This window comes from Falco biarmicus, chromosome 7 (assembly GCF_023638135.1).
Source record: "Falco biarmicus isolate bFalBia1 chromosome 7, bFalBia1.pri, whole genome shotgun sequence".
Lineage (NCBI taxonomy): Eukaryota > Metazoa > Chordata > Aves > Falconiformes > Falconidae > Falco > Falco biarmicus.
Genome location: NC_079294.1, coordinates 18,166,233 through 18,410,025, shown reverse-complemented (window position 1 = coordinate 18,410,025; position 243,793 = coordinate 18,166,233). Strand labels below are relative to the sequence as shown.

The 243,793-nt window shown below is 37.7% G+C and overlaps 4 protein-coding genes across 7 annotated transcripts; 1 reads left to right on the top strand and 3 right to left on the bottom strand.

The window, feature by feature from the left end:
- Window positions 1-1,274: 1,274 nt before the first annotated feature.
- FMN1 (formin 1) lies at window positions 1,275-149,455 on the top strand. The gene is made up of 17 exons (XM_056346672.1): window positions 1,275-3,286; window positions 5,293-5,410; window positions 27,406-27,467; window positions 49,376-50,136; window positions 54,271-54,421; window positions 65,295-65,382; window positions 75,222-75,283; window positions 76,038-76,126; window positions 80,824-80,953; window positions 82,412-82,558; window positions 86,090-86,149; window positions 88,310-88,430; window positions 102,431-102,523; window positions 122,172-122,223; window positions 125,395-125,544; window positions 138,584-138,668; window positions 139,750-149,455. The coding sequence occupies exons 1-17, from the start codon at window positions 1,895-1,897 to the stop codon at window positions 139,792-139,794; spliced, it is 3,606 nt and encodes a 1,201-aa protein (XP_056202647.1). The 5' UTR covers window positions 1,275-1,894; the 3' UTR covers window positions 139,795-149,455.
- A 12,949-nt stretch (window positions 149,456-162,404) lies between these two features.
- Window positions 162,405-173,057, bottom strand: GREM1 (gremlin 1, DAN family BMP antagonist). The gene is made up of 2 exons (XM_056345285.1): window positions 172,867-173,057; window positions 162,405-166,140 (listed from the first exon to the last, which is right to left on the bottom strand). Exon 2 carries the CDS (start codon window positions 166,137-166,139, stop codon window positions 165,585-165,587), a length of 555 nt encoding a protein of 184 aa, XP_056201260.1. The 5' UTR covers window position 166,140; window positions 172,867-173,057; the 3' UTR covers window positions 162,405-165,584.
- A 17,110-nt stretch (window positions 173,058-190,167) lies between these two features.
- SCG5 (secretogranin V) lies at window positions 190,168-219,324 on the bottom strand. 3 transcript variants are annotated; one of them, XM_056345284.1, is made up of 7 exons: window positions 219,199-219,288; window positions 218,622-218,716; window positions 217,693-217,925; window positions 202,688-202,837; window positions 199,645-199,757; window positions 194,071-194,124; window positions 190,168-190,359 (listed from the first exon to the last, which is right to left on the bottom strand). In XM_056345284.1, exons 3-7 carry the CDS (start codon window positions 217,904-217,906, stop codon window positions 190,264-190,266), a joined length of 627 nt encoding a protein of 208 aa, XP_056201259.1. In that variant the 5' UTR covers window positions 217,907-217,925; window positions 218,622-218,716; window positions 219,199-219,288; the 3' UTR covers window positions 190,168-190,263. The 3 variants fall into 3 exon arrangements, with proteins under 3 accessions (XP_056201259.1, XP_056201257.1, XP_056201258.1); XM_056345282.1 differs by lacking the exon at window positions 218,622-218,716 and having other exon boundaries at window positions 219,199-219,324; XM_056345283.1 differs by lacking the exon at window positions 219,199-219,288 and having other exon boundaries at window positions 218,622-218,894.
- A 2,527-nt stretch (window positions 219,325-221,851) lies between these two features.
- On the bottom strand, window positions 221,852-235,242 carry ARHGAP11A (Rho GTPase activating protein 11A). Of its 2 annotated transcripts, XM_056345279.1 has the most exons (12): window positions 234,978-235,242; window positions 232,444-232,514; window positions 232,020-232,116; window positions 231,199-231,449; window positions 230,519-230,679; window positions 230,273-230,419; window positions 228,461-228,535; window positions 227,641-227,808; window positions 226,258-226,393; window positions 225,828-225,936; window positions 224,909-225,056; window positions 221,852-224,510 (listed from the first exon to the last, which is right to left on the bottom strand). In XM_056345279.1, exons 1-12 carry the CDS (start codon window positions 235,107-235,109, stop codon window positions 222,925-222,927), a joined length of 3,081 nt encoding a protein of 1,026 aa, XP_056201254.1. In that variant the 5' UTR covers window positions 235,110-235,242; the 3' UTR covers window positions 221,852-222,924. The 2 variants fall into 2 exon arrangements, with proteins under 2 accessions (XP_056201254.1, XP_056201255.1); XM_056345280.1 differs by lacking the exon at window positions 228,461-228,535 and having other exon boundaries at window positions 234,978-235,240.
- Between the last annotated feature and the right edge of the window lie 8,551 nt (window positions 235,243-243,793).

The window sequence follows — 243,793 nt, the reverse complement described above, 5'->3', positions numbered from 1 at the left end:
ACCGGAGTTTGCTACAGGAAACAGCAAGGCAGTAAGGCAGGAGACATTGCTCGATGTTAGATCACAGATAAAGATGGGAATGATTCCAGGTTCCAGTTCCCTTGTCTATGGGCATACATGCAGCCCTGTAATTCAAAAGGTGTCTGTAAACTTCATCTAAGCCCTTGGTATTGCCATCTGATTTTCAGGAAACTTTCTTCCTACAGTAGATACCAATGACTTCTGTTGTAGACTTCACAATCTTTTATGATGTACTGAAAAGGTAAACATACGCTTTTTGTACCCTACATTTTTAAAGGTTAAGCCGGAAGTTAAATGTGTTGGGATACTTTGTTGCTGCTCGTTGTCGGTAATACCCAGCTTTTCAGTAATTTGACACATGGTGTGGTGTGCCGCCGAATTCCCTGTGAAGGTCGGCTTTCCCCATGTATGCTTGTTTAAGATTACTCACCGCAGGTAAATGGCTGACTGTAGAATGACCCTCGAACTCAGGTGCAAAAAAACCCCAGTATCTTTGACTTTCAAAGGTACCAATGTGGAAATTTGACTAAACAGACTTCTTATAGGCCAGGCAATAAGAAGGATATAAATTCCTGCAGATGCACAGTCTCTGTAGTTCCAAAAATAAGAAAAGGAATAAAAGTGAAGACTTTTGATAGGAACCTGACCTAAATGTTGCTGACTTTCTGAATATCAAAGGTGCTTGAGTATTTTGTACTTCCTTTATATGTTACGAAAAAAACCAATCATCCCTGACAGCTTCTGTTAATACTGAGTCATACAGTCTTGAAGATTTTCTCCACGGGCTTTTGCCAGCATTAACTAAAACAAATCTTGCACATACAGCATTACCGTGGCAATACCTATTGATGATAATTATCAAAGGATACACTCAGCAGAGATTGTTCTGGTTTGAAACAACCCAGGCTTGGTGCAGCCCAGACGGCCAGCGGCGGGGTGTGTGTGTGGGGCGGGGGGGTGTCCCGGTGGGGGGGTCGCGGGGAGGGGGGGTCTAGGGGGGGTCTCGGGGGGGAGGGGGGACGGGCTGCGCTCCCCAGCGCCGGCCGCGCCCGGGGGCTGCGGTAAGTACCTGGGCGCCGCCCGCAGGAGCAGTTGTGCGGGGTTAGGGCACTGGTAATGCGAAACCAGGCCTGTTGGGTTTTGTGCGTGGCCCCGCAGGCTGAAATCTGCATTCCAGATGAAACCTGCAGCAAATCGGAAGAGAGCCTCGTTACTTTTTTTCGCCGTTCCACCCCCCTCCACCAACTTTCAAGGGCGCTCACCCGAGTCGGCTCGGGCCGGCCGGGAGCTGGGGGCGCGTCCCAGGCTGCGGGCGGTGGCACGGGAAGCTTCGGATTCGTCACTTAGGGAGCTGATACGTTTTGGTGGTTATGGATTTAGAAACGGCCTTTACCGAAGTGGAAGGACTGTGCGGAAGGGCCCGTCGGGAACGCTGTGCCCAGCCCCGCGGCGCGCGGGGACGAGGAAGTGGCCCCGGCCCGGCGCCAGGGCCCCGTAGCCGCTGGGTCGCGGCCGCCCCGGCCCCGGCCGTTGCCCGAAGTTCCGACCGAGATTAGTGCGCGGGCAGATCGGCCGTGACAAACAGCGCTTTGTGCACCGGAGAAAGTTACCGGCGCTGCTGCCAACTTTTTCATTTCTTCACAATTTTTGACGGTGGGTGTTTTTGCTGCTCCCGAGGTAGTTCGGGGGCCGGGCGGCCCCGGGGCGGCGGGCGGGGCCGGGGAGCCAGGCTCGGGCTGGCCGCCGCGGCGGGGCAGGAGCGCTGCCTGCTGCGGGGCCGGGGCGCCTCCCGCCTGCCTGCTGCACGTAGTAACTACTCGTCCGGCGGTGAGTAGCGCCGCTGGAAGCAAACCTGTTCTGTACTTCACGCGACATGGAAGAAGGAAATGCAGTGCCTGATTGTAGTGAGCTTTCAGACCTGGAGAACGCAGCAGAAAGCGAACCTGATCTTTTCACTGCGTCTTCTGCGAAAACACTTCTGGGATTTACAACTAAACTTGAATCTACGGCTTCCAAAGAAGCAACAGGGCTTAAAACATTTCAACCTTTGCACACCAATATAAATACTCATGCTAACACCCGGCATGAGAGGAATGATAATGATTGTAATGACGACTCAGAAAATCAGCACGGCATGAATAGTACCAGTGGCCAAGCTGACCCAATGTCTGGCAGGGAAACTGACCTGGATCTGGCGTTAGCAGAACAAAACAAATTACTACTTCACCGTTTAAGGTTTGTACAGACTTCTTTGTCTGAATCTGACAATGATGACAAGGATGCTATTCTCGTGCAAGGCACTTTGGTTCATACAACAAGTGATACAGAGTCGGACACAGAGAGTAAGGACCTAGATGCCAATGAAAACAATACAAGGGAATCTGGGCTAAATAATGCTGCTTTGTCTGCTGAGGCTTTGGACAATAACAATCAAAGTAAGGAAGAGTCAGAATCAGAAGGGCACAGCAACAGTGATGACACTGTGGATACAGATGACATTGAGTTACACCCACCAATTTCCAAGCGGCTCCCCAAAAAGCTGGGTGGTTTTCTGGAGCACGACTCCAATGGAAAAGACAAAATCTTAATGGATGAGCAGTTCAGTGGCTTGCTTGCTACAGGGGAATGCCCTCAAGAACTTCCAGATGAAGAACAAAGACCTTCAACTGATAATATATCGCTCCAAAAAACAACACTGGCTGAAAAGACTTTCCAGCTGCCTGCTTTCTTTAGTGGACTACGTGTGAGGAAAAAGGGACTAACCACAGAGGATGGGGAAACTGTTACAGAAATTAAACCGAGGGAGAATGATTTAGCTCTGCTTAAATTACGACAGCCTGTTAAGAAATCCAGCATTACGTCAGGTTTGACCACTAAAAAAAAATCAGCTGAACCTAAAGCAAGCCCTACTTTCCTGGAACAGCTCTCGCACTTGTTAAACATAGATGTCTCCAAGAATGAAGATAGAGCTGAGGACTCTGGTGACGGATCTGGGGAGACCGAGGACAGTGATGAAGCTCAAGAGAACAAGGCCTCCAGCAAAACAGAACCACGATTTTCCTCTGAGGAAATAAAATCAAGCCCTGCTGAATCTGCACTCGATGTCTTTAAAGCTTTATTCACACGGCCTCCCAAAAAAGAAACAACTGCAGATCCTTCAGAGCTGGAAGCCATAAAGCGCAAAATGAGAACTGAAAAAGAGTTCTTAAAAGCTGTATTTGAAAGGTCAAAATCAAAACCTGGGGATGGATCATCAGACAAATCTGTAGGTTGAATTACTTTTTATTCCTAATATCTGGAAATAGGTGGAGAAAAAATAATTTCTTGTTTAAATATTATTGGTGGGGACTTTAGGTCGAAATGTCAGCATTGTCCTCTTCTTTTGGCAATCTCCAGTTTGGATTCCCAACTGAAGAAATCGTGAGGCTAATTTGTCAAAATTCTTGATCATCTGCAGAATTCAGTGAGAACTGATGATGGTCACAGCCTTACTGTTACAAGTAAGAACTAAAAAATCAGTTTCTGATTTTAAAAGACCACTACAAAACAGTTGCCCATGTGTTACATATGGCTTTAAATCAGTTTGGTGGTGCAAATATTTACTGTTGTATTATTTAATAGTTTCTCAATCTCACTCTTTTTCTTTCATTTAGTTTTTTATGTTTAAAAGTAAAATTTCATTTTACCCTTAGGAATAATTCAATGATAAAACTGATATATGAATTTATGGATTATTTTCATCTTGATTTGTCCAAGACATATAATTTAAAGTAATTTTTTCTCCTATTTATGTGTGTAAGTCTGGCTTTGGAAATATTGATAAGCATTTAACCTTATCCGAGTATACCTTAGTGATTCCAATTAGACAAGTTATGGATTAATTAACCATTTGCAAGGTTAATATTCTTAGGCATATGGAGATTTACTTAGTATATTTTTAAGAAATTAAAATCTACGCTGTTTTCATAGAACCATAATGACAAATGAACTCTAATTAAATGAGCAGCCCTTGGGTTGGGGAAACCCCAACCCGAAATTCTTACAGCTACGTCTACGGCAGATATAATCAGTCCGGAAGATTGTTCTTATGAAGGGGGAATTATCTGAATGATGAAATTTGCAAGACTAGACCCTAAACGTGAAGCTACTTAAGTTAATTTGCTGTGTCAGTTGTACTCTGTTTCGAATTCTTATTCTTACATAAAATTTAAACTTTTAAAAAAAGTCTTGACTGACACCTGGGCAGACCGATAATACCGGTTTGTAGCAAATTACCTGTGGGGAGGAGAGAAGAGATACTCGTTGGCCATGGCATGTATGACAATTGCAGTCTGCGTGTGCCCTTCCCATTCCTGGCTTGATTCTTCCTGGTTACACCATTCCCTGCGCTGTGCTGGCATAAGCATTTGTGTGGCTCACAGCAAACCTATCTGGGAAGCTGTCATCACAGCAGCGAGGGAGGAAGAAGCACACGGGTCAGCAGGAGTGGCTTTATAAATGTCTGCTTAACGTCCGGTCTAGTGCAAATGTGCATTTTCTCAGGGCAAAGGCAGAGTAAGAAGGTCTGGACTTTCCTTTTTCCTTGCTCATCTGGGCCATTTATGGGGCCACTTTCATATAGGGTTTTGCTGTTGCTGCAGTTCTGTCTATGCAGTTACTCGTAGTAGCAAGTTGTCAATCAGATTACAGAAATGTTAGAGATATAAAAAAACCCCAAAATGTAACCCTCTAAAAGAATGCTTGTTTAGTGGGGTTTTTTCCCCACATTTAAAGGGTTATTTTAGCATTCCAGTTGACAGTGCAGTTCCATTAACAGCCACTTTGATGTGGCAGTATTATGTGGTGTGTGGACTGAGCAAGCTGCTGGAGGTGGGGCAGGAATTTCATAAACTAGCTCTGCTTCCACAAAATTATATTGTCAAATGATGTCTTCGGTGAATTGCACTAATGTTTACTTGTAAGAGGAGCACAGATGGGTCTTTGCACTCTGGAGAAAAGATACAGGGGAAAAAACCCTAGTGTTCTTGACCACTGTGGTTCACCAAAGGATAGACAGCTTTCCACGTTGATGTGAACAGTTTCTACAAATCATTGTTATGTTGCATGCATTATGTCATCTTCCTCCTCAAAATTATTTTTTTACACTGATTTCTTTCTATCCCTTTCAGCCAGCCAAGCAATGTCTCAATCAGTAGAATGAGGCATGGTAGTTGCTGTTTTGGAATCAGTTGATAATGCAGACTTTAATTTTTTCTTGCGTAATTTTAACAGCCTGACCTGAGTCCCTCCGAGCAAGATGACAAGACTCCAGGGAGACTCCAGACTGTCTGGCCACCACCAAAAGCAAAGCACGAAGAAGTAAAAGTAGGATTAAAGTACACAGAAGCAGGTAAAACAAAGAGGTGAAGCATTTGCAGAAATTAGTTTCTGACATTTTTAATCTTGTTTAATACAGAAATGGTGATAAGTCACAGTATTTTCTTTTCTGGAAAAATAGATCTTATATTTTGGATACCTGCTACCTGTTAAGCATCTGATTTTTAAATGTAAATGGCTAAGTCTGTGTGGAAGTCTAAATGTTTGCCTGTACAAATTCATGAGGAAAGGAGTGTTTTTTTGCTAAATTAGGTTATTCATTTCCAATGGGATTCTGTTCAAATGAGCAACAGAATAGTGAACAAATGGAAACCTGAATGCCTTTTCAATTGCCTTAGAACGCGGGGGGGGGGGGCGGGGCAGTGACCTGCTGGACTCTATAGTCTGGCTGCAGATGTTCTTCAGGTGGTGTCCAGAATAAAAGTAACAAATACCATTATTACAACTTGTGTATAAACAGAGGAATACTCATACCTGCTGAGATCACTTTTATAGGTAGCCATGTGTGGTGGAATTACAAACCAAGCTTTTATACTACCTTGCTGTGAGAAATTGTAGAGGGTAGTGCTGTACGGTTCTTTCAAACTCCAGTGGATATCTGTTTGGCTTTGTATATAAGAAAGGATAAATAGGCGGGTCTACTGCTTTGTATTGCTTAGTGTATTACTCCTTTCTCCTTCTTTCCTTAGTTTTCTCTGCCTTAATCTTTCTTTTTTTTAAAGTGGGCATGATACTGGAAGTGTAAAAGCTGCTGGAGGATTCAGAAAACTTGGTTTTGACAGTAACAACATGTTTCCAGTACAGACAGAATTGAATTTACAGCGCATCTGATCAGTCTGAGGTGTGGAGTCTGTTACTAGTTGACCAGGACAGGTATTCAGTTGTTGAAAGGGAGTGCTACAGGCTCTTTCTGTTACTCTTAGATTGTTATTATAGGCTATATGCTTGCAGTGTTTAATTTTACTCAAATAAATATTTTTTTTCCTTATGACTGTAATCATCTGTGGCAAAAGCATATGCTGAAATAAAGGAAAGGAAACTGAATTAAAAAAGCTCCAGATTCTACTACTTGTGAAGAAATTAGGTCATGTTTTCCTGAAATGTCAATAAGAAGGACAGACTGGCTTAGAGCCCATGTAAATTGTTGCTCTTTTGTTACTGTGATATTTTGTGTGGCAGTGTCATCAACATGCTGATGGTTAGTTTACTAAGTCAAATTTTTATACGGACCAGATTCTGCAGTTCATTAGTCACTCCAGTGTCTGGCAGAGGGAGGGATTTGAATGAAAGCAAACTGCTGGTGATTCAGCTAGGATGAGACGGAAGCGGCGCTTTTAAAGGAAATAGGCAAAGGATGTACTTGCAACATATGTTGAGACTGCAGTAGAGTTGCAGGTGTGCCTCAGTGATTAGCAGGTTTGTGTTTCTTTCAGCTGGTCACGGATACCCAGAAAGCAGTTGTGGCAGCAATGACACTGTGAGCATTGTAAGTTGCCGGGGATGGATTAGTTACATCTGCTTTTCTGAGTACTGGGGTGACTGTTTTAAAGCACTATATACAGGAATGAAGTTATGCAGTCTTCTGCAAGTGAAGGAAGGTACCTTTCATGTGTAGTGCTAATAGAATTTTTAAAAATTCAATGCCGGTCTTATTGCTGGGGGGGCAGGTTTGTGGTTTTTTAAATGAACATGGAAGTGGCAATACAGCATTACTTCTAAACTCAGTATCTTGTTGCTGACAGTGATTGGTACCTTCAAAATGCATGTGTATACTGGCATTTGCCTTCGTGCCCCTTCCCATCCAAAATTCACTCCCAGCCACCTGTACCATAGGAACTTAGTGTCCACAAATTGGACTTCTTAAAATTATGATGTAGAACAGGTTAATGATCACCACTAGACTGACTGGTCTCAGCCTGAAACCCTATTTCTTACCCCAGTGTCTTGCCCTGACAGCTAAGTCAGGATGAATGAAAAATCCTTGATTTCAGAATAGAGTTCAAAAATTATGTGGTGGGGATGCCTGTGAGTCCAGTCTTCCTCAGTGATGTTCCTGAATAGGTGATTATCTGTAACATAAAAAATGCTGAAGTGATTATGTTAGTATTTTAATTTCTGTGATTGAGTTTTATCTACCAAAACAATAGGAAGCTATATACAAAACAATAATAACAGGCTGAATAATTAGGTAAATATCCATTTAGCAGAGCTTTATTTTAGGTTTAAACAAAATACATCTGTCACAAATTGGTTACATCTAAGGATAAATATGTGGACATGTCTTTGTACTTCTAACAGGGTAGAAGTATATGTATTTATTTTATGAAGTAGCATAGATATTTCTTTTCATTTGTCATGAGAAATCAGTATTTAAAGTAACACTGCAAATTTGGAAGTTGGAATACTGTAATCTTTCTTACAATTCTGCACCAAGTCTTTGATTTACTTCCTTCATTACTATGCACAATGGCAACTATGACAGGAAGGTAGGGATATTGAGGGAGAGGATTCCTGGCTTTTTGATCTTTTCTCACCTCCTTGCCATGTTTTTTCTCATTGTTCGTGTTGCTTAGTGGAAGCAAGAAATTCAGGCTTAATTTGGCCTACGCAGCAGACATCACAGTGACTCATAGCAGCTTGGAGGAGTAGCTAACTCCCTCCTGAGGCTTGTAGTCTGGCTTGATGTGTGGGAAACCAACTGCAAAGCAAATGGACATAACAAGGAACACGTGTGTGGGGCTGACTAGGCCTGTTAGGATATTAGAAGTGAAAGAAGTTAGTGAACAAGTATAACTCTGCAATGGGGTTTTTTTCATGCCTTTGATAATGTCTTGCATAGTCATAGTGTGGTCACCCCCAGCACCTGAATCTTGAGTTGTAAATTTTGAATTAAAAGGATGATATAAAATATGCCAAAATATCATACGTTTTCTTAATCCTTTAATTCTTCTGTTTCCATAGAGCAAGTGACTGTGTTGTCAACTAGTGCTCTATAATTAGCACAAGCTGCTTACACGGTTGTCTAGAGAAACTGGAACTTCTTTGAAGTGTGTCAGTCTAAAGTCTGAAGTCCAGAAAGTCTGTAGTACATTACACAATTTATATCGTGGAAGACTAGAAAAAGGGTATATTAATTTATAGTTATAGATTTATTCCATGGAAATCTTTCCTGTGTAATCAAAGACATTTCTGTGCATATTTCTCTGGTCCTAAAGTTCTATTCTGTTTTCATTATAAAGTTTTGTTTCCTGCATAGATCTTGGAGAGATTTCTCCCATTTTTTAAACATGAAATCTGATGGAAAGGTAGATGTGCCAGCTGTTACATATGGTGAAAGTATCTAACCAGCTAGAGGAGACAAATCCATGTCTGTACTGAGTGAACTCATCTGTGATACTAGATCACATAGAATCCACATATAATGAATGTCTCAGCTGCTGCATGTGACTAGATCAGCACCTGCAGCCTCTCATGTCCAAGAAGACATGAGAGTTTAAACATGCTTTTTGCTGCTCATAAACCTACTTACGTTTGAAGAACAGTTTCCACATTAAGGTGGTATACATACACAGATCCTGTGTTTCCTATTAAAAATTAATTTTTAGCCTTTAGGATTAAAGTAGTTCTCTTGTATTAAAACAGAGTTTAGTCTTTTGCTAAAGCAAAACAAATAAAAAAAGATATGAGAGAGAAGTATTTGAAATTCCTGCTAGAGAAAATAAAAAAAAAAAACAAAAAACAAAAAAACAAAACCAAAACCCAAGTTCTAACATAAATAAATTTAGGGCTTTTTTTCATCATATGTTTTCTTGGTAATTCAAATTTCTGTATTCAACATGAAAAATCCTGTTCTCATATAGCCTGTCTATTCATCATCCTTAAATCTGCAGTGAGGTAATGCTGTCTCTATGGTGCCACAATTTCTATAACAACAGACTGTGATGCTGTAAGCACAACGTTCAGGGTAAATAAGAAAATCAGAAGGTGACTGAGAAAGCTCTTATTAAAGAGTGTCTATGTAAGTGGTGAATGAAACACAAAATAATGGCAGATATTTATTGCAAAGTCTCAAATATATTAAAGCCTTAGTCCCCTATCCTCTGCGTTCCCAGCAAGAAAATGGGTTTATGGTCATGATGTAAATGCAGAGAACAACCAGCTTATGTGAGAGAAAGAGAAGCATAATGGTCTGAACAAAGAGATGAGGGATAAGAACATGATTTCTTATCTTTCTTTAACATAAACTTCCTTTGTGGCCTTGAACAATTTGTGTTTGTCTCCAAAAAAAGACATAATGCTTCATGTTGTTAGTACCCTGAAGGAAGCTGTTGTAACAGTGGCTGCTAACAGTTGGTTTCATGTTAAAATAAAAAAGTTGACTTTTTTTTTTTCCCATAATTTCAATTCATTTGATTTCAATGTGGTATTTGGGGTTTAGTTCTGGGATTCTATTATAAATGTTATTGTAATGAATTAGATAAAGCAGGACTACAGCAAACAGGATATTGCTCACTGGTTGAAGGTAGTGTTTCTGTGATTTAATGGTCACTGATCAATTTAATTTGACCTCAGAGTTCAGGTGGGCTGCATGAAGGTTTTTTAAATTATTTTATTACGTATTTTGCAGCATGACAAGCATATTTGGCCATGTTATGTCAGCGTTTCATATTCTGACAAATACACTAGCTCATTATTGAGAAACTGAGTTTCTTACTACAAGCCAGATTGTTGTAACCATATTATATTCCTCTAGAGTAACAATGACATTTTCTCCCCTTACTTGTGGCAACTAAAGCTATAATTTTATGGATTTTTAAAGTATTGGACATAGTGCTGCTTGGAAATCTCTGCTTTCTCAGACAAATGGGTTGTGCATGTGCTGATCAATGCAGCAGCCACTTTTCCAGATATCTTGCAGCCCTGTCTGCTAAGATTTACTTTGAAAATATTAAAAAAAAAAACCCAAACAACAACAACTCAAACCAAGTAACAAACATTTCCTTTGCTTTTCTCTCCCCACCTCAGCTGATACTGTCATTCATACTGTGACTCTTGAGACAGGAGGAAAAAGATAAGCACATGTTAATGCTGAAAATTTGTTGTGATACTTGTGTTCTGTTTCCAGCCCTTCTGCTACCTCCTGGAATGACTTCAGGAAAGTTGTGAGACTTTTCCAAGCTTTAGTTTACCCATCCGTAAAATTGGAATAAGAATCCTGACGTATTTGTCAAGCGTATTTCAATTCCTTTTCTGTTTGTAGGCCATTAGCATTAGCTAGAGATGCAGAATGGAAAAGAATACTGACTTCCTAAACTTAAATCTGAAAAAAAAAAAAAAAATAGCATTTAGAGTATGGTAACTGTGCCTAAGGTCATGTCATAACATGTTCATGCCTTCCTATACACTGAGGATTATATTATTATAAAATAAGGGGGCAGAAGAGTTGTGCTCCACTTCTTGAAGAATCCCTGCTTTATTTCCATTGTCCATAACTCTATAGAAATGTAGTCATTTTAGGAGACCTATTGTTTTTTAGTTTGGATAAATCTGTTGCAGTAGATGCCTGAATGTTTTGCAGTATACAAAGCCATATCTGGATGCATGCATCTGTGTAGCCATAGATACCGCTGTGCTGAACAATTCACATACAGAACAGCTTTGGTCAACTCAAAGTAGAAACTTGATTTTTAAACTACATTTTTCCTAGTGAGAAGGTTAATCTATTATCCAAATATAATGAAGGCAAGTTCTGTGAATTATTTCTTTTACTGTAGTTTTTAGTTTGAAATATCGGCACCACTATGGGTCCTACCAAAGTGATGTTGCAGAGGCCCAAAACAGTCACAGGGTTTTGTGAGATGATTCTTGTTACATAGTTGAAACACAGTGAAAAGGCAATTGTGTACAGCACAAGAAGAATGATTTTGTATTTTATTTCCATGGTTCTATTTCAAAATACATAAGGCCCTTTATACTACAGGAGTGCTTCTGAGTTTCATTGAGTTCACTTTCCTGTTCTCCAGCCGCACTGTTCATGTGATGTAAAGTTCTGTTTGGCCCAGCATTTGAACATGAGATATTTAGATAATAGTCTAAATGAAACCCTGACACTTTCTGAAAATTTGCACCTAGATTTAGAACTGCTTTTTGTGTTTCTTTTTAGTTAAATTTGATATCATCTCTGCCAAGTTTGCCCCCTCTGCTACAGCACAGACACATACTCTTACCTGTAAAAAACCCAACCCTACTGATTGTACATTTCTTAGGTTTGTATAATCCAAGTTTTAAGTTTGTCAACAGTTCTATTGAGAATTGCTGAGAATATATTGGGGGAGGTGGTGTGCCTGTGCGTATGGATATGTAGTAAGCCAACACTCAACCACATATCCGCCCACTTTTGAATAATTGTGTGCTTAGACTGCATGTATAGTATACATGCATTCTCAACGTATGCTTACTATATATAGTATACGGTGATTGCGAAGGTGTTATAGATTTAGAATAAGTCCTTTGTATTTTAAATTTGTGCTAGATGAAGTAGGTAGTCTGTAACTCATCAAAGAAATTCTGTAATAAATTTCTTCCTCATGTTTGCTAAAAAGGTGTTATTTGTTTACCGTGTTGCGTTGGTGAATGTGATTCTGTAATAGATTGGCTTTGTAAGTCTGAAGTAGGACATTTATTGAGAAAGAAGTCATGTTTAATGTCCCCAGCAGCAGTACATCTAACATTGCCTGCCTGGGTGAGTGAAAATGACAAGCAAAACTATTCATTTCTATCAGGTAAATGAACTGTAGCTGTAACCTCTCACAGCGAACGAACAATCAAGTAGGTAAGGTACTCAGGTGACTGCTTCTGAATAGTGCTTTATACTGCTTTGCAGTCGGAAAGAGTAAGAACTATTTTCTTCATTTCTGTATCAGACAATCAAGGGGTTGCTGTTTTTTCCTTCAGGAGGCTGCTTTTCTGTGGGCCTTGTTATGTTGTTCTCAGGGAATCCAATGAGTATTGTGATGTTATTTAATTTTCTGTAGTAAGTTAACTCATATCTTCGGTGTTATCTCAGACAGTATTTAGATACTGCACTGATGGCTTGTTTAGGACTGTTTATTTTCCACATGTCCTTGTCCATCTGTTTCCTTTCCTCACATCTTCCGTATTTTCATTGTACCAGAATCTTTAAGGTGCTAAAACTTTAGGCCTGGGGGATTTTTCCTTCCCTTAAAAGTCTTAAATAATAAAAATTAAGTTGCAGTGAAGGATGTCTCTTCATTTTGCAGACTGGGGAACTGACATCCTTATATGTATTGAATTACAGGGCTGTAAAAGAGTTCAGATTCCATGGGAAGTAAAGAAAGGAGGACAGATAGGAGTAGGTGGAATGGGGTGAGGGAAGGAGGATTATAATTATGTGTCAAAACCACATTCAGTATTGTTTTAGCAAATCCCCTATCCCTAAAAAAGAGGCAATTCTAAGAATTTCTTTAAGTACAATCAATTTTAACTTCCTAGTTCTGAAAGGATGCGTAAGTACAAAACTTGTTCAAATTGGTGTTCAGAAAGTTTGGGGAAGTCTGTCTGTCAACTTTTTATAAACCTAAGCTTTGGGCTTCAACTGACCAGTCATCGTGTAAAAAAATGCAATTTTCCCTCTTAAAATGTTGCATTCATGTAGTGTTTCAAATAAATGTCTGTATTTCTCCCAGTATTACATCTGGTGTAATACCCATACAAGTGTGAAAATTATGCTTTGTAAGTACCATTCCAAGACTGAACAAACAACATATTTTGGAAGTTGTTCATGACTATGTTTATTGGAAGAAAAGCCTGAACATTTGCTGCTTTTTAGGACTGTAGCCTGGAAAAAGCCTGGAAGGTTGCATCAATGCTTCTGTAAAAATACATAAACAAATAATAGAAAAGGTGGAACTGTGGTGAATGCCTTCCCTTCTGACGCCTGGTGGTTAGAGGGGAAACTACACGGGGAAGTAATGGAGGAGGAACTATGTAGTAAAAGGGAATACTGAAAATTGTGGGACCAAGGTCACTAGGGAGGGAGGAAAGATTAAGAAACCTTCACTATTCTGAAATTTAATGAAACGGCTCAATTAAAAGTTAATTATTTCCTCTATGCTACACGGTGTGGTACATCTCAAGAGAAGGAGATTGCACTCAAGTTTCCCAGCTTTTGTTCTTTAATTGCTTTTAAATTGTATTAACATTATTTCCACATACTGAGTTTAATATGTAAGATTTTTTAAAAAAAATGAATGTTCTGATCAGAAGTGACTATATAGTTCATTTATCTTCAAAGCTTCTACCTTCTACTTAAATTTTGAGATCATGGCAGAGAAGATTCCTAAATTGCTTATGTAAAGTTTGAGGAGTAACACATCTGTTTGAAATGCAAGTTATGGAGATTTCTGTGGGAAAGGTTTTCATATAAGATTTTATTTAGAATTATTCAAGTAGGTAATTTGTTTTATTATCAAAGAAGAAAAGGTAGTTTTTGCACAGTACAGTTTTGAACACAATTAGCATAATACTGAACAATATTTGAGTATGTATAGTTGCTTTTTGCAACAGTTTTGGAGAATCAAAGTTGCCATTTGAAACACTGTGACCCACCATATCCAGTATTCCCAAAGTTGTAGGTTAAATTTTCGGGTCACCAGGTTTACCAGTGAGAGCTTATATCTTTTCTTTAAGAAATGGTGTTTGAACAGTGAAGCTTGCTCAGATTTGCAAAGATTTACATGAGGATGTATTGTGTATTGCTGCTCTGTATTCAGATTAATTTCTGTGTGATTATACAACTGGACATACATTAAGCATTTGCATAAATTACATAGGTTGGCCAAAACATCCAGATTTTATTTGATGTTTGGTTTTCTATGCATTGAAGAAAAACATGCATGCTATAGTGTGTATTTTCTTTGCAAAACAATGAAGCATGCCTTATACTTTACTAATAGTAATATCTTACATTTCTATTTCTACCACCCGTTAGCATATGTCATACATTGGCCACTGTCATTGCACAGTCTATAATTTTATATTTTTTTTTTAAGTGCATGTTTTAGAAATAACTTAAAAAGCAAGCGAAGGAATTCTTGAAAGTGTTCCCATGCCAGACTTCTGTCTTCTAATTGGATTGTGTGGAATGAATCTGTCAGAGAAGGCTCAGCTTTCTCACCTGCATTACTTTCCTTGCCTTACCAAGCAACGCGAAAAGACAGTATGAGTGAGCACCACTGTTATTTTGAATTTAAAGTCTTAAGGCATGAATAAAATAAGCAATTTAATCATTCTACAGTGTGTGGTACACAATTCTGTGTATGTATTGAGCCAAGAGCTTTATAGAGATATTTGCAAGTTTGTTTTCATGTAAGTGTTATTATATGTGACCTATGGTTAACTAAGGAATGTCCGTGGGATTTTTTTACATGGTAGAGATTTAAATGCTTACTATTCGATTTTGATTTGATTCGATGGACAGTGCTAATATCTAGGAACACTTAAAAATTAAGCAATGCATAACACTTGATAATTTTTTGCAAGACAAAATTACATAAATGGAAGCTGAAAACACCGATTGAGGTATATGTTTGCAGTAATGAATAAAAAGCAGGGTGTCTGGCAGACTCCCTGCTAGGATGTGTATTTAATGCGTGTAAAAACATAAATTCCCTGTGTGACGCTTAAATACAATCTTACTTATGCTTTTGTCTCTAGCTCACCTAAAGCTTTGCAAGGAGGGACCACCAGGTGGGTGGAACAGTTGTAATGTTGTCCGTCTGTGTCTAGTCTTTGGTCTCTTCTACTACTGTAAAGGCAGTATTTACCTTTCCCTGATGGAATAAAAATGGTAAGGGCAGAGCCTGCAGTACCTACCACTATTTAGCACTAAAAACTTGAAAAAGACTACAAAAGTTCTTTAATATAGATGAGGCACTGTTTCCAGAATTCAAGCCCGTGATACTTCGGTTTCAGTGGCCACCATCCCACTGAGTGGAACTTAAGTTGATTTCTTTGACTTTCAGATCCATCCCACAATGTAGAGTGTGAAATCTTGCAAAGATTTGAAATCTGATTGGAATAACGTCACAATTGAGAACTGGTGTATTTCCTTCTCTTCTCCTTCTTCTTCCCCCCCCCCCCCCCCCCCCCATTTCTTTTGTCTGTGAGCAAACTCCAGGTGAATGTAACCCATTTTAGAGACAATCTAATACACCTAATAATTGTGCTTGTTATAATACGGTAGTGCTTGTTTTAAAAATCTTTGAAGCAAAGACTTCAGTATAGTGAAAATGCTTTCTGAGTTGGTGGGCTACGGTCCACCATCGTGAGGTGTATCTTACCTAAAACTGAGGTAACAGCTGAATTTAAGCAAAAAGACAAGGTGAATTGTATTAATAAATGATCAGAAATATTGTAGCAGCATACTTTTACTGATTTGGATAAATATTGCCTATTAAAAATGGGAACTGAAGCTTTTTGTACAAGAACTAAGTTTACCCTGTTTACTCATTTAGTACTAGTCAGTTTGAAAGGTTTAAAGGGATGATAGCTTTTTATTTTTCCCTAACCTTGGTGTATTTGGACACACCCTGGTCTTTATTTAAAGCGAGCATTTTTAACACTGCCAAAGAAATACAATAAAATCCCACTGAAACTGTGTGAGGGCTAATTAGATACTAACTGATAACACCATTAGCAGTGAATCAGTAGGGATGTCTTTTGAAGGAAAAGGAGCTTTAATTGTGCTTTGAGAAAGGGAGTGAATGATATTAACCTGATTTATAGAAGTTTATTTCAGATATAGCCCCTGCTGTGTCTTTCTGCATTTTCTAGCTAAGCTTTCTATCTCACCAAGAGCAGGACACGCACAGCCCTAGCCGTTGTTTGATTTCAAATGGAGTTTAAGGAACTTACATAGTACAAACTCTTGTGGCCTGGAAACTCCTTTTAAGCAGCTCTTTCCAATTATTGAATTATTATTGATTTTGTGATAACCAGCTGACGCTGAGCTGGAATTAATTTTATTTTAAAAGAGGATTTTCTGATAGTATTGCTCTTTTTTCTACAATGAGATGTCACTTCTGCAGTTGCTTGTTGAAGTAACTGACATAACTGAATAAGGCATGTTTCAATGCATTTATATTTTTCCATGAATGTGGAAATGAGAGAAAACAACATCTTTTGGAGGATCCTTCTGTGGCAACTGAGATTGCAGGGGGTTTTTTTAGTATTTTAGGTGAACACTAGTTTCATTCCGGTGTCATGAAGGTGGTGAACCTGTGTACTTTTTATAAAGGTGCTACTTCTGTTGATATTGAATTTATATAATCCATAACATAAAGTACTCTGAAATTTTGGTCTGCCTTTTTTTCTAAAATAAATATTTGAATAAAAGCTTCCTAAAGACATTCTCAAATTATGAAATACCAACTCTCTAGTGATTAAAACACCCTTTCTGAAGAGGAAGATGTTGTTTCTGAGTCTTGCTTTTAGTGTAATGTTTTGCCTCAGTATCTCTAGCCTGTCTTCTTTATTTCTTAAGTTACGAAACTTTCATTATACTGTGTATGGATGATCATTATTTGTTTATTCATTAAGCAGTTTCCTGCTTTTCAAGATTTTTTTTGAAAAGTTCTCATGCTTTTCAAGCAATTACAGTATAGCAATCTGCTGAGTTTAAACTTTTATTAAAATCTTTTTTTGTAGTTGAGTTCGGAATACTAGTTGTTGTTGAATATTCAATCCTGATTATTTTACAAGACTTGAAAACAACCCTGATGACCAGGATAAACTCTTAATGTATTATATCACTGAAGAACAAGGTCCTTAATTCTACCATGAAACACCATTTAGATGATGATGCAAGTGGACACCATATTAGAAGAAATACCTCCAAAAGACTTTGAAGGCCTGTCCTATTCCCTTTGAGGTTTCATAATAGAAGTTCATTCACGCTTGTTACAGCTGCTGAATACTACTTAGGAAATAAAGACAGTGTTCAGATATTTGCATTAATCAAAGTAGCTTATTTTGGAATTTGTTAGAACTTTCCTGCAAATGATCTTAGGGTAGGGAAGTTATGTTGTCTATATAAATGGTCATTAAGTGGACTTCTGAAAAGTCTGGTCTGACACACTCATCTCTCCCTGACAATTCCTTAGCATTTCCCATTTCCCTCACTCAAAGCAGGCCTGACCTTACAAGAGTGGTGGTGGTGTGGAGGTCCTAGAAACACTTAGGTATTAAGAATTACAGGCCACTCATGGTTTACTGCTTGCTTGGAGACTGGGCAAACGAGCAACATCCTATGTTTACTGATCCCATAAAAATCTCTTACTTTTTCCTTCCTTTCCAATGTAACGAACAGTGTAAAAACATCTTAGAATTGTTTGTGGAACAGAAAAAGAAAATCCTACCACTCATCTCTACCCTAAAAGCTGGGGTTCTGAGGTGAAGGAATTCTGGCCTACGCATCTTCTTGGACACACTAAACAATATTTACTGGTCATATAGATACGCAGTTCAGATTTTGAAGGTCTTCTGAATTTGTAACTAAAAAGACTAGGGGTGTAATTATTTGGGAATTCTGTGTGTTTTAAAGAAGCCAGCTCAAACTGAACCTTCCATTCAGTACCTATAACACCTTGATATCAAAGCTCAACTTTCTCTGTAGAAACCATAGACCCAGTCAGTCCCACAGAAGTTATGGGTCTATTGCCTGGAGATCATGTTGATCCTAGAAGGTGCAGATAAATGCTAAAGCTGAACAGTTGGGGCAGTAAATATGGATGGACTCATTCATATTCAGATAAAGGCCTAGTAATACTAGAATATGCTCCTATTTTAGATACTTGGGTTTTCTGAATCTTAATGGTTGATTTGAGCAGTCTGTGTTGCACATTTTATTTGCAAGATTAGCTTTGAGGGACAAATTTTAGAAAACACAGTGCTGTAAAAATCAGTCTAATATATTGAATATGTCTTCGTTTCAGATTATTCTGTATTAAGTTTAAAATCTGTGGTTATAAAATGCAAAAACTATTAAAAAGTATATAGTTTTTATATAACTTACATCAGGATAAGCAGCCTTTATTGCCTTACCTTTTTTCCCCATCTGTAAGTTTTTGAATCTGTCAACTTCTTGGGTTCCAGGTACTTCCTTTTTTGAACTGCTGCTCAAAAGAACACAAATAAAATCTTCTGCTGTCACACCTGTACACCCCTAACATCCTTTAATGTATTTTAAACTCTTTGCTCTGGCAGATGTGATGTATAAATGCTTGTAGGCATTTTTCTACTGTTTCACAATATGTGATACTCTGTTGTTTTCACACAATTAATGTCTGTGATTCTATAACAAGTTCAGTTTCTGCTGCCTTTAGAGTATTTTAAAGCCCTTTGTTGACCTCTTGTCCATCTTAATTATTCACTCTTTTTTAATTGTTTGGCTTTGCTGCTTCAGCTTTTCCATCATGCTTCCACAATAATTCTCTAATCTGTTTATATACTATGTTTGATGCAATTACAGGACAGGGTTGCTTCCTCCTTGCAGTGGGTATTCAGTTAAAACACAATCTCCTACCCTTTTTGCAACCCTTTACTTTGTTGTAGGTTTTTATTCCATGCTTTTAATTGAAGCATTTAAAATACTGTAGTACCTTATGATAAAGAAAATGTTATTGAAAAATCTTTGCTTTTAGATCTAGATTTCTTTTCCTGATACACTGATAGCTTTTTTTGTCAATGTTATCTTTATATGATCCATATTGCCAACATACTTTAAAACCATGAAGCAAAACTGGAAATTAGCTGAGGAAGAATGTTATCAGATTTGCACTGGTTCTGTCCTTGCAGTGTTCACTGCTAAAATATTTGTTTAAAATCAGATAAAACACTAATTATAATTCATTTTTCCTGCAGTTGTGTGTAGGCAGAACCAAATATAGTATAACTGGAAATAAAGTTATGATACTTTCTAATATTGACTATGAATGGCAGAACGGGATCATGACATTAGGCTAGTTGATCGCTCCAGAAATCATGGTGGGTTTTTTCCCAAGCACCTTCTGAAAATATACAGTTGAACAAGGAAATTTCAAATGTATATGTTACTATCAAATAAGATTTAACAAGCTAATCATTAGGGAAAAAATAAGACAAAAACCCCCTCCTGTATTAAAATAAAAAACTAGATGAAAAACTAATGATATAACAAGGTCACACCCAGAATAAAAGAACAGTATATCTATATCCATAAATTGGTGAATTTATAGTCTGACATCAGAAAAAAACCTGAAAAGGTTATTAATGGAGTACAAAACTGCCACCCAGTGGAAGTTGCTAATTTTACATTTTCTCAATCTCCTTCAGATTTTCAAGAAATCAGAGATCTATTTTTGTGTCACTGGAACGAATAATACATTAACTTATGGAAATTATTCCCATTTTTTTGATCATAATTATATTTATCTACAGTAGAGAATAATGTTTCAAACAAACAATACAAAATAGGAAAATTATGATTTTACAAGAGCACAGTTTTACAGTGCACAGGGAATATTGGAATGCATATATGCAGATAGATTTTAAAAGGTCCTTGTCTTTCTTGTACTGGAGAGCCCAGCACTGAACACAGCACTCCAGGTGTTACCTTACCAGTGCTGGGTAGAGGGGAAGGATCACCTCCTTCAAGCTGCTGGCAAGACTCCTAACAACCCAGGATGCTGTTGGCCACCTTTGCTGCAAGGACAAATTGCTGGCTCATATTCAGCTAGGTGTCCCCCAGGTCCTTTCCTGAAAAGCTGCTCTCCAGCCGGTTGGCCCGCAGCACGTACTTGTGCCTGGGGTTGTTCCTCCTCAGGTGCAGGACTTTGCACTTCCCCTTGTTGAACATGAAGTTCCTGTCAGCCCATTTCTCCAGCCTGTTGAGGTCCTTCTGGAGGGCAGCAACACTCCAGCTTATGAGCCACTCCTCCCAGTTTCGTGTTGTCAGCAAGCTTGCTGCAGGTGTAGACGCTCTGCCACTCTGCACATATTCATTAATGAACTGGAAAAGTGAGACATGAGAAGGGGAAGCTTGCAGCTGATATGAAGTTTGTAAGAATAGTGAAGGTAAGACCTGAATGCAAATTTAGCATTCTCTCATCAGTATGCAAATTTTTTTCATGAGAATTAGGGGAAAAAAAAGATGAAAAAAAAGTAAAAAAAAATAAATATCTAAGATTGAGGGACTATGCAGTAAAACGGCAAAGGAAGTCCAAAATACAGAACTATTAAGAGGTATGCTTGAGGAAAAAAATTCCTAAATCCATACAGAGAATAATTAACTCTGATCTGATCATTACTCTTTGAAAATGAGACCTTGATGTTAAAGTAGGTCTTTGGAAATGTCAGTTCAGTGCTCATTAGTGATCAAAAAGCAGCTGAAGTTTTAGGAAGTAGGAAAGAAATAGAAGATAAAATCTTCTAGATCATCATAATGCCACTATATGAATGTCCACATTTTGATTTTCATGGGAAACTGTAGTTTTGTCAGCTCAGAGAGAGTACAGTACAACTGTAAAAGGTTCAGGGAAAGATGGCAACTCTGATCAATGGTATGGAACATGTTCCTTATGAGGAAAGCCTATGTAGTCTAATATTCTTTCAACTGAAGAAAAATCAGTCCAGGGGACATATGATGGAGATCTCTAAAATCATAAGAAACAGCAAACGGCTAAATGGTGAACAGTTGTGCACTGTTTCTTCCAGCACAGGGACTGCAGGCATCAAATCAACTTAACAGGTGCAGATTCAAAATAAACAAAAGGGTCTTTACCTCATGTGCAATTAATTCTTGTCTGCTTGCAGGAGCTTTAAAATCAGCAATGCACATTCATTGAAGAGAAATCCATTTGCAAATTATTAAATATGCAAACAGCTCTTGTTTAGAAAGTTCCTGAATTGCAAATCAGGTTGCTGGAAGAGTGTACTGGAAAAGTACTACTACCTTTTTGCCAGTTTTTAAGTTTTTTACATCACTTGTTTTTTAGCCACTCAGACAGGATACTAGGCAAAATAGACTTTTTGCTTGTCTCAATACAGATACAATTTTGTTTACTATGAAACTGAATGATTTTTATTTTCTGTGTTGTGGCAGTTCTCAGTTTACCTCTTCAGGGGCCTATAGAAATACTAAAAAAAAATAGCCTTTGACTTGTGCCCCCAAACCTTTGTAAAATGGGAATATATGACATGAGTAATCCCCAAATAAGATGTTTTTCCTTAATTAACTGTAATTCAGAGTATCTTCTGGAAACTGAATCTTTTCAGTTTTCAAAAATTTTTAGAATCATGAAATGATGGAATTGTTTAGTTGGAAAAGACCTTTAGGGTCATCAAGTCCAACTGTTAACCTATTACTGACAAGTCCATCACTAAGTACCACATCTACACATCTCTTAAACACATTGACTCAACCACTTCCCTGGGCAGCCTGTTCCAATGCTTGGCAACACTTTTGGTGAAGAAATTTTTCCTAATATCTACACTAAACCTTCCCTGGTGCAATTTGAGGCCATTTCTTCTCATTGCTTGTTACCTGGGAAAAGAGACCGACCCCCACCTCACTACCACCTCATTTCAGGTAGCTGTAGAGTGATAAGGTCTCCCCTCAGCCTCCTTTTCTTCAGGCTAAACAACCCCAGTTCCCTCAGCTGCTCCTCATAAGATGACTTCTCCAGACCCTTTACCAGCCTCACTGCCCTTTGCTGGACAGTGTCCAACACCTCAATGTCTCCTGCAGTGAGGGGTCCAAAACTATACCCAGGATTCAAGGTGCAGCCTCACCAGTGCCCAGTACAGGAGGACAATCACTGCTCTTGTCCTGCTGGCCGCATTGTTTTCAATAAAAGCCAGGAAGCCAAAAAGACCACCTGGGCACACTGCTGGCTCATGTTCAGCTGGCTGTCAACTAGCACCCCCATTCCCTTTTCCACCAGCTAGCTTTCCAGCTACTCTTTCCAAGTATTTTTCCATCATTCTGCTGCTTTAATGGTCTACAATGAGCTTATCTTCCAAAACTAGATATTTTCCTTTACTTACGTAGCTGTTTTTTCCCCCTATTATGGATTAGTGCAGCTTCACTGTAAAATCTGATCGAATTAATTACCCCCAGGTACCTTCATTGGGTAAAAACTATTCCCCTCAAAAGGTCTGGCTAGAACTCAAAACGTGTAAAAGTGATTTGATCTAGATGACAGGCACCTCTTTGTGCTGTTTCTATGTGAAGAGAGGATCCTTGCAGTTTAATGTTGGCATAAGTTGCACGTTGGATACAAAATATGTATGGCAAGTCCTAGAGGATGAAAGTGCAGAAAAGTGATAGTGGTGGTGAAGGGAAGGTTCATTTTGTCATGATAATGAGGTCCAAGTAGAGTTTTGCTCTAGCTGATAAACCCATATGATTAGCAAGACTGCGTTAGATACCACTCTTATCTACCAAGTATGGCAAAACATGGGAGTAAATGGAAATTTAAGTTTCACAGTAAGGATTTTTTTTTTTACAGTTACTGATTTATTTTTCCAACAACACCATAGAAAGGGAAAACTTGCACTGTCATGTCACTTTATCTCTTTAGGTTTTATCAAGGCCTCTATCCAGCTTCCCATTTACTTTGCCAACTTTCGTGTTACTTTAAAAAAAGTATTTCAATTAAACGTATTTCATTAAACTAGTATTTTAAAATACATTGCTGACTGCCAGCAGATGTAACAAATATTTGTATTTATTTAAGACTTTATAATGTATATCTGCTTTATCTCAGTGTCTTAGAAAAAACATCGAGTTTTATGAAAGCTTTAGCTGCAGTGGATTATAATTATTGACTGAAGAAAGCATCAAGTTGCCGAAGTAAAAGAGTATGCCCGAATGGGCAACAAATTCCATCATTTCTGAAATTTTTCTTGGGAGGGAGTCCTCTCAAAACAAAGGGAAAAGTAGTAAATTAGTAGTAGTAAATGCAAATTAAGAATTAGAGCTGGCTGGAGCTGAATCTATGCAGTGAGACTGTTTACTTTTTTTGCTTCTTTGCCTTGTGTAAAGGACTAACATTTTTAATTTTCTCAGTAATGAAATCCTAATTTGCTTGCGGTCATTTTTCAGGATAGGAGCATTTGCTATCTAATTTGTTTCTGATTTTTTTGTTTGTTTCAAAAGCCCTTCAGAGTAGTATCTGCATTAGGGTTAGCTAACTTATTCATGCTCTTCAGCCATCGTCTTCCCAGGCTGTTTGGAGACCAGGCAAGTACAACAGGATGTTCACACAGTCAGCCTTCTGCTATCCAGTGTAATGAAAGACTTAAAACCACCAAAAAGACAGCCCCCGTGACATCGCATAAACTAGAGGATGTGCTGGCATGGAATACAGTCACCTTGTGACACAAGATCAGGTTGCATATATAAATTAGGGTGTAACGAAGAGGGAGCCAGGCACTTTTCAGTGGTGGCCAGTGACAGGACCAGTGTGAGCACACATTGAAATGCAGAAGGGTCCAGCTAAGTGTCAGGAAACACTTTCTCACTGCCAGGGTGACTGAGCACTGGCACAGGTTGCCCAGAGAGGACGAGGAGGATGATGGAGATTTGAGGAAGCATCCAAAAGCTGCCTGGACATGGCCCTAAGTAACTAGCTGTGGCTGGGGTTGGACCAGATGACCTCAGGAGATCCCTCCCAACCTCAGCTGTTCTGTGGTTCTGTGATTAGGAGCTTTGTTTCCGGGTGGGTCTCAAAGGTCCTTAAGGTATTGCAGCCCTAAGAAGCTGGAGGTCATACAGTTCAATTGCAACCTTATATCTTAGCTGGTTCTGAGGACTATACACATATGTTTGTGTGCCTTAATTAATAAGGCTGGGTGAGTTACAGTGATTATGTGATAATCAGGATGGCTACACACAGAGCTGTATCAGGTTTCTTGAATTCTAGCATAGTTAATTTGTAACCTAGACAAATCACTCATTGATAGTTTAGGGTTTATAGTATTTCTGGTTTGTTTCTGTAGTCTAGGTGAATCTATTTTTAAGTTAAATGGAATTTAAGAACTCAGTAGTTTATAAAGCCTGACCTATATTTTGTTTGCAATACCAGTTCCTTCCATTAACATGTCATTATTGTTTACTTTGCTGTTGTGATTTTACCATTCTAAGCAGCATCCCAACATCACTGCATAATTAAACTTTATTATTCTGTTGCCAATGTGTTCAGAAACTGATTTTTGGAATTACATGGATGTGATTATTCTTTCTAGTCAAATTCTTCATTGTTTTAATGATTCAGATTACTGTATCTGTGTGCAGGGTATTTTCTTGGGATGTTAACTATCCATGTAGAATTATACTAAATTATTGTGACTTCACAAAAAACATGAAAGGAATGAACACGAGTTACTTTATATTATACAAAACTGTAATTGTGATGTGATTTATTTTTTTTTATTTTGCTTAAGAATTTAAAAGGTACTTTGCCAGGTATCAGCTTCTATCCAATAGATAAGTTTCTTCTAGTTAAAAAAGAAATATAATGGTAGGAAGAAGCTTATGCTGTAGAACATCAGTTTATTGTATAGTAGACAAAATATCAATTTATAATAAACTTGCTTTTATGCAGTAGCAGTGTTTTAAGTAAATAATTAGGTTTATTAGTTCTTAAAACCTAGTACTTTCTAAGCATATTCTTAAGGAATAAGTAAACCATAAAATTGTTACTCTCTATTTTACCTCTGCTTTAGAACAGAGATTAAACAAAGAATCTCTAAAACTTTGGAGCTTTCAGCTAGGAGAACTAATGAAAAATGTGCCAACTTAAATAACTTAAAAAGATGGTGTCTTGAAAAAAAATTTTAACTTATTATGTTGTGTTAGGTTTCATCCATGGGTGTTCTTTCATTATTCTCTGCACAAATTTTGCAACAGAAGGTTGGGAATGGGTAGACAAAGTGAAAAATTTGGCTTTGGTGCCAGTGCGTATGTGAACTGTGTCAGCATATGAGAACTATGACTGTCTTACCCAAACCCCAAAGAATGTTAAGCATTGAATAATCCCACGTAGAAAGTAAATCTTTTGTTAAGGTAGATCTGTATCCTTCTTTTAGCCAAACTAAGAACTGATTGTTAGCAGCATTTTCAAAGCCTGTTGTTTGCTTCAGTTGTTGTGTGACCTTAAATAGCTAAACTTCAAGTCAAGATGTTCATAAAGTTCATGCCCTGCAAACAGCCAGTGCTTAACCAGCTGAGGTGACAGAAGGGTCACAATTTTTTCTGGGGACCTGAGGCAGCTGTTTTGTTAAGTCCTGTTTAGGTGAATGAGTAAGCAGAGCCTGTGTCCAGGGGGAATATCAACGAGTCAAAGGAATTAACAGCAGAAAATTTAAAAGTCCATAGAACAAACTGGTTGTGATTCCAGCAGAGCAGTCAGGCAATTTTCCTGTACTGGAATGGTCTAAGTAGAGGCCTATTAGACAGGAAGGAAGAGTTTAGGTAGATACTGTTACTAGTTGGAATCACCGGAGTTTTTTATTTGTGGCTTGTAAAGTATCAATCCCTTTTCCTTTGGATTTTGTATATCGGTTCAGCTGCTTGCGTATAGCTTCACCTGCCTTTGAAGAAAATAACATTGCATTAAAAGCTTCCATGTCATACAGACGTTTCAGGGTGATGACCAGGTTATTTTTCCTTTCCTCTTTCTTCCACGTGCTCTCAAGAGAAAAAAGAAAAAAAGAATTAAAAAAAAAAGAAAAAAGCACCTAAGGACTGGAATATTTTACTCATCTGGTGCTTTGGTTCATGCTTTGGCGTTCTGGTGCTGTTTTATTGATTATACTGTTTCAGGGACCATAGAAATCCCTTAGTGTTAGAGAACATTGATAGTAAAATTTGAAGTCTTTAGACTATTTTCAGTCCTTGTTTAAATTAGGGTTTGATTCCTTCTTTTAGTCAAGGAAGCAGAAGCCAAACCAAGGAACTAAGTGCTTTTGGATGACTTTTGGTTTGGAAGCAGATAGAAGTGGGGCTTTGATGGTCTAGGAATGAATTCCTGTTGCTTGTTGAGGAGGGCTGTAGCTTCTGGGCCAATGTCTTACAGAAGACAGGATTCTCTTAAATCATTACACAGCTGTAATGAAAGGTCTTCTCTTTTTTCATCTGGCCAAATGTAGCCATGGTGTGGATTGAGAGAAACCATAGTATGAGACCCAGGTTTTTGAGGTCTATTTGGTAAATCTATACCTTGACATTACAGCCATCACTAAACCTGCGTAATCGATGCCCAACCTCCTCATTTTTTCATTGCTATTTTAAATTTCTCTGGCTTTAAGTCTCATGCTTTCAATTTTGTTATACCTTTGGATTTTGTTGTGTTCCTGCTAAACAGCAGAACTATATAGTACCCTGTGAAGGTATTTAAACCCTGTAATTAATCTTTATCTGATAGAATTAAGACAAAGAATGAATTCTTTCTACTTCATCCTGGTGGGTACTTCTCCAGGTCTTCATTTATACTTGTGATTGCTCTTTTATCCAATTTGCCTATGTATAGTGATTGTATGTTTACAGTTCAGTTCAAATCGTTGCATTTAATGCATGGTTTTTTTAGAATTCAGGTGGGTGTGTGTGCATGTCATAACATCCTGTCAGCTCTACATTTATCTGCAAAACTGGTTTCCTTTTGTTATTTCAGTCTGATGTATCTTCCTTCTGTTTTCCCCTCTCAGCATGGAAGACCTCTTTGCTTTATCCTCTGCTCTCAGAAACATCACAGAAAACCTGATCATGTGGTCTTAGAAAATAATGCTAATTAGTGTGTTCAGATTTTCTTTTCCATTGCAATGTAAAAGGTGTTATTTGAGAGCCTACGTCTGTATCCTGGACCCATTGGTATTGTATGAAATATACTATGCTGAAGATGGCACGTTGTTTTCTGACTCTAATGGAATGTACTTTTTTTATTTTTACAGAGTACCAAGCTGCCATTTTGCATTTAAAGAGGGAACATAAAGAAGAAATTGAAACATTAAAGGTATACTTTTGTAATGTTCTTTCTTTCCCTGACTCTAGTGCGTTTTACAGATTAAAGAAGTGCAAGCATATACTTTCCATCAAATGTTAAGAATTTTTTTTCCTAAAAGTAGTTTTCCATTCACTGCCAACTCAGTTAAAATTAATCTAGTTAAAACCCATATACATGTAGTCATATATGATGGCAAAAAGCAGTTTTGCATGTTTCCTCTTTGTAGTTTTGCTTATTGTTGTACTTTTAAATTCTTCCCTTTAACTCAGCAGTGCAGTACTTTTAAATTTGCTTATTATATTAAGGCACTGGCTTTTAACTACTCACTCTTTCTCAGTGAAATATACTTCTATAGTTTTTCTGTAGCTTTTTACAGAAGTTTTCTGTAATTTTAAATGGAAAAATAAGTGTGGAAATTCCATTTGTGAGAGTGAAATTTTATATTGAACACTCTTTATTGATGTCTGGTTTTGTAAGTGTAAACTTGACCAACCGTCTAATCATCAAAATCAGAAATAACAAAGTTTAATATTAGAACTCACTTTCCCTTGGCATGATAGACTGCTAAGCACAGTGGAATATTACAAGGAAGTGTTTTTATCATGAAAGCAGGAACTTAAATGGTAGCATAACTTTTAATTTGTTGAGCAGTCCTAGTTTAAGGAAAAATTAACAGCATCTTCATTTTCTCACCAGTTGTGATACATTCTTAACCATAGCTGCACTGTGTTGTAATACAGATCCGTATGCTAAGTCTTTAGTATAAAAGTCATCAAGTACAAAATGTTCCGTATTTTCTTTGTCATCATTAAAGCAAATAGAATGGAAAAAACAAACCTACTAACAAAGGGATTCTGATAATCCAGTATATTAATACATTGCCCATGTGATTAGGCAGATCACGTACAGCAATCATCAGACTAGTACAAGTACAGTATTTGTATTACACAAGAGTATTTATGTATTTGTGTCTGCACAAATGCATGGACATAATGGACATAAAACCTATGTATTTGAAAAAACTTAGCGAGGTCTTTGAGTAGACGGGTTGGAATGATGTTAGCAGCTTGTGGAGTGGACAGGATGGGCAGAGTGTCTGGTGTGTGCAGCATCTCTTAAAATTCAGCACAGGGAAATGCAAGCTAGCACTAAATACAACAGTAATGTACATTACTCTTACGAAGAATAGCATAACTCTCCCACACAAGAACAGTAGATGGATGCAAGGGGGATCTATTAATATTGAGAGGGTATTTCAGAGAATACATAGTCTCAGTGAGAGAGAACAATGTGTGTGTGCATCTCTAGCAACCCTGGAAACAGTAGAGGCAGAGGACACACAGGTACTGGCAAGCATCCATGAAAAATCACGCATCTCTCCGATCTAATTTTTCATTAAAAGAATGTTCGTCTTGCACATTTTTTTCCCATAAGAGTACATCTGAGATTAATTTATTTGCTGCTCATAACTTTGAATAATAGAAACATTCTGTTTTAAATCAGCTTAGTGCTTTTGTATGGATTATTTGGGTTTTCCTCAAATATCATCACTTCTTAATGATTAGTTGTGTTTGTATGTTATCTTGTTTAGTTGTAAGGAAATTGTGAATTTGTTTATTTCCAGAAAAGTGACATTGTGATGTAACTTTCAGCATCATAAAATCTCACCATTTTATATATGTATGTAAATATAATGAGAATGAGCTAAAATGCAAATATTTGTTGTCCGTGATTAGTAGACTTTTGCACTCTTAGCAGCAATGTCCTAAAGATCATGTTTTCTTATATTGCATGCATTTGGTGATTATTTTCATGTTTGTTACTGTTTTATCTTACACCCTGTAGTTCCAAAGGCAAACCACAAAAGGTGATATGAATATTTTGTAGGCCTTTCAGGTAATGGCAGTGAAGTGTAATGTCTGCATCATGGTGATTCAGAAAAATAACACCTGTGTTTATTGTATGCAAGGCATAATTCACACAAGATTTTTGGCTTTCCATTTTGGAGTTAAGTCACTGGAGACCTTGCAGTTCCGTTTGTAAGACTGATGATTCCTGAGATATAATGTGATTTTTCATTTTGTGATACTGAAGGACATAAAAACTTACTATACCAAAGGCCAGTTGAAACAAGTATCCTGTCTGCAGCAGTGACCAGCAGTGGGTGCTTAGAAAACACGTAAATAGAGTGTAAGAGCGATGCCTTCTTCCTGTGTGGTGCTTTTTGTTTTGATCTGGGTTTTGTTGGTTTTTTTTTTTTTGCAAGTCTGAGTGTCTTCATTATCTCTTTCTTGTTGCTTCTACTACCACTGCCTCTGTGCCCCTTCCTTAACAGTGTGCTCCTTGATTTTTGGACCTCAGCCCAGCCTGGTATGAAGTATCAGGTTCATAAAAGATGCATAGTGACTAAATTACTGAGAAATTACTGGTTGCCTTAGTGTACCATTCCCAGCAATTAGTGTTTTAAGGGTTTCCTGAAACAGAGTCTGCACACAGGTTATGGTATACAGTACTGATGAATAAATTATAGTATCACATACTTCCGTGACTTCTGAATGCTACACCATCTGAGTAGTGTTCCCATTCTTTTTCTGTGTGTCCTTGGCGGTTAGTTCCTTGTACTAGAATGTGACCCATCATAGATGAATGCTTTTTGTTTGTACAGTTGTTTTGGAGCTTTTTATTTCTCTGGAATGTGTAGAATGCCATGTGAAAATTTCTATATCATAGAATCATAAAATCATAGAATGGTTTCAGAGAAGGGACCTTAAAGATCATCTATATGGAATATAAAGAGCATCTAAATGGAATGCATTAGAGAAGGCCACACTTCGTATACTTTCTATCTTTCTTGTGGCTTTTCAGTATTTGAAGAAAGGGAAAGATATATTTTAAGATGTAAAAAAAATTAATTACTACATACTGCTGTATGTATGGAACTTTGTTATAAAATTCCATATTGGAAAATACAGAGGAGTAAAATTGTGTCATGATACAATTTTGCATCTTATTTTTTTTTTTGCATTTTATTCTTTAAGGATATAACAGAAAAATATGGTGGTAGGTATCTTGACTATTGGAAATGCTTGGGTTAAATGTGATTTTGTACTATGCACTGAAGGCACCTACAGACAGAAATTTCTCTGAACCAGCTCTTTTTCAAACTGATCCAAATCCCATATCTTATATTTATGGAGAAGGTTGATCATCATATCTTCTCTGTAAAAGATTAGGAGATCCTTTTTGTTATTCCTAAGATGCCTAGAAAAATCTTAGGGAGCCCTTAAAGGTATGTGTAGGGGAAAGTTCTCAAAAAATTATTAAACTGTTCTCTGAAGGTGAAATAAAGTAAGTTATCCACAGTCTGTCCTTTGAAACTGGTATATCATGGCTTATAAGTGAGAGATTTTTTACTCTTTAGCAACAGAAAGTGTCCTATACTTGTGTACTTTTACTTTTGGAAGTTATTTTTTTCCTTGACTATGTGAATGAAATTCCTAATGGATTTTTATTCTTCAAGATTTGTTATTACTGTTTTCATTTCCTATAAACTTCATATGGAATACCCTGAGTACCACCAGAGCTTTACCCTTAACACCAATTTAAAAGGGTTGGTGCTGATTCAGCAGCGAACAGTTGAAGTTGCAGCAGATGTAGCAGTCTTGAAGGATGTAAAGCAGTCACTGCGTAGGGAGGGTAAATGCTGGTATTTTGTGTTTTGATATTGCCAGCTTTATGCAATCACAGTAACTGAAAAAATCTGTTTTTTGATGTCACTTGAAATTAATTCCAGTCATGTAGCATGCATATTAATTAAGATTACAACATCTATTACACCAACTATTGATAAATCTGTACCATATTATATTGCATAACCATTAGAATAACTCATAACATCTCTTAATGTGCTCATTAACGTACATAATTCAACTGAACCATCCACATGAATATAATCTTTAGAAAGGATAATATAGTAGAGAAATACTTTTTTTTTACCCATTCACCTTTGGGGTACATTTACTAGTTGCTGCGTTCAAAGCATTTCTTGAATTTTGCACCTGTTATTTACCGACAATTGAATTACATATTTTTAAGACATTAAACTTGTTTCTAGTCTCCGTTGAATTTTTTGCTTTCCCTGCTCCTACCACTAGATGTCAGCGAAGTCTTTCAGAATAAGTTCCCAAGGCCTGTCACAGCTCGGTGTGGGTGCAAATTTCATGGTTCCCTCTGAACTGTGAGAATGTGTGTGGTGGTGACATCCTGCCTACTATTTGTGGATTTGGCATAGTCTTAGTTTTAGGTCAGAAATTAGCTTGCACATCGTGGGAGTAGAATTGAAGTTGCTCAATAGATAAGTAATTGCTGTCATCACCGTAGTAGTAGTAGTATTTTCCCTATATAACCAAGTCTACAGTATCTAATAACCAACTAAGTAGATGACAACGACTTAACATTGAATCAAAATATTGTAAATAGACTAGTGACTTCCAAAAGGAAGGAATTAACTTGAAGGGAATATTCTGATTGCAGTGCTTAATGGCTAATCCAACACACAGCTGCACAGGGGTGCAATATACTTTTTTTTTTTCTTCTTTTTTCTGTAAGTTCGTTTGACAAAATGAGTAAAAAAGTTAAGCTTTTACCCTAATTTCTCCTTCTTTCCTTTAACACAAGGGTACCAAATATTCCTACATCTTCAGTTACGTGGAAGTTTAATATTGCTTTTGGAAGATGGAATCAAAGTCCTAAGCTGTTCAATGACTCTACCCTATGCATGGATCTTTCTCTCTAATATGGGTTATTAGGCTTCCACCAACTCACTACATCTTTTCCCAAATTGAGAATAATAATGTCTTTAACCATTAATCACAGGTTTTTCTAATCATATTAATATATATTATATGATGCACATTATATAATATACTCTGTAAGAAATAATAACAGATTTTGGTAACAATAAAATATAAACTATGGATCGGTTGTAAATGACACAATAATTATTATATGATAAAATAATATTTCTACATCTCTCAAAGTATTTAATTGCAAATTTTAGAAGGAAATACCTGCAGTTGCATCTAACACAGTTATGAACATATTATTGAAACTTAAGAAATAATAAGTGGTAATGCAGTTTGTATGATACTATTAAAGAACAGGCTGGCCTCATTTAGAGAAGAATGTATCATGGGGTGTTCATAGTGACCTTTGTGGTCTCCTTAGTAATGTTTGCACTTTTGCATTTTCATGAAGGTTTCAAGACCTGAAATGTAGAAGTGGGTAGAAAGTAATTTCCTTTTGACAGAAGAACTTGCTTAACTTTCGAAACAATTTTATATCATAAGCTGAGATTAAAGACCAGTGCCCCAAAGTGCCACAGAAAAAGGTTGAAAGATGTGGGAGAAAAAAGAACATGAAAGGGAAAGTCGGAATTGTCTGATAATTTCAAAATGATTCATTTTTATTTTGTACTAAGACCAGAAAGGCATATCAAAATTTTCTGAGTTACTGAGTGAATTAATAAAACTTTACCTATGTGATGACCTTTTCATTCTTTTACAAATCTGTGTTTACATCTCTTGTGCTTCACAAGTCCTTCCCTGGACCTTTGCCTTTTCACTTTCCTTCCATTCATTTTCCATCATGGTCAGTGTGCTTCCATTTATGAATGCATCCATTGCTCTTTAATTATAATGTGGATAGCAAAAGGTATGGCTTCTCTGTGCTACATTTTGAAATTTTTAATTTGACTGTGAGAGGCAATGGTGGATAGTGTTGAAAGCTGCTGTATGCCAGAATACTTATCAAAAAAACTCTTTTATAGAAGTGGGAGATTTCATTTCTGTTTTAACAATTCAAAATGCCTTTTATTTATGTGTAAAAGTGAAATTTCATTTCAGCTTCAGAAAGAACATTAGAAATTATATGCTTTAACACCAAATCAAAACATTTTTAAATATTTCAATTTGTCTAAATCTCCTCTTTTATAGATAGTCTGCTACAACAAAGTGGAGTTTTGTTTAACAGATTCAATTGACCTGTCTGCTTTTAGGTAGGGATCTTTATCATTCCATTCTGGAAAAAAGAAATTTTAATTTTTGTTTTCCTTCAGTTTTGTGCGTGTATATGTGAATTTTTGCATAGGATAGGGATTTCACAATTTGTCAGAAGTCTCAACGTTTTGAAAACTACTATTAAAATACGGGAGCTAATGACAAATAGTGTTGAAAGCTTTGATATGCCATAGTACTTAACAAAACAACATTTAAGAACTGGATAATATGCAGACTTCTGGTAATAAAATTTGTCTTCAGGATGCTGAGATTGTTTTTAACCTTTACAAGATGAAATGCATCTGTAAGGTGGCTAGCTGCTTTGGTGTTCTTCACTGGATTTTCACGTCCCAGCTTACACAAATAGAAGAAAATCTATGTCATGTATGCTTTTGTCTGGGGAAGTGGAATTGCAGCTCAAAGGAGCAGCCAAGGTCAGCAAGGGTTTATTAGTCAATCTTTCCTAATGAGCTGTTCAGGTTTTTCAGCATTTCCATGTGGTGTTACTGATGAAGGTCTCCCAGCTTGTGGTTAATTATTGATACAACTCTTGCCTAACTTGAAATGTTTCACTCTTTTGTGCTGAGCTGCTGAATTTATGGTTTCACCACTGTGTGTGTACTGTGTGTCTTTATAAATCTTCTTCTAGGATACTCTGTCCTATGAAGGAGTTCTCCCTGTTCAGCATGGAACGTCTCTGCAGTGCAAGACAGTGAAAATATAAAGATTATGAAAAGCATAGATACTATGAGAAAGAGACTGAAATCCTATGAAAATAGTATTAAACTATCAATTTCAGTCTCCTAAGATTCCCAGACAACAGGAGCAAGATTATCTTCTAAGTATGTATGTCCTGAAATAGAGAAATCCCAGCAGGAGAAAATCACCCTGTAATGAAAAATTTGCACGGCCAGTGCTAGAGAAGGTGGCATAGCAGACTGGGGAATGATAGCAAAGGACATGAGAAATAAAACAATAACTTCCTACAGGGTGCATAGAAGCACATAAAAAAAGCTAGCAAGAAGTACTTGAATCTCTTTGGAACTACTTGTTGACAATTGCATCTTCATTCAAGAACGGAAGCTTGGAACAGTTCTCCATGGTATATGTAGATATTCCCCAGTTCGGTGCTTAATGAAGTTTTAAAAACTTGCACTGTATAATGCAACTCTATAATAAAAATCTTGATGAAATTTTAAGTATCTCTGCTATGCTCTGATACTTACATTGAACAAAATCTCCCCCCCCCCCCCCTTCTTCTCCTCCATTGACTTCATATTTTCCATATTTTTGATGCAATGCGTGTTTTGCATCTTTATGTTCCTTTAATCATATGTTTATGTTGCGATCGTTTTCTTATTAGATAGCTTGAATATCCAGGAAGACTTCTCTTATTGTGTTGGTTTTTTCACTGCAACTTGCTATGTCTTATATTGCCACTCTATTATTTTCATCGATACAATTTCACTGTAGGAACTTGGATTGTTTAAACTTCATGTCAGCTGCAGAATGCTGTTAATTCCACATGTTGATCCAAGAATTCTCCTGTTTATTTAAGAAGTTACCACAGACTCAGGAGAATAAAGTAGAACACATACTGTGAACGTGATGACGTTTTATTTTGACAGATTTGGAAGACCCCTGTAACATAGGAAACAATTGTCAACAAGAGAAATGAAGTGAAATGTGATCATAGGAGTGTAAAACCCACTAAAAATTAAGTAGTAACAATGTTATCTTACCATTTTGATTTTGAAAACATGTACCCCATGTCTCATTGTCGAAATCACCTGCTTTTTGAAATTTACTACACCAGATTTTGTTTGAATTTAATAATTGTAAGCCATTTCTCTGAATGGAATATGCAATTTTATGTTGTTTAAAAATTCTGGCTCTAATATTCCTGGGTTTTAGAACAGGGTCAAATTTGGCAAGGATGGGCATTTTGCTGCTAAAGTGAAAACATGTTAAAACTTTTGGAAAAAAAAATCTTTCTCATATTTAGTAAGGACGTCAGATTTTAGCAGCTTCTGACTTTGCAAATCCAATCTCCATTGTGCTTATTGCATCTTCTGGTGCTCACCAAATTTTTAATACGCCTTTTCCACAAAGCTGCCAAAGATAACGAAGCCACCAAAGTTGTTATAACACTGTGGCAAAACTAAGTTACACTGATTGATGGGTGCCTCAAGTTACTGTTGGTTAGGTGGGGATCACCCTTCCAAGGATGCTTTGAAACTGAAAGCTAGGAGTCTGTCTCCTGACACCTGTTTTGATGATGAGGCAACGTGAAAGATCTGGAAGCATATACAGAGATATGAGAGGTGGAGCTTTAGGCAGAAAATGGTGACTAGAGATGCTAGGATGAGACTGACAAGCTGGAAGGGTAAAGAAGCTGCCTGGAAGTTAAGACAGAAAATCGTAGGTGATAGATAAGAGAATTGGATCTGGGCATTACGATAAAGCCTTTGCTTGTAAGTGGACAGTTTCTCCCAGAATATGTATCCTAGAATGAATGCAGTCTATTCAGTGTTTGCTTTTATTTTTGTTGGTCTGTGCGTAATACCCTCCCTTGTTTGTTAATCAAAATGTGATCTAAATATAGTTTCATTATGGACTTTCTGGTGTTACAAGTTTTGATTTTCAGGATGTTTCATGCTTATAAGTTGCATTTCACAATATGTATTCAGATAGACATGTATTATTATTTGTATTTTATGCACAGAGACACATTACAGTTCAATTTTAACTTACCTTGCAACTATACATTGGATCCCAGAATCTCAAGATAGTTGCTTAGAAAATAAGTTGTATCATTGGGTACCACTTGAGAAACACTGACCCAAGTGACTTGTGGCTCATCTTGCAGGGACTTTCAGTTTGAGCGAGTATAGAATCTGCTTTTCCAGGTCAACATTATCATGCCTGTACTGTAATATTGCTGTGCCTCTTCGTGAGGTTCCATTCTTTGTTCATTATATACTTTTCAACTTCAGCACACATAATGCAGAAGTCTTAAAAGCTTGCAGCTTTTTGATAATACAGTTTTCAATTATTGTCTGGAATAACTCCCATCGTGTTCACTGAATGAGATACTGGCTCTGTCAGAGAAGTTGTTTCTGCATAGCTGTGCTACATGGAAACATGGAAGGAGAGGGAGAAAATGAGGGTTGCTCTGGCAACCACGCTTGTCCGTAATGGGAACATCTAGAATAATGTGATGATGCATAATTAGCATGTAGGATACATTACTTCAAAGTAGATATGCCTTTTACACATTTACAGAGTAACTGTTGTAACTGATGTTATACTTCTGCTTATCCAGGTAGAATCTCAGAAGTACATAAGCTGTATCTTAGCTAAGAGTACTGGCACCTTTATCTGCTAAGTGTAGCGTAAACATCTCTCCAATGTTAAAAAAGACCAATTTCAAGCACACTGTTGGGTTTTCTTGTAAATGTTACATAATTGGTGAATATTTAAAGACTGTCTTCTGGTTTTACCGCTAAAGTTTATGATAGTATCTGCAGAATTGGAAGCTTCATAGTTAAACTAAGATAGAAGTCATGAGAGATTAACCTTGAGTGTGTAGGATCTCATATACTTTTGTCTTGACAAGGATATCTGCAGCTTGAATTTCCTCGTTAATCATTGTAATTGAGGCGAGTATTGTACTGTCAACATGAAAAGATCTTTTCTATAATGAAGTTGTGAGGAAAGGAGATATATTTTTTTCTTATAGAAAGTGTGTAATTTAATGAAAACTGTTGTTTTCTGAATGTGAAGCTGAATGTGAAATGAACCTCTGCATTCATTTCCTTTGCTATAGAGAAAGAGGTAGGCTGTTTCACCAAGCAATCCGTTTGTTTTGACTTATTGAGGTCCCTCTAACATGTGAGAAATGTGTTAATTGTAAGCATCAGAAAATTACTCTTTTAGGTGACTAAGTTCCTGAAAGAAAAATTGAACCTCTGGTGTTACTTTGATATCTGGTGTCAAAAAGGCCCTAGAAAATTAATTTCCCTCCATAGCTAGGAACTCAATGGCTTGCTACACCTCAAAATCTTCTAGTTGTTTTCATTGCACATGTGAACTCTCTATATATTGGTGGAGAGGCTAGTCACCTCCTCAGTGTAGATATTCTTAGAATTTCTAGACAAAAAAATATGTTAATACACAATGAACATCTTCAATTTCTGAAAGTGTAGTTACTTTATTTTTTTGTCATAGCAAACTCATAGCACTATTTGGTTGAATATTTCCTTCTGAAAAGTAGTATTCGTTACTGCCCATTATCCTTCTATAGATCTCTAATTTTATCCTTGGTTACTGTTTTCTATGTGCTATACTTACACTGCTTTTTGCTTTGACTTTTTCTTCAACCAGATCGTTGGTTGTGATTGGAATGTGATATATATCATTACTTTCCTATGTAGTTACAAAGCTCTGTTATAATGGCTTAATCTTGGAGTCTGGTTGCCAAAGAAATTAGTTCTTTATACTGTGAAGCAATGTTGACAGTAAACGCTCCTTTCCTCTCCACCCCCTCCCCAAAAGAAAAGGAAGAAAAGAGAAGAAAAACAAGGTTGCATTACAATTCTGGCAACATCAGCCACACTAATAAAATCAAATTCAATGTTGTTTTACGACTTTGAATTTATGTGACTGCACAGGATCAAAGGATTTGTATCCCACTGGACTGCAAGGTCTATAGTTCATGGCAAAAAAACTCATCAAAAAGAACATTTTAGTAGTAAGGCTTTTCATTTTAATCAGCCACAGTAATAAAAAAGCTGTTAGGTGTCCAAAAACATTCTCCCAAGATCAGAGACAACTTGCTCTCTACTACAATCAGTTTTCTTATTGGATCCATACTGCCTCTGTAGTTTTTGTCACTGAAACTTCACCTTCCAACTGGTTTTCAACCATTTTTTGCACTATTTTCACATTTTACATGCCAAATCATTATATGTATCAGTAAAAGTAATGATTCATGTAATTTCCCTGGCAAATGAGAAAAACTTCTTTAAAGTAAATTGTCATCAAAACAAGTGATTAACTAAAATAGATTTTTGAATACAGGTCTATATTTTTATCTATTGCATTTTAAAATATTTGAATAGCAATAATATTTTTTTCTCCTTGGATATAATCTTTTGAACACTACCGCAAAGCATAGTTATTCGTATTTTTTGTATCAATACAGATGTAGTAACCTAGGCTGTCCTAAAACTAAGGTAGTAGCTGCAAGTGAGTAACAAATAGGGAAGTAACCATGTTTTTTGTGATAGGAAGGGCTGTTGGTATCTGCATGTTAATTGTTCATGGTCTTAGTTCAATGAAACTTTGAAATGAAATTTTAACGTGTAAGTGTGGTTTCATTCTTTAATTACCTTGGTCTCAGAGAAGTTGCGTGCAATGTATCATTTACATTTATTAATGTGTTGCATGCTGAATTGCCTCATTCCATTCTGTAGAATTTAAATCTTTAAGAGTTTAACATTATGTAGAGGTATTACCAATGAAATCATCCAAGAAAATACCAGTTTTCCTTGAAATTTAAAGGTCGGTCTCAATTTAGCTGGCTACCCCTTTTTTAGAAAATATGTAAGATTTATCTTTCCTAGCATAAGCCAACATATTTAGGAAAAATCAACATATGGTCACTTTCTGCAAGAATGACTCCCTTTCTGCATGGCTTTACATGTATTGGATGTTACATGGCCTCTTGTAGCTGCTGTACACAATTAATTTGCAGAATTCTAGTGGGTGTGGTATTCCTTCTCACTGCTACCTGAGATACATGCAGACTTATATTGGGTTTGGTCATTTGGATACTTTTATGGTTTTATTCTTTTTAAAAACAAACATTCAAATGAACAGAAACTTTAGTATTACATCTAGTAACATTAATTTTATGTTATAAAACATATAAAATTTCATAAAATGCTACATTATCTACTGTTAATATTTCTCTGTTAATAACCTGAAATTTACCCCTTTAAGCACGTTATTAACAGTTGGCATTATTAAGTGATATTTAGTCTAGTTTTTTAGAGGTGCTATCATTTATCTCAAGGGATGACATTGTTTAACAAATGTGCCTGTGGCAGGAAGTTCATGAATCCAAGGCATGAATAGTTTTCTGCTCCTCATATATATCAGATTCAAGAAGGATTTAGATTCCAGTGGGATTTCTCTGTGGGCACAGAAATGCCACAGTAGAGTACATAGCTTCCCAGGTGCTAAAGTTGACATAATAGGATCCATAAATGTGGAGTATGCTGTGGAGTACAATGAACATTATCAGAGATGTTTTTCTATATAGTGAATTCATAACGTTTGCAGGATTTTGATGATTACCAAAAAATTTCAAGGACACACATCAAGGGGTTCTATCTGGGTGTTTGATTAGAAGTTATGGAGAAGGGCAAGGGATTTACCCTTAAGAAGAAGGTTCATCTGAGTAAAGTTTCACATAGAAAAGCAAGGACTGGAGATGAGCTGTTGTGAGCTATGTCTTGTATAACAAAGTTCTCCAAGCAAGTTAATTTGTGTACTGTAAAATGGTTGGATGGTAGTTATTAACAGGGAAAGGGCGAGGGGAGCATATGTATATGTGCAGAAAACAAAACCTAGATGAATGTAATTTTACAGAAACATTTACAGAGCAGACACAAGGCAATTGGGATGAGGAAAGCAGACTTTAAGGCAACCTGGAAATCACTCTGTGAAGAGCATGGAAAAGAGAACAAAATATTAAGACAGAATGAAAGGTCCACAAACAGCTGGAAGAGGAAACGATGAAGTGTAGAAGAAACCAGGACTGCATGCAGTCCATAATGCCGGGGTGGTTTGTACCTTGTATGAAATAGTCCCTTGAAATATGTGGTCCTGGTCAGCAAACAGCTACAGGGTCCTTGTGTGTAGATCTGTTTTGCATGGCTGTTCATACCCTTTCTACAGTGACAAAAATGGAGGTGTGTTTGTTACCTTAAACTTACAGGGTCAGTGAAAGCTTCCCACTCCCACTATATTCCATTGTCAGCAGACTTAGTAAGTTCCAGTTCAGGATTATTTTTTTTTTTTTTTTTTTTTTTTACTTACAGTATGTCTATTTTTAAAACTTATAGTATGTATATATTTTTTAAAAAAACCCAGCTATTTCTTATTTATTGTCTTTGTAGAGCCACTAGACTCAGTGTGCACAAACGCACTGGCCAAAAGCATGCGCGTCTTTTGCCGGACATTTGTTGTTGGAAACAGGCACACAGGCTTTGCAATTGGAAGGGTGGTAGCCTGGCTGTCAGTGATTCTGGGTCCTGGAAAATGGTAAAGGGGAGGAAGAGAAGACAGAAAGCATCTATAAAGAATCAAATTGCTGAAGAATGAAATTTAACTTATAAGAATCTTTTTACAGTGATATAATAAAAGTGAAGGGTGACAATAAGCCTATAATGATTACAGTAATTTCAGTGACACATTTCCAATGTAGTATACAGTTGAATATGCATAGAAGGTGAAATAGGAAAAACAGAGAAAACCAGCAGTGGGAATTGCTAGGAAATTAGTTCAGGGAGGAAAGCAAAGGAGTAATACAGCTGACATACTATATAGAGGGAGGAGAGCGAAGAGTAAGTATAGATGTTAATAAATGTTCCTTAATTTTGTATGCATAACTTAATCTATAGAAAATAAAGATTCAAAATGTGCTATAAATGCAAACTAATTCTGAAGTGTCATGAAGAACATGTTACTGGCTACATCAAGAATAGTTCTGACTGAAACTGGGACAATGAATTGGAAGGCTATTAGAAACACAAGCATACAAGAAAATGGAAGAATATGTTAATTTAAATACTATAAAAATGGCATGCTTGATTTGAGTGTTTCTGCAGTAGAGAGAGTAGATATTATGTTAATACCTTCAGTTTCTCATTGATTTTCTGTATTCTGAGAAGTGCAGATTGTTTGTTTTGAAGTATTTCTAACAAAGAATAATAAACTACCAGAAATAACAACAGATGGAGTTCAAAACATAATTAATTTCTCAAAATATTTTTCCTTAGGTTGCCTTTAAATACCTACTTGCATTGCCTGTATTACTTTCTCATGTATTTGTTCAGCTGTTTGTTTACCTCCTTGGTTTTTTGAAGCTGATCTTGGTTAGATTGTGTTTCATCCAGACAGGACAAGGAAAAAGAGAAGGAAGTAGTAGTAAAAATTCTTTACCATCTATTTTATTTGTACTCATCTAGATTGGTGGCATAGGAAGGATAAATTAATGAGTGAATTCAAAATTCCAGGTTAATGTCATTGCTTTTTACTTTCTGTTAGGTAATACACACAACTTGTGAAGTTGTACTGACCGTTCTTTTTTACATTAGTCAGACCTTCAGACAGTATAAATACAAGTCTTATAAAGGCTAGACATGTTAACTGTGTCAAGCTTTCTGTATTCTGTTATACTTTCTGTAACAACTCCCTTAAGCTCACAGAAATACGCTTTTTATAATGAAACAGAGCTTTTAACAACCTCATTTGTTGTGTGAGTATGCATTGTTTAAATATAGTAATCCATCTGTTACATATGGCGATAAAATACTAAGTAAGTAAGGAAGAAGTTATGGAAGATGCATTCTGAGCCATTCTAAATGTGCAACTGATATACTAAAATACTTAAATATTAAAAGCCTTCATATAGGATATACAACTTGATCATCTAGGTTTCATTTTCATAAGTAAAGGGTTTTACTACTCTATTTGAAATAGTAAAGCTATTAAAGATCTGCTTTGGTTTTTGGATGTTTCATGATATTTCACATCTCAAAATTCAATTTAATTACAGTGCAACTTAGCTATTGGAAGAATAATATCTTATTTTTTTTAAATGTGTAATCAACTAGCTACGTGCTTGGTTCCTATTTGTAGCTTTTACTTAAGTGTAGTAACCTGAGATTGAGGACCTCTTTATATATGTCCTTGTAGAAATGATAATTGTTCAAAGAATCACAAATCAATCCTTACAAGTAATTGTAGGTGTTGTTAAATCAGAAGTTGTATCTCCTAACACATCATACATGATATATATTTTCACAGTAAATATTTAAATTATCAAACTTGAAGTGAATTAGTGCTTAAAATGTTATGTGAATTTTAAGCCGTCTGTGGTCCTATATGCAACTAACCATGCATGTGATATTTAGAAAAAAAAAACAACTGTATGTTGCAGCGTTACTGGATATGTTTTAATGATGTGCTGTGCTACTAATTGTTAAATAACTAAATATCCAAAAATAGATAGAAAAACAATGACCTGTATACCCCCTATTGTCAGATTTCCTCCTAAATATTTCTGCTACATTTACTCTATAGATTAGAAAGATAATTGGGCCCTGTATACATAGCCTATGCAAATGTTTAGAGTTCTGGGAATGTTTTATAATGGTCAATCATTTAGCTTACTTTTTTACTATGAGGTGTAAGAATAATTCTTACTTTGTGCTCTTGAAAATGGTGGTGTACCCTATGCAACTTACTATATATGTTAGAGAGGAGTTCTCATTTTTATTCAAACTGGCACAGGCTTAATACTTTTTTCATTGAGAAATCCTTTCTCAAATCTCATTTGTTGTTAAAATTTAAAACAAATGTATGTTTTTTCAAAGACGGAGGTTTAACAAAAAAGGACTTCTTTTTTTTTCTTGTCAACACAATACAAGAATAAAAAGTGAGCTCTTCCAAAAACTGAAGATGAAATTACTTAGAATGAACAAAACCAAGAAGTCAGAAGCTGTGAAAAATTTAGGTTTCCTCTCTTTTCTATGCACAGGACTTTGATGGCCAAAATACTGTTACAGAGGAGAAAAAAAAAAAAAAAGCTGTAACATCTATAATTTGTTTAATTTTTTTTTTCCTTTCTCCTTTTCTTTTAAACTCCTTAGATACTTTGTGTCGCCTTTGTTCACTTTTTTTTTTTTTAATTTTCATGGCTTGGCATAAGTAACTAATTAGATGTAACAATCAGTATATGAAGTTAGAGAAAGGAATAAAATGGAGCTCACTTTCTACTATGTTGTTTTTCTAGGCTAATTAGACTAAAAACTATTAAAAGTGTGTGTTTCTCAGTTAAAGAAGAGGTCTGTCTCTGACATACATAGAAGAGCTTTGTTCATTAAAGACGTGCCATTTTTACACAGTTGCTTTTCAGAGTAGAATTGCACTGTAAACGCTAGTGAAAAAATATTTTTGCATTAACAGTGAAGCATTAACTTGCTAGTTTCAAAGCAAAAGTTCTGCATATTTCTTGCTTTAGAGTGTTTTAGAGAACTTTTTTTATGTCTCACAGTTCTCAGAAGTTTTTAAAACATTTATAGTGCAAATAAGTCTTGACTAATAAGCTAACAACTAATTTTTACAGGTAGATTGCTGTAGAGATTTATGATTTCCTCATATTCATACATACAAATTGTTCTAGAAATTTCATATCAGAGAAATTCGAAGTGATGGTTAGAAAGTCTTTGTCCCTATAAAATCAAATTATATAAATCACTAACACAACAACTATACTTGTTCATTGCATTTCATTGACTATACAGACTGTAATTGACTGTATTAAATGAGACTGTAATCCTGTCAGAGCAGAGGGGAAAGCTGCCGCGTTGGTATTGAGATGTGTCTGTGTCCATCCACGTTTTTTCAAAGACATTTAGACAACCTTTAGGTTACATTCTGAACGAGAGGAATTAGTCTTTTTCTTTTCTGATTAATTACATGTTTTACCATCTGAGACTGTGACGGTTAATGGAAGTGTGGTACCCTGATTCAATTTTGGGGCTTTTTCTTCATTTGACCATATGCTTCCTATGTTCCTGAGTGCCACGGGACCAAGGCTGAGCTGTCTGCATTATTTCAGAAAATATACCTTGCCTTTTTTCTCTGTGTTGTGTCAAGTCACCTAGCAGGCACAAAAAGGCAGTGTAGTCATATGGCAGAGGGCTGGGTGTAAGAGGGAAAAAGAGGAAGACATTGGAAAGCCATACCAAAAGCTTCTTGTTTTCCGGGTTACTGTGCATCAGTATTTGGGATATTTGCATAGTCATCTTTGTATCGTGGCAATATCATGCATTTTAGTAACAGGGGTGATTTTTCTTTCTTTCTTTCTTTCTTTTTTTTTTTTTAATAAGTGTTTTTTATTTCACCCAGTAAGAGTAGTGTTTCAGTGTTTTTACAAAGCAGGTAGTACAGGTCTTCTAAGCTTACATATAAATATTTGTGTTTAAAGGAACTGAGAATCAGCTGGGATCATTTGCTCCTGTGAGGTGATTTTGCTCAAGGAATATGTCCTGTTCAAGGACTCAGCCCATTCCAGTGGCAGGTATCAGACAAACACTGAGAAATGAAAGAAACTATTTTCTGTTTACAGCTGTACTGGTGAGCTTGAATTGCAAATAGGCATGGACCTTATTTAGTCAGAATCAGAGGTGCAGAAACTCTGAAAAAAAAATACTTTTGGAAGCAAAAAAAGACTTCTCAAGGAGAGGGATAGACCAAACCATCTCTTCAGCCTCCTCAAAATGGATATTATGTGGAAGCAGAGAGCCTATAGGAGAATGGAAGAACATGTACATCAGCCAGGAAGGCTAGTTTTAGAAGTCAGAAAAGCATAGGCTTAAAAAGACAGTTGACAACACTCAAGCTGAATTACATCTTCCAAAGCAAATTTAAGGGTACAGTAGAAGTATTCTTCAGAAACGGAAAGAACTAAGGAATCAAGGGGGGGGGCATTATCCAGTAAAGGTGAGGTGGAGATACAAGGCAATGCAGATTGAACCTAGAAAATTAATATCAAATGAGCTGCCCCAGATTTCAATAGCAGTGATCATGAACACAGGGGTGGCATTTTTCTTAAACTGAATGTACAGATGGCTTTTTGTAGCTGGATCTTTTTTGCATGTGACGTTTCTATTTATATACTGTAATACAGAGTTGTTGACTTGCGATCAGTTTGTGATCTATGTCCTTCACAGGTCCTTTTCCCCTAGAGTTGCTGTACTACTGATGGGTCCGTTCAGTGGTTCTCTTTTTTGAATTGTAGCATGTATTTTCAGACCGCTTCCATATCTGATAAAGCTATTAAGGATTCTGAATTTCTGAATTCTTAACAGGCTCTCCAGCATACTAGCACAGCATTGTTTGAATATTTAATATTGACATTGAATGCAAGAAAGACTGTACCAAGCTAAGGCAGTTTTTCAGTAGCATATTGCTGTGTGGATTAGGCTTAAGATACTGAGGATATGCTTCCTAATTTATGATTGAAATCTGATTTCAGGCTTTTAGATATTTTAGATATTAAGGCTTTTAGAGTACATTTGTTTATATGCTTACATTTTCTTTTGAGCTGGCAATATGAAGAGGAAATAGCAGTAAGGTTTTGTTGAAGTGTACTTGTCTCTAATCTGGCATTTGTAAAAGTAATCTGGGGAAAATATACCCCTGCTTTCATGGAAACCTAGGCAGCCACAAGTATCCATGTGTTTGTTGTTTTTTTTGGTGGGTTTGGGGGGTTTTTTTGAGGGGGGGAGGGGCAGGGGGGAAGAATAGGTAACAAAAACTGGATAATGTCACTCACTGACTGGCAAGAGCCATTGCTGTAGTGAGAAGCCAGAAATCCCCTACATGCCAAGGCCTGAGGGCTTAATTCCTGAAAGAGTCGATTAATGCTGCAAGAACGCGAAAAGGTAAAGGGAGCAGAAAAATGTGTTCCTTGTGCTAGTTTGTTGGGTGTTAAATCTACATATGCAATCCCGATTTCTTATATGAATGTTGTTGAGAAACAGGCAACCAGGCTTCTAAACAAGTCAGCAGAGTTGCAAATGCATTTTTCAAGTGGAAAAAAAGCTTATATAGATATATAAATATAGTTATATAATCATATAATATATTTATTATATATTGTTATAGCTAAAACATGCTGATGAACATCTCCCAAATTGTTATTCATAATGTATTGCTTTCCTTTTACACAGTAATTTATACAGACATTTTACTCTAATAGGTTTCTAAGTCATCTAACCTTCTTCAGGAATAAATCATGTTAATTCACGCTGCATAAGGTGGCTTTCTAAGCTTTAGTTTCCAGCCTTCTTCCCGTATCTTCTGTCCCTCCAGCATTCTTCCCACACATTCCCTGCCTCGGACATCTTGTATCATGCTGAAATTTTTTGTCTCATTTTGCATAAAATAGCTCTGACCAAACTATTATATTCCGATGATGGCCTTTGGTCATTGTTCATCTTAACAGCAGTTCCCAGAGACTCTAGGAGCCTGGTGCATGATGTGCTATGAAAACAGACTCAGTATATTGCCAATATTGATAGTAATAATTGCTGACATGGTTCAGTAACAACATACTGACATACTGAATAATTTGAACTCTAGCTATCCAGCTGAATAATTTGAACAGTATCTGTTCAAATCCCTGTAGATCTGAATTTAGCTAGCCATCATAAATATTTTGGATCAGTGTTGACAGATGCCTGAAAATAAAACTGTAAGCTTAGAGAGATACATACTGTACTAAAAAAAGATTTGGTTCCCATTTAGTTGAAAACAGTGTTTTAACTTGAGATGTAAAGTGATTAAAAAACTTGTTTTATTACTTACTGCTCTTTTGTATTGCAGTCAGTGGGATAAGCTTGCATCTTATCCAATTAAACATGGTCTTTGCCATTGTTGACATGTTCAACACAGGTTATTCCCAATGTGTCATTTTTGCTAAGCCTGCTTTCCTTTTATGTGCTTAGTAATTTTAGCTTTAATTCTTGTTTATATTCAAAATTTTATTAGTTTTATTAACAGAAAATAATTTTGAAAATGTGAAAAAGTAAAAAAGAAAACAAAGAACAAAACAATCACCTCAAATATAATCTTGAGTTTAAACCACCAATTTTTATATTGTAAATTAAGGACTGAAGATCTGTAGTTGAAAAGGTACATGGTGCTAACACCGTTGCTTTCATGCCCAGTTAAATGTAATAAGTAGTTCTGTTAAATACTGTGCTTGTTTTACAGTGTGTTTTTAAGGTGACTTCAGATTTACTGCTGGGAAAATCTTTAGCATTCAAAGTAAATTGTTCTATCAGGGAGTTTTTGATGTCCAGTAGGGGCAAAATACTATGATAAACAAAATAGCTAAATTCCCTAAGGCAAACTTACTTCATTACTTCATTTATGGATCAGTATGCAGAGGTGGTTGCTCTGGAGCAATTCAGATGGCAGAAAATCTTGTGATAGTTGAACTGAACTAATAATTAGGCTGAGCAACAACAAACTTTGATAGAGTAACGGTAGGAAAATAAACTCTAAGTAAAAATCTTCTATTTGTTGTATGTATTAGTCCTAGTTCTTCTATAAAACCAATAGAAATTGGGTGGTTTCCTGTTCAAATCTCAGTTTATTTATCTTTGCAAGGCTTTAAACTTGATTTCCCACCTTCACTTGCAAGTTAAGAAAAGGAGCATTTTGTGTGCAATATTTTCAGATTGTTTACTTTGGACTTTATCTTAACAAATTGATTAGAACGCAAGCTGATCATACTGCTGTAAGGAATAACATGTATTGTTTTCATATCTATTCAAGCTTCTTTGCACAATATAAAATTACAGTATATTACACTACTGTATTTGCCATACTAAGCTACACATGCATGACTTGGATGCATATTAATTAATGCCGTAAGCTATTAACTCTGACCTAATACTCAAGTTGTAATGATAGGTAGGGTGTGCTATGTTGCCACTTCTGACCAACACTGTGTACCAGCACTGTGTGGGAATATTTTAAGTGTAAATTGCTGTGCTTGCAGGAATTTTGGAAAATCACAGCTCATTAGCTGCTTCTGTTGAAATGTTGGCTTTCCTTCGTACAGAGATCCTGAAAGAATCATGGAAAATGCTCTTTCAGGAAGCATTGCCTTGCAAAGAAACAAGGTAACACTGGTCAGCTGCCTGATAGGATCATGGCGTGACAGAAAATAGCTTGTAGGGACTTGAATCATCTGGAATAGCAGTATTGGACTGGATTATTTAAAGGAGATATTTCAGTGTCAAATGTTTTGTATGTCTCTGATATATGGTAAGAAAAATGTTGGGTTTTTTTCCATAATTACATATATTCTTGAGAGATTGTTATTTCCTTCCACCTCAGTTAAAGCCTTTTGATTATCTTTGTTCTAAGATTTATTTTCCTGAATCGTAGTTTAAAATAGATCTGGTAGAAATGTCATTTTTATCTAATAGTAAAGATAAATTTGAAGAAGAATTTATGTGTACCTCTGTGAATTTGATTGATGACAACACTTTTAATAGATTGATAAGGTCTTTTAATTTGTCTATTTAATGTTTTAGCTGGGAGGAATCTCAGCTACTGTTGTGTTTAATCTATATTTTAGTTCCTAACGTATTAGCTATATACATGGCATATTTATGAAATGGAATAGTCAGTAAAATCATGTCATTAAGTACAACGCCATTCCAAAGAGGTACCTTTTTTCCATAATGAACTATTAATTATTGTGTTCAGCATTTAAAAAACAGTAAGTCTGCTTAAAGACAAGGTACAAATTAGAATGTGCTAAATTGATGTTCTGTATATTTACTCATGAAATATGTTTTCTTGAAACACATGCTGCTTACATGACTTTAAAGATTAGTAATTGTCCAGTTACATAATAGCTTACAATAAAGCCATTTAGAACTGGGAAAGTGAAGTATTTCTGTCCTTGTTTAAAGTTAAAACGTGAAAATAAACTCTTCAGAAAATATTTGCACTAAGGGATTTTTTGTTGTTGTTCTGCAGTCTCAGTTTGAACTCAGGGTATTCCATATTCGTGGAGAACATGCTGTATCAACTGCTCAGCTTGAGGAAACCATTGCACATCTGAAGAATGAACTTGATAATAAATTAAACAGGAGAAATGAAAAAGCAAAGGATATTGGTGTTTCTACTGAAGATAACCCACCAAAGACATACCGAAATGTATGTATACAGACTGACAGAGAAACTTTCATAAAGCCTAGTGAAGAAGAAAACAGAGCTGTCAAAAATAACCAAATAATACCCAAAAAGCTTAATATTTCTTCTTTGTCACATAGTATTTCTGCCCAAAGTGAAAATAAGGACAATTACAATGTGCAGTCTTCAGAAAGTGTCTTATGTTGTCAACCAAAACAAATGCTGCCTCCGCCACCACCACCTCCTCCTCCTCCCCTTCCTGAATCTTCACTACCGGGTGTAGTTCCTCCACCACCACCTTTGCCAATGGGTCTGACCTCACTGACACCTCAGTTTGGATCTGGTCCACCATTGCCACCTCCACTTTCTGAAGGCTGTAGGAATTTTCAAGCGCTACCACCACCACCGCCGCTTCCAGGGTTGGGACCTCCTGTTGCTCCTCCACTGCCTGGACCTGGGTTACCTCCACCCCCTCCACCTCCTGGGCCTGGGTTCTTTTTTAATAGCACTTTATCTTCAAACCAAGGTCCTCGAAAACCTGCCATTGAACCTAGTCGTCCTATGAAGCCTTTGTATTGGACACGGATACAATTACAAGGTAGCAGGTAAAATATATTTAATTGAACTTAGTGTTGTTATTCATAGACCATGATACATGGGTATGTATACTATTTAAGACTTAATAACAAAAAGTTAATGGTCTAGGAAAATGAGTGTAGATGCATGGAATTTACAAGTTTTAAGAAAAAAATCTAAAAAAATCTAAAAAAGATCATAAGAAATTATTTTAAAATATTAAATATAAATTACAACTATATGCATTATAAATGAATATTATTTTGCATTATAACAAAAAGAAATGTTGTTGTTTTTTTCCCAAAAATCCAAGTACTCCATAGACAACTATAGCAACATGGTGGTTCCTAGGTGTAGCCCTAAAGAGTAAAAAGGTAGCCAAGAGATTAGAAAGATTTAATTTAAAAAAATCTCAATTAGAATTGAATTGTTAAAATTTGTTCAGGTGAGAATGTAGAGTTTCATTTTTGCTTTCCCGTCACTTCAGGTGATACCATCTTCAGAGTACTATGTTCTGTCATCCTCTGTGATTCCAGCTCTAGAAACAGTTAAACTGGAACCTAACCTCTCTGTATAATTCTGTCAGAGCAGGAAAAGTAAAGCATATATAAAAATATATGCAGCTTAGGAACCTGTAGCATGAAGCATCCGTTATGGAGGAGTTTCAGTACTGATAGAGACCTCTATGGTGTAATAAAATAAATATAAAAAAACCTTAAAATTACTAATCTTACTGTGATTTAGTGCTGGGATAAACCGCTAAATACACTTGAGAGAGGATATGCCATCCAGAGGGACCCTGACAGGCTTGAGGAGTGGGCCCTCATGTGGAGTGCAAATCTCATGAAGTTCAACAAGGCCAAGTGCCAGGTCAAGCACCTGAGTTGAGGCAGACTAAGGTATGAATGGATTTAGAGCAGCCCTGCAGAGAAGAACTCGGGGATACCTGTGGATGAAAAATTGAACATGAGCTGGCAAAGTGAGCTTGAAGACCAAAATGGCAAGCATATCTTGGCCTGCGCTAAAAGAAGCATGGCCAGCAGGTTGAGGGAGGTGATTCTGCCCTTCTACTCTGCTCTTGTGAGACCTCACTTGGAATACTGCATCCACTTCTGGGGCTCCCAGTACAAGACAGACATGGACTCGTAGAGTGGGTCCAGAGGAGGGCCATGAAAATGATCAGAGGGCTGGAGCACCTCTTCTATGAAGAAAGACTGAGAGTTGGGGTTATTCAGCTTGGAGAAGAGGAGGCTTAGGGGGAACACCTTATTGTGGCCTTTCAGCGTATAAAGGGGGCTTATCAGACAGATGGAGAAACATTTTATTGACGCCTGTAGTGAAAGGACAAAGGGCATTGGATTTAAACTGAAAGGAGGTAGCTTTAGATTGCGTATATGGAAGAAACTTTTCAAGCAAGGCTGGTGAGACACTGGAACACGTTACCCAGAGAAGCTGTGGATGGCTCATCATTGAAAGTCTTCAAGATCAGGTTGGATGGGATTTTGAGCAACCTGATCAAGTGAAAGATGTCCCTGCTTATGGCGGGGGGGGGGGGGGGCGGGGGGGGCGGGCAGGACTAGATGATCTTCAAATGTCCCTTCTGACCCAAACCATTCTGTGCCTCTATGAAAGTAATCTAATAGTATATACCATTGTGAATCTAAAGTTACTGTTAAACATATTGTTTTATTGATTTGCTTGTAAGGGATCATTTTCTGAACAGGCATAAATAAACAATTTTTGGACAGCCTTTTTGAAATGATAACATGACTTTTGTTTATGCAATCCATTTATTCAGCTGGCTGAACGAAAGTACTCCCTTTTACACTTTCTGGGCCAGCTTGTAACTTACTGACACAGCAGTACGTGGTTTCAGTGCCACTCAGCTACTCTTTTGGACTTTGGCTGATTCTAATTTTGCTTCAGCTGTTTATTAATATGAGAAAGTGTTTCTTCGGGATGCTTAAGCAACACAGACTATTTCTAGTTTAACGAAGTTCCTAGAATCATGAAATAAAATTCAGGTCCTGTGTTATCCAAGTAATGAAATGACATGATTATTCAGGTCTTAACATTCACATCATTATTATCCGTGTTCAGAATTATTTTAGCGTTAAGTACAGTTACAAAGATGCTGAGTTAATTTTAAAAATTGTAATAAATTACATTATATAAGTTGGACTTGATGATCTCAAAGGTCTTTTCCAACCTAAATGATTCTATGATTCTATATATATGACCTATAGCCATAACGTAATATAGTATACTATATATTGCACACTATATATTATATACTGTGACTATATTATATATATTATGAATTATATTAAAGATTATTATATATTAGTTATTATGTTATAATAAGACACTATAAATTAATATAAGTTATTTACAATTACAATTATTCTTAATCTTTAAGTTATTTTTAGAGTTATATTTAAACACTTAAATATCTGCATTTAAATGTATTTAGATAGGATTCTTATTTTAGAATTTTTTGTCTGAATTTATTTTGATGAAAAAAAATATTTTGGTATTATAAAGTATTGTGAAAAATCTTTTATATAAAATGTTTGACAGGAACAAACAGTTAATGAAATCTCAGTTCTGTTCTTTCAAGTATTCAGAATTAAAGGCTTTGAAGTATTTCGAAGCAGGAAGTTTGAGCATTTTGGTTTTACTTTCCCAAAATTACTAGTGAAAAATTGTTTCATAGTGAATAAATAGTTGGTCTATAAATAAACGTTATTGTAATTATTCCTGTTGATTCACTGAAATCAAAATGTTTGTTCTGAAATACTGCTTGTTCCTTTTCCTGAATGCAAGACTAGGTCTAAGTCATAGCTTTCTGGTCACCAGCTGTAGTGGTCCAGCATTTTCATGGCATGCACTAGAACTGGAAATTTCTCTAAGGGTCTGCTGTTCAAATCAGCAGTTCTCCAGGACTTCAAAGTTCTTGTTACAGAGCCAGAAAGAATCCTTCATACTTCAGTGTGGCCAATACTATGGCTAATATCAGGGAGAGTGAAGCTGTGGAACTGTAAGCATGTCCTATGACACAGAATAGGCTACATCAGTGGATGCTAATGGAAAATTTAGAGTTCCTTAAACGTTCATGATAGCAGATGCACAGTTGAATATAAATTAGAAAAAAACCCCAAATTAAAAAAATAATAATTTTAGATCCACTTAAATTGTTAGGTATTGCATTTTATTGTATATTACATCTAATAAAAGTCTATTTAGTGACATTGGCCATTTGTATTTTATAGGGGGTTTCATCACTTTTTTTTTTTTTTAATTGGAAATAATTTCACTGCCTTTTAGTGACACCTGCTGGAAGGAGTGAGCCAACTTGTGATGAACAGACAAGAAGAGCCCTTAAAAGTCGTGTCCCACATACTTTGCTGAAGTACTGAAATATTGAAGCAAAGCTCTTCTAGGATTGCAGTGGTGTGTTAGTAGCACTACATAGTATTTTCCCCAAATCCAGATAAAACTAGAGCATCGTGTAAACAGGTTCCAAAGTGTTCCAAAACTAAATCTGGTCTTAGAAGACAAAAAACCCAAGGAAAGATAATCCACATTTAAAATTTACAGTTGGTTGAATGGAGCAGAATACTGGTTAGTCTCCCAAAATACAGGCCACATAATTACTTCCTGAGAACTGCAACAAAAAATATGAGCACACAACATCTGCAGCTAACATGAAGCGAATCAAGTACTATACAAATGACCCCAAATGTTCTTAAAATGTGTTTGAATCACTCTTCGTTGATATTTTTTATTTTTATAGGTCTAAATAAATTACAGGGCCTTTCTCAAAAAAGCTGCTGTTGAAATACTCCCTATCCTAGTTAAAGTGCCAGAAATCTCTCGAGATGTAGTATTGTAGTATTTGGTGGTTGTACAATACAGATAATGCATTTTGACAATCTAGCAGGCATGAACAGAAAATAGCTAAACTTTTGGTACAGCCTTCTGCGAAACATTTTGACTCCTTACAAGAGCAAGGTTTAGGGAAGTAATGCTGTTTGTATAGCAGCAGTGCATGTTGCTTTGAGTTTTAAATCCAATATGCATTTTCATCTATTATGACTTGGTCTGTTATGGTTTTTCATAAATGTTTATCGTAAATTTTATTATTACCTTTCCCTTTATAGGAAAACTGCTATACCAACATTATGGGAATCACTAGAAGAACCTGATATACTTGATACTACTGAGTTTGAATATTTATTCTCCAAAGACACTGCTCAGGAAAAAAGAAAACCATTATCAGAGACTTATGAAAAAAAAACCAAGGCCAAAAAGGTATTTATTGTTTCTTTTTATTTGCTTTTTTTTTGTGTCACCACTTAGTTTTACATTATAAGATAACTCACTTCTTATTTATTTTTGAATGAACAGATAATGGATGGGTTTGTAAATCTGATTTTAAAGCAGAATAGATGGATTGCCGATTCAACTCTTGCTTGAGAATGCAGGTTTATTCTTTACCTTGGAAGATTTCTTGCCTTTGAAAATTAAAGTTCCGCATCCCAGTGAGGTAGAAAAAATACTGTGTAGAAGAACTGAATGAAAGTTCTAATGCATATCTAAAAGTGCCAATATTTCAGGCCATGTCTGCTCTTGAACTGATTTATAATTAGACTGTCATTAAGTTACTATAGCAAACCTCTCTTCCATTAATACTCATTTTATTGGAAAAATAAAGCATAAAGCAAGGTAAGACTGTTAGACATTTTAAATACGGAATGCCAAAAAGCTTTTTTCAGTACAGCTAAAGAGCTGTGTCAGGAAGGGAGAGGACAATCATGTCTTTAATGGCCAAAAGTTAATGCAGTAGCTATGTCATTACCATAGTGCAGATATTGTCTGCCTCAGACGTGATCCGTTACAGAGAGAGCTTGTACTTGTCAATTACTGTGCACAGGTAGGACAAAGAAATTAAATTAGTAGTATTTGTTGCTGGAAAAGTTCTAGGCTGGATAATAATGGATACTCTTTTCCTAAAACAATGTGGTTATATATTAGAAAGCCACTTAAATGTATACTATATCGTAAATCCCTTTAAACTTACCTGCTTGGAACCACAAGAGGGCACTTTGCATGTAAGCTGTGTTATCTACATGCAGTTTTATAATACATATAATGTGAACTATACCTATATAGATACATATCAGTGCAGTCAGATCTTTCAAAACAGCTTTGATCGTAAACTTCCTGTATTGTCTCTTAGGACAGTAGTTAATGAGAAGTGTAAATAAGGCTAGAGAATTTATAAAATTCAAACTCATGTGATGCAAAATGTTAAAAATGAAAAAGGGGTCCAGGATGGGGGCATGCTGGCTTTTGTAAATACACCCTAAAGAAATTATTAATTGTTATAGTCCTTCAAATGTTAGATTAAAGTTGGAGATTAATATCTCTGTGAAAAACATTTTGACATATTTTACTTGAGAAATGCTTCAAGTGCATATGGCATGCAGTACTCAGCTGTATCTGTAAATTTATTTCTGATGCCCTCTTTCTACAATTTATTTTTATGTTTCACTAATTTACTCTTTCAGAAATAATTATTTAATAGGAAGTATAGGTTTCTAAAGAACTTTGAAGGAGAATGTAACCAGTGTAACTTGAATGAAAAAATATGTGCAAATAGTTACCTTTGTATTTCAAAATCTCAGCCATTCAGTGAATGTACCTATTTCTCCAGGTGTATGACAGCAAACCAGGCAGAGAATTATGCCACTATTCTGAAAGATGAAATTGCATTATTCTCTTTCCTTGCTGCTTTGTGCTACAGCAGCACAAGTCTTCAGTAATCTCTCTTGACCCAAAATCAAATTGGATAATGGTTGTTCTGTACAATATAGGAAATAATGGTATAATAACAAGTACTATTTCTTGTGAGAAATGAATGTATGTTCTTACAAAGATATCTTCTTTATTTATACCATTGTTTGAATTAATTTGTTTTGTTATTAAATATAATTTTTTTTGTCTAGGGATATATTTACTGAAATTAATGAAATCAATAAAGTACCGTTAAAGTACTGTGGGAAAATACCAAAATAAATCCCCTAAGAGATAAATTAAGAGTCATATCTATTTCTATGTCTTTACTTTGGTAAAACTCATGGGATTTTGATCATGGTGTTACAAACCATAGGAACTGTAGCGCTTTCTGTGAAAATTTCAAAAATTTTTGGTCAACTATATTAAACTTTCCCTCATTTGGTCAATTTAAGAATTAAAGGTTAATCAGCTTTTAGAATTCAAATGAAATTTGAATTTAACTGAATATAGAAACATTTTCTTATTGTATATCCTGTCTTTCCACCTTTCTCTAAAATGACTCATAGTAGCAGCTGAATATTTTTACAGACAGTTGGTCCTCTTAGATGATCCTGTGTTTTTCTTCATCTCTCTGAAAGCCCAGATGTCTGCAGGCTGGCTCAAATGGATCAGCCTTGGTGGGATGCAAGTGATACAGTGGTAGAGAGGCATTTTATTAAGTTACAGGAGGGTTTATTAGTAGATAGTAACAGAAAGCTCTTGCAGGTCAATGTAAAACTATCAGTTCTGCTGACTTCATTTGTGCTTTCTCATGCTTCTTCTTGGCACTCAACTTTTCATGCCTTTTTTCTATCAATTACAGCTATCTACTAGGGTTTTAACAATCTTTTTCTTTGCTTTAGTACAGAAATGTGTGCTTGGTCTGGTCTTAAGAATGCTGCAAGTGTCATGGTGTATGGAATTGTATAGTCTGGTTAAAGATGCTTTCTCCAAACTTTAAGAAACACATACAAATTTTATGAGGTTCATCTTATGTTTTTTAGCTGATGCTGTGTCATTTTGTATTTCTTTGTAAATTCCTTTCTCATGTTCTGTAGAAAAGCCTTCCAAGGCAAGATATAGGTACAGTGATAGAATCTGGAGTAATAGTTTGTGTTTGGAATAGGTAAGCTATTTTATTTAATAATACATGTTAGTGCTGACTTACTGCATTAAATCTCTTCTCCTCTGCACAAACTTTATCCTATTTCTTACCATCTTACACAAACTAAGTTCACCCTTCTTAGTATTTAGAGAAATGACAGACCAATAGGTGGTGCAGGATTGCTTATTAAAACATGATTGCTTAATACTTTTCTCCTCGAATGAGAATCACATCAGTGCCTCACAATCAAGTTCCTTATGCAGCTGGAAGTAAGATTCTATCTTTCAAATAAGAGGGGAATTATTTCTTATTTAACTGGATCTTCTTTATGAAACGAAGGAGACTTTAACAATTAGTGGTCTGTTGAATTATGATTTCTTTACCATCTATTTACATTTCTTTTGCAGTTCCAAATAAAATAATGTTATTCAATTTATTCTCAGAATTTTTATTTTTGTGAAACTAGTCAGAATAGTCTGTATGCTTAGTCTGTGAAATGACTGCTGTGGAAAGCATCACATTAAGCCTCTAGAAATTTCATTTTGTTCTGTTCTTACCCATTTGTTCACATAGTAGATGCATTATGGCAACGCAAATTAAAATATTCACTGTATGCTGTCCTTCTGTTGCTTACAGCTGATAGACGTCTACCATTTTCAGCCAGAAATATCTAAATCTTTTCATACATAAATGGAATGGATGGTCTGTTTTCCAGTACCATTTGGCAAGTTATGCTCAGAAGGGAAATTTCTGAGTATATATTTATTTTTATATATATATATTTATACTCATATATATAATGTACTTACAATAGAATATGTCGATTATAAAATATTTGTAATATAGACTATGTTTATACTCATACATACACTCAGTGTTGTAAAAGGAGACTACACTGAGGATTCTGTGGACATCTATGCTGGGTGTGGCTAGCTTGGTATTTTCACTTACGAGCTTGATAATGAAATATTACTCTTCAGCCTAGTTGTGAGAGGCTCCAAATGTACTGGAGTAGACACTTTAGAAAGCTTTCATGTGTCAAGAGAGATGGTCTGAAAGACAGGGATAAACAAAAAGCTAGTACAGTTAACCACAAGGTTAATACAGTTAAGGATATTCAGCTATCTAAAAATAAGATGGGGTACAACTGGCTGACCTAGGTAATTGTTTAGCAGACAGGATATTGGGGTTATAACAACTCAGAAGAACATGAACTGACAAATTGTGGTACTACTAAAAAGGGAAAACAGAATTCTGATAGATCAATAGAAGTATTACTTGCAAGACAACCTACTCAACCATGTCACAGTTAAGAACTGCATCTAGATTTAGGCACTATAACCCGTCATTAAAAATCTTTACTAACTGCAAAGAGTCAAGAAGAGTGAGAATGATGAAAAGTGTAAAAGCAGTTTCTGAGAAAGAATTGAATTATTATGACTGTGTAGTCTAGGAAAGAGAAGGTTGATTGGGACACACAGTAAGTGTCAAGTGCATGCAGCTGCTGCAAATTAAAAATATGAAAAGCTTTCTAAGAGGAAGGATAACAAAGGAATCGAGAAAATTTTGTGTTGGAAAATTGTGTTTCTGTATTGGGAGATCTTTAAGAAAATTTGTTTTGTATAATACACATACAGTTGATGCTTCTTTGAAGTGCAGAAATGCTTTGGATGACATTTTGAGTACCTTTCCAACATGATGATTCTGTTACTTAAAAGGCATAAAGTCCACTTTCTGTCCGTTGTCCTATGGATGGAAACAGCTGGCTATCCCTTTTTTCCAGAGTGGAACCACTTTAATGATTCCCAAATGCGTTGCTTTCGTGCCTGTCATAAAATGGCTTATTAATTTACACTAGTTTCTGGAGGCTGTCATCCTGACGTGAGGATGAAATTAACAGAATTTAAAATGCGGTCATTGAGAAATAAGGTATCCTAACAGGTATGTGGGGGAAAAAAGGAAGGGAAGTTAACCTTCCAGCAACAATGGCAATACAACTTCTTAAAGGACTACATAGAGGGTGATTTTATTGATTTTTAGGCATATATTAACTTAGTTTGGAAAAATGTACTACATTCACTTGATAGTAATACAATGTAAAAATAATATAGTTTAAATGAAGGTCAGATGTACCTTTTTGGTACACTTATGTATTCTTGATGTTTGTTATGGTAGTGCTTATCTGGACTTAGAAACTGCAAAGTGTGTGGCTGCTCATGCTTCTTCAATCATGCACTCCTTTGGAAAATCTAGCAGCTTTGGAGGAATCTCTTCTTTTTTCCAACTCTACAACCTCTGAAATATTTTAGGAAACCCTTACTCATCTGCACTTATCTGCTCTGCATATGTGCAATCTTGTAAATAAAAGTTCTACAGTATTATGTAGCTAATGACATTTTTTGGATGTGTTATCTATGAAATGGGAAAAAGACTATTGCTTGTATCCTGACTTTCCCAGAAACTGTAGATGGGTAAGCAATGTACAGGAGTGGGATTTATTTCCTAGAATAGTCCTGAAGTAGTTTAATTGCAGCAGCGAAGTTGAAGTTACTGGAGAAAAATAAGTTTATTTGCACTTGAATATGAATCAAATTTCTCTCTGGTTTTGCTTGATTCAGTTTAATCTAAATACATAAGTTACTGGTATGATGCAGCTCTGCGATATATATTGGATCTAAATGTATTTACACCAGGTGAGGTGTTGTGGTCTTTAATTAAGCTTTTTCAAATGTACATAGTTGGTCCCACTTTCAAAATTACTTAGAAGTTACAGCTTCTTAAAATCGAGAAGTGAAGGGGCTAGATCCACCAGGTTATTTTAGTACATAATGTCAATTTAGGTATTGATTGTAATGGACATTTAGACTTTAAACGCCTTTGGAATATGACTCCTATTTTTAACTCCTACATTTGAAGTATCATTGATACGCTTGTGAACTGTTAATCTAGACTGTTTTCTTATGCTTAGATTTCAGTTGTAGCATTGTGGACATATGATTTCTGCAGCTACTGTATTATCCACTAACATTCACGTTAAAGCATTTCTTTATGAATGTATGATTTATGTAAAAAAAATTTTTGAAATCACAAATGGACTTCAACTAAAAAATGTTCAACTGTAAGTAGATTCAGTACCGTACCGTAAGGGCCATAGCTATTTATGAAAACAACAAAAATTGAAAACAATTAGCATATTAAAACTCTTAACTTTTTTTTCTGGAAAAAAAAACAACCACCAAACCAACCAACGAAACAAACAAACAAAAAAAAAACCCCAACAAAATAAACCCTCACCATTGGTTGTTTTTGAAAGAACTCGGCTTTGAATAGATTTGAATATAATTTGAAGGATCTAACATCTTTCTCAGACCCTGAAAGTCTTCCATAGAAGTTTTCATGTCAGATGAAGGACTGAAGTTTTACATGCAAACAGTTTTGCTTTCATTTATTCTAAACTGTTAACATTTCTTGTCTGTACATATTCATGCAGATTTTATAGCTGGTAGGCACACGTAATATGTTTTCAAGCCATAAGTTCTCCCTTTCCTGTTAAATTTCAAGAACGAAAATTGTTCTTTTAGTACCAAGTAGAAGAAAGGCAAAATTAGGACGTATATTTTGGAATGAAATCAAAAACATGATTCATTATGTATTAAGCTATGATACCCTGTAATCCTGAAAAAGTTTAGAAAAGAACATTCCTTTGCTGGGATTTATTCTGTGTGCATTCTGTAGCTTATTGCTGGACTTGCACATATTTTGAAGTTGCATTAGTTTTTCCAATATATTTGAGCACTTGTTAGTAACTTACCCTCAAAAACTCAAGAAATTTCTATACTTTTTCAAGAAACAGGATAGTTGAATGTTTGTGATGCCACTCTGTCTTCATCTTGGAAAAAAAAAAAGAGTAAATGTCAAGTAATTTGTGTCAGGTGTATGCTCCAAATGAAAGTCCATCAATCATTTTTGGCCCTTTAGTGCAATGATTATCATTTCAAAGACACAGGAGGACATTAAAGATAATGGCTTTTCTGTTGTCTATTATCTCTAACAGACTTCACATAATTATTAACATGTGTTCTCATTTAAGAAGAAGTGTCAATATTTTGAGTGAATGGCATTTTTTTAACTGAAAGGGATATGTCTGTCAGCAAGTTTTTTGTCCATCTAACTAAATGAGGAATTACAATTAATGAATTTTGTGTTTCCGCAAGAAGGGCAGATTTTGCAAAAAATGTTGGAAGCTTTGCAGGGTTGAAACACAATGACTGTCTTCAGCTGTCTGCATAAGATAATAAACAGTGTTCAAACTTGAGTAGAAGTAGTAAAATGCTAGTGCGTGTTCTTCCGAGGCACTCTCACTTTCTTTTTATTTTTTGTGCTGTACTAGGAAGAATGAATATGGCATTTGCTTGTTTATCACAAAGCTCTGCAGTCATGTAGGATTTGGAAATATCTATAAAGGGTAAATATTTTGTGGCTTTGTCTTGTTTTTAGAGTTTGGATAGGAATAAAGATATTAACATAAGTTTCTTACCTCCTGCTTTATCCTGAGTAGTTGCCATTTGCTTGTCCTTTAGCAAAAGGCTACAAATAGTGGGGTTTTTTTCATCCAATAGAATTACATGCCTCCTAAAATATTTTTTAAATATTAAAAAAATATCAGTCTATGGTTCATCCATGTTAAACAAAAAATAGTTCAACTTTTCTTTCCTTTGAGTAGAAATAGAAGAGATAATGTCTAGTGTTAAGCTTCTGAAATGTCATTGGTAACTTCTTGGGGTGTTTATGTGGAGTGGCTTCAGGGGCATCCACTACTGATGTCTTGTGCAGGATATTCTTCCTCTGTTTGAACAGGGTTTCAGCAGACTACTTATGGGTCCAGGCTGTCGACTTCACCATAAAAGTTAATGAGTGGGAATGGAGGGAAACACTGTGATATGCAGGACAGCTTTTTTAGCTTATGGTTTCTCTCAATAAATTTAAATATTATGGAAATAATCCATGCACCAGCAGGAGGAAGGATTTAGCTTTTAATCGCTAAAGTAAACTGAATCTGTTCAGATTTCAGCACCAGTAAGTGTCCTGGATGAAATGTAGACATTACAGTTAGACAAAACAGTGAAGTCTGTCATATAATATTTAGTGAAATATATTTCTGGCTACGTTAGAGAAACACCTTTTAATAGGAAGGGCAGAATAATTGATGGATGTACTCAAGATTCAGTATGTCTCCACTTTTAAATTGGATGATAAATATTTGAAAGATGTAGAAGGGGCACTTGTGTACAGCAAGTCAACTAACAACATTAAAAAATAGTCGGGGAACACCACATAGAGCAAATAAAGTTATGGATCAGTGAATTAAATGAATTGGCACCACCAGTCGCAGTTTTGTCAGTGAGCCAGGAGATGCTGCAATTACGATACGCTCACAGTCTGGAGGGGTGGCAGGCAGCTGGCCAGCCCTGGCAGCTGGCATAGCAATGTCAGCTGGCGGCACTGGGTTTTAGCTGCTTACCTGTCACTGCCAGCTACAAGCAAGTCTCAACACGCTGAGAGGCGATCAGCGATTTGTCTTTTAAAAGCATAGACTAAATAGTTCAGTGCAGTCTTTACAAACTTTCATTTTATTTGCCTTATGGTTTTTGTGACCTGGAAAAGTGCTGATTTTTTCGTGTCTCCTTTCATTCAACTCCTTTGGAATTCACACACATATTTAATTCCCTGACAGTGACTTCCCCAGAATAACCGTACTTTGGGGCAAAATATGTTCTCTGTTTTACTACTGATTATATGTTTTTGTTGCAAAATCTTTCAAGTTACACATTGGTTCTAAAAATCTACGACAAAAATCTTAGCATTACGACTTTGTTTTTGGAATAGTTTTATGCCCAATTTAAGCTATTCCATTGTCTTGTTGCTCTGTGTTTGCTCCCTAATGAATAAAATATTAGCCTTCAGTTACAGATTTCAGTTGGTTGAAGCTATTTCAGGTAGTCTGGGTCTAGTTTGATGCCTGGTAATTGTGACCATGTGTACATTTGTCTAGAATGCATGTGAACATACAGTTAGTTGGCCATTTTAAAACATGAATCTCTGTTTTAGCTGTTAAAATTATAGAGGGTCGTCTTTAATTTTTCTTTTCATTAATCTTTTAAGGAGGAAGTCTTGCTTAGCAATGGGAGCTAGTCTGGTCATATCTAGAGAATATATTAGCACTTAAAATTAGAATGATTTCAAATGTTATATTGTCTACAACGGCTATAGTCTGGAAAGGTTTTGCCTCAAACTAGGCATGTCTAATGGGGTTTATGACAACCTATGAATTTGCCCCTGAACAAGGTCAACTTGGAGGTCAGTGAATGCTATACAAATTGCATACTACTCAACCTGTAATTATCCCTGTAAGAAGTTAATGTGCTGCGGAGTTCAGCAAATTTCACGTAAAGCTTTAGAAATGACCAGGATAAACTGGGCAGTTATTTACATTTGCTCTAAAAAATCAAAGTCAACAGGATGTGATGCTTACAGAGTATTCATTTATAGTAACCTGGAGCCAAATCATCTTGTCTGCTTATGTAATCAGGAGATAAAGAGCCTGAATTCCTTCTCATTTAAAGAAACCACTTTCAGTAGTATTACTTTCTTACTTTTGAGCATACGTACTGTACATACAGGCTGAAAAAAACTCTCAGGATAGGTTTCATTTCCAATTTTGGCAGAAAATATGCAACATCTACTTTAACATAAGTTTATTAAATGCTGAGTCCCTACAACCGGGACATAAAATGTGTCAGATCTTTTTTGAAGGCAGCTTGTATTCCAACTTGTTCATCTATTGTCCATTTTCAGTACTCTACAAGTAACAACTAACTTTGCATTTTCAGGTGAAAATGTCACTATCATTTCTCCTTTTCGTGTATTTTTCAACTTCAAATATCCTTGATATATAGATGAATGACTAAGTAGTTGCATGGTTAAATATTCCTAAATCCCATAAAACTTAGGTAAGAAACATTTGTATGAGTTAGTATAAATTTTGTCAGGTAACTGTCTAGTTTGAGCATCTCTTACAGATGAGATTGAGAATATTACAGGGATAAGGAATAACAATTACTTGAAGTTTTTAATAGTATTAAAAATCCAAATAATAATATCACCCATTTAAACATTGTTCGGATACTAGGAATATAAATGTAGGGGAAATTTAGCTAGTAGTTTTAATTTTACATATGAGTTGGTATTAGTAATAGTATTTTTTCATCAACACTATGAAGTAAGCCAGCTGCTTGGATCTGAATATTTCTTATTTTGAAGAACTTATGTCTGTATTGCATTTTGAGATGTGCTGCTGTCATATCTTCCTTATGACATAGATCAAAATCACAAATACAAACAGTCCAAACATTGTGGGAAGTTTGGATTTGACATTTCTAACATCTGAACTACGCTTCTATAGTTGTGATTGCTTACTTTTAGTTACTTAATTTACTTATTTATCCACATCAATATCACTAGACTCAACCAGCCAGAACAGCTTCCCCAAGGTTTTCTTCCTTCCCCCTTTTTCTTATACCCCACCTCGACATGACATCTTAAAAGACTGCAGTCTGAATGTCAGTATATTTTACCAACAAGTGTCTGTTACCCAAAATGTGAACAAAATCCTCAAATCCTTGTGAAGTGTCAAGAGTGTGGGAGAAGCACATTCAGACAAGAGTGAAAGAATCCATTCAGTAGCCCCTAGTGTTCCAGAAGTAGCTTTGACAGGGCATAATAAGACTATTCTCCAGTTCCTCTTGGTAGGAATTGATACTTTGTCAAAAGAGACTTAAATGTGTTCACACTGAAATATAAACTAGCAGACAAACTAAGGGACTTGTGATGTCCTCAGAGTGCCCTAAATAGTTCTGCCCTGATCACCTTAAGGAGAAGGGAAGAAATGTATGTTGCAGAATATTTGATGTGCCTTTTTTTGCTTCTTAATAGCATCCTACAAGTAAGAGGTGATGTTCTTTATTAGACCTGGTGAGAATTCAAGCTGATATTTATCAGCTATTTGTTAAGGTGCAGAGCACAGAGATAAGATGAAGGTCTTAATACTGCATGTAGTTTATAAAAATGTTTGATGTTTAGAGAGACGCTGAATTCAATTCACTAATTAGCTTGTCATTAATGTGAATTAATCCCTTGTAGAGTGGTTATTTGATCTCAGATGATTGTGTATCATCTTTCTAGATTATCAAATTGTTGGATGGAAAACGGTCTCAAACTGTAGGAATTCTAATATCCAGTTTGCACCTGGAGATGAAGGACATTCAACAAGGTAAGTGTATCTTACACTTAATCAATCATATTTTCATGGATGTTTTCTCATAGCCCCCTTCAGCCTTCAGATAATGTCTTAGATTACAGAATGTGCCTTGAATATAGTCATCTTTAAGATGCCAGAAGAATCATTCTTCCACTATATTCCAGTATATGTAAAAGTTTCACCTAAATAATCAGAAATCAGTTTAGGTACAACTCCTTCTGTACTGTTTCAGTGTATTATCACTTTCAGTACAGTGTTTTCTCAAAACCGCTTCATATTCCTCCCCTACAGTTCCCTCCTTCTTTTTTTTTAAGCAAGTCCTCCACTGAAAAAAAATAAATGGAGAGCTTATATAGACATCTTTTGAGCTTGAAACATGCAGTCAGTATTTGTTGAATGTTTAAATTTTGCTTCATTAGCAGTATAAAAAGCACATCCCAAACTGATACAGCTACCACTTAGCAATCACAAAGATGATCACTGGATGGCATTTTTCAAAGCATAAGGCTACTCAGTGTATAAATTCCAGTACTGGTAGAAATTCTCTGAGTTTGCCAATACAACTGTAGAGAAATACAGATTTTTCTGGGGTAATTCAGATTCTGCTTATGTTCCGGATTTGAAAAGATATTGTTTAAGAATATTGTTTATTTCTTTTTCACATTAGAAAAAGGAAAATATTCACCATTTAAAACAACTGCTGGAAGAATTTAAGTTGATGTCTCCTTTTTGCTATTGTTTTCCATTCCATCACATGCAAATACTGGGTAGGGTGTTGAGATGCTGCTGGCATTGATTATTATTAATTTCAGAAGAGCCTTTGAGCATCTAGCACTTTAAAAGCACAAGGGCTTACACATGTCTCTTGGGATGGAGGGAACAACGAGAAGAGGGAATAACTTTGTGCCTGCCAGTATTGTGTGAAAGGTATCAGAATGAGATGGAAAAAACTGCTGTTACTAAAAGTCTGAATAATTTGCTGGCAGAAATTGCAGCAGCGTAGGATAGGATAGCAGCTGTGTTAAAAGAACTGGGTAGTATTCTTAAGTATCTTCAGAGACGTTTTCATGACTTCTTATTTTCCTTGCCATGATGTTCTACTAAAATAGAACATCTCTCTGTCTGTCTACCCATCTCTCTATCTATCAGTCATTTGCTGTACTTCTCTAGCTTTTGAAACCCTCTGGCCTGTTTATACCAAATTTAAGAGAAAAGAGTAAGTCAAACATTTAGGTATTTATACACTAGCATTTGAGCTTGAATGGGCTGTGCACTTTTGCATCAAATCTACCAGTTGTCCCTTTTGCAGGGTTTGCATTGCAGAGCAAGGCAGAGCAGTCTCAAAGTGCAGAAACATCCTTCAGAATTAAATGAGATGTGCTCTAGGAGTACGCCAGCAGTCTCCACCTATGGCAGGCTTTAAATTCCACAGGAACACATAAGAGAGAGTTAAAACTCCCTGAAACGTGTGTAGTGTGAACACTGGATCCTCAGTGCCAGCTGTTGCTGTCCACAAGTCCATTTTTAAAGACTACACTATTTGCAGTTGTAGACAAAGCTAATGTAGTCCTACAAATTTAATGAAAATTTAAGGGTTGGTAGAAGAGAGACACCAAAACAAGTGGTGTCACTGAAGGGAAGTTTATAACTCATCACCCTCTCTATTCTGAGGTAGCAAATAGTTGGCCTGTCACCACATGCGTTGCTCAAGGCAGCAGTGGGGTGTGCTGCCTCTTGCTTATGGAAACAGCTAGGAGATACCAATGGGATTTAGGAATACTGTTAGTGGAACTTTTAAAAAAAAATATATTAACAAAGCAGGATGAGTGACTGTAATCAAGGTCTATGTGCAAAGGCTATCTAGGGGAGGGGAAAAAAAACAGTTCATCAGATTCGGAGAAAACTTCTGTAGAGAGGACCTTTAGTAATACATACTACAATGAAGATACAAGTAGAATTATGCTTGTTTCTCTTCTAGTGTGTGTTTATCCCCTAGTATTTTGTTTAATTGAAACCTGTGTGCAGTCCTGCCTATCAGCAGGCAAATTCTTTGAAGACTGCTGTAGTCAACATACTAGATGAAAAGAGACCATAATAGGCTAAGTAGCTCATGACAACACCTAATCAAAAGCGCATAGGATCATTGGGTGATGAATGTCAAAAGTTCTTCTTTTTACACAGTGAAGTTACAAAGTTACCTGTAAGAAACATGAAAATTAAGCACTCATCCATTTTTCAAGCCAATTTCCATTGCATAATTCAGTATGTAAAAGACAGGGAAGAGAAAAGTTAACAGTCTTTGGAGCTTGCAACAGAGAATGAAGAAACTTGAAGCAAAATAAAGTTGAAATAATAAAAAAAAAGGCTATCTAATTTTATTTCAAGTTTTTCTGGCCAGGCTTGTTGAAAAGCAATGTACAAATGAATTCACTGTCTATGTATAGCGTACTGGTTACTCTGCCATAAGTAGCAGTTATGGAAATATATATAAACAAAAACTGTCCTCAGATGAACTTCCCTATGCATCCAAATGCATGCAAAATTGTAAAGAAGACAAAGCAAGAGTTATCACAAGAAAAAATAAATCATCCTTCAAAATACTATGAGATTTCTGCATCTATAGGATTACTTTCTCAAAATAAAGAGCTTCATAACATATTCTGTAGATAGCTCAGCAGTGCAAAACAAGCAAGTGACCATATCTGGCACCCAGATGTTTCAGTTTACATTTGATAATGAGTCAGCTGCCACACTTCAGGAAGGGAATCTCCCACACATGTTTGTTTGAGAGAATGAAGTTCATCCTTCACAGATAAGTTTAAATTCTTGTTATATCTGAGTACAGTCTAGGAAGAAGACAATGTAAAATTGAATAATTATTTTGGCTAATGTTGGCAGAGGGAGAGTTAACGTTGTCATGCTGCACCTGTCCTAAGAGTCAGATTTGTGATAGGTGAGCGAGGAGGAAATCCTTGGTGCTGTAATGTTCTGAGAACACTAACAAGTTTTATGGTGAATCTGGTACTGAAGAGAGTATTATAGTTTCTGATTAGACCACTATTAATAATACTCACTTCCTAAGCAGAAGAAGCAGCCAGAAAACCTGTCACAGTGTGTTATATAGGATCTTTATTTATATTTAAAAATCAAATAGCAATAATCAAATTGTACATAGGTTTGAGATTATGTTCAAAGCTGCCTCTCTGCATTTTTTTAAAGCCTTTATAAAGTAGAGATGAGGAATAGTGGAGATCAGCTGTTAGGTAAGGAACATGCTTTAACACTACACACTTAGAGAAGTAATCTCCATTTCTTCTCAGCGCACTTCTGTCTTACTTTTCCTATCATTTCTCAGCTGAAATATTACAGCTCCAGAGAAAAACTTGTGGCTCAAGACTACTTGTGTGGCTTTGCTGTTGAAATATTACAACTCTCCACAATGAGGTGTATCAGTTCTGTTTCTAGTGGGAAATGCTGATTATAACTATATGTGAAGACCCTCTGTGGGCAGTGGTCCCAGCTTTTTACAGGGCTACATTCCAGTCACTCAGGCAGCTCCCAATATAGTAGCTAGCAATAACAGTATACTGGAAAACACATAGTAATACTCTTTCCTGCACCATATGTCTTCCGTGCTGGCTTCCCATGAGCTACAGAGATCTTTGTTCCAGAGTAAACTGGCAAAACTATGGGGCAGCCCAGATGAAATACAGAAAAAGCGATGTAGATAAAATGTAGGTGCCTGTGCCCAAAAAAGTGAGTCTTCCAAATCCTTCCCTACCTCCATAGTATGTGCATTTTCTCACTTAAAATTGTGGGGCATCAGATGCTCTGCTGCTGAAACAGTTCACTGTATTAATACCCCAGTTTCCATCAGGACGTATTAACTAGATGGTCCCACATGCTGATGGGTCCCAGTCTATGAGGCATGGTAGATCACACTAGCTGCACACTGTATAGCTTATTGCCCTCTTTATGTCAATAAAGTACCGTATTACTCCATGCAGAACAGCTGCAGGCTTTTCTAGTACATTTACCCTGGCAAGAGTTTTAATGCTGTAACGCTGCAATGCTGACAGAGCTTAGCCTATATGGCAAAGGGGAGAATTTAATGCTGATCCTTGGCATTGAGACTATTTCTAATGCTAATTTGGTGGTTTTTTTCTTTCCTAGATTTTAAGCAATTAAATATAATGTCTGAGACTCCATTTATTAAATCAGAGTAGCACTGGCCAACCCGTAATAGCACATACGGGGACCTGGTATGTTATGCATTTTGAACATTCTTGTGTTCACCAACAATGTAAATTATCTATGCAGAGGCACATTAAGCTTTGAAAATATTAGAGAAATGTATTTGATCACACTTAGACGGGGCTGAGTTAGAACGGATTTTGTTAAAAAGCCTAGGTCATGCTATCTGCTTTTGTAGATTCGCCATCATTACTGGGGAGTTCTTTTGGTTGTTCCTCAAATGTGGAATATATTTTTATTATAATGTCACAATAATGATATTCTGATGGTGAGCAACGCAAATAACTATCATGCCACTCTGCATCAATTTTTTTGCATGACATTGTAGGAGCAGACCAACCAACTTTCTAGAAAGAACACAGTTATACTATTGTACGATGTCAGTCAACCAGTTGGAAAGTGCTTGCCCAGTCTTCTCCAACTTTGTGATATACCCTCCATTATCAGCACCTTGGAGTAAATGGAAAAATGTGAACAGCAGGTCAACTCACCCCAGACTGATGATCAGTCCAATAATCATTCTAATTCTGTATTATGTTTCTAATCATCCTGGGATTTCTGTGTGGTCTTCCTCTAATGAGAGGCCATAGAAGTTCTATAAATAGGTTGCATTCTCTTAGTGCAGGTTGTGGTTTATGGCACATCTAAACTTTAGAGAACATATCGTTGTTAACCAGGCACTTTTCCTTAGCATCTGACAGATTAAGTTTTATATGTAGAAGGCAAACTCTTCTAAAGCAACTCTAAGCTGCAGACCTTAGTGTGCTCAGAATTTCTGAATCCCAGTTTGGGTTTTAACCATATCATGCAGCACAAATAGTTTCACAGTTCCTTTCTCTGTTATAATTTGGAAATACTTCTGGATAAAGATAGATGCTTTGGAATATTTCTTACTTGCACTCTGTGAAAAGATGTTTATTGGGGTTTCAACTAAACTATTTTGCAGGATATATGTGTATATCATAAAGGTTTAAAAACTGTCATTCCAAAGCTGTGTGACTTTTCCACCTACACAGACTATTACATGTATGCATTCTATATATACTGTATGCTATGCATGAATTGTAGAGATAGCTGCATACCCATCTCAGAAGTTGGGAAACAATTTTCTTAAAAAAAATACTTTCTTTGTTCTGGAAAATTCACAACATATGTTTTTATGAATCTGTCTTGGGCATCCAGCCTGATGTGGGTAGGTTAACATTAGTGCCAGAGTCTTTTGCTCATGACTTCTTGCAGGAGTTGAGCGAGCTTAGTCTTCTAAACATACATTTTGCCTGTGGTGCTTATTTGTAATGTATTTTTTAATGGTTTTTATGTTGTGTGATAGTTAAATACTGGAGAAAACCTTTAAATAAGTTTACGTATCAATTTGTCAGAAGTAAACCAGAGTGATTTGGATAATTTAGGCAGTTTTGTCAAGTAGGGATTTGTATTTAACAATTGCTTCTAATTGACTAGATCGGTCACAATTTAATTTAAACTTCCGAGTGACGGGCTTCATGTTCCCATGAAATCAAGCCTTACTCAGCAGAATGTACTACATAAAACAATGAAGTACTTCCAGGTCAAATAAATGTACCTTTGGCAAGCTCTTTTTATTTAAATAACAAATTTCTGTTTTATCATTAGGGAGCAGTTAAGGTGATTTCTTCATATTTCATAGTTTAATTGTCACATTAAGTGGTTTGATACGCTGAGTATATGTAAGCTCTGTCAGCAGGACTTAAATCCTGATTTAACCAAAATGTGTTTAGTAGGAGGGAGGCTGTATATCAGTCAGCCTTAAGACTGTTGGTATTTAAGCTGGTCAAGACAAGAGAAGTATCTTTTTCGTATTTAACATCTAAGTTCTATAGTCATATGTAGACTGCACACAGTATGCTTTAAATTCTCAGCTTTTCTTTGGGTTGTTTGGGGTTTTTTTTGAAGTGATAAAACAGAATATGTGAAAAATCTGTGCAGTAGGGAATCTGTTTTTTACAGTTAGATTAATTTTTAAAAAGTGAGTCTGTTAAAAACCTTTGGTACAAGTTTATATTCCAAGAAATCCCCTTACTATGTGAAATGTAGTTGGCAAGTATTTTTATGTGTGCCTGTTAGTTTGAATGCATGATGCTGATCTGTTTTTTGTCCTAGCTGACGGTTATTATATCCTAATGGGTGCAACCCTGCACTAATGATCCTTGTGTATATAAATTCTTCTTGTTGTGAGCAGACACCATAGGCCACATAAAAATGTTTGCCTCAATTTCCCTGCAAAAAAGGATCTCAGAAACCAGACTTGGCCAAGTAACAGATTTTTTTAAAGGTAGAGGAACCCAATAAAATTACCAGCTTTTCACAGCATGAGTCTACTTCCTTTCGACATATTGTGAGGTGTAGGTGAAATATTCTAACTGAACTGACAGTGTAAGGAAGACAGCTAACCAGAAAGCAAGATAAAAGTAAAAACCACCAATGATGATTGATATTGTAATAGCTATTAATTGTTTTGGAGCCTCTTTTGTAGATTTATGATACTTCACCATTATTACTTACACTTATGTGAGTCTTAATATAGTAAGATTTAATGCAGTAAAGTGTCATGGTTAGATTCACTGTATCAGGAAGAGCATTTTGAAAAACATGTAGATTCACTGTATCAGGAAGAGCATTTTGAAAAACATGCCAAGGTTTTATTCATTTTAATAACATTAATATACATACATTTAAAACTGGAGTTTGTTTTTCACAGAAAAATTAAGAAGCTTTAGTTCTTTGTAACTCTTAAGTGAAAAGGAAAATAATTAGTTTCTTTGATCTAGTGTAATGGGTTTTTTCAGCTGCCCCAATTCCATTTACACAACATACTGTGAAGGTATTGCACATGCTGTATTTTAAGAATATGAAGAATACTAAGACACCTGTGAATTTGGCGATTTCTTCCAGCTTTTCAAAATCAATGCTTCTTTTTTTCATGAAATGGACCGATCTTCATATTTTTACATGTTTGGGGTTTTTGTCTTCTGTACCAAATGTGTATGGCATTAAGTTTTATCAGTTTGAATCAAAAAAAGATATAAGGGCAAAGATAAATATATTAAATTACATGTAAAAGAGCCTGTGTGGATTTTGGCCGTACTTCTGGCTTTTTCAGAGTGTGTCTCTACATCCTAAGATGTCCAGCTATCATTGAATTGAGTAGTATGGCTGGATTTTTAACTGCAGCCTGTCTGCATGGACATTGCCAATGACAGCAGGACAGGTTGTATAACAACTAAATCAGAAAATATTTTCTTGGTACTTTTATACAATCACGTACTTGTCCGAAAGAGAAACTAATCCATGTTAATGTCTTCTAACACTGGTTATTATTTATTCTCTTAAAAATGTGTTCATTTATCAGATTGTATTTTATTAGTTTAAACTCGATTTTTTTTTCCTTTATCGTGTCACTTCAAAACAATGCTGACTACTTAGAGCTGGTGTTGAGTACAGAAACATGGATAAGGAAATAAAGCATTAAAATCCACTTTGTGATTTTGGAGCAGGTTTTGTGACGAATCTCTGCCTGATAATTAGTTAGATGTACAAATCTTGATATTCTTATTAAAGTGTTCTTTTTTGCAAACTGTTTCCTCTCATTGTAATAGTTCTGTATCTTTAAAAATGTACAATTATTTACATGTTTTACATTTCTATTACAACTTCAAATTACCTCAAATAAGTTGCTTTTCTAGACAACTCTGAAAAAAGATTTCTCCTTCTAAGCAGATTTTGGAATATTTCAAAATAGGATGAAAATGAAACCACAAAAGGAAGCTTTTTACCTCAATATGCATACTTTAAAATCTTAACAGTTATATCTATTGGACTGTAAAACCAATTTTCCAAAAGATTTTCCAATCTCTTAGGTTCTTTTGAAATTTCATTGCGTAATACAGACTATAATGCAACTCATGGAACCATCTTGTAAGATCCACCAGATGATCTCATAGGTTCCATCCCTGATGATTTTTCCTTAAACAAAGATTTTTTTCAAGCTCTGTTGTTGGGGCTTTATATTTGGTTACACTCTTGAGCTTTTTATTTTTGTCCTACTGTAAAGATTAATAGTTGGAGAAACTGCCTTTTTTCACTGATACTGTCTTCTTCTGTATAATTCTTTACTTCTAACCAAGGTAATGTCAACAGATGGAATCATAATTGACAGGAAAAATGTTAAAGCTTTCTAGATGTCATTGGACCTTTTAATAAAATTAATTAGCTTGCCACAGAGAAAATTTACTAGCCTGCTGGTTAGTTTCACAATGTAAAATCATGGGGTAGGTGGAAGAGCAGGCGAAAGCTTATTACTTTTAAATAATTATTTAAAGATGTGTACCTTGCCCCTTTCAAACATGGATTGAAAATGCAGCAAGAGCTTTTACAATCTTCTAAATTCACAAGCAGTCAAGTTTCCTTTGAAGAAATATAATACAGTTGAAATCAAAAGTTATCAGGTATGAAGTAATGATGAGTCACTGATTATGTGGAAAATTGGTACAGACCTTAAGCTTGATTCTTTTGGGTTTAATGTTCCCAGTAACATTTTTGGGTTTAATGTTCCCAGTAACATTTAAACAGAAGTCAAGATTTCAGAAATTGTGCTCAGTCCTATTATGAATCTTGATGAAAAAGTAGTTTCAGAAAAATTAGGCATCCAAAGTTATTTATATTCCATTGTGCATCTCAGCTTATTGGAATTTAACGTTAGAGAGCAATTAGAGCGGGCTGTGGACCAATCCTATTTAGTTTTCAAAAGAAAAATACATTGCCTAAATTGTAATTGTAATTGCCTAAATTTTAACAGATTTGCAAATGTTGGAAACACCTAATGCCATATATTCCATATGTAGTAACATTTGGAACTAAGGTAGGAAACATTTTGAGACTTTTCATTTTTGGTAATGAGGCATAATTAATCATTGAAGAGTATACTTTAGGCGTCTCTGTGTGACGTTAAAAGTATTTACCTGGAAATTGTCATGTGAGTAGTCTTCTAGTGGATAAAGATAACTCAAACGTGAGTGCTCTGTGAAAATACCTTAAAAATCTATAGCACAGTCTTTTGTGCTTGCAAATTTGCAACTTGCAAATCTTACAAGTGTGTCTATCTGTCTACTTCCCAAGATTGCTAGCCCCAAGACAAGCAGATCTCCCTGATCTCCCATGCACATAGGGAGACCTGAACACCCTAGCTCTGAATTCCTTCCTATCCAGCCTTATGAACTACCATGAAATCTGTGCTGCTCATTGCCTTTTATCAATTGTCACATTCTCCTGCCTGGCCAGCTACGCAATCAGCTGGGTACCTGGCAGGTCATAGCTTTGTCTGCTGAATATAGTGAAGGGGAAAAGTAAAGCTCTGTTCTTCTGCATTTATAGTAAATTCTTGTGTGAGTGCTGTGACTTGAAGTCAGAACAAAAATAAGATGCTGACAATAAGAAAATACTAACTGTGTACAAATATGTTCTTTAGCTAGGTCAGCTCTCTTTAGTACATTTCTCAGGAAACAGAATTGAATTCTCAAGTATGTTTTTTAGCATCTAATTTGTGATTGTATTCTATACAGCTATCCTGTGTGTTGATGACTCCGTAGTAGATCTGGAGACACTGGAAGCACTATATGAAAACGTAAGTAGGCTGGGGCAAAGCTGTAGTTAATCACTGTAGTATTTCAGACACAGAATAAGTGAAGTTTTATTTTCTGTTGTCATTTTATACAAGAGACATTATATAGAAAAAGTCTTTAGGGAATGTAAATATAATAAAACAGGTAACAAAAAAATATCTTCTGACATGCTTATTTCTCTTACTGGCTTAAATGTCAGAAATTATAAATCAGTGGAGTGCCTTTGGAATCAGCTTAAAGTGTAACAAAAAGCATAACATCTAGCAGTGTTCTCTCCTGAACTACCTAAAAAATACTGTCCTTACTTAAGGCCTGGTTTGTGCTAACATGCTGAATTTTTCTCATTAAAGTTGTATGTGGCTGAAACAGTTAAGTAAGGCTAGTGCTTTGCTGTCATTACCCAAATTGTTCTGCAGCCTAAGTATGTAGCATTCATGAACTGTGTAACTCTGAAGTTGCATGAAAGAATACATTTACACTTGGCTGTAGAGATATCAGAGCTACCTCTCGGACCTAAACTGTGAAGGATCCTATATCAAGTTTTGCAGTGCTGTGTTCTACAAGGATGCTCTGCTTTGTGGCCATTGGCAGTAAATCGCACTGCAAGGTACTGAAGAAATTTATCCTGGATTTTTAAGCCTTAGTCTTTTGCATAGTCTAAATGTTTCTCAATAAAAAATATAATTGTTACTTGCAGACAAACAGGTAAATTTGTAATTTATTAATTTGTTATTAATTACTTCATAATTCACTTAGAGAGCACAACAGGATGAACTGGAGAAAATCAAGCAATATTATCAGACTTCAAAAGAAGAGGAACTGAAGCTTCTGGATAAACCAGAACAGTAAGATTATGTTTTTGTAATATTTTATCATTATATGGTATGGTCCTTTGCTGATATATTAAAGGTATCTTGAGACATAATTTTTGGTAGCTAATTTTTAGAGTTTCTGTGTATTTCAAGGGATGATGTAGTTTGCCTTTATCACATAACTTTTTTCAGACATGACAGATTTTACTGCATCAACTTGGACCACCAGAACTGGTAAAATACATAGCCTTGAATCAATAAAAATTTCTGTTTCCATTCTCACATTTGTAAAACACTTACCCTTCCCTTGGAGCTTTTAGGGCTAAATTAATGTGACATAAAGCAGGGCCAGACTGATTTTGGTTGTTGATTATTTGAAAGAGCTGCACAGAGGCTTTTGGTGAGTCCTGTGACCTGCACACTCTGGTCATGCTGTTTGAAGCCCTACAAGGCTGATTCCACAGTTCATATCCTGCAACTGTTGTGGGCAGTGACAAATATAAGGATTAAAAAGTGTTGCTCCTTCTGCTGCAGAAGAACCTTAGACCAATGTGAAAATCACAAGATCAGATTTCTTAGTCTGATCCTGAAATTCTGAAATTCATTTTAGTGTATACATTTGATTTCAGATTTTAGCCTACCAGTGGTGTTTGTCTTATGCTACTTTTCCCTTTGTACTTCCATCCTCTTCTAATCATAGCATAGTTTCCTGCCCTGAGGCCTCTCTGCCATCTTGCTTCCTTTTCAGTCTTCTCTATTTTTGTTTTTTTTCTGCTCTCTTTCACGTAAGAAAGGGTATGGTGAGGGAGAGCTGAAACACCAGAGATAATATGTAATTGATTGATGTCAGAAGTATTAAATTTTTCTTGCCTTTTTTTTTCCATTAAAATGTTATTGGTGAAGGGCAGAATTATTTTTTTTCTCTTTCTTCTAACACAAGGCAGCAAAATACTCATTTCTGACTGTCCACTGGGGAATAGGTTAGTGTTGGGAGATGAGACTATCATGCTTGTTCTTGATTAAGAGTGGCTATCATTCTTCAATAAGATTAAGAAGACAAATATCTGTAAAGTGTATATACTAGTCTGTTCTTGCATCCCATATCCATGGCTTTCATTGCATTGGCTTGGGGCATAAGAATACATTGTGAGTAGTTGATGTTTTCCAGAGCTTGAATCTTTGGCAATCTGCTTGCTGTATGTCTGAGTGAAATAAATATTAATGTGTTTTGTGTTCTGGGGAATATGAATCTTGTAGAGCCACTGGAGTTATGAAAGGTTGTCTGTTTTTGTAAATTATAATGGAGAGAGGTTGATCTAAATTAAACACGAAGTTGGATTCATGCTATCATTGTTCCATAATTATAAGTAAAGAACTGTGAATTAAGCAGTCACGCCTGATCATTCAGAGTGGAATAGTAGTGGCAAAGGCATAAGCTACTTTTTATCAATTATTACTCTTTGTGTTCTCTCTGCAAGTCTTAATCATCCTAATTTTTCCCTATTATTAAACTATATAGGTTAAGAAAACTAGCTTTTTAAAATGTTGCCTCTAGGGGGAAACAATTTGCTGATGATGCAGTTATGTAAATTTTATGGGACCTTCAAAATAACATACTTACTGAAAACTCAGTAGATCAGGTGCTGCTGGTTTTGTTGTCTGTCAGCCTCTAAGTCAACCTGAATGCAGAACTGGAGATTTGCTGGTACTGTACCATGCATATTAATTCCATAAAAGGTTAAAGACAGAAAAGTACTAAATTTGTATGTGCAAATGAAAGTATTTGTTACAGGGCATAAGCCTTATGTATTTTCTTCAGTGGAGATCAGAACAAAAGTGCAAACCAAACCATTTATCAAGTGGTTGCAGATACTAGCAGTAGGCATTCATATAATGAAATCACTGGCATGAATTCACTAAAGTCTAAAGGAAACCTTTGCCATCTTTAAAACCTTTAAAACCTTTTAAAACTTTTGCCAGACAAATAGAAGGCTTTAAGTGGTATCACTGATGCTCTCCTGCACATGTGATTTTGATTTAGCATGTTAAATTTGCTATTGCTGGCACAAACTGTAAGTATGACACCAACATGACAGTACTCCCCTAAATTATGCTTCATGATAATAGGTGTTAAAATGCTAATATTAATTAACATGATAAGGATTTATATGCACAATTGGCCACAATTTGGGGCTTTGCTAGCAGGATACAGGTGCTTTAGCTGGTCTCCAAGAAGACCCTTTTAGCTGGAATATAATCTCTGTGAAGCCCTCTCTACTGTGAAAGAAATACTAACGAAGGAAATAGTAGCAAAATATGGTACCGAGCCTTCCTGGTTTGTATGTAGTTTGAATTCAGGAAGTAGTAAGCTATTGATAATTGCTGTCCAAGTAATGCCATTTGCTTTTCTTTGAAGACTGCTTTCCTTTGACTCCAACTTAAATCTTGCTGGTTTACTCAGAAGGTTGCAGGATTGGATACACCTTTTTCCGCAAAAAATTATTTCTAAATTTTATATTCCTCAAGTGTGGATAGAGGTGAAATGTTAAATAGTTAAATAGAACCAGCCTTCTTTGCCTATCTTCTAGAAGAATGTTCTGTTACGCTAACATGGTGATATGCCTTGAAAGTACTTTCAAGCCCTTTACTACAAAATTCTGGTATGATAAAGGAGTTCTCAAGTAAAAGCATTTTTTTTATTTACAGTTTCTGCAGGAGAGAAGTAAAATGGACCTCACAGAGATGAAATTTTCTATGTTTACTTTAGGCCATAAGAAGTGTAGTAGTGAGAAACCCATCAAAAAGCTATGTCACAGTCATGTCATTATTACTTTAAGTCAAAATCATACTTTTCTCAGACTAAAATTGCAAAAATGATGGAAGTAGGAATATTCTGTTGTCTGCATAAGTTTTGTCCACTTCAATTGGTGGTTTATCTTTGATAGCTACAGATTCATGTCATGACATTGTGTTTAGTAACTACATTTGTAGTCACTAAGAATCCTTTTTGTGACAGATTTCAGTTATAAATGTTCTGTCTACATTGAATACTTTGAATTAAAAAATTTGGAGAGACATTTTCTTTTTATGCTGATGCTTTTTTAACTCTCGCACAATTATACTGTATTACAATGACCAGCAGTGTAGGAGATAGTTCCCTTCTCAGAGAGCAAGAATATGTATTATTTGACTTTGTAAATTTAAACTTTTAAAACACATGTATGTTAGAACTGTAGTGAAGCGGTTTGGGATTTTCTTTCTTTTGTTTCTCTCACACAAAGTGCAAAGTATCCTCTTTTTTTCCTGGCAATACCATTCATTCCCAATAGGAAGCATTTTTATTAATACCAGCTTGGCATTTCTTTTTTTCCCACTGCTTAAGTGTAAGAGCCAAACTGGGCCTTCCCAATCTTTCTCTCACAATAAGTTTTTTTCATCAGGAAAGAAAGCAAAAGAAGGAAAAAAATGATATTCCAATTAAAATGTAGTATTTCACACCAGCCACAGGTGGATTTAGCTGATTTTTTAGACAGTCACTACGTATTCAGCAAAGCATTGCATGCATGAGAAATTTATAAAGCTAATTTGAAGATGCTGAAATTTATTATGAAAAAAATAATTTGGATAAATCCGATGTATTGGCATTAAATAATTAAAATAAATTTAATAAGAATTCCAGCTAATAATGGTTCACAGAATTTCCCATAATTCAGTGAGGTAGAAATATCTTTATGGTGTTGCGTTAAGGGGGCTCTAAGGAATCTGTAGACAGGAGATTAGAAGAAGAATGTTTCTGAGTGATATTGGAGCAGAAGACAGCTTGTTTCTGGTTTTTAAGAAAGCATTTGTATCACTGAAATCCTAGACTCAAAATGCACAAAGCAAATTATGCAAACCCTGTTATTAGAAGAAATGTAAAAGCTTCTTGTATTATTCAGCCAAGCTCTTAAATTTTAAATTGAAGAAAAGCGAGGAATTACTCATGCCTTTGGGATGCTTTCATTTTGTGATATCCAAACTGGAGTTGTTGAATATGCTTCTATTTATTTTTATTTACCAAAGAGTTAAAGGAAGAAAGCTTTAATAGACTCATGAGGGAAGTGTATATACAAGGGCAGATAAAGAATTAGTAACTTTGCTGACCAGTGACTGAAGAGGGATATAATCTGCAAGTATTTTAGAACTAAATACATGGCTAGGTGCATTACCATAAACCATGCTGCTGTATAATTGGAAGTGTGATGCAAATTAGTAAAAGAAAACTGAGGCTAAACATCAGAAGAAATTTCTTGACAGACGTTTTATATTATGAAATAACCCTGTAGGAATATGTTGAGTTCTGTATTGCAGGGCACATTTTTAAGGGAAGCAAAAACACATGAGTGAAAACAGTAAATAGATAGTGTTTCTCTAGCTCTTGCCATTTCTTTTTCTTGCTTTTTTTTTTTTAACCTATGGTCTAGGTTTATGATTCTTCTGTTTACTAGTATGCAGCTGTGATAGGGGGTTAATGGATTAATGTGATACCGATTAATGCCTTGCCTTTTTCTTGATACCAATACGATTTCTTAACACATTGAAAATAAAGAATATAACAATTATAGATTCTGTCAGATTTGATTAGAATAGGAAAGACTGCATGTATATTTCATGATACTACAGCTTTGATCCATTACGTATCCCACAGGTAAGAAATACAAAGATTCATTAATACTCTTTATTTTCCTCAGATTTTTATATGAGTTATCTCAGATCCCAAACTTCACAGAACGAGCTCAGTGTATTATCTTCCAGTCAGTTTTTTCTGAAGGGATAACATCAGTGCACCGGAAAGTTGACATCATAACTCGTGTTTCCAAGGTAAGTGATAATGAAAGCTAAATAAAAACATAAATTTATTTTAGAGTATTCATGCTTCTTTCTTTTGTGGGTTTTTTTTTGTTTGTTTTTGGTTTTTTGTTTGTTTGTTTTTTAACCATAAGTGATGAAAGATAAGCCTGGTTATTGGCTTTTCAAGAAAATAAATATATTTATTTTTTTAGCTGCTTTTTAAGAACGAAAAGAGGACGAAAGAGGGAAGGCGAGTTGTGCATCATGGCCTATGCTCTACATAGAAAATGTATTTTTATTTGAATGGCAGATTTTTATTACTTTGCACAGTAAGTAGAGTAATAATCTCCATAAAATAGAAATATCAGAGTAGCTTAGTACAGGGCCTTGCAAACTTACTTTTTTTGGCATATCATTGTTCATGCCATCAGCAATAGATGCCTATCATGTTCATTAACTTATTACTTTCCTCTGGTATCTATACTAATACAGCAGATTTTTTAGTACCTGACAAAGCTTTACCTAAGACTTCTATATTATGAGTGACTAAAGACAAGTTTTTCTAAATTATAATAAATAAAACATGAAAAGTAGAATGAGGTGAGAATTAAAAGAGAAATTAAATAGTGACCTAAGGGTATTTAATTTTTTTTTCCGATTTGAAGATTAGCTTTTGATTAGCTTTACTGCCACAAAGTACCCATACTCTACCCCTTGGATTTCTTTGCATGTTCTAACAACAAAAATAGTTACTTAATGTTTCCTTTCCAAAGGAAATCAGTTTTGTATAAGATAGGGAAAGTGGTATTTCCCTCTGTTTACTCATGAGGAGCTCACACTACAATTGATTTACCTAATGTGTAGTATAAGGCTACACAGTTAAGAATTAGGCCTGTGGCCTCAGATTCTTGATTGACAATATAGATATCTTTATAGGTAAATTAAAATAATTTATTAATTCTCCACTGTTTCCAGATTTCTGTTTTGAGGCATAGTACTTTAGTCCTTAGCCCTGGTATATCTGTGTTAAGTATAGATCCAGAAATGTGAATTTCCAGAGTCCAGGACCAACGAGAAGCAGACTGAAGGTGACAGTCCCAGTTGAACTTAGTGGCAGCAAAACCCCCACATCTCCATTTGGCTGTGCATTATGCAAACTCATGATAATCGCCTCATCTGTAAGACTTTTAAAGCCTATTAAGAATGTTTAGTAATCTTCCATTAAACTTTTTTTCATGTACATAGTATATGATGCCACATAATTTGCTTCATATGGATTGAGTTAAACATAGTATCTTAGGCAGATGCAGTCTTAATAAATGCTTCTCCTAAATATTTGATTGTTGTACCAATTTCAGCTTCCTTTCCCTACAGGGGTAAAAACATACAAGAAACAAAAACCCTAGCAAAAATAGAATCTAAAAAAAAACTTTTTAGCTATCATAATTTTTGTGCAATAGAAGTTACAGACTAGTATCCATTTTCCAGGCTTTGCTGAACATGACAAGTGTAAAGGAAATTTTAGGTTTGATTCTGGCTTTTGGAAATTACATGAATGGCGGGAATAGGACACGAGGTCAAGCTGATGGATTTGGTTTGGAAATACTCCCCAAACTAAAGGATGTCAAAAGCAGGGTAAGTACTCATCTTTAATTAAAGATAATTTTTCTTAAGTGTTCTTTTTTTGTTCTATCATTTGTCAAAAATGAGTATTTTCTTCTTGCTATTAGCAAGGCACTTTGTACCATTTTCTTGCTTATTTTCTCCCAACTTTTCACCTCCTCCTATACACGTGCATATTTCCTTAATCTCCAATTTCTCATTCAGTACTACTAAATTAGTTGTCTTATGTGAGAACTTCTGTGTGTCTCTGCTAGAAGGGACTTAATTACAGTAGGGGACAGAGAAGTGAGAGAGCACGGATGAAGTCTTCTCCAGCAAATGTCCCCATTCTTTTTTCTTGCTCTTAACTTAAGGTAGTTCTGTGTGAGTAAAAACATTTTAAAAATCAGGTTTAGGACCAAAGTATCACTAACGGTTCAGTGTACCATATACACTAAGGAATTATATGTAATGGATATAAATATATAATATACAGGTTTTAATCCTCTTCAAAGAGGTTTGTCAGATCCAACAAGATATTTTCAGTCTTTTTGAATTGGCAGTGTAACGGATGTGAGGCATGAGTTATGAACAGCATGGACAAGAAAATGCTCATAGATGGCAGTAAATTATTTTGTCAAAAACTGAGAACCACTAGCACGTTTTTGGTTAGTCATGCTGGGATCAAAGTCAGGCTCAAACAAACTCTTGGCACCTTTTGAGATGAGGTTACTTTGTTCCTTATTTCAGTAGGGTGGAGGAGGAGGTGCTAAATAATGTAGGCAATGGAAACACTGCTCAGAGTCATTCTTTGCCAAAGAACATACCTAGACATCACATGGATATATGAAGCAGCAAGGAATAGGAGGTATTTTCTGCTGATGCTGGTACAGATTTGAAGGGTGAGAAAAAAAACTGCTCTTTCATGTTCTTCCTCTTTTCCTGCATGAAGTACTGTCTTGAACTAGAATGGTAGATTTAAAGCTTTTGTTCCTGTTTATGCTTCATGTATGTAGGGATGTGCTTGTGAGACAGGCAATGTCAGGGAAGCAGTATGTCTAGGGAGCTTTTTATTTTACTTGTGAATACCATCATTAATGAAATGTAAAAACATGTTTGTTGAATTGTTCAGTGAGCAACTCTATTAATAGACTTTTTCCGATGGATTTGAGTCCTTTGTCTCCTAAAGACATTAAGATGCTGGAGTGTGTCCAAAGAGCAACAAGGATAGTGGAGGGTCTAGAGAACAAGTTGTATGAGGAACAGCTGGGGGAACTGGGGTTGTCTAGCCTGGAGAAAAGGAGGCTCAGGGGGGACCTTGTCACTCTCTACAACTACCTGAAAGGAGGCTGTAGCGAGGGAGGTGTCAGTCTCTTCTCCCAAGGAACCAGTGTTAGGATGAGAGGAAACAGGCTCAGGTTGTGCCAGGGGAGGTTTAGATTGAATATTAAGAAAAATTCTTCACTGAAAGGGTGGCCAAGCATTGGAACAGGCTGCCTAGGGAGGTGGTTGAGTCACCATCCCTGGAGGTATTTAGAAGAGGTGTAGATGTGGTACTTAAGGACATGGTTTGGTGGTGGACTTGACAGTGTTAGGTTTACAGTCAGACTCTATGGTCTTAAAGGTCTTTCCCAACCTAAATGATTCTATGATTCTAGTTCTTACTTTCCTCTTCACTGCAATGAGTTCAGCTGTTCCCTATGACCACTTTTCTTCCAATCCTACTCTATGGACAAAGCACGGTACAAACTGCAGCTAAACTAGAACTAGGCCAAGTTCCCCAGTACCCAGGTGTTCATTGGTTGGCCAGCTGCCATGGAGAAAAATGTAAACCAGCTCAGCTTTGCCTGACTTTTCTCAGCAGAAGCGCTAATTTTAGCCTCACTCTTCTATCTAACCATAAACTTGTAAGAATGTAATAATCCCTGGAATAATTTGGCCGAATTTAGCCAGCACGTTCCAAAATAACAGGTTATGAAAAGGAGTGGCAGTTGCATAGTGTAATTGCATAAGACTTGTTCCTCAGCAAAACAAGCTAAAAAATTACATTATTTACAGTTTCCTGGTAGCCAAAATAAATATATTATTAGTTCGGACTAGTCTCCAAAATGCAGAAAAACTCAAAGGGACCAACCACTACAGGCAGACGTGGAACCCCAGAGATAATTGGTAGACCGTATCTGCAAGGAAGATGAATGCAGGGTCTTGTATTTTTGAACACTGAGGTATCCTTCCTGTGTCCCATTTTTCCGTTCTTGGGAATTGTCAGCAAGCACTATTACATCTAGGTAAGCTGTATTCCAGGAGCAAAGGTAAAGTGTCAATGTTAAATATCTCTTATTTCACATAAAAGTTATTTTTTGTTACATGAGCCTAGTATGTTACTTGGTATAGAGATTTTTTTTTTAAATGTAGCTCACTACTTCAAAATCTGTGTTTTGTCATCTGCAAATGCTCTTTAAACCAAATTAATAGGTTTGATAATTTAACATGTAGAAAATAAAGTAACGGGTATATTTTATTCTAAAAGGGCAATCAAATGTTCATGAGTCACTTCAGGGTTTTTTTTGTCACATGACCTGCCAGCAATGTCTTCTAAAACCATTATACCAGTAGAGTGGCTTTGTCTGCATGACAGCAGTGACTTGCTTAGTTAAGAATTTTGCTGGTATATGATCTTAATAAAATATAATGTGCTGCTAATACAAGCGAGGCAGCTCTGTACAGGAAGTCAGACATTGTTCACATACAAATATTAGTCCTGACACCTGTCAATATACAATATGAAAACACATCCAGAAAACCTTCAAAGACATTCCAGATCTAATTCCCTATGTTATGATTCTTTATGTTGTTAAACGATACCCTCTAATGTATAAGGCGCAGTTTTACGCTTTTCCTTTAGTTTGTCTGGCCTATGCTAACCCAATAACATGTAACAACATAGAATGATGTTGTGTACAGTTGTATGGAGGACCGTGGAAATGGTGATTCCACAAAGAGTGTATTAAAATTCATATTTATAAGGCAAAAGGGCATGAAATACACTAATTGTTAGGTAAATGCTGTCTGGTTTTATATTTGGAGTCAAATATGAAAAATATCCATGGCTCTTTCAGATCTTCATTACAGATGAAATGAGACTAGAGGAATCAAGAAATTAATTCAATTCACCTTAATATATCTTAGGTGACTGTAATATTTAGTTAATGTTATAGTCAAGAATAATATTATTTCTTAATATTATTATTTAAATTAATATTGTTATTCAGTAATTCCTTGTATTACTAAAAAAATATACGGGGACAGCTTCTCCCAATGCATGGTTTCTTACCTGGTATTTAGAACCAAAGGCAGCTCTAGGTCGTGTGGTGGTACATTCAAGCCTATGTTACAAAAGATTGATTTTTTTCATCAATAATACTAGGACTGAAGATATTGTGAGTCCTATTTCTCACAGCTATATGAAATAATAATACATTTATTTTGAAATAGAGTAAGTTTTCCGTCACCTGAAACAGTCTTAATCTCACACATTTTTAATAATGTGTTTATTTTTCCTAGGATAGTGGTATTAATCTCGTGGATTATGTCGTCATATATTACCTACGCCACTGTGATAAGGTAAAAGATTTATTTGCTCTATCAGCCTCTCCAAAAGTTAGTTTCTGTAAGAGCCTGACAAAGGGTTGGTATTAGCCTTTTAAAAATCTGAACACAGTAGCTTTGACAGAAAAATAAAATCCATTTCTTTTGCTCTCCTATAATAGTTGTGGACCTCAATAGGTCTGAAATTTGCTATAGGTTTTAAGATAAGGCTTTAGAAAATTTTACACATTAACAGTTGAACTAACCACTGCAGGCAGTTGCCTGCGACTGTTGGGGACTGGGCAGGTGGTCGTTCCGCTCCTGTTTTCTTACATCCTGGTTACTGTGGTGTTGTAAATCTTGTTCTGATGTGGTAATAATGGAAGACAGGAGCATGATTTCTCTCTCTCATGACAGAAAGCAAGGACAGGTTGGTATTTTAATATGGGTGAGTCAGTTGATGGGGATGAAGTTACTGTGGGAAGAGGTGTGGCTGCTGCTTTAAGTGAGTTACATTTATGAGGCTTTTTGATAGGTATCAGCAGTGCCCAGAGTTTTTGAGTGGAAAATTTGAATTATTGTCTTTCAAATGAAAATGTCACTTTTAATTGATTTAAAGTATGTAGTTGCTTATTTTTGAGATTAAGGAGATGGCTTTATCTAATCTTTGAATCTAAGACTAGTGTAATTTTTCATGGCCCTATGTCTGGTTGAATACAAATATTTTTTTCTTTTTCATTTTTGTCTTTTTCTTTTTAACTCTTACATAAGGATGTTGAACTGATGAGTTAGTAATCATAAGTATTTTTTCCAAGAGTAGGACTAAAGTAAGTGAAGACATTTCCCTGCCCATGGAAGGGGGGTTGGACTAGGTGGTTTTTAAAGGTCCCTTTCCAATACAAGCAATTCAATGATTTAATGATCTCTGATGCTGGAGGGTCTGTGTGTCAAGAGCCTGTGGAACAGCTCCTGGGGCTGAGCTGCAGAGGATAAAAAGCAGTAGCAAATACATAGATCTGTGCTTGTATTCTTTTTCCTTTTTTTTTTTTTTTTTTTTTAATGGGGGTGGGGGCTGGTGCTAGGGGGATGGGGAGGGCAGGGAAGTAAATAAAGTGTTATTACTTTAACCTAAGTATCCGTCTTGTAAAAAGCCTTATAACGAAAGCAACTTTGTCTTACCTGTAGTGTGTCTCAATTCTCTGGGTATTGGCATATGTATTCTTCTCTCCTTTTTTAATACTGCTGAAGCTAATGCTTTCTGATTAATTTATTTAAATATTTAAATTTTTCTGCAAACTTTCTACTACACTGTAATTTTACTTCAGGGAGTTTTGTAAAACAAAACAGTTTATCTTCCTTGGGAGGAAATGGACACAGTACAAGTGTCATCCATTGTACTTTTTTCCCCTGAATGTTCATATCTTTATAAAAATATTTTTTCCCTGCTCACAAAACAATTAGTTCTCTAACCTATGAGTTTTCCTTTATTATACATTGAATTTTGTGCACAGGTAATATTTTAAACTCACTAGGATATGGTTATGCACAGCGATGTCATATTAATACCATTTATATACTGGTTAAATTTTCACTGGAGGTACTGCTTTAAACATTGTAAGGGTTTTTTTGGTTGGTTTGGTTTACTTCTGATTTTTTTTTTCTTACTATGCTAAAAATAAGGTACATACTTAGGAATTCCATACAGACATTAACCCATGTAATGTATTTAGCCACATAAACCTTCAACTGTGTATTTTTAATCAGTACAAAATACTTCAGGCAATATATAAATACTGTTTTCAATTTATTCTTACACAGCGTGTGTCATTTAATGAGTTAAGAGAGAATGAAATCACAAACTTTTGGCATGTTGTCTGTTTTTAAGAAATTTCTAATCCTTTATCTAAACCTTTATTGATATAAAATGAACTGAAATTTCTTGAGCTAAGTGTTGTTTTGTAATTTAAAGTGAGCACAGTTTGCTTAACAAAATCGAAAAGGAAGTTTCAACACTCAGAATGGTCAGGATTTCATCATGAATGATATATATGTTGTTTTAGCAAGAATGATTAAAAATATATTCTTTTTGCATTTCTATAGTAGCGTTTCATAGATGACGTTTCAAAAAAAGTAATTTATATCACTGCAAATGCATTCAGCTTTCATAGTGGCCTGTTTGTTTGTTTGTTTGTTTAGGAAGCAGGAACAGACAAGAGTATTTTTCCTTTACCAGAACCACAGGATTTTTTCCAGGCCTCCCAAGTTAAGTTTGAAGACCTAATAAAAGACTTAAGGAAACTGAAGAGAGATCTAGAAGGTAACTGGGAACTTTCACATTTTTTCTGCTAACAACAAAGTGCCATTTAAAATGTGACCTTTATGAGGTTTTCTTATTGCTAATTAGGTTTATAGTGTTGATTCATTTAAGAGTTTTTACACTGTGGCACAAATTACTCACATAAATTAGAAAGAAAAAATCAAACTCATGACTTAATAAAAATGAAAGTAAAGATACTGAAAAGTAATTTTCCCTTTTACAATCAAGAGGTCCCTAAAGAAATTTTTCTGAAATTTTCTTTAGTTATGTGTGAATTTTCCTCTGGCTTCTCCAGAACTGTGTGTTTAACTGTAGATATCTGTTAGTTCCATAACATAAATACTTTCTTCAGTACTTGTCTAACAACAATTTAACAGCTACAAGAAAGAGTTGAATACTATTAATGTAGAAATAAAACACAGCTTGCCAAGGCACAGCAAAGGGAAATGGAAAGCTCCAGTTCAAAATATTTTCACCCTGGGACATAAAATAAACATTTTAAAATGTTTATTATAAAGAGGGGCTCGGAAACCCAACTCATCTATCAATCAAGGTACTGAGTGGAAATAAAGTAGGAAGGGTTGCTCTCTAAATATTCCAAGCAGTTTCATTTTTATTTTGTGCTTCATTTAACTTTCTAAAATAAGTCCAGCAAATGATGACTGAATATTTTAAGCCTGTCTTGTTTCTTAAGGAAAAGTTGCTACTTTTGCTGAAGCAGTTTGGTGTAGAAAATGGAGTTCAGGGAAAGAGTCTGCATAAAACCCTTTCTATAAAAACTTCTGTTTACATTTATATAGCTGCATCAAAATGGACGAGTTGTTTTAGAATCAGAGTTGGACAAGATGATTGTTTTAGATTTTTTTCAATATAAGGCAATGAAAACCATTGCAAAATAATTTATCCTTACAGTTAGAAATTGCTGGATTAGGTCACTGCCATCTTTAGGATAGTTTCAAAGGTTAACAGTGGTAGGAAAGTATCAGTTGTTGTTTGTTCGACCCGGGCATAAGTGAGTGCTCTATCTCCTCTCATCGCTTGGCCCTGTAAACCCCTTGCCCTGCCCTCTTTTGGGCTCATTTGTGCAGAAACTTGATCTGTGTTTGATCGTGTACTTTTTCGGCATGTAGTCCTGCTGTCATGCGTCTTGGGCTTGCAGGATCTGCATTGAGGCTGTGACATTCACATCATATTTGTTCTACATTGCAAAGGCACAGACAGCAAGCAGGAAAAGCTAAACACTTTAACTCTTAAAATAAAAACTTCAGCTTTCTTGTAATCACTGACTTCTAGTTTCTAAAACAAATTTTCTTGTTTATTTATAGGAAATCTGAAAAATCGTTATGTTGAGGTTTTTTTCATAATTCTTCTTTGTAAAGATGTATTTGAAACCCAGCCGAGCCAATTAACATATAAAGTTAATGACAGCAAAGATTTGAAACAAAGAAGGTTGTGGAAATGTTTTCCAGTGTTGGTACTTTATCACTCAGAAATATGCAGCAGAATTCTAACAAGCATTCCTGTGATTATTCTCTTATGTTTAAACAAAGAAATAATAACTCATATAAAAATATTGTATCTCTTTCAAACATTCCCTTTCAATTTTTTTTTTTCTTCAGATAATGCTGAAGTTTATTTTTAAATCAAAATTTTAATTGAAGAGGTTATAATTTTAACACGTACAACAAAGATTTGATGAGTCTCTGTAGTTTATTGTAGCCATTAAAAAGTTGTGGGTGCTGGCAGAATACCAGTGAAAGTCTAAAGCTGAAACAGATGTGAGTAGCAGAAACCAAGTCCAGAGAAGCGTCGGGCCCAGCTATCCAGACAGGCGCGGCCCTTCAGATGTAAATAATTTGAACAATATTAACTGGGGCTGCCAGTGTTATAGGGTACATTGGATTTATTTCACAGTTTGGTTGGCTAAGGTAGTCTTAAGCAGATTACCTTGGAAGTTGGATGAGACAAAGATAATAAACCAAAGAGGGGGTTTCTTCTGTGTCATTAGGGAGCGAACTAATGTTTCTGTTAGTGATTTACTTTTTTTCTGAGATTTGTACAGAATAATTAAAAAAAAAAAATTCACCTCTTGCACCCGAAATGGCAATTTTCATAGACACTTTTCATAATAGCTGTCATTAGTATTTAAAAAAATTTTTTACTAGTTTACCAAGGCATTAATTATCTTTCTGTCATGGTTATTAACATAGGAAAGATTGAGTTATCATGAATGGCATGTCTTAATGGTGTAAACCTCTGGTTTTAAATACCTAGACGCTGTGGAACCAAAAGTTCAAATCTAGATGGAGCACAAACCCTTTCATCCTTTTCAGATAAACAGATTGAGTTCCATACAACTTGGTATTTTGAAGTCTTTTAGATTAGACTTTGAAGGGACAGGCTAACTTCAGTCAAAAGGGATTAAGCTAAAGTTTTGCTCAAAAAATTCAAGCAAATTTCTGGACAACCTTAATTCAACATTTTTTTAAAACATATTCCTGAACAAACTTTATAATAATGAGCATTCTTACATTAAAAATAATGCTTGCATTTAATATAGGCTTTTAAGGGAAAAGACATGCAAATGAGTGTAATATTAAATAGCTAGATAAAAATTTTAGAGTGAAAGCTGGTTCCACTTTGAAGTCACAGGAAAAAGAATTTTTTTTTTCTGTAAACTCATTTTTTCATTCCAGGTCTGTATAGCCTGTATATTTCCAAGGTTTTCAAATTCTACATAGTAGCATAAGCAGATACATTGATTCATTTAACAAGTGTTAGCTTTCCAGTTAATATTTTTTTTTTTTAAAAAAAAAAAGGGTTTGCTTTGCATCAGTATTTTAAGATTGTAAGATATCTTATTCCTTGTCTAGAGCAATGATTTCCACTTTTTCCTTTCCCTATGATGAAAAATGATCTCCTTTTTAGTCTGGACAATACCACTTGATTGCTGTTCTTGTGCAGTAAGTATATAACACTTGAAGTGTGTAATCATAAGAAGATCTTTAGAAAGAAAGCCACTTTACCAAAGTATGATAGACTTGTATGAGTTTTACTGTGAACCTTTTATTCATCTCTCTCCAAAGTTGAACCATCTTAATTATTCAAAATCAGTTGCACTATAGATTGTTTCTGTACATACAAAATACACATTGTTCTTTATTGCAATACAAGAGCAAATTTGTGAAATTTTAAAATGCTGTTCCATTGGTCAAAAGAAAGCAATATTAGATTCATTGTATCATTTACTGTAATGTTCATTATAACTTTTTAGTATTCTTGACCTTAACAACTGAAAGAGCAAAGATATTTATTGAATGGTTAAAGATGGAAACCAAGGTAGGTCCACTCTGAATACTTTGAAGAGTCACACCTTTATTTCTCATAATAAATTACATTTCCTATGAGACTGTAATGTTCAAATTCCATTGAAAATCCAGATCCTTTTGCTTTCACCTTTTTCCATGGCTACCAGTAGAAATACTAGTTGCCATTTGCTTACTGGTATTTTTTCAGTACTGTATATGTTTTAAATTTTTACTAACTGAGTATGAGTGACTGTATATGTAAGTGTTTACACACACACGACTGAAAGGAAATAATTTAATCTAAAATAGAAACAAGACTTCATGGATCAGCTACCTGTAATAGTCAGCTGGATTTCAGTATTACAGGAGACACGTTCTCAAACTGAGGGCCTCTTAACCTAGTTGTTGACAGATCTGTATCTCACATAAATGTTACCCCCAACTTTCCCACATTTAAGTAGTAGAACTTCATCAAAACTTTAGCTTATGGCAACCCCATCTTATAAAGTTGTGTAATCCTTATAAAAATATTTAAAGGGAAGCAGGTAAAAGCTATGTGTGAAAAGCTGAGCAATGACAATGTTACATTGGCTGTTTTCATACAGAAGCATTACAAGTATTTTAAAATCATACACAAATGCAGGCTGGTTGGTTGGAAGGAGCCTCTGGAGGTCCTGTGGTCCAAAGCCTTTGAGCAGGACTAATTTCATATTTAGATTGGGTTGTGCAGGGCCTTAGCCAGCTCAATTTTGAATCTAAGGATAGACATTCCAACACCTCTCTGGCCACCTGTTCCAGTGCTGAATCACTGTTTTTTCCTTATCCTGTGTGAGAATTTCCTGTGCTGCAACTGGTGACTATGGCTCCTTTTTCTTTAGATGTGCATTTCTGAGAAAAGTCTGGCTTCATTTTCTCTATAGCTATTCGCTATATAGTTGAAATGTAGATCCCCAGTTAGCTTTCTCTTCACCAGGCTGAAAATGCCTGGCTTCCTCTGCCTCTTCTTCAAGTGTTTCATTTTATTTTCATTCTCAAATGGCATGACAATATGTATATTCTTTTTCAGATATGAATATGTTTGTGTGTCTGTGTGTGTATATATATATTCTTTTTCATAGAAACAGATCCAGTGCGCTGGATGTGACTAGCATGGTGTTGCCGTACCGATACCAGCATCATAGCTAATTAACCCTGTCTCTTTGCATTGCTGACTAGACCAGACATTGCTTTCATTGAGTGCCTCTTCAGGGAGCTCGGTACCATGTTATATTGCAAAGTGGATGTGTGTTACAAAATTTAGACAAGAATGGAAGAGATTTTAGAAATGATAAATGGGTGGCAATTGAAAAGCGTCACTCATTCGCTATTCTTGCAACCACTATCACTGTAAATAGAGACAAGGAGGAAGCTGCAAAAAGAAGAAATAATCGGTTCACGCTCATTTAAGACTAAAACTGTCTGATTTTCCAGATTTAAAATACTGAACAACATTTGTTTTTAACAAGGATTTTAAGGTAATATATTTACCAATAGGAAAATATACAACATCAGAAAAAGTTTAATCAATATTATTGATTAAAGAAGTTAATTTAAATTTCTTAAATGTGTGTTCCTATCAGAGTTCTCAAACGGAGTTAAAGGTTTTTGCAACAAAATGCCCACTAATTAACTGTAAACCATTTTTGTTACAGAGATTAATTGATGTTGTCAATTAATGGACTCATTTTCAGCTTTTGTTGGATTTCTATGTAAGCACAGATGGAGAACTCAATTGAATGTGTTATTATTTATACAGATGGAATTCTATGCTTAGTTCATATATAATACAGCCTTAGATAAAGTCTGTTATATGGAATAGAGTTTTAGCATAATCATGATACAATAATTATCAATAGGGCAACAATTGTGATGTTGAGAGGTTTTGACCGTTGTGTGATTTGCTTTGTAGACAGTAAGGCTACCGGATCACATCATGAAAATTTTAATCCTATCTGTTTGAGTGTTAACTTTCTAAATAATTTGTTGAATCAATAGATATTTCCCAGTAGAAGGTGATTGATTATTCATTACAGGAGCACAGTATTCAAAAAAGTATCAAAGGTCTTTTTCTAAAATATTTTCAATGAGTTGAAGCCTTAGTCTAATTTAAATGAAATGTTTTAAGTCAACTTGTAAGTAGGGTTTAGACATCTGAGTCACATTAAATGTTCTAGAAAAATTTTCCCAGCAGGAGCGGAGAAGTTGTATGATAACTTTCCAGGAACTAGTCACTTTAATTTTCTTCATATTAATTATACTTTCACATTTTAAAATTAAACTTAAAATTTTGGAAGTGCAAGCAAATAGAAATTTGAACTGTGTTGGAACATGAGGAGCCAAATAGGTGCATGTGTTATGTCTTTAGACATTAGCATAAATGGAGCCTGTTGTTTTGTACCTGGTGAGTATCGCTATATTTTTGCACTGTCCAGCATTTACGTGGTGTATTTTGAGGCAATGCAGAATGATGTAAGGAAAAGATCAAAGGACAGCTTCGTACAGGAAAAGTTATTTTGTTTAAAAGAGTTGACAAAATTATACTTTCTTCCTTCTCAGATTTTTCTGACTACTTTTTGAATAGTCTCTTGCCTCAGCAGGGTGAGATATATTTCAGTTTGTTTTGATTTGGCAAAGATACAACACAGGCATTAAAAAAAACTTTTTGTATGTGCACATTGGATCCTGTTTTACAATGAAACTTAACATTTTGCCAGTGTTCCAGTGGTGATGTTCATATGCGGATACATTAAGTGGAAATTTTCCTAAGTACACCATTTCTTAAAATTCCATTAGATTTTCTAGTTTGTGATAATAGAGAATAATATGAAATGGCTTTAATAAGATTTAGAAATATAATAGAGGAAAGTAGAGTTTATCCCTGGGAGCAGATGTCTGCATGTGTACACAAAGGCGAGGGAGAAAGCTCTCTGTTGGTTAAACAATGGCATACTGTTAATTTTTTCTTTTATTTTTTTTTCTTTGACTGAAGAATCCTAGGAAACTTCTTGTTAAAAATCGTTCTGCAAATGTTAAGATTCTCAAACAAATCTTGGAAATACCATAGTTATGAGTTTCTGTGCACTTTTCTCTGTGCCCTTCCATGTAAATAAATGTGTGCACGTGCTGAGCATTAGGTATATAACTATGTGTTATACATCTGGGAGCAGGTAGCATACGTCTGGGAACAGAAGGAATATTGCCCCTGTCAATGTGTGTGATGGATACTGAATGGTATTGAATGGTAATGCTAGCACTGGGAGGAACAGTGACTTCATATCTAGGGACCTCATCAGCTTTTGCTCTTTGAGGGAGTATGCAGTAAAAGGCAAGGCAGATTTCTGCTAGAATTGAGGCAGTCACATATTTACTGCCAATGATCAAACACTGAAAGTACATTAATTCAGACAGTGGGATACAAATTAGTGTAGTGAGGCTAATTAGCACTTCAAGAAGTGTTCCTGCTACTATTTGTGCTGGTTTTGACTAGGGTAGAGTTAATTTATGAATTTGCATGATTTTAAATCCAAGCACCATGCTTTAGCTAAACCAAAGCCACAAACTCAGTAGAAGAATTCATTAGGTGGAACCTTATAATCTGTCTTGCACATAAAATCAGAGATCCAGCAGTACAGAGGGAAACAGGAGATCACTTCTCTGGCCTCCACAATTTCAGCTTATAAACATAGTCTTTCAACCATTGCCCAGCAATTCTTTTCTATCTGACCCCTTGTTCAGTACGCTAAGTAACATGTTTGTGTGTTTGAAAGGTCTTTTTTTTCCCTAGCACTGTAAAAATCTTGGGTCATCCAATTAAAAATATTATTATTGCTGCTTAAAAATTTTTACTTCCTCTAAATAAGCCAGACAAGACTCTTCAATTTCAAAATACTCATTTGTTTCTTCTGTTCACACAGAAGGTAAATGTTCGGGTTTCTCAGCAGGTTCTGCTAGCACACATTTCTGCACTCACGGCAGATCTTAATGATGTGCGGAGGTCTGTATATTTGGATCTTGATGCTAACCAAAACTTTCTACTCATAACATGTGCTGGAATCACTTAAGAGATCTTACAAAGACTTGACTAGAAAATTTTGAGGGTTTAGTCATATATTCATTTATATGTGCTGTTCAGTCCCTTGCAGTATGCTTATCCACTGAAGGGCGCGCTGAATGTAAACTACTATGTCAGAGAGAATACATTAACCAGAGACTCAGATATGTTGCTATGGTGTGAAAAATATTTAGTTTTACTAGCAATCTTTGTTCATTTTATTAAATGTGTTCTTAGGAAACAATCTTAACAGAAAGGTTTTTAAATTATTTGTATAAAATGTTGATACCCTTTGACAAAACAAGGAGCAAAAAATTTTCTTTTAGATTAGTTGAAACTAATAGAGGCCTGACAGTTCCTCTGCGTGCCATCACATACTGGAAAAGTTCAAAACGAACTTAAAAGAAACAGGCAAAAACCCCTCACAAATCTTAAATCTGAAAGACAAAGCCAGAATACCTGATCAAACTTGGGAAAATTGTCAAGATGTCTGACTCCCCACTTCCGTTAAAACTCCATTAGAACAGGTGAGCTTTAGAGGGTGTTTTGTATGCCACCAATTCTATTATTTCACGTTACACAGCTTAGGACTTACTATGGAAATGTTTTTTCTGTCTCATTTATATGTGAGAGCTTGAGCACCTAAACAGATACATGTTTCTCTGTGGTAGGAGGGAAATATATTTCAAACAGAGAAGGATCAGACTGTTTGAAGTTGCACTTATTGGTGTCTATCCTCTGAAATGTTTTTTTTAAGAAAAACAAAATACTAATGAGCGAATAATTGTACATAGAAGCACATTTCTTTTTCTAAATTAGCTGAAAACGTTACAGAACAGTAACTATGCAAGTGATTAGTAGGTTAGAATGTTGCAGTTAGTTTTATATGTGCTAGCGCTTCTTTTGCATTAAATTCTTGACCTTTATTTAAGACAATAAAAACAAAGCTGGAGAATAGAGTACCACCACAATTTGATCCTCTTCTACATTTTTCTGAGATACTTTTGTCTCAAAAAGCCTCCCACCCCATTTCGTGGCATTTCCCTCTCTACTTGATGCAAAGGCTTTTGTATGAGTCAACCCAGCTTTGTCTAGGGTTTTAGGGCTTGAACCTTTATTGTGTTGCTGTCATTGAAAAGATCCATTTACTTGCAAGGTTGTAATAAGCACAATAGCTGTAGATGGCACTGATATAATGAAGGTGGTAAAGGTACCTGCAGTAAATACGTAACTAAGTTGCATGTAATAACAAGAGAGTATAACCAAGTCCTGCAACAGTGTCTAACGGGGACACAGAAGCATCTCCTCTAACTTCTTAACTTGCCAAGTTGTTTGTGAGTAAGAAAATGTAATAAAGCAAAACCAAACTAAATAATGAGGAACTTATGTAGCACTTGCTGAGTGATTTAAATTTATGCTTTTTATCTGAAGTTTATTAGATTTTATTGCGGTATATAGGCCCAAGGAGTGTAGCAGACTTCTGCACTGTAAAAAAAATGGATCCTCTCGTACAGAAATTTGTGGTTATTTAATGCTACATTGAATTAATTTGTGGTATGGGTTCAAATCCTCTTTGAAACAGAAAAGATAAGGGTTCTAAAAAAACCTGCTCGAATAGTAACCCTCCTGTCAAAGCCTGCATTATAACAAGAAAATGAAATAGCAAGTTTGGCAGTATAACCTGCCAGGCTGGGAGCAGGCGAGGGGTGGGGGCATGCTCAGCAGCTTGCACAGTGGCATAACTCATGGGGGATAGTGTCAGTGACAGGTTTATAGGAATTCATGGTGTTGATACTTGGTTTCACTGTCAGGATGATTCCTTTAAATGCTACTGGTGTGTTCTGGTGAGTAAATAGTTAGTAATTTACTGTTATCAACGTTAAACTATTTCTGGTTTTGCACTTGCTTTAAAAATGGTGCTTAAAAAATTCCAAGTCCTGTCTGATTGACACTGAAATACCCTTTACGTGGAAGTTTGTTTATGGGCAGTGATTCTTTTGACAGATTTACAAGTGTCTGTGGAGTTTTAAAAGACTATTGCCCAATAGGCATTAAGTGAGAGACATTCTATTTTGTAAATATTTTCACTTATATTGGGGATTTTTAAAGAACTTTTGAGCCAAGTACTGCATTAAATCTGAAGACAGTGGCAAACTGATAATCAGCAGTTTCCAGCTTTGTTTTAATGTTTTGCTAATGGTTTCCATTTCTGTGGCCAAGATTTGCCGTCGGTGAAGCATGATGTACATCCAACAATTTCTAAGGGCTTTTCAAGTACTATTGCACACTTGCTTTTTCTTTTTTCTTTTTTTTTTTTTTTTTTTGCAATAGCTCATTTAGAAATAAACAATGTTTGAAGTAGCTTATTACATTTAATTTCACTAATATAAAATGCATACCAAGAAAATGAACCAAAAGTTTATTACATTCAGGTTGTTTGTTTTCTCAAATTATTAATTTGGAATGAGATGGTGAGAGAAGAAGTGTGCATGTGCTGTCAGATTCCTCAGAATTCCTTCAGATTCCTCAGAACTTCAGAAAGAATTTTTTTCAGAAAGTTTTTCAGAATTTATTTCGAAGAAGGAATGCATAATAGGATGCTTTACCACAGAATCTTTCTAATAAAAGCCTTGCTAAAATAATTTTCTTTTTTAAAAAAGAAAGGGTTTATATTGTAGTGAATATGAGAACAAAATATAAGAAAATCATGCAATGGTCCCTCACACATGTTATATAGCATTTTTAGCAAAGATGATCAGGGCAACTGATGGAACAGGACTTCTCAGTTGTAATTTTTTATGTAATTTTTGGCATGACTTGATAACTTTATGGTTTTTTAAAGGAAAATTTTTCAGGTAAATTTCTGAGTAAACAAACAAACAAAAAAGAACTTACATAACAGGAAATTCAGTGAATGTTTGTTATCAGAAACCTCTATATTATGTTGTGCAGAGCTGAGTCAGGTCATACAGTTGTATGATAGCCTTTCACCAGTATTACAAATTACAACTGCCATTTTAATCAAAACCTTTGATTTAGCCCTGTCATGAAAATCTTTCTCTTCTGTCATGTGTGTCTTTATTTGTATCTGATTTGTGATTCCTTTGAACAGACTTCCAGCATTCTTTGCTATATCTATCCCCAGGCAAATGTGGTGATGTTCCAGAGTTCTTCAGCCTAAAAGCTACATTTAGTTGGTGGTCCTAGCCTTCATTTTCTTATAGGTATTGGACAAGGAATCATTATTCTGCATAGGACTTTTCATTATTGAAGGGAATACTGAGACTGGCGAGATTTCAGCAGGAATGCAAAATTTTTGACACTGCAGTTCAAGCTGAAGTTCATGACTGCCTTCTGCCAGTGACTCCATACCTATGTGATGTGTCTTATTTTTAACATTAGCAAGTAAATAAATTCAAGTTTTATTCAGATATTTCACTGCAGTTAACTTTAAATGGAATTAGTTAACCTCCAGTTGCCCAGATAATTTTTTGTTTGTTTGTAGACCAAAAGTAAAGGTTATTGAGTGAAGTATAACAAGTTAAAGGATTAAGCGCTGTAGGGCAAACATGTTGCTTTTGTGATTAACAGATTTTCACATCATAACCCTTGTCCTTGATTCCTTTAGCTCAAAGCTAAAACTTTCTCGGAGCTCTTCAGTCTAGTTTGACACTTACCTGAAAGAACTTCAGGAAGTAAGGGGATAGATTTTAGTTTTAGATAAATATCATCTGGATAAACATCATCAGCAGACAGAATCGTACAAAGGTCTCTTTTTAAGGCTTTCCAGAGTCTGCCAGCATTTATTTGACTTCTTTTGTCTCTTTCAGTTTCATTGTTTCAAGATGACTTAAGCAATGCAAACTGCTGTCACATTTTACCTCATCTCATTTCAAACTTCTAGAGTTTTAATCAGGACCCTTGATTCACTTATTCTGTTCCTTCTACCTCATTTGCTCTTCTGTACCTGCCTTCTTGCTCTTCCTCTTCTCTCATGCCAAATGTTGATCTTCTTGTTAAGGATGTTAGGATTCTTCTTAAGAATTCACTATCCAAAACAGCTTTTTCTCTATACACTGGTACTTCTTGTCCATATTTTCCTGTAGCTTTTGTCTTCTGATTAAGGTTAATGTTAGTCATCTTTATTAATAAAAAAGTCTATTAAATTTCTTTTTAATTTAGAAGCAATTCATTTTAATCTTGGTCATTTAAACATTTACATGGGACTTATGTGAGTAACCTTTCCAAATCTTGCGTTATTAAAGCTTGTAGGAAGCATCTAGGAAGATTTCAATACTCCAGACAGTGTATTAGCAACACTATATGTTTGGGAAAATGCCTTTCTAGAATATGTTAAGAGTATGTTTAGATACTACTGTAGCTACAACTCATCATATTATGATACATATTCATAGAAATCTACATTTGTATGGATTTATAAAAATCTAGTTATATAAAATCATTATAAAATAATTATTGGCTTGCAATTGCTGCAACCTTAAATGATTGTAATAATCATGTGCATTCTATAGTCACTGTGTGCCAATTGCCTGAACATTATGTGTACTAACACTTTTGCGCTTTAGTCATTTTATACTTATCTAAAATAATTTCTAGGTATTGCCTTATATGATTTTCTGTAGATTTGTTTAAACACAATGAAAATGCACAAATCTGTAGCTTCTGCTTTGTTAAAACTTCCAGTCAGAAACTTGACAATACTGTCTCGGTTATTTTGTTAGATTTTTTCCCCTATACAATTGTGATATGTCTGTCTTCTTCGAAAATAAAGTGTTACAATTTGCTTGAATATCTGTAGAAATCTTCTAACTCTACAAACATAAATGTTAAGTATACATTCATTTCATTCAGTGTATCATAACAGTCATGGAAAGTTCAAATTTTTACTGGTGAAGAGGCATGTATCATGAAAAAATAATCTTTAAAAGTTGCATGAACTCCCTGATTGCTGATTTGTTTTGCTTTATTTAATTTATTAATGACACAGAACTGAGCAGCTTGTAAAAGACTTCTTTTCCCCATCTGGTACGTTCAAGTCAATGCTCCATTCTGCCTACTGTCTGGCATACAAATAAATATCCATTAACTTTTCTCTGAACAGTTTCAAAGGTCCATCTTATGCTACAGGTTGAAAGACTAGAGATTAAAGATAAACTTTATAGCGTAGCCTGGGTCATTTTACTTGAGCTCTGGAGCTCCACAATAATGTCATGGTCCACAACCTACATGAGTTGTGGAGGGATGCTAAATTAAAATAAACACTTAGATGGGAACAAGTATCTTTTCAGCATTTTTCTGTAACAACTGCCCAAAAATATTTCTGGTCTCAATTAATTGAAAAGCTGTCTTTTTTAGTAAGTCCTGGTGGTCCAAGGATATTTTAGGTACACTACTAGTCGTACAATAAATTGTATGCATCCCATTGACTTTTTTCATGGTGCTGCAAACTAACATGACATTTTAATTACAAATCCTCAACTTCTGTTTTCATGGTTGTGCATTAATTTTTGCTGCAATAAATTGAATTATATAGTGGTGGTAGCAATATTATGTAAAATATGGTTCATGCAGCCAAACTGTAACTCTCAGGTTTAACTCCAAATTAAATTTCCATCTAAATTTAGCTTCTTGGGAATGAAGAGTTATGGGAAAAATAAAAATCTTACAGTAGTTCATAAATTCAGTTGCTAAATGGAAGGCAATTGCATTTTGATTTCTAACAGTCTCAGTTCATCTTTAATGTGGAATGCTGGAATCTGCAAAGTTTACTAGAAGTTCTAGGAATGTCAAAATTCATTGGTAACTAACCAGGAGGTTTTAGAAAGTGACATGGCATCAGGTCTTAAAACAACAGATAGATTAAATAGTAAACAAATTGCAGTTAGATGTAAGTTAACTTTTTTACAGACTTCTACTATTCATATCACGGCCTGGAATTTGAATACCTAAGTAAAGCTGAATTCCTGCATCTGTGTTAGGAAACATGGTTGAGGATAGGATGCCTGGCACTGACTGACTGAAATCAGTCCAGATAGAAGGCATCCTCCACTCACCACAGAAACAAAGTTTAGTCTTTTAAATACCATCTAGAGCAGGGGGTCCTCAAACATTTTAACCAGGGGGCTGGCACGCAGATGAAGTGGCAGGCAGCCATCTGTGGCTGCTTGGTTTCCCCCCCCACCCCCCGGCGGGGGGGGGTCTGTAAATACCGGGGGCCGGATTGAGGACCCTGGGGGGCCGTATCCGGCCCGCGGGCCATAGTTTGAGGACCCCTGAGCTAGAGTTTGTGTGTGAGGCAGTCTGTGTTAGTGGCAAGTCTCAGCAAATACCTGGACTTTTAGGACAAAGTCATTACTAAAGACGAATTCCACTCTTTAAACACGTATAGAATTTTCTATTTGGTATGCTAGACTAGTGTGGTATTTTTTATTTTAACATAATTGCTGGATTCCTTAATGCTTATTTATTTCCATTTCCTTTAAAGTCTTGGTGACTAATTTAGGTGTAGCCTTCTACAGTGTTGATATCTACTTCTGGTAGGCAAATTATGTCACAAACTTTCTTTCAACTTCTTTTTGTAGCCTCTGAAAAGCAGATGAAGTTAGTTTGCAAAGAGTCTTCTGAAGAGCATCTCCAGCCCTTCAAGGAGAAATTAGAGGAATTCTTCCAGAAAGGTAATCACAGTTGAAAGAAAAAAATATTGCTAAATAATGTAGTGGTTTGAAGGTTGTGCATAACATAAGCTGCATTAAATATCTGTTGCCACTGAAAATATCTATCATCTGTTATGGATTATGTTCCTGATGTGCCTAATATATACTAAGAATATGAATAATATTTATGTAGATCTTGGACATCACTTGTCAAATATAATTAATCTCACTCAATTCCTATTTGTTATTTTCTGCTTTTTTCTTTATCATTTTTTATAATCAAAATGGAAAAGATATTCATCATAGACCAAATTTATCAGAGAGAATATAAACCCACAGGTTTATAAAAGACTAGAACGAAAAATACCCTTCTAGAGAAAGCCCACATATATACATGAAGTAATGGTATCTTTTGTCATAGTGTGGTCTTATGAAGTAACTAATTCAGATTTAAAGATTTTTGTCTTGTGTGCAACAGAAATAGGCATAAGGAAGTGATTTACCAGGACAGAGTACAGAGACAACAGGGGTGAGATCCAAGGTCCCATTTGATCATCAGTTCAAGACAATGTAAACGCAGGTTTCTGTTGAAAAGACAGTTCTGCTCCCTCCTGTTTCCCAGATTATGTGTTCCCTGTTACCTGCTTCTGCCAGAAGCGTATCTCTGGAGCTGTGCAAAAATAAATGAGGGAATAGATTATTTCCCCGCCCTCTGCCAAATTGTAGGAGTACAGACTACTCGGGTAATCAGAGTAGAGTGTTGCATTTCTGATGACTATATTAAGAACTGTTAAGAATTAAATATTACCAAAGAACTAGTATTTGTCACAGAAACTGTGAACAGTTTAACAATTTACTGTTTTGGTCGCAAATCCAATACACAGTACCATACAAGCTGCTATGAAAAAACTCCACCCCAACTAAAAGCAGCAGCAGGAGTAGCAAATGCGTACCACCACAGTCCCAAAAAATAAAGGCAACACAGTACCCTAGTTTCTCCTGCAGAGCTGAGCTACCTAATTTCTGATGAGTAGAATACGATAAAAATACCCAGTTGATCTTGGAAGAAGATCAGTTCTGCTTTAGAGAAATTGCAATTTAATTGCATGTTATCATTTCAAATAGAAAAACATATTCTTCCATATTTTTGACCTGTTTATGCCTATTGATGTTGAAATTGAGATATCTGTCAGCCTAACAGAAAATTTTGCCCTTATGTCTGTAAATAATGTATATATTTAAAAAAAAAAAAAAAAGAGAATACATTTTTGCACAGTGTCCTGGGACAATGAGTTCTTCATATAAATTATTAAATTTATTGGACATTTTTTAGTGTTTCAGGCTTTTTGTATTCTAGAAGGAGAAAAAACACATGGATTACTTGTCCGCTTTTGCTCCTTTTGCTTTATAATATTATGTTTGATGGTATCTAGTTATACACATTTAATTTTTACTAATTTAACTTCTCATCTTTTGACACTTCTGTCCTCTACCTTTTTTTGAGATGTCAGTAGGTTGTCAGAGCCTACAATTATTAACCATATTTCTCTTTCAGTCACCTGATTTATTTGAATCTTTATAATTGGTGGGTGATACTTTCTGTGGCGTTAGAACGGAAATCTTACAAAATTCTACACTGAAGATCAAAGATTGGTAAAAATAACGCAGAAACCCATTTTGATTTATGGTGCTAGAATAAGCATTGAACAAATGTCAAACTCAGAGGTTCACTTTAGATAAGTGTCTGCAAACTCAGCTGCTTCTCTGAAATTAAGAGTTAACTGATAATACTGAGCACCCGTTAAGCATGTGCTTTCAGTTTTGTTTGTTTGAAAGAAGAGTTGTGGCTGGTTTAAGCAAATGTAAGAAAAATTTGTCTGTTATCTTTCTGCCAGCTCACAGCAAGTATCCAAAGCTGAGAGGCTTTTCTGAAACTTCTGGCTTGAAAATAGGGCTGGAACTCATAGAAATTCAGGTTTTTCTCACACACACAATTTCCCATCATTTCTAGTCAATGCTAAATTGGAAATACTGTAAGAAAAAAACCATACTGATTTGCTTAAACTGAACTGTTTACATTTCCTAATTACAATTAATTCCAATTAAAATCTAATACTTGCTCTGTTGTAGCAAAAAACACTGAGAGTGTTGTGGAGACTGACATTCTAAAATGCTAGAGGGGATAAACTGTACTTCTGCTGATGTCAGTGCTGTTTTGTGTAGCTGAATGTAATGTATCCTAGTGCCTTCAACAGGGAATTAGGTGCCAAAACCTTTAGCTTCTATTCCCAGTTTAGCTACTTGACATGTGATGCTAGAATAGTTGCTTAAGCTCTTTTTCTTATTTTTATTCTTTTTCTCTTTCGAAGAGAGCACTTCACTTTTCTGATACACAGAATGTTAAATAATGATTCTTGCTATTTTTGTAGTGAAAGATAATCTTTGTCAAGTACTTTGCGATTGCCACATGAAAGACATCATGTATAAACTGTGTTAATACTTCATTCACTGTATTTGATATGTCCATGCTTTTTTAAAAGGGTTTAGATCAATCTCAAGGTGGAAATAATCTTTGGTAGATTTAATTACATTATATGCCACAAACTATAGTAGTTTTATTGTAATATGGAGACCTAAGAATTACTATAAATTAATATATACCTACTGTATTTCCAGTGGAATTACTGTATGGGGTTTTTTTCAGAAATATGTTCATAACATTTTCCATTTAAATTTCCATGATATTAAAAAATACTTTGAAATCATGAAATTATTGGTTGGTTTGGAATGCTCCTTAATTTATGAAATTCTCGCTTAGAATTGCTTTGAAGAAAACTCCTCTTTTAGTATGAAACTATCTCACACAAAAAAATCAAAATACTTAGATGAATATGAGAAAGATGCAAAATACTCTATTTTGAAAAGGAGAAAAGAAAGTAGTTTTTTGCTGCAGCTGTGAAGCTCACTGGAAGGGGTGCTGGCCAGTGGCCATTGGTGTTAGTTTTTCATAACATTTTTTATTCTCCTTGTGCATTCTTTCAAGAATAATACAAACCAGATAGTAAATGACAGAGTATGCAACTAGCCTACTAAAATTCATTTCTTATTTTGCCACTTGACTATTTCTTATTGTTTGTCCATTTTAATAAATACGGAAATGCATGACACAGATTCATGCAGGATCTTGCAAAATCTGGTCCCAAATTCCCCTTCATTGCTTCCAGGTCAGAAAGTATGTAAAAACTTTAAATCTGAGCCCAGTTTCCTCCCTCATATACTGGAATGTGCAAATCAAAAAGTCTGTATGCTCCATAGCAGATAGCATAGTAAGAGCATAGCTGCCTTTTCATCTCTAAGAATAAATCATCTTGATGATAAAGATTGTGCTATTAAAGAAATTCATTCAGTTTACAGCAGAGTCTGGGAAGCAAGTAGTCTGATGTCAAGACACAACGGTTTTTGAAAATCATTAATAGTGGAAAGCAACGTTATTTGGGAAAAGCCCATGATACAGTGAGGTGTCCAAGGTAACAAAGCAAAATGTAGAGGGAGGGATTTGTCAAATAGAGTAGATATGTTGAGAATAATCCAGATTAATCCCATAGTAAAAGAAATTGTCCTGTGTTTAGAATTCTCACCTAGCACTTGGTTAAGTCATTGCCTTGATATAACTGCTGTATGTCTTATACTACATAAAAGATTAACACTGTGCAGTCATGGGACTGTACAATAGAGAAAAAGTCCTAGACCAAGCTACTAAGCACAGCATTATGTCAGGAGGTAGTGCATTTTTCAGACAAGGTTGGCAACCACATGGAAAATGTCAGTAAATCTGATTTTTACTGCTGAGTGATTAATCATTTTTGCTGAGCTGCAGTAGCTACCTGGGCATGTGTCCAGTCTGTTGCCCTTTCTAATGTATTTCTGGTGCAGAACAGGAGCTTTGATCCACATTTCTTCATTTGCCTGTTGGAATGCACCATGGAGGATTATTGAGGTAGCCCAGTGGGAATGAAAATAAGAAAAAAATTCTATTAAGGCTGGGCCCCTTCACTTGGTAATTAACTACTTTCTGTATTATATTATTCGGGGGGGGGGACACTATACCAAGAAACTAAGAAATGTCAGGATAAAATAACATCCAGGTGTACTGGCCAGAAACTGTGATCAAACTGCTGCACTCTCTAACATGAGAACGGAGGGGATAAACAAGGAGACTTGTGTGATTCTGTAACATACCTGGCTGCCTAAAAAAGCAGAGAGCAAGCTCCTGGCCTTTTCAAATGTGTGAAGCAATTTCACATGAATTGTTTGATCTGGATTACTGTAACTACATAGAGAATTATTGCTTCCTTTCTCATGCATGTCTGCATGCCTTCATGCTTCTCTATCAGTTCCACCTTTGATTTCCAGAAAAATGTTTTCTTCTGTTTAACAAATTCTCATTGAATACTGCGATTCTGTATTTTCTTACAAATTTGTTCAGCAGTAAGAAAATTAAATACTGATTCTTTATTGGGAATCACTGTTTTTTAGGTCACAGAGCTTAAAATGAAACCTTGTTGAATTTTATTTGACTTCTTTTAACCAAATAATTGAAACCATAAATCATTTAGGTCTTGATTCCATGCTAGCATCCAGGAAGATATTTTTATTACTGTTGGTTTTCATTCCTAATATACCTATTCAAATAATGTTATTAGCACATTACTTGTTACTATCTTAAATTTATATGCACCTAACTTTGTTTCTATTTTCTTCATTGACAGTACATAAAATACCATAATAGCTTTCATGTAAGAAATTTATGCCACAAACTTTTCTTTAACTCCACTGTAGTATACTTCAGCTGGCAGACTTTCCATTTCCTGTTATTTTCTACTTGTTCCTGGGTATATAAGTATTCCATCTTAAATGTTGTTCTTGTGCTATGTGCTCATACTTGGTGATTTCTTCTCCTCATCTAGTAGCACCTGTTGTATTAACCCAGGGAAAATAACCTTCCTTTCTTAATTTATAGCCCTGTAGACATTTTGAGTATAGGAGGCTGACAGTATATCTTACATTACAGCAAAAAGAGTCTTTCCACTCAAAACTGTACTGCTTTTCAGTCAAAGCAGTCTATGAAGTATAAAGCAGAATGCTAATGTCATTTAGTAGTAGTGAATCAGATGTCAAGCATACTCCCAAGACACTATTATCAGCACCATTTTCACAATACAACAATACTTCTCTCTTACTGTCAACAGGACATACCTTTATAAATTTTAATACAGTCACAGATCAGGAAGAAATTTACACCAGCACTTATTGCCTTTAATACTTGGAGAATATTCTATTGGGGTTTTTTGAAACAGATACAGAGAATATGTTTTAAGTCTTTATTCATAGCAGTTCAGTAGAGCTTGCCTGTAATGACTTCCCAAAATACCAGAAACCCCTGAGAAATATTTAAAATTCTTGCTTCTCTACAATAAAAATATAGCTTTTCTCCACAAGAAGATATTAAGAGGAAAAAGAAAAATATTCTAAAACTGTATGTGAAACTAAGTCCCATACTTGTCTTCCCAGTAAGTACTTCTCTACCTTAATCTACATGTCAGATTATGGTACTTGTATTCCATTTTATTTGTAAAGCTCTTGAACATTTTATTGCTGAATAAGTAAAGCAAGAAAATCAAGAATAATTTTTAAGTGCATCAAATTTCACTACCAGCTGCCCTTTAAAAAATGGTGTGTAAACAACAGCAGGAGAGCAATAGCACTTACAAGGATCTTGCAGTTGTCCTGATTTTGTTACCTGCAATTATGAAGCTGCTTCTGTCGACCAAAAAACATCTCTCTGTAAAGATAACTGGTTCTACAAAGCACCAGACTTTCTTACAGATTCTGTGACTATCCAGTCTGCTTAACAAATACCGATTCTTCTTTTTCTGAATAAACTGTACAAATATGAAGACTTTTAACTTCAAAGCTTTATTTTCTGGTCTACTTATTATAACTCTTTTTTTTTTTTCCTCCCTTCATTTGTTTCTACTGAAATGTTTTATTATCTCTGCCACACATATGCAGTTCTCACATTAAACAGTGTGGGAGGATATTTATGTCCAGTGTCAAACATGAAAAATATGTCATACTTCCTTGCAGTGATAATGTTTGCTTAAAACTTTTTATCCTTCCCAGCAATGACATTACAGACCAGGGAAAGTTTGTGTTTAGATCTGGAACGCTGTTTTATATGCCAGCAGCAGAATTACTTTAATCTTTCAAACTGTTTGTGACAGTCATAACTGTTTTCATCACTCAAAGATTGTTGTATTTAAACAGATGAAGGAGTGATTTACATAAATTGGCATGAGTCTGCAAAGCACAGAACCTTGTTGCTGTGGTACTCTGAGATTCTGTAGTTAGACAATAGCCTAAGTCCATAAGACACCAAATAAGGTGTCCTAGAATGTGATTGCATCCATATGCCTCTAACTAATGCAATATTGACAGTGATCTGATTCCAAGAACAAGAATTTGCTCTGAAATGAATGTTTCCTCCTACACTACCAAAAGAATTACCAGCATCAAAGTCCTGAAAATTGATACTGATTAGAACTATGACTTTTTGGGAAACTTTCCATTTATTATTTTTGAAACATATATACATCAAATTACTGTAATCAGTTCCACTGTATTGTGACTTAATATAAAAAATTGGAGGGTTACACTCCATTAGAATGTGTAATATGAATGTAATTTAGAAGGGCTTGTAATTAAAAATACAATGTTCTCTCTTAGAAGACAAGGGTAGAATCTTATTAGAGACACCAGTTCCTTCCAGCTTCTTTTCAATTTGTGTTATACTGAATTTGCTGCTGCAAAGTCACTGGCAATGCATGATTGAGAAGGGTTTCCTATTAATAACAACTAAGTAAACATCTGATATATATAATAGTTATAAAATCGATACATAGAATTACTGATACCTTTAGTATAACCACTATCTGCTGTCTGGAGTCTAACAGTCTCTAAATTCTCATTGAAACATTTATTTTCTGTTCCATTCCACTAGATTTCTTCCAGTGCCTATATCATAGCCTTATAGGTAAGCAGAACCATAGATTATATGTTTTGGTTTTTCACAGGGATCCTGTTAGGCTATTCTTTCAGTCCAGCTGCTTTCTTCTTTACTGTATCCTCATGAATTTCCTGCATGATTTCCTATTTGCCTACTTATCTTCTTGTGTCATTATTCTGTGTACTGCAGTCAACTGCACTAGCGGGCAGTTTATCTGGATCTGCTCTGCTGTTGGCATCCTTGTCTTACCCTATTTGTGCTGATATTTCGGGGTCAGTGAACTAATACAATTTAAATCCCTGTCAAAGCTTTCCTTGGCAAGAAATCAGGATGCTCACTGTTTGATTACTTTAAATGATATATCCTGTGTGCAAGTGGTTACATTACATGGAAGATACTACTGCAAGGAAAGAACAGAGTCAAGGATTGGAAAGGATTGGGTAGAAGAGATTAATGCACTTCATAAATAATGAAAGGCCCAAATGCATTTTTTATCAAAAGACTTTATACCTACCATTACAGTGGTCACTCTGACCTTATGTTTGTCCCCTGTACTCTGTAATTTCACACCACGCTCTTCAGATTAATCTTGGAAATATTCTTCACTGCTACCATAATACAAACTGATTATGACAATAACATGCTTAATCTGATAGGCATTTATGTAGAGTTTCTCTGCAGGCTTCCATAATTTTGGTATGTTCATAATTTTTAATTATATTTTGTACCCGTGCAAACAGATGAATATCCTCTTCTAATGCTTTTGAGCATGATTGATTAAAATACTAGATGCTGAAAATTTCAGCATGAAATTGGAGCAGTCTGGGTTGGGTTCTGCTATTGTTTTCCTTAAGCAATGATAACAGGTAAAACCTGTAGGCCAGGCAGGAAACAGCCATCAGAAGGAAGCTTCTTTCTAAGAAAAAAAAAAGTTTGACACCCAGACTTGTCAAAGAGGACGTAGCAGGATCATTTGTTCTGAGAACAAAAAGAACAATCACAATGTTCATATAGCGATTCTCAGAAATTTGAAGCTAGTTAAAAGACAAATCACCAGCTTGCTACTAAGCTCTCAAAATTGGAGAATGACAGAGTAAAAATATATGGATGATACAGTGTTGTAAGATTACAGCTGTGATAAAGGACAGACTTGTAAACGTAAGGAAAGTCTGATTTCTGGTCATCAGTCAACCCCTCCTGCAACTTCTGTGATATCTTTGCCCCTAAATATGTCAGATGCCAGAGCAAGATATTTAAAAATGCACCTTTGGGCTGCGAAGAGTCCTTATAGTCCTGCTTAGTGAGCACCTTGACAGAGGTGGAGAAATCAGTAGGTTTATTTCTCTTTAGAGATTTATGTACAGAATTGATTGGAATATTTCTTTCATGGCATGTAAATCAATTCAACTTCTTAGTGTCAGGATTTTTCAGCCATCAAAACTTTGTCCCAATTCAGCTATTTTCAAAGTGTATAAAAATATTTCTTAAACTACTTCTTTTCAGCTACTGTATAGCGTATTTTAGGATGTAATTATTTGTACAAAGCATGTGTACGAAGTCTTGCATCTTGAGAACGTCTTACAATCTGAAAATTCCCTCCACAAACTGTTGCCATCTTGGGAATGGCATGTGGTATCAGAAAGGGTCCTGGTGCCCTAGAACAGGCAGGGATACCTCACTAGGCACAACAGTGTAGCATCTGTGGCCAAGCAGAAAACTTTGAATATTAAAGAATATAATGCTAAAAAGAAAAGCTGCTCTATAAAATGTATTTTGTTTGATTCTCTGTAGAGTTATTGGTACATTTTTGTCAGTAGATGTTTGTAATGTGTTTCCTTACGTTGAGTTTTGCACAACGGGCAAAAGTTTGCACAAAGTTTTGCACATGATGACCCAGCATTGACTTAGAATTGAATGGGAGTTGGATAAGGCATATTTATGTTTAAGATTATTTAAGGTTTCCGCATCAGGGACTCTTTCCTTCCATGTAGTTGGGCAGTTTCTAGGACAGAGAATCCCCAAGCTTAATTAGGAGCAATGACTCTGCATTTCTGTTTTAAATAATGGTAGGGGAACTTTGGCTTTCCTGCGTTTTAAATGACAGTCTTTTTTCATTTCAGTGTAATTTGATAGTGGTTTCGTTTTGATCTGAATAAAGTAAATTGCCTCAAGATTTAAAATTTCCTTTCAAATTTTAAAAAATAATGCCAAATATTTTATAACATTTCCAAAAATGCTGTAAAGCAAGTTGTCCTATTAAATATTTTATTTAAAGAATATTCTACCATTGTAGATGCAGGCGCATCACATTCTAAAGCATATTACTACTTTTACTCTGCATAGGATTTTTTAAGACTATTCAAGATTTACTTGTTCTAATGGAGAAAAAAATGGAGAGGAATTAAGCTCATTATGACTGGGTCATTAGAGCAGAATGAATTTAGATACAAATGGTATTGCTATGGTTTGGGTTAATTATCGTTGTCAGAAATAGGTTTTGTGGTTTTTAATACATAAGATAAAATCAAAATGGTAGTCAAAACTTTCACTATGACTATAATTATATTTAAATCTTCTACAAATAGGTCAGTTGGAATTGCCTCCGTTTTTTAGGATTTCATTTAAATTATCATTATCGTGTATTTCTATTCTTCTCTCTGCCTTTGGCATGGACCTGCTGTTGCTACTGAGTAAAAACCATTTCCAAAAGATAGGAGTTACCTCATAAACATAAATAAACCTCATAAAAAAAAAAAAAAAGGTAATAATTAAGGCACAGAGGTACAGTGAGCAGAAAGTCTGCAGTCATGGCCTTGGCTGCTGCACTCACCTTCCCTGGTCCTGTTATGTAACAATCATACTCTTACATGAGGATAAATATAAACATGTAAAAATGTTTCTATTCACTGTGGGGGAAAAATATTATCTGGATACTCCCAGCACAGAGTTCAACAGAAAATAAGCAAGCTGTAAAAAACAATAGATTAGGTAGATACAGTAATAATTTTTGTTATTTTGCCTGTCTTAAATTAAGCTGAGACTTTTTTTTTTTTTTTTTTTAATACACTCATTTCTCTCATCATGGTAGTAACAGAGTGCTTTCTAGGAGTGAATTAAATGGCCTGACTAATGCGTCACACATGCTTTACTTTTCGCATCATCCTTTCCCCATAAGAATAGTAGGTTTTTAATTTAGAAATTGAGAGATGCTTTTTAAAAGTACATTTTTCTCTGAGTTTATCACAAAGATGACAAGCTTAGAAAAAAATGTATGCCTTGTAATTGAATGCAGTTTGGTGTTTCTTATAAAACCATTGATTAAAAGAATCCTAATAAAATCCTTTTTAAAGATAACGTCCTGTATTTTATTTGTGGCAAGAAGGATAAATATTGCAGGTCCAAGTTTGCCTCTTGTTTACATTTTGTTTCAAATTACAGACCTCTCAAACTAGTAGCTAGATGATTTTTCCTGCATAAAGCCAAGTTGTAGAAGAACTTTTAAGTTAAAAACGAGAATTAAATACATTGGTAGTATGAAATCATTTGAGAAATATTTGTGGTTTTGTAGAGGAAATTGCTGCATTTTTGTTTGGGAAATTGTCATATTTATTTTTTTTAACAACCTTTTGTAACTGTTTGTGTAGAATGTATGTAGTCCAACAGAGGTGATTTTTCTATTGATGTGTTCTTTAATTAGAAGTTAAATATAACACACTGGCTTTTTCGTAAATATGTGATTTTTGAGCAATATAATTTTATTTTGTACTTGTTCCTTGTTTAATTCTGTCTATTTAAATTTCTTATTTCTCAAGCTGAATCTTAGGTTTTCATATTAAAAATGAATCTTTATGTAAACAGGAAGGTTGTGGTTAAAAATTCAGAGTTTTATTGAAAGAATTTTTCTCTCTTGTATAGGGCATACTTTTTTTTTTCTTAAACAAGACCATGCTAGGTGTTCTCCAAATTGAGTTTGATTCTGTTATGATGAAGACTAAAACACTGAACTTTAGAGGCCAAACTATATTCAGTTCAGTGATGTTAATAGATCATTCAGGTTCAGTGATGTTAATAGATAAATGTGGAGAAGTTTGCTGTATGCCTTGATATACTTCAACTGTAATTTTATAAGAAAATTTCAGATCAAGGACTGTTCCTCTGGCACATTTCACATCACTAAAATGCAGTTATGGATACTAAAAAAACAAAGTAGGCAAAAGCTACCTTAATATTTCACCTTACTTTTAAATGTGAAAATCTTATATCAATACTTATATTTAATTTTATTTTTATTTGATTTACACTTAAATATGGTTAGCTGTGTATTTGAGAATCAGTTTGGGCTTGAAATTCTCCTCCCCCATCCTGTCTATACAGGCGAACAATAAGGGGAAGGTGACTGTCATACTTCCAAGCAGCACATTTTTAGAAGGTCAGAATGATTAAATTCATTCTCAATAATGTAGTTCTTCTGTTCATGCTTTTTATTGACAGTCTTTGTTTCTTAAAGAACCTTCATTGCTTTTTTTATTTAAACAGAAACGTAGCAAAGAAACAGATGTGTCCCATATAAAATATGCAATAAATCTTGTCTCACAAATTCTTTGCTCTGAACTTTCTGACAGAAACTGTCAAATATCCACTTTAATTCTAGTATAAAATGTTCACTTTGTGTCATGGCGCCAACCACCATATGCTGGAATAAAGTCAGTAACCAGCAATAAAAAAAGGCAACATACACACCTTTGAAACAGTACAAGCAATCAACAGTGAGAAAGGTCTATATAAATCTATGGAGAATTAATCTCAGCTTTGCCACTATCCTGCTGTGCATTTACAATGAGACTTTGCTCCCGACCACCAGAAGTGGCTTACTTTGCAGGAGGAGTGTATCCTAATGAGGGGAAAACGTATGGAAAACAAAGCAGCAGCTTTTAAGCCCCCACCCCCATCCTTTGGATCACCTAGAAGAGCATGTCCTAGTGTGTTCAGACATGTGGGGCCACTACATGTCACGTATTGCTGTACTTGGGCTGATCATGTGAAACCAATCTTGAGTGAGCTCAATCAGCAGAAATGACTGTAGCTTCATAAATCATTGTTATCATTCCACAGGAGGAGGCAATACTATGGCTTTTGCCTCCTAAAAGTTTTCAGGCCACAAATTTCACAAGCTTTTCTGAAATTAGTGGAATTTAATTGTATTTGTATAATTATTCATTCTTTACCCACCAGATTAGCTGTTGGTTCACCATTGAATTGACTTTTTTTTTAATATATCTTAATGCTTTTGAGAAGACCTCCTGCTTCTTACTGGTTTTAATAATCATTCAACTATTTAAAAGTATTGTCCTTGGTATAAAAATGTGCTGATCCTTAAAATTTTTACTTCTGCTTACAAGACGAGATTGTAGTTACAGATAATCTGGCTAGTTAGTTTTCCCAAACACAGAACAGATTAGCTTTAACCTTGTTCTGTTTGAAAGGATTAGAACTAATTTCTCATTTCCATAAACTGTTTAGATACATTTAGCATCTCAAAGATTAACCTTGGAATTAGACCACGACATTATAAGAGTTTATTGAAAAAAAAATTAGGATTAGAATATATTTCTATAGGGTTTAAGTACTAATAGGCTTTAAAAAATATTTATTCTCTGGAACCACAAGTGTGGGAGAATGAGACATTAATGGCTTGATTGCATTTTAACAGAATGCAGTTTCAAATAATTTCATTGGAATAAACTGAAAAAAGTAATTCTCATTCTTGTTTTTTAATTAATAATTCAAGAACACAGGCAAGTAAGACCAATGTTAGTGCTAATTTTAATGAAACAATTACTTTTTTGTGTAGAAGCTAACTGAAAAAGAAGCTTTAATTTAAGAATATACAATACAATAGAAAATACAATAGAAGCATCATACTAAGAAACATACATTTTAAGACATCCAAGACTTTGTGAAAATAAATATTTTTTTTTCTTCCTAGTTAGTTCTAACGTTCTGGTATAATTACCTTCAACACTTTGTGGCACGTTTATAGACAGCATTATCACTTTTAAAGGAAAACATAATTTCCTAGGTTTTTTATTACCTATGATAATAAACACTTTCTTGAATGTGTTGTTTGAGTGTGTTCTGCTGGTGTTGCGTGCCTCTGTGTGTGTAGAAATGTCTACAAATTGTTATGATTTGGTAACATTAAAAAATCCTGAGTCTTTTACAATGTTTTAACTATTTCTGGATGGGAAATGTTGATTAAGTAGTCCTTGCCCAGCACCTAACATACAAGTTGGTAACTAATGTTCCAGATTACTTGTGGGGAAATTTGTTTGTTAAGCAGCTTTCCAAGACTCACAGAGACTCTTTGTATGATGGAAACATTTGTACATTCTCATCATTGGATGTGGGTTTCTTAGTTAAAAACAATTTTTGTACCACTGCAAAGGAAAATAAACTTGTAAGGACTGTTTCAGGGAAGCATGATTAAGGCCTCATGGCAGCAAGTGTTCTGAAGATTGTTTTGAAAAGAGTTAAGATGTCTATACCAGTATTTAAACCATCTAAAAAAAATTGCATAGCCAAATCCCATGTTAAAAATGTGGTATTTTCTAATTTAGAGAAGAGGTAAAGGAAACAAGGCTTATGTGATCATACTGCCTGCTGATTGTTCCCCTGCCAATAATTTTTAATGCGTTGGCCAATTTTGACTAAATGTGACAGTTAGAGATCCTAAGATATAAGCTCCTAAAATCTCAATAAAAATATGTGGCTAAATAGACAAGAGTGACCTTATTAGCCTTCCAGGGAGAGAAAGGCTGTATCATGAACTCAGCCCTTAATTGAACATTAACGAATCCATCTGGGAACTACCCCTAAAATACCTATCCGCAGCAGGCCAGGTTTCATTGATTCCATTGCTCCCAGACCTCCTTGCTTAACTGATACCGTAGAAGAAAGATCTCTTGGTGGGCACAGGATCATTTGTTTTGGGGACTTTTTGCATTCTAATATACTGGAATAGAAAACTACATTAGGCATATAATGAAATATTTACATGTAATTTCCAGGCTCTCTTGAATTCCATGAGCTCATAAAGCCTACCAATTAGAAGTTAGTAACTAGCTAAAGAAAGGTAATCAAGTAATACATATTAGAAGGGTTAGTTGCTAGGAATCTGTGCATAGAACACACGATTTTTTATTATTTCTGAAATATAACATTTTTATAAGATAAAAAAAATCTCTTGCATGAGAATGGTGGACTGTAGCCACATGAAATAATTTGCAGTCATATTAAATACGTATTTTTCACATTTGAAATTAAATACAATACAGTAAAAACCAAAATAAAATGGAAGATATTGTACACTCTATGTCTTCTCCTCTGCTATGAAGTCAGTTCTTAAGTAGTAAGAACCATTTTGTATAGAACTAACTTAAAAGTTGTATTTCTCAAAAGATAGACTTGTATTACAAATAACTCAATATAATTTTGTAAAAATAGCACAGAATTCAGGGTTTATGTACAGCTCTAGAGAGACAGATTTTTCCTCAGTATGTCTCTTCCTAGAACGGGATACAATACACACCTCCTCTAGAATTTCTGAAACGTCGTAATTTGCTTCCTCTTTTCTTCACTTACTGAACTGTCTTTATCTTGATCTATAGGATTGTCTTACTTACAGGATGCTCTTCCTGTTCTCTCCCCCATCACACTGCGGGGGAAGGGGGACAAGTGAGCGAGTGGCTCTGTGGTGCACAGCTACTGGCCGGGGTCAACTGCCTCTGCCCAGGCTCTAAAAAGTTCAGAGTAATGTCATTAGGGGTTTTGTTCTGGTTTTGCATGTTTTATTTCAGTTTAGGTTTTTGGTTTGTTCGTTGGCTTTGTGGTTTGGTTTTAGGGTTTGTTTGTGTGTGTGTGTGTCTTATCCTCGAGTCTGTCTTAATCTTAACTGGTTGGTTGGAAGATACGAGTCAGAAAAGACATATTTTTTTCCTTAGGGAAAAAAAATCAAATACCTTTTTTTAGGGTGGGGTTTTTTTCCTCTGCAGAAAAACTTATAATTTACTGGTCCCTAAAAGTTCATGAAGCATACATTTTTGAACCACATGAACTCAGCCTTGGAATATAAAACTAAGAGTTCTGATGTGTCCATCCTAACTGTTAGTTGTCTGAGAATTTGCATAATTTTGAAGATTGTCATTGCTCCAGAATGCTTAAAAAAGTTATTAAAAATTATGCATCAAACCTTTCATTTCTGAAAATAGTAAGATACTGAAAAATAAAAAAGCTGTAATGGGTACAACTAGATCAGTAGACTTGTGTGAATTATCTTTCTTACATGCATTCATATATTTAAGGTCAGAGAGAAATACCAGAAAATTCATCCAGTCAGACTCAGTAACTTAAAAATTTTCACTAGAGGGGAAGAAGTAACTTTGAGATTTTTGTGCAGTTGTCTGCCCGTTTTTCTTTGTCCTCCCTTCTTGGAGTAAGTAGTTTCATCATTCTGTGCTTGCTTCTGTTAGTTACTGAGCAACTTCCAGTCTGTGCCATTATGCAATATTTTCTGTCCTTTGTTCCTTGGGGAACTATTTCATAGTGGCCTGATCCATGAAGAGCTCTTGGTTCTGTTGTAACTGGAAGCTGCTATGCGTGTATTAGACTCATCTAAAAAATATGTATTTTCTGGTAATTTCTCATTCTCAGAGTAGTCTTTGGCATGCTGTTTCATCCTCAGCAAGTAGAATATATAGAAGCAATAAGCTGTGTATGTTGTTGTGTACCATTTCACTCTATTACTGTTTGACTCTTACAGTGAACTTAGGACTGTTAAAGGTTCATGCTTGCTTCCTTCTGCATTTCAGTAAAAGGAAGTCCCCAGAGATACCTCAGGTTCATAAGGCAAATTAATAAGATCATAGTCCATTTATTCTCTCATTTTTTGAGCTAGATACAGATAGCAAGATGAATAAGACTGATGGCTGGTCTTCAGAGTCTGTAGCTGTCTGTGTTACAGAAGACTGTTCTTACAGCAAACTGGAACTGCATGTTTTGTAAATACCTGCTTCCCTTTCCAAGATAACTTGTCTGTAGAAAAACACAGAAATTCTTAATTGATCCTAGCTTTCATATCTATATTCAAAGAAGATACATTTGTCTGCTTGTCATAAGACAGGATCTGATACTTTATTCAAGATATGGAGTAATCCAAACAGTACAGCATATTAAGAACTTGCATTTAGATATGAGACCAGACAGCAAACTTTACATTTGACAGTGCTCTGTCATTTTCAAAGCTGGTCAAGCGTAATGACTCCAAGACCAGTCAGAAGCATGTCTCCATACCAAATGCAGCTTATGGGAAATCTTTCTGAAGGACGTCTATGTAGTCTGTATACATGTAATGTAGAACCATCTATGGCCACATTATGGATCAATTTGGTGCAGTAGGATTGAAAACAGCAGATTGAAGCAGCAGTGGCTAATACCAGTGTGTTTACAGCAGAGATTTAAGCTCTGAGTTAGATTTCATCTGGGGTGAACATCTCTACCTCATGTTTTTCAAAGGTGTCTGAAGGCTCAAGCATTATTTTTGTCCTTTTGTCCCTATTAAATGTTGGAGCATATTTGCTGGGGAGCTTCCTATTAGTTTCCTCCTAATGGAAATTACTTCACAAGCACCTAAAGTTATCTGCAAACCAAATCCATGCTCAATAAATGGGGACAGCGAGGAAATTCACTTCAAAAGCATCCTAATCAAAATGCTAATGCCAATAGTCACTGTATTTCAGTGTTCACTGCAGCCATGCTTTTCTCCAATACAAGAAATAGAGTGTGACATCAGGAGTCCGTTTCAAAACAAAATGTGCTACATGTAGTTAGACTGTAGAACACTTGCCACAGCAGTTTGTGGAAGCTAAAAAGTTTCTAAAAGTTTAAGCAGAGAATGGGCGAGTTCTTGGGAGAGAATCCACTGAGAAATCTGAAAATACATTGAAATTACATCCAGTGCAGGAGCTACAGAACCTCAGAGGCAGAGAGCACTCAGGGGAAGGATCGTGTCTTTGTCCTGATCCTTAACTCTGAGCACCTGTTTCAGTGCCTGCCAGAGGCAGGCTGTTAAGCTGGATGAATCTCTGTGCCAGTTTGATGTGGCTTTTACTACATTCTTAACTGAAGCAAACTGAGGAAACTGAAATCAAGCGTGTGGTCTGAGGGTGAAAGAATCACATGATACCACTTCAGCAAAAAGGACATTCCATGCAAGCAAATGTGGTGTTGCCAGATAAATAAAAAGAAAGAAGTTCTTTCATTTATATAATTCATTTTCATTGCCTTCAGTAATTCCATGAATTAAGATGAGGATTGATATCTTGACTTATGGGGCTCTGAGGACCCTGCTGAGTAAAATACAATGTTTTGTGAAAACCTTTACTGACAGCATTGATAGTGTTAGTTATTGCAGGCTGTGGAGGGGGTGAAAGAGTAGGATATTACAAACTCTGAGTAGAAGATTACTTAGAAATTGTATGGAAAATTAGCAAATTGATCTGGTGTCTTGTCTTAACATTATGTAGTATTTGTGACTCCTGTTTACTTAGAATTTGTTGCATGGAATTGTTCATTTGTTTTCTTAACAAGCCTAAACGTCTAAATTTCAAATAAATGCTTTTAAATAGTTTCTTGATAGACATGCTTATAGTTTAAAATATGACAAATACTGTTTGTCATATAATACAATTATTTTCTTCCTTCCTCTTTTCCCTTACATTGGTACACAAACACACACAATGTTCTATTAATGTAAACTTTGTGCGTTCCCTCCTAGATGTCACACCTCTTTTTCTACTTTCTATAACAAATTAAAAATTCTTTCCTCTGTCTTCCCTTATTATGTTCTTACAAGGTTAGAAATCACTACATCAAGTCTTACCACCGAACTATAAACATCTAAGTGTGTTGTCCTTGTTAAATTATCGTGTTCTTGTTCACCTGCAGGGACGGACCTGAGGACATTCAGTTTCTGTGGTAGCTGTGAATGTAGCAATGTTGGGAAATTTTCCTTACTTCACAATTTTTCATCTCTATAACAACCAGAAAAAAAATTATTAATGTAATCATAAAGCATACAATTTTATACACAGTTCAGCTTTTAACCATCTTTGGTTCTCTATATGTAGTTAATTTTGTATCATGATGAGCCATCAGAATTCCAGCCTATGTTTTCTGCTTTTAATAATATAAAACAGAAAAGCTGTGGAAATAATGAATTAAGTATAGTAGGTTAACTTTAGCTGAATTTCTCAGGAGCTTGAGAAGAACACAATAAATCAGAGATGCCCTACCTCTGTCAATTGCAGCTGTCTTGCCACCAAGGTTTGAGGTGGAGTATTTGATGGTACAGAATTAATTTTTTCCTTGCAAAGGGCACACAACATTGTTTCTGGCTTTTGCCATACTGAAATAATCTGAGTAGGTATCTCCCACACACTTGGCCAATATAGGTAAACATATGAGTTAAAATTGATTTGTTATGTTAACATTAAATGTTCTGAAGTAATCAGGTTGTTAAATTGTTTTAACTGTCTTAGTACAAACATGTGTGTCATTAGGCTTATAATAAAATGGAATCATTTAGGATCAATTTCTCAGTGGGCTGGTCTGTGAACTCAAGTTTGGAACAGTGTTTCAGGCATCCAATGCACTCCTATAGACCAAGCAGCAAAAAGATACAGTTCTTTATCTTTGTATAAAGTGCCTGAATTCTGTCTATAATAACATTTGCACTTACACGATTACTCTAGGGTGGAGTAGGAATAACTTTTCCACATAAATATTGTTTTACATATGTGGTATTCTGCACAGCTAAAGTTGCTCCACTGTATTAAGAAGCATAGGTCAAAATTTTGTGGAAAAAGCTAGTGCTTTTGCTTGAGTATCCAGCTCAGGAAACACTTTCAAAAGTAGCAAATGCCCATCCTTTGAAAATCAAATCCTTTTAAGTAGTTCATGTGAGCATTCTGTAACAGAGGGGCTCAGATTCACTAACCATATTTCAAACTCTTGGCTGCTTTTTCAAAAAAATCATGTACATACCATACATTTAAAACTTAGTACATATGTTTTCACTTTCCAGCTTCCTGAACAAAATGTGATAGCTATATGGAACAGTTGGTGTTAACTATGTTTGGTACCTGTTCAAATCCAATTGAACTTCCAATTATTTCTACTGCAAAAACAGGTTTAAATTTGTAAGTTCTGGTCTGCAACAATAAAGAAATGTACACAACTTAATGTTCTTTTTTATAATCTGAAAGTCAGGTTTAATTATTTGCTTTTTATTCAGCTTAATGTCTACCCCTCTATCTTATAGTAAGGATTTTAAATGACTTTTTAAACCCAGTACACTTTATTGGTACATTAGAATCATTCATTTAGGTACCAGACATAAATAAAAATTGAAAGTTAGCAAATGTTTATCACTTTTATTATCTTTAGCATGCAACCTATCGAATTTTGAATGTAAGAGATGTTTCATCTGTGGGATCCCTAAAACAGTAAGGCAGTAATTTATATCTTTGAAATGTTTTTAATTGGCAGCTAAAGAAGAACGTAAAAAAGAAGAGAGCAGTTTGGAAAATGCACAAAAATGGTAAGGGTTTTGCTAGTGTTTTCTAACAGTTTACTTTGGTCAAAGATGTTATTGATCTTAGGAATTACATTAAAAAGGAAAAAAGATCTGTACTTCAAAGTAGTAATATGCTTTCTGAAAAATTCTTATGTAGTCTTCCAGGAAAAAGTTCAGTTGATTTTTTTAGCCAAACAGTGTACTGTGTTTGAGGTTTTAACTACTGTCAACATTGAACTGAATCAAGAGTTGTACAGAATATTGTAATAACTGATTAACTACTTAGTGTAGTTAAAATGTGTTTCATCGTCACTGAACATTTTCAGCACTTAGGCTATTGAATGCAGTTTGCTACGAAACCAGTGATATCCTAATGTTTTTATTGCCTGAGTATCTGTGCCTTACTTAGGCCAAAGAAGGCAAAACAGGGAGAAAAGGGAGATAAATTGATTTATAGCTAGTAAAACATTTAATAAGTGGGTATTTCTGATAAACTTTGTTTAGCAAATTACAGTTTGGTGAGAGTGAAGGATCTGCATTTAACCTTGTTTGGTTTAACTGTGGAACTGCTATAAATCAGCTGGGGTGAATTAATCTTTAACATTTTTTTCAATATTTTTTCTTTGCGGTCACTAAAGGCAGATCTGTGGTAATTTGCATTTTTATGTTACTTTTCTGAGCCCCGAGTCACTCCACCTGACTGAGGCACCTAGGTTAGTCTTCCTAGACAGGAAAAGAGAGAGGGCCACCTTCCAAATGCGGTTCATGTCTTAGGTGAGCTGTTCCCATTCGCTTGCAGAAGGTGCCTGAATTAGCTGAACTGTTGGCTGACATCAGCTGGGGCTTCACCTCTCCATTTCATTTGTCAAGGGTGGCTGGCTGGCTTGTTTCCTCTCCACCTGGCTACAATCCTACCTCGTGTGGCCAGGGCTCTTTCATATTCTACCTGTTTTGTAGCCTTTCTGGAGCAGGGTAGACTCTCTGGGGTACGGGGGTACCCTTGCAGTTGACTTAAGGAATTAGTTGTGTGATGCAGAATTTGGGTTTTTCAATTGCTAACTAAACATTCAGTATTTTAAATTACTGCTAAAAAGATCTGTTACTTTTGAAAGTCAGAAAGCAGCCCAGGAAGGTAGATCAAGCTGGGTGAAAGCAAAACAGTGCTGCTGGGGGAAGGGCTGAGGCTGAAGCACAAAGAGGGGATGAGGAGTAAGTGTCAGGATGGAGGCAGAGCGAGTTTGCAGGAATTCAGAATCCTGAGGTGTGCAGAGACAACTGTTATCAGCTACAGCTGGGATGGAGAAGGCTCCTGTTAGGAAGAGAACACGATTTTACCAGGGCTGCTGTTACACGAAGCAAATCTGAGCAGAGAGTTTCTGGTCCTACTGTTCCTGGCTTAGCCTGGCTGTCCTCGTCAAGGGGTATGAGCAGCTGAGGAAGATTCGGCCCAAGCAAACGTAATGGAAATGACATTGCCCAATAAATGTAAACTGTTTTAACCACGTGATTATGACTAAGGTATATTGGTATTTTTAGGGGGTTAAATCCCAGAATGTTTTACACGAATATTTAAAGCTGTATTAGTTTTTAATTTTTTTATTTAATATTTTCTCCTTGTAGTGTCCCTGTAGGACCCTTCAACTCTGAGTATTATGTGCTTATTCATATTTACTTCATTGTGATTCCTTTACCATGGATCACCAATTAACTTGAAATAGTTACGTTTCATACAAAACCTATGTAAGAAATTTAAAAGCTTACAGTTATCATATATAAGGATTTAAAAATCTTTAATAACTCACCTTGAGCAATATGTGATACTCTTCAGCATGTCCTGAAAGCTGTATCCATCTTTAAAGTATCAAAAAAACCCAGCGCATATTGGTTTGTGTGGCTAAAATCCAAACTTCTTTACTTTGTGAATCAGCTGGAGTACAATGTTCCTTTATTTTGGGGGGTAACCTCTGTATTTTTTGATGGTTACTTTATATTCTTCAAGCCTAGCTAGAAGCTTGAATCTCAACATAAGGCAAAAAACCCAGACCCTAACCTTGGCAATTCCATGTGAAGACTTGCAATGTAAACTATACAAGTGCAAGTATAAATTAAGACAGAAATATTTGCTGAAGCTGCATCTGTTGCTCAAGTAACATCTGTTGAATAGTTGGGGAGTCCTTGCAAGTCTTTAACATACCTCTTATTTATGTTATTTTCTGGATTTATACTTCCTGTCTTCTAGATTTAGGACCTATTGGCAACTGTAAAGAAGAATTTAACTTTTGCTTAAATAAGACCAGTATTCCAAGAAAAATGAGTTATTTTGAAATAAGTTGTTACCTTTCTTTTTAAATTATAGCATTCTTTTTAGTAAGTATCACCAAATCTTTCAGAATTGTTACATCTGCTTTGCAGAGAAAACTGATTCAACCTTTAGAAAAGTGAATATAGTTTTATTTTATTTTGTTTAGATAAGTACCTAGTCATGTGAATCATTCCATTTTATCTATACAAAGCAATATTACAAAGGTTTAAAATGCACAATCAGTTAAAATGCAATCACAAATATCATCCGTAATAAAAGACTGCATTGAAAATAATCAGCTCTACAGGAATTCAGTAGCTACATTATAAAATGAAAAAATATTGGCAATGTATTTTCATAAAATAAATTATCGGCTTATTGACACATCTGGAAGATTATTTATTTTCAGTAAAAACTTTGCAAACTGACTATTGGCACTTTGTGTGGCTTTTTTGTTGCTACTCCCAATTCTCACTGAGTACTTGAGATTATTTTTAAACAAGCCTGGAGATTTTTGATGACTACTCTTCCACAGTCCTTCAATAAAGATAAAAAATATCTTCATGGAGTGTTGCAGAAAAAAAAATAAAATAAATAGATATAATATAGATTTCCTGAAAAGCAAGAAGTTAAGTTTTTCTTATTAAAATTGAATGCCCATGATTTGCTTGTGTGACATGTCTCTATGATGGCTTGTGCATCTAAGTTATCCTCCTGGGAATGAGGTAGGTGTTGGAAGGTTAGATATACTTGGCATGAATTGCTGCTATGATTTCCAAGGAGAAGTTATGGTAATTACCAGCCTTGACTACTGAATCTGGAACTAGCCCTCAGAGAAACTGTTTCCCCAGTGGGCTTATGTGTTGACAGTTATTTTCCCCCCTCCCTCATAGCTTTGAAGAAACAGTGGGATACTTTGGGATAAAGCCAAAGCCTGGCGAGAAGGAGATTACACCAAACTACGTTTTCACGGTGTGGTATGAATTCTGCAGTGACTTCAAGACCATTTGGAAACGAGAGAGCAAAAGCATTTCCAAGGAACGGTAAGGTTCTAATAAAGTCATTAATACCATTTTAGATGTCTGGGAAACTGTTCCTTCTCAAACCCAACAAATTATACTCCTATATTTCACAGGCGTCATTGTTTTCTTTCAGATCTAATGGACATCAAGGAAAGATTATTCCCTCAGGGTGCGTAGGAAAATTCACCAAAGGCATGCTGTCCCCACAAAAAGATAAACACATATAATCTGATAAATTACACTTTTGTAACCCCTTCCAATTACTAGCTAGTAAAATGAAAGGGGAGCTGTGCTAATTTGTAACAGATTGCTTCTCTGTGCATTTTCATGTTGAACTAGCCTAAATGAGGCGATATTGCTGTCGCAGACAGTACAGACAAATAAAAGTGAATGCTTTTCCAGTTAATATACTGCACTTGCATCAAAGGGAAGCCCCAGAGATTCAGGCCACACTTAGCACAGTGTCGAAGCCCCACACTGAATTTACAGCACTACTTCTGACTTTTGGTGTCCTGCTGAGGACATCAAACTACTTGCCGCTAGATCTCACCGCAGTCTCCTGATTTTATTAGTTAGAGTAAAAAAAAAAAAAAAAAAAAAAAAAGGAGAAAACCTTCAATTATTTTCTTGATTTTCTTAAAGAAGCTTATAATCTTTTACAAAGAAAAAACAGTTCCACTACAAGCGCACCATGCTTACCATATCTCAATTCATTTACATAGACCCACAAAGTGATAATGCAGTCATGCTTTGGAAAAGAATGGATTAATCACTTTCAGCATGAAATATAAACCCAGGTGCTTATTCCAAACTGACACAGATTTAGAGAAAAATGTCTTTAAAAGTATCAGCAAAAGTAGTAAACTCATTTACAGTTACATTTCCCAATTTGCTCAAAATCAGTGGGGCTTTTAGGTTCAGTTCACGTAGATTTTTAAAGGACAAGATGTAGAAATTATAAGTTCCTGGTTATCAACCTTATCAGCATTGTTTTACAGATACTATACGTTTTACACACTTGAAAGTTGTTTTTTGTATTGTCTACATAATGATTAGATGGATTTTGGAAGCTGACAACTGCAAACATTTACAAATAATCTTTTATTTCCTTGTGTCCAAATCAATATGCAAATTTGTTTTACATGTTAAAAACTGTGTAAAATAAACAGTCGCTAGCAGATTGCTATAATCATGATAAGGCTTTTCTCGGGAATATATTTTCTGCTGAATCATTACTTGTTTTTGTTCCAAAAGCAGGCAGAGGAATAGCAATTAACTACCAAAAAAAAAACCAACCACCAGACCATACATCCATTCCATTTTATGTAATTAGCACCTTGCTGATGGCATACAATGATCCCTTCAAAGAAATTGATTTAAAATGCCTTGTAAATGTTTTAACACTACATAACTTCTTAACTTTCTTAACACAATATTCAAGAAATCTTTGTTTGTAAGTAAACTGCTATATTCTGTGCTTTCCTACTGGGATGAGATAAGAATTTGTTAGGGTTTAATAATTATATAAATAAAATCTAAAAATAGAACCACAGTGCAAATATGTCATCAGCTTCTTTGATGGATACCTTTATTCCTATTCGTAAATGTAAACTAATGCTAGCAGGATGGAGACCACCAGTTGCTACAATACTTAAAAGTGCTGACACTTTCTGGATTATACAGACTGTTTTTCAGGGTTCACTTCAAGTTGTTTTTACAGTTTCATTAATCTAAAAAGGACAATACATTGTTCTTTACATTCAAAATTTAGATGATTCTTCAAGACAATGAGTTGATGAAATGATGATCCTTGTGTAATAAGTAAACTAGAATGACAGAAGAACTTTTTTCATCATCCTAAATTGTTTTGTAATGTGCTATTGAGAAGAAGTCATGAAATTGGTAGATTAGAATGATGGAAAAGCTATTTTCATCACCTGAAAATGTCCCATAAAGTCATGACCATTTAAGGTTTCTGTTCTACAAAGTATGAGACTAACAGTTGATGAGCTGCTGTCCAAAAAAGTTTGCAAGCAAGCTAAGGGTCATTGTGCATATCGGTAACTAAAATCCTGAGTATGACAGGAATGGACAGCTGTCTTCCTTAACTGCCTAATTAATTGGATGCACTATTTGTTTTGCATTTTTAGAGATTGTAATTTAATTTAAAAAAATCTGTTTATCGCAAACCAATTATTTTGTTTTGAAGAAAATTTTAAAGAGGAAGAATTGGCAGTGTAAGTCAATTTTTTCAAACCTGCGTTCTTAAACTGAGGCATTGATATCTTTATGTGAAAACATTTACAATTGGATTACCCTTCAATGTTCAGGAGGAGCTGCAAAAACTCAGTGTAAAATGTGTCTGAATTAGGTAGTCACACAGATACCTAAAAATGGATTTCATTGTTTACATTTATATAGGAATGTTAATATTGAATTATAGTTCTTCTCTCAATTACTATAGCTCAGAAAAGTCAAAATTTAATTATAATATGCAGAAATATCATTATGCAAAGGTATAACAAAAAACATATTAGGTTAAAATTAACAGTAGTAAAAATAGGTCAAAAGATCTAAGATTCCAAAATTAAAGTTTATACTCAGAACTAATTTGTGTTGTATAACAAGACAACCTTAAAAGCTCAGAATTTCAGGAAAAAAAAGAATACTGCCTTGAACTAAATGACAGCCTCAGCTGCAAGAGCCTGTTTTGTCTAAAAACTACTTGGCTCCCAAATGTAACACAACTGTAGAAATCTAATTAGATTTCTATGAGACTTTTTCTTAAAGTAAAGGAAACACTTTGACTGAGCTGCCCTGCATTTAACCTACCGTGAAAACAAATTAGCTGCCTGCAAAATATAGTTGAATCATTGTCTCTTTCCTGGGCAAAATTTGCACAGCATTTAGGAATGCAAGACAGAGTTACAGATAGATAACGAGCCTAGATAGATTATGATTTGGTATGATGTGATGTGATATGATATGTTAAATAAATGACAAAATGAAGAAAATTTTCAAAACCATATTTCTGATAGGAATATGATGGCAGTTTTCTTTCAGACAGTAGGGTCAATACCAGAATGCAATTACAATAAAAATTGCTTTGACGATCACCTTTTCATCTCTGACAGTTTAATTTGAATGCACCATAATACTCACCAAATGTTGGAGACTTGTTTTTGTTTTGTTTTGCATCAAAACCTAGTTTTGTTGCTGACAGCTTTCTAATTTGCTGTGTCTGTGCATCCAGGTACATCAAATGCTTTTATGCTTTCTTCTGTTTATAAAATTTGTAATGATAACTGAATTGAAGACTAAAACAAAGGTGAGGGGGTTTTGGCAACAAGGCACTTACACCATGGTAGATTGCATATAATTCCACTCTCACTTCCTTTTCTTAGACTACTAATTTTATTTGTAATGGGCATGTCTATGAATTCAGAATCGAAACAAATATTGGTTTATAACAACTGAAATACATTATACATATATATGAATGCCTACCTCTAAGTCTACTAAAGCATTTAGGATCTGTAAAGTATATTTCAAGAGGATATCCTAGCCAAGTCTGAATATGGGGAAAAAGTAAAAATAGAAAAAATACTAATAGTTTTTAGTGAGTGTTTTCATCACAAACTGTGATTGTATGTTTTGCAAAAGAAATATGACAAGGATTATCATTATGTAATTATGGGTGTTACACTTTAAATATGAAATAATTAGATATGAAAGGAATTACTGCTGTTAATTCGACCCACTGCTTAAACTGCAAAGTTAAGATTGCTACAGCTGTTACTATACTGGATGAAGCCATCTCTTTCAGATTGAGCATACATACAAATTGTATAGGTCAAAATGTAGAAAAGAAAAAGAGAATCTAAGTGTGTTTCAATAGCTGGAGAAGATAATCATTATTTAGTGAACAGAACTGTGTACTTCATCTTAAAAATAGGGGGGAAAGTCCTATTTTTAATGGTACCTTTTATAATGCTTTCTTTGTTCTTGAATTTCATCTCTAGCCCAAAGCATGTTGATGGTTTCAGCTTCATCTTGTGAAAAAAACCACAGTGGTTTTTTTGCCACAAAGGCTGTAACAGCTTTCAAAAGCAGAAGCTTTGAATGTACCAGTGTAAATAGCTAATAGTAAAGATGAAAATGTCCTAACAAAATAAAAAGCACTCAGCAGTGCCCATGTAATTTTTGTTTATTATAGTAAATTAGAGTTGGCTATAGCTTTCTACCCAATTCTTCTATTTATTAAATACAGAATAAATTATATTCATTGCCCTCTATTTCTGCACAGGAAAAGTAAGTCTGGGGAGTCTTTGTAAGACCACATGGTCGTAAGAGATAACACGTAAATTGCAAAATCTCTCAGCAGTGCTGGCCAATACAATATATAATATTTTTAACCATTGATTAAGCTAATTATGACACTATCTTATACCTAACAAATGACTGACATTTGACAGAAACACTTGCCACAGAGGAACTAGTGGATTATACTTTCATTTGCAATATCACAGTGTGCAATGAAGATAAATATGCTTTGGTTCAAGACATTGTATCTATTTTAGAAGACCAGATTAATTTTATAGTTTGATTTTAAAAATTCATTTATCTTTCATCTAATGTATGTCATGTATATGTAACTTAAGACAAGGAGAGTCCGTGAGGGTCTAGATTCACAGCCATTTTAATCAATTTGTACTATGGTAGAACACTCTGTCCTGAGCATTAGTCAACACTCCAAAATAGGACATCATCCAGGTATCAGATAATCTGTCTGTATGAAAAAAAACCCAGATGTTGTTTGTTTCACTTAGTATTAAACTAATGGTCTGTTAAGGCAAATTGACATCATAACGTAAATGAGTTTTCATGCAAGAGAAATAAGGAAAGAACAAGAAAATATTTCAGATATGATCATTAGGATCATTAGGTAACTTTATTGATTTATGCTGGAAGTTCCTTGTACACATAGTTGCAGCATCAGGAAAAGACAACATATTTGTGAGGAAATTTGATCAAAGGGTCCTACAGCATTGCCAGGCTGGAGGCTAATGGCTTGTTGTCATATAAAAGCTTTTGGAGTGAGTTGAAGTTAATTGTGCTTGAGTGAAGAAAGAGAATAAGGTGACATTCTACATTTCTACACTCCACATGCATTTTGAGTAGATTTTAGATGGCCAGTGTAGCCTTTATCTATACCAGAAAGGTTTGAAGTAGCTGGTACATGAATTAATGAAGAATTGTATCAGATTGTTGAGCAATGCAGACAGAGAAAAAGGGGAGGGTTTTTATAAGTTTCTGAGGTTAAGATGTAGCTATGGGACAAATTGAGGAGATAATTATAAATAACAGGCCTGTGCTGCAAATCAGAAATGGGCATTTTCCATAGAGCATACAACAGATCTGGCAAAGTGCTGCATCAAGGCTCTTGCTCTTGGAAAGAAAAAAAGTGTTTATTTTTAGGTGTTATTAGGAAAGTACTATACAGCAGAACAGAAAACATCACTGAATCATTATATGAATCTACAGTTATCCAGATGCGGTGGTTCTCCCTTTCTCTCCAGCAGGGTCTGGTAGAGCTAGGAGAGGTAAGAATGAGAACAATTGGGTACAGAACAGCTTCTGCATAAGGAACCATTTAAATAAAGGGGAATTCTTTGGCTTGGAAAGGACCCTACTGAAAAGGATACGGTAGGAATCTCTACAAGCCTGAAGAGTAAATGGGAAATAGTCATTACATACCTCATCTAATACAGCAGCTGAAGAGCATCAAATGAAGTCAGCAAGTGGCTGGTACAAGCCAAACACAGCAATGCCTCTTTACAGTAGCCATACTTAATCTGTTGAATGCTCTGCCACAAGATGTCACAGGTGCCAAAAGCTTCCATTGCTTCCAAATGGTGACAGTACAAATTCATATTAGCAAAATACATGAAGGCCTGTGATACATGAAGACAGCTTCCAGCTGCTAAAGTATTCTGGGGATTATCACTGTATGCTTTGGCCGTCCTTATATGCTCCTAGCGTATATCTGCTAGCAGCCATTTCAGGCATACTGAAGCATATTTTTAATCTGAATTTGTGTAGCCTTTTTCTTCCTATTTTTTCTTAAACACCAGTGTTCCTAAAGACATAAAAATAGGGTTTTTTTTCTTGTGACTACAGAGTTAAAATTTCTCACCCACTTTATAATCAAAACACTGTCAGTAGATCCAGAAAAAATACAAACATATCAAGCATATTAGCAATTTGAGGTTTGGAGACAAATTCCGCTGACAAAAACTTTTACTGTATTTGTACCACTTTAGTTAGCAGACATTTATTCTAAATGCAATTTAAGGATTTGATCAATAATGACCTAGTTCTTTCCAGAAGATTTAAGCCTGAAGGTTTGGTTAGGCTATTGTATTGTACAACACGGTAGTAGAAGTGGACAATGTTCAAACTTCGTAATTTGTTATCACAGAATCAGACTCACAGACTGGTCGGGGGTGGTAGGGGCCTCTGGAGAGCATCTAGTCCAAGCCCCTGCTAAAGCAGGGTCACCTACAGCAGGTTGCACAGAATCACATTCAGGCGGGTTTTGAATGTCCCCAGAGCAGGAGACCCCACAGCCTCTCTGAGCAGCTTGTCCCAGGGCTCTGTCATCCTCAAAGTAAAGTTATTCTCCTATTCAGATGGATATGGCTTCTAACTGTGAGGCTAACCAAGAACTCTGTAAAATCATCTGCCAGTCCAGGTAGTACATAGGCATCTGTTTTCTAAAATTTTGAGATTGAAATGTAGCCTGTTGTATTACGTGGTCTAACAGTGTTTTCAGGAAATGGTGCTGTTACTTAAGGATTAAGTAATTTCTGTATGGGCTGCATACAGAAATTATCATATGACTGAGAGCAGTAAGGCATGTAACAGATGAAAGGAATTTGAGCTATGGGGATATTTCTTAATCTCTCAAAGGGAGTCATTAAGGATCTAGGCTGGGTATGTAGCATAGCTCTAGGTTAAACAGTTGATATTGACTGTAACTACCTCTGTTCATCTCCACTCACATCTGAAAATTTGGGTTGCACAATTCCTATGCCAGCACAGTCTTATGGGAGAAGTTTGAACTTCAAGTCATGGAAAGCTCAGGTGGCACAGAATTGTCGTTCCAAGCTATTTTCATAACCCACAACTATCCACACAACCCATCAGCTGCACAGAAGGAGCTGCAGAAGCAAAGAGAATGGATTATTCCAGAATATCAAGAGGTTGAGAGAACCAGATAATTTGGTCTCTGTATTTGCACAGTAGCAGAGCCTGAACATATATGAGTAGCAACTGACTTGTTTAGAAGGGATTCTAAACTCACACCCTCTTTTGTCTGACTTGAATGGGAAGCAGGGGTGAAAATTATGAGTTTATCTGGTTAGTCCCTGGCTAGATAGTATCTTTTCCTGTAAGGAGAAAAAGTATTTTCCCAAGCTTATGAAGGAACCTTTTAATAAATACAGGCTTATGTTTAGATTTAGTTCCCCTAGTTACAAAATAAAAATAATAATTTTGAATAAAAATAATGTCTTTATTTTTCACTAATAACTTCGAATGTAAGAGTTGTGGCTTACATCCAATTTACAGGGGAAGACAACACCTGCCACATAAAGGCAGGAAAAAGCCAGCTGTATTCCTGTTGCTTATAGTAAAGATCCATATGCAATGTGAGAGTCATGAGTCTCCTATTTAAAAACACATTGTTCTGATAATTTCATTCAATTTTGTTTTCCATGTTGTGTGGTAATGTGCAATACTGCTCACTATTACAGCTGACACCACACTTTTATTCACTAAATAATTCACTAAAACTAAAACCCTCTTTTGCTCGCGCTGTTGAAGGAGAGTAACTTTTCCTTTGAACACACCTATGTTGCAGCTGGTCAGGTTTCAAGGTGTAACCAACCTGCAATCCCATTCCTTAATTTTTTGGCCTCATGTTATTGCTTGCTAAATTAGCAGCTGCACGCCTTTTGTCTCTGTGTTTTGATCCACCTGTTCCACCGTCCTTTATGATCTCTTTGTCCTCTGCAGTGCTCTCTGTTCAAAAGTGTTCTTGTCACTATTTTTCTAGCGTGTTTTACCACACACTTCTATCCCCTCTTGCTTTTCTTTTTTAGATATACCTCTGCTGACTTTTCTATTCCCCTTTCTTTCTCCTTGATTTCACATCTATTAGATTCAGTCCCAATTTCTCTTCCATTAAATCTCTAAAACATAGCTAGACTAGTGTGCCCATCCATGCTATTTTATACTGATACAGGAAGAAAAAACCAAATCTTTTAACTGAGTCCATTCCTTTGCACATCTCCAAACTCCCCTTCATGGTCATGCCTCTCTAATGTCCAGTTCATGTGAGCTGCTTCCCTGTACATTAATTCACGTGACAAAACCTCAGAAGGGGTATAGAGTGGTTGATGGGATGCTTCGTTCATGTTGTTAAGCCTGCGCCTGTGAGTTGCAATTGTGGAGCTCTACGTCAGGGCAGGTTTTCTGCCACTGTTTCTCCAGGATAAGGGTCCTGAGGAGATTCTTTTCAGAATACATATTAATTGAACTTCCCGAAACTGAACTTATCAGTCCCTATTATCTTTCCAGCTGGGAACTGGCATTGTTTAGCCTGGAGAAAAGGAGGCTGAGGGGAGACCTTATCACTCTACAGCTGCCTGAAAGGGGGTTGTAGGCACGTGGGTGTTAGTCTCTTTTCCAAAGGAACCAGTGTTAGGATGAGAGGAAATGGCATCAAGTTGTCCCAGGGGAGGTTTAGGTTAGATATTGAGAAAAATTGTTCACTGCAAGGGTGGTCAAGCATTGGAACAGGCTGCCCAGGGAAGTGGTTGTCACCATCCCTGGAGGTGTTTAAAAGACACGTAGACTTCTGTTTGGTGTCTCGTGTAACACTTAAGGAATGAACAAGTTTACATAACAAGATGAAGTGAGTAAGTATTTTAAGCTCCTACTTTTTAAATCTTGCCCCCTAATCAGTGTCACTAAGACACTACTTACTCTAGCACATCTACAGTATATGTTTTAGCAATGTATTTCAAAGTCCTCTTCAGAGTTTTGTTGACCCACACAAGACTTCAGTGGATTTCCCATATTCCCTCAACTTATTTTCTATTCCACCTGGTTTCTGTAAGGTATAAATGTTAAAATTGGCCACCTTTGTTACCATTTAATAGAGTGCTGTTACTCACAAGGAAGAAGGGAGATTTAAGAGAATATTTATTTCCCGTGCATTTTGACATAGCTTTTGTTTTACTTCAAATAGATTTTGAACACATAATTGCCGAACAATTGATAGTTAAGCAAGTTTATACTTTTACAAAAAGTTAAACAATTTACATCTATATAAATTATCATAAACTACAAGTAATGCCTTAACTTTATAATATGTTTGATAGTTTAAGTTAACTAAAAATAATAGGATGTTGTGTGGTATATCTGCAAATTGATTAATAACATAGCATATGGGTCTAAGAAAAGATCAGAAAATTATTCGTTTAGTTCTGTCCTTTTGAATATACTTCGTAATTTTGTTCTTTCTGTACCTTATTCATGTCTAATTTTACTTCTAATATTTGGTATTTTAATGAAAACCTTTTCAAATGAAGTTATGCTATTATGTGGTTTATACAAATGAGAAATTATTTCTATTTGTGCTAAGGAAGGGTGGTAGAAAAAAACAGAGTGAACAGAGAACTCAACTAAGTTGAGTTAACTGAGTTTGTCTAGTCACTAGCTAATCATTCTTTGAGTATGTATTGTGTTTGTTTTTACTTACCATTTCAATTACAGACTTGGTCAAATGTTGTGCATACATTCAACTTTAGAACATACAATCATAGAATAGTTTGGGTTGGAATGGACCTTTAAAGGTCATCTGTTCCAACCTTGCAATGAGCAGGGACATCTTCACTAGATCAGGTTGCTCAGAACGCCATCCAGCCTGACCTTGAATGTTTCCAGGAATGGGGCATCTACCACCTCTCTGGGCAGCCTGTTCCAGTCATTGTAAAAAATTTCTTCCTTATATCTAGTCTGAATCTATCTTCTTTTAGTTTAAAACCATTACCCTTTGTCCTATCACAACAGGCCCTACTAAAATGTTGTCCCCTTCTTTCTTATAAGCCTCCCCTAAGTATTGGAGGACCGCAATAAGGTCTTCCCTGGAGTCTTCTCCAGGCTGGACAACCCCAACTCTATCAGCCTGTCCCCACAGGAGAGGTGCTGCAGCCCTCTGATCATTTTTGTGGTTTCCTCTGGACTTGCTCCAACAGGTCCATGGCTTTCCTGTGCTGATGACTCCAGAGCTGGACATGAATAAAGAATATTGTGTGTGTTTGCAGCTTTTGATGGAAGGTTGTTATAGCTTTTAATGGACAGTTAAAGTTATGTGTTCATATCTAGGGTTTTTTTAGTGAGAGTAAAATAATGGAAATATGAGGATTAGACTTCTGCTGTTAGCCAATTTTATTATTTTGAATATGATAGCTTTCATACTCTTCCATTTTTCTCAATTTCAGGGATAGTGCTTCCAAACACAATAGCCAGTTCTCGTATCCTGACCATGTTTAACAACTAATTATTTTTGTTTGTAAGGCACCTTTACAGCATGGGTGCTTTACTGATGTAATTATTGAGCTAACTGCTTTCTTAAAATTGAGCCATCTGATTTTTAAAAATCCCCAAGAATTACATTCCTTTTAAATTATGCACTTGATTTTCTGGTAATGTCTGCTAATCTCACCACTCATACGTTAGCAGAGTGATGATTTTTTTTCCCTAGGAGACCAAAGTGTGACATGTAATTAGTCTGTCATTTTTATGAGCCAGATATCACAATTCAAATAATGTTAGTGAGCTGGTTTATTTTTATTTTGTATTCCAAGTTATGCATTCTATTTTTAAAAATCCAGGTTTCCTGGAAATTGTGCAAATATAGAATAAAATACACAGAACTAGGCCTAAACCAGTTATAGGCATAATTTTCTTTTTAAGTCTAAACATTTATAATCCCATAATTTACAATTATTTATATTTATAACTATTTTTTAATATATATATATATTTACATGCCATGATTTTTAATAATAAAAACATTTTTCAAGTGTTTGGGAAATACTCCTAAGGCCAAAGAGAATGTGAGTGGGATGAAAATGTGCTCAAAATAGGGAAGAATTTAGAAGCTGATACCTTGGTGTGTTTCTGCTGAACCTGAATACCATCAGTTGAAATATATCATCATCTTTGCATGAACTTTGTAGCTGTGAGGAATAGCTTGCTGTCCAGTGCATGCTATCATCCATCATTAAGTATTAAAGTACTGATTAACAAAATTGTAAAAAGATAGAATAGTACGTTGCCTCTTAGTTTACCTGCAGAAATGTAGAATACTAATTAAGTTTTTAAAAGACTTCAGATATATTTTAAAATGTACAGAATAATAATTCTATATTTATGTATTTGAGGGTGTACTTACACTTTCCATCAATGTTGTAGCTAAACTGTGTTGAAAATAAGTTCAATTGAAAGTACTGTAACAGTTTCCTCCTGTTCTTAAGCACTGGAAAGTGAGACACCGCCAATAACTACCCAGTAGATGCTTCTAAAATACATAGCTCACAGAAGGAATTTTAGTTTCCAACACTGAGCGTTGATAAACACAATAACGTGTTCTATATTTTTAAAAGAATCTATTTTGCTGATAGTGTTGAGTAAGGAAGTACACATCAGTAAGTGCAGCTATAATCCACTTTCCTTTTTGCTTTTCTTCCAAAATTCCTCAAAAATTGAGTGTGTCTAAAGTGGTTTGAACTGGACATAGTATTTTAAATACTTCTTGACTAGCCATAGCACTTATATCTGGCAGCTGAAAAAATTAAATAAGAGAACAAAATAGAATTTTTCAGTTCAAGAGTGCCAAGAAATGTGTTGTTTCTAGTAAAAGACTGATTTGGTGTGCATTAGTGAAAATTGGTTTGCTGAGTTCTCCTTGCTTGTAAAAATTCACTCGCAACTTCTTTCCCTCTGCATTTTTCATATAGTATTGTAAAGTAGGTGTTTATAGCATCAGCATTTTAAAGGCACTGATAGCTGGGCAGATCCTTTCTTAGGAGTGCCAAAAAAATTCTTTCCTTTTCATCGCTGTTTAGCACATAATTTCCCCTGCCCTTTCCTCTCTCTGGAAGAGGAGAGTCAAGTCCTTTTCATTAAATTCTGTTTCTGATTTTTCTCCTGATTAAACTTCTTGATTGGGTTCTTTGTGTTGAACTCCTCCCTCAGAAACTGGGGTTCCCTATGCACAATCCTAAGAGCAAAAGGCAAGAAACAGGGGAATCAGATCTGTGTTCTTCTTTCTCCTTATCTCAATAGTGCTTTCAGTAGACTGGTCTGTAGCTGCAGACAAGACAGGTTTAACTACCCCTAGACAAGAACCCCTTCTAGTTTGCCTCTCCAGCTATTACCACATCAGTCAGGTTGGTCAGTCAATTCCATGTAAAGCAACAGGGAAAACATTAAGGAATAACTGGCAGGTGCTTTCATCTCAAGGTTTTCTGAGGAAATATCAAGTGTAGACTGGCAGATGGCCTAATAAAATAGCACGTTCTGTATATACAACAGAGTGAGCCAGCTAGCTTTTGTTTTTTTCAGAGGAGTATCTTCTTGCCTTGATACTGCAGCTTTTTTGGTGGGAAGAAGACACCCTAAAACCCTGATACTCCATAAAACCCAGATCCTGCAAGAGCAGAGAAATTGTTTGCCTGGTGACAATTTCAGTGAACAATACAGGCAGTCTGTCCTTTTGCTTTTGATTTTCTCTATATAAAATGTACTTTGATCTGCTTTTGATATTTTATTAAGTGTCTTTGAATAGTAATAGCAGTTTGTTGGGCTAATATGCCTAAAGAGTTAGTGGTGATGGTTCTCAAAGATAGAGTATATACCAAGCAGGATCAGAACATGTTTAATTTCTTTGAATTTAACAATGTATTTTCTGTGTATTTTGTTTCAGAATTAAAGTGGCTCAGCAATCAGTAAGCAAGTTAACAGCAGAGAAGAAAGTTGAAACAAAGAAAATCAATCCTACAGCTAGCCTGGTATGAGTATTTCTCAGTGTGACATTCAGAAGAGTTTCTGTGACACAGTTTTTGCTCAGAATGATGGTGGGTTTGTGCTGCTGTTGAAGGGTGACATAGTATATGCCTTGTTTGAATGTAGTGGAGCGATTTTCTTCCCAAGGAGAAATCTTTAATCTTGTGCCCTATGGTAGTCCAACAGTTAAGTTTAAAACTTTGTTTACTTGTACCTAAGCACTATTTTAGATAACAAAATGTGATAAGAGCTGCTTTTCTGGTTTCTTCCCCCTTCCACTGAAGTTTCTTGTATTTTCTTCCATGCTCCATAGTGCATTGAGGCTTACTGCATATGTATTTGTCCAACGGCTGAGTGTCGTTTTTTTCAAAACCTTGCAAAATCTTTTTTGCTCTGTGGAATAATGGTAAAAGGGATTAAATCCCCATTTTGTTCCTTGATGTTTCCCAGGTATTGTGATAACAACACAAAAAGAGGACTAATAATTTACACTATAGATAAAACCTTTTTTGTCTGTGTGCAAGGCACGTAGGTTAGATCAGCATTTCTCAAACTGCAGGAAGCAAGAGACTAAGGAAGGAAGTGTACATGAAGGAATCAGTATATTATTTCCATTCCCAGCAGAGCATATCAGTTGCAGGACAGGCGGCAGAGGTATGAATGACTACACTTGCTTGGGAAGAGGTCTTTAAACAACATAGTTTAGCTAATGCTAAATTAGAGCCTTTAAGTCAGCAGAAACCATTCCAGGCAAGAGAAGGTATCAGATTCACATGAATTTGAAATGTATCTGGTTTTCTCTAGCTGTACTGGTCTTCACAGAGCTGCGTATTTTTAAAGATACACAGTATCTGGCAAGTGCATAGCTAAAGCAAGCTCAGTTTTTACACAGTAAGTAATGAACTGGTTTTGAGCCTTCCTTGAGGGCTCCAGACATGATTTTTTTTTTTTTTTAATTAAAGAAAACTCTACTGTGACTTGTTTAGTACTTCTCAGTCTTCTAGACCAAATGCTTAGAGCAACTTGAGAGGAGATGGAAAATTATACACAAGAATGATAGTGAAACTCTTTCTTTTTCCTTAACAGAAAGAACGACTGCGTCAGAAGGAAGCCAATGTGACTACCAACTGAAAGAAGAAAAAACCGAAAATGATAGTGTGACTTTGTACCTTGCATGATGCTTTACTACAGACATGGCCCAGGGAGCACCTTATGTTAGATACTGAATTCTGCTTTGCTGATCTGTTCCAAGACAATCCACTAAAGACTTCTGAGTTCCTTCAGAGGGGTTTGTACATTTATTGGAGGGAATTCTAAGAAGGTTTTTACATGGGAAGTCAAAGTTATTTTCTGTAACTCTTCCTTACATTGCTTAAAATGCATCTGGTTGTTAATGGTTCTTCAAAGTACTCTGTGCATAATGCATTAATATGGAAGAGCTAAAATGAGCATTTAGGATGCTGAGTTAAGTAATGACTAACAACCTGTAGGTTATTTACAGGGCTTTGTGTAGATGAGAGCAAATATGCTATTCAGCTCACAAAAGACTTACTACATCGTAATTTTTGTTACTCCAGCAGTAACTGAGGCAAAATTGACTGATTCTACATAATTTTACAGTGTCTAACTATTGGATGCATCTTTCTAAAACTGATTAAATGTAAGTATAGATTTATGCTGTATTTTACTATAAATATTTTTATAGAAGCTTCAGCTTATGCCATACATTGAAATGGAAACAGTATTTTGCACATGAAAATGAATAGCTTCTAATTCTTTAGTTTTGTGATTGATGGCATAACTGATTCATTATTTTTATGGTTTTAACCTAACATTTCCTAAATTTTGAGCTTCAAAAGAAAAATTATAAAAATGTATATTTTTATTTCAGTATATATTGAAAATATCAATTCCATGAAATGATGGTATTATTAGTCATTATTCATTGAACTGAAATACAATACGTTCCCATGAACTTAAACATTTGCCATTAAATCTCTGGCTTTCAATTCTATTGAAAGCTTTCTTTTAAGAGTGAATATCTCACTCTAAAATACATTATGCAATCTGCTCTTGTCCCCCTATATTTGTATGAAGAATGTCTAACTTACATATCTATATCAGTATCGATATAGGTATAGGTAGATATAAAATCTAATAAGTAAAACTTGAGGAAGAAATAAGAGAGTCTCACTGTCCTCCTGTAACATTATAACCATTGCCCGTAAAGTAGCAGAGCTTGAAAAAAAACTACAGAATACCCACCGTTACTTGAAGATTCTTGCTGCATTTTAGGGATTTAGATTCTGAGAAGAAGAGATCTTGAAGCAAAAGTTAATATAAGGTAAAACAGAAAAGTGATTTTTAAATACAAGTAGGTAACAGCCTATAAATAGGAACAACAAACAAGAAAATACGCTTCTGCTTGCTGTCTGTAAGAGAGAAATCCCCTTCTTTCTGCCAACGGTGTCTGAAGTTGGTTAAAAAGAGAAATTAGGTGCAGGAAATTTAGAAATAATAGAAATTAGGTGAAGCAAAAAAGTAGGAAAAGGTAATAGGGGCAAGGTATTAGTGCTTTGCTTAGAAGCTGGAAAGAATATGTGAGACAGACATCCATACAGCAACTTAGATAGAGAAATTGCGATGAAACCTCAGGCAAGGTCACCCCTAGAAATGTACACTTATTAAGGAAAACAGTGGTTGTGGAGACCCCCATTCATGAATTTACTTGAAGATTTCATATATTGCAGGTTTCTTAAATGAATCTCTCTCTCATTCTCTCATAGATAAAAACAAGGGAATCAAGACTCCCTTGTATGTTTTAGTTTCTAGCTGCTGCAGATTCACTGAAGATGTGTAAGCATAATTCTTATGAAAACAGTCAGTAATATACCAGCAAAAATAATCTGATTTGTTGTTTGACTATTCCCATTGCAGAGAAGTAAATTCCAAAGATGTAAGTTTTCTGTCTTCCACCAAATAGGTAAAGTACATTTGTTTCCAATATTATTAGTGATGAACAAAAGGAGCAATAATGTTTATAAAAGCCAAAGAACAACAGCAAGCAGGGCAATTCTGATGAGTGTTTAAGCAAACAAGTGTTGAGTTTTGATATGATTTTCATGAAGATAGTGTATATTGCCATTTGACTTGATCAGGAGTTTTTCAATGAAATGTTTTACTTGAAATATTAGTCAACAAGAGTAGCACTGTTTGTGAAAAAGGATTAGTCTTGAAAATTCTCATTAGAAACCTATTATGGAAAAAAGTTTTTCCATTATTGAAATACCCTGTTTCAAATTTTCTAAATGTGAAGTTTTGAGTTTTCAGTTCAAGTTCACTTTTCATTTTCACATGATGAAAAATGTATATAAAAAGGGATTAAAATTAAAATTAATAATGTAAACCATTCCTTCATCAGATTTGTAATTCTTTTTTCAGATTATCAATTTGCCAAAGTTTTAAGAATTTGGGCTATTTTTTCAGAAGATTCAAAAACTTATATAGCACAAAGACATTGTTTCTTCCTCACTTTCAGTTGTAGTGATCTTCCTCTCAAGACAGAGATTCTGATTCCAGCTTCACCCGTGACTTAAATCCTCTACTACTAGTTAAACTATTTTTAAGTTTAAAAAAAAAAAAAATTCACCCAGACTATTTGATTCACTCTCTTAATCAAGACTTTAAGACTCTTAGATGGATTTCACCAGCTAAATATCACACTTACACCCATAGTAATACCCAGAAGTGTCTTCAGACAGTAATTGAAGTGGCAGTTGTGCACCTGCTGACCTTCACTAAAATGTTACATTAACAGATACAACATATCTATGTAAGCTGTTCAGTTATGAAGTGTTTAGACACTACAGACCTAACAAGTGGGCATCAACCAGCATTCATCTTGGGGTCACCAAGTGTCAACAAAAATTATCTTTTAAGCTTGCGTTAACTTTGGTGCCTGACTTTACCCTGAGCTTTCTAGTTTGGGGGGAAAAATAGGAGAAGAGAAAAGAAAAAAAATAAAAAGATGAAATGGAGAGAAGTCTCTGGTACATGTCTATATTGCTGTCAAGGAAGTAAAAGTAAAGATTGGACTAAATTAAGCCAAGCAGCAATAGCTAGACAGTTAAAACTTTCTGGGCTATATAATTTAAAATGCTTCTACACCACACAGAAATCACTTCTGTGACCACAAAGTAGATGTGGCGTAAGAGGTTTTTTTCATGGCTTTCATTTTGTTTCCAACAATTTTATTGCCAAGCTTCTCAAAGTCTGTAAAGTAAAGCACTATTAAAATGTGTATTACTCAGTAGGTGCTTATTACCCAGGAAAATAATATACATTACTGATTTATAAATCAAATTATTAGGAAAAATTCAGTTTAGATTAGTAAATATCAATAATTTGTGAAGTGCTCTTTACCTTATTTATGTTACCACTTAATGATTTTAAAATGGAAGACCTTTTAGTGTCTTTGAGATATTTTGACAATATAAATTATATTTTCATTGTGTTTTTATTAATCTATGAAAACTACCCAGGTGTTTTGCCATGACTAACCCATGTAAATGTTTTATTATGTGTTTTATTATAGGATTGTAAATGTATGATTTAATATTATTCTTTCATATTTAACTTAGGAATTTTTTTGTAGCAAAATAGAAACTGTATGATATTCAGTTTCTGTACATATAGAAAATCAAAGTAGAATGGATGGAATATTCAGAAAGCAAAGAAAAAAATAATTTAATATCTTAAGCGGTTCTAGGAAGGATAAAGTTTACACAGGATTTCAACCTTTCTGAATTACTGAGGATATTTCCTCCAACCAGATACAAACAGCCAGGTTATCTCTGACCAGTCTAATTTTTTACTACATGACACATGATAAAATATTTCATTTTCCATATGATGTACAGGGTACTTATTGCCCTTATTTTCCTGTTAATTGTTAACAATTTCTTTCTTAGCATATGAATATGGCACAGTGGAAGACTGTCTTTATTTATTTAGTAATACTATTTCTTCATTGCTTCAGGTCAATATCTTAAGAATGGATGCCTTAATCTTGTGTGGATGTGGAATTTCAGAAAGACCCAGACAAGTTAGAAATATTCATCTCATTACAGCATTGACATAGATTTGAAAATCTACCTCCTTAATATGTGTTTAGGCACCAGTCTAAGTTTATCACTCCAGAAAATCATATCCACCCAGGTTTTGCTCATTCTTGGCCTTGTCTAATCTTGTTCAATATTGTTATGGATCTCACTCCTTTCCCTTTTCCCTTTTCCTTTTTCAACACCTTTAGAATTTATCAATGCCAGTTAGTGAATTTCAGGATTTGCAGTCTGGAGAGTTCTCTTTGGCATTCTTCTTTTGAAGATAAGCCTATGTGTTTGCATATAAATGTAAAGAAAATAAAAAAGAAAGTTAAGAGGTAACTTGATTATATTCAGTAAGTTCTTCCAAAGAGAGAAAATACTAGGAACTAAATGATTCCTTGAGCCAGCATAAGAAAATATAATAAATACAGTATAAAAATTAGAACCAGATAAATTAAAATTAGCAATAAATTCCAAACTGTTAGTAATGAGGTTAGTTAACCACTGGAAGATGTTAGCAAAGATAGTTGTGGTTTCTTCATTTTCTGACACATTCAAGTCAGGATGGAACATCTTTCTGGAAGGTTTGTGTAGTCTAATACAGCTTATTAGATTCAGTTCAGATGTACCTAAGTGGTGTCCTGTATCCATTGGCTCACCAGTTCAAATAGTTCCTCTAGACAGAAAAATGTAAGAATGTCAAAAGACCTAATAAAGTATTTTTTTCTCAGCTCTATTGGAATATTCTTATCCAAGCTAAAAGAGCTCTTTGTTGTGGTTTTAAATTTAAAATATCACAAACAGTGTGGTGTAGAACAACATAATGCAGGAAACCATTGTCAAATTATAAACACTTGTATTACAAATGATTAAGTAATTAGTATCTGTCTGATGCATCTTGTGGTATTTAAAAGGTAGCAAATTTATATGCTGTGAAATTCAACATTGTTTTAGAGATTCCCAAGCTAGGTCTGAGAAAATTGGCATTTTATATTGCACAATGTGAAGTCACAGAATCACAGAAATCCAAGTTCCTTAGTATTTGTCAAAGGTTTGAGCATATGCAAGGGAATTTCTCTTGGGTCCAGGTAATGTGATGCAAAATTTAAATAATGGTCTCTCCTTTTAGTGAAATATTAGATATGACCTGTTAATATTATTACCAAATATTTCCACTGCTTTTGATGTTTTGGTGTTTGAACCATAACAATTTTATGCAATTTTTTTAGAGATCTAAAGTTCAAAAGTTGTGCAAGCAAAATTGGTGTAACTTTTCAATAATAGTTGGGTTTGCAAATTTTTTTTTTCAAAATGCCTGCAAGAACTTTCCTTTCTTGGTTTGTTGGTTTGGGTTTTTTTACAATTATTTTCAATTCAAAAAATATTCTTAGAAACATTACTAAAATGGATGTTAGTTTTTTTCCACTTGAAAATGTACACCTAAACTCTATGTTTTCAGTAAATTTGGCAAGCTTCAACTGGCTTTAAATGACCTTAATGCGATACCTCATAGAATTCAAGCTTTAAATTAGGGCCTCTGTGTAAACTGTAAGCACTGGGTAAAAGAGAACATTTGTTTTAAGAAGCAATGAAGTGAAAAAGCTGAACCGATAACTTAAACCCAGAATGCACCACCTTCCTGGTAGTACGTTATCAAGTAGCGTTAAGTTTTCCCATAATGTAGAACAGCATTGTGTTTCCTGTGGTTTGTTTTTGCCAGTTGTCATCTTAGAGTAAATTAAAGGCACCAATTTTATTTTATTTTCGTTAGACATTTCTTGTTAATTTCATTTCATACTTTGTCACCTCAATTTTGTCTTCAACAGTCTTGAGGTAATACAAAGCTTTTTTATAGAGGCTAATAGTGCTTATATATGCAAGTAGTTTTATTTAGATAAGTATTCCTCTGGATCACACAGTAAAAAATACCTGTAGAGGACATTATGAGGTCATGGGACTGAATAAAATCTCTTTTAGAATCCTGTTATGAAAATTCTCCTGAAATATCCCAGTATGGGACATAGATTTCTTTTCTGTGGTAGGAGCAGCCTCAAAAGGTTTTGGAACTCTGGGAGCTTTTGGAGAATGGAGAATGAGGCTGTTGGCACAGCACCTTTGCTTTAGCCATCAATTCCTAAAAGTACGGATTCTCTGGAGTTACACTGCAGTTGAGTTGCCTGAGCCACCATTGCCCCAGGGACTCCTGGAAGGGAGACTGGAAAATACTGGCAACGGCCATACATTTTCAAAAGGGAAAGAGATCATCTTTATATTTCCAGATTAAAGTAAAAGCTGGTAGACTCTTCCAAAATAGCAGAAAATTTATATAGTTTTATGTATTCTTTAATTAGGTTCTACAGATTTCAGAGATTCTGCATTCATATGTGAACTTCATTCTGCGCCTGTGTTCTTGTATTTATTTAATATGAACAGAATCACTTATATATTCTTACTCTTTTATTGTGCTGCAACTACTAAAATGTTGACTACAAACACTGTTGAACGAGAGATCCATTAAGAGAGTCCCAACAGGCAGTTGAATTCCAGGCTTCCTGGTGCTGTCCTGCCAGGAACCTTCATGTTTTCCCAGAGGTAAGAAGAGTTTAGCTGCCGTGCCATCCGAGTTCTCAGGCTTTCCTAATCAGAAACTAGCAGTTGTAGCCTGGGGCCAAATAATGGGGCCAAATTCTGTCATCACTGATAACTATTGTCTTCACCACAATTAGAAGTTAACTGGGGCATAAAATAATCCTCAAGATGGCAGGTGGGGTGTTCTTGTGATACCTATTCAACTGTAATGTATCTGATAAGCTCCAGGTTCTAAAGAGTACTGACACAGTCTGAGATACATGCACTATATTGACTCTAACACACAGCATCCTCATAGGTTACGCTCAAGTGGCTTTAGAAAGGGGAGCTGTACTATCTGTTCACTGGTTAATCTTTTTCTGAATCTTCAACAACCTGATTTTTGTCAGTCTGTGAATTATGCATTCAAAAACTTTAAATGGTACATTTTCTCTCTGGCTTCTCCCAGAGGGACCGAGCTTGTAGTTCAGTATTTTTACTTTCTCATGTGGCATGCTGTAAATACATCCCATTGTAGCTGGGCAAATGCTCATCCTGAGCAGCTATCCACAGACAGTATGTTACAGAAACTGCAGAAACTGTGTAGAGATTAAAGAATACAGCACTATTTCCTACTGCTTGGAGCATCAATAGTCAGGAAATTAACATATATATATATATATATATATATATATATATATAGTATAGCACCTGGTGCTTATTTCTTAGTTGTAAAGTAGTTTAAGGAATATATTGCCATTAGCAGCTAATGACTATAACCTGGATAAAAGCCATGGTCATCGTCTTATAATTCTTGTTTCTTTCCTTTATTAGAATGGGTTTTTGTGGTGTGGGTATCTTCTAGATTTTAGGGGGGAAGATACCATTCTGTAACGAATCAAAATGAAACAAGGTCACAGTTCTAGTCTAGACTTCTTTCATATCTGACAGAAAGTTGAAGGAATAAAACTGATGTCTTTAAATTCCACATAAAAATGATACTTTTTTTCTGATTCTTTTTCATTCAGTTATTCATTTTGTGTTACAGTCCAGTGTGTTTCAGAAGGGCTGTGAAGAAATTAGAAGGTTCAGACATATGAATCTCACTCCTTAAAGTTTCCCTGTAGTGTTCAAATTTAGCAAACTGGCATGGGGAACTTCTCTATCACCGGTTTTCCTCAGCAATTCATATAATTCCCCACTCTCCTTCTTTTATTAAAAGTGGTCATGTAGTTACCAAACTGGCTGCTAAAGATCCAAGGAAAACTCAACTATCAGGTGCGGAGAGGTCAATTAACTTCTAAACCACAATAGAGACTTACATGGCTTTACTGCACGCGAGTTGAACCTTCACAATTCACCTAAGCTGAACACAACTCCCTTTCAAAGAGTTAGACAATCAATACAGTGCTTTCATGCATTTCTCTTATTTTATGTCAAGAAAACCTGTGTCTCTGAGTAGGAGGCAGAACTTGAGCATTTAGTTCCATAATCAACTTCTGCTCTATTCCAGACCAGAATTATGTGTGATATGGGAGATGTATCCGAGTGTTCTGGCATTATGTTTTATACATCTTTTCCATCACTTATCCAGAGGCCAAGTAAAAAGACTCAGTAATGTACCTAAAATGAAGATGTTGGTTAAAAGTGCCATTGAAATACAAAGTTCACTGTTTCTTTCTAGTGGATTTTCATTTGATTAAGTCCATCCTCATGTAACTTTCTATCAATGTGTTTGGGTTTGTTTGTTGGTTTTAATTAAAATATTATATTATATTAGATGATCAATTCAGCTTGTTTTGGGCAACCTTCTGTGGGGGCTGGAGCATTAGTCAAATAATCTGTGCATGCACAAACAGCTCCACTTACCACTACTGTAGCCTGAACAACACTGTTTCACCTGCATATAGCTCAGAAAAGGGAGAGACCTGAGAGGGAAATTTAATGGATTTTTAGGTGCCAAGTTCAGAAAAGCTACATCAAATGAAACGCGTTCTTGTCATATTGCACTGGTTTTGAAATATCAATGATACCTGTTGCAAAGGAAGAGAAAACTCATGTTCCATGTCAGATGGGATTGCATAAAGACATTATGGAGAGTTGGTAAATATACTTGTAGGAGCTCTCAGCAAAGTTCTGAATCCCCATCTGATGACTGACAATAGGTTGCCCAGGAGAAACAGATTTAAAAAAAAAAAAAAAAATGTATTTATTTTAATGACACTTTAATTTTTTGGGTATATCACCCTCAAAAAGAAAAGCCGCCCCTGTCATTGCACTCAGCTGTACAAGCTAAACTCTCTGTACAAGCTGAAAGCTTTGCCATATTCAGAAGTTATAGGAGGCAAAATCTGGGGAAGAATCAGAGCTGGCTTCTGGAAACTGTTTTTAGTAGGATTATAGTATGATTTTCAACTTTAATTATTTTGAAAATTTTTTTGGTTTCTTTTGCAATGATTTTGAGTTGAATACTTGCACTTCTGAATGTTGTTGTTGGTACTCTTCCCCCTCTTCTCTCCATATGACTCAAAGCCATCAAAATACAGGTCTCTTTGGCAGGTTAACTTCTCTCTGAAGATGTAGCAAAAGGGCAAGTTCTCTCGCAATGTTATTAATGTTCTCTGTGTACCTAGCAAGCTTCACAGATGTAACAGGGTTTAAGTCTCTCATGTCCATATGGGATTTTCTTTAGTAAAGTCATAGTTTTGCTTGCATGTTCACACATAAACTCAGCAGTCATATATTTGTTGTCATTTGAGTTGATCTCAACTTTGTATTTTTCATCCCACAAAATATACAGCAAAAATAATGGAATATTAGTACAGTTTAGGGTTTTTTTATTTTTCAGGAATCAAACTCTTTTGGGTAGTTCTTAACTAAATATGTTATAAACATCTTTTAAAAAAAAGCTAAATAGATTCAGGTGCTTCTCCTTTGCATTGCGATTATATGTGTGTGTGTGTTTCTACTATGTATCTGAAAGTTTAATTTTCTCAAAAAAAAAGATGTGCACATGATTAACTTTGTAAAAGTTATTGTAGTGGAATGGAGTATTTATTTTTAAACTAAATTCTTAAGGAACCCTTGACTGTAAATAAAAGACTGTATTTTCCTTCTCAGTATTTTTGTTCATTTTATCAATTGTATTTTTGTATGCAAAATATATTGTTGAGATACTGTAGGTTTCTCTGTTTGAATAATTCTAAGTCTAAATAACTTGCTATTGTTTACACTGCTTTACTGATCCAGTTAATATTCCAGGATCAGTGTGCTTGTTAAAAAGATACACAATATTTTGGGGATCTCCAAAGAATTCAAATATGTAGCTTACTGATATAAATTTCGTGAAGGTATTTTAATAAATGTTGGGAAGGGTTGCACACACGTCTGGGGATGTGGATTTCCTTTAGTTCTCATGCCACTTCTGACAACTTGTCACATTTCCAAATATATAATATTGAAAAGCTCTTTAATGCTTTTCAGTAACTCAGAGCACACTGCTCACAAAATTATATTAAAATAGTGTCTCAAAGGTATGTATCATTCATGTCTCCAGACACTAATATTTGAGATCCATTATCTAAAGGGAAAAAAGTATAAATTACAGTTTTATCTATATTTTACTGTTACTTGTATTTCTCTAGACTGTTAGCATAGGAAACCTTACTATAGATCATCAGAGATATGTTTTCCAGTTTCTCAACAGACAGAATAGAAAACAATTACAATTTAAGTATAAAATGATGCAGTAATTTCATCCAGCAGCTGACCATTGAGGGAGTACAGAAATTGGAAGCATCTTCACCAGGATGCTCAGCAATTCTCCAAAGACTGGTTATTTTAGCCAGTTTTGAGGGTTTTTTTTTTTCGCAGCACACATCACACAAGTTTAAAATAGAAAAAATGTGATTTGGTTTTGGATGTTTCTGAGAATAGCTTACTGTGTTTGTTTGAAAATCATTATCCTTAGCCTATCAGAGGTTGGAGTGATCGTGTCAACAGAGAGTAAGAGCAGAGATATGCTACGAAGGACCTTGAAAATCCTATCAAACTACTCGGGTTAAAAGACAGAGCCAGTGGAGATACTCAGCAGATCTACAGCAGCAGGGTCAAACCAATGGGTTTTGGTTTGAAAAGTTGCATTTCTCATCACAGAAGAGACTACCACACTGAGACTGGAGAAGACAAGAACCTGAGCAAGGATTTCAGCTGCATAAATGAATTTGAGAAGCCAGATTAGAAATAATCACCAAGGTGTAGACATTAACCAAATATGAAGAACTGTTTGCAATTGATTTTCTATAGAAGAGAAGGGGGGACACAGGTACTGGGAAGACCATGCTAGATGCTTACATACCACATGATGAGCATGTAAGAAATATCAATATAGGTACTGAACAGTTAAGTATGTGACGGGTTAGGTCATCCTAATTACAATTAGCTAAGCCAAAGCAATCCAAGTTAGAGACAGTTGCTGTCTTTTCCTCCTCTTACTATGTCTTGCCTAGTTTCTTGATCCTTTAAGACAATAAGATGGTGTACTGCTGAAGAGATGGATGTTATAAGCTTTTTTGCTTGGAATCCTGCTGACATGCCAAGATGTCAGATGACATTTTTTTCTTTATCCACATGAACAACTGATTTAGTGTTCATTAAAAACCTAAATTTGACCCTTGGGTCGGAAAGAAGTGTTGGAGTCCTGAAGTTCTTGAGCTGTCTTTGTGCTTCTTGGAACACAGGATTTTTTCAGCAACTCCCAAGCTCTAGCCAAGGCGCAGTATTTGCCATAGTGCTGTGCCAGTTATTCCGGGGGAGAAATGCCACATGCAGGGAAGCAAATACATCAGATAAAGTGAATTTATTTTCAAGAATAAACCTACATAATAAAAGTTGAACCAAAGATGAACAGAAATCCAAATTAGTGAGACCAATCCTAAAGTTCTAAAATAAATGCTACTTTTCTGAAAGTACAAAGCTCTCATCAGACATAAACCATGTTTTCTATGCTGTAGAATTCATTATTTAATTGTTAGTGTATTTCAGCTCTAGGGTTATTTAAAAGTGTTACTTCATAAGCACAAAGTTGATCTATGATAGATTGCTGTTAAGTACTAGAATACAAATTGCTTCTAATTAATAGATTAGATTCATACAATTCAATAATTTCAGAGATGCATTGTTTCATATCTGTAAATATTACAAGGGTTAAAGTTGGAGATAAAAGCAGGAAATACCAGTTAATATGCAGATACATTTATATGCATATGTATAATGGGTTTAATATATATATTTATATTATATTATACACACATCTCTAATACAGGCTATGCTACTTATAAGGCAAAAGAAATTGATCCATTCATAGATCTAATATCTATATTTCAGTATTATATAATTAAATTTTCATACATCCATTAGTTCAGGAAAATATAGTTAGCACAAAATCAATATTAAAAGCTGGAATACTGTAGTTATTAAAATAATTTAAAAGCTAATGAGCTTATGACTAGCATTTGAGATGTGCTTGTCACAAAACTTTAATCAAAGCAGACAGGGGATTTCTATGTGTAACCTCTTTCATAAAGGCACATCCCAAGGTGCCTTGCAAAATAATTAAATTAACAATGCATATATTGATGAACACACTAGGTCAAACAAAGCAGTCCTTGGTCTTGAGAGTGCCACTACCATAAGTCAACAAACCAAGGGATTCCAGGTGCAAAAAATAGCATAAGCCACAAAGCCAGCCAAATAGAGTATCTGCCTTTCATTCCGTGCTGTCTTTTTAGGAAGGATGAAAAAATGTTCAAAAGAGTTTGCAAGCCTTGGTTTTGCCTTCTACATAATCATTGCATTTCGTTGTGTCTATTTGCTGTAGGGGTTTGGCATCTTACAATCTTTGACATTGACACATTCATGTATGTACCAAATGCCTTCTGTAAGATGGTAGATGAACAGGTGTATGGGCTTCAGAAGTTTCTGGCTTCCATATAGGCAATCTACTGTATTGGCTACTGCTGGAAGAAGTACTGCTCTTATACAGGTAATTCCCAGACACTTAAGAAAAGTTGGGGTTTTTTTAATTGGGGCTTACAGTACTGTTTTATCTATCCTTGACAAGAGAAACCGAAGCTCCACAGATCACAGCTGAAGACAGGCTCAAAAGAAATGAGTGGTGATTTAACTTTTACAACTTATTCTTTCTGAGTGAAACTTGTTTAGGCATGCTGGGCCTTCATGAAAACCCTCTGCAGCTTCTGAAAAAGAATGTGAGGGGTGAGTGAGGAATAATTTTTTCAGTCACAGTGTGTTATAAGACTTCTTGCTTTTTTTTTCTTCTGCATTGTTTCCTCTTTGTAAATTTTTCTGTCCTCCTCTTTCTCCCTCCATTTAAGAAACCATTGCTAGTTTCATGTGCATTTATCCAGCTCCAACATTTGTTCATTGCTAATAATGAAATTTATTCAAACTGTAAATTCCAGGACTGCAATGATTAAGCCGTTTGAAATGGCTCCATTAATTGATCTCCAAATTTCTCAGCCAGATTATTGGTCATACTTGTAAGTATTTGTACTAATACTTACAAAATTTTTATTTCAGACTCTATTAGTTGCAGCCAGGCATAAAAACCTATCACACAATTCATAGCTAATCAAGATAGTGCCAATCAACCATTGAGAATTTTACAATTATGTAATTAGCTGAGCAGTAAAATTTTAAATCAACTTGTTATGAAAAGCTTGACCCCACAAATGGCCACATAAAGTGATCTCCAAAGGACCACATATGATAGTTCAGGGAAACATTTTTAAGTTTTGAAGTCTATATTTTTTATCTTTCCCTTCTCTTACTAACCTCAAAAAATGGCAACAATGATGTTTGAAAGTGCTCTTTGCCAATCTCACTTGCAGCATCTGTAGCAGTATGTTGGGCTGGTGACTGGTTATGAATCAGACAGAAGTGTGCTGTGCCCATTTTATTTTTTTTTAACCTTGAGCAACTTTGATTTTGACTGAAGTATTGATGAGGACTGACTGTGCTAGTTTTATATGTGATTCAGAGCAGTCGTAATGACCCTGTCTTTGAGACGCGTAAGGTACGATGCAAATGTCCCGAGGAGGCTGTGCCTTCATGATGTGGGATAATAGGGATTTAATTATAGATCACAAAATGCTTTCAGATGTTTGAGGTGTATGCATTACCAAAACTTTGTTACCCTTAGGGTCTGAAGTTCAGCAATTTTAAAGATTTGAAAGATTTTTAAAGATCTGAGAATTCGAAAGGAAAGCACAATGTGAGGTGTATTCTCTGACTACAGAAATTAGTTCTTAGAGGATGAATGAGAGACAAGAGTCGAAAGAAAGAGAGAGAGAAGGTGTTTCACCATGTGAATTTTGCTCTCTTTTTTTCCTGATTTAAAATCATCATCAGAAGCCCTTATATAATGGTCTCCCCCACCCCCATCGGATGATGCATTCCAAAACTCCAAAATGACAATGTAGATCCAAGATGGGTTTCTGAGACTGCTTCATGCACCCACTTCTGAAGCTGCCATCTTTATTGCTTGCAGACAATAGCATATTTTTGAAATTTTCACAATACCACAAGAATATGTCTTCTTTCTACTTGTTGCTCTCTGGTGATACTGCCACAGAAAGCAAGTTACAGGACCGTACACCATGTCCTGACAACAAAAAGAATGCCTTGTGATTTTAAAATAAGTTTCTCACCTCTTTCAGTCTTAAGTGTCTTCTAGAATATCAAACCAAATCCATCTGCAAGCCTATTGTGAAACTATTACATTAATAAAAAATGTGAAGGGAAATCACAGTTTCCAGAAGCTGAGAGAAGAGTTAAGATTCTTACAAAGAGAATAACTTGCATATGAATCTAAAGATCCTATTCAAAGCCAGGCAAAAAATCTGGATATGTTCCAAAAGCGAGATTCAATATAAACTCACTGCACACTGTGATGTTAGCATGTCCTATCCTTTGAGCAGCACTGAACAGCTGAGAATCATTCACCTTACTTTAAACAGACATTTTCTGAGAGAAAAGGGGCAAAGGCGATACTAATTTTTAAGCGATGTGAGCACAAGAAATCTGATGCCCAACTGCCCTTTTTTGCTCCTGGGATTGTGTTGAGCCTATTCCCAAGGCATCCTTCTGAAAATATATCCTTTGGAAGAGGGGAAAAAAAAAAAGGCAAAACCCACCCTCTTGGACCCTACTGTTTAAGTTCCTTGTGTGAATCTTCTGGTTTGATTTAGGAATGTGCTGCTTGGTTCCCATGTGCATTGTTGTTGTAGTATTTACTTAGGAAGGAAAAGTGAGCATACGGTTCACGCCTCAACCTTGTCAAGCTTCCCCCTTACCAGCTTGAACCGACACCATACAAATTCTGAAAGGAAAGGCCACAGCCAAAATTAATCATAAACATTAACCATAAAATATTACTCTTGACCCTACCAAGGGGCAGACCTCTAGGAATAACATCCTGCTCCTTAAGAAAATAACATCCCTCTCCGACTGAGAGGAGCAGACGGTCTCATCTATGCATGACAGCCGTGCTGACCTGTGCCTCAGGGAGCAACATCCGATTCCAGCTCAGAGGGTAATAAGCACTCCAGGCCTTACATTGCCGAGGTCCTTCCCCAAACACAGCCCTACATAGAAGCTTTGGCAGCTTGCACCATCTGCCTAAAACAAGTCCTGTCCAAGGCTGTGTGTAAGGTTAGGTTTTTATGCAAAGCCAAACAGACTGAGGCTGAAGCTGGAAAAAACGGAGCTGCCACCCCAGCTTCCAGCTTCTTTTGACCCGAATGAAAACTATGTATATATTTCACGTTGTTGTACCAACAATGAGCCCTGAGGAAAGGCTACAGTCTGTAGCTCCTTTGTAATGTTTCACGTGAATAGCCTCTACGCTTAGTTTATGCTTAGAGGCACAATCCAGAGTCTGGAGAACCTATTTCCACAGCTATCAGGCAGTACATTGTTCAGCAGCAAACTGAATTAATTAAGCCTCTGAAATCTTAAAAATCCAGAACCAAAACATATTGCCCAATAGTAATTTTATTTGGAAAAGAAATAATAGATCAAAGAACAACTTACCGTATTGCAGGTCACTGGAAATGAGACTTAGGTGCCTAAATCAAGCAAGACCTGCAACAACACCAAATGGAGCATTTCCTAAATATCTCAAAAAAATCTGGGCGTAGAGCAATAAACCAGATTGCTTCCCAGGAGATGTTAGTTGTACCAGCACTGCCAGTGAAACTGCAGCAGCAAGCTGCTGAGCTTGTGTCAAGGGTGCCCTGCAGGTGTATAGTGCACTCCTCCCTGAATTCATTCCTTTACCAGCAAGGACAAGATGGAAATAGCACCAAACCCCACTTTGCAGGGGTTCCCCTCAGCATGAACCCCCTCCTCAGCGTCACCTCACCAGGTGATTCTGGTCTTTCTTTTCCCCATGTGTCAGCCCCAGGTGGAAGCCGAGCTGCGTTTGGGACAGGCGGGTTAAGTGGGAAGAGAACCAGGGTGTCATTCTTAAATGTCAGTGTGCTCAGCAACGATCTGATGTAATCGTTATAGAAGATTAAAAGAACATTTCCCTGATAACCCTTTTTTTTTTCCCTATGCTGGGACAGAAAGCAGGGTTTGTCTCGCCCATTGAATGATGCTAATTAAATAAACCTCATGCTTTTGCAATTAAATTATTGCTGGTAACCATGTTCATGAGGTTAAAACTTACCTGGGATTTCTGTGCTACCCTGAAGTGCAGCTATGCCCCCAGCAAGTGAATGTGACAGATTTGATAGAGGTGGCAGAGGTTACTGCAGTGTAATCTGCTGGATAAATGCCTTGAGGTGAGTGAATATTTTCACAGAAATTGATCAGTACTTGACTTGTACTGGCGTAGTCTATTCATACCTAACAAATATAACTGTACTCTACCTAGACGGCTTATTTCTGACAACACAATACAAACTGAGTATGCTCCTCCTTTCACACTAACGCCAATACATCTCTCCTGTTATTAATAAGCTATTTATACACTTTCTGACAGCAGCCTAGACCTCATCTTTGAGAGCAGTACCTGACGCTCGTATTTCTTCCCTCTTGCCCTCTGTTTCTTTCCACCATCCATCACACTGACTCTTACTTCCTATCCTCTCCTGTGAAATAGACACTACCTTCTTTTTTCACCAACAGTAAAACAGATCAAGGTGGTTCCATGTGTTGGTAAAGATAAATGTCGAGGCTAAAATCTTTCCTTGTGTGGCTTCCATTAAATTTCATTGGGTAGCATTTGCACACCTTTTAACCACGATGCACAAGGGCTAGTGTTGCAAAAGGTTTTTGGAGTCTCATAACACCATGCCTTTTTAGGAAACCAGTGCTTCTGCACACCTTTTAATTGAAATCAAATGGCATTTAAACCTCCCTATGTTTTGTGACTTGGTTGTCCTGTCTTTTCAATCAGACCTTTCTCTAATGGTACAGGTGGTATATTATGTCAAGGAGAGGACTGGCAAAACATGCCCTGGAATGATGCAAACAGTATTTCAATGTCAATGTGATAAATATAGTAGACTACATTAAAGATGTTTTAGCTCTGGAAATGTAGCAAAGATAAGGAAGAAAAGACACAAAGATGCATTTGAACTTAAGGCAATTCTCATTGGAAGAGTTTTTTGCTTTACCCAGCTCCTGTCTTGGGGTGAGGTCATGGGAATTCTTCTCACTAGTCATGGTTATGTGGCAGGAAGAGTATTTGTTACCATGTATCTGTGTATAACATTTTGTTCTCCGTAATGAACCGAAATATTTGGTTCTGAAGGAAGAATTTTTGTTTTGCTTTACAAAGGAGTTTCTTGCAAGGATTAAACTGGGTGGTAGGGGAGTAGGGAGGCGGCCGACTCCTGATAGCCCATGGACACTGCCAGTTTAAGAAGACCTGGCAGGGTGGCAGTTGTCTCAGCTGGCTGAGCAGTGGCAGTTTCATCAGCAAAGTTGCAAATGTCTTTCCAAGGAAAGCTGACTCCGACTTTTTTAACTTTCAGACTACTGGGCTGAGCAGAGTGAAAACAATTGTTGAGAGACATCATGCATGGATCTAAGGGACAGATGGCTGTGAACTATGCCAAAGAATTATGATAAGACATTCAGGCTGCATACCAGGATTTTTTTCTGTTTGTTTCTTTTTAATCGTTGATCTTGCTCTACTGTTCTCAGTTTCACTTGCTTTTCATTGTTTCTCAGTAACAGTGAATATATGAGATATTCTGCTAAAAACCTGAGGCCGCTTAATAAGCAGCCATAAGCTGAGTTCAACACACATTTGCAGAGCAATAGCCTCCTTGAATGTGAAGACTGAAACTGCAGGCAAGCTGGATGCCTCTTGGATGTTACGGTTTCTCAGAGGCTATCACTGGTGTCCGTTCAGTGGCAGCTCTCCTTTTAAGGCATATTCTGCACAAAAAGTATCCTAAAAGCAACTTAATGGTGAAATCGAAGATCTACGTATATTACACTCTCAATGCAAGGGAATGGATTAACTTAACTTTCAACTCCTGCTGCTTAATTTTGATTTAATATATTGTCTTGACTTTTAATAAGGTTATTGAAAGATAAAAGCATATAAGGAGCTGTGCCACAGATGCGACAGTCAGAACTTCATATGCAAAATAAAAAGAGACATTATAATAAAAAGAAAATTGAATGTTGCTTGTATAAAATCTGGCTTTGTTTTGATGCATAAAACAGCAAACACTGTTCCACACTGAGGTTTTCAAGAATGTCTTAAGTATACAACGCTTCTGATGCCACCCCGGTTGCCTATATATAGATCTGTCTTGTGTAAAGAATTTAAAAAGCATTAGAATGGAGAAATCAAAGAGACAATAAATTTTAAACCAATCTTATTGTCTGCAGCCTAAAGTGTTATTAAGATCAAAGTGGAGCAAACATCTGGCATTTGCCTTTCTGCAAAAATTAGATCAAATTACCTACCATAGGATTTAGATCCATTCAGTAAGTTCTTTCCATTGTACACATAGTTTTCTTCTCCTTTTTATTTGCTAGATCTAACTTAACGCCCAAACGCTAGCCTCTTCACTCATTTGGAGTTGAAATAAATTAACAACAAAAATACAAATCTATGTTCCTCATGAACATCTGTTTCCTAAGGAGCATTCAAGGTCCTTCAGATCCTAAGGAGAGAGGTTCAGCTAGCCTTCAACTTTGCCATGAAGTGTAATTGTCTAGAAACAAACTTTACTGAGTACACACAACCGGGTGTGTGTGTGTCCCCAAAAAATAAGTTCTTCATGCCTACTGTTGCAATTATTGTCATTGTTGGCTTTATTCTATACTAATCACTCATAAAGTGTGTTGTTAAGAAGCTTGGCACACTGGCCTAAACTTTTATGGGTAAACATATCAAATGTACATTTTTCAGATGTCTAAATATACTGATGCATTCCTAGGCTTTTGGTACCTTTGTTTAGAGAAATAAATACATGTATGTTACATCTATAGAGCATAATTTTTTAATTATCGGAATAAAAGAATACCCTAATACAGAACTGGGATTGACAATAAGTCTCTTTTCTTACCTACAGAAAAGACTGTGCCTTTATATCTCAAGAAACTAATTACAAAACATAGAGAAACAGTAAAGTTTAATTTAAAGGAAAAACAATATTAAGGTCTGCAAATTCATCATTAAATAAATCAAACAAACTTAACAGTGCTCTGTAGTGGTGCCATGCAATAACTATAAAATTATGATGAATGAATTTGAGTGTTGCTGTCCCAGATGAGCTGTAACTGACACACATTAATTCTTTCCAATTGCTTTCTTGCCGGAATCCATACTGATATACTAGACAGAAGGATAAGATATAGCTCTCAATTATTCTAGAGAGAGATGGAGATGTTATTTTAACCTTTTTTCTTTTGATCTCTTGTAATATGAATTGGAATATGGCTGTTTCCGTAAGGCATTCTTTAAAAAAGAAAGGCAAACATGGCGATTTCAAATTTTATTTGCAGAACTTTTACTGGGAGTCAATGTAACTCCTCCATTTGATTCATGCCCAAGCTATGTGATTTACATCTGTATCACAGCAAGTAGGAGTTATTGCTTATCACAACTTAGAAGTTTGGGGTTTTTTTAATGCAAACCCAAACGTTCTTCTTTTATGTCAGTATATAATTTGATCCTCATATCTTGCTCCTTGATCATTCAAAAAAGGCAGATCGTGAATTTTATTTTCAATATTTTTAGAAAATAATAAGAAAGGGAGAAAGTGACAGTTAAAATTTCTTCCCCCAGACCCATAAAAGCTAGAGGAGAAATTCAGGCAGCCAGAAGCCACACATTGTCAAAGGGCACCTTAAAGTCATCAGCTACATTCCCAGGCAGGCAGTGCAGACAGGCTTCAGATGTTTTTACGAAGCTGCATTACAAGGTAGCACCAAAAATCTGCACTGGGATTCGTTATGATACCTGTGCATTGCTGTGTATTTCTGGTTTCAGTCTCAGCTGATAAAAAAAGAAAAAAATAAAGCAAGGTGTCTGAATCTTATTACAGTTAATCTTTTTGATACCTTAAGGCCAAGATCTGATGATTATTAAAAATATGTACCAGTGATACCTCCAGTGTTTTGACTAAATCCAAATACAGATTTTTTTTCTCCCTGAAATTTTAAATTATGCAGCTCTTCCCTTCAGAAGCTGCTGTTTAGTGCAATCATCCAACCAAGCAGAATGACTCAGAAAAAAATTTTGGACCTTCTTCTGCTGATATTGACTGTTGTACTTCACTAATTAAGAAAGTGGTTTCTAAGGCAGGTTTGAGTTATTTGGAGCAAATAAGATGCATGCTTTTTAAAAAGCAAAGGCAGAGTGTGTAAGGGGATCATTGGGTTAAGCAAATCAGCATTCTTGTCTCAGTCTTCTACTAGTGTCTCAGTGCTTCTCCTTTAAGAAACCTTTTGGAACTAACAGTTTTAGGTTTATTCCTGTACACTGGATAGCACAAAGAAACACCAGTCCCCTACAGTACAGTTGTCTACCGCTCCTTTTTTTTTTTTGTTTTGGTTTGGTTTTTTTTGTCCTGTCCCGCCCCCCCCCCCCCCCCCCCCCCCCCTCAGGAGAAGGTAAACTACAAGGTTAAACCACCGCCTCATTTTTGACGCAGTCCCTTTGGGACCCTTTTGGTGGGTCCCCTTTCCCAGCCAGGCACCGCCGCTGACAGGCAGCTGGAGCGGAGCCATGGCACTGTCTGTTCCACTGACCCATCCAAGGCGCACCATACCTACTGTGCGCATGTGTTGCTCAGATGTCTTAGCACATGCTCGGCAAATCTGACATGCTCTTGATGCCTCGGTCCTATAACGTGTGTGTGAATCAACTGCGCAGCACATGGGTGGCAGAGCACACAGAGAAACCCCAAACAGAAATCTAGCCTGCATCACTGGGGAGAGAGAAAAAAGAAGTCTTATCTCTGTGGCCCCGACCAAAAGCTGATTAAGGTGTGTGAATTCCCTCCCTGTTATCTTCTTTTGATCAGTGTAATTCTCTATAAAGTACACAGGACTTTGCAGTGAACGTATCTCCAGTTCAAAGCTGGTATGTAGGCCAAATGCAAATTATAATGAATGTCTGAGCTTCTTAGCATATAAATAGTAAGACCATGGTACTACAGAGTACTAGAAAGGTAAGCCCAGGAGTTTTTTCTTTCTGTTTTAAATATTCAAATGAAGATATATATGCACATCTTTTCAAGGAAATTTATTCCATCCAGCTGTGCCCATATCTCAGACCAGAAAAAGTCAACTGCCTTCTAAAGACAGTGATTTTAATGTTGTTAGCCTTTCAGTAGGTTTTAGAAGCACAAAAAAGCTAGAAGAGAAAGAAAACTAAACCAAAACAGCTTTAAAAGACCTCAAACAACCAGGGCTACTAGACTGTTCAGCTCCATTACTGTGCTGGACTTGATGACCTTAGAGATCTTTTCCATCCTAAACTGTTCTATGATTCTGTGAAGGAAAAACACACCAGATCTTACCAGCACCCAGCTTCTCAGGGCTGGAAGCGGGACACCTGACCCTTTTCTCCGGTTATCTGTGTGTGCCAGAGGAAAACACCACATGGTGGTCCCTCATACGACTGTATATCTGACGTGTGTCATTCAGTCCTTGGAACTAAGAGGTGTACATCTGGAAATTGCTGGGCTTCTGCCATTGCCGAGAGGTTTACGTGGATCAGAGGCTGTTCTCGGAGCGGCTCAGTGAGGTGGCGGTCCCTGGCCTAGCAGCTTTCTGCACCAAGGCCGGCAATGCCACCGCTGCTGCGGACAGCAGGGCTGTACAGGGGTCTGTAACGACTGACCCACTCCCTCACACATGGGACAAGGTGGCAGGTTGGAAAGGTAAAATTTACATCACCCCTTGCCTATCTCCCACTGGCAGGGAGGGAAGTCTGAGGGAACCCGTTCTCAACGTGGTTGCCATCCTTCCTCAACCCTGGCCATGCCCAAGTGCTGCCAGCGGGGTCAAATCCTCCTGTCCTCTTTTCTAATTATTTGTCACCTCCTCTGTCCCTATTTACAGCTTGTGACATGCTGTATTGTAAAGGTGTTCCTTACTCTTTTTTCCTAAAAGTGGGAGCGAACTGCCGACTAGACACAAAACTGAGAGAAGGTGTAAGGCAGGCACGCTGGCTCCAGCTTTAACTGTACAACAATTCAAGGCTGATTTATATTTTGAACTGTCACTATATGGTTTACAAGGGGAAAAGTGTGAGTAAAGATTGAGATTTTTCTTTCTATAAATTGTGGAAGGGTGAGGGGGAAGTGACAGATCTCATTTAAAAACCTTATTGAAGTAGCCGTGTTGAATGATGGTGCCATTGCTTGTCTCTGTGTCTCACTGTCATAATGTAAGCCCTTTTATAATTAGAAGAAACCACAGAAGTCAGAGTAAAGTACAACAGATCCAGAAAGAGCTGGAAACTTAAGGAAGAAATTAAAAAAAAATCCAACAATAGACATGGGCTGGAGAAAATATTTTATTTATTTGTTACTAGTAGTTAAAATGACGTACAAAATGCTGGGAAGAAGAAACTCCAATTCTATTCAGCTACAAAATAATTAAAACTTCATTTTAAACCAAGTTTTGCTTTGTGAGACCGAGCATGAAAATACTGCAGCCTTAGGTTATATAGTCTATTGTTTTTAGAATAAAGCAGACATTTAAATACATATTGTGGTTGATATTAAATATCTCGTATAATTGTAAGTTAGCAGAACTTTCTTACTCTCAGGCAATAACTAGCAATTCATAAAAGTTCTTTGTATAAAATTTACATATTGGGGGGGAATCTGCCTCAAGGGGAGTTCCATCATGATCTGTGCACAGGCTGGTTTGGAACATAAAGATTTGTAAAACTTTTATCAATTTTCCTTCAGAATGCTAGCCTAATCTCAAATAAAGCAGTCAGTAATGTCTGAAGCTTTGCTTAATGGCTAAGGGTTCAGGGACATAGCAGTCGCTGTAAAAAACAAAGGGAGTTTTGCTGTCAACTTCACATGAAGAAAAAAAAAAATCATTCTTAAGGTGTTCCCATTTCTTGAGCAGAAACCCTAGCTAGTACAAAACTTTCAGCAATGGCTGAGATTGGCCCTTTCCCCTGCAAACCAACTCAAAAAAGTAATTTAAAGGAAAACAACCCCTGCCTATGACCAGTGAAAGTGTATTTGTATTAATAATAACATTAAATATCCTTATCTTTCTGTTTAACTATTCATGTTCCACACAGTGGAAATCTACCTCCTGTAATTCCAGATTTTAAAACTGGATTTTAAAATCCATGAAGAAATGTGTCAAACCTGCTGAGTCAGACTACACCAGATGAAACGCATTTTAATAATATCAACCAACGAGTTGCGATCTCTTAATCTTACAAATGCAGACCTCACAGCAGTGGATTTTACAGCAAAAATATATTAATTGCAGAGATGCAGGATATCACCAATAACTATGTGGTGCATTGTGCAACAGCTGGGGCATCTCCTATAATGAGGACACGCAGGATGCATCTGTGACATGCCACTCACTGTATATTTTTCTCTTTGGATGTGTTAGTAAGAGCACAATTGTCTTCCTCGGCGTTCAGTGGGCAGAAGTGCTGTCAAGATAATCACTTTGTGGTGAGAGAGGCATCTGGTGTGAGAGAGAACAGTTACACCGAGAGCGGGTACTAGAGGGTATTGCTGCTGAATGGGGAAACTGAGTCCTGGACTATCCAAGCCTCATCATACAATTAATGCAGACCTAACTCCCATTTCACTCACACCAGTGATGTCAGGGTTGCTTTCAGGCCCGGTACTGACTCTGGCACAGGAACACGCCTTTCCTTTGGCACACACCCCCCCCGAACAGGGCGGGCTGGGGTCCCGCAGGCACAGGCGGGAAGGTCCGGCAGCACCTGGTGAGCTCTTCAGCACCGGCACGAGCAGGCTGCACACCATGTGGTACAAGGTGCTGCCAGCCAGACAACATCCAGAACCCAGGAAAGCACGGGCAACACGCATGGAAGGGCTGCCTCCCACAGCCCAGGGTCCCCCTCCACAGACCAAATCCTTGGCAGGACCTCTCGTGCTCCTGCCAAACCCTACAGCCCTGACCAAGTTTAAGCTCCTAATCCTGAAGGCAGGATAACCTCACAGGTGAGATTCATCGACCTGTTGGAAGTAGCATGTCCCCTTTTATGTTTTTTCCCCCCAGATGAGAGGGGCAGTTAGCCCTTAATTTTCAGGAAATTCTCTTTACTTAGTCCAAATCCATTTTAAATGCAAGTCTGTGGTAAAAGATATAAAAAGAGGATTATTGCTGGCAAAGTTCTGCATCTCTTTTTCAACAAACTGCATGCCTGTGGCAAAGCTAAAATAACAATAACAATGCAATGTTTACTAGTCATGAATGTCGTGTCTTTTGTCTCTTGTGTGGTTATTGCATTTGCAGTCACATGATGCTTGTTTTAATTTTTGCTTTGCTCTTTATGTACTAAATTACTGCCATTCTGTACTTGATCTTGGTTAGCAAGATTTTTGTGCTGTGGTTATGTATGGTTTTTATGTATGTGTGTGAAAAAGAGGAAAGAGTTCAGATACACACAATGAAGTATGCATACTCATTGTATGTACATATAGATACCAATGACTATAAGGTACTGCATATACATATATATGTGGATATGAAGAATAACTGATAGCAGAAATACAAGACATAAAATGTTCTAGTGGCACAAGTATGGGTTTTGACTGACTGAGAGAGCCATTAGAATTCAGAAGTATATTTATAGCCTTGTATATAGTTTCTCTTTAATTTATGTAATATATGACTAGGTATATAAATTAAAGCAAAACGTAAACAGAAGACAGTATCTCTTCCTCTGTGTCTTCCTATTTATGTATCTTTCCTTTTTCTACTTCCTTTTGTACTCTCCATCTACGTACTTTAGCCTTTTGCTTTCTAACTCGCTGTAGCTCTGCTTTCCATCCACCTATAGTGGCTTTTCAGCACTCCCATGTCCCCGCATTGTTCTCCAGACATGGCTTTTGGATTGCAGTTATGGTTGGGTTTTTTTGACGAAGCATGTTACAAACTCTTGATACAGCTGCTATTTCAGTGATGGTTTTGCTATGCTTTAAACTGCTTTTTGCCTACTTCATATTTAAGAATACATTCATGCTTCCAAATATATTGTCCTCTCACTTTGATGTTCCTCTTAATACAGTGAAAGCTAATAGCATAGCAGGTGAACATTAGCAAAAGCCACAGCTCCAGTTTCCCAGCAAGCAGCAAAAATGTGAATACGCACTAGGAAACCTAATTCATGACTGCAGGTAAATAGAGTTTTTTCTTATTTCATACCTGTTAAATTTTTTTGTCGTAGTGAACATTCATATATTTGCTTGTACACTTCTGTTTTCTCCCTTGCACACAAACACACACATGCGTGGCCTTCCCTTACATCCATTTTTTTCTTGGGTGGCCGGGGGGGGGGGTGGGTGGGTGTTGGGGGGGGTGGGGGGGGGTGGTGCTTGTTTTAGGTAATTCACTAGGTTCCTTTCAGTTTTGTCCAGCCCCCAAGGTATGCTAGTTCATGCCACTCACTCTCATGCTGGCAATGGCTGCATACAGTCAGAGTGCAATCACTATGTTTGTCTCCGTTTAGTCCAAGTCAATAGATATACACCGGCATTCCTTAACCCGGGTGATCCTTTTCTTCTTTCTTGGGGGCTGAAGCTCAGGGCAATTGAGTGTAACAGTCATGGTGGTGAACTTCTTGGGCTTGCAGAAGGAACAAGACTGGAAGGAGCCTTCTTCTTTACGGACATGCCTGGGGATGTAGAAGGAATTGCACTGGCCATAGCAGAACCTGTTGATAATGGTACGACTGTTGCAGCCTTCTTCGTGGATAGTTTGTTTGAGCGGTTGAGTTTTACACCAATCCCGCTTTAGGTATTTGCGCTCAGTGATGTGCAATGCCTCCTGACTAGACTCCAGCACCTCCTCAGCAGGCATTGAAGTGCCTTTTCCCCGTTCTCGATGCCTAGAGCCTGACTGCTGCTGTGTTTGCATTTGCTCTGAATCATTGGGCTGATCTTTGTCAGGAGGAGGGATAGCACCTTGAGATCCACGATTCCTCTTTCTCCCTTCTGCTGTTGGTAGCAGAAATCCCATCAGCAGACACACAGCACCAATGGCATACAGTGTGCGGACCATCCTATATGGAGAAAGTTGAGGGAATAAAGCACAGTTGTGGATTTCAAATCTCAACAGAAGCCAGGTATGCAGTAAACATTCAGTTCCATGAAACAAATGTGTGTGTGTGTGCACACACACACTTAAAAAAGATATGCATTTAGCCTTTACCAGCTGGAAAGCCATTTCCAAATTAGCAGGTGATAAAAGCTTTCACATACAGTGACTGAAAATCAGAGGCTAAAGTAAGTCCAAACAAAATTTTATTTTGTGTAGCACACATCTTTTCCCAGCTCCTTTCCCCATGTATATTACCCTAGTTAAGAGTTCTTATTCCTTTCTTATAGCTTACTGACATTAGGAAGGTTGCTACTGACTTACACTTATGGAAGAACAGATTTTATGCTGCACAAGGATTTATACGATATAGCTACCTACAATACCAGAGCACTAAACATTTTGACTCAGGAGACGCAGTCTAGCTATGTGTTCCTTATTCAGATTCAGAAGCTCTGTACAGCTTCTTGCATAATATACATCCAGAATATAATGTGCATGCTATATCCACCTGTTGTCTGAATTACAGCATCCCAAGCTCTGTCACACTGCACCTCTAAAGTGGTCCAACCCATCTCAATGTAATGATGTTAAGGTAAGAGACGCAAAAGACAGGCAACTAACATAAAAGAATATTTAGGTATACATTAAAAGAGATGCGTCTGTAATTTCAAATTACACTTTCTTACACATTACTCTGAATCCTTGACAGAGGTTATACAAATGCAGTCACAGTGGTCAGAACTTTCCAGATCCCTGAATTTTATTCATTATATACAGCATGATATTGAAAGGACATATGAGGACAGCAGAGTTTCATATACGACATTAAGTATCATGTAGTTTGTGCACACACAAAAAAAATAACCACTTCAAGAAGTGCAGTAAGTGCAGACCATCAGGTTCTTCAGAACTGCATCCCTGCTCCAAACCTAATTCATAGTGTAGGAACAGCCTTTGCTGCCTCCCTTTTTCCACCATCTCTGCTGCTTCCCAAATCTCTGAGTTCTTTTGGCTGCTCAGTCAGATCAATACACCAACCAGCCAGGAAGAAACTCAGCTGTTACACTTTTCCCCCCTCCCTGAAGTACTGTGGTCTCCATGCTGTTCTGGAAAGCCAGTGATGTAGCAGTGGCAGCAAGACAGACAGATCAGCAACAAGGCTCTCAGGGGACCCTCCCTGTGGCAGCTTGGAAGAAGCCACCAGAAATGAGCAACTGCTTGCAAAAAAACTGTGAAACAAGAGAACTGTGAAGAGGCACGCGCATTAAACACCTGAGGAAGCCAGCATCTTCTGCTTGTTTGAAGGGTTGCGGTTGTATCCCTTATTTGACTCATTTCATCAGTAAGGGACAAATTTGTGTTTCAACTGAAGAGTCCTGCTTGTGTTACTACCCAAGAAACATGTGAAACCAAGGGCACAATCCTGGACGGCTCAATCCTTCTGCCTGGGACCACACAGCTAGGAGGAAAGCAGCCAAACACCAACACTTTAAGGGCCACCTAGAGACTCAGCAGAGGCTCAGGGTAAGTACCACTTGCTATAAAAGATAACTGTTAATTTCTCAGTTACTAGGTCTTTTCAGTCACACAAAGGAAATAAAAGTTACGTTATGCTGTTCAAAAAGTGTTTCTCACCGAACAGACTGGGAAACAAATTACTGGAGTGGGAAAGTTCAGGGATTTGCTTTGCCGATCCAATGTTTTAAGGGTTTGTCTACAGATAGTTAGAACACCTAGAGTTTATAATATGCATGATAAATATATGCATTCGCTTTATTCATTTATGTTTATGTACCAGTATGTCTTATGTTTGGCAGAAGCTTCAGGCTTCAAGCAAGGGGTGTTAAGAATGACGCTATTGCCAACTCCAGTGCACAGCTTGGAAGGGCTGCTTTTAATATCTCAATGAAACATAGTACAGAACATGCAATTTTAATCACTTAAGGCTCTGACACAGAACAAACAAAAAAAGTTGGGAATTCTAATTGGAGACTACAGCAGCATAATTTCAGGTGTCAGCTTGGACATTTGCTGTTTTTTCCCCATTTCTATTCCAACCTGAATGTTATTTAAACATGTTTCTTTTAAAATTTTTTTTAAAATATCTTTTTTACAAGAGTTACAAACCACTGATTATTTCCTCAAGAGACCAGAATGACTTCTTCCAAAACTATTTCTATTTCTCCCGCAACTGTATACCCATGCTGTATTTAGACAGTACTTTAATATGCACTTTATTTACTCAACATGGTGCCAGAGCCTTAAAAGAAATTAAAAAAAAAAAAGGGGGGGGAAAAAAAAAGTCATTGCATGCAATTGAAAATAAATTGATAGTTTATAAGCAGTGCCAGGAAACTTCAGGTGTTTGTTTAGTGTCCCATAACCGAGTTGAAGTTCCACCACCATATTCCTGGACTACTTTTATTTCTAAAATTGATGACCTCCACATTACTTCACCTTTTCTTTTTTTTTTCCCCTCCCAGAAATGTGCGATTGATGACACAGTAAGGTATAGTCATGTAAAAACGAGGTGTACTTTGGGATGGGAATTTGGGGAAAATTTGATGGTAATGTTTACTATTGTAAGGTCTGTGTCCCAGATTCATGCATCTTTGTTAAGTATGTGTTTAACCCTAAGGAAATGTAAGCACGTGTCTCAATATAATCCTAAACTGGGGGAGGAAAGGTAATTTTTCACTGAGTTTGTTTCCAGCCTTGAAAGTGGAAGCTATATTACATGCTCATAAAAGAAATTGTGATTCAAATGAAAATCAGCAACTCGGCAAAAACATTTTTACAGTCACTTCCAAAACACACGTCTAAAAGTAAAAGCAATCCAATCATTTAGGCATAAATACAATTTAAACACAGACCCACAGAAGAGGCTGTGTGAACTTCATGACCCCCGCAACAGCTCTAGCAGGACCTTCTTTTAATAGCAACTCATTAAACATTTATAAAAAAAATAAATTATCTTTAAAAAATGCAAAACACAAAGGAAAATTAAGCGGTATGGCTCAGTACAGAAGTTCTGCAGCCAAAACGCAGTCCGGGCGCTCTGCACCACCTCTGGTCTCAATGCAACACATCTGCTTATGAGAGCAGAGGACACCTCTGTTTGCTTACTTTAGGAACTAGGGTGGTTCATCCGTCTATGAATTACTCTTCATGAATGTTTCCTTAACAGGTGGGGGGAGGGGGGGGGGGGGTATTACTGAAAAAAAACCAGAACACAAAAGAGTACAAGTAGCTAAATCAGTGTTACCATACCCAAGTTTTACCAAACAGAAATCTCTCCTGAAGTAAATGTGGTTTTCTTTGTCACAGGCATAACTCTGCAGAAGTAGTAACTCCAAATCTTGGGTAGGAGCTGTGAGGAATCAGAGTCTAAAAGTTTAAATTCCAAATTTCTAAAAAATTTTCAGTAGTTGATATTGGCTCTTACACTGGCATAACCGGAAATCCTTTTGAGATCCCTTCAAGAATCCTTTGAACAGATTACTATAACAAAAATGGTCATCTCCCACTTACTTCGTTCAGATCTAGAGAGATCTGATGGAATTAATAATTTCTTTTTTAAAGTGATAAAATACTTCAAAAATCTGTTCTTTCCATATTTCATTGCTGAGTTCTTCTTTTCATCATCTGTAAGCTCTTAGTCCTAAAGCCAAGAGTTTTATTGCTGACTTCAAACAGGAGCAGAATTGGGCCCTAACATTCATATCACCTCATATGTGGTTTATCTAGAGCCCGGGATCTCATCATCTAAAACAGATTAGAAATCTTGTGGATTAACACTAGCAACCATTCACAGAGAACTGTAAATGCTTTCAGGTTTATTATTTCATACAATTAAGCTGTAATTTTTTCGTGTATATATTTTCTGCTATAAACTAAGGATCTCCACATGTCAGTTCATAAACAGAATTTCCCTATGTGTTCCCAGGCAGTCAGAAAGTTATTACTGAAATTTTCAGCACAAAGCAACTTGTTTAAAAGAACTGGATGGGATCCTGATTCTGTTGAAACATACAGCAGAATCCTCACAGACCTCAGCAGGCCCATAATTTCATCTGTGAACCATATTTACTAGGAAAATATTATGATGAGCCATGAACTCATGTGCTTCACAGAAAACATGAAAAATAATCTGATGAAGACCTACACAAAAAAATACATGCATTTGGTGGGCTTCAAATACCAGCCAAAGGAAGAGGCAAAACACAGCCTTTGACTACTGAGAAAACTGAAGTGGTTTATGTCCCAAAGGATCAGAATAATTTTATGCCTGGCTTATTATATATGAATTACAGAAACAGTCTTATGTAATGTTTTCATAGTCCATAGGTCTGTATTTTTAAATATACAAAAAGACATAGCAATGGCAGCTCCCAGAGAACCACAATTTTTTATTTTTTAATTTTTTTTCTGAGACGAAGACAGCAAAACTAACATCTCTGTGTGGTAGAATTTGGATACGGTTTACATTTCAGGTAATTTCTTTTTGCACGTCACGGAGATGGCTTTGAGACACATAATGACGGGGGGAAAAAAAAAAAAAAAAACCAGGAAAAAAAAACAACCCCGAACTTTTGACACTTGGAGAATTCCCCCTGTAAGAAAGCATTGGGCATCCTGCGGGACGACAGGGAAGCTGAACATCATGGTGGGCACGGCTGGTCCAAGCCCGAACTGGCCTTGCCCGGAGCCGCCCCTGCAGCCGGACAGCTCCGCAGCCCCGCACCCGGTTTGCCCCCGCAGCCCCCAGCCCACCCGCACGGCTCGGCTCTCGCGCGCAGCCGCGCACAGCGGGGAGCAGCGTCCGCGGGAGCAGCCGCGCACTGCTGCGCGACATCGCCGAGAGGGAAAAATAAATGGTGCAGCTCCGATTGGGGCTGAAACCTACAGAGGAGCGGAAAGCTGCGGGCACTGCCCCCGCTGTCACGCACAGCCCCGCCGCACGCCGGCGCGTTACCCCCAGGCTCTTCCGGCGCAGGGAGGCGCAGGGGGCTGGGGCGCTGGGGCGCAGGGCTGTCCCCGCCCGGAGCCACCGGGCCTGGCTCAGAGGCGGCGGTGGCTCGGACGTGACTGTCGCTGCGCCCAGGGCTCCGTGCGCATCTCACACAACGCGTGACCAAACCCCGCGTCGTTCCAGCGGGCAGCGCGAGGCAAAGGCGGGCTGGTGTGTCACAGCCCCCGCCTGCGCAAAAAGAGGTTTCCCCAGCGCTGGGTCTCGGCCCCGAAGAGAGAAACGGGCTTCACCCGCGATCCTGCCGCCGAGCGGAGCCACGGGCGGGACACCAGGAGCGCTCGGGGAAGGAAGCTGCGGCTCAGAGCAGCGGGCCGCGCAGCGCAGGCCGGCGGTATGCGGGGGTCCCGCACCGGCCAGGCCGGCCCCGCCCGGGCCAGGAGCTGCCGCCGCACCGCCCAGCCCGCCGAGGTAAGACGGGGCTGCGGCCGAGCGCGGCCTGGGCGCGCCGCGGGGATGGCCGGCGGCCGTCGGGGCGGAGAGGCCGCCGGCTAGGCTCGGCCGGGAGCGGCGCGGCCCGGCCCGGCTCCCCGTGGGCGCGGACGCTCCTCGCGGCGACTGGCGACACCGCCCGGGCCTCCCCTGCGGGGGGCGGCCGCCGTCTAGGCTTACCCCGCGGAAGACGAGCTCCCTAGAAGTGACTCCCGAGCGCCCGGGAGACAGCATTAAAACGGACGGGGCGAGCAAACAAGCGCCCTCCCGGAGGGAAGAGCCCGGCGCCAGGTCGCGCCCGGGGCCGAGAGGAGCGCGGACAGGCCGCGCCCGCGGGGTCGCCCCGCGCCGCCGCGCAGCGGGGGGGGTTGGGGGAGTCCGGCCGGGCCGCGGGGCGCCTGGGGGCTGGCGGCGCGGGGAGGGGCCGCGCTTGCCGACGGATGCACGGAGCCGTCGGGCCGGCAAAACGCCCCTGGCTCCGAATCAGGTGGGAGGGCAGAGCGGGGAGGCGGCGCAGGGGAAGGCGGAGGGGCGCCGGGCGCAGTGGTGGAGCCGCGGCCCGTCACCCCGAGGGAGCCCGAGGACGCGCGGCGCTGCCCCCGGGCGCGCTGCCGGTGCAGACCCTCGGCCCCGGCGGCACACACCGGGTGTCCCGGGCAGGACGGTGCCCGCCCCGGGGGGGGGGGGGGCCGGAGGAGGCGCATGTTCGACGGGGGAGCAGAGGTTCGCAAAGGCGGGCCGGGGCAGAGCCGGGGGCTGAGTGGTCTCGTAAAGGGCAGCTCAGCGGGACGGGAGGGGACGGAGCCGGCACCTGGGGATCTGCCCCCGCCCCGCTCCGCGCAGAGGCCGGGCCGGGATTTTGCCGGGTGTCGGATGGGCGCCGAATCCAATTTGTCGGGAGTGATGCTGTAGGCGGAGATGAGAGGCAGAGCTAACGGTGGTTTTGCAGTCTCCGCGCTTGTCAGGGGAGAGAGATGTAACGGTGCCCTGATCCGCAGCGCTGCAGCGGAAATGTCGGTGTCCCCCTCGCTCCCGCCGACGGGAGGGACGCGTGTCACCCTCCGCAAAACCGAGGCGCCCCGGAGTTTTGCTAGACACCGATGAACGACTCCTCCCCTTCCCCCTCCCCGAAGGTAGGATAGAGCGATTAAAATTTTGCCTCCCACAGGGACCTGCCGGACCCGTTTGCGCCCCTGTCGTGAGTGCGCGCAGCGCGGCCCGGCTCACCTGCGCGGCGGCGGCGGCGGCGGCTCCTGGCGGGACCCGGCTCGGCGGCGGCGGCTCCTCGGCGGGGCGCGGGGCTCGGCGGGGTGCTGCCCGGCGGGTCACTCGGCGGAGCGGGTGGCGTGGGAGCCCGGAGCTGCCCGGGAGGCCATAGAGAGTGAGTCTCGGATCCTGCCTACAAATTGCAGCAGCGCCGAGCTGTCTCCCATTTAAATGTCTGCCAGCTGAGATCTGCTCTCCAAGCCCCTCCAGATCATTGGACAAGCGCCTCCAAAGCCCGTGTTATCCGCCCCCTTTAACACTTCCATAAACTTCCACCAGGGAAAGCTTTCAGTCATCCAGATAAACACTCGACTACTTTCCTCTCTTAAGAGAATCGGTGCTAAAGGTCACCACCCCAAGGAATTGTTCCTGGAATGCACGGAAAATTCACATTTTCCATCCCCATTAAAGTACGACATTTAAGAAGAGTTAACCCCCCCGCCCCCCCTGCCCTTCCGTGCACGCTGCCCGGGGCCGCGGGCTGGGCTGCCGGGGCGCTCCGCTGCCCGAGGGCCGGCGGGCCAGCGCAGCCGCCGCGGGGAGCCCCTTCCCGGCCGGCCCCGGCCAGGAGGGCGGCAGTCACCTTCCCCGCCCTCCCCGTTACAAATTACCTTCGCTGAGATTTGCCTTCTGCAAATACGCCGGGAATTGGGCAGCTTTGGCAAAAAACAACCCCACCCTGTGTGTAAGTCGTGCGGGGGCGGGCAGGGGGGCATTAAACCGTGGCTTACGGTCCGCAGCTGCGCTCATAGCTCTTTAGGAATGAGATTTTTTTTAAATTAGTATTTATTTATTTATTTGTCTCTCAAGAGGCGGGACCCCTCGGGTGGCTTCTCCCCTCCTGTCACAGCGGCTCTCAGGGGGCTGCGGGCTCCTCAGGCATCCCGCGAAGGGCTGGGGCGGCGAAGGAGCGGCGCGCCCCGCTGGGCTGAGTGCGGGGGCGGCCGGGGCCGCCCGACCGTCGGGGCGGCTGCCGGGGCAGCGCCGCTCCGCACCCGCGGCCGCCCCGCAGGCTGCCGCGCCGGAGCCCCTCGGCGAGGGGGCCGCGATGCTCGGGGCGGCCCCCGCGGGGTCCCAGGAGTCGCTCGGAATTAGGCAAAAACCAGCGGGGGCTGAGCGTCTCTGTGGAGCGAGCCGTTCGCAGCCGTAAGCGGGGCGCCGCTCCGCGCGGGGGCTGCCCGAAGCTTACCCCGAGTCTGCAGCCAGCGTGGGGCCGGGGGCATCGAGGGGCCGCAGCCCGCCCCTCCCTCGGTGCCACCCGGCCGCCCCGACCTCCCGGCGCTCGCCTCCCACGGGCTCTTCACCGCGGAGGGCTGCAGCGCTACCGGCAGTCGCAGGGAGCGGGAGCAGGCTCTGCAGTAAGCGTTGACCTTTGGGCTTGCTAATTACACCGAGGTGTTTGTCAGCTGCAGTGGGCATCACCCAGCACGAAGCACAGTGAAGCGCCCCGCACGGGACCCGGGCCGTGCAGGTGGTGCTGCCAGCCCTGCCTTGTTTTCTCCTCACTGTCCGGTGTGAATTAGTGCCTGGGGACCAAACCAGCCCTGCACCTCGGTGGCCCAGCCCTGGCAGTCAGCACCCACTCTGGGCCTCAGGGAGGCCCACGTCTCGTCTGAAAACCAGAGATTTTTATCGTCCCTGGTTTTGCAGATGGGCAAGAAGAATTAAAACGAAATCCCTGCTGCATTAGGGATGCCAGGGGCCGTGCAGGATGCCAGGCTGCTGACTTTTCACAATCACTTGGCAGCAGCTTGCTCTTTGCTAAGGTCAAAGCACAGCTCCACTTGGCGCCGGTGACATAGGTGAGTGCTCAGCAAGGTAGTAAATTAGGCTGGTTGCTGTAATTCAAGCACACATTTAGCAATAACTTGTTAAAAAATAATCACTTCAATCACAGGGCAAGCAACTGTACTGTAGTGGTAGGTGGCAGCATGAGAGAGAAAATGTGTTGGTGCTCAGGGGCCACTGAAATTCGAATACAATGAAAAGGGGAAGGATTACTGGCAAAGAATCACAGCAAATGACATCTAGATGGATGGAAGGAGCGGCCTAGGGAATTTTTAGGATTTTTTGTTATTTTATTTTTAAAAGTGCTATTAAAATCAATAGTTTTTCATTAATTGGGGTCCTTCCTTTGTGAATCCAAAGAAAAAGTCACAATTCCCACCCATCAGTATGTTGACAGACTTTTATGTTCCTTTTTCTTAAATAGTTGTACTGATGTGTGAGGAGGGGGTCTGTTCACTTCTCTTCTGCTCTCTGTCTCTCTCTCCGATTACCTGCCCTAGAGCTGGGCTGGGGGGCTGGGCGCTGCCTCACGCGGCCCCTTCCCCAGGGCCATGGCCAGCCATCTCACTGGTGCTGGGGGAAGCGTTTTCTGTGGTGGCTCTGAGCGCCTTCCTGGTGGTGCCTGGTGCTGGCATTGGCACCGCATGCTCTTCCAGGCATTGCTGCAGGCAAGCTGCTGCTCTGCTGTATTTTTTTAGAATGTAGCTTACATGCCACTCTGGCACTGACTCTCCTAGATGATGATACTTTTGGGCATCTATTGCAGAGCAGGTATCTCCACTTAATGCCTTGCTGCGCTCTAGCCAGAGTGGCTAATCTGGAGTAGATCTCACTCTGACTTAAAGCAAACTAAGAAACCCTTTAGGAAGCATTTCCTGGTGTGGAAGGTATGTTCCCCTTTCAAGATCTGTCTTCATTTCTTGCAGTTGAATGTTTTGCACCATATTTTCCCATCTGTTTTCTTTCACTCACTTCAATTCACAGAGTGTTTCAAGTAGGCACTAGAATCTTGGGTGCAGCAAGACAATTTTTCAGATTTCTCTGATGGTTGGAAAGTAGAATTATTCCTGCAAGCATTTGCCTGTTCATTCAGAAAAATAAACTAGTCAGATACCAACAGGGTAAATAATTGTAGCTGTATCTGCTTCCTTGGACTGAATGAAGGTAGAAATAAATAAAAAAAAAGGTATATAAAAAAGGCTTGGCAAAAAGGAAGAAACATGTCTATTTTTATTTATTTGTGGGTGAGGGAGGTGGGGAAAAGATGTCTTTTCCCTCTTTGTTCTTTTAATATCAGGTATCCAGATGATTTCTAGCTTGGAAGTTTGTATTTCTTTTACTGCTGGATTCTTTAACAGGACGTTCCCCAAGTTTACTCCAAAGATTCAGCTGTGCTGGTCAGATTCCAACCAAAGACAAGGTTGTGCTATCTTCTGACTTAAAAAAAAACCTTCCTACTACTTGAAAAATACTCCCCTTCCTCCCACCTTACCCAGACTTGAAATTCTGTTGATGCTCACTAATGCTGCAAATTGTATATGGAATACTGATGGGGAAATTTTGTGTAATTTAGTATAAAAGAGGCCTATGGCAATCTGCACGTTTTTGTGGCATATAGGTTTGAGATGAAGAACTTCAGTGTCATGGGGCGGTAGTGGCATGTACTATGAACCTGGCTGGATTCAACTACCCACTCGCTATTGTGTTGTTCGGCTTTCTTATTTTGGGTTTGTTTTTTTTTTTAAATTTCCTCTCCCATTTCTTGCGGGTATTCACTGTGTGAGTTGTTCTTTGTTTTAGTGGAACAGTAAGAATTGTTTTAAGCTTAAAAGAAGTGCTGTACTTAATTCTTGCAGAGAAAAATATTATTGGGCTGAGCTCCTGTCTGCTACTGCTAACTTTGAGCGCTACTCAATATATCCTCACTGCCAGGACAGTTGGCGCCTCGTTAAAAGCCTTTGCAGAGAAGCCAAAGACTCACAGGGGCCAGATCCTCTTCTTGAGTAAATTGAAATAGCTTATAATAACTTCAGGGAGATGTAACTGATTTATGCCAGCTGAGAATCTGGCCCTAATATACCTAGAAACCCCACATCTCTCACTCCCGGACATGTTCCTCCAGATCAGAAGTAAGGCAAGCTGGCCAGGAGAGACAGGGCACATCTGAACTGCTTTACTTGGTATTTTGAACTGTTCTGCTAAGGAGAGAAAGGAGCTTGGTTTACAGGGCTATGAATCTGGCACTAATTTACAGAGGAAAAACTGAAAGGGTACATAAAATTCAGCCATTGATGACAAAATCTCTAATGTTTTCAGTGCTTTTTGTATGGCAGCAGCTTGAGATGTTGCCTTTCTGTTGGTAACATTCAAGAAGCGTAATGCCAAAGCACTTCATTCATGTATTTTAAAGCAGAAAATACGAATGTACACACCTACGTACCTACCTACCAGCGTGCCTCAACGTCTTGTTAATACAGAGGTACTGATGCTTTGTTGTGCTTTTTGCCTTTTAAAATTCTAGCGGTACTCATGAAAAACTTGGGAAAATAAGGGAGTGAAGTGTTAAGAATTTGTCTCACCAACGCAACCGTAATTTTTCTTACTGAGTTTGTAACAAGGCTGGAAGCAAGTGCTGGCTTCACTGCAGTCTGCTGCTTGCCACCTGCCATCCTAGGGGGGATTTGAAGCTGTCCAGTGGAGCCGTGAGGTGATGAAGTTTGGCACGGTTGTTATCTGATGTGACAGAAGATGTGTGTGTTGCAGAGATGTCTGCTCTCAGAAGTGACTTTTGTAGGACATGCTCTTAGAAATGAGGGCTGTCTTCATGCTACGGGGATTGTTGAGCTTCAGGTGGTGCACACTGGTGATCGTCCTGACTTGATGGGCAAGATGGGCAGTGTCACAGAAGTAATCCACGACTTGGAGCATAAGCAAGATCATATGTAGTGTGTGTTGGATGGGCTGTGCGTGGAAATGGTCCATTGCTACATTCTTGCCCAGATGTGGGAGCTTCTTTGCTTTACAGGGAAAAAACCCCCATGTTTTCTCACAGAAAAGAAGTGATACTCAAAGAATCCAGTTCCCTGTGGGTTTTAGATATATCCAAAACTAATGGACAAAAAGCCTTATGATAAATGAACAAGGAAAAGGATTTTTCACTTTTTATTTCAAACCTAGGTAAGTACACAGTAATAAATGTGATAAGATGAGGGAAAGAGATACTATGGGCTTTAGTTTCGAGATACTCTATTAATACACCAGTCCTAAGGTTCTTGTTCAGGTACTCCACAGCTTATTCTATTACAGATGATTGTATGGAAAAAAACCCCACCCTCATTTAAATAGCACTGTACTTCATATCAAGCTGTATAAAGTAATACCAGAAAAGGCTGAGGTTAGTCTGAATTGAGTTAAATTTCTCATAAAATCTACTAGAAAATCAAGCTTAAGACTGTGCTTCACTTTACCAAAATTTGGTTTAATTAAAGAATATAAATATTTCTTTTATTTGAATTGTAGAATTAACGTCCACGTGGTGGAGGGTCCACCCCACAGACTGAAAAGGAAGATTTGGATAATGTGGTACATATTGAAAAGCAGTATTTTAGATTTAAGTTGACAGAATGTCAACATTTTAATATATAGATTTCCATTAGCTGAATGAGAGGAAATTATGTAAGGAAAAATGTTTATTTGGGGGTTCGGGGTGTTTTGGAAAATTGAATATATTTATTTTTTTAATTAAAAAATATTGCTTCATCTAGGAATAATTTGCGAACATTCAGAAACAGGACATTGGAAATCAAAAGAATAAATGTGTTTGAGATAAAAGCTTTAAGCATCTAATACTTTAAAAGACTGGGATCCCTCTCTGAAAAGTATGGGGTCCTGCTATGTCTGAAAAGCTTTCTTGTTTAGCATGTATTACATGCAGAGTCAGGTTGTGGACTTGTAATGATCTCCACACCTAGGAGCCGTGGTCACCCACCAGCATTCCACTCTGCTATGTGCTGCAGATATAGAACAAAAAATATGTTTTCTGGCCTCAAAACACCTACACATATAATACAATCCATATGTGACTATTTTTCAAAAGTGATTTAGAGAAGCTTATTTTATAGGATGAAGTTTGCTGGACAAATACAAACTTTCATGCCAAATGAGGAAATATCATTTGTCAAGCTAACCTTTTTAAAACTCTTTTCACAATTTTTTTTGATGCATTCTATGCATTTGATGACTATAGAAGAATTTGCCAAGAAAATGAAAGCCACAGAATACCCATGAAAAATTCCGCTGCCCTCATGCATTTGCTTTTCTTTTTCTTCTGTCTCGTGAAGCTGTCGGAGGTGTTCGCTGACATGCTTTGCTTTCAGGGCAGCTCTGAAGCAATGTGATACAAGAAGTGACTCAGCTAAGCAAACTGAGTTTGTGTGAGTATAAGAAGCCCTTACAGTCTGAAGTCTTAACCGGGAATTATGAAAGGAGGCATCTTAGGGGCTCAGTGTGTTATTTGCTTACATATTTCACTCCAGGGATATGACAGCTGTGAAATACTGTTTCCAGTTATGCTGCAAAACTAAAATACTCCCTTCCCACACCTTACTGCTTCCCAACATCTTAGGCAGATTACATACACTTTTAAGGCATGTATAGATATGCTCCCTGGAAGAGGAGTGCTTTCTCCTCCTTGCACTGTGGGGGCTTCTGCACAGCACCTCTAGGGCGTACCATGGCAGCCTAGCAGGTCGGGTAGGTAGCTGGAAGCTAAGAAGTCTAGGCTTGTTTCCTGACTGCTTGTAGCAAAAGGAGTAAGAGAGGCAGGGTGACTATTTTATTATGAAAGGAGATGTGCAAGGCTTTTGTTTTGGTTTGTTTGGGGGTTTTTTATTCCATTGCCCTTTTTTCAAAATTGAAATCTTATCTGTTCTGTTTGTTTTTCCTGGCAATATCCAGGTGAAAATGGAATACCAGATTAAAAAAGTAGCTTTGCAGGAATGAAAGAGCTGAAGCCCTTTTTTTTTGCCTAGACAACAACTTACTTAGATTGTGCAGAACTTCTGCGTTTTGTATCTGAAATCCAGTGTCCCAAAAGCAGCTGCTGTGTTACAGGAAGGAAGTTGCTCTGTGAAGTTGTACTGCTCCAGCACTGGTTAGTGCTCCTCAGAGTTCATACTAATGCAGGTGGGAAGAAACAGAACTCCTCCTCACTGCCATTTTTTATTTAGGTGGTCTCCATGTCAAGAAGAAGAGGTGTAAGAGCCATGAGTGCACCCCGTACACCCTCCTTCATCCTTTACCCTTTTCATTCCCACTGATTTTCTCTTGAGGCCATTTCCCCACCTATAAAACTGCCATAGGGAACAGGCTGTTCAAAGGAGACAGAATAATTTTGGCCTAAATCCTTAAAGCTGGCTTGGTATCAGACTTCCCACAAAGTAAGTTATTTATAAGAGGAGGTGAGAGTTTGACTTAATCTGGGAAAATAAGTAATATTTTTTTTAATTTTCACCTGTTTTATGTCTGTGTGCTTGAATGCATCAGTTTTGAAATGTCTAAATGGTTTTAATGGGGAAGAAGGCCTTTCAATTTCTGTAATTCTCCCCAATAAAAAAAGAAAAAAAGGTGTTTCCAGTGAATACGCCAAGTTTTCACTGTTGTGGACAAAAAAAATCTAAAGGCAGACGAAGACGTGTTTGACCAGTTGTGGTTATCTAAAAGAACTGCTAAAATAAGGCTCCAATTTAGCAGTCTGTTCATTTGCATAGCATTTTAACTATATACAGAAGTGCAAACAGACAGTTAAGTACTTTGGTAAGAGAGGTGGGCTCATACTTCAGTTTTTTGCTAAACTTTGATTCGGTCCGGAATCCTGCAGGGACTTGCCAGATGCTTGACTTTGTTTTCAGTGGGGCTGTTGGAGTGTATAAAATGAGGCACGCACAACAATCCAAGAGGCTTGAGTCAGGCGACCCTTTCTAAAAGACCCAAAAATAATTTATATATACATCTTTCCCCTGTTGAAGGGCATTCTAGTTGACGTGCATATTAGAATGTTAAACTCTACGAACTTAAGAATTAAAAGTACAATACAATAATAATAAAATACAAGAATAGTCTATTTTTTTATCTGTATGGTTACCAAAAATTTACTCTTTCAAAAATTGCCAAAGAAAATCACTTCTGGGAAACTACACAGGCAAGCCTAGGGCCAAATCTCTTGTCTTGATATTTCCAACTGCTCTGTTTTGCTTCTCCTGTTTCCTTGTCAAAAGTATCCTGTTTAGCCTGTTTGGCTAAGGGTAGTTGGTTATTTATTCATTGATCTTTCCCTTTCTTACAGTATCTTGAATTCTAATTAGTGTTTCTCAAGTCCTTTTACTTTATTCTCCAAACATAGCTACAACAGACATCACCCTTTCCCTCAGCAGAGCTGTTCAGAGTCATGGAAGAGCTGTCATCGTATGTTCTGGGACTAACCACACTGCCCAGCAATTCTCCATTAGCCGCTTTCATTGACAGTTTGATAAAATAATCTTTTATATATATTTCCCACCCACCCACACAAATAACATGTAATTCAAAGTGCCTGGAAAAGTGTAAAATCACTTGATATTAGGAGAGGTTCTGTAAATAGGTTCCGGAGCAATCCTCTAGGTGTTTGTAATTAATCAGGCACCAAACACTTGGAGCATTTGGATGCACTTTTAAAAACTCTAAAAATGTAAACAGTTTTCTTTTCCCTCCCCAGGAAGTCTTAATGCACTAAAGACATAAGCGAAGAAGTTAAATTGCAAGTGATCAAGTCAATTACACTTCAGATCAGGCTGTGGCAGGGCTTTTTGGTTCTCAACCAGATGGAACTAGACTCCTTGTAAAGGAGGTATTATTATTTCTTGTCAGGGTTTCAAAGTGAATTCACAGTAAAAAAATACCTATTTTTCCTCTTGATAAATATCATAGAGCACTTAGAGCAAAGAATCCTTGGGAGCTGGCATCACCAAAAGCTATCAGACAGATTAAAAAAAAAAAAAATCATTGTAGCTATTTCTGACCAAGAAGAAATTAACAGGATATTTTCCTGCAATGTGAGGCAAAGAAGAAATTCTCCTTATTAACGTAGTAAATTCTTGGATTCAGAGTTTATGACTTCTTTTGGCTATGCCTCTCCTTCAGGCTGAATTTTTTACATTGAGACAGTTATTGTGATGTAAAAATGTACTAGCGACAAGTTACAGTGGTTTTACCTTGATATAATTAGTTGAGAGAAATCCAAACAAGGGCATGAGTTATCTGGAGGCAGAAGGCACTTTTTTATCCACCAGAGGCAGGACAATTTGTTTAGAAACCTCTGCACATTAAGGGGGAGGTGACTGCTATAACCAGGTGTTATACTATATTTGTTTGTGTGTGTGTATATATATATATATATAAAACAATATATATATATATTTGTGTGTGTGTGTGTATATATATAAAAAAAACAATATATATATATTTGTTTGTGTGTATATATATATATATATAAAAAACCCAAAACCTTCCTAGATATAGGAAAACCGCCATAACCAAATGTGACTTCTTTGTCTCTAATGTAAAGAAGTACTTTGTAAGACCAAGTACTTTGAGGTTTTAGTATCTCAAATCAAATTGTTTGTTTTATCTGGGGTCCAGATCCCTCTTGCTTTCCATATACTACCACCAGGTTCTCGAAAAGCCTTGAAAACCCCTTCAGTATTTGCCGCTGCATTTTTTACTAGGGAGAACTCCACCTGAAATCACCTTGAGAATTATTCCTGCTGGTGTGGAGACAAAGACTCTGTCTTGGCTTCAGTGCTGAAAATGCTTATAACGAGACATGTCTTGCTATAAGGAGATGCTGTGTTAGCAACACTGACAGCATCCCTCAGGATCGCTGGAGCTCTTGGTCAGCAAACTTACACATGACAATGACTGCAAGATCAAATTTGTCACTGTAGTGCTAATAGCGAAGTGCTAAGAAAGCGGGGGCTTTAAATGCTTCTTTTTCAACTGATGCAAAAAGATCTAAAGGTATTCTTTACATTATTAGAAGAAAGAATGTACAGTCACATAAATGAATTGCTCATTTACGAGTCTTGCTAAATGCAACATACTTCCGATTATTTCGGTAGCAGCCAGATACATGTAATTTTCTTGAAAGAATAATACATTAACAATGAGTGAAAGGCAGCTTGCATTGTTTCAGGAATCATAAAAGAAAAGGTTGTGGTGCCTGTCTGTTCACTGGGGATGTTCAAACCTGTGTCTCCTGCACCTCCAGAGGTGCAGCCACTCCGCCACGAGGCAGGAGCCTGACGGTGTGAGAGGACTCTGCACCTCCCCGCCGAGGCTGTGACAGCTCGGAACCGATTGCATCCACACACAGCCAAATCAAGCCATCTGCTAGGGAGGATGGGGGAGGGTGCTTGGATTGTTTTCGCCATGCTCTAAGTCTACTTTGTGTTTTGATCCAGTGCTGGCTAGCTACCCAGGCACTCCTTGAGGGCTAGCTAGAGCCCAGGTGTAACCCTGACATTCCTCATGTTCACCCTGCCCTACTAACCACTAGATGACAAATCTGTGTTTGTTCTCGATCCCCTTCGCTGGTGCCATTAGAGCCTTGATTCTTTTGCCATACCTCATCCAGACTCTTTTTTTTTTTTTTTCTTTTTCTTTTTTTTTTTTTTTATTTAAACCGTCTACTCCTGTGGTGCTATTTTGAGCAATGCCTGGTCCTGTAGGCATCTGTGAGGTCGGTCCTTTACCAGGCTCGTTCCCCCAGGGAATATAGGGGAGGAATTGGCAAGTTTGTGGATTCAGGTTGTGTTCAGGACTGAGATAGATACAGAGCCGTGCATTCACCAAGTTTCAAACAGTCCTAGGTGTGCACAGGAGTAGAAGTTTCGGTGCCTGAGGTATGTCATTGATAAGAAAACGTAGCTGTGCATAGAGTTGAGCTACCTAAGGATCAGGCAAGGGAGGCACGGTTTGAGGATCACGTGCTTGGACTTTGGTGTTTGTATTGCACACAAATCCAGCTGTGGGCACTGAAGCCATAGCGGAGCTGGTCCTCGACCTGTTTGCAACTGTTCGCCCATCTATTAATTGGAAATAAGTCCCAGCTTTGTAAACCGCCAGATTAAAAACCTGGTCCAGACATACAACAAAACAGACACGAAGCATTTTTAACAAGCAACCGGTATTTTAGGGGCAGACTATGAAGGCCTGATCTTCAAATATGTGGATAATGCTTGTCCTTTTAACAGCTCATAGGTTGCTTCCGGGAACATGAAAGCACAGCAGGAAATAGCTGATATAGTTAGAAATTACTAAACTACTAAAGCAGAAGATAACTGATAAAAAAACTTGCTTTTTTTAACTGTGTGCACACAATGTAACCTGTGCATGCGCAGACCCCTGAGGCACCCGAGTCCTAGGGTTGTTTGGGAATTCAACCAGTAGCCAGGTCTGCGCATAAACTATGACAGCAGAACTTATCTGTTACAACAACATCTTTTTAAAAACTTACTTAAATCAGTTATGACTATTTTTTAAAGTGATAAATGGTTTATGCAGCATTAAAAATAAGTTTTACTTGGATTGCAGTAACACAGCTTTAAAGCCCATAAATCTTACAGCCATTGCACTGCCGATCGGAGTCACTTAAAGTTTTGCAATTGAGTTAGTCAGTGTTTGCAGCATTGTTAAAAAAAAATTAACCCATGGTGAATTATGACTGTTTCTCTGGATGACCTGACTTGTTCTTTCATGAATCTGTTTTCTCCATTTTGAAATATAAAATGCCACAGCGTGGTATTTTATTTCCCAATGTAGAAAGGTGTTCTATGTTAGGATGAGGAGTCAGGCCCACATTTCCCCATAGGGGCTATCCCACTTGAATTTCAGCCACTTTTAAAGGACTTTGGGGCATTCATATGTAGATAATGCACTGAAGAACTGCTAGGGTTATATTGTTTTGTTTCTCAGGATAAAGAATTAATTAAAAGAGGCTAAAACTCAATTCAGCATCAAAGCTGTATGCATATTCTGTGGTCTACGAAAGTCATATGCCCAGACCTAAAACCCCCTATCATCTATAACGGAGATCTTTGGTGGCTCCCAGGAAAGTTAAACTGTCATATTGTGGTTAGGTTCAAAACAAATATCTGCAATAAAAGTAGTCAGTGTTTATACATTTAAAATCAGGGTTTAATGGTCTGTAAATGAGTGACACCGGTTAGGGAACGAGGGAGAGTTTGAGGCTAGTGGCAAATAGCACATTATTTTTCTTTGTGCTTTCTCCTTTGCCTCACTCAGTTTACAATGAAATTTAGCCACCAACTCCCACCACTGTTTTTCTTGGAGAGCAGAGCAGGATGAAGAAACACAGTGATTAAATGTAAAAGACACCCATGCATTGCAATAGGAGCTGGATTCCACGTGTTTTGGTAACAAGAACCATAGGAAAAAATAAAAAGAGGTGACTCAGGTCTACCTAATCTTTGAAGTCTGAAGACATTCTCAATTCCTACCGTTTCTGATCCCTTCTCCACCTCTGCCCCACACAGAAAAAGAGACCTTGTTAGTCAAACAGGAAATTTTTTTAAGCTCTTTTAGTTCCAATTGGAAATGCTGCTGTCATGACACTCACATCATTTAAAGTTTGTTATGCGCCCATGTGTTGCACACATGGCTAGCAGCTCTTCCAGCCGTCAGGATCCCTGTAATCACAGCAAAGCAGTTAGCATCATAAATAAAGCAAATACGAACTGGTACTACATACTTCCTTCTCATGGTGAATTAAGATGATGAACTGGAGTTCAATGCCATTCTTCACCTAACAGCAAAAGGCTTGAGCGTGGTAGACTTGGACATGCAGGTACTTGGAAAACGATTCCTTTGACCCTATTGTTGTCTCATATTTGAAAATCTTGTCTTGGGACCCTATCCTGTGCCAGTCAGCCGTATTTGTGATTCATGGGGCTCTTCATGATGGCAATTCCTCTTTCTTCTTCTACATTTCCTTTTAGCTTTTATTTAGTTTGCATGTAAGTATCTTATTGTCAGTGGCTGCCCACTTTAAGGGAGCTTGTAGTCTTTGCTCCTGGTTGGAGTCTGCCTTTGGCTCTAGGTACCACAAATAAGTAAACCTTTTAAGGGACACAGTCATTCTTTATTTAAAAAGAAGACTTCTTATTTGAGTTAATTCTTGAACATTATACTTATTTAAGAGCATTGAAGGTAATTGCATGACTTCAGACAAACCTAAATTTTTAAGTGTACATGTGGCAATGGATTTGATATGTTCTGGTTTTTTTGCATCTGTCTTTTCTTTAAGGCATACCAGATTGCCAATCTATTTGTATCAAGCACGGAAGAAATGTAAACCAATCTTAATTGTCAGCTCCAGTAGCCTGAAACCTTGGATTCAGGTGTTTCAAAATTGGAAGATAATGTCTTCTGATTCCCTGATAGCCTTGATAGCTTCTGACTTGCACGGACAGGTACGTCAAATCATAGTGTACTTGGCTAATAAAACAGTGAACACACTCTTCTCCCACATGGGTCATGTGAAACTGTACTTTCCTTGTATATTGTAAGTTTTTCTGCGGTCATGGTACCATCTTCTGAATCTGCCTGCCTTCCCCTTCTCTTTCCATAAATCTAAGTCTTACGACCTTGACTGAAAAGGTATCTTTGAACTCTCTATCCTAATGATCCAGCATTCCAGACTTGCATGTAAAAAAAGAAGCACTTGCGTAAAAATTATTTCACAGAAGAAGCATTACAGCATTATAGCTGAGGTTAGAATTGGTTTAGTGAGCTTACCAGCAAAAAGGCCAGAAGATTCCAAGTTTGTTTTGGGTTGGTGTTCTTGTAGGCTTCTCCCAACAAATTTAAGTGTTCAAAAAATAGTTATTGTACAGCATGAAAATGAAAATAAAGACTTTTCAACACTTGCACACAGCTACTGCTTAGAAGCCTGATTTGAGGGCATGGACTCAAGTCTCGTCTTCATCATCAAAAAAATACTTGTCTTCATCCCCAACTCCTTACATTTGGAAACAAAGGGCCTTGAGTGTTACTTTGCCCTTAACGAAGCCAAAAACTTGACTTGGTAGTCATCTTTCTGCCTGTGTCCTTCATCAGTTTAACAGATGAAGATATGCTTCATCGTATTTTGATAAAATAAGCTTCAGATCAGCTTTACTTACAGTCCTGTAGGTGACTCTCAGGACTCTTGACATCAGGTTCCCAGAACTAGTTCCAGGTTTCTTTGGTTTGCTCGTGACTTGCTGAATAGATTAGCAGCATGGTTTTGTTAGGTGAATGCAAATGTGCCAATAAAAAGAAGCGTATCACTATTTCCCCTTCTAAATAATTCACTAAGCACTTTTATATTACTTTTTTCTGTGGGTTGACATCTTTATATTCTTTACTACCGAGCTTATTATATGACTGAATCATCTTTTTAAAAGTGTATGTTAGTGTATGCATGCGCGTGCACACACAGATGGAATCCCAGAGGAAGTTTTGTATCGCAAATGAAATACTATAATCTGTTCGGTTACACAGGGCTTTTTTGAACTAGGGTCATAAATATTTCTTTACCAGACAAAACCAATGTTGCATGGCAATATACTTTATTCTGTATAGCTTCTTTTAAGCACATTGTGTCTCAGATACGTTAGAGGCAATTAACACACTTGCAGATTTTAAAATAATCTAAAAAGGTTTTAATATAATGAAAATTCTAAACAATAGTAATATACATGCTCCTTAATTCACATGCGCTGTAAATGTAAAAGGGTGACTACACCTGTAAGAGCTGAGCAGCTATTGACATTCTTCTAAATACTGTTTTGGTGGAATGAGCTCTTAGTGAGGGGGGCAGCTGGTATCTTTGTTCATCGATTCTGAAAGACCAGCACTGTGATGACTCTTCCTAGATATCCATGTTAGGACTGTTGTCGGAGCAGTAGGAGGGACAACTTTTTCTTGCTTGGCCTTTGGGTTTTTTTTTATATGGGCTACCAGTCCCAGTACAGAAAGGCAGCCCTACTATGGAATTGAAATTAGAATAATTAATGTCATTATTACAGCATAATAACTATATTTTATTAATATTTCACAACAGTGCTTTCGAGTCTTCCTGGTGAAACACTCAAGCTGCCTGATGGACTCAGCAGATGGCTGCTCACCACCACGCGTTTGATTCCTTCCAGCAGACAGTTCCTGTAAGACACATCATGGTATTGTGCAGTGTAAAGGGGATTTTTTGCTTGCATTTAAAGACAAAACATCTCTAAATTGTGTAATTTTTCCTTTGCCTGCTCTGTCCAGATCCCTCTTCTGGTCAGTTTGCAGTGCCAGATTATTGTATCTCCACTCAGGGGGGGTAGTAACCTAACATGCCTCAAGAAATCAGATGTGGCATTTCTGATACCATTAAGCAAGCAATACTTCTTTGCCCATCCCTTTTTAAGCCCCCCATTTACTGTACACACCACTTTTTATTATGTGCTGGTTCTTACTAAGAGCTTAAAAAATGAAATAAATTGCCTTCGTGGTTGCTTCATTTTTGTGATTAAAATGGATTTTACTGGAGCTAGCAAGGACAGAATGTATCTCAGATGACTTTAAAAGCATCAATAAGACAGTTGAGAATCTGAAGAAACACCAGTTTCTGAGGAATGGAAATTAGCCTCTGACCAACTGGAAGCCTTGTGGCAGCGCCAGCGGCTGGCGGTGGGGTTAGGTGGAACGAACAACCATTTCACATCCTCTGGGCTGCTGAGCATCAGTGGGTTCCGATCTCAGATTCATGCTGTGATACGCAGTTTTTCCTGCTTTTAGAGACAACCTCTCCAACTCTCAGTACCCGTGTGAAGGCTAAGCAGGAGTGCAGATAAAAAGAGTAAGCTTAATAAGCAGAGAATAAGAGTTGTCTCACATGAACAGCTGGATCACTCCCATCCCATTCCAGGCGCCAGAAGTGAAAGAAGCTCTGCAATTCACACAAACTCAATTTCATGTCATGTGTGAGTATAAACCCCACTGCATTACACACTATTTAGTTTTCTCTTCCAGAATTTTTTTAAAGAGGAAACAGGATGAAAGACATGATAGTTCAGCCTAGAATGTTACTGAGTTTTGCAGCCTACGGATGAATGACGTGAGAGGACTGACTCTCTGCATACGTAATTTATTACAAATCACTAAGTGCTGGGATAGAACTAGCAAATGCCATACGCAGCAGTATTTGTGCCATGCTGTTAACTTTAATCTTACGTAGCTAGTAGCTAGAACCTTTAGTTTCTGCTTTTTCTAAGGGGTCATCGTTATTTTACTGTGTCTTTCTATAGGGCGGGGAAGGAAGCAACATTTTTCTCCCACAGATTTGAAGTTCAAAGCTGTAAGCTAATGCTGTTTTCTGGAATTCCAACAGCCCATGCACATAGCTTGAAATATTTCAGATGCACCCTGACAATTACAAAATTTTATGTAATTTCATATTCTCATCTTTCAGAAAGGGAGAACTCTGTTTTCTGGAATAAAAAGTTCTTCAGTCTCCTAGGGGACAAAAAGGCAATTTAAGCTTCCCAAAGCAACTTCAAGAGCAGTGACAGCTACCAGTGTTACTACAGAATCACAGTTTTTCAGATCATCAACTGTAATGACCTTCACATCCTGGATTTAGATTCAGAGGATGTTGACACAACCTTATTAACACAGACAAATGTCTCCATCTTCACTTACAACATCCCAGGGACACATAATTTAAGAACGTTATAATAATGCACAAATGCTGCTGTTACTAAAGCAAAGAGCAGCAGGGGAGATTTAATTTCCACACAACAGTACCACTGATAAAGAAGAAAGATGTGCAAGTGTTCAGGAAAGCTGTGGACATGGAATGATTAAAACTAACAAAAAATATTCCAGTGGATAGAGTCAAAAAGCAGGTCTTTAATTTTAAAATTTGCACAGCAATAACAGAGACAAATAAGTCTCTGAAATATTTTGGAAAATATAATTTTGCAAACCTTTTAGATTGCTTAAATGTTTATTAAAATGGACTAAAAGCCAAAATTCTCTGGGTAAAATAAATACTTTGTCTTTGCTAAGTAACGGTATTTGTGAACAAAACATAAAACTGTAATTTTCATGTGTCAAACATAGTAACATTTAAGATTAAATGTTGGATTCAAACTGGCCATTTTTTTAACATCTTCCTATTTACAAGCTGCTCATTAAGACCATTTACTTTATATTAGCTATTAAAATGACTAACATTTTTAAAGTTTTCTCCATTACTAAAATAAAAACAACAGAAATGTCCTTTTACCATAACTTAACAAAAAGCAGAACCATATTTTTGTTATCTAGGAGAACATACTGTTTATAAATACAGATGTTTTTCATCTACAATTATATAAATAATAAACATGCTGTCATTCACAAGGATTTTAATAGATGATCATACATAAGCAATATTACGATCTAGCAGAGGATGGCATGAGTTTTCATCATTAATTTTTACTGTACTTATTCAGGACCCTTGTCTTCATCTGAGAACTGTGGAACAGACTTCTTTGCTACAACGTTGTCCAGTCGCTGTCCTTGCAGATACGGGTTCACACTCTGAAAAAGTTTTAAATTATTTATACCTACTAGAAACAGGGAAACATATAAAAGGTAACTAGAATAAGTATATATATTTATGATTTCTTATTTATCAAATATTTGCAGACTGAAGAAAAAAGAAAATGCTCCTAGGGAGTAAATCTACAAGTCAATCAGCGTTTTGTTTTCTAATATTTTTTTATGTGCAAGAGTTTAATCCAATCCACTAAAAAGAATACAAGTGAAGGAGGGCTATCAAGAATATAGGATAGTCTGAATTAAACACTTGTCTTTTTGCTCCACTCCTCCTTTCCTCAGTTCAACAAAGAGGCAGCAGCAGACCTAACTCCCTAATTTCTGAGGCAGGACAGAACTTGTCAGAGAAGTACAGACAGGTAAGCTTTAGCTTAAATCAGTAGGCTTTGATGGACCTTATGCTGTGAGACAAGTTAGGTATCACAATACCATTTTTGACCAAAGTCTCTTCTTCAGCCCAGCTCCTCTCCAGGAAACCCCTCCTTGCTTCCTCTCCTGATGCTGAGATAAAAAACTGCTGGCACAGAAGCAGAGCCAAGCAAGGTTTTGGCATAGGGAATGGTTCTCATACCACTGCCAGAACAAGGGAATGCTGGAGAGGAGATCTCTGGAGAGGGTTTAACTTCACTTTGCGCCATGCAAGCAGCACAAAGTGAGACTGAAGATGAACAGATCCTGTCTCAGAACTAGAGATCACAGTAATGCAAAAAGCCTATGCTTGAATTTTTCCTATACCAATGGAATAAACCCTATTTACTGTATTTGCAAGTATCAAGCAGTTAAGTGGAGCTTTGGAATTAACTTGAATATTTTTTACACCCACTTTCTGACCTGTTACAGTGTCAGTGTAAACAAAATTCAAATATATACTTTCTCCTTCACAGATATAGACAAAAGTTTTAGTGTGGCAGTTTCTTATGCCAATAAAAATTGTTTGCCTAAAGAACAAACTTTGGAGGAATGCAAATTTGCTGCTATCTCCTGATTCTTGTCAGGCTGGCTGTATCACAGAAATTAGTTTTCTGGAGATATTTATGTCCTTCTTTCACCAAAATGTAGGAATTCAAAGCTACGCAAAAAAACCCCCAGCTTTTAAAACAGACTTGAAATACTTATTTTCACATAACTCAAGTATTTTTCAAATCTCTGGAAAAGATTTGGGGTTTGTCTGTCTTCAAGTTTAAGCCCTTGGGTTTCCCCAGATTTGTAGAGGCTATCATTAATATTTAATCATAGTACAGAGCAGCCCTTTTGCTTACTTCTGTTTTTTGAGTGCTTTGCTTGCTGCAAGTGAAACCATAAAAATATTAAGAACCAGAAATGAATGTGGAAAAATATTTGAAAATAAAACTAAACTATTTTAATGCTTTAAATTGTTAAAAATAAGACAAATGTAAATGATTTGTTTGTGTTTGTTTAAAGAAGTTCTGTTTAATGTTAATTTAGTGAAATTCAGCTGTTGCATAAACTTCTAGGAACTATTTGAAGATTCTTAGGAAGATTAATTGGTCTTTTTTTTGGAATGGTACTTGCTTGCTACTTTTTGAAATAAAGTAGAAGAGAATGAGAATACATAAAAATTTGAGTCCTTCTCAACTGACAAAAGAAAACACAAAATATAATGCAACATTTTTGGCTGATTTGACTGAAACATGTTTAATCCTATACAGCTGTGCTGAATTCAAAGTAATGCGGTTCCCGAGTACCTTTGTGCACAGCTCTGAGCCCACAGCAACATGACTCAGTGATTACAGATGCACTCCTGTCACGTTCAGCTTATTAGATTCTGGACAGGGCTTTGCTCGTGCATAGAAATTTTAAAAAGGGGAGAACTGCTAGTTAAATTAGGCTTCCTTGTCCTGCACTGCAAATGCTGCAAAAGAGTAATACAGTAGTAAATAGCAAATACACACCTTCGCTATGTAAACTGATTATATGCATATATGTTTATATGTGTGTTTATATACATATATATATAAAAATATATTAATATACACACATACTTAAAATGTAGTTTGGTAGACTCCAGTAAGTGCCTCTGTGACTGTAACATCATATAGACACCACACAGTTGCTATGCACACAGTTACGCAGGACTTGCTTTAAACTCAAATCGGGACATTCTGACCCAAAGGATGAATCTGTTGCCAGAAGCTGTCCTCCCTAAACACGCTGTCTGTGCAGAAGGGCATGGAGGAGTGGCAGGGACCGCAGAAGGCAGGAGGGGAATCCAGCGGGCTTTTCGGTTTCTGGAAAAATGCACTCGGCTGTTGACAGCTCTAGGTTACCCTTCTGCTCATAAAGTGAAAATCCTGAATTGTTCGTTAAAGGAATAGTAATCATTAGTCTTACTCTCAAAACAATAAAATAATTTAAATGATAATGAATTTATCATTAAGTGACATGTCTGTGCTAAGAAAAATAGATCCGCTGCAAACCAAAAAACTGAAGCTTCATCTCCAAAATTCTGAGCTACTGCTGGCCACGTGGCTGTCACATCTCTCCAGCCATCACTCCTTTTGTATCCAATTAAGTCAATCAGCACGTGGACAGAAAATTAATTTTTTCTTTTTTTTTCCCTCCTGTATATATTACACTAATCCTATTTTAACATGCTGTTCTAGCTCTTAATAAATATTCCACATAACTATTTCCAGAGTAAGTTCTACTTATTTTACAGTTAAAATCAAGTGTCTAACCTCTTTCCTCTTTTGCTAACAAACTCGAAAATCAAACATAAGTGGGGAGGCAGATACTAAGCTCAAGACGGATTATTAACTTATGGTTGAACAGTGTTTATTACCAGTGATGTGTGAATCCGTAAGAAATTAACTCACCTCCTCTGCTTCCAGCAAAGACTTCTGGTTTGAGAGTCAAGTAAATAAATAATCATCTTCACTTACGCGTCAGTTACTTTAAACGAAATGTACTTCACATTTTCAATATAAACTCTCCTGTCATATTTTGAAAATCTACTTTCTGACAGACAGCTAGACTTTTTCTTCTTCTAAAAAAATACACCAGCACCAAAGCTAAAGACTTTGAACTGCCAGAAAGTGATTTTCTGGTAAAAGAAAGGCTGACATGACTGAAAAAGAGAGAGGCAATAGTGAGATGGGCTATGCAGAGGTTCTCTGTGATATGTGGACTGCCTGCCTTGTTTCAGGGGCAGAAAAATGTTCATCTTTGCCTTTCAAGCAGGCGGGACACAGAGATAGGAGTGCAATCTGATGTAAATCTAAGTAAGTGAATCAAATTACATCAGCTAAAGAAACAGTTCTGTCATTTACACTCAAAAACATATTCACATGCATGGATAGTGGTAATTAATGTAACCAGTATTTTAGTAGGAAACTTTAAAATTGTGTTTTAAAGACATTTCAATAATTTTAAATGGGTTTATGCAAATAGGATCAATTTTAAAAGGCAGATAATATAAAGGGGTTTTTAATTAATGCTCTACATTGAAGTGCATCTTCTGAAAGAAACAGGCTATTTAGGGAAATAGGTCTTGTACTCGGCGGAGAGTCCTGAAGCCTGCTGTAGTAGTTTATCACAGAGGTTCCCTGACTTGACACATTATCTAAGGTACAATGCAGATGTGTTAGACTAACTGTTCATTTCAACACTATGATTTTAATTCTTCTTAGCCCTCTAGATGATACACGGGCTATAAAGTATTTTGATAGTTACCCTCTTCCTTCTTTTTGGACCACCATTAATCTTCTCAAAGAGTAAATTCTTGCTCTGGAAGGGGAAAAAAAATGCAGCCATCAAATTAATTATACTCTTCTTTTAAAATGTTATTTTTGCTGTTAAATATTAGCAAGTTTAAAGGGGTGTGTAGATTTACGGGAAGGATAAACCACAAACATGTATTTGGATATTCCTGCTAACATTTTGCAGTTCTTCATGAGCAGCCACAGTCTTACCAGCAATTAAAAAGCCAGTAATTTTCCACTATGTTGCACCATGTTATCATCCCTGTTCAGGCAATAAGCACTTCAGGTACATTGGTGTAATGATGTAGACTGGATGTTCCCCATCGTGTGATACATAGTATAAATAAATATATATTAAAAAAAAAGAGAAGGAAAAAAAGAAAAATGAGTGGAAGGGAGAGGAACAGAAACCCTGCCCCTGGTACATCTTTCTATATGTCTGAGGTGACACAAGAACAGGAGCAAAATATACTTGCTTTATGAGGGATTTTCTAATTCCTTTTAAAAACTGCAATCAGCGTCATTCCTGCTGTTTTGTTGTCTTTGCTTATTCCCTTCCAGATATCAACACTTCCCAGTGCAAAGTTCTGTTGAAAGGAGTTCAGCGCCAACTCTTCCTTTGTTTAAGTAGTGCCCTCAATAAAGTTTCTAAAAACCATTTGGTCTATAACATTTTTTTAATGGCGAACCTTTTAAAAACTGCCAAAAACATCTTGGCAGAAGAGAAAGTTATGATGATGAGAAAAGAAAAAAAAACCAACACAAAAAAAACCCTCTGACCATAGTTTACATAAGTGCATCCACATATTGTTGTATTTCATACAAGTAGTGAATTCTAATAAAGTCTGGAATAACACACACATGCTCAACACATTTTGTTTCAATTGTGTATTATGAAGAAAAACAAAACCAAACCCTAACCTGAAAATGGAAGGAGAGAAGAATTACATGTATAAAAAGCAGAACACTGTATAAACAAGGCCATTAATTCTGCTATAAACAACTGACCTAACATTGATTATATAAATAGAAAGTGTGATCCTAGTGCAAGACAAATTCACCAAACACTTCTACCCTCTCTGCAGCCTTGATATGAGAAAAAACAAACATTTTCAAGTGTTACACTGAAATCTGCCAAAATTGTCTGTTTTTCACTTCTCATGTTCATTAAACCCCAAATTCACAAGGCCTATCTCTTGCCCAACCTCAGTTATTTTGTGTGAGCTGTGCCAAAAAGGAACAGAGATGAAGTTGGCCAGGGGAGACATTCTTGGCTAGTCATTTATGCAAACTCACTTTGGGAAAACTTAAATTTAACATTTTAAAGAAACCCACAGATGCATAAATTACTCTCTTTAGGAAACAAAGCATCACCAAAGCCTCTATTGGTGAACTATTTGACCTTATACTTTTCATGACAGGAAAAATGGTATTTCTGAAATAAAAAGAATTTCACGACTACTGAAGCTAACATTTCTGTCACTCGGGAAAATTCCTCACAATTGAACTGTTCCTGCTCAGGAAGATCATATTTTATTTAGTTTGTTTGGGAATGTTTTAAGACTGTAACTACTACTTCAGCATTATGTGGAGTACAAAGCAAGTGACGTTATGGAGCATGAGCCAAGAGTGTTCTTGCATGGTAACAGCAATCCTGAAAATATGTTCTACTGTGTAAGGGCCTGAGCTCATCAGCCACCAAAATTTGCCCGTTAAGTGCTTACCATTCTCATCCCTCACCTAGGAGTTGTTAGGAATGAAGGCACAGAGTTTCTCCAATTAAAGATACACCCATATAGAGGTGTGCTGCACATAAATTGCGATTTCCCTCCCACTCCGGGAGCTTCCTTTGCACCCTCTCGGCTACCTGGATTAGGGTACTACAGGTTGGGATTTGGGTGGGAAAAACACAGAAGTTAGAATGCTTACAACCAACTAACTAATGCCAGAGAGATTTACCCTTAGACCTTTCAAGTCTTCACTAAAACTTCTTTAAGTCAGTAATAATCAGCAGCTCTGTAATCTGGACCTGCACAATTACTAAGCAAAACTGAAAAGGATATACATTAGCAAGGCTGCACCCTTTCACGGGAGGGCTTTTTTCCCCCAGTCAATTTACAGCCTTATCAGGACTACAAAGCATGACAATTTCTATTACACCAAGCATACTATACTAAATTAAACAATCTGCACTGTCTGAAAATGAAGAGGGGGACCAGACCTACCATAACCCATCCTAATAATCACCAGTGCCATTCCAGTAGTTAACAACATCAGCTGGTAAAGAAAGATTCGCTTCATGTGGCTCACTATAACTAGAGTTGGAATAAAATCAAATCAGAGTGACTAGTTTCAGATTTCCATTAAAATTAGGAAGGCAGAGATGGCAACTTCTTTAACAAACTTCAATTTCATCAAATACTTTTTTTACCCCTGCTTCCTATCCTTTCTTTGTACTGTCTTGGATCCACACACTACCTGATAAGCAAAACTGGCATTACTTCTACCCTTAGAGTGAAATGTTATCCATTGCCTCAGTAAAAGTAAGCGTTGCTGAAAAACATAGTTGCTTTTAATTTTCTATTTTTATTGATACTGGTGTCAGAAAACACAGCTGAACTTCCCTCCTCCTTTTAACCCCTACACATGGTAGTGGTTAACACTTTGGGTTTCAATAAATAACTTCTATGTAAGTGGTTTTCAGATTTGTATTGAAAATTGTATATTGTAAACCATCTTCTTGCAAGTCTTTCTGGATGCCAACAACACTTTTTCAGACCATCTAGAGTCAAGTTGCAAGATGTGGAAAAGGCAGACTGAAATGGAAAGTACCAGTCTCCTGCAAGGAAAAGTCCAAACTGACAGGGGAAAAAAGCCCCCAGACATTTTAGAAACTACAGTTGCACACCAGGGTAGAAACTTCCGAAAGTCCCTCGTCTTACACTTCCACTGTTCCCTCTATGTTTTACACATATGAGGAGAAAGAGAGTCTTTGGGGCTGGGGAGTGGAGTATAAGCTGCCGGCATCTCACCCTATAAACAGGGTCTGTTCCCGAGATCTCCCACAGCTCAGTGTACTGATATAAGGAAGAGCTGTCCCAAAGACAGGAAAATTTTTCCTCTTTCTTCCCTCTCCTGTAACCCAGTATACATTTATCATAATTTATCTATTTGTATATTCATATGTATTAGCAGTATTTACACATAATATTGAGCATCTACATGGAATCACACACTTTGCTGTGTGAGACAGCTTCTAGACTTGTTCTACCCGTATAGAATGTGTCTGATACTCACAGGGTACTGCAGAGGCTCCACAGCTTTGCAAGCACGAGGATCTGCCACCAAACCAACCAACCAACCTGTTTCTTTCCCACTGTTCATGAACAAGCAGGTCTCTTTTTTTTTTTTTTTCCTGACCTGCTAATGCAATTTGGGTTTTACTGTGGTTACGCTGAGGAATGCATGCTGGCTCCCTGGAAGGACAAGTCAGTGGGAACTGTAACACCGCCTCAACTGCTCCATGGCAGGAAAAGGCAGGGGAGAAGCTCCCCCGAGAGCTGCAAGCACACGCCAGCTTGCGCGGGTCCAGGAGACACACTGGCTCCGAGGGCTTCAGACGGTGGTGACAGCCTAGCGTCTTCACAGCACGCAGGAGCCTGTGGAAACGCCGTCTGTAAATAGACAGCCGTTACAGCTCCTGGGGCATTTGGTCCTAGGCTCTTCCACGGGAGAAGCAGGAATGGGCTGCTGGCGGGCAGCGGGGATTTTGGCAGCTGGGGGCAGTGGCAGGATAAGGATGCACAGTCACCCACTGGGCAGTCCACAGTTGGCTGCGTTGGTCATTTACAACCTAATCCAGATGACAGCAAGTGACCTAAAAGAGCTGCTCTACTTTTATCTCTGCTTTACAAGATCTCAAATAGCTAATTTTTAGAGCGCTTTCCTGCCTTTATTTTTCCAGAGAGATAAAAATAACAAAACCAGCCATAAAATCAGATACTATTGTACTTATCTTTTTAATGTGTAGTAATAGACAATGAGGAGGCAATCGGGGCATTTCTCCTGGATCTCGGCAGAACATTTGCTCATGCACATTACCAGCTGTTTCATCTCTCATTAAAAAGATCAGGAGTTGGCTATGCTGCAGCTAGATATGATTACTGTTTAGTACCTAACAGTCTGTTTTAATCCATGTGTGAGCAGTTTTTTCCCCTGAATTAGTGGTGATGGATGGAGAAATGAAAAAAGGCCAGTATTCACTAATGATTACCTACCATTTGTTAAGTACGTATGTTGCTGATGACAATGCAGTATGTACGCTTGATTCTGAAATATTGCTATAGGCCAAAGATTTACAGAAGTGCTTTTATAGACTTCAGAATGGTATTATGGGACTAAATTACTTATGAATAATAAGAAAACTAACAGCATTATCTGGCATAAATAAGAAAGTTCACCATCTGGTGGTTTTAAAATTAAAACCTTTGATGGTAATTACTTAGAATGCAACAAGAGTTCCCAAAATTTGGATTTTTGGCATGACGCTCTCTAGAAATTTAGCACTCACATAAGTAATTAAGACTATAAATCTTACACTGGTTTGATTATGAACGATGAATCATTGTCTCACAATTACAGCAGGAGAAGAGGCTGCCAGACATGTCCATTTATCGATATATACTTACAGATCACTGGCTTAGGGCAATCTTAAGTAGTGTTAAAACAATGTAAAAGGAGATTTCATGATTTGCTCTAGAAGCATAAATTACGATCATTGTTATTGTTTTCCTGGCGCCTGAAGATGGATTTGGGATTGGACATTTAACTGATGTAATCTAAGATTAAGCAGCAGAGCTCTTTTTGGAGCCTCTAACTTGCAGAAATAGTCTAGCTGGAGTTACTAAAGTCCTTGTACACTCAGAGCAAGATTTTTGCCCGTAATGTAGCTCACTGTGTTTATTATATGCAACGTCTGAAACAGGTTTTCAACGTAATATAGTGCACAACCTGAACAGAGGAAGAAGTAGCATCAAGTCCTCCAAAATCCTTAAACCAGAGAAAATTCCTTCGAACAAGCTATCTGTACCCAGATTTTTAAGGTATTTAGGCACTGCTGCACTCCATTATTTTTTTTTTTTTTTCAACATCTATATAGATGAGTAGTCACTGAACCTGGATAAACTTTCAGATTAGGGCCTTGTTACATTTTGAACTGTCGTGCTAAGATCTGCACTAATATGTGGTTACATGTTCATTGTGGTTTGAAATGTGGTGTGTGCATTTATCAAGTGCGCACACAGTCGTCATGCTTTGGGACAGATAATAAGACAAGGATTTCTAATTTCTGTTTTTATGTGCTTTTTATCAATCACAGGCATTATTTCCATGTTTTCAAGAGCAATTTCACCTTTTTGAGAAGCTTCCTTAGGGTGATAATTATTCTGGCAACAAGCACAACATTCTCCTTGTGGTTTCACAGTACCCCACACAGCAAATAGCCAGTTTCACGTGCAACAAAAATAAGCAAGAAGCATGTACTCACCCACTTGCCTGTGTTGGGATAGTCATGCTCTGGATCAAAAAGGTGTTGGTGCAGCTGGTATTCCCTGCTGAATTCTGCTGTGTCTGGGGTGTTTTCTAGACACCCATCATCAACTGCAAAAGTATGTCAGAAAGTCCTGAGTGCTTAGTAGCTTTTAAACACACAGTCAGTGCCACATTAATCAGCAAACTTCTTAAATGCAATTATGCCATTTAAAAAAAACCAAAAGACATTTAAAGAACTGGCTGACTGGAAAATATCAGGTATTTTTTTGTTTGAAAGGAGTGTGTCAGGATATATTTAAATTTAAAAAAAAAAACAAAACACAACTTAATGAAACTTCAAAACAGAATTATTTTCCAAGCTCTCCCCCTCTTTTTCGTTTTCCTTTTAGATTAGTGATTGAGCTTGGGTTTACATAGAACTGCATGTTATTCTGTTTCAGAAGGATCCTCTTTCATTTTTAAATGCCCCCAGGAAAGTGCAGAAGTTGTTTAGGCAATACTTTTGAAGCTCATGGTAAAATGATGCTGTGAGCAAGGACAGGATTTCCTTCACTGAGTAGCTATTCATGGAACTCCATTTCTGGTTTGCTACTTTGTTCAAAATGGCTAAAAATCATTTACACATCAGATCTCATAAAAATGCAATGTGGCGGAAGTTTTATGCTGAAGACATTTCTGCAGATTGGTAACTAATCTGATGGGTCCTGATAGGTCCCGAAACATCATCTAATCACAATGGATGGTTTTGCAGACAGCGTCGTTATCAAGGATAATACCCTTTTAAAAAATCAGGTTATGGATTTTTTACCAAAATAAGACATCTTTACATTAAACAAAGATTCAGCAGCTTGAGGCCAGAGTAGCTCTTTCGATAGTCTGCTCCTGGAGCTCCCTCTGCTCTGTCAGCATGGGGAGCTTGCAAGTTCTTCTCAGACATACCCAAGGAGACCCTACCACCCTGGACGTGATGCTGGGCATCCAAACAGCCACAACACAGGCAACTCCAGAGGACACACCTGTAGACCCTCCCTCCTGTCCTTGTTTGATCATCATGTAAAAAGATTTGCAGATGGATTATATTTTTCCCTAACATGCAGGAAACAGTAAAGACTTGACTTTAAATGAGTAGATTCAGTGACCTGAAGAGGTTATTCTAAGTTGAAAAGATGCTGCTTTCTCGCTTTTCTCCTTCAAACGAGGGAAAAAATAAAGTTACCAATAAGGAACAGGGGAAAACTAACCATACTGGCTAACTCAGAAACCACTGAAGTTAACTACAAGCACTTAAAAATTATTTTAGTCTCAGCAGGGACCGGGTCATCTCAAGAGAGAAGCAGGTGACAACAGAAATGGGGTAGACCATCTCCAAATGTCTCTGCTTTTGGCAGAAAACACAAAAGGCAGCTGGGACACAGGAGTACCCTCTGCAACCGCTAATCCAGAAGTCTTCAAGCTCAAGTGCTCCAGGCTTATGTATTCCTGCTGTGGAATGTGCATATGTAGACAGTGACTGGAAAAATTGTTTTCCATTAAGCAAATCCAGAGACCTGATTGAGGAAGGCCTCTGGTAATTTGTATGCATAATACAGTCACCACTTGAATTTCCATTTAAGGCTCTGAAAAACATTTTACTTTAATCCTAGTAGATACTATCTTCACTCACAGCGTACCTACGACAAGAGCCATTTATCTGAGCGGGCAGCGCTTCCCAAAGAATTCCCCCTGTGTTCAGATCTGACTGTATTAGCTTAGCTAACAACTTCTATTTCACCTGAGAAAGAAAAATTGAAGAGATTTTCAAAGGCATTTCTCTGGATGCCAGGTTTTGAATGTATTAATCTAATCACTAACAGAAGTCTAATGGGGAAGCACAGAAGATAGGAAGTCTGTGTGTGTGAGAAAACCTAAATCCATGATTTGCAACCTGTCAGGCAACAGCTATATTGAACAAAATGGAAAATTAGAAATTATTTCAGAAGAGATGCAGGCATCAACACCAAATGAGCTATAATAGAAAACAGTAAGGGAGGACTATTTGAAATTTTGTCATATTCTTGAATGAAATGTAAAAACACTGTTTGCAAAACTTCTCATGACAAATATTTATTTTTTGATCAATTCTAAGCTAGTTAGAACATTTTTTAATAAGAATACAGACAACTGTTTTGCATTATCCAAATAACATAAAAGAAGACTAAACAGAAAAGATTTTTGAAAAGATCTCTTAGCTCACAAATGAAAAATGAGAGAAAAATAGAGTGCTCATTCCTAGTTCCAGCTCCCAAGGCAGCCAATGGGGGTTTTACTACTACTTTCAGTACTGGAAGCCATTCCTTGGCTCAAGTAACAGGAAAAAGATCAATTCTCTTGGGATACGTATACATCATCCGCACGCAGCGCTGCTTTAGAGATCCCTCAGCACCAGTCATGTCCCCGTCCGTCCCCCCCCAGCTTGGTACACGGGCAGCCACGAGCCGAGGGGGCACCCGCTGTCTGGGGGCTGCACCACTCCGGCTGCTCCGTGCCTCAGCCGGCGTGAGCCTGCATGCAGCGCGCTGGGGTACGTCCACATTGCTCTCCATTTCTTGGCACAGATGCACCCTCAGTGAGCTATAAAGCCACATGGATTGGAGCCAAGGTATCTTAAATATTGACTCATGGTCTGGGTTGGAGATCAGGGCAGACAGTTTCATTCCTCTTGGCACAATGAAAGTCTCTAAAATAAGGGTAAATCTCATCTGCACAGAATGATAACTTTTTTCAGGGGCCAGCCTAAAAATGAACTCCCTCAGGAACAAGAGGCTATCATAAATCTCACTGTCTTCTACTCCGAGGTCAGGATGATTTCTTCCACCTGACCTTCTCTAGCAGTCATACAGCAATACAGAAGGTACACATATTAAAAATAAAAAAGCTCATCTAAACCACCTGATCGCTCAACAGTTCTGCTCTTGGAGTACAGAATGGAAGAACACACCCGTTGCAGCACTGAAAGATGTACAGTGAAGACAGAGGTGCAAAGGCTACAGCAGAATTACCTGTTTTTCCAATCGGGCAGGGATTTGGAGGGTCAGGATATCCTTGATCTTCACTGAAATCCTTTGGCACGTTATCTCCTGTCAGCTCAGCCACGATGTTTGGGATATTGCCATAAGGACCCAAGTGCTGGAGACCCTCATGCGCACCACCTAGCAAAGACGATTTACACACACTGTCTATTTACAAGACTAAAAGTGTAAGTCCTTTTGTTGCTTCAAGTAATCCAGACTCAGATTTAAAAAAATATATAATTGCTATAGAGACAGATCCAAGTTTAGATTCCAAACATTTCCTTTAGGAACATAACCCTGTGACCTAAATCAGGTAACATGGGTAATGAAAAAGGAAACAAAATCAGCCACTTATTATTAATCTCAGGGTTGTTTTTTTCCTTAACTATGTACATTATAGGTAAGAAAATGCAAAGAAAAAGAAACATGATACAGTAATGGAACTTAACACATTTACTGCACAATCGCCTTCAGTCACTGATACTATTACTGTTCATTGTAGCAACTAATAATTGAAGAAGATATGCCAAGACAGCATCATGGCAATAAGACAAAGTTAATGACACTATAGAAAGAAATAATACTATCTGCACAGCCCAGAAATACATTAATAAATCAAATCATGTGAGGGGACCCAAGATATAGAAAATTTTGTTGTATACAGCTAGGAAAATTATTTTAAAATCAAACCATTTATTAAATGCAAATTTGAGTTTCCTGCGGTAATGGTGAAAAGTGATGACGAGTCCATATTGTTGATGGGAATTCCTGTGCGTGTACACCTACACAGCAGTCATCAGAGTATGAAACATCACATTCAGTGACTTTTTACTTAATAGATCAGTTCTAGATGCAGGCTTTCATATTGCCCTGTGGGCTGGAGCACCACCACCACAGGGTTACAACAGCAGTGTGCAGCAGGTTTTATAACTCAGTGGCGGAGGACACCATGATGGGCTTCCTCTTCTTGGGCAAACGCACAGAGAAGTGGTGTGCCACAGCATCTCAGCTTGTGTGCCTTGCCTTTGACAAGTCAGGTCTTCTGCTAAAGGTTTGGGAATGAAGCTCAGGCCATTCTCTGTATGCCTCTCTACAAATATTTATCTGCTCCTGATCTTTTCTGCATCTGTTACTGGCCAAATGCATCTACAGGATAAAATCCTGCTGCTTGTGGAGTTTTGTAAATACTATTGTACAGCACACTTCTGAATTTCAGACAACTAAAATCCTAATTTCAAGCATGCTCTTTTTCACTGCCATAAGACAGCCACCACACACACTGCAGCAGCAGCTTATGTAGTTATTGAGTACCAAGATGGTTGTGCAACAGCAGAGCAATATTTTTTAAAAAAACTATATAATAAGGGATAACAACATATAGTCAGTGTATGAATTCCACTTACAATGAATGAGAGGAAAAGGAATTTGAATGATTGGAAAATGCCGGTTAAAAAGCGAATGCAGATATGACTGTTCAGGTAAATAGCACCATATTATCACCAAATGGTCTTATTTTCCATTTCTATCATTTTCATAGATCCGAAAGATTGGAATAAAGCTTCTGAACATGAATGTTGCTCCAGAAGAATCATTCAAGTACTCCTGTCCCACCTTACAATAAATACTACCAGCCTAAATAATCTTTTATACAGCTAGGCATTGTAAGCTAACACAATCACTTTCAAAAATTACTAACATAAGACAGTCTTGACAAATTTTGTATACATTTCTACATTTAGAAGTGGTAGTTGAGTCAAATGTCTATATTTTGCAAATAATCAGTTGGAAGCTGGCATTATAGTACCAGAAACAAGTAGTCTATAAGCACAAATATTTCAATTTTATTTGCACAATGGACTAAAATCTAATCAACATGACAATTTCCTCTCTTAAGTACAAGTTTCTTATCCTGTAATACAATGTTGAAGGAAAATTTTACAGATATGTAACAAACATAAAAGTAGCCCTATAACAAAATTTGCATCTGGGCTATATGAGGTTTTCCCTTGCAGCTGAGCACGAAACCTGGTACTAAAACCAGAATAGTGTTATATACACTATTATACATTTACAGTCCATAGCCAATGCAAGGACAATGCTTGTAAGAACTGTACAGATTCACAACAATGCTATGGTGATGAGGTTAAAAAACATGTAACATACATTTAATCTAATGTCACTTAATCTAACATCTAATGTATAGCATAAAATACTTCTTTTGTACTGATCTCCATCACATGAAGATTGATTGCATATATGTATTTAAAAGCATCAGGTTATGATGCTGCTGTAAACTACAGAACCATATAATCAATACGTGTTTGAACATCCTGTATACAGTGTGGTTCACTATGGAACAATCCATCAGATAGAAGCATATCTACGCCTGTACGTGGTGCAGACCACTTGGCACCAAAGCTCCATCCATAAAGAAAACAGAGGTACTTAGCAGGCTCCAGTGTGCTATATATACATGTAAGTTTAAACTGACTGCCAAGAATTTGCTTGACTGAGTACCATCTTTTTATATTAATATAAAGGGTTGTTTCCTTTAAGTATAAATGTCCAGGATCATTTAAGGGTTTTTCCTGTCTTTCCAAAATAGCTGGAGACAATAGCACCTGCTCTGGTGCCATAATTTAGCACACTTGAGTGATTTAATAATGTCAGCAAAGCTCATTCCTTATAAACTCTGATAAATAGTGCACTCAGTAAAGACTGCAATAATAAAAATGAAATGCTATGAATATACCAGATAGAGGTATTATGTACAGTAACTCACAAGCTGTGTTAGTTTTGTTATTGTAACGTTACTGATTTGAAGAAACTTATTAGGATTAAATAAACTGCAGCTACCAAGTCAGGATATTGATACAAACATATACAGTCAGCTACAAAAATAGCACAATATGGGTCTCCTGAACCTTGAGGTAGAGACGGAAAGAAAAAAAAAAGATGAGACTACTAAATATCAAGAAATTTTTTGTAATTTCCTAGCCAAGGGAAGCATGAGAAACACTGTTAAAAGTATTTGCAACTGGACTAGCAAAAATCCAGAAGAATAGTACAGAGAACACCTTTTTACTGAGAAAGGATGGACTACACAAATCTGTGTTTTTCCCATCTCTCCTTATTTGTTGTATAAACTGGTGTTTGTGGGCCACATACTAGCAAAAAAACCCACCTCTAGAACAATCACCTCCTTTTCACATGCATAATTTCTGTGTAAGCATATAGTTATTTTACATCCCTACAGGATAAACAGAAATTTAGGTCTTTTGGACTGAGGTCAGTATTGTCATAAGTAAGCTTTGGATTTCATTTTAAAAGTACGCATATATGTAACCATCTTCTGGCACTGGTCTTGAACTGTTGCATGATGGAAAACAAAAATGGAACAATGCCTTTCACCCTTCCTATAATTCTGGAAAAGTCACTGAATCATTTAGGTTGGAAAAGACCTTTAAGAACACCAGATCTAACCATGAACCCAGCACTGCCAAGTCCATCACTAAACCATGTCCCTAAGCACTACATCTACGCCTTTTTTAAACACCTCCAGGGATGGTGATTCCACCACCTCCCTGGGCAGCCTGTTCCATTGCCTGACCACCTTTTCAGCGAAGAATTTTTTCCTATTATCCAAACTAAACTTGAGGCCATTTCCTCTTGTCCTGTTGCTTGTTATCTGGGAGAAGAGACTGACACCCAGCTGCCTATGGCCTCCTGTCAGGCAGTTGTAGAGAGCAGTAAGGTCCCCCCTGACCCTCCTCTCCAGGCTAAACAACCCTTAGTTGCTCCTCATCAGACTTGTACTCCAGGCTCTTCACCAGCTCCGTTGCTTACCTCCAGACAAGCTCCAGCCCCTCAATGTCCCTCCTGAAGTGAGGGGCCCAAAGCTGAACCCAGGATTCGAGGCGCGGCCTCACCAGTGCCCAGTACAGGGGGACGATCACTGCCCTGGTCCTGCTGGCCACACTGTTTTGGACACAAGCCAGGATGTTCTGGGCCTTCTGGGCCACCTGGGCACACTGCTGGCCCATGTTCATCCAGCTGTCAGCCAGCACCCCCAGGCCCTTTTCCCCCAGGCACTTTCCAGCCGCTCTGCCCCCAGCCCGTAGCGCTGTGTGGGGCTGGTGTGACCCACGTGCAGGACCCAGCACTGAGCCTTGTTGAACCTGGTACAACCAGCCCTCAGCCCATGGGTCCAGCCTGTCCTTTAATCATCTCAATTAGAGACACCTGGAATGACTAAAAATTTTAAGTACACACATTTTAGCTCATTTCTTTGTACGAGTAATAATATCTCTGCGGGAGGGGGAACAACACGATGACTCCATTCTTGGAGAAGGGAAAACAAAAAAAAAAAAGGAAAGGACAACACAAAGAGCAACTAGTTTCTTGCCAGTATTGAATATTCCCCTGGTCAAACACATCCAATGGAAATGCTATTAGCCCACTGAAGTTCTAGTCACTGCTACCCAGCTATTGGCAGTGTAACGCACAACTGAAACAAATCTGCTCTCAGAAGCAATCTTCCACATCAACTACAAAGAGGCAACGCTACCCCATGGAAGATTCATTTCAAGAAAAGTCAGCGAGAATGGATTTTCAAAGGTATAAAATGATTGCAGATCATTTAAAGACAAAAAAAGGGACAAATTTGCTTTTCAGTCTCATTGGAACAGTTTCCCACATCACAGTGCAGGTAGGGTTACCCCACTTCCAGAAAAAGAGGTGGTTTGGCCAATCTTAGCAAGGAGATACAAAATAGAACTGAACATGAGTATCTGCTGTGAGTAAATAAATCCCAGATCCCAAATTAAAGTCCTTTATTTGAGAGTCATGCCAGATGCCCTAGCTTTCATATTTTTACTCTTAAACAACATGAAGCAGATTCTTAACATCAGGAAGCAGATTCTTAAAGTGTCCCAGCCCTTCCCAGACACACAGAGGAATACTCCACCTAGGTAAGAATTGCACTACTTACCATCTTGGATCTGTACAAACTCCAAGCAAATATCAGTTGCAAGAGAAGCCTGGTACACCTTATCCCATTTGTGGAAAGATTCCCAAGGGAGTAATTAGATATTATGCAGAGAAGCAACACCATCTTTGCTTTTTTGTAAAATCTTTCGTTAATCTAGACTATTAGTTTTTATCACTGGGAAAAATCCTCAAAATCATTTCCAGTGTGCCCTCTCTGATACAGACATAGCTCTTTTTCCTTTCACCATGACAGCTCTCCACACTATGCTGCACTTCCATCCCCAGTCATCTCGCCGTACCTACCTTTGCTGTGTCATTGTCATAATCAAAAGTGATGTCTCATCACTCATCAAAGGCAAGTTTGGCAGAACGCTTTCTGGTGTTCTTGTATCTTAAAATGGGACACCATCCACTAACTTCCTTTTTACTTTCCTTTATTATCTGCAAGACTCCTCACCATGTAATCCAATTAATTCAAACTGTCCGAAAAATCCAGAATGCAAACAATGCATTTTCATTTTGCTTGCCCCTTCTCCCAGATCACTAAAAGCTTCATAGTCCCAATGCCATTTCCCCCCATGCATCTACAGCTAGCTTCATCCTAGAAAGTCTTATCCTGGTTGCTGAGACTGGCTAGTACCAGGAGAAGAGCTTCTATTCCACAGAAGCTGCTAAATAAGAGAACAGAGAAGGAGAAGGAGCATAGGAGAACCACAAACAGAAAACCTGAAACCTAGCCAGCTTCCTTAACCATTCAAGAGCATACCTCAGGAACCCCAAGAAAACTACATCAATACATACTCAAGCATCCTATATTCCAGAGTCAACTTGTCTTCTCCTTTGACAGTGACCTACTTCATCCCACAAGGGATGGGACATTATATAAATCCTATAAATGTAAACGTGCCAATGAAAGACTGGAGCACTTTATTTACTGGCAGCGACACCAGCTGCATGAGGAGCCAAGGTGCTCCACCAGTGTCAACACACTCATAGTAAAATACTCCTGTAATGCAAACCATGGAGGCACCAGAATTGTGCAGAATGGGACCATGTTTTCTGCCTACTGCTTCACTGAACTTCACAAAGTTTTGATGTTCCTTTCCCCGTTTGTATTCATTCAACTCCATTTTCCCCCTCAGATGGCTCAAAGTCCCATCTGGTCCTTCAACAGATGCATGCCCGTCTGACAGCTGCCACCAGGGCAGATTTTCTAACTCCGCAAATGACCTGGTGAACAATCCCAGCGTGGGGCCACAAGGCTCCCAAGTCTCTGCTTTGGTGAGCTGGTAAAACCTCACAAGTCCAACAGCAGAGGTCTTCCTATTCAAAACTTTTGCCAGCCATGGCCCAATTCAAGACAAGGTTTCTTCTACACTTGAATGAAAGTGCTGGCACATAATGAAGATGCAAGACAGCAGTGAGATGAACAGCCTACCAGGTAAGACCAGGCCTGGTGCTGCTCTCTGGCACTGCAAGAGGGACTCGGGCCAGCTAACCTGATGTACTAAAGCATCTCCAGGGGAGAAACCAGCCGCTTCTTCCCTCATGTTCAGCAGCTGAGAACATTGCTCTTCTCATTCGTCCCTGCAGCAGTTGTGAGGGCACTGTTGAGAGCATGCACAAAGGAAAGCACGAAGAGCATAGCTCTGGAAACCTCTGGAGCATGCCAGAGATCCCATCTCCTGCACGCAACACCACAATCAAGAGAAGCAAGAATCTCTTTGTCTAGACTTCAAAAATATCTTTTCATAGAACCAAATAAATTAAAAAAGCTTTTCTTACTGCAGTTAATTTAAAATTCAGATGGGAGCAGGAGAAATGCACGTGATTTTGAGAACAATTACAAAAAGGTATAAAACCTAACTAATGTGGCCAAGGATTTATTTTATGCATGTGAAAGATAAGCAGGGGAAAAAAAATCTTTGAAAACAAGAGCTCATCATAATTTGGCTGATCTTCACTGACAGATTTTTAAATACTTATGGACCATATTCCATTGCTAGATAAAATTCTACAGTTTCATATTAAATTACTATATACCATCTGCCAACACTATAAAACAGAAGTACTACAAAGCACCAGAAATACAGAAGCTATCATATTCCCTCTCCTCCTCAGGTTTCTTACTTCTCTTATTGAATTACTCCCTTCTAATAACATGTAAAAAAAAAATAGTTGTAGTTATCAGTCCTATTCTAATTAATTACCTACCTTTAGGTACATAAGAATCAACTTAATTCTTGATCTCCACAGGCCTGCCACCCTTCTTCCCTGGAAGAGTCCCATCTCTAACTGCTTTCTCCTTTGGTGGCATCTTTTAAAGATGACTTTGTGAACAGCGGTAGTAGTCTATACCATGTAACAGTGGTGACTGGGAGGTCTTAAGAACCAGTCACTTTATCTTCTTGGTTCCTCAGAAGACAGAAGTGCCACCTGCACTCCCTCCCACAGCCACAAGACAACTGCTATATGCCCGCTGTTTCAAGAAAAGGTTCAAAGCCGCAAATCTAAATAGGTCCCATAGTCAGACCAACATGCAAATAACACAGATCTTAGAGAGAAACAGTGATTAATACACTTTTCTTCTTGTGTTCCCCAATGACTGACTTCTCTTGAGGAGCACACTCTTGAGAACTTTCCCCCCCTCTCCCCAGACACGCTGAGGAGACAGGGATGGTGCCTGCACACCTCCCGCTGCACTGGGGCATCCAGGAAGGGCAGCTCCCGAAATTCCAAAGTCGCAGAGCCTACAGTGACAACACCCACAGCCTCGCTGGATCCTGCTGTTCCTTCTCAAGAGGGAAAGTTGTCAAACACATTGAGGTAATACGGTAGTACCTCCACATCGCAATGCAAACAACAACTTTGCTTTCTTATTATTCACTGCTTGTCATGGCTTATGAATTCATGTGGAAGCAAGGATAGTATGGGCCAAATTTTCAAACACTTGTCTTCATTAAAGAACAAATAAAGTCATACCACCTCATTATAGTCATTTTACATGACATTTCTTCACAGAACTATGCCGTATCACTTAGATACAGAAAATCTGCTGTAAACCACTGCTGTCATTTGGCAGTGTCATTACCTTTTAAGTTCAGAAATTAACATCCTAAATTGCCTCTCTTATGACATGCACCACTGCCTGATACTCAAGTTCTAGTTACGTTTGGCATTAAAATTTGGGGAATAAAATACAAAGAAAATGACAGGTATTTTTAGTCCGATCCCTACAAATCCAGATACCTACCATATTAATACATAAAAACCCCGTAGCTTTACCATTTTCATTTTATGTTACAAATTTGAGATGTCTATATTAAATTTTGAAATCTTAATTCCTGGGCTATTTCAGTAATTTGCAAAAAAAACCCACCCTGAAAGCAGAAACTAGTACAGTGATGCTGGGGTTTGATTTGGTTTGTTAAATGTCAGGCCCATAACACAGTGTTTGATTAAAGTCACGTGTGCTTCAGCAAAAGCAGTCCTAATGTGAATACAACTTCATGCCTTAACTGCAGCGGGACTTTCTCAATGGAACAGGTACAATAATCCCAGGTGACTGTGGGGTCTCTTTGCAGTAAATTGACACCACAGAGCGCCAGAATTGGCCGCGGGAGGTCTGCCCCCACCCAGCAGCACACTGCCAGCCCAGGGACTCCTGCACTGCTGCCCCCCGGGATGCAGCCACAGAGGATGGAAACTAGAGCAGAGACACAGCCATCACATCGCCACATTTGCTGACCCCCAGATACCATACCCCAACGTGTCAATGGTTATTACTTCTAATCACCCAAGGAAGTCCAAATATATTCAGCTATAAGCATAGCACACACCAGCCCAAAAGCAAACGAGTGGAAAGGTCATTCCTGGTTTCACTGAGTGCGTTCAGAAGCAAAAGTTTTGGCAACTTTCTAATAAGAAGATCTCACTGTCCTTGTAGGAAACAAGTAGTAGTCTTGCAGGTATGTTACAAGCCAGACAGCAAGGTAATCCAGCACTGCCTGTCTTGGTTTTCTTATCAGGAAAATTTGAACAAAATAGACATCATTAATATGCATGAGTAACCTGCATAATTTTACAGACAGCAGGTTTCATGCAAAATGCTATTTGTACAGTCTGGTCTGACAAGTTATTAACTACCAGTTGTTGATAGAAATATTAGCATAATGTTCAAGACTTCTGACTTTCATCATCTCAATCAGGAAAACAGTAAATACCTTTTTCCAAAACAATAACCAGGTATTTATTTCCTTTCAAAATAATAAAAAAAAACCCAGCCTTTTCTCAGTAGCTATAAGCAGTCTCTTGCAGGAGAGTCAAAAGCCTCCCAAAGAGGCATTGTATTTTCTTATTCCTACAAACGATCAGGATTTAAGAGACATCATTTAATGCTGTCACTGAGGCTGACAGCATTACAGCTTTTTTGCAATTTGAAAACTTCAGACTCTGGGCTGTCATGCCAGCACCTTTATCAACCATCATCTTTTCTGAAGTGTTTTTAAGAAATTAAAAAATCCCAACCAAATCAAACACAAACAAACCAACCACTCAAGAGGCTTTCTTTCATATTGAATTGCACAGGAGGCAATGAAAATGTAAGGAGATTGTATTTGCAAAACGAAAAAAGGACTTCACACTTCCCATTACGAATTGCTATAAACGGCCCGAGCTGAGCTACTGGTGCCCCCGTGTGTTTAAGTAAGATTTTACTGTTCTCTGATGCATGGTACAATAGTCCTGAAATCTGCATTATACACATATTGCCTTCCCCTCCCCCCAAAAAAAACTTAAATACTGGAACAAACCTATAAACATGCAAGGAAAGAAAAAAAAAAACAACCCAAATCCCACATGTGGTCTCTTACTTTGTAAATTCCCTGCCAGGCAGGAAAAATAACTTCTATGTTTTTGAAATGTTAAAGGTATTTATTTATTTTATTCTTTTGTTTTATATTAACATAGCTACAGCCTCCTTCTTGTCTGAAGAAAACCTGAACAAAATCCAGTTGTGTTTGTACAGTATTTTAGTGATAAACCTAAATAGTAACTACTGAGACACAGCCACTCATTAAAAATTCCTTTTGCTTTTATATGTTTTTTCCCCTCTTTTTGTAGCTACTGCTAAGTGACTCCAATATAGTTTTCCGAAATGATAAATTAACAAGGAGTGTGAATATTATTAGAGGAATTAAAGTAGTTAATATGGGTTTATTACTTTTAGGAATCGGGGTGGGGGGTGCAGAAAGAAAATCTATTAAGTGGTCAGCAAAAACCAGCTGCTCCTAAGATACTACCTTGGGTGTTAAAAACATCTTTGCTTGACACTCATCACGTAGGATCTGTTTGGCTTCTGCCTTGGTGACACGCCATGCACCATCTGCCAGCTGCGGTACACAAGTACAGGGAATCAGCCAGCAAATTCCCATTTTTGTGACGTATTTATCCTGTGAACTGCTTCCACCCCGCTAACAGAACCCTAGCATACTCACGCTGCCTCTGCACCTCCCTGCGGGCTTGGGGCAGGGAAGCCATCCCTCCAGGCAGCTCTGCCACTGAGAGAGAAAAGCCACAGCTCCCACAGTCCTCTGGATCCCTGAGCTGTCCTTGGATTACACACAGCATGAACATCATTGTAATTTCTTGGTAGACTAAATTCTTTATCAGGCATTTTCCAGACTCCTCCTATTTTAGCAGCTTGATCTGAGGTAACAGGTAAATTGACAAATGCAAAGGGAAAGAAAAGCAAAAAAATCAACCCATGCATTTATAGATTTCAACATAAGAAAAGGCATTAACTTCTTCGAATTAACAAACTATACTTTTTTTTCTGTCCACCAACAAGAAAACCATTGGGTCACTTAGGAGAGAGAAAACATGTTGCTAAATGTATTTTCTGAAGTGTCCACCTTTTAGTTGTCTTTGGTACAGAGCAAGTTTATGAGTTCATGTACTACAGCCAAGGCAGCTTCATGCTGCTTTTTTTGGCCGGGGGGGGGGGGGTGGGGAGCAGGTGGGGAGAGACCACGTATAGTTCCTTGCGACACATCCACCTTCTGGTTTTTAGCATTTTTAAGTCAAAATATGACAATTAACACCAGAAAAAATGTAGATAGCAGAGATGGAAAATGGGCATAATTAGGAAATCTACTTATGAACTAGCCTCAATAGTCTTTCAGTTACACCTAACATTATTGAGATCTTAATTCAGCTGGAAAAGTTTATTATAATAATCACTCAAATTCGCAAACACTTCATTACAATCACACTGCTAGTATAAACTTGTCTATATTATGGCAGCCTAATTTTTTTTCCAAATTCCAAAACCACAGAAATTAATTTTTCCTGACAACACCTCATTTGCAAGTGTACACATATAATGGGTGAACACTTGGCCTTTTGAAAATCATGGGTACTTCTGCAATCCTGGCTCAGCTGAAGCTGATGGCATCCACAGCTATCAACACTGCTGCAGGTCTGCACCGCTAGGGCAGTTCTGACAAAAACATTTCGTTAAGACAGACAATTTTCTGCAGGAAAATATTAACGTTACTAAGCTCCAATTGATAAAGCTTTTTCTGCTGAGATGCAGTATCTGGTCAGAATGAGAAACAGACGCACTCCAGAACCGTCAGGGGGTTGATGATGAAGATGGTGGCATGGGATGAACCAGGCTTTCAACTGTCTGCACTGGTCACTGCAACCTACAGTCTGAAAAATGGCTGGAAGTCAACACTCTGGCTGCTCAGAACTTCTCATAAATAATAAAAGTTCCATACCCAATTCTACCCTGTGCTATTGTCAGGTGAAATTTCCCAGCAAAAACAGTTCCTCAGGAGAGTACTTAGTGAATTACCACTTTGCTGTGATGGTATTTAGGATGAAAACCCTATTTTGCTGTGACATATTCTAATTATCATTAAACCTCTTTCTTCCTTTCCCCCTTAGTTTTCCCTTCTGTTATCTTGTAGATTCTTTTTAAGCACTGGCACACAAAATTGTTGGCCAGTGATAACAGTGTAGCTGTGTGGTGGAAAACCTATTGCTGAATCCTTCAGAATCTGAAACCTTGTACTGATGTACTCTAAAAACACATGCAGTTGGTTTTTCTATAGCTCAACCATAAATTACTTACAATCCACATGGATACCACTGGGAACACCAGTCACAAGTCCTCTCTCAATCCCTCTCAACAGTCCTGTCAGCCATCTGTACTACAGGCACTGGGTTTTTTGCTTAAACATCACAACCCACAACACCATTTCTTGTGCTGCTCGGTTCACCTCCTTGAGCATTGGCCAAGAAGTATCCGAGACACCAGCAAGCTGTAAGAGCTCACCACCACCAGAAACATTCTTCCAGAAAGTCCTGCAGGTCTGTTTAGCAGAGCAGAGACTGGAGCTTTCTCCTCTGAGGAAATTCTCTTTCTACATCACGTGACAGAATTTCACAAAATATGTGTGTAAGAGCCAGCCTGCCCCCTCCCCCAAACCACAAAAAAAAAACCAAAAAACACCAGTATGGAAAGGTCACAGTGTTTTTACTACACTGAGCATGACACTTCATCTGCCTGTAATGGGTCAAAGCCTCACGGGCCTCGTGCAAATGCCTCCTGTCCTCATTCCTCACCAGAGGACATGGTCCTTGCCTGAATCCAGTTTCTACTATGTTTTGTTCAGAAAACAGTTTGACTAGAGCCACTGGGAGGTCAGGAGTGTCAGTGTGTCAGTCCCCTGGCAATAAGCGAGTAGTGGGCAGACTGTGGGGAAAATGGTAAAACCTGCAGTTTTTCAGGCGGATGCCATCTGTGGAAGCATTATGTATGGAAACCTCTTACAGAATTAGATGTTTTTTAATAAATATCTTACTATGCCATTTTAGCAGTTCGGTTTCCAAAGTAGACATCTAATAGAAAATCAAACCCATTATGCAGGTTTTTTTCCCCAAATCACACACAAATAAATATCCAAAGAGGATAAAACAGAGCATTGTTAACTGATTAGTAATTCATATTTTAAATTCTGAAGTCTTTCAGAATGTAATAACTAAAATCATTGGTACAGCGTGAAATGCAAAATTTTTTGGATTAGCTATCCTGTAATTCATGGTCTATACTTAAAGATAAACTCATGGTGAAAATTTACTGAATTATCTGTACTTTTTTAAAAAGCAGTATGAGGAAAATATTGTGTAGAATGATGTCACACCATATTCATCTTGTAACTGGAACCAACACTTTCCAAACACTTTCTTAAATGTTTGACGTAAAGCTGTGATTTGCATGTCTATTTCTACACTGATTGACAGCATTCACCTCACAAGGCTTTTTTGCTTTTGAAGAAATTTCTCAGTAGGCTGTTAAAAATCTAGATAGACTTCAAAATACAGAAAAGTCCTCATCTGATCAAGAAGAGAATGTTAAATATGATAAATAAACTAGATTTATCACCTTTCAGTTTTACTCTCTTACATACACAGAAGGTATTTTTATTTCTAAAAAGGGAGAAAAAAAAAGAAGGGGAAGGGGGGCAGAATAAAATAATTAAAAAGAGGTTCGTCCAACCTGCTTTTTGTGGAAGACTGCATGGATGACTAGAAAACGAGTATTCTTCAAGTCTCACAAGCACCAGAAAGTTTTGACACTTAAAAGAACAGATCCTTAATCTGGTTTTGCTAACGCTGTAATTGGAAAGTAATGGCAAACAGCTGAAAAACTATTTGTCAGAGATCCAGATTTGCTTATCTTTTCTATAGTTTAAAAAAAAAAAAGTCTGGGGGGAAAAAGGGAGGGAGGTGGAGAGTAAAATTACTCGCTTCTGCCAGTCTGTCCCAACTTCGTTACACACAGACACTCATGAAGGAGAAGAAAAGGGCACAGACCAAGTTTTACTCCTTAAAACTAATCTCTGCCATCTAAGTTTGCAGAAAAGCGTATGTCCATCCAAGTTTCTTTAGAAAATACATAAACTTAGGCCTGCACTTATTTCATAGAAATGCCTATTCAGCTTTAATCCTCTCCTTAGCCTCCATTAAGGCAATTGTGTCTCTTTAGCTAGGACAGTCTTGATCTGAATGGAGACAAAATAAAGGGCACAGACTTATCAGCTGTGGAGATGTTCTATGCTGTGTCAAATCAGTTTAATTCTGAGAGAAGGGTTGAGAGTTTCTGCTCTGTTTTGATGCGCACACAAACTATAGTATTTGAAGTTGCACACCTTCAACCTTTTGCTGTAATCCCAAAACAAAAGCCAGTTTATTACAATTCTTGCAGCATTATCCTAATCCCCTAACATTTGAGCCAGATATTTCAGATTGTTTGCATAGTTCCGAGATTGATTCCAACGACCAGAAGCACTGGCCAAAAAAACACGAACCTGAGCCCAGAGTATTCATCACAGCGACACAGTATGGAGGTGCTACTTGTGGACACAGGGAGAGGAGCACCTGTGTCCTTGCACCTCTTGCAGCTGCAGCCCTGCGCGCTCCAGCACGGGTCCTGTCCCGCAGAGGGCTGCACAACATTCTGCAGCATGTAGGAAGAACCCCCTGTATAAGGTTTCTCCCTTTACCTCACATGACACCACAAACATTTGATCTCTTTCTGGTCTGCAAATGTTTCTAAAAATCCATGAGATTTGGGCTCTACAGCTCACATTTGTTTCACATGAAACATGTATGCGATGTATTTATATGCACTATTGAGGAAGAATTTAGTAAACCCATTGTTCTGAGGTACTACAGACCAGGGACTTCTAAAACAACATGACTTTTTCCACAAAGCCTGTACATTAAAAAAACCCACTACTTCTTCTGCCAAAATCATTACATTAATGAAGCTAAAAAGATGAATGATGATATTAAAACAAAGATCAGGAAACAACATGGTGAAGTCATCCATGATTTTAAACTCAGAATATTCTGCATCTACACGCAAAACAATGATTATTACCAAAGGATACTAATAAATAAATTAATCATAATTCAAAGTAGAAACTAGCTACCTTCAATGCTCTGTGGACCAACTAGATTCATAGCCTGGTGTGCTGGATATTCTACCCGCGGTCTGGCAATGCCCAGTTGCTCCATAACCCCATGGAGGAGTCTCTGTATATCTGCTTCAGACACCCTGTCCGGGGTCCTGGGGCTATGGCTAAAAGGTGAAGCCAACCCAAACAGCAGCAGAAACATCATGTTACAAAGCAAAGCAGTTGTCATGGTGGAAGCCACTTTTATCCTGTGAAAAAGAAAGGAATTTGATTATAAATGACAGTGAGGAAAAAAGTCCAGTTAACACATGCTGGAAGTAACTCCTATCTTACTCCTGCACACCACAGGTTACTACTACGGCTTCTAGGGGCAGCTAGGAATCTAGCCAGCTGGAAACTAGGGGGCGGGAGGAAGGAGTGGGGCAAAGAGTGTGGACAGGTTCTTCTCCTATAACATAACATTAAGTAGCAAACTGCAGAAGTCAATTCTCTGATTTGCATTTGCCCATAACATTCATTAACGGTCACTGCAAACAAAATGGGTCTGCTATTTCACTTAACGGCAATATCCCGCCCCCCCACCGCCATTTATTATGCTGTTTTATAGACCTCTGGGCTCAAGGCAAAGAAGTCTTAAGCCAGGAAACATGTTTTCCAAGCCCTGTTCTTATATTGCCTGAAAAATGAATCACCAGAAATTGCTGAACGTCCTGGACTATATTTTATTTGTACATTAAGACAAGAGGCTCCCCACTTCACATGCACCATCTTCCCCACCTGAAGCAAGTAAGTTTAATGTGTTTCCTTAAATCTTTTTCACTAAATGGCTGCACAGTATGGTTTAGGGGCACACACATACACACACACACACACAAAACAACCACCCCAAACCAACAAATAAAAAAGCCACCCAACCGGTATCAAACCAACCAAGCACCACTTACTGCCCTCTTTGAGAGGATGAATGTTAATCAGAATGCTTGTGCCTTAAAGCTCCTTCTCCCCTCACATCCGAGAATAATTACAATGCTTCCAATCCCTTGGGAAAACAAAAACAAACAAAAAAAAACACAAAACAAAACAAAACAAAAAACCAAACACAAAGCCCTCGAGTCCCTGTTGTCGCCCTTGCACACGCAGCCGCCCGGTTTCTCCATGCCAGACGTTCAAGGCCGCCCCCCCCCCAGCTCCGGCCGCCCCCCGCAAGGCACGTGCGTGCCCCTCCGCGTTCTTCAGCCATTTTTGCCTCCGCGCCGCAATCACCCCGGTCCCGCCGCCGGCCGGCTGCAGGGGGGCTGCAGGGGGGGCAGCCGCCTCCCGCTGCCTGCGGGGCACGCAAGCCCGCTTCCCACAGAATAGTCCCCCTTAACGTGCAGGCGCGCAGGGCTGCCCCCGCACCGCGCCCGTGGGAAGCCGGACCGTAACCCCTCGCCTCCCCCCGGGGCAGCCCAGCGGCGGCACGGAGCCCCCCAGCGCCGGGCCGGGCCGGGCCTCCCCCGCGCCGCGCCGCACTGCACTCACCTCCCGCTCCCAGCGCGGCTCTGCGGGTGCGGCCCTCCGCGCCCGCGCATCCTCCGTGCGCATCCGCCGTGCGCAGCCACGGCCCCGCGCCCCGCCCGCTGCCCGGGCACCTGCCACGGCTCCCTGCGCTGGGTGCCGGGGGGGAGGTGGGGGGCGCGGGGGGTGTGTGTGGCGTGGTGCGGGGAGGGGGGGGATAGTCAGGATCTCCCTTTTCAGCTGAACACAACAGCTGAAAAACAAACGGAACGTCGTTGATGGATTAACGGTTACAGAAATATTAGGTATCCCTAGGATTGTGTCCGGCTTCCCACTGCAGTTTCTCTCCCCAGAATAACATCATCAGTGATTTACTTACGGTATGATTGTGTTACCTAACTGCAGGTTTACAGGGTAACAACATGGCAACCATCTCCAAGTGCTCGGAGGTAAAGGTCTGCAGGTTAAGCAGATCTATCTACATCACCCGTAGCAGAGGTTAACAAAAAGACAACCATAAAAGGATCTTGCCAAATGAAGCCTGTCATTTAATAGTGCTTGGCAAAACGCTAATTTCTAAAGGCTGTTTTATGTAACACATCTTCACTGCTACTGAGGTGAACGTGACATGTTCCATTTTAGGAGAACTACCACCAGAAAAGCTCTTGAGATTATACCCCATAAACTACAACAGATCCCTGAGCTACGCTCTCACGTCTAGAGTAGTCCCTCATGTTTCTGGCCTCTAGTACATTTTACACATCTGTACCTTGCAGGATTAAGCAGTTGGGATCTCCATCGAGAATCTGGTGCTTCTAATCTTTCTCCAAAATACGATCGACTTTATGTAAACAGATGTGTGCCTAAATGTTCTGTAAAACCTCCACCAACAGCCTACAGCTTTCTTTGACCACCTTTCCTAGTGTTTAAGGGTTGGTTTGTCTGGCCTCTACCAAAATCTCCCTTTCTGATGATGAAGCCCACTGGTTCAAGAGCAGTTTACAATGACGATCAAAAATATCCGTGACACATCGCCAAAGCTACATTAGAGTTCAAAACCTAGGTACACATTAACAGAAAAAATCTCAAGTCTTGCTCTTTCAAGGAGGAACTGATGTGACAGCTCACTATTACAGACGGAGTCAGATCCCTTTTTCTTCCTCATGACGTTGCCTTTATTGTCTTCTGCCCTATTTCCATCTCCCACCTCCTTGTACCAGCTGCAGCAGCTGGCACTTTGCTGAGCCTTGTTTACCTCAGTGAAATGATGCAAATCGTGGTGCTGTGGTGCCCACATCCAGCCATCTGCCAGCACCAGCTGAAGGCAGAGGGTAGGAGCATGTTGCTGAGCAGGGAGAAGCAGCTTCCTCTTCAGATGGAAGTGAACCATCACATTGGCTCCCTTATTTCATGGAACCAAGGCTTCCCATATTTAACCACAACACCAAACAATCCTGTTAAGACCCTCTCCTGGCTGTGTCCCTAGTGCTAGATCTTAATAACGTAGCAACAGTGAAGCAGCTCAGCTGGGCTGACCCAGGTGGGAGGTTTCCGCCAAATCACTGAGTGGAACTAGTTCAGTGGTCCTGGACTAGGAACCTGGACAACCTTAGGAGGCAGGCCTGCGCAAACCTCATGAAGTTCAACAACGCCAAGTGCAAGGCCCTGCACATGAGTTTGGGCAATCCCAAGCACAAATAAAGGCTGGACAGAGAATGGGTTGAGAGCAACCCTGACAAGAAAGACTTGAGGGTGTTGGTTGATGAGAAGCTCAACAGGACCCGGCGATGTGCATTTGTAGCCCAGAAGGCCAACCAAATCCTGGGCTGCATCAAAAGAAGCATGGCCAGCAGGCCAAGGGAGGCAACTCTCCCATCTACGCTGCTTTTGCAAGACACCACCTGCAGCACTGTGTTCATTTCCAGAGCCCCCAACCCAAGAAGGACATGGACATGTTAGACCAACTCCAGAGGAGGACCATGAAAGGGAAGGATGATCAGAGGGCTGGAGGATCTCTCCTATGAAGACAGGCTGAGAGTTGGGATTGTTCAGCCTGAAGAAGAGAAGGCTCTGGGAAGACCTTAGAGCAGCCTTCCTGTACCTATAGGGGCCTACAAGAAAGCTGGAGAGGGACTTTTTACAAGGGCATGTAGTAACAGGACAAGGGCGAATGGCTTTAAACTGAAAGAGGGTAGATTTGGTATTAGGGAGAAATTCTTCACTATGAGAGTGGTGAGGCACTGGACCAGGTTGCCCAGAGAAGCTGTGGGTGCCCCATCCCTGCAAGTGTTTCAAGGCCAGGCTGGATGGGGCTGTGAGCAACCTGGTCTAGTGGAAGGTGTTCCTGCCCATGGCGGGGGGGGTGGAAGTAGATGATCTTTAAAGGTCTTTTCCAAGCCAAACTGTTCTATAGGTGGAGAAGGAGGCAGGGAACAGAAAGCAAGCAGAACTACTTCTTTTGTTAACATATCATTCAAGAAAATCAGAAGCCTACTTCTGCTAAATTAGGTTGCACCTTGCCTTTTGCTAGTTATGAGCATCACCAACACTTACCTAAGATGAACAAAAAAGAGAGCCAGAATAGAATCTCTTCTGACTTAAGTATTTTCACACTTACTCATTTTGATGTGCATAGTCTGCACATAACATAATCTAAATTTCTAAGAACAGGCTCAGAAAAAGAAGAAAACCAATGGTTTTATTAAAACCAAAAGTATCCAGTGCTTTCAGCTTTTACATTTTGCCAACAAGCAATTTGCACATACAGAAAGCTAATGAACAGTTTCAAGTGTTTACTCTTAAATAAATTTACAACTGATGACAGACAGTTTTAATTCCGAGAGATGTAAACATTTGCTTGTGCAAATCAACTTTTAAACATACTATGGCTTCTTACATTTGTCTCTTGCAACACTATCAACATCTAAAACCTGCTTCTGCACCACCTAGTTAACACTATGCTATTGCTTTAAAATAAGTTAAAACCTTCCTTACATATTAAGATAAAACAATTTACTGCTTACAACAAATTACTTGGTACCTATTGCAGAACACATTGCTGGATGAATTTTTAAGACTTTTCACTTCTTGAATGAACTGCGTATTTTATTTTCCATGTGTTCCAATAATTCTCCAGTGTACATATGTCAAAATTTACCTATTCAACAAGAAAAATATGCTCCCAACTTACTTCAACAGAAATTTAAAAAAATTGTCTCAGAAGTAGAGCTGGTGTAAGGTCCAATTTAAATATCAAAGTAGTGCTACAATACACTTAAAACTAACAAGTAAATAAATTTAACTACCAGTACTCCACATCAACACATTTTCTTTCACAAATGTGAAAAAAAACCCAAACAAATTTCTTTCACAATTGTTTTAAGCGTCTGAGAATTTTTTTTAAAAAACTTGGTACTTAGTCCAAATACTGCAAAAATTTTGGGCGATTCAGCATGTTTTTAGAAGCTGAGATAACTAAATATGAGCTCTAACACAAACATTTGTAAAGACAGGGTTTTTTTTTGTTTTAGAAGTCAAATTAATTTGGGTGAACTGACTATCGTTTATAAGAGTTTCAGAGTAAATGAAGAAAACCGACATAAAACAAATTGTTATTCGTACAAGTCCATGACTCAGTTACAAAAATAAATCAAAAATACCAAATTAGAGCTAAAAAAATAATCATACAAATTTAGATTTTCCAAATATTAACCAAGTTACAATAAGCCCATTTAGCAATCATATTTAATCTTACAAGTCTACTGGTTTTGCAGCTGGTAGCAGTTTCACTTTAGATATTGGATTCTTTGGAGAGCCTCTATAACGAATTCTTTCTTTTCCCAGAGCATTTCTTGTGATTGTAGATTTTTCTAGGCCAGCCCCTAAAATATTTATGTTTGCATTAACTTTTAAACTGGATTTCACCATTTCATGATTGGTTAGATCTTCTAGAACAGATTTTGATGGATGAACAGTCACTTTCTGCTCATGAATTCCAGCGGTTCCGACAGAAGCATCAGGCTTGTCTGATGGACTTAACGGCCTGCAGCATGATTTGGATGTTATGTCTAGCTGCTTATGAGATACAGAAACTTGGTCATACATACTTTCACTCCTTAGCAGTAAAGCCACAGAATTATTCGAGGGCTTTTCTGTGCAGGAGAATAGTGCAGAATCATAGCTCAAAGATTTAACAAGTGATGAACCATCACTTGCTTTAAGCAGCTGAGATTTTACACACCGTCTGTTAGCCTCCAGTAAGGAATTCATTCTTTTTACAGACTGTCTAACAGGAGTACGTTGAAACTTAAGAGGTGGTTTAGTTTTGCTTGCAGAACAACTTGGATCATTTAATGAAAGCTTGTTGAACCACTGTATGTGGTCAGAAACCTTTCCATGGTCTGAAACAGTTGATGTTTTAGTTAAAGTTTCATGAGAATTTTCACTTTGCAAGTATTGGTTGCCACCTTCGTTTTGTGATTTAGGCAACTGCAAAATAGAAAGCTGTCCTGCCACAGAAAGTTTAGCCGCATCTTCTTCCAAATTACAGCATTTTACCATACAGTTTTCAGCTGTTTGTGAGTGTGTTAATTCTACTTCCTCTTTTCTTCCAAAGGAATCTGATTTGTTGAAGTCATCTGTTGATGAACCATTCTGAACAGTCAGCTTGTCTTCCCTGGCCAGTACTTCAGGCACATGAAGTTCAGTTACATTTTTTATATCTGGTTTTGAGACCTGAAGTTCAATCTCAATAGAAGTTTTGAAGTTTTTCTCTAAAACTTTAATTTCATCTTTTTTTGATTGCTGTTTATCAATAGCGTAAGATTGATTACATTGGTACAGCAGCTCTCTGGATTTTGTATTTGCTAGATCTTCAGAAACTTCTTCAGCTAACAATTCTTTCTCTGGACTAAGCCCTGTGAGACACAGAGTTTCATTTAATGTTCTACCTGCTATGCCTGAGAAGGAAGATACCGTATCACCTATCAAATTGTGAAGATTACTTCCAGATGCAGAGAAGGCTTGCTTAACTTTCAGTAATGTTTCTGCAGTTGAATTATTTTCCTCTTCACAAAGCAAAAGTTCTAAGCTGTTGTCTTGTTTGCTTACAGTTGTGGATTTGAATTCATCTGTAACATTCGGTGGCTTTCCAAATACCAGAACAGACTCTGAAGAAGCTATTCCTGTTTCAGGATGTCCTGGCAGAATTCCCTCGTTCCCGCTGATCACCTGAGAATCTCTAACAGTAGGACTATTCCATGACATTCGGTGAACTACTTTATTGTGATACTTTGGTGTTAGCAAGTTTTCTTCTGACTTGCTCACTTTTTTTGAACCTTAAAATAAATACCACACAGCGTTTAGAAATAATGTCTTGCAATTTTCATGATCATTTAGGCAAAATTCTTGCTAAAAAAACCCTAATTATCAAAGCAGCACTGAATTTAAAGATGCCATTACTCCCTTAAGTTTCAGAGATGTGAGGAAAGGTTGTAATATTAAGAACTGAATTCACGTATCTCATCATGTGTAACTAACAGAATGACTAAAATACACTAGAAACACAAGCCTGTCCTAAATTTTTTTCCCCAGAAGTCACAAACAGTCAAGTAACTTTTGTCCTACTAGCTAGGAGCACTTTTAATCCGATTGCTTTTATACCTTTATCCGTAAAGTTACTTTTGCTTTACAAAAGCAAGTTTTCCCCATCTAATATATTCTGTTAGATACCTACCTTTCTTGCTGAGTTTTTCATTGACACATGGGCTGAAGAATACATCTCTATTTGCACATTCAGTTCTGCTTTCCAAACCTTGTTGACTTGCAAGACGCCTTCCAATATTTTCAGATCTATTACCAACCGTACATCCTGATACAACATTCTTGAACAAACAAAAGAGGTTACTTTCATTTAGACCTGTGATATGGAATCTCATTTACAAAGGAACCTCCAGGAAAAGGCTATGCAAATCAGCCATAGCAGCCTTTTCTTGACCATACATTATTTTCCCTTGATTCTCTGTAGATCTAGGTAGGGAACAACCCACCTGCAATAAGGTAGTTTAACCACACTGAACATAAGGCTTCTGTGCATAGACTTGGTAATATCAAAATTTCAGGAGCTGAGAGACCTACAGATCACAAGTGTCATGGGTTGACCCCAGCTGGCAGGTAAGCTCCCCTCCAGCTGCTTGCTCACTCCCCCCAAGTCCCCAGCAGGATGAAGGAGAAAATGGGAAAGGCAAAAGGAACAGGGAGGGGATGAGGACTGATGACATAAGAATCACCTGCAAGCCAAAGCAATCACTCATGACAAGTGGGCAGAGGCCCAGCCAGCCCCTGAACAGTGTCTACTTTATAAAAAGTCCTCCCAACACAGTTTTACTGGTGAGCATGCCATATAATGGCATGGAATAATTCCTTGGTCAATTCAGGTCAGCTGTCCCCTCCTCCAGCCTCTTGGCCCAATCTCAGCTGAACCCAGTACAAGCTGATCAGTTACTGTTATGAAAATAAACCTAGGGCTTCTTGTACTTGATAGCAGGTCCAGTTATGCTGTGATCCCTCTATAACCAAGGAAGTCCCTCCTGCGACTGAAAAGTGGTGCCCAAAACTTTGCACAGTAACAAGGAGACTGGAAGCAGAATACTCACCATTTCTCTGTTGCTTTTCCCCAAACCAAACTTCAAGCGTAATGATCTACGAACCATTTCTTTTCGGCTAATCTTTGGAGAAAAACAACCTGTCTTTCCTGATTCAGCCCTGGGAGAAAAGAGGGGAAGAAGTGCCACACAAAAAACTATTTAGGAGGGAAATGAGAACATACTGATATTCATGGTTACTTCTTCTATTGCCTTCTTGCCAAGCTTTTTTAATAGGCACAGGAGGCTACTATACCAGATCTTATTTTATTTTGAGCTCCATTTTTTCCACATTGGAAGATTACTATAAAAATACGGTATGTTTTGAACACCAAAAAAGGTGATTTTAAAAGACAGACTGAGATTTTACACATCGTTAGTCAAGGGGTCGAGACCTAAAGATAAATTGGAAAGGTAGTTTCTGAGAGTTAAGGCAAATTACCTGTGTAATTTTTTCCTTGTATGTCTTTTACTTCTTCTGTTCCCTGTACTAGACAGAAGATTTTCACCACCAGTTGAAGGAGACAGTGAAGTCTGTGATGACTCGAGAGACGCACAAGGACTTGCTTCAAACTGAACTACAGGAACAACGTAACATTTACATGACCTTAAAACAGTCACATTTTTTCAGATGAAGAGTTCACAGTTAATTCAATAAAAAATAGTTTTTTAAACAGCACAGGTTTGTTTGCTCTTTTTGTGGAGTGCTGGCTTGAAATCACTTTGACTTCCACTTTTATTTAATAGTATATGAAGCTATTGCTTGTAGCACACATTGAAGTGGCTGGATTGCAATTAATTGCATGCTACCAGTATCACTACCTCAATTAAGTTTCCACACTGCTATCATCAGATCAGTTCTTCAGATTTCAGAACTTAAGAAAAATTAGATTCAATCTTAGTATTTTTAGCAGTGTGCTTTTTTACATACCTAGCCAGAACAGTTAAAAACAATAAATGAAGAGCTGCTACTCTACTAAATTTTTTTATAAAATAGATGCATTACTACCGTCTTCAGAAAATGCCATTGCTTTGGTTTGCTTATCTGTAGAACAAGAATTTCATGGTGTGCATGAAATGATTTAAGAAAAAAAATCCATGAAGTTTTACACCACTCAGTTTTGAGGGGGAAAAAAAAATTGATCTTCAGGCAAAACAAACATAGCCAATCTAGAAATTTCTTTTTACTCTAACTTCAGTTGACAGCACATTAAGGAACCAAACAAAACTCAAGCAGGATTTCCAGAAGAGCCTGACAGTTGGAAGCACTAACAGAATGAAGTGGTATTAAAGTATTGTCAAACTACAGTAGAACTTTTTCTATAGAATTTTGAGATTATTTAGCATCTAGAATCCAATCACCTCTTGTTTTCTCAAGAAAGAGCCTTTATAATAGCAACAATTACATTTCACAGAGTTAAGACCAGTCATTCAAGTATTTAGGAGACTGAAGGAGGCTACAACTTTCAAAACATTGGAAGCACAGGTAGTTTTCATGGATTTGTGTGCTAAGACAGAAATGTGAGTATAACCTAGGTGATATAGAGGGTCTGAAAAAGATAAAAGGACATCAGGACTGCAGATTTGAGAGATTAATATAACAGAAAACAAGAAAATTTTGCCAATTTTGCCTTTGCTCAATCCATGTAACATTATAGTCACTGATGACCATAGACTATTTACTAAGATGGGCAAGTAGTGCAAGACACACTGTTAAAGTGAAGATTATCAATGACTGTCTAACAAGAACAGAAGACTGCACATATAAATGAAAAGCCATAAACAACGACTTCAAGCAGCAAGGAAAAAAATGAAGGCACTGTACCTGAAGCTGGCGTTGAGCTGCTGTTAAAAATGGCACTTGGTAACAACTCAAAAGCAAAACTATGCTTAAAAGATCGTCTTTTCTTGCTGGACAAGCCCTGAGAGCAATCAGTTGGAAGTTTACGCTTGGTACTTGGAGTAAGAACAATTGGAGTCATCGATGAAAGGACTGAAATTTAAAACAAAAAAAACCAACCAAACACAAATTTGAAATAAACAGCCTAAAAGATCAAGAGTTTATTGGAATATAAACAGTAGTTTGGTTTTTTAAACTCCAAAAGAAAATTGTTGTAAAAGTTTAGCTAAAGTGCATGCATTTTGAACAGGCAAAGCAATTTGTACAGCTTAAGGTTTGTTTTCTTTATTTTGAGTACCAGAAAGGAAAATCCAAAACCACACATTAATAAAATATAGGTATTAGAAGAGAAAACAAAAGAGCTATAGTCATATTCTGGAGGTTTAAGAGACAGAATGAGATTAAAAGAATTTCAGTCCTGGAAATTCATTCCCAAGATGATAAAATGCTGCACCTACTGCACTGAAGCCTTAGTGTGCATTAGATAAAAAAGCACAAGTTCAGTTGTGTAATCCTAGAACCACACAGCCCACTGCTGCAGTGATCATAGCTGCTCAAAGAACTAATGTAAATGCAGTATCTTCAGTAAATATGTAGCTATATTCAAAGTTTTAAACAATTTAAACATAGTCACGTTATCTTCAACTAAGTTTAGTTCTTCAGTTAAAAAAGTTTGTGGAATATAGTTGACAAATCCAGAAGATACTGCATGGGCTTCATGTAGTACAAATACGCCAATACCTACCGCTTCTGTCTTGCTGAGGTGTAGTGGAGGGTGTTCTGTTAGATTTAAATTTATTCAATGCTCCACTAACAATATCTGAAATGCAAGACACACCGAGCAATCAAATTTAAATATGAAGTTTGTCTTGCTCTATTTTCAACTCAAGTTTAACTTGGATTCTTTCACACAGAAATAAAACAATTGTTTAAACTGATTTGCTTTATGTAAAGAAAACTACCGTCCAACATAGTTTTTGTTGCTTCCACAACAGGTGAAAAGTTCTACTTTCCTTGAGGGAAAATAAAAAATAAAAAAAATCATGCACAGACAACAGAAGTTTCTTGTAGAAAATTCTACTGGTCATTGTAAAATCATATGCCTTCTAATTTCTTGTAGCAAACCTAGAAGGCATCCATTGAAGTCTTTCTCACAGATTTTCTCACTTTACTGGAAGTCATCGCAAAGCTGAAAAGCTCTTAGAGCTTTGAAGTCAGGCCCGAACAGAAACATGAAATTTTTGGTCTTGCAAAGAAATAATGTATAACTTTTCTGTGAGCTATGTTTTTTTTGTTTGTTTGATTTGGGGTACTGTGTACTGTTTTTTCTTAAATACAAAATTAAACCCAGAAGAATATATGCATGAAATTTTACTGGTTTTCCTGCTTTTAAATGTGTAAAATGGAAGTGTGTTTAAATGCTGTTGCAACCTACAGTTGTATTTCCATGTGCTCACAGCAAAGTTTAGCAAACTACACACCTGTGGTAATACTTTTATGGTGTTTGGTAGATCAGGCAGTTTTTTTAAAAAATATAAATCTTTGAAAATAGATGAAGTTTAGTAATACTATGTTTTACTACATCTGGAGAAAGAGTAGGAGCTGCCTACTACCAGAACCTATTCCTCAGAATTAACAAATTCTAGCTAACTACTTCTCAAAATTTTAACATTCCAAAACATTTATCACTTTACAAGCACAGGATGATCTCTATCCTTCAGAGTGGAAAAGCATATTACTCAAAAAAAAAAACCCAACAAAAAAACAAACCCAAAAACCCCATGCCTTGGCTGAAGATACACAACAATAAAACCTTAATTTAATTGCTGTCTGGTTTAATATTCCAGGTACATATGCTAAAGACATACGATAGTTTTATAGCAATCAGTGTTATAGTGGATTTGACTCAAGTCAAGCATATGTATTCCACGGTATTTCCTCAAAGAGAATGCAGAACAGAGAAGATACCATTTGATTATCTATACTTGGCAAAACAAAACAACCACAAACAAGAAAAACCAAACCCTACTGAATAGCTAAAATGCAGAAAGAAAAAAAAAAAAGAGAAAACAAACCACGATATCAGAGCACACAGTCCAATTCAGAGTTACACTTCAAAACAAGTATTAGTGAATAATTCAAAACACACATGCTATTTATATCCTTGCTTTCTGATGACCTGATTTAAATTATGTACTACCTTTGAGTGTTGAAGTATAACTTCAAAACTAGCAAACAAAAACCAACCAAACAAAAAAAAATCTTTATCAGCATTCTGCAACAGGATCTGAACTCAACAAAAAGTGGAACATTAATCTGGCTTCACAAATCCAAACACATATATGGTATAGTCAACAGACACTAGAATAAACTCAGAGTAAATATACAATAAAGTGATGTGATTACTGAAGTCTTATACAGATTTTGCAAGTCAAATCCAACAAATTTCACCGGCATCTATTCTGCTTGTGGAAGAAGGAAGTGCTTAGGGTCAACATACTTGAAGTCTCAAAGTAATTCTATTTTAGTTGCTAAAACTTTCACACAATATACCTACCCCCAACACTTCGGTGCCTCCTCTTCTTAGATTCACCGAGAGATTCATTCTCACTGTCTTCGTGGCCCCACAGTGAGGGAGTAGACTGAAAGGCATCAACACCTAACATTGCAGGAATTTTTTCCAAGATAAAATCTGGTACTTGTCCTGAAATAGTTGACAAATATATATATTTTAGTTATTTAAAAAATTAAGAGAAAAACTGTATACCAGTATGTACATTTCAATAAACATTTATCATCTTACCAATTTCTGCTGCATGGTCAATAAATGTTTGCACAACAGCTGCTTGCAAGCGAATTTTTTTTTCTGTACTGGCAGACATCTTCTCATTTTCATTTGAGTGCAAGAGATTGGGAGCAAAAATCACTGCCAGATTACTGCTATCCATTCTGTTTTCATTGGATCTTAAAAAGAAAAGGTTTTTTGGTTGTTTGTTTTTGCACACATTATCAGGACATAAACAGTAGAGAGAGAAAAGACCAAATAACACAAACATAGATGAAAAAAAATACACAGTCATTCACCTGAGTCCTTACATACTAAGATTAATGCATAGACTTATGCACCTCAGGCTGTGTGACTATGCTACTGAAATCAAGAGGTGTTAGACCCCAGCTAGTTTTGAGGAATGCAAGGTATCAGTTAGATTATGTTAACTTTATCAGTCTCTCCTTTTGCTTTCCAAAGAATAAGGAATACAACTATGAAAGAATGGAATAAAGTCAAGTCTCCAGCAAAATAAAGTTTCATAAAGAAAACACTTTGGATTTATGAGAGAAGAGACCATGACTGAATTCTAGTGAATGACTGCAGGTAAGAAAGTTTAAAGTCACAAACCACTCGCAGAAAGTTACAGCCGTTGCTGGAAAGGGAATTCCTTAAAGGAACTGGGAGCTGTTTAAAAGCACTGACTTTACACTGACCTTAGGGACACAGTTCTCAGAAAGTTGAAAAAGTATCTCAAAGCTTCAATTGTTCCATCAGCCATCAAACATGACAGCAACACAGTCGCAGTTTTCTTCTCATTTCCTAGCTGCTGAGCTTTGAAAAGCCCTTCCTGCAGGTGAGGTGGAAGGATGGGTTCTGGCAACTCTCTAAAGAACTGTTTAAGAAGCCCTGCAACATCACATGGCAGTGCAGCTGAGAGGCAGTTTTCACCTTGATCCAGTTTACTCTGAAATTGTTCATCAGAAACACAATTTGAAGTCTTCAACATACTGTCAGATTTCTAAGTTTAGGCATTAATGCTCTAGCCCATATCAGAAAAGTTACATCTTCCCCATTTTTAGTTTCAGCTTTGTCACATTTTACCCAACTACATTATCTACAAAGGCACTGATGATATTGTCAGACCACGTGCGTTAATTCATAGCTTTACACCATGTATGCATCCTTCTGGGAAAACACTGCTAAAGAAATATCCTCACAGCATCCAGTGTGCATAACTACTAACAAGTTTGTTCAGTCATGACTGTATTCTTGCCATCTGGAAAGCCAGAAAATTCCAGGGGGTGCAGGGGGTGGGTGGGAAATGAGGTTTGTCAGTTTCTGGACTAGATTGCCTCTCATTCCTAAAGTGAGTAGTGTTACTAGTCTACTTCAAATGTTAAAACTTGAATACTACTGAAAGAGTCCAAAACCTGAAACATGCAGATGATCAAGTGAAATGCAGCTTATTTAAAAAAAAAAAAACCCAAACACTTCAAACAAAAAAACTCAAACCAACCAAGGCTTTAGAGAATACCTTTAAAGCTTTTAAACGAACAAGAGAGCCAGACTTTCTGAAGAGTCCCTCAGTGTGAACGTGTTCTTCCAAATATTCACAAGTATCAACAAGAAAGCTGAGGAAAAAGTAACATACTTCTGTCACTCAGAATAAAGCTTGTTTTTTTCCCAGAAAAAAACATTTAAAGATAAATAGATAAAACTTAATACATAAGCTAGTTTTTCTCAATGAAAAGCAGCATAAAGAAATAAAACTTGATGATAGCTGTGGCTCAGAATTACCCATCTAACTCCTGCATCCTTCCCCTTCCCAAACTGAAACTATTCTCATATTCCCCATAAGCTTTAGCAGGTCTGGAATAAACATTTTGTTCCCTCTGACAAAAGTTCAATACTATAAAGAGAGCAAAGTAAGCATAAATCTAAATATAGTATTAATTTACCTTGGAATATAACCATATTCTGGCACAAGTGATTGTGGTAACGCATGAAAAGATACTCCAAAGATTTTACCCTAAAATACAAAATTAAATTAACGTTATTCAAAAGTTGATGGGATTAACTACGTATTCCACAGGGTACAAACAGAAGGGCAGTTAAAACAAAACCCCGAGGTTTTCAGATAAGAGGGATTGTCAGGAAAAACACTATCATCTCCTGATATCTGAGCCTATGCTGACTCTAGTTACAGGTAACGCCCTAGATTACTGTGAAAGAATAGAAAGGTTTTCCACACTATGTTTTGCACTTTTTATTTTACAAGGAGTCAGTTTTTCTATAAGGCCTCCAAATCAGTAAGGATATTAAACAGACTGTTCTGGAGTCTCACCTTGACAATCTCAAATTGACTAAATCCTATTTTATTTCAAATGTGTTTTGTTGATTTTTAAGAAACTTTCAAGTAATTTTTTCTGCATTTGAGGTACTCAAGATTGCTGTCCTAGGAAGGATTAAACTCAACAGAATAGTCTAGAAAACTGTTCTGAACTCCTGTGTTTAGTATTTGTATTTAAAAACCTCTTACAACTCTACTGCCTTATAGCAAGGCATCAGAGTACCTGTTGCATTTCAGAAAACAAGCAATTTCCTCAGCCATTACTACTGATGCTCACCTACAGCATTTTTTTAAATTGTTTATCCAAGGTCACTACACAGTTGTTCCAGGTATAGAAAACCTGCATTTCAATGTAACAATTGTACTTTTATTGCTTTGCTCCACCTGTGCTATTTATATTTACAGAGCATGCAAGCCAGCCCCTCCCTCAATCAGAAGAGCGGGATCATGCCCAACCTACTATCAGGGATGAATGCAAACTCTTGGTCGTTTACACCTGAAATTCAAAGTGCTGACTATGTTGAGAAAATAGTTAATCAATAACTAACCCATTAGGCCACCCTGGGCCTATCTGTACTACAGAAAACAAGCATAACATGATAAGGAAAGAAGCATTTGTCATTGTATTCCAGGTTCCAAAAGGTACATAAAGAAAACCAACTCCAATAGACGATGTTTTTCTGTGTTTACAAGATCATGTAGTAGAGAATTCCAGTGGCTTGTAATTCAACATTTAAAATTAATAACTGATATCCTCCACTTTATTAGATCTTGTTTGAAATATCACAAGTTGTGATTAAAGTTCTTAAAGTTATGTCGGTTCCCATATAATAGAAATAGAATGCCTCTGGCAAAACAAACGTTCTTCTATTTTTCCTTTTCCTACATTGCCCAGTTGTTATTTAAATACACATTTTCTTCCTCATATAAAATTTAAGCACTACAGACAGCTACATAGACAGCTTTTATTACAACATACATGTTATTCACGGTTTCCATTACTCTCCCTTCAAACAGGGGAAAAAAGTACAACCATAACATTGATATCAACAAGGGGGAAGGAAACTAATTGAAATTTTACTGTTGCCCTCTCCCTTTCCAAACAACCCAACTCAAGCATTTTCACAACTTCTTTGGCCTTATGTTGAGCAAGGGTTAATGATGCTGCATTTTGTAATACCCTCTCAGCCTTACAGAAAGCTCATTCTGAGAACTATCAGGTCTGCCCTGTATCAGTTGTGTGGCAGTCTTATTTAGGACATGAGAGTGGTCCATGCTTTATAAATTACAATCTACCAGAAGATCGGTATTCTTAAATGGACTTCAGTGCTGTCTAAACTGGCATCTGTTCTGATATTTAAAACTAAAGTAGGAGTCCCGAGACAGAAAACACTTTTTTTCCTTCAGCAGATTCAAAGTAGGTATTTTACGGCAAGAGGGCGGATTTCATTCCGCAGAACACAGGCAAATCAAGGCCAGATCTGTCTGTACCAAAACACCTATAGTCACGTGTTATACTAAGAAACCAAGCAAATAAAGCCGTTCAAACAAAAAGTCTAAGTATTCAAACAAAATAAGAAGATATAAAGCTTCCAGAAGCTACACAGTAGCTACGTATTCCAAGAAATAATACAGTGACTAAGACTTACGATCCATAGTGAGCGACATTAAGCACAGTAAAGCGTAAAAAGATGTAGCACAGACGAGAGGCGCGCGTGTGTGCTTGAGACCATCAGCGGCGTTACCGAGAGGGCCACGGCTCGCTCACCGCCCGGTCTGCCCCGCAGTCCGCGTCCTAACCGGGCAGGGAGAGCTCGGCATCGCCAGACCATTACCCTACCACACCTGACGATGGCCGGGGGCACTTGCTGAGGAAAGGGGAGAGGGAAGGAAAACGAGGAAGACTTTCCCCCTGCAGGGATGAAGCCGTTTCCCCACGGGAGGAGGTTATGCCCGGCCAGGGGCCAGCAGGAGCAACAGCATCGCTGCTGCCAGGCCCGGCGGCCGCAGCGGGGACAGAGCAGCCCCCAGGCCTGCGCGAGTTGCGGTCCGGCAGCAACAGCAGCCGCCGCGCTCGCCCACCCGCCGCGGCGGAGCGCCGGGCACCCTCCCTGAGCGCCGCAGCGTCACCGCCCCGCTTACCTCCGCCACGGCCGCCGCTCCCGGCTGCTTGGCCGCTGCCAGACAGCTCCCACTCTTCACCTTAATCCCGTAAGAAGCCCGGAGCTCCTCCAGCACGGCCAGCCGCACCAGCCTTCGCCTCTGCTCCGCCATCCCAGCGCCCGCCGCCTCCCCCGCCGCCCCTCAGACCCTGCTCTGCACCATTGCTGCTGCCACCTGGCCAGACCCCTGCTCCCACGCCGCCAGTTACCGCCTGGCTCAAACCCAGCGCCCTACCCCGCCCGCGCCGCTGATTGGCCCGCTCGCCGTTCGAAATGAGGCCCCCGCCGCCCAACGGCCGGCCGGGGCTGCCCGGCGCCGCCTGCTCGCCGCGCCGCCTGCGGGCAGCACGCTGGGTGCCTCGGGGGCCTCGCCGGCCTCGCCGCGGGGCGGGCAGCGGCCCCGGCAGCGGCCCCGGCAGCGGCCCCGGCAGCGCCAAGGGCTGGGGTGCACCGCGAGTCGCCGGGGCTGTCCGCGGCCCGGGGCCGGCGTGGCGCCGGGGCAGCCGGCAGGGGGGGTTCTCGCCCGCTGTGAGCCGCCACCTCTCCTTCCCCGCACCAGCAAGTTTCAGGGCAGTGCTGCCAAGCTTGGGGTTGGTTTGGTTGGTTGTTTACCTGAGAATAAATGCTTGCTTGTTTCTTTGGAAAGAAGTTTCGATTTAAAGAAGTAACCCGCCGCGGTTTTGTGAACTAAACAGAGGAATGGGGCACAGGCCGTCAGCCTTACCTGGTGGTAATGGCGGTGTGTGCTGGAGTGGGGAAAAAGTTAAGGCCCTTTGCATCTACCTCAGTCAGTGATGCTGCCTTCACCTGCCTTAGCTTTGGGCTGTGCGGGTCTGTCCAAGATGATACATCGTTTTCTGTGGACCAAATTTCCCAGTTTTAGTGGCCGTTAATCCATCAGCACCGAGTTGGGTGTACTCTGGGTTTGCTTACCTGCCCCGTGCTGTGCTCCAGACCTCCAGGAGGCTCCTTCGGGGCTTTGCACTATGCTGTTACAGGAAAAACTGTAATTTTTTTATTCTTCCAAAATTTCTGTTCCAAAGGTAACTCTTCAAGTGTTAACCACCACATTAATGAAACACAGGAAACAAGTGCTGTAGAAAAAATGAACTTTCCAGCCTTTCCCCTGTACATACGCTGGTACTAGTTCTAAAGTGAGTCTTACTTCACTGAGAGAAAGAGAAGGCCACAAAGTTTAGACACAGAATGGTGATAACCATGTTGCGGTGCTCTGAACACCCATGAACACAAAAATTAGAGAATAAAACAAAAGGAGAATAGCTGAAGTTTTTTCAAAAGTCACCAAAATAAAAACAGAAAAAAAACCAACCCTAGAAAGTTGTGTGGAAGGAAGACCTAGCAGCAATAATAAATAGCAGATTAGACATGAATTTTCTTCAGTAAAACCCCAGGATTTCGATTATGGACATCAAAATCATGTCACTGAGCAAAAGTAATATTCCTCTAAAAGTAGCTTTAATGCAGCTGTACTGTAGGTTTTATTATCTGTCCTGGCATTGAAATTGCAGGAAAATGTGAAATTTCAAACCCTGAAGTATCACTGATGAGAAAATAAAGGAATAAAATGAATAGGTATCATAGAATTTAGTTTAAGCAATCTCTGTCCAACTTGGTTTTCTGTAGTAATGATGAATTACAGAAGAGGGAGCTGTGATCTGATAAACGTATTGCAACTTTTCGTGTCTAGGATTTTCCCTTCAGTAGTCACATAAGAAAAAACAGACGATGTAGTATGTGCTGTGTTTTTTTCCAAAAAAAGTGATGGAAGTAATCTTTACATTTTACAAAAGATATTTAAAGCCACAGTAGTGTCTTGTAATTTTGTCAAAACCATTTGTCAAATACTTTAATATCCTTTAGGTGACTATTTTAACATTTTTTTGTTTTATTTATAGTAGAGACTGGAGCAGGAAAATTACTTGGCAAATAAGAACTAGGCATCTAATTTTGGAAACAGTTGTAGCATCACATCTCAAATCTATTACGCTCTTTCAAAACTGAGTTAGAAAAAATAAACAGCTATTTGGCTACCTTTTTTTCCCCCACAGAATAGTCTTAAGAATTGACATCCCAAGTTTCTGGCATTTTAAATAATTCTAAGTTTCAGAGAGCTATCCTGTCCTGAATGAAGTAAAGGGCATAACTTTTGTCATCAGGAAGGCCAGGCTTACACTCCTTTTGCATCCAGCATGTAATACACAAATGTATTTATTTGTACACACACACACACAGATGCTCTTTTGCACTATCCCTATATAGGTATGACATTTAGGGAGAAAAAACCAACCATGAGCACCTCCATCTACCATGGCATTTTGTGAATTTTGGAAGCTATTACAGAAATGAGAGCTTTAAAAAACAAGTCAAATGTTTACCAACAGTCTCATTTCAGTAACCACTCAGAACAGTCAGTGGTCAAACCCACCAGAAACTCAGCCAGAGGAAGAAACAAGCTACTTCAACAAGCAGAGTAACATCACGAGGAATATGGAAAACAGACCTTACTCCAAAGTACCCCTCCCTGAACAAACTCAGAAGTTGTTGGGAAAGAGTGTAAGCATTCCTCGTTCTAGCAATGCAAGGGCTGGTTTTGCCTTACTTCTTCAACCAAACAAGCTGGAGACAGAAAGACCATAAGAATAGATCATAAAAAAGAAAGATCATGAGGGCACAAAGCCAGACCACTGGGAAAAGCAGCTGCATGAGGGATGTTTACCCATTGATGTCCTTAAAGTCTGACTAGTAGTGCAGTTTATTTTGAACATCCTTACTCATTCATGTCTGTTTCTGGCTTTCTCTCAGCAAGGAATTATTTACTCCAGTTGCCAGTTGTCATCTCTCTGTGCTGTTCAGCCTGCATTTATGTTAGTTATGCCCCTTTTCCATCTCCCACTCCCTCTGCTGCTTTGTCTTGTCTTCAATAAACAATTTTGCCCAGGGCTGAAAGTGATGTGGAGGATCAGTCTCATGCAATGTTATTCCTACTTGCAACCATTCAGAATTATGTCAGAAGCAAAACAATCTGGATACTCTGAATACCTTCAACATTTAAGGTTAAATATATCCCCTACCTCTGTGATAAGCTTGATGAAAACTAACTCCAGATCAAGAAAATGATATGCAAGAGGATTTAAAGTGTATTTGAAGTAAGAAAATAAGGTTAGAAAGTGTCTTCCAAACTGACATTCAACATTAATTTCCTCTGAACCATGGTTTGAGGACAGAATAATTTTCATTTGGATTATGAGTTTGGTTTCAATTTACCATCTTATCACTTCAGGTTTTTGAGGACACTATTGCAGAAAATTAGATACAACAATCTTAAAACCTTAGTATCAGTTGTATAAATTGTTAACTCTGTGTCTGAGCTTCCTCCCCATACAGATTTCTTGAGGACAGATTATCAAAGCTAACTCATTCAAGTCTGAATGTTCCACACTAAACACCATCAGTATTTTGTATGAAATATTCTAAAACGTGATTTTGTGAAAAGTAGAAATTGAATTTGTTTTTTACATTCACTAGTGCTGTAGTCAAATAAATTTGTCTAATGAAGTTTTAGGATAGCTCTCAGAGAACAGCAGTATACAATGTACCTTCCTTCATTTACTCTGCAAGACCACGTTTGAAGGAACAAAGGAATCACCATGTGAGGGAAAAGATACCTGCATCTCTAATTTATGTAGGTGAAACTTTGGAAAGGCCTAAAGATTTCATAGGCAGATTCTAACAAATGTAATGCTAGGATCTTCAATCAGTGACTAAACTGCCATACTTATTGCACTGAGGAAGCATTTTACCGATTGTTGTTTGGGCTGGATAATGTACTTCTGATACCTTCAAATACTAATTAGAATAAATCAATCGACTGAGCCGGCTTCAAGTTCACCATACCATCTGGAACTCTGCTAGAAAATAAAGAATCAGGAAATGACTGAAAGTAACAGGATTTGTTGAGTACATTGAGAAATGTGAAAAATTCCTTTTACCGCACTAAGAATGTCAATTTTTTTGATGCCACATACTATCTTGGAAATCAGCCTGTGAAATTTAGAGTGATTCTGACTTAAAGCAGTGTAGCTACTGATAATACCACACTGGTCAACTCAACTCAATGTTTGAGTTTGCAGACACTTTCTGTTGTAAGTGCTTGATGCTTGCAAGCATGGCTGAAGCTAAGAGTTTATACTTGACACTGTGCATGACATTTTGCACTTATAATACACTTCATTTTATCAACACTGGTAGGAAGACAGTTCTCTCTTGTCTGTTTTTCTCTCACTTTTAGTTCTTGTGCTTGAGTGGTTAAATGGTCTGAAATGGTCTGGCAATTTACCTGAGAAAGAATGATTTAACAGCTAGATGTGCAATCTTCACCCAATGTTTTAACCCTAAAGCACAGAATTTAAAATAAAAGGTGTTAAGATACTTCTAACAAGGAAAATGTTTTAAGATGTTCCTCAATGCAGAATGCTCTCTGGTAAAATCAACACATTGATCTGTGCATCGTGCTGCAGGATGTACCTTTAAAATGAAAGCAGAGCTGAACAAGCCATCTAACAGACACAGACTTTCACATCTGCTGCTTAAACCACAGCTGACTTCATAGTTAAAATACAGATTGATATAACCATATCATACTTAGCATAGTTATAGACTTATATTTTATTGACATCATAGACTGGGACAGTTTAAGCAATATGTAAGCAAGGCTGATGGTCTTAAGCAACTGATGGTCTGCTCAAGATGGAAATAATAAATGAAGACTAACATTCACCTCAGCAGCTTGCAAATATTGCATTAGAAGTTAAAGATACAAGAAGCAATTGGTTCGCATCCTACCTTAGTAGTAACATGAAAAAGAACAGAGGTACCCAGAAAGAAAAGAGTAAAAATGGAAAGTTGCATTCTTCAGTTTAAATAAGGTTTATTCAATAAACCTGAAAGGTAAAAGGAGGCTAAAGCTAACACATTAGTTGATTTATATTTCCACCTTAACATATGTGTGTGACAACTGGGAATCTGGAGGAGAACCCAAGTAGCTAAGTACATCTAAAAACCCAGGAAAGACTTCCCAGAATTCAAGCCACTATCCCGGAAAGCATGCTTTTGTTTAACAATACTAGAAAAGAAACTTAAAAGTTTTAGTAGTTCCATGAATAGTAGCCTACAGTAGATGGAAAAAACAGTCAGTGCTTTGTTGATGTCCTAGGCAATATTGATAATTCAGGATAAGTAGCCTCTGGGTGAATAATCTTTTACACCCATTCAGTTTTCCTAGAGCGCTTCATTTCTCGGAGAAGATACTCAAAGCAGTCTTTCATTTCTATTCAGGATAGCAAGTCTATGTTTAGATTTTTACTTTCAAGATATACAAAGCAAAAGCAGTTTAAAATTCTGGTGTGATAGATTAATAATAACTTAAGGTAGTTTCTAACTTTTGTTTTGAATTGGGGTTTTGATTTGGGTTTGATTGTGGTTTGTTGGGTTGGGTTTTTTTGTTTCTTTGTTGTTTTGTTTTATTTTTTGGAGGTGGGGGTGGTGTAGATTTTATACCCAGTATTTTTATTTTAGGCTTGAAAAAGATCCTGCATACCTAAAGGCTTATCTGTTTTTTTGCCACCTATACCAGTTGGTGTTAAAAGAGCTATTATTTACAAACCTGACCTAAGAATATAGATAGAATAATGACAGTTACCCTGCCACTAGTGTAGAAAAATGCTTTTGTTTGTTCATATATTGCAGAGATACAAGCTTATTTGGAAATCTGGGTCTTAGCTGCTGCTGCATCTCTTCCCGCATCAGCAAAGATTGCAGACTTCCCCAGCAAGTTCTGAAGGCATCTCTTGCAAATCTGCTTGTTCTCTGAATTCAGGGACAGCAATAGCTTATTCAGTCTCAAGCAAGGTCTTCAGGGCAGAGCAAAATGATAATTATTTCTCTTTCAGAGAGAAAAAATAATAAAAAAGAAAAAGTGGAAGAAAGTTGCAGTACCATAGATTTGATGCTGCTATCAGACAACTCCCTCAAACCGTAACAGTTTCCTCTAACCAAGTTTGAATCAAGGATCTATAGTGGCACTTAGAAGCAAAAAAAATCTCTTCCTCTCACTTCTCACCCTCTATATTCTTTTAAAATTCTACTTAATATGAGCTCTTTTTTCAGCACATCCCTTTCATAAACTCCCTGATGGGTAAAGGAGAAACTGATTTTTTTCATCAACTGGCTCCTCTGAATATCTTGCGTATCCTACAGCTTAGAGATAATACTCAGGTAATAGGAATTTCAATTTCCTTTTCTCAACTCCATGTAAGTAGAGACTGCATTTAGAGGATTATTAAATGTTTCTGGTAGGACATTTTAATTTTGAAATAATAAATAGTTAAATTCATTAAAGGATTGGAAATTTTATATCCAAGGCAAAATCTAAGTTTTTAAAAATTCTCTGTGTCAAGGATACAGTTTATTTGGGCAACCACTATTTTAGAATACAATTGTGTGACACTGACCCAAGGTGTAAGGGAGGAAGATGCTAGGCTTTGTGAGGTTATCAATGGAGTCAAGACACTGAACAATATTGTTGGTATCTGCTATGTGGAGAAATGATTTCCCAACCACTCTCAGGAACGAGTGATGGGTTGTGTATTTTTCTGCTCTTGTCTAAGACTTTCAAGTGTCTCACATCTCTTTTGTATGTAACCATAATACATGAGATTTATCTTCCCGGTTCCTACTTCAGTTGGAAAGATATGGACGCATTGCCTAGTTAGCTTGAAAGGGCAGTACAGTTTTGCGGTGGGTGACCCTGGCTGGATGCCGGGTGCCCACAAAAGCCACTCTGTCACTCCCCTCCTCAACCAGACAGGGGAGAGAAAATATAACAAAAGGCTCGTGGGTTGAGATAAGGACAGGGAGATCACTCTGTGATCACTGTCATGGGCAAAACAGGCTCAACTCAGGAAAATTAATTTAAATTATTACCAATCAAATAAGAGTAGGGTAATGAGAAATGAAACCAAATCTTATAACACCTTCCCCCACTCTCCCTTCTTCGCAAGCTCAAAGTCAGGCCTGATTTTGTCTATCTCCTCCCCCTGAGCGGTGCAGGCAGACAGGCAATGGGGGTTGTGGTCAGTTCATCACGTTGTCTCTGCCGCTCCTTCCTCCTCACACGCTTCCCCTGCTCCAGCGTGGGGTCCCCCCCACAGGAGAAAGTCCTCCATGAACTTCTCCAGGGTGAGTCCTTCCCACGGGCTACACTTCTTCACATACTGTGTCAGCATGGCTCCCTCCCACGGCTTGCAGCCCCTCAGGCCCAGGCTGCTCCCCGGGGGTCCCCGCGGGGTCCCCAGCCCTGCCCGCAGCCCGGCCCCAGCCCGGGCTCCTCTCCCCGCGGGGCCACGGGCCCTGCCAGGAGCTGCCCCAGCGTGGGCTGCCCACGGGTCACAGCCTCCCTCGGGCACCCCCTGCCCCGGCGTGGGGCCCTCCGCGGGCTGCGGGGGGGTGTCTGCTCCCCCGGGGGCTCCGTGGGCTGGGGGCACAGCCTGCCGCACCGGGGGCTGCACCTCGGGCTGCCGGGGGGTCTCTGCTCCGGCGCCTGGAGCCCCCCGGCCTCCTCCTGCCCTGGGTGCCGGCAGGGCTGCTGCTCTCGCACAGTCTCACCCTCCCCCCAGCTGCTGCTCTGCAGCACTTTTTTCCCCCTTATGACAGCAGCACCACCACCGTTGCAGACGGGCTCGGCCTTGGCCATCAGCAGGTCCATCTTGGGGCCGGCTGGCATCAGCTCCATCAGACACAGGGGAAGCTTCTCACAGAAGCCACCCCTTCTCCCCCCCGCTACCAAAACTTTGCCACACCAGCCCAGTACAGGTTTCTTCTCTGAAGAGATACAGTTTTGATCCACTGAAGAAATCATGCTGAGAACCCATTACTGAGACAATGCCTTCATTCCGAAGACCTGTGTTTCTAGGATGTAAGGGTTAATAAAACTTCCTTGGAAGGAAGTAGAAGCTTCAGACTGGTATAATTCTGCACATGGAAAGGAAATTAAGATTCCTCTTATATTATTCCTCATTTACAGAATAGTTTCACAAACTATATATAGGACTCAGCTCACGGGCTGAAACTCTCAGTCCGTTGGAAGTGCAAAGGCTGGGCAGACCCCAAGGCAAAAGTTAGATGGGACACTAAGCATCATGTCTTGCGGCACAGAACTTGTCACAAATATTCTGGGTTTTAATTTTTCTTTGTTGCTTTAGCATATTGTTCCCATGTTGTGAAAGTAATGACTCAAAGGCAAAATGCCTTATTTATTTATGGCAGCACATTAATTTTCAGAGATTATCATAGAATTTAAAGCCAGTAATTACTCTTAGGTTGTCTAGTCTGACCTCTTGTATATCACAAGTGGTCACAAGAGTGGGGGTTTTAAAGTTGCTGTTTTGGACTTGTGCCTACAGTGGGATCTCGGGTGGAATGCACCTGTCCAAGTCTTATATGAGGCATCCAAGGCTTTAGTCAGATATGCCATAGCATGTCTGAAGTAGGAGCTGTTCTGAAATCTTTCGAAGTTTAACCCCAGACCCAAATCTTGATGTTTTCTCTCTTGACTTTTGATCTCTCCTTTTCAATCAGTGTGGGAAGGAGAGCTGGAAAAGCAAGCTGTGTTTGGGAAATCAAAATGAGAATAAAAGCCTGTCCAAATTATGCAACAAGGATCATTATGATATAAAAATTGCTCTTCAAATGTGGCTGTCATTGAAAGATATTAAGATT

Coding starts and splice junctions, on each gene's coding strand:
- SCG5 (XM_056345282.1), bottom strand. CDS start 219,248: ATGCGCGGGCGCGGAGGGCCGCACCCGCAGAGCCGCGCTGGGAGCGGG. Junction 194,125..199,644: donor ATCCCAACACAGGCAAGTGG/GTGAGTACATGC, acceptor TTCCCCTTCCAG/AGCAAGAATTTACTCTTTGA. Junction 190,360..194,070: donor GTCCAAAAAGAAGGAAGAGG/GTAACTATCAAA, acceptor AAACTTTTTCAG/AGTGTGAACCCGTATCTGCA.
- GREM1 (XM_056345285.1), bottom strand. CDS start 166,139: ATGGTCCGCACACTGTATGCCATTGGTGCTGTGTGTCTGCTGATGGGA.
- ARHGAP11A (XM_056345279.1), bottom strand. CDS start 235,109: ATGGCGGAGCAGAGGCGAAGGCTGGTGCGGCTGGCCGTGCTGGAGGAG. Junction 228,536..230,272: donor GAGGCACCGAAGTGTTGGGG/GTAGGTATATTG, acceptor CTTGCATTTCAG/ATATTGTTAGTGGAGCATTG. Junction 227,809..228,460: donor ACCTCAGCAAGACAGAAGCG/GTAGGTATTGGC, acceptor TTTAAATTTCAG/TCCTTTCATCGATGACTCCA.
- FMN1 (XM_056346672.1), top strand. CDS start 1,895: ATGGAAGAAGGAAATGCAGTGCCTGATTGTAGTGAGCTTTCAGACCTG. Junction 80,954..82,411: donor TCATAACTCGTGTTTCCAAG/GTAAGTGATAAT, acceptor TCCATTTTCCAG/GCTTTGCTGAACATGACAAG. Junction 138,669..139,749: donor TCAATCCTACAGCTAGCCTG/GTATGAGTATTT, acceptor TTTCCTTAACAG/AAAGAACGACTGCGTCAGAA.